At 36.8% G+C, this 262,972-nt stretch overlaps 3 protein-coding genes across 7 annotated transcripts; 1 reads left to right on the forward strand and 2 right to left on the reverse strand.

Annotated features, from left to right (window-relative positions):
- Window positions 1–36,140: 36,140 nt before the first annotated feature.
- Window positions 36,141–70,815, reverse strand: SEC23IP (SEC23 interacting protein). 3 transcript variants are annotated; one of them, XM_007478904.3, is made up of 19 exons: window positions 70,201–70,815; window positions 63,808–64,340; window positions 62,222–62,447; window positions 60,490–60,683; window positions 57,944–58,033; window positions 56,919–57,036; window positions 55,177–55,266; window positions 54,603–54,744; window positions 53,676–53,884; window positions 52,625–52,737; window positions 52,258–52,407; window positions 51,924–52,019; window positions 50,098–50,295; window positions 45,379–45,534; window positions 44,942–45,044; window positions 44,421–44,603; window positions 43,595–43,754; window positions 42,946–43,045; window positions 36,141–37,276 (listed from the first exon to the last, which is right to left on the reverse strand). In XM_007478904.3, exons 1-18 carry the CDS (start codon window positions 70,442–70,444, stop codon window positions 42,958–42,960), a joined length of 3,093 nt encoding a protein of 1,030 aa, XP_007478966.1. In that variant the 5' UTR covers window positions 70,445–70,815; the 3' UTR covers window positions 36,141–37,276; window positions 42,946–42,957. The 3 variants fall into 3 exon arrangements, with proteins under 3 accessions (XP_007478966.1, XP_001376738.2, XP_007478967.1); XM_001376701.4 differs by having other exon boundaries at window positions 43,595–43,757; XM_007478905.3 differs by having other exon boundaries at window positions 43,595–43,757; window positions 70,702–70,805.
- A 13,634-nt stretch (window positions 70,816–84,449) lies between these two features.
- Window positions 84,450–115,570, forward strand: MCMBP (minichromosome maintenance complex binding protein). Its single transcript, XM_007478906.3, has 16 exons — window positions 84,450–85,027; window positions 92,909–92,994; window positions 93,734–93,874; window positions 95,299–95,340; window positions 99,399–99,500; window positions 101,467–101,611; window positions 104,004–104,155; window positions 105,755–105,855; window positions 106,783–106,952; window positions 107,611–107,734; window positions 108,260–108,377; window positions 110,256–110,421; window positions 111,942–112,075; window positions 114,240–114,404; window positions 114,705–114,793; window positions 115,139–115,570. The coding sequence occupies exons 1-16, from the start codon at window positions 84,970–84,972 to the stop codon at window positions 115,263–115,265; spliced, it is 1,920 nt and encodes a 639-aa protein (XP_007478968.1). The 5' UTR covers window positions 84,450–84,969; the 3' UTR covers window positions 115,266–115,570.
- Window positions 115,571–117,850: 2,280 nt separating this feature from the next.
- INPP5F (inositol polyphosphate-5-phosphatase F) lies at window positions 117,851–217,920 on the reverse strand. Of its 3 annotated transcripts, XM_001376725.4 has the most exons (20): window positions 217,538–217,920; window positions 186,229–186,309; window positions 170,489–170,625; window positions 157,074–157,202; window positions 156,465–156,632; window positions 156,017–156,073; window positions 148,623–148,821; window positions 147,040–147,219; window positions 135,605–135,672; window positions 135,068–135,192; window positions 134,083–134,160; window positions 133,102–133,222; window positions 132,322–132,450; window positions 129,308–129,425; window positions 127,090–127,288; window positions 125,599–125,670; window positions 125,354–125,427; window positions 121,854–121,982; window positions 121,164–121,251; window positions 117,851–120,295 (listed from the first exon to the last, which is right to left on the reverse strand). In XM_001376725.4, the coding sequence occupies exons 1-20, from the start codon at window positions 217,632–217,634 to the stop codon at window positions 119,146–119,148; spliced, it is 3,399 nt and encodes a 1,132-aa protein (XP_001376762.2). In that variant the 5' UTR covers window positions 217,635–217,920; the 3' UTR covers window positions 117,851–119,145. The 3 variants fall into 3 exon arrangements, with proteins under 3 accessions (XP_001376762.2, XP_007478969.1, XP_056659371.1); XM_007478907.2 differs by lacking the exon at window positions 125,599–125,670; XM_056803393.1 differs by lacking the exons at window positions 147,040–147,219; window positions 148,623–148,821; window positions 156,017–156,073; ... (3 more) ...; window positions 186,229–186,309; window positions 217,538–217,920 and adding an exon at window positions 138,457–146,952.
- Between the last annotated feature and the right edge of the window lie 45,052 nt (window positions 217,921–262,972).

The following is a 262,972-nucleotide window of genomic DNA, read 5'->3' on the forward strand; positions in this document are numbered from 1 at the left end:
TCTAACATATACTAACTAGCTTTATGACTACAGGCAAATCAGTGTTCCAGGCAACACTAAGACTTTTGTGGTTCAGCCCTATCAGTCCTCTCCCTTTGTGACCCCACTTGGGGTTTTCTTGGCAAAGATACTGAAGTGGTTTGCCATTTCTTTCTCCAGCTCATTTTATAGACTAGGACACTGAAGCAAATAGGTTCAAGTGAATTACCCAGGGTCATACAGCTAGTAAGTATATGAGGTCAAATTTGAACTCGGGAAGATGAATCTTCCCACTTCAAGCCTGGTACTCTATACCAGGTGTACACTGTACCACCTAGCTACCCTCACTCTATTAAATAATAATAATAGTTAGCATTTATAGAGTTTTTATTATGTGTCTATTTACAGATAATATCCTATTTGATCTTCACAACCACCCTGGGGAATATGCACTCTTATTTTTTTGCCTCTAGCAATTGAGATTAAGTGATTTAACCAAGATCAGACAGTGAATAAGAGTCAAAAGTCAGATCTGAACTCTGGTCTTTCTGATTCCAGGTCTAGTATTCTATCCACTGTACCACCTCTCTCTCTCTCTCTCTCTCTCTCTCTCTCTCTCTCTCTCTCTATCTATCTATCTATCTATCTATCTATCTATCTCTCTCTCTTTCTCTTTCTCTCTCTCTCTGTCTCTCTCTCTGTCTCTCTTTGTCTCTCTCTCTGTCTCTCTCCCTGTCTCTCTCTCTCTCTGTCTCTCTCCCTGTCTCTCTCTCTCTCTCTGTGTCTCTCTCTGTCTCTGTGTCTCTGTCTCTGTCTCTCTCTCACCACCTGGCTGTCTCTTGCAAATAAATTGTCAATCTTCTTTAGTGAATAGAGTTTCATATGCTGGTGTGGTCACAAATAAAGAAAAATAAAAGGATAGAAATTATCAGATCACTTTACAGTTCCACTGTCTTTGTTGGAAGTCTGAAGGGAAACTGCTGGAAAATAACAGAAAATACTTTTATAACCTCTTGCTGCTGGGGTGATTCATAGTATCAAAGAATAGAATCACAAATTTAAAGCTGGAAAAGACCTTGGAGACCTCTGAGTCCAAAACCCTCATTTTATAGATTAGGAGATTGAAGAATCAAGCCAATAAATGACTTGCTTAAGGTCACATATTTAATATGTATCTGAGACAGGATTTGAACTCCAGTCTTCCTGACTCCAGGTCCAATGCTCTATGCTCTACTGCAGGCACTAGTACTCTCTGTGCTATCTTTGTATACTAAGGCACCAACTTCTCTACAGAACTTTCTTTTTCATTGTTTCTGATTCAGGCAATATGATGTGGGAAGAGTCCCAAACTTGGTGTCAAGACCTGATTTTAAGGACAGATTCTGCCACTAACCTACATGGTCAAATTACATAATCTAAAGACAGGCAAAGGGCAAAGAGATCTTGAATGTAAATTTTTAATTGCATATACTGTGTATATTTTCAACTTTTGAAACTGTCGTGTGTTCTCAGTATTGTTTTCCTTAGCTAAAGACTTAGGAAGTCAGTATTCCCCAGCGTACTAAGCAATAATTAAGCTTTTATCATTAAAAACTGTAAGATCAGGGACAATTAGGAGGCTCAATGGATTGAGAGGCAGGCCTATAAATGGGAGGTTCTGGGTTCAAATTTGGCCTCAGTCACTTCCTGAATGTGTGACCCTAGGCAAGTCACTTGACCCCCATTGCCTAGCCCTTACTCTTCTGTCTTAGAACCAATACACAGTATTGATTCTAAGATGGAAGATAAGGTTTTCATTTTTTTTAAACAGCTTTAAATTATTTAAGAGCTCTAAAAAATCAAATGACCAACAAATATTCCAGAGGACCAATAATGAAGAATACTGCCCACCTCTTGACAGAGACATGATAGTCAAACATGCATATTGAGATACATATTTTTGAACATAGATAATGTGGCAATTGTTTTTTGTTTGACTTTATATTTTGTTATAAAATTGTTTTGGTTTAATTTGGTTTTTTCATTTTTTTCAATGTGGGGGGATAAGGAGAAGAGAAAGAGGAGAAAATAAATGCTCATTACTTAAAAAGAAAACTAAAATTTAATTTAAAAAAAAAAAAAAAGAATAGATTTCCAGTCAAGATGGCGGCTTAGAGGCAGCATAAGTTCAGACCTCTGAAAACCCTTCCTTACCGATCATAAACTGAATGCTCCTAGGGGACCAAAATTCAAACTGAACAACAGGACAGAGCCAGGGAACCCTCCTCCTGGACTCAGATCAAAAAGTATGCCCTCCAAAATCCTGAATCCTAGATCACTCGGGTCTAAAGGGAAGGCAGAAGGAAGGTCCCAGGACCCCTCCCCCCAACCCAGAGCACTGAGCCCGCGGCAGCAGCGGGAACCTCAGGGCCAGCAAAAGGGCCTCAGGGCCGGCTGTTCTGAAGGGCTTACCTTGAAAGCAACCTGAGCCAGTCTCTGGGGTGTCCAACACAGACAGCAGGGAAACAGAAAAAGACGGGGGGTGGGGGGGAGTCCATCTGAATCTCACCTGAGGTTTATGCTTTGGGACACATCCAGTCAAACCCAACTGAACCTAATCCTATCAGGAGCCCTCAGAGCTCAGGGAGGCCAGGAACCCTCCCCCTTTTGAGTGCAGGGTCTTCTGAAAGGATAGAAACCTCGGAGCCTACAAAGGGGTTGCTCCAAAGGGTGTACCTTAAAAGTAACCTGGGCCAGTCTCCTGGCATCCAACACAGACGGCAGTGGAGGTTTTTGCTTCCTGGTATATCCAGACCAACTCAGCTGAACCTAATATCATCAGGAGCCCTCAGAGCTCAGGGAGGCCAGTACCCCTACCCCTACCTTGCAGACAGTGCTGTGCCAGGCTCAGAGTGTGGAAGTAAGGCAGCAGAGAAGCAAGTGGAGGGACCTGAGAGCAGTAACACCTAAAATGCCAACAAGCAGGGGAGGGAAGACCCTGGGCTTCCCTGGGAATACAGAGCAGCTGCAGAGAATGGACAATTTGCCTGGAGCAAAAGCCTTGGACCATCAGACACATACACTAAGAGCCAGTCCTCCTCACTCAGATAGTGATAGCAAACAGTACAGAAGTGCAAAAGCCTCAAAACACCTAGAAAAGCAAGAAGAAGGGGGTGACTTTGGACACATTTTATGGAGCAAAAATACAAAATACAGAGGAGATAGAAGAGGAAATACAAACAAATGCTCCAAAACCTTCCAAAGGAAATGGAAATTCTCCACAAACTCTTGAAGAATTTAAATCAGAAATTATCAAAAAGATGGAAGCCTTCTGGCAGGAAAAATGGGAAACAATGCAAAAGGAACTCAGCAATCTGAGAGACCAAAATATGCAAATGCAGAAACAGCTCAAAGCCTCAAAAAACAGGTCAGACAAAACTGAAAAGGAAAACCAATCTTTAAAGGTCATAATCAGGCAACTGGAAGACAATATTGCAAACAAGCAAGAATTAATAAAGCAAAGTCAAAAGACTAAAGAATTAGAAGACAACATAAAATATCTCACTGACAAGGTGACAGACCTGGAAAACAGAGGAAGGAGAGACAACTTGAGAATCATTGGTCTTCCCAAAAAAACAGAGATAAACAGTAATCTTGATATAATACATGATATCATCAAAGAAAACTGCCCATAGATTCTAGAAGAAGGGGACAAAATATGCATTGAAAGAGATCACAGAACACCCTCTACACTAAATCCCCAAAAGACAACTCCCAGGAATGTAATTGCCAAATTTCAAAGCTTCCAAGCAAAAGAAAAAATCTTACAAGAAGACAGAAAAAGACAATTTAAATATAAAGGAATGCCAATCAGGGTCACACAAGACTTTGTAATTTCCACTCTGAATGACCATAAGGCATGGAACATGATTTTCAAAAAGGCAAGAGAGCTGGGTCTTCAACCAAGAATCAGCTACCCATCAAAACTGACTATATATTTCCAGGGGAAAGTATGGGCATTCAACAAAATAGAAGATTTCCAAGTTTTTGCAAAGAAAAGACCAGAGCTCTGTGGAAAGTTCAATATCGAAAAACAAAGAGCATAGAAGACCTGAAAAGGTAAATATGAAGGAAAGGGAAAAGGAGAAAAATGTTATATTTTTCTTTTATTCAAACTCTCTTCTATAAGGACTACATTTACATCAATTTATATATATATATATATATATATATATGTGTGTGTGTGTGTGTGTGTGTGTGTGTATGTATATATAGATATATTAATATGTGGGGAATATGTAATGTGTAACCCTCAAAAATTGTATGCATCATTAGAGTAGTAAGAAGAATCACGCATAGGGAAAGTTTGGGGCATCAAGAAGATATGGAGAAAGGGGGGGACAGAAAGAAAAAGGGAGGGGGGAATCATTGATGGTACTAAGATATACTCCAAGAAATAGGGGGGAAAAAACTAAATAGAATAATCTTTCTCACACAAAGATACACATGGGAAGGGGAGGGGAAGAATTCTCCTATAAGGAGAGGAAGAGAGTTTTTACTTAAACCTTAATCTCAGTGAAATCAACTCTGAGAGGGAAGAGCATCCAGATCCATTGGGATCTTGAATTTTATCATATCCAACGGGGTAAGGGAGAAGGGAAAACCAAGGTGGAGGGACACAAAAAGGGAGTAAAGGAGAGGGGGGAGGGGGAGGGAAAAAAGGGAGGGTCTAGAAAGGGAAACATATCAAGGGAGGGGACTAGGGGGACTGATTTAAAGTAAATCACGGGCTTAAAAGGTTATAGCTAAAGAAGAAAGGTCAGAATTAGGGGAGGATATCAAAATGCCAGGAAGTCCACAAGTAACAATCATAACTTTGAACGTGAATGGGATGAACTCACCCATAAAACGTAGACGAATAGTAGAATGGATTAGAATCCAAAACCCTACCATATGTTGTCTTCAAGAAACACACATGAGCTGGGTAGACACTCACAAGGTCAGAATTAAAGGATGGAGTAAGACCTTCTGGGCCTCAACTTATAGAAAGAAGGGAGGAGTTGCAATCATGATATCTGACAAAGCCAAAGCAAAAATAGACCTGATTAAAAGGGATAGAGAAGGTAAATATATTTTGTTAAAAGGGACTTTAGATAATGAGGAAATATCACTAATCAACATGTATGCACCAAATGCACCCAAATTTCTAATGGAGAAACTAGGAGAATTGAAGGAGGAAATAGACAGTAAAACCATATTAGTGGGAGATTTGAACCAACCACTATCAAATTTAGATAAATCAAATCAAAAAATAAATAAGAAAGAGGTAAAAGAAGTGAATTAAATCTTGGAAAAATTAGAGTTAATAGACATATGGAGAAAAAAATAGGGACAAAAAGGAATGCACCTTCTTCTCGGCACCACATGGCACATTCAAAAAGATTGACCATACACTAGGTCACAGAAACATGGCATACAAATGCAGAAAAGCAGAAATAATAAATGCAGCCTTTTCATATCATAAGGCAATAAAAAATAATGATAAGTGTGGGTACATGGAGAACCAAATCAAAAATTAATTGGAAATTAAATAATATGATACTCCAAAATCGGTTAGTTAGAGAACAAATCATAGAAACAATTAATAATTTCATTGAGGAAAATGACAATGGCAAGACATCCTTTCAAACCTTATGGGATGCAGCCAAAGCAGTAATCAGAGGAAAATCCCTAAGTGCATATTTTAACAAACTAGGGAGGGCAGAGATCAATGAATTGGAAATGCAAATCAAAAAACTTGAAAGCGAACAAATTAAAGACCCCCAGAAGAAAACCAAACTAGAGATCCTAAAAATTAAGGAAGAAATTAATAAAATCAAAAGTGATAGAACTATTAAACTAATAAATAAAACTAGAAGCTGGTACTTTGAGAAAACAAACAAAATAGACAAAGTACTGGTCAATCTAATTTTAAAAAGGAAAGAAGAACAGCAAATTAACAGCATCAAAGATGAAAAGGGGGACATCACCTGCAATGAAGAGGAAATTAAGGTAATCATTAAAAATTACTTTTCCCAATTATATGGCAACAAATATACCAATCTAGGCAATATGGATGAATATATACAAAAATATAAACTGCCTAGACTAACAGAAGAAGAAATAGAATTCTTAAATAATCCCATATCAGAAAATGAAATCCAACAGGCCATCAAAGAACTCCCTAAGAAAAAAACCCCAGGACCTGATGGATTCACAAGTGAATTCTATCATACATTCAAAGAACAGCTAATCCCAATAATATACAAACTATTTGACATAATAAGCAAAGAGGGAGTTCTACCAAATTCCTTTTATGATACAAACATGGTACTGATTCCAAAACCAAGCAGGTCAAAAACAGAGAAAGAAAACTATAGACCAATCTTCCTAATGAATATAGATGCAAAAATCTTAAATACTTAAATACTAGCAAAAAGACTCCAGCAAGTGATCAGAAGGGTCATTCACCATGATCAATTAGGATTTATACCAGGGATGCAGGGCTGGTTCAATATTTGGAAAACCATCCACATAATTGACTATATCAACAAGCAAACTAACAAAAATCACGTGATTATTTCAATAGATGCAGAAAAAGCCTTTGATAAAATACAACACCCATTTCTATTAAAAACACTCGAAAGCATAGGAATAGAAGGGTCGTTCCTAAAAATAATAAACAGTATATATCTAAAACCATCAGCTAATATCATCTGCAATGGGGATAGACTAGATGCATTCCCAATAAGATCAGGAGTGAAATAAGGATGCCCATTATCACCTCTATTATTTGACATTGTACTAGAAACACTAGCAATAGCAATTAGAGAAGAAAAAGAAAAATTGAAGGCATTAAAATAGGCAAGGAGGAGACCAAGTTATCACTCTTTGCAGATGACATGATGGTCTACTTAAAGAATCCTAGAGATTCAACCAAAAAGCTAATCGAAATAATCAACAACTTTAGCAAAGTTGCAGGATACAAAATAAACCCACATAAGTCATCAGCATTTCTATATATTTCCAACACAGCTCAGCAGCAAGAACTAGAAAGAGAAATCCCATTCAAAATCACCTTAGGTAAAATAAAATACCTAGGAATCTATCTCCCGAGACAAATACAGGAACTATATGAATACAACTACAAAACACTCTCCACACAACTAAAACTAGACTTGAGCAATTGGAAAAACATTAACTGCTCATGGGTAGGATGAGCCAATATAATAAAAATGACCATCCTACCCAAACTTATTTATCTATTTAGTGCCATACCCATTGAACTTCCAAAAACTTTTTTACTGATTTAGAAAAAAACATAACAAAGTTCATTTGGAAGAACAAAAGATCAAGGATATCCAGGGAAATAATGAAAAAAAAAATACAAAGGAAGGGGGCCTTGCAGTCCCAGATCTCAAACTATATTACAAAGCAGCAGTCATCAAAACAATTTGGAACTGGCTAAGAGACAGAAAGGAGGATCAGTGGAACAGACTTGGGGCAAGCGACCTCAGCAAGACAGTATATGAAAAACCCAAAGATCCCAGCTTTTGGGACAAAAATCCACTATTCGATAAAAACTGCTAGGAAAATTGGAAGACAGTGTGGGAGAGATTAGGTTTGGATCAATACCTCACACCCTCCACCAAGATAAATTCAAAATGGGTGAATGACTTGAACATAAAGAAGGAAACCATAAGTAAATTAGGTAAACACAGAATAGTATACATGTCAGACCTTTGGGAAGGGAAAGACTTTAAAACCAAGCAAGACTTAGAAAGAGTCACAAAATGTAAAATAAATAATTTTGACTACATCAAATTAAAAAGCTTTTGTACAAACAAAACCAATGTAACTAAAATCAGAAGGGAAGCAACAAATTGGGAAACAATCTTCATAAAAACTTCTGCAGGGAGAAGCAGAAAGAATGGAAGTCAGTCGCCCAATGTTTGCCAAACTGGAAAACATCAATTACTTAGGAAAAAACTGCTTATTTGTTTTTATTTTTTGCTAGGTTATACATGTATCATCACATAAAACCCATTTCCATGTTATTCATTTGTATGAGTAAATAATCTTATAAAACCCAAACTCCAAAATATATATCCATATAAACAAGTGATAAATCATATGTTTTTATCTGCATTCCTGCTCCCACAGTTCTTTCTCTGGAGGTGGAGACCATTCTTTGTCCTAAGTCCCTCCGAATTGTCCTGGATCATGGTATTGCTATTAGTAGCAAAGTCTGTCACATTTGATTGTCTCACAATATTTCAGTTACTGTGTATAATGTTCCACTGGTTCTGCTTATTTCACTCACATCAGTTCATGTAGATCTTTCTAGCTTTTTCTGAAAAGCACAATAGCATTCCATCACCATCACATACCACAATTTGAAGAACTGCTTATTTGGTAAGAACTTAAAAAGCAATCTGGCAGAAATTAGACTTAGAATGTATTGTGAAAAATGAGTAAAGTGTTAGTCTAAGTGGATTCAAGAACTTCATTTAAAAAAGCATTGCATAAAAAAATTAGAGAAGCAGATCGCATCCCTTTCACAGCTTTGGGCATGCATCATTTATTTATTGATTTTTAACATTCCTCTTAAAACAAATAAGTTCCAAATTCTCTACCTCCCTTGTGGCCTTCTCCTCTCCTTGAAAAAGACAAGCAATACTGTATCAATTATATATGTAAAGTTATGCAAGATATCTTTTCATATTAGTCATGTTGCAAAAAAAAGCAAAAACAATAAAAAATAAGAAACAGAGAGGGTGAAAAAAAATAAAAATAATAAAAACTTCTGACAAAGGTTTAATTACTCAAATTTACAAAGACCTAAATCAATTGTACAAAAAATCAAGCCATTCTCCAATTGATAAATGGGCAAGGGACATGAACAGGCAGTTCTCAGCCAAAAAAATCAAAACTATTAATAAGCACATGAAAAAGTGCTCTACATCTCTTATAATCAGAGAGATGCAAATCAAAACAACTCTGAGGTATCACCTCACACCTAGCAGATTGGCTAACATGACAGCTATGGAAAGTAATGAATGCTGGAGGGGATGTGGCAAAGTGGGGACATTATTTCATTGCTGGTGGAGTTGTGAATTGATCCAACCATTCTGGAGGACAATTTGGAACTATGCCCAAAGGGCGATAAAAGACTGTCTGCCCTTTGATCCAGCCATAGCACTGCTGGGTCTGTACCCCAAAGAGATAATAAGGAAAAAGACTTGTACAAGAATATTCAAAGCTGCACTCTTTGTGGTGGCCAAAAATTGGAAAATGAGGGGATGCCCTTCAATTGGGGAATGGCTGAACAAAGTGTGGTATATGTTGGTGATGGAATACTATTGTGCTAAAAGGAATAATAAAGTGGAGGAATTCCATGGAGACTGGAACAACCTCCAGGAAGTGATGCAGAGCGAGAGGAGCAGAACCAGGAAAACATTGTACACAGAGACTGATACACTGTGGTACCATCAAAGGTAATGGACTTCTCCATTAGTGGCAATGCAATGTCCCTGAACAATCTGCAGGGATCTAGGAGGAAAAAAACACTATCCACAAGCAGAGGATAAACTGTGGGAGTAGAAACACTGAGGAAAAGCAACTGCTTGACTACAGGGGTTGAGGGGACATGACTGAGGAGAGACTCTAAATGAACACTCTAATGCAAATACCAACAACATGGAAATGGGTTCGCATCAAGAACATATGTGAAACCCAGTGGAATCGCGCATGGGCTATGGGAAGGGGGTGGGGAGAGGAAAAGAAAATGATCTTTGTTTCCAATGAATAATGTTTGGAAATGGCCAAATAAAATAATGTTTAAAAAAAAAGAATAAATGGGAATCAATCAAGATGATCTTTGCAGATTTGTTATATAACACTCTCCCTCACACATCCAACATTCCACCCAATCTGGCTTACTATTTCCTCCACACACAGTCTATTTCCTATCCGCATACTTTTGTATATATTGTTCCCATGCTCCCTTCACTTCACCTCTGCCTTTAGAATCCTTGGTTTTCCTCAAGATACAGCTTGAGTTCTACCTCCTTCAAGACTTTCGAGTTAGAGGACTAAGTGGATTGATAGTCAGACCTGGAGACAGAAGGTCCTGAGTTCAACTGTCACCTCAGACACTACAAGCCATGTTACCCTGGGCAAGTCACTTAGCTCCATTACCTAAGCCTTTATTATTTTTCTGCCTTGGAACCAATAAACAGTATTGATTCTAAGACAAAAGGTAAGGGGTTGTTTTTTTTTAAGACTTTCCTAATTCTCTTATTTGTTCATTCCTCTTTCCTCTACCAAAATTACTCTTTTCATTTTACATAGATGGATAGAAATCCTACATCAGACACACACTAATCGTGTGCCCCTGGATAAGTTATTTAACCTGTTTGCCTTAGTTTCCTCATCTGCAAAATGGAGACAAGCAGCCTGGAGTCAGGAAGACATGAGTTCAAATGTGGCTTCAGACACTTCCTAGCTATGTGGCCCTGGGCAAGTCACTTAACCCTGCTTGCCTTAATTTCCTCATCTGTAAAATGAGCTGGAGAAGGAAATGGTAAACCAGGCCAGTATCTTTGCCAAGAAATCCTCAAATGGGACCTCAAACATTCAAACATGACGAAAATGACTGAACAACAAAAACTTCCCAGGGTTAATGTAAGATTAAAATGACAATTTTGTAAAGCACTCTGCAAACCTTAAAGTGTTATTATTAATATGAGTAGCAGTGGTATTTGTCTATTAACAGGTCATGTCTCCCTAAGAGAGCATTAGCTCCCTAAGGGTAGGGAGTCTTTTGCTTTTGTCAGGCACAGTGCCTGGAACATAGTAAATGCTTAAGAAAAGTTTGTGGACTGATTGAATTGTTGAATTTACTATGCCTAATGGGAAAAGATTTCAAGGAGGAAGAAGAAAATTCCTAAAAATAAAATTCCACATCACTCTGCCTAGCTCTCAATCTTCCAAAAGTGACATAACATTTGTTCAAGTTTTCTTCTCACTTCAAAAGGGGCTCTTGGAGCAACTAAGTCAGGCCTGGAGATGGGAGGTCCTGAGTTCAAATTTGGACTCAAATACTTGTGTATTCATATGTAAAACCCAGTGGAATTGCACATGAGCTATGGGAGGGAGTAGGGGAAGGAGAAGGAAAGAATATGATTCTTGTAAACATGAAAAAAATATTCTAAATTAATTAATTAAATAAAAATTTCCAAAAATAATTTTTTTTAAATAAAAAGACTTGCGTATACAGAAAACTGTGTGACCCTGGGCAAGTCACTTAACCCCTTTTGTCTAACCTTTACTGTTCTACTGACTTGGAACTGATATTTATTATCAATTCTAAGATAGAAGGTAAGAGTTTAGGGAGGAAAAAAAAGTTCTTCATGCAAAAATCAAAATAAAGAATGTTAGGAATACTACTAAAATGCCATATATATATATGTATATATATACATATATATATGTCCATTTGACAGATGGAAATCAAGGCTCTGGGAAGCAAAGTAGCTTGGCCAAAGTCCTACAGGTAATAAGTAAAGGAGTCAGAACCCAAACGCAGCTATTCTGGCTCCTAATCCACTCCTCCCCACTGCCTTCAATAACTCAATTCTAAGTAGCTGTTTTCCCTGAAATGCATTAATGGATTAATCTTCAGAGTGTCTCAGCATCACAGCCAGGGCCTTTTTTAAGAATCTACTAGAGACAGATATTTTAAAATAAATTCTTTATAGGCCATTAGAGAGTTTGAACAAATTAATAAGGGGAGGGAAAGCACAAAATAGCTAGGGCATTTAATTAAGTCATTCTCACAAGGATCTCCCCCCCCCAACTAAAAGGTTCCTTCCTGCTGCATTTTGATTTTGTTGGAAGAGGAATATTAATCACTTGACTGCAGCAAGCCATATTCCAGGTCACTCCAGCACCCAAAATTACAAGCTAAAATAGGAAAAATGACCTTGTATGCATTTGAAAAGATTTAAAGAAATCATTCCATTTAACTCCTTCTAGAATTCTGGGTGTTGAGGAAATAGATTTTGAATTTACCAGCTTAATACCTGAACTGAATAAATTAGTTGATGGCACAAATAGCAGTCCCCTCCTTTCCCTAACAAATAATAAATCATATATCTAATAGCAGTCCAAGGCACCATAGGAAACCCTGGAATTCACTAGCCAAGTCTTTTCCCCAGACTTCATTGATTTTATTGAATGTAGTCAATTAAGAGATGTTTTTCCTCAACTCTGTAATCGTTTGAGAATCACAACAGATAAACAGCTCTTAATTTAAAGCTCTGTCTCTTAGCAGGCAGCTACTCCAAAATCAACCATTTTCGGTTCTATTTCTTTCATCATTTTAATGATGAGTAGAGCAATCGATAAAATCCCTTAGTCCAAGACCACTATTGCAACCACCATGCACCATTCCATTTCTCTCTCTGATATTCCTTTAAAAGACTGGCATACTCTTGTCTCGTTACATTAAACTAAAACTGGTAGAGTGTTGGTATTAAAAAAAGATGGGCCTTTGCTCTCATGGAAAACTTTAGATCACTCAAGGAACACTAAAGCTTTACAAAGGCAATCTGGCTCACTCTCCTCCTCTTGCCATGTTCTGGACCCAACCCACCATCCTTCTAGACTGTCTGTACTGTACTATATTATAAGGTTAACCTTAGCCTATATATAGCCTCTGACCAAATACTTAACCCAGATGTTATAATAAAGTACTGTAAACACCCTATGGGAAAAAAAAGTTCAGATTTCTTCTCTGGGATGTAGGGAAGGTCAAAAAATTTTACACAGATTTTCCAGTTCGTGGGAGTGCTGCACCCCTAATCCCCAAGATGCAGAAGGGATACGTACACTTCTGTCATACAACTGACACATATATAGCATTTCACAACTTCAAAACATTTGTACATTCATTACCTCATGACAAACTTATAAGACAGAGACCTACCATAGCTCTTATGATCATTATTATTATCTCATTTATTCTTTATGACATCTTTAAGACAGATATTAGGAGCATTATCATCATCATCCCCATTTTACAGATGAAGAAACTGAAGCTCAAAGAGGAAAAAATCATTTTTCCCACTTACAAAAATATCAAAATTGCCATCTTCTATGACTTGTACATAGTGTCTGAGGCCATATTTGAACTCTGCCAACTCAAGACTTGGCTCTCTATCCACTGGGCTACCTACCTATCCCTGATGGCCTTTCTGGTACAAGAATGGACTGCCCCAGCTGTTGTGTTTAAAACTTATGTTCATGATGAAGAGTGAAATGAGCAGAACCAAGAGAACATTGTACACAGAAGTGAAACATTGTGGAACAATCCAATGTAATGGACTTTACTACTAATAACAATGCAATGATCCAGGACAATCCTGAGGGACTTATGGGAAAGAATGCTATCCACATTCAGAGGAAGAGCTGTTGGAGGATAAACACAGATAAAAATAATATGATTTACCACCTGTTTATTTGGGTACATGATTTGGGGTTTTGATTTCAAAAGATTACTCTCTTGCAAAAAGAAATAATATAGAAATAGGTATCAAGTTATAACATTTGTATATAGCCGAACAGATGGAAGAAATCAATATGAAGGTTCAACGGCTGAGAGGGCAACACAGCAAAGCACTGTAGAGTGCTTAGGGCGTGTTGGAGCTCAAAAGACAACACGGCCATCCAGTGCAGCTGAGGAAGTCTCCAGGTATAACGACTTTTCGTGCCACTGGACCCAGGCTTCCAACGCCGAGAGAGTGGGACTGTCTCTGCGCATCGACTTTTCCACTTAAATATCCTTCATGCAGAAGTGTTTTTGTGCACACTCATCTACATCACAGATGAAAGTGCACAAAGACAATCATCATCCTCGTTACCAAGAGACTACTACTACTAGTACTATAACCCAGTGGAATTGCTTGTTGGCTCCAGAAGAAGGGAGGGAAGAGGGGAGGGAAAGGAAATGAGTCATGTAAACATGGAAAAAATAATTTTTAATAAAATTTTAAAATGAAAAAAACCCTTATGTTTAGTAGAGTCTGGTGAAACCTATTGACTCCTTCTTGGAATCAGTATTTTAAAGGCATTAAAATCAAATACATAACTTTATAAGGGAAATCAATTGTATTGAAATATGATTATCAATTTTTTTTAAGTGCCACAGGTAGGGTCCTCACTTTTCTGCCTTGGAACCAATAAGATTTTAAGGTAGAAGATAAAGACTGAAAGAAGGGGGAAAAAAAAGTCACCCAAAGCTGCCCTAGGTAGCATCAAAATACCCTTTGGGTTCAAATTCACTCAAAACCATAGTTGGCAACCCCTCCAAAATGTATCAGCCAAAGGGAAGGATTCAAAGCAAAAGCATTTAATGAAATAGCATCGTAGATATATATGTATATATACACATACATACATACATTAATTTTATATGTGTGCACACTAATAGAACATTTCCCCTCATTAAACTGAAGAACATTCTCTCAGAAATGCACACCCCATCAGAAGACACTCAGAGGTGTCCCTTTTATAGGTATACAAGGAATACATGTATACATGTAATCAGAACAAAACAGCTAAACAGAAACTATCATCCCTGATGCTGTAAGACCACCACTGTCTATTGCCTATAGGTGGTAATTACACTGTTCTCTCTGGGCCTGCTTCCTGCTGGGTTCCATTCTGCTGAAACCTGCACTTGGGTGAGCAACTTTAGAAGGCTTTGCTGCTCCCCACTTAAATTTCTGCTGTTCTCCGCAGTGTCACGCCAGTCAACTAGCATTTATTAAACATGTACCTATGTGCTTATTTGTACATGTGCTATCAGCATTGTCCTAAGTACTGGGAATACAAATAAATAGAAAGACCATTCCTGCCTGGAAGAAGCTTACATTCTAGGGGAGAAGACAATAGAGGCAGAGGTTGGGAAGGGGGTTAGAGGCATAGCCTCTGCTATCTGGAAAATCGGAATAAAAATTTTGCCCTCCCTTCCTACAAGAGAAGGTTTGAAGTGTTCCTTTTTCTTTTATGGGGGATTTACAAGGCCTTTTTGTAAAATTTAGGTTGAGTATTTGATCATAGCCTAATTTATGCATTAAAGTTTCTAAACTTTTTTTCAGTGTTTTCTGTTGACTTTCGCCTATCAACTGTAGCTTCTGCAAAACTCCTCCAAAAATCCTCATTTAATTTCTAATGCCAACCTGAGATTTATCAAAACCATGATAGGGAAAATTGAATGTGGAAAGGATACCTGTAGAGAAAACAGAGCTGGTAATCCAGTAGATAAAGCACCAAGCTCAGCTGGAATCAAGAGGACCTGGTTTCAAATATTACCTAAGATTCTTGCATGACCCTGGACAAGACACTTAACTCCAATTGCCTAGCCCTTGACAATTTTCTAAGGAAGGAAGGAAGGAAGGAAGGAAGGAAGGAAGGAAGGAAGGAAGGAAGGAAGGAAGGAAGGAAGGAAGGAAGGAAGGAAGGAAGGAAGGAAGGAAGGAAGGAAGGAAGGAAGGAAGGAAGGAAGGAAGGAAGGAAGGAAGGAAGGAAGGAAGGAAGGAAGGAAGGAAGGAAGGAAGGACTCAGTAGCATAATAAAGGGAGTTCTCACGTGTAACCTGGAGAGAAGGAATATCATGGGCCAGAATGAGTAGTTCTGGGAGGAGACATCCAATCAGAAGGAGTGGCCACAGGGGCAGAGGGTACTTCCAATATGAATTCTAGAGCTGCAATGAAGCTTCCTTGTGAAGAACTGGGGCATGGTATGGGAAATTTAGAGTGCAGTCATGATTTCCTATTCAGCCTTTGGTCTGGTATATTTTCTATATCACTTTGGAAGAATTTGCAAGGAAAGAAGAATTTTACTGTACTTCTTCCTACTGTCATCTTGGTTCCATCTTTCTTAGGCTTCATCTAGAGTCATCGACTGATAAGCTATCTGTTCTCCATTAATGTAATGGGTTCTAACCTGGTTCTTTTAGCTAAGCCCCAAGAGCCTAAGTTTCAGCTCTTTTAGAAGGCAGGACCCTCAGACACCCAGTTATTGACTAAGGAAGAAAATTTCAACTACTTTCTCTCCACAAGAGGAGGGATCTGCCAGTTCTCTGAGTCTTTGCCTCCAGGGGGCAAGCTTTTTTTTTGAATCAGGGAACAGCCAAGCTAATTAGAGCCTGCAGGCATTAGTCTGCCTTTGAACTCCTTCCTACTTTTATCAGGAGCAACCAAATCTCTATCTAACTGGGGTTAGAAATTCCCCTTTAACTGCTGTCAGTTCTTGGTTTCTAACCTGCATATTCCTGAACATTTTGAAAATCTACCTTCCAAAAAGCCACAAAGGGTTATCTGGTTCTGAGGCACCACGTTTTCCTTCAGACCCTGTACAGCACAGTAGAAAAGACTCTGGTAAGTTTGTGAAGAGATGGAGACAGAGAAAAAGATGAAGCAGCAGCAGCTGAAAAGACAATCTTGACCATTTCTTTACAGCTGTAGAAATGGAGAGGCCCAGATAGCTAATGGCAGCTAACTTTTTTTTTCCTGACTCAGATCTTCCCCATATTCGATTGGTTCCTTGACACATAATTCCTTACCTTCCCCTCTGCGCTCTAAAATTCTAAGGCATCCTGCTGCTTAACTAAAACCTCCATAGTAGGACCCCCTTATCCCTTCTCTAAACATCTCTCCTCCACACACTCTGGTGATCTGCCCTCAGCTACTGTCACTTCTACTTTCATTTTCACTTTTTTGGTGGTTGTTGGGGTGATGGGATAGGAGAGGAGCTAAAGTACATATATATGGGGTCAGCAGGTGTTCCCTTCTATCTGCAGTTTCAGCCATCCTTGTAGGTCTTGGAATGTATCCCCCTTGGATGCTAAAAACAACTGCTTCCGGAATAAATGTTTTATTGTGAGCCATGCAGTGCAGGCAGATAAACCATATATGCTGCAAAACAATAAGCCAGTACAGAATTAAGAGAAAATCTTTGTGGCACATCTTATACACGGTCTAAGAATTCAGAAGCAAGATGATTGAGGGCTGAGGAATTCAGTGTTGGCTTCAAGGAAAAGGTGAGAATCCTGCTGAATTTTGCAAGATAGGGAGAATTTGGACAGGAAGAGAGGACAGAGTGTTAGAGGTCATGAACTCCAGCCCAGGAGCTCAGGGCACCCAGCAACTTCCGGTGCCACAGGTCACTCAGAGTTTAAACAATTTGTTGCCCCAGAAGGGTATAACTTCTAAGGCAGGAACAGCAAGTTTTAGGGAAATTGTAAGTAACTGAACTTTGGAACACTGATCCCATCATTGGTTATTTCCCCTTTGATTAGCAGTTTTTCTGGAATCTCTGCCACTTGCCACTGCAGACTCAAACAGCAAAAATCCTCAGAAAAAAAAGAAACAAAACCACATAAATCCAGCCTCCTGGACATCTTCTCCTATTAAAGAGCTCCCACAGAGTCCTAGGGAATTGATGCAAAAGGCAAGGAACTTAATACCTAAAGATGACCTTGATTATAGCAACTTTGCTCCAGGGGAGTCCCTTTCAATTTTCTGTCTCATATTCACCTTGTCCTTGGTAGGTATTCAGCAGAATGATATAGAGCAATTTAAATAACATCTGCAGCTTCTTACTGCTGTGAGCCACCTTAAATATCCAGCAGTTAATTACATACTACAGACACTAGAGAAGCAGATGATTTGCTCACTCCCCTACCCTGACAGTCCAAGCTCTGATAATGCTACTGAAATCAGGAAAGTCATCCAGGCAAGAGGATGAATATGAACAAAAATGGCATTTAGGGATACAAAAGATATATTGTAGTCATTAGACATTGAGGAGATAGATTGGCATGTCAAATGAGGGGCTATATGTTGGGGGGGGTAATCTAAAATAAAGTGGGTGAGGGGATCTAAGTCTCAAATTATTGAGAACAATGAAAAATTGAGGAGTTTAGAAGTGATATTAAAAGAAAAAGCAATTGAATATTTTTTTTTACTTTTGATATTTTATTTTTTTCCTAAATTACATGAAAAATAATTTTATACTTCATTTTTTTCATTCTCTCCCTCCCTGAGAAAGCAAGTAATCTGATATATATATTTTACATGTGCAATAACATAAAACTTTTTTCCTCATTAGTCATTTTATAGAAGAGAACAACAGAAGAAAAGAGAGAGAGAGAGAAAGAGAGAGAGAAAGGAAGGAGGAAAGGAAGGAAGGAAGGAAGGAAGGAAGGAAGGAAGGAAGGAAGGAAGGAAGGAAGGAAGGAAGGAAGGAAGGAAGGAAGGAAGGAAGGAAGGAAGGAAGGAAGGAAGGAAGGAAGGAAGGAAGGAAGGAAGGAAGGAAGGAAGGAAGGAAGGAAGGAAGATACAGTATCTGTCTGCATTCAGACTCCCTCAGTTCTTTCTCTGGGGGGTGGATAGAATTTTTTATTATAAATCCTTGGGGATCATCTTAGATCACTGTATTGCTAAAAAATAGCTAAGTCATTCACAATTGTTCATCATATAATATTGCTGTTACTGTGCAAAATGCTCTCCTGGTTCTGCTCATATCACTCTGCATCAGTTGTTATCAGGTTTTTCCAAAATCATTCTTCTCATCATTTCTAATAGCACAATAGTATTCCATTCCAATCATGTACCTGTTGTTCAGCCATTCCCCAAGTAATGAATAGGCTTTCAATTTTTCAATTCTTTGCCACCACAAAAAGGGCTGCTTTAAATATTTTTGTAGAAACAGGTACTTTTCTCTTTTTTTATAAATTTTTGGGGATACAGACCTAGAAGTGTTTGTAAACAATTGAATCTTTTTGCGTGAGATTAAAAGCTATTATCCACTACTAATTAAAGATAGCTATTTCCAGAGTATAATGCTCCTGACTTTTTTATGGTGGTCAAAAATTGGAAATAAAAATTCTGTTCTCCTATTAAGGAATAAAATATATATGGCATAGCATATACATATGGCATATAAATGTAATGGAACATTATTATGCCATAAGAAATGTCAAAATGGACAGTTTCAAAGGAAACTGGGAAGACCCCTACAAACTGTTAAAAAGCAAAGTGAGCAGAATTAGGACAATTTTTACAACAACTTTGTCAAGAAACCCATATTTGAAATGCTTAGAACTCTGATCAATGCAATGATAAACCACAAACCCAAAAGACTGAAAATAAAGTACACCATTCATCTCCTATCAGAGAAGAAGTGAACTTAAAATGCCAACATACATTCTTGAGCCTGCCTAATTTGAAAATTTGTTTTCATGTTAATGTTGTGGTTTTTGTTTTTAGGGAGTTTTTGTTATTGTTGTTGCTCAATGAGAAGGTATCTTGGAATTGATATATAAATACATGTAAATATAAATATTTTCTAAATTTGAGTAATGTTGCTGGCAGCATAATTTTGGAGGATACACAAAGGTCAAATCAATATCACAAGTAGCATGAAGGTACACATGTGCCTTTGAAGAATCTGAATGCTGCCAATTTTATGAACTTTCTGTGGCACTCAAGACTCTTATCTTATTTCAGATTTGTATTAGGCCACACTTCTCCATTCCTCTCATAGACTCTGTTTAATCCAGTCCTAGACCCTAATCTGAACACTGTCTTCAACTTGTGATCCCACAATTTAACACCTCAAAATTATGAGGAACTGATTATAGTTATCCATGACCAATGTGATCATTTTAGCCCATCTTAGACCAGGAATGTATTCTTTTTAATATTTTTCCATGGTTACATGATTCATTTTCTTTCTCTCCCTCTCTCTCTCTCCTCTTCCCTCCTCTCTCCCAGAGCTGACAAGCAATTCCACTAGATTATACATGTGCTTTTACTTGATACCTATTTCCATAGTTTTCCTTTTTTAAATAAAGTAATCTTCTTAAAACCAAAACCCCAAATCCTATACCCACATAAACAAATGATACATCACATTTTCTTTTGGATTTCTACTCCCACAGTTCTTTCTCTCAATATGGATAGCATTCTTTCTCATAAGTCCCTCAGGATTGTCATATATCGTTGCTTACTAGTAGCAAATAGACCAGGAACTTCTTGGCCAAAGTCTTTCCTCCAGACCTGACCCAGACAGTAGCCATCTCCCTAACTCCTATCCTTACTGTGTCTAATTCATTCACCCAACTGCCAAAATAACCTTCCTTAAATACAGTGCTGTACATGTTACTCCCCTGTTCAAAAACCTTTAAAGCTCCCCATTGCCTCTACAAGAAAATATAGACTCCTTAGCCTATCATTTAAGTTCCTTTATGATCTCTTTCCCATCTAACTTTCCAGCTTTATTTCATTCTATTCACTTTGATAAACTCTATATTCTAGCTATAATCAGATTTTCACCCAACTGAACTTGCCTTCTCCTGTATCTGGGTATTTTTCTCTCCTTCCATATGTAGAATTATCTGATGTAGGAATATTTGATAGAGAACGAAGGCCTTATATAAGTACATATTAAATGTTTGTTGAATGTCTCCCCAACATCAGTTTCCAGAATGATTAAATTATTTCTCCACCTCTGTCAATGATCTGTCAATATTATGCAGTAGAAATTATAGATTGTATGGGAAAGAATTTAAGAGTCGGAAAGTCAGATAAGAGGTTGTAATAATCCAGGTAGGAGGTGATAAAGGTCCATATTATGGTGGCATCAATGAGAATAAAGAAAGAACAAATTTAAAAGATAATTCAAAGAAAAATTGTCAGGATTCCAGTACTCTGATTAGATATGAGGAATAATGAGTTATTAATGACTCCTTGTCAATTAGAATTACTCCTTTAGTGACTCCAAGGCAATTGAGGGACTATAAGATGGTTAATATCATTAATAAAGATGAAGAAATAGAAGAAGTTGGTTTGATAGGAGAGCAATGAGGTCATTTTTTAGCATGTTGAATATCCAAGAGGATGAATGAATGTAAGGAAAAAAACTCATAACCAGAGTAAAAGATCTGGGTTTGAATCATGGCTGCAAGTCTGCTAGCTATATGACCATAGGCAAGTTTCTTAATCTTTCTAAGGCTCCTCATGGGTAAAATACTTGTACTACCTACATCATAAATTTTAGATGAGTAAAGCGCTAGATGCACATGTTAGTTATTCTTATTAAACAGGAGATAAATTGGGTAGTCTATCTCACGGTACTCTGAAGGAAGCATTTTATGACCTTGAAGCTCTGGTCTGGACTCTGGGGTTTAAGTTCTGTAAAGTACTTTCTCTCAGCACAAATGCCACTTCTTCATCCCTCTTCCTCATTTGTCAGAGTCCCTCCATGCTGCATTATATATTGTATATACTTTATGTATATTTTGCATTTATTTATCTGTGTATTCATTTAACATCATTAAAATGTAAGCTCTTTGAGGGCAGGGATTTGTTCCTATTTTTTATTTTCTATCCCCAGCAACTAGTACAAGACCTGGAGCACAACATATGCTTAATAAATGCTCATTGAATAAATAAATGAACAACCCTGTAAGAGAAGTCGAATACAACTAGCTCCGTTTTATAGATGAGGAAACCAAGGCTGTGAGAGGTTAGGTGATTTGTTCATGATCCTATAGCTCATTATTTAACCAATATTCAAAAGCAAGAGTCTTGCTTCTCAATAAAAATGTGGCATTTCATGAAAATCAGTGGAAATGTCCAGTGGGTGGGTCAAGATATGAAAATATAAATTCTGATGAGAAAACAATCCAATTTTCTGTTCCACAGGCTTGAGGTTGCAAGTGATGCTGTTATAACTCCTCTGAAGGAAGTCCTCTCTCTTCAGGTTTATTAGCAAAATAAGAATTTGCCTCCCCATCCACTGAATAAACTTGATATGATTCTACACATATTAATTCTACTCTTTCTTTCCCAGTCATGCTCTAGGTACTCACTTTCCCTAGTGAGAAAAATCAAACAGATTGGAATTATCTAAGAGCATTGTGCAGATAGAAATAAAATTTGGCAATAGATGGAGTTTCTCCAGAGGAGAGCAAATAGAGATGTGATAAGCAACATAATTGGAGTACAATACACAATAAGGGGTATGAGATAAAATTATTAAAAACTGCAATTAAAGAATATTCCCTGGAGAAAATAGTTAATTTGGAGTATCAATTTCACAAAGGCAGTAGGGATGGGTGCCAAATTTAAATGAAGCCAAAATAGCAATAGTTAAAATAAAAGGAGAAATCTTCCACTGGTCCATGTGGCTTAATTGGTCTTTTGTGTGCCTGATTTCTCTTGCTGTAGATAGACTATGGGAACACAGGCTGCCCTTGTTCTGAGCAGAGAAGCCCACCAAGACAGATACTAAATAAAGAGCTAATTGTTTAAGAACCTTCTAACTGTTCGAAATGTGGGCTACCTGCTTTCCTTTCAGAGACAGCTTCCTCCAGAACAAAACCAAGTTATTTATCCCAGTCAAGCTTTCTCAAGTCAGATCAGATCAATGCTTCATAATCATTTGGTCCTTTGCATGTTTTTTTACCTGTTTAAAAAGGGAACAATTTCCCAGGTGAGATAATATCCCAATGAATGTGCTTGTATTCCTCAACTTCCTATCAAATATCCCATTGAGGCTAAAGATTGACCAAGTACCCAATATGAGATGGCCATTAAAAGAACTCTATGTAACCGAGGCAGATACACGATTTTTTAAGATCCTGGCTACTTATCTAATGAATATTATGTACTCTAACTATAAGGTAAATACTCATAGGGTTTTCATTTGTCAAAGTTTTTTGAAAAGCCTATATTTCAATGATTGAATAAATTATGGCAGATGAATATTGAAGAATATTATTATGCCATAAAAATAATATGAAAAATATAAGAGATATGAAAAGATACGTGGGATGATGCAAAGCAAGTTCAGCAGGGGAATAACATATACAATGTTCCTAATGAAGTATTTTTAAAACAACAAAAGCAGTGAGACATTATAAGTATATACATTTGAAAGGGAACACAGTATGTGTAGTTTTTTGTTTATTTGTATCATGTTCTAGACCACTAATATCATTAGTACAGGGAGTTCCCTATGTGAAAGCTCCCTCCCCTAACACTGATCAACAGCACATCTGTAACTTATTATCCTAGGGAACCTGCCTGGGCCACTGAGATATTAAATGACTTGCCCAAGATCATTGCCATCTTGTGTCAGTGCTTGGCCTTAAACCCAGGTCTTACTGACTCCAAGCCCTGTTCTCAAGTAATTACCATATTGCTTCTCAAAAATGTATTTCATGGGGGGCAGCTGGGGAGCTCAGTGGATTGAGAGCCAGGTCTAGAGACTGGAGGTCCTAGGTTCAAATCTGGCCTCAGACACTTCCCAGCTGTGTGACCCTGGGCAAGTCACTTGACCCCCATTGCCTAGCCCTTGCCACTCTTCTGCCTTGGAGCCAATACACAGTATTGACTCCAAAATGGAAGGTAAGGGTTTTTTTTTTTTTAATGTATTTCATGGTAGTAAATGACCATAGTAATCTAGTGTTTGATAAACCCAAACATCTGCATTTTGATAGTAAGAGCTCATCAATTGACCAAAATTTCTAGGAAAACTGAAAACCAGTTTGGCAGAAACTAGGCATAGACCAACATCTCATATTGTATGCCAAAATAAGGTCAAAATATGTAAGGATAAACTATTTAGACATAAAAGGTAATATAAATAAATTAGGAGCACATAGAAAAATTTATAGATCTATGAATAAGGAAAGAGTTATGATCAAACAAAAGATAGAGAGAATCAGGAGGGGGAAATGGATAATTTTTATTACATTAAATTAAAAAGGATTTACATAAGCAAAACTATTGCAGTCAAAATTAGGAAGAAAGTAGGAAACTGAGAGGGGGGGGAGGGGGGATTTCCAGCAAGTTTTTCTGATAAAAGCCTCATTTCTCAAATATATAGAAACCTAAGTCAAATTTATTTTTTAATGAGTCATTTTCCAATTTATAAATGGCCAAATGATATGAACAGATAATTTTCAGAAGAAATCAAAGCTATCGTCAGTCACATGAGAAAATGCTCTAAATCACTATTGATTAGAGAAGTGAAAATTAAAACAATTCCAGGTACCGCCTCACATGTTTCAGATTGGTTGACGTTACAGAAAAGGAAAAGAACAAATGCTGGAGAGGGTGTGGAAAAACTGGGATATTAATGCAATATTGGTAGTTATGAACTGGTCCAACCATTCCGGAGAACAATTTGGAAATATACCCAAAGGGCTATAAAACTGTGTATACCCTTTGACCCACAACTACCACTACTAGTTCAATATCCCAAAGATCAAAGAAAAGGGGAAGGATTTATTTCTACACAAATATTTATAATAACTTTTTCAGAGTGGCAAAGAGTTGAAAATTGAAGAGATGTCTGTCTATCAATTAGGGAATGGTTGAGTAAGTTATGGTCACATATGACTGTGATGCAATATTATATTGTCCCATTAAGAAATGATGAGCAGGATGCTTTCAGAAAAATCTAAGGAGTCTTATATGGACCAAAGCAAAGTGAAGTGAGAAAAAACAAAAGATACACAAGAACAGCAATATTGTAGCAGTCAATACTGTGTATTGGCTCCAAGGCAGAAGAGTGGTAAGGGCTAGGCAATGAGGGTCAAGTGACTTGCCCAGGGTCACACAGCTGGGAATATCTAAGATAATTCTAAAGGACTCATGATGAAAAATGCTATTTAGCTCCAGAAAGAGAACTGATGAACTCAGAGTGCAGATTGAAACATACTTTTTTAAACTTTCTTCTTCTTGGGTTTGTGTGCATGTGTTCATTTTTATACCATGCTAATGTGGAAATGTTTTACATGATTTCATATGTATAATCTATCAGGAAAGAGGGAGAGGAGAAAATTTAGAACTCAAAAAAATTTTTTTAATTCATGTTAAAAATGCTTAAGTGTAATTGAGAAACATTTAATGAAACAAAAACATTTAAATGTATTTTATAATGTAAGTATAAAAATTATATAAAATGTAACTAGTTTGAATTTCAGGGACATTTACTTGGAAATTTCCTCCAGATTGGTTTGGGTTTTTGCTCATTCTATGTAAGGATCAAGTTTCTTAATAATCAAACTTTTTAAAAGAATTTTATGTTCTCATTTAAGCCATGTCTGAATTTAGAAGCCTGTGTATATCTAAGCTATGCTGCCTGGACTCTGCTGTTACCATGACTCAGGGAAGAAAGATAGAGGTATATCTGCTAGGGTGAACCCAAACCTACTGATCTCTTGCAACAAAGAGCTCCTTTTGTGCTGGAAGCCACCTGTCAGTGCAGCTGCTTGTAGTGTGAAGAAAGAGCATATCTGTCACTGAAGCCCAGAGAAAAGGTCAGAAAGCCAGAATATGATGCTAAAGTTTTCCACCAGGGCTAACAATGCATTGTCTCCTAGCAAGGGTTACGACTCTGCTGATGGCAATCCTGCTTTATCATTCCATCCTGGATTCAAATAATGTCATTACTCCCTATAAATCGTTTGAGCACCATGTTTGCAGTGACTCTGAACATGACTTAATTCATCTAAGATACCTGCTATTCTTCTACAATAAACAATAATTTGCATTTATACAGAGCTTTAGATGATCACATTTGATCCTCGTGATTTCACTGTGGTAGATGGCAAAGTTATCATTCCCATTTTGCACACAGGGAAACAGACTCAAGGATGTAAGACGACATGGCCAACATCTCACATATGGTAAAGAGCAGGGCCAGGATTGGAACCCAAAGTCTCTGCTCCATGTCCAGTGAACCTGACATTATACCACACTGACATTTTGTTTCACTTCAGGCCATTTCTTTTGACTTGGAGAAAACTGATTCAATAAAATCGTTACAATTAGACGAGCTTTTGCCCAGAGGATGCTTCATCTAAATCTCAACTGATACCAAAATTCTGTGCTCTACTCAATAAACTTCTAAAGTTTCTCAAGTACCAAGTGTAAGCTCCACAATGGCGATAGGGATTGGGCTTTAAGTTATCTTCATTGTCTCTCAGAATGACTAGCATGGTGCTTGTCAGATGAGGTTGTTTTTAAGTGTGTATAGGAACCTAATTCTATTAAATAAATAAAATTATTTATTTAGTATGTGTTATTATTATTAAATTTACTAATTAATATTATTAAATATTAAATAAAATTAAATAATTCTATTAAACTGACATTTGTTTTGAAAATGTATCTTCATTTGGAAATCTGTTCAACTGTGTTTGGGAGGACAGAGACCTCTTTCATGTCTTTGTACCTTCTCCAGCCCATGGCAGTGACGTAGATTTAGGTGCTTAATTAATGTTTGTTGACTTTGCTGTTGAATCTAGTGTTGCAAATAAAAACTTAGACTTTGAAGACAATGACAGGTTGCCTAGTTTGTTCTGTTCTTCACTTGGTTTTCCACTTAAACCTTCAAGAAATCAACCTAATTCACAAAGGCAGAGCCAATTCTCGTTATATTTTCACTAGTGACCAATGGCAGGGGAATGGAGTAGAGCACAATGTTGGGGTCAAGGCTAATCTGACCACTCACAGGACCGTCACATGACAACTTGGATAAAATGAAATTTTGGCTGCCAACTAAAAAACAACTCTTTTGCAGAGTTAAGCAGTTTACTAAACAGCCAAGATTGCTATGGCTCACACTGACAATCTATTTTCATTTGTGGAGGCAGTCTGGTATAGTGCACAGTATTTAGAACAGGTTCAAATTTCATCCCTGCCAGTTGCCCCCAGACAAGTCACTTAATGATTATAAATGTTGCCTAACATTTATAAAGTTCTTAATATATGCAAAGCATTATACTAAGCATTTTACAATTATTCCCATATTTGATTCTCACAACAACCCTAAGCGGTAGGTGCTATTATTATCCCTGTTTTACAGATGAGGAAACTGAGACAAATGGAGATTAAATGATTTGCCCAGGATCATACATATTTGAATTTAGGTCTTCCTGATCCCAGGAATTCTATTCACTGTTCCTTTGATCTCTCTGAACAATCTTCCTCATCTATTCAAAAAAACTCTTGGTCCTGGTCCTATCACCATGTTTCCCCTGTCCAACTGTATCCCTCGTGTTGGTACAGACAAGGTATGTCTGGGAGTATAATCCACATTCAACTGGATTCTGTATTGCCACTATGACCCAACTGAATTTTTCCTACATCCAAGTCCTAGTGATGGTTCTGGTGAGTTATCTACTATTATTATAGTTGTTAAAGATATCATCTAAAAGGGGCATAAACAAAGGCACCAATGTAATCTTCATGTTAATATTCCATTCTACACCTGGGTTTCAACAGAACATTAAAAATAATGATGATAAACATCTCACCTGAAATCCTAAAGATGTTACTCCAATGACGTCTCTATGCCCCACATTTTGAGCATTCCAAAGCTGTATATTCTCTCAAATGGATCTCCAACTACTGAAATTCTTCTGGTAGCTAGTTATTTAGCCTGTGGTCTATTCACTCAGCCCAAACCACAAATACAGCCGTGAATAACCTTGAGAAGATTGCCACTAGAGCCAAATGGTAGGAAATTAGCACCATCCAATGGAGAATAAAAGGAAGCACACCTGATATGACCTGCCTTACTTTCACATGTAAAGAATTGCTAAGGTGGAGCCTTGCTCACAGGATATTATTAACAGCAGCTTAAGAAAACCAAAGTGAGGATTCTGCAAAAGAAACACCGCACAGGCAGACCCACAAGATGGAAAATCAAAATGTTAATGTCCATTTTTTCCAAGGGTACAATGCCGTCTCTGCTAGATAAATCAAAAGCAGACTTCCCAAGACTGACTTGCTAAAAGATCTTATCCAAATAAAGCTTTTTCAGAAAAAAAAAAGCAGAGTATGTAATAATAAACTTAAATAAGACTTTGCCATTTTTCTCAATTTCAAAAAAAAAAAATCTTTTCTAGCTCTTAGAGCACTTCCTTAGCATATTTATCTTTATCTTAATGGTACAACAGAAGGAATACTAGTTTGGGGTTCTAATCTTGATTTCACAATTAAGTAGTTACATGTCCTTCAGAAAATCATTTTACATCTGGTCTTCAGGCTTCTCATTCCTAAAAGAAGTTTTGGCTAGATGATATCACCGGTTCCTTCTAGCTCTAGCATTATTTGATTCATTCTTTTTCATTCTTGAATTTTTTTAAGTAAATATTGATTTTCCCATTTATTTCATGTCATTTTTGACATTTATTGCACTTTCTTTAAACCTAACCTATTGTCCTTACACTAAAAAATGGGGCTTCTCCATCATAAAGAGGGCATGCAACTTGGATGTATTTTTCTAGTACTCGATATGAATTTGTACTCAATCATCCAAGGTCTCTCGTTTGTCCCCTTTGTGACCACTGTACAAATCTGTGAAATGGATGGACAGGAATAATGCTACCACCAGTGTTCTTGGAACAGTTTTTCCTCTGTTTAAGTCTTATTTTACTCCCCATTTCTTTCAAATCATGTCCTGAGCACCAGGCACAGAGCTAGAACTGAACTGTGAACTAGTCCCAAAGTAGAAATCTGTATGACTGGCAAAATTACTTAACCTCTGTGGGTCTCGGATTATTCACAGTCAAAATGAGTTAGTTGGATTGGATTCGCTTCTAATATTTACTAAGTATCTACTGTGGTCATGTCTCTGAGCCAGGGGCTAAGGATACAAAAACAAAAATAAGCCACTGCCAAACAGTTTTGCTACAATACTTTTGTGAAAACATGAACTTGTTCCAATGTGATTGATCTATAGTAGAGAATAACTTGAGTATAACAAATGTTTACACCTGGGACAAGTAGGTGGCTCAGTGGATAGAGAGCCCATCCTGGAGATGAAAGGTCAAATCTGACCTCAGATATTTCCTAGCTGTGTGACTGTGGGCAAGTCACTTGACTCCAATTGCCTAGCCCTTACCATTCTTCTGCCTTGAGACTAATAATTTAGTATTGATTCTAAGAGAATATTATAAGGGTTTAAAGAAAGTTTACTTGTGTGAGATTTCAAATGACTTCACACTTCAGAATAACTCACAAACTACTACAGTTTTGATCTTCACTTTCAAAATTTGGGGGAGTTTTTGTGGTAAAGTGCCATATTTAATGTTATCTTCTTGCATCGGAGGAACTTTGGGCCAAAGAGTATTGGTCCACACCCAGGTGCCTTCCATCGTGCCTCCACCAGATCCCACAGCTGCTATCTGCCCTATCACCAAGACATTAGAATTTAGAGGTAGGGAAGTGCTTTTGGTCAAGTCTTAAATGAAAGGAGAGAAGGCAGGAATGAAGAAGAAAAGCATTTCAGGAAGAGGGGGCAACCACAGAAAATGCCAAGAACTAGGAGACAGAGCATCTTGTTTCTAACAAGAAGGAGGAAGAGTCTAGGCAGATAAGGAATTTGCCCAAGGTTATAGTAGCAGTCAAGATTCAAACCCAGCTCCTCAGACTCCAAATCCATCACTTTTCTTACTGCAAACAACCACCCTAATTTGTTTTTTACTCTCTAATGTAGGCACTGTGTTACACAGTTCAAAATATTATCTGACTCCTCAAAAACACTCATTATCCTGGTACGTCATCAGGATTCTCTTTGTTTGTCAATATCCTCACCGAAAATGTCAAGCCTGCGCCTAAACATGATATTCTAGCTGTGTTCTTATTCAAGCAGAATTCAGCAGACATATGTATAAAATCACTCATTCTGGACTTTACCCTTATTTTAATGCACTCTAAGATCACCCTGAACAAAACACTCCCAGACAAAATGAGGACAAAATATGGCGGGACTGTTACCTCCTAATTCCAAGAAGCCATGCCTCTCAATGCAGTCCAAGATAACATTAGCTCATTTGGCTGACACATTACTATTGCTCACTCATATTGAGTTTAAAGTCCACTAAAATCACTAAAACCCCCAGATCTTTTCAGAAAAAAAATGCTAACCATACATCCCTTGTCATATGCTTTTTAGATGACCTTTATTTTCATCCAAATGTAAGAATTTCATCTTATTTTCAGCCAAAGATCTAGAACACTAGGAAATTTCTTTAAGGCAGATTTAATTAATTATATTGTGCTTTAAAGCTTTCAAAATGGGGGAGGGGGGTTAACATTTGGACCTCACTATGAATTTGGTATTAGAGGTATTACCCCAATTTTATGGATTAGGAAATTGAGACTCAGATTGTTAAATTTGCCAGTAGTCCCACCTTGTGTCAGAAGTCATATTTGAACTTATGTCTCTAATGATTCCAAGTTTATACCCAAGGATGTCACAAGGTGAGAAGGGCATAGATGGGTTGGTTCAGATCTGTAACCATAAAGAAATCCATGAGACCATAAATTCATTAATGTAAAGGCAGAGTGCAAGATTATGGGGATAAGGTAGACCATGAAAGCTATCCTTACAAAATAACACTGAATCTCCCAACTCTTCATTGGCTGACCCATCTCCAATGTGCTTCCTACCTCTACCTCTGGGATTCCTTCAAGACTCAGCTCAAATCATACATCTGCAGGAGGCTCTCTATTCTCTGCCTTCTCACCTCCTCAATCCCTTCACCAAAGTTGCTCCCCTTTTACACTGTGTATTGTGTATTGACATTGCTTGTCCTTCCCATATACAAACCTCCGCCATTAGAAAGTGAGTTCCTTGAGGAAAGAGATTATGCCTTTGCCTTTCTTTGAATCTCTAGCATTCAGTTCAGTACCTGGCACATAGTAAGTCTAATAACTACTTGTTGATTGAACATCTTTAATAACATTTATTGACATTTGAGAAATTAACTTTCTTGGGTTTGTTTTTTCTCAAAGATCCACCTAAAATTAATCTGTAGCGACCTTAAAATATTCTTTCCCCTCAATTTTTAAAATCCCATTAATAATAATGACTGCAAGTGTATTTCTTTTTAAAAGGATAATTAGTGATTAAAAAGGACTTCCTTACATTTAGAATGTCCTTGCCTTTCAGGTTTAAGTTTAAGCTGCTCTGTTGGCAAGGAAAAGAACAGGAGCTACTACAAAAGCAAGGCACAGCTAACTACCTCTGAACAAGGAGCTACTTTGGAAAACGAATAATATTGCACTAGAAATAAAGGAGATGATGAGAAAAGGTAGGTGATAACCAGTTAGGGTGGAATTACAGAGGAAAAAAGAAAAAATAAGTGCTGGTTACTTGTCTCCAGTTCCTGAATCCCACCTAGTGGACAAAAGCACAAAGTAAGAACCTCATAAATGCTTGAATGATCAATTGAACACAGCGGATTCAAGAAAGGATTCCTGGGATAGATACTTGACCAAGAATTTCCCTTTAAGTTGACTATCTGTAATTAGTCACTCAGTCCTGTTATTCAGTCAACTCTGCAATCTCTCTTCATCCAAGGAAAAACACATTGTCTGATACTTTACTATCTATCATTGTTCTAACTGTGGCTTTTCTCTATAGGATAGGATAGGATAGGATAGGATAGGATAGGATAGGATAGGATAGGACAGGACAGGACAGGACAGGACAGGACAGGACAGGACAGGACAGGACAGGACAGGACAGGACAGGACAGGACAGGACAGGACAGGATAGGATAGGATAGGATAGGATAGGATAGGATAGGACAGGACAGGACAGGACAGGACAGGACAGGACAGGACAGGATAGGATAGGACAGGATGGTAATCCTGTCCAAAAAAAATGGAAATGAGGTTAAATAAATATCCCTTTTTGTTTTTTAACCCTTACCTTCCATCTTGGAGTCAATACTATGTGTTGGTTCCAAGGCAGATGAGTGGTAAGGGTTAGGTCAAAACGACTTGCCCAGGATCACAGGAAGTGTCTCAGGCCAGATATGAACTCAGGACATCCTATCTCTGGGCCTGACTCTCTCTTAGATTCACTAAACCATCTTGCTGCCCCCAACATTACTTTAAAATGAAATTATCTGAATATATCTTTCCTCCATCTCTTATTCAGTAAACTTTTAGAAGCAGGAAAAGGTAATTCATCTAAATCATCACATCCACAGCATCTAACTGTAGATGCAATATTCCAGACCTTATAGTCTCCCAGATAGTGAGATGGTGCAGTGGACAGAATGCCCAGCCTGACCACAGGGAAAACTCAACTTCCCGAGTTCAAATCTGGCCTCAGATCCTTATTAGTTGTGTGACCCTGGATAAGTCACTTAACCCTGTTTGCCTCCTTTCTTCATCTATAAAATGAGCTGTAGAAGAAAATGGCAATCCATTCCAGTATCTCTGCCAAGAAATCCCCAAAGGGGGTTACAAAGAGTTGAGTTACAACTGAACGACATCATTCCCCCACCTTTTCAAAAAAAGTGGTACACTTCATCAACTCTTCACAGCTAAACTTCATTATAATCATACAGAGCTTTCAGTTAGTTATTTCTTTCCATTTAAATTTTTATAGGCATGTGTACTGTTTTCCTAATTCTATTTATTTCAAGTCTATACCAGTTCACTTAAGTCTTCCCATATTCTCTAAATTGAGCTTGTCATTTGTTGTAGTAATATTCTATGACATTCACAGACATTATTTTTAGCTATTTCCTCATTTTTAGGCATCTATTTTGTTTCTAGTACAAACATTTTAAGTCCATTTTTCTACCTTTTTTTTTAAACCCTTACCTACCATCTCGGAATCATTACCGTGTATTGGCTCCAAGGCAGAAGAGCGTTAAGGGCCAGGGAATGGGGGTTAAGTGCCTTGCCCAGAATCACACAGCTAGGAAGTATCTGAGGCCAAATTTGAACCCAGGACCTCCCATCTCTAGGCCTGGCTCTCAATATACTGAGCCACCCAACTGCCCTTGAAACCAATTATACTTAAGTACAGTTATCAAATTAAAAAAAAAAAAAGCTTACTGATCCTAGGTTAAGGAGGTAGGTGCCATTATCCTCATTTTAAAGCCTGAAGCAGATGGAGGTTGAATGACTTGTCTAAGTTCATACAGCGAGCCATGGGTCTATCTTCCCAATTCAGGACCCAGTGGTCTCTCCATTCCTCCACCTGCCACCTTGGAAGAAGCTGGAGTTGTAGATTTAGTGCACGACAGAACTGTACTCGATTCCTACTGTATGAGATGAAAGTGTGTGTGATCCCCGTGCAATTTCCTATAGAAAATGAGTGAAAGTTATGTGCCCTTCAGAAGGGAGCTACCCATCTCTCCTTATAGAGAAATCCCCCTCCCCAAGCAGCTGATATATCTATATCTCTGTATCTAGATAGATATTATACATAAACACACACCATTAATTCACTCTTTTCTCCTGTGGCCAACCCGCCCACCCCCGCTTTTCTCTCCTTTTAATTCCCACGGAATGGCGTCAGTGTCCCACTTCCAGGGGAAATGTCTTAAACCTTACAGTTATCATCTTAACTCCCTGTTCTCAATGTTTCAGCCCGAGAGGCCTTGGACATGTCTAAATTCTGACTCAACTTGGAAATTGCAAGCTTAAGGAATGCTCCCATGGGTCTGAGAGCCCTGGGAGACTTAAGGAGGGTAGAACAAGATAAGAAAATATAACAAACACAGACATTGTATTACACACGGGTGGTGGGCACCAAGAAAAGAAGTTTTGTGTTCAATTCCTGTAAATTGTGAATTCATGTGAACGTCTTTGGACACTTGCTTTGGGTAGACCAGTCAGGCAGTGCTCCCTGTCCTCTCCCCCTTCCTAATAAAGGCCACATTTTCTCTGTAAACATCTATCTAAACTTCCTGTCTGCTCATTAGAGTGATTTCTGGGGATGCAAGCTCCCCCCAAACTCCACTCCACACCCTACAGAGCATCAGGAACAATGGGTGCTCCCTAAAGCATTTTGCTCTATCCTCAGAAAACACTACACAGGGGGCAGTTTGGTGGCTCAGTGGATTGAGAGCCAGCCCTAAAGACGGGAGGTCCTAGGTTCAAATCTGCCCTCAGACACTTCCCAGCTGTGTGACCCTGGGCAAGTCACTTGACCCCCATTGCCTAGCCCTTACCACTCTTCTGCCTTGGAATCAATACAGTTTTGACTCCAAGACAGAAGGTATGGGTTTAAAAAAAAAAAGAAAACACTACACAACTTAAGATAGCTTTAGATTCTTGAGTCAAGAGAAAAAGCTCTAATTGGTACAAAAAACACAATTATCAAGATGGCGGTAGGCATCTATAAAAAGTGAAATGTCTCCATTGTGTTCCACTTGTGTCACATACAGCACTTGCAAATCTTTGGAGTTTGTGGGAGGACCAACAGAAACATCAGTTCTGACGTTTTAGTCTTAATGCTTTTCCTACGGGACGCTGTCTGTTAAATGCACTCTCTTCCTTTTTAAGAGCCCTTAAATGAATGCCATGTGGTTGAGCTCTATAGAACTTCCTTTAAAAGATCATTTGTCATATCCTTGGAGCCTTCCCCTGTTGTTACCTTTGAGTCTTAAAACCTCAGTTATACCTATCTTTTGTCATAATTCTTTGAAATCTACTCTCCCAAGGTCCAGGGCATTCAACAGACTATGCCTGGCCCGCCTTTCATTTAGTTTCAGTTCCTTCAGCACAGTCAGTGAAGAAAGTTAGCCACCATTAGCCACTTAATGACCCTGCGGCAGTTTCTTCCTCACCAAGTCTGGATTCCAACCCTGTAGAATTCACAAGCGTTCGGACTTCCATAGCACACCAGGCATCTTAGCATCTCGGAAGTATGACTGGTGTATTGATATTGTATCCTGTATATTCATTTACCGGACACATGCTCAGACCACTTGATGTTCAGGAAAGGGACAGTCCAAAGGACTAGCAGATTCCTGGGCTGGGCCTTGACAGCCAGTGTCCTGGCTGGGACTGCATTCATTTACAAAGCGCAGGTTGGATTAATCTCCTCCTCTGTGATTCCGTCATTGTCAATGCTACCAACGCAAGAACCTATATCATGTCACGTATTCTTCCCTTCTCTTCTCTTCCACCTCTTGCTCTCACAGGGTTTGCTCTCCCTCCTGCCTCTTACAATCTTGATCTTGCTGTGGCCTATTATGTTCCTCGTGTCTGACTGACTTACACAGCGCAGCCGCCCTGCACATCTCCCATTAATCTCTTGGCCGTGTGGCCCTGGGGGGATGTCCCAGGGCTCTCAGCTCCACACAGGTTCTCTTGGTCCTCATACTTATCATTTCTCCACTTGCTTTCTCTTTCTAGAGGTAATTATGGAGCTCGCATGTCCCCAGGTGTTTTAACTTATGGTCTCTGAGTTTTTATTCCTGCGTCTCTTGCCCTGACTTCCTTATCTATCTCACATCCATGTTCCTCTAGCCTCCATTCTCCTTCTCAGGTCACCCACCCACAGATAAATAATATAGGAACCGCAGGTTGGTTCGCTATAACTTCAGATTTCCTTCCCCTTTCTCATACTTTTTCATGTTGGAACTCTCTGCATCTCTGTGTTTCTTCTCACCTTATGTACGCCTCTCCTTAGACTTTTAACTCTTCACCCATATTCATTCAGTCTCTAGTTCCCCTTTCTAGTGTCCTATCCACGAGAAACTTGACTGAAGTCAGGGGATGGCTTCATAATTTCCCAAGATCTTTCACTTCTGTTGGCCTCAGTTTCCTAGTCTAAAAAAGATTTCACCTAGGTAATTTCTTTTTTTTTTTTTTAATTTAAACCCTTACCTTCCGTCTTGGAGTCAATACAGTGTATTGGCTCCAAGGCAGAAGAGTGGTAAGGGCTAGGCAATGGGGGTTAAGTGACTTGCCCAGGGTCACACAGCTGGGAAGTGTCTGAGGGCAGATTTGAACCTAGGACCTCCCATCTCTAGGCCTGGCTCTCAATCCACTGAGCTACCCAGCTGCCCCCTCACCTAGGTAATTTCTAACATCCCTTCCAACTTTAAAATTCTATTATCCATGTCTATGATACATGATTAAAAACAAAATTATACAATGAACATGTTATATTCGTGTGTATGCTAACATATACTTACTCTCATAATTATCAGGTACACATCATTGAAACTAAGCATATAATGAAAATTCAAGGCACAAAAATACATAAGAAATAACAAAAATACAAAGAAATACATGTTTGCTGTAAAAATGCAGCTATTACTATTTTATTCACGCTAATCAGAATATATACACACAAAATGTGTATCATACATCGATTTCCCCCCCAAAAAAATCACCATGTTCCATGAGTTATGTAAATAGTGCAAAATGCTTCTACTGCATAACAAAAGAAAGAGTTAGCATTAGGAAAATATTTAGATAATTTGAATTTAAAATGTAAAGCTGAAAGAAATATTAAAGAGCGATTCTTCATAGATTATTAGTTTTATATCTTAGAAGTGATACATTTCATACTTTGCAACACACTTTGGTAAAAAATGAAACTATTATCTGGCCCAAACCCACTTTGGTTTTTCACATTATTTGGAATATCAGCAGCCAGATTACAGCATCATCTCTCTATGATGACAAAGTGGGGAAATGATCTCATTTTCTGTCCATGGCCTCTATTCATCTTCATAGATGGAAATACACCTGCTGTGGTAGCTCTCATAACCTCTTTACATGAGCACAAGAGTATTTACCTCCATCAGCATCTCTGTTGTAGAAAGGGCATCATAAGGCCTGCAAGCCTTCTTAGAATGTAAATGAATTTTGTTGCCTACTTTTAGCAATTGCTTAAAATGACCCTGCATTCAAGCAGCTCAAGGCTAAAATTCACATTTTAAGTGGAATATGAATTATTCAGAAAAAATATTACTACAGTTTCTCAAGAAGTCCTTACTTTTATAAAAAGGACATTCTGCCTTGATAAAAAAAAAATATATATATATATGCACATATATATATATATAAGTTTACCAACCCACTCACAGTAGTTTGTTAGGGATTAGAAATAACAGTCTGCATGCTATAAACCTATTTCCATTGATCCTGTCAATTTGACAACTGTACAACTAAAATGATTTGAGAAAATTAAAACTGCATCATTTGTTATAATATACATATATATTTTCCCAACTGTATTTTGCAAAATGTCATACTGACAGTTGGGTTCTGTTTCATTGTGTCTGTTTATGTTTTTAAACAAAATCTTGTATCTCAGAACTGTAAAATGATCAACTGATGAACTATGTCCTGTCATTCTTCACCAGGGTTAATTGTAAGGATTCCTTTTAGAATTTTCTCAGCACCATAGGAACATTCTGTAAAAAAAAAAAAAGATTTTTTTAAAAAATTAGTGAACTTTCCAGACTTAAGAGTAACAATATAGTTAAATATCAAACTTGCTTCCTGAAAGAAAGAGAAGGGAAGAAGCTTCTACTAAGTGCCTACTATGTCCCAAGCACTTTAGAAATATAATCATCAAAGCAAAGGAAACTCAAGAGTTCACAGTATAAATTCTATAAATTGACTGAGGAAAACAATAAATAAATCTAAGCTCAAGTCTTTATGTGGCCTGCTCAATTTGTGGAGTTAGCCTAACTCTGTGAATTCTGTGAATTCAACTGAACTTTACTATGATATGCTAGCTTCATAACAAAATGGAGAAAAATGAACATTTAAAAATCTACATATGCTTGTCAATGTGGAATCTAGAAACCCCAAACTTGTAGCCCAGTAAGATCAGATGAACCCAAGTTCCCCAGAGTTTGCCGCAGGGAAGTTTCAGACTTAGCTACTCTCAGACTGAACAATAGACCTTAAAGTGAATGGCAATAAGCATATGCTAAAATATCCATTTATATTGAAGTTTTCCCCACTCTATAGGTCCAGTTTCCAAGAAGACCAACACCAGGGCAAGGACTACCCTTTTAATGTCTTTTGTAATTTGGTCACTCCCTGACGCCCCAGCCTCAGGCTATGATTCCTTTCTCAAGCAAGATGGCACTTAATGACTGGTGCAGCCAGAGTCTGGGGACTCTGCATGGGTTAATAGCGAACAGCTATGTGCTAACTTTCCTTAATTAAAGAGTGGCTTTTCTTACTATTTAATAATTCTGTTTTTTCCCCAGTTAATATGTTGTACAAGTTAATTCAAAATAATTTATGAATGATTCTAAAGACATTTATCTTTAGACAACAACTACAGATGCCTATTCATATATATATATATATATATATATATATATATATATATAATATAAATTCAATATAAATTCAAGGAACTGCACACTTTAAAATATACTGATTTTCATAATAAGCTAGTTAACACAAACTAATATTTTTAATCATTTTGATGGTTTAAATGACTTTTACTACCACTAAATTTAATCAGTATGGCATAATATCTAGCAAGAGAGCCTGTCTCTGAGTTAGGTGGACCTAGGTTTTGAGTCCTAATTCTGATTTATAGTGGCTCTGACCAAGAGCAATTCATTTATACTTCCAGTACTCCAGGCAATTAAGCCTTCAAATACAAAGTTGTTGTTCTATAATGCTAAAGAATTCCTCTCTGGGAACTCCCCATACTAATAAAATCACACACTTAGATCAAAATTCTCTCCCACTCCTAGCAAAATAAGATTTTTTAAAAATGTTGTACAAACCCTGATAAAAGGCTCAAAATTATTTTTTTCTTTCAGATTAGATAAAATGCCATCAAAATCCAGGGTATTTCCTCAATGACAAACTTTAGATAATTCAATAAAACAGCCCCCACATTTTAATTTCAAATCTAAGACTGTAAAATCATCTGACATCACATTTTGATAATTGAAATACTTTTTTATCTTTCTGAAAAAGACAAAGGAAACAATTGTAGAGAAACATTATAAAAATAGCAATTTTGTCCAAAAGTTTCAGGCACTTGACACTGTGTGGGGTAGTGTGTTATTCTCAAGTTATTAATAGTTATTAATATCTAAAAGTTGGTGTTCTTCCCCCATATCCTTATAACAACTTTACAGCTTTAAAAGAGTCCATCTGGGAATTGCCCTGGGCAGGAGTCCCAGGCTAATGGTCTTAGATCCAGAAGTACCCATGATCAATCTTGAGTACCCTTTTGTCTTAGAAGACTCTCCTATTGTATCTTTGTATTTGGATTATTGATGCTTCTTCTAGGAGGTCAAGTCCAATGGCTTGAATGATCCTCTCATCAGACCCTCCTAGATAATCCAGGCCAAAAGTACACCCCTCCTTATATTGGTCTCCAACTTCTAGATCATTTCTTTAAAATACTGATTTGTTTGGATGTATTCATTGTGAAGCTATTGTCCAGTTTCTGGAAGATATGAAGCTTTAATTAGCTATTCAACATTCTGTCTCCCAACTATTGTAAAAATGTTATAAACCCTTCTTGGAGACTTGGTGACCATCAGGATTCTCTTATAAATAAAGGATTTTTCTGTGAAATTTTGGCCATTTGTCTTAGATCAATAGCTTGAGGCAGTGCCCCCATTTTCTGTAATACCTCGGGGGCATCTGCCTTGGGACAGTGCCCTCCCCCAGGCTCTCTCTAAAAAAAGCATTATATTTTAAATTATTAATTTCCTAGGTCATATTTTTAATAAGTGGTAAAAGAGGGTCAACTTTGAAATTTCCAAGGTCCTCTCAATTTCCACTCCACATACCATTTATATACAGAATACAGAAGGACTGTCACAAAAATCAATGGAAACATGGTAGATTTGGAGTCAGGAGATAGATTTTAATTCTGTTTCTGCTATTCCTTAATTATATAACCTTGGGAAAATCACAACCTCAGAGGATCTGAGAGTTGAGAGGGACTCTAGAGGTCATCTAATATGCCCAAATCCAATAACATAATGGACAACAGGTCATCCAGTTTTTACCAGTAGATCTCCACAGAGGAATCCACCACTCCTAAAAGCTTATGCTAATAATATACCTCTCATAAGAAATGTAATTAAGAACATAATAAAATGCCATATTCATTGTCTACAGTATCTGTGACAATTTAGGCTCCCTATAAAAGGTTACTATTAAAGCAAACTTGACCAAGTAGCACAAAATTACTGAAGTTCAAACTGTATTTCCTAAATATTAGCATTTTGAATTGTCACAACAGAATGTTTATTTTTTATTGTAGTATTACCAGAATGCCTAATATTACATAAAAACTGCATGTAGCACTGCATAGGCAGATACATTTAAGAAGTTCTGCTAGGCAATGAAGATGAGATACTCAAAGTTAATATTAGATATTCTGCATAATTATATGACTTGCCCAAAATTACATAGCTAGGAAGTGTTGAGACCAAATTTGAACTCAGGACCTCCCATTTCTAGACCTGACTCTGAGAAACATAACCACCCTCTAGAACGTCTATTTCTAATGTAGTTTGAAATGAATTCTAGGAATATTTATACAACTGTTAGAATATGGTAAAGAGTTTTTGATAATCAGCTTGTTGGCAGAAAATGAACCGTTAGAATTCTGTATTGACAGTCTAAAGTCAGCATTTTGCATTTATCTCTACAAGATATGTTAAGCTAATTTTAGGATAGTTTCAGCACTTACATTTCTTAAAAGGAGCATTTACACTGTCAGCTTGAAATCTGGAGACCCAAATTTGCCAGTCTCAAGAGAATTCACCTTGAGAAAAGTTTCAGACTCACCATTACTCAGACTGAATAACAGACCAACCTTAAAATGCTTAGGTGGAGCTAGCGGACCTAAGCAAATGCTAAGTACCCTTTCTGTCTTACAAGTTCCCCCCATTGGCAGCTGGGTAGTTCAGTGGATTGAGAGCCAGGACTAGAGATGGGAGGTACTGGGTTCAAATCTATCCTCAGACACTTCCCAGCTGTGTGACCCTGGGCAAGTCACTTGACCCCCATTGCCTATCCCTTACCACTCTTCTGCCTTTTTGTATTGACTTCAAGATGGAAGGTAAGGGTTTTTTTTTTTTTAATTAAAAATTATTATTTAAAAAAAAGTCCTACCCACCTATTATATCAGAGATCTTTCCCAAGAAGACCAACACCTGTGTAGGGACCATCCTTTTAGTATCTATTGTAAGTAGACCACTCCCTGATACCCCAACCTCTGGCTAGGTTTCTTTCCCAAGTCTGTATCTGTCAGTGTAGTCTGGGCCTCTCATCTCCTTGTAACCATGGTAATGTCAATCAATCATATTTCCCTGTCCCTTGGTTCCCCAAAAGGTATATAAATTCCCCAAGTTCTAATGTTCTTCGGAGGATCATCTAGCATGGTGATCCTCTCGGAGATACTATTGTCAGAGTGCCAGAGCCTTTGGATCTGGGTGGTTTTGGGCGCTTGATTCTAGTTGCTGAATGTTGAACTGACATGGGCACTGTACCCCAGAAACCCAGGCCAACTATTATCAGGGAAAACTCCATTGCCCTTGCATCCCTGTGACTCTTAACCTAGAAACACCCAATGACCCCACCCAGGGTCCTGAGATGTTTACCCACTTTGGTCCTCTAGATTTAAGGTGGACAAAGAAATGAATCTTTATGCCTCCAGGCAGACCCCAGTCAGATGACCACCCCATCCCACCAAATGCCTGAGGGACTAACATTCTGGTCAGGTCCACACCAGGACATAGCATCTAAAGAGTATATAAATCCCCAGAACTGATGTTGTCTGGGGGACAGCCTCTCCATCCATGCTGTCCCCATGGGGGAACAGCCTTTCCTTTCATGCTGTCCTCCCAAGGAACTGCTCCCCATCTTGCTGTTCCACTTTGCTATCCTCCTGGCCACTCTCAACATTATTTTCTACATCAATAAATCTCTTTTTGTTTTTAAGCTAAGTTTTGGAGTCATTGCATGCTTGCAAAAGGTATCCTTCCCGAACCCCAAGGGTATCCTTCCTGCCCATAACAGAACACCATCCCTTTCTTGATTAAAGTCTTGGTTTTTCTGACAACTTTAGTAGTTCTGTGTTTTTCTCAAGTTAACAATACATACATATAATGATACAGGTGAAAATTATCTGAATTAATGATATATTTTGGAGTCTTTATATACCTAAACCTGGGAATTTAAAAAAACTAATGCACTGAGTTCTATATACAGAAAGAAACATTGTGAAGTGCTATTTATGCACTGCATGATTCAGGAATTAACCAAATGTTTCCTTCCCTAGTAACTAGTGTGTTAACTTAAAAAAAAAAACAGAACTATTAAATAGTCAGAAAAAACACTCTTTAAGGAAAAGGGCTCAATACTTTCCTCAAGGCCTCCACTCAGAGCTGTGCACTACAAACCCAAGCAGAGTGCCAAGATTCCGGTTGCTCTGGTCACTGACCCCGGGGAGAGCCAACAGCAACAACTCCAAGAAACAAAAGAATTTGGGCAACTTATACACCTTTTGGGAAACCAAGGGACAGGGAACTATCATTGATTTGCATTACCATGGCTACAAGGAAATGGGAGTGACCAAAATCACGGACAGGCTTGAAACCATAGCCAGAGGCTAGGGTGCCTACCTTACAATGGGTACTAAAAGGATGGTCCCTGCCCAGGTGTTGGTCTCCTTCTGAACAGGCCTGATACAACAAGGAAAACTTCTAAGATAAAAGGAAATTTAGCATTTGCTTAGCCCCACCAAATGGAGATAGTAATTTACCTTAGGTCAATTATTCAGTCTGAAACTGCTAGTCTGAGATTCCCCCTTCAAGGTAGATTCTCCAAGGACCAAGGACAAGCTTTGGGGTCTCCAATTTACAAGCTAATCCTAAAACTTGGGTTCATTAGATCTTACTAGGCTACAAGTTTAGGGGTTTCTAGATTCCAGTTTACACTAGTAAGTAGAAAAATAGTATTACAGTGTAGCAGGGGAGAGAAAAGAGTAAGAAAAAAATGCTTGGTATTATCTGCATGAAAGCACTGAGAAATGGAAATATTCAGTTCATGGTTTATATAATTTATAAAAATCACATACTAGGAACTGTAGTTACATCAGTGTTGGTTGCTGTTCAGGGCTGATATTCATTGTTCGATAAATTTCTTTAAGTAGTAATAGAGCAGTATCTTCAGATTCCCTATTTTTAAAAAAGGCAAACTTATTTCAGAAAAAAAAGTATTAATAGAAATAAATATCTACAAACAATGGAAGATTAAAAAACAGATTACCAATACTGTTTAATACTGGAATCATCCAAAGAGAAAAGGAAGAAATGGTTATCTGTTCTGGTTATATTTTTTAATGAACATAAGAAATGGTTTTTCAAAGTTGCTTTCATCCCTATTCTGTAAAAAAGTATGGAAGTATGTAAAAGAACATTTAAAAAAAAACTAAAAAAATAATAAATGCCTTTACTCAAAGGAAAATTGTATGCTGCCACCTGGAGGATAGCAAAAAAGGGGAAAGAAATAAAAAAACTACAAGACATTTAAGTTTTTCTTTTTAAGTAAGGGAAAAAGGAAACTAATAAATTTAGGAATATTCACAAACATTTCAAGTTTGTTTTAAACAACATACAGTCATGTAATTTTTTTCTTCCATAAAGAATAAGACCTAATGAAAATTACCTTAAAACACAAATGTTTAAGACAACTAGTAACTAAAGAATTATAAAGAGAACTCTTACCAGTAACACAAGTGACTCTGAAGAGCGAAAAGATATTCATTAAAACTTTCTATTGGCTTTTCTTGTAGAACGTAGTCAATTCGGCGGCCTCCATTTAACATTCCAACCTTTCCTAAGAAGTCCTCATCCTTGGAAAAATCTGGACTTTCAACAATCTTTTCTGCTAGAATTTAAACCATTTCAACATAAAAGTCAATCACTCAATCATAATCCTTTGATTTTAGCTGACTTTCTGGACTCAAAGAGAAATGATGCTTGACACGACACCCGCAGCAACCTGGGGAGCTATCGGGCTGACTCCTCATTCTTCCAAAGGGCCAGGGGAAGTTAGGGCAGGTTACACAAAGAGAAGAGGAGAAACAGCCAACCAGCTGACAGAAGTTGTGAAGAAAAGGGGTGAGGGAGCATTGCAGAAAAGAAAGGAGATAGAATTAGAATCAGAGAAATCCAAAATTATCATGGCACAATGACCTGACATTGCACTATTATCTACATTATAAATGAACTGAAAACTGAACTGAACTGAGGGAAGTTGAAAGACATCTCAAAGGACACCTTTAATACCTTTAAAAATTCTAGTACTCATCCCAGACTTTCTACTCTAGATTCATACCTCTTTGTAGAATTAAAGATTGCACAGTGGTAAGAAACAGCAGAGATATGTATGCTGAAATTTCCTATTTTGAGAATTCAGCTAAGCTGTATCACAGGGTTTTCTCTACACAAAAATGTCTTCATTTTATAACAAAAAAGACAAAAATTGAACAATTTCCAGAGATTAAATTATGTTAGAGAAAATGTCTTCACAGGGAAATGTCAAATTTACCTTCCACTACTTGCTTTTCTTCTTCTTCGATTTGACTAGCTACCTTCTCCAATTCTTCTTGTAACTGAGTAGAAGATGTGTGAGCACGTGCAAACTCATTTAATATCTGCCAGGCACTTTTCAAAGAACTTATGACACCTTGTTTCAGATCAGATCCCATACGAGAGAGACTTTCTTTCAGCTCTAAACAAAATCAAAATGACACCAATCTCAGAGATTTCTAACAAAAATTGCAAGTTATTGAAAATAATATATTTGAATGTGTTGATTGGTTTTGATTAATTTTTTCCCTTCACCTTTTAAAAATAAAAGCTTGGTCAGAGATGATTCTCTGGGAAGGTTAAGGGAAGGGATATAGGGGAAAATACAGGTAATGTAAAAACCAAAGATATCAATTAAAAAATTATTTTTAAGGACAAAAGTAAACATCTACCAATCAACATCTGGACACAAGTTATTTCTCAAAGTTCAATTAAATACACTTTAATGTAGTTTTATCTTCTTATAGTGATAGCCTTTACCTAGGTGAAGTCTTTTTCTGCCTTTGTGATGGGGAATGAGAACTGGTTTTACATCCAAATCTGGAATTATCATAGGTTCTAATCTATATGCCACAGGATCAAGCTGTAAATAAAGAAGTGAAGAATTACTGAAAAATGTTTTTACCTTTAGTAGTCACACAACTTAACCTGAGTGAGAAAAAAGTACCTGAGCAACTTTATGAATGGACTCTTTTAATCTTTAATCGTGTTGTCAATATTCATAAAAATGTTCAAATTAATAAGATAAATTAATTTGGGGACATATTTTTTTTCAGAGAGACTAAAGACAAAGTCCAAAAACTACAAGGAAGCAATCTAGATTACTAGGAACCCTTATAAGAACCATGAGAATCTACATATAAAAACAACAAATTCTTCATCTTTTCTCCAAATGGAAGTAAATTAAATATACTCACTGGATGGTAAATATTGAAGAATCCTTTGCAAGTAGGAAGTCTATAATTCTCATCTATCCTATCCACTCCCCGTACAGTGAGAAAGACACCAATTGGAGATCCCAAGGCAAAGAAAATCTCCGGTTCAAAGTCTAATGAGTTGTAAACCACAGAAACCTAGCCAGAATCAAATGGGGAAGAAGGGGAGAGAATCAACTTTTCAATTTGTCATAGTACAATTTCAAAATATATAATCCATTGAATTAAATATAATTAAACCACAGTCAAGCATTGAGCATTGTCACAGTTCAATACATCAGGTCTGTATGTGCAATATAGCTATAGTAGCATTGAACATAGCAACTATAATAGTTGTCATAAACTTTTAATTGCTGTCTTGTTAAGAGGTCTGTTGAAAGTCAACTCAAAAGAAAACACATCAAGGGTTTATTGGATGCAAAAAAAAAAATTGTGTTTGATCTTGAGGGAGATACAAAGATTATAAAAGAAATAGTAGACAACCCCATGGTGCTTACAATCTGGTAGTAGTAGACAACACCCAAAACTATACTCAAATCTGTGATTTCCCCAATGTGGATATTCTCCCCAAAGATGCAGACTCCAACCTTTCCATGCCTCTTCTTCCTAAAGGTCTCTTGTTCATGTTCAAATCCTGACTCTGCCACTTAACTCCTATGTGATCATGGGCAAGTCCCTTTCCCTCTCTGGGTCTCAGTTTCCTCATCTGTAAAATGAAGAGATTGGACTAAAGGACCTCTCAGGTCCCTTCTACCAGCTCTAAATGCATTATTTTATGATCCTATATTCTCCCATAGGTCTGTCACCAAGGATCCAATCAATAAGCTGAGGGTCTCCTTTGCTTTTTCTGGACATAAAAATGTTATTAATGGAGCTCTAACTATAATAATCTATCACCTATCAGGAAAGCTCTTGATGAGGAATATTGTATAATTTGAGCTGTTTTAAAGGCTAGGTGGAAAGTCAACAGAAAGAAATAAGGAAGTCACTCCAGCCACAGGAAGCGACAAAAGCACAGACCCGGGAAAATAGTTGTTTTGGAAAGCAGTTATTGTTCCAGTTTCTCAAGAACACAGAATATAGAATAGGAGGGTGGTACTAAAAAAGATGGAAAAGTAGACTGGTACCAGCTTATGGAAGCCCTTAAATGCCAGCTAAAGGACTTTGGATTTTAGTAGGTGACCATTATAGTCTTTCCAGCTTCCACCAATCCATCCTATTTATCAGATGGAAAAAGGAAGAATGGCAGATGTAAGGATTTTTACCTAGATAACCTCAAAGGTCCCTTCAGGCTTTTCTGTCTATGGTCCTATGGTTTTTATAACATAGAGCAGACTTGGTGAGACTTATAGCTAATTGTATATGAGAGGAGAGAGAAGACTAAAAACTAAGCCCAAGATTTTAACTAAGGGAGTGGGAATAAAAGGTAGAACCATTGAGAAAGGCAAAGAGGATCAATTTCAGGATAAATGATATTGACTAGCTCAGTTTGGGCATATTAACTTTGAAGAACATTCTCGAGAGAAATTTCTGTAGACAAATGAAAACAAAAATCTTAGAGCACAAGAGAGAAACCTGGGGATCATAATTAGACTAGAAATAGTTGAAGTCACAGAAAAGAATAAGAGGGTACCATTGGTAAATGTCTAACAAATACTAAGAGAATATCCACATAAAAGATCAGATCAAAGATTAAGGAGATACTATTGAACATATAAGAAATGGTTTCTAGAAGTAACCAAGTTGTATTGTAGTAAAAAGTTCACCTTTGAAGATTGTTATAATATTAAAACTATGGCCGCCAAGGAATTTACTTATGAAATTCCTAAAATGAAACACTCAAGTCAGAATGGAATTTATGGTGGTTTAATCACAATGGGAGTAAGAAAAGGGAGAGGGAGAGAAGGAGAGAGGAGAAAAGGGAAAGGGGGTTACTCAACCTCTGGCAGGGAGCCAGAAGGAGTTTATGCCCAAAAGGCCAAGATAGAAAAGGAATCAGTCCTTGACTCACGTGACCAATCTGAAGGGAAGCTGTCTGAGGGCCTCCACCTTGCTCAAGCTTCTAGCATGAACTCGCATCTAGCCCTGTCCACAGGAAGTGAGCGAATTCCAGAGGCTGCTTTCTCTGTCACTTCCTGTGCCTCACAAGCGCCAATGGTGGCTCAAGCTTGGCTTAGGACAGCCCAGGTGGGCAGTTAGTTATTTCTGATTTGTCATTGACTAGCACATGCCCGTGTAGTGTGGGTGTGCACAATTTTTGGTGCTAGACCAAGCAAGATGGAGATTTTAAAATTCACAGTTGAAACCTAAGAAGAAAGAGAATCCAATAGAAAGGAGCAATCAAAAGAATTGATTAGGAATAGCTAGGGAGCAGAATAAGCTCCCAGACTGAAGTTGAGAGGGCTTGGGTTCAAATCTGGCCTCAGACACTTCCAAGCTATGTGACCCTGGGCAAGTCACTTAAACCCCAATTGCCTAGCCCTTGCCACTGTTCTGTCTTAGAACTGATATTAAAATAGAAGATATGGGTTTAAAAAAACAAAAAGTCAATTACCCCAGAAGATGAAAGATTGAAAAAATATGACAATTTTAGAACTAGCAGGTAGCACAATAGAAGCCTAGGCCTGACTAAAAGACGTGGAAGCATGAAAACTTTTATGTTTCATAATTAAAGGGAAAAGAAAGATGGAATTTAAGAATCCACACTTGAAGGCAGAAGGGAAGAAGTAATGGAAAGAGAATAAGTGACTACATGACAGAGAAAATTACTAGACCAAGTCACTGAAAAGAGATTAGTAATAGTTCTTTTATCACAAAGAAAGATAATGCCAAGTTTAAAAAAAAAGTGAAGACTGCAACCAAGAAAGAGACTACATTTTAAAGAACTGACAAAGTGTCTAACCTCCCATTGACTCCACTGGTTAATTACTCTTCTTAGGGAAGTAAGAGGTTAAGTTACCTGCTCTTGGTATGCAGGGTAGATAAGGGGCCTTGAGGAAAGAAGAAAAGGCATGGAATCAATAAAGTAGAACAAAAAATTGTCAAGCACCAAGATTATAAATGAAGTTTCAAACCTAAATCTGTAATGGCTACAAACAACTTGAATTTATGACTTGCTCCAGTGATACTTTAACCCGGAAGCAGGCCTGGAGGAATCAGGTGGTGTTACCAAAGAATCATAATTAACAGATGAGGAATGATGAAAGGTCTGAAGGAAAGGAGGGATTCTTTAGTAAGTCACTAACAGAGCATTAAACTAGCCAAATATGAGATCAAAAGAAGGTACAAAGACAAATGAAGGTAGCTGGGGAAATAAGAATATAATAAGAGGACCAAGTAGGAAGACAGTTCCTTCGCTGTGTCACAATGAACATAAACCAGGCTTCAAAATCTGAAGACCCATGTTGTTAAGAGTCTTGCTTCCCCCATCCACCAGTCATTTAAGACCCCAGGAAACTCTCTAAGGCTCTAAGTTGCAGAGCAGCTATCTGTGTGCACTGCTAGAGGGAGTTTTCTCACCAGAAGTTCCTTATACCAAAAATATTGAGGAATAAGACAAAAAAATGTTTTAAAGAATAAGAATGAATCAATGGATCAGATGTGCTGAAAAGGATAAAAAGTAAGTTGAATAAGAAATTGAGAAGAGGTAGAAGGAAAGGAAGTTGTTTTAGAAAGTTGGATTTCAAATTTCTTTACTTTGAAACTGGTACAATTCTGTTCTAAATGCTACAGAAGCCAAAGGATAGACATTATGTAGTAGAAGTAGGGAAAAACCAATCTGAGGAATTGGGGGGACAAGAAGTCAGAAATTAACCTAAAGATGATGGCAGGTGATGAAATGGCAAAGAAGACAACAAACCAGGTGCTCAAATTAGGAGAGTGACCTAGGTCAGTGAATGCTTAGAGCTGGAAATGACCAACAAATGGTCAGCCAGACATAGCAGTAATAAACATGGACAGCAAAACAGATTCTATAACATATAGAAATTGCTTAAAAATTTGTAAGTGAAAGATTATATAAATATTTAATGCACTCAAAACAATGATTCACTTTTTGAGAATTTTTATCCATTCACAAAAGTGACCATAAATACCAATACTTCACAATTCTCACATGTTCACATTTCATCATTCAATTTGTTGAACACCAAAATAATGACTAAAAACTTCATTTCTTGTCACTTTTATATTCTTAATTTGACAATTTCCACTGGTATCCAAACAGGAAATTGTAATAATATAAAGAGTGTCAGAATTACATTTTATGGTAGTCTGCTTCTAAGATGTGGAAGAAAGGAATGCATTCCAGTGTCAGTGAGGACTGACAGATTTGAAACATTCAATCATATTTTTCTGCCTGAAAGCCTCTACATGAAAGGAGAACTATAGGGAGAGTAAGTTGTTCTTCATATATAACAACTAATCATTATTCAAGTTTAAAGTGATAGATAATATATAGAAGAGAAATTTAAGTCCTGAGATCATTTAAGTTCAATCTCCTTACTTCAGAAATAAGAAAAAAGGAAACTAGGAAGGGGCAGTGTTATGTCTCAGATCCTGCAACTAGTTACTGACAGATCTGGGGCTAGAACACAGATCTCTGACTTCCAGTCTACTGTGCTTCCCACCATACATCATGTAACTATTGCAGTTATTTATAGTTGTTTTTATATAGTATATTAAGTCAAACAACAAACTTGCCTGTCCTGTTCCAACTTCAAAAGAGTCATAATCTACATGCACAGATGACACAAAGGGACCAACTGGGAGTTTTCTCTTTGAAGGATCAGCCTCTGAAGCCAGAGGAGTTGTTTCTTTTGTTTTTTGAGCAACTTCTTCTTGACCTCTTGTTGAGTTAGCTATTAAGGTTTTCTTGTCTGAAGCCTCTTTTTTCTGCTCCTGTAAAAGAGTCAATATCAGAATTTATGCCTAATGAAAACTTGAATTGTGATTATCTATAAAGTTGAACATCTTTACTTCACTTCCTACAATTCAAACCTAACGTTCCAGAATATGTCAAGAACTTCCCTATGAAATCAGGCAACAATAAAAATATTCATTAATGCAACAGACATTCTGATACACAAATGTCAAAAAATTGTTTGCCCAACCAATACTACTTTGAAATTCTTCAATGAATATTATGAATAGAAGGAATTCATCACCCAGAAAACAGTTCTAGTCAATATGACATTCTACTGTGAAAAGGAATTCTTTATTCCTTTTTTATTTTAAGGAAATAATCAAGAATTTGGACTTTTCCTCCCTTTGTTCTAATTTAATCAGGGACCTAGAGGTCCTTTTACCATTGAGATGTGTAAAGATATACCAGCCCTGTGTGAAAGGAAGGAGAAACCAGAGAGAGACAGAAAAGGAGGTAGAAAAAGGGATACAAAAGGCCAGCACAAGGACTGAAAGGGGGGGAAGGGGAGTGTTTTTTTTTTTCCTTCCTGGTGAGCTGAGTTGAAGACACCCTACTACTTAGGTGTGTGAAGAGATTTTATTTTCATTTTTTTCTTGGATCCTGAGTTGGTTTGTTGGGTGAGTTACTAAAGCTGTGAAGAAGGATGCTTGCATTGCTGGACTTCTGGCTGAAGACCACCAGGACTCCCAAGAGGAAGCCGGGTGGTCAGTTGGACTTCTTCTGACGGCAGTTATATGGTGGCTGGTTAGGCAACTTATTTCTCTACTTCCTTCCTATATTTCCCTCCTTTTACTATATTCCAATTAAATTTTCTCTGGCTTAGGGGATATTTTAAACATTAATTTTCAACTCTCTTTATTAGTCAAAAACCCAATATAACCCTTACATTACATAAGGTAGTAAACTTTGTATCATTTCTCAGTTACTAAATTAGTTTCATTATCACCAACATACTTTATTAAGCAATTACTTTATATAAAGAATTCTATGCTAGGCATTAGGGATACAAAGAAATGCAAAAGAATGCATTCTCTATGGTTAAGGAACTTTAAATCCAAGATTCAAAAGGCATGACTATAAAGAGACATGTTAAAGGTGCCTGCTAACTATATACAGAATGGCATTGTTCTTTATACAGGGAGTCCTTAATATGAATAATGCCTTATCAAGATACTCTAAAAGTTTGGAAGCTAATGGAAATTAATTTCATAATATGAAAGTTGCACCATGTATATATAAAAAATAAAAATACAAGATAAAATATGTTAAGGGCAGAAGAGTGGGAGAGGTAGTAAGAACTATAGTAGTTCAAATGACTAGGACAATTAGAAATTGTTTTTCTGTTAATTCCAAACTAGTAAAAAAATATAAGTTCTTTTCCTTAAGAAAACCAAAATATTTCGGTGGATTTATATAGATGTGAAGAGCTTAAGAGAATGGTACATACATTCTATTTCTCCCATGATTATTTAAAACCTAATCTACTTTAAACCTAATTTTTTTCCCATGTGTTTAAGTTTATAAATTCTGGTATCTGAAATATTTTACTAGTAACAGAAAAATTTCCCACAAGAAAGCAAATAATTAAAAAATAAGAACTTACCAGTTTAGTTGCCTTGTCTTTTACAAAGTTGGCTATTTTCTTCCTAGGACCAAGAGGTATTCCCATTTCCTTTAGGTCATCAATTGTACACATAAGCTTAAAAAAGATGCAAATACATAAAACTGAAAAATTTCATAATTCTACATAAGCTAGCTAGGTTGCTATAACATCTGAGAGATTAATATCCATTCAGCTAAAAACTCTTAATTTTTTTAGTAAAATCACACACAGAGACCAGCAGCTTAGATTCCATAATCTGAATTTTTATCTCATTCTTAAATGCCTTAACCTGATAAGAAATTATAAAACAAAAATTAAAAACTATTATTAGTACCAGAGACTCCATGTCTATCTTTTCCTTTTCAAAAGTGCTGATATATTCAGAAAGGCTAAGTTCTTCTAGGGTTTCCTGCAAAGTTAGGACTTCATTTTCAACATCAAGGTCACAAGATTCATCAAGTGGTATCTTTGGATCTTCTAATACCTTAAAATAAAAATACAAATGGAAAAACATTTGCAAAATTTTCACAGACTCTTCTTGGTTATGGAAAAATCATGACATGGGTGAACTCTAAAACTTATTACGTTTCTCAAAGGAGGTAATTCACTAAATCAAAACATTTCTAAAATCAGACAGCTCAAGTTCTGAAGTACACTGAGCTGCAGCTACAAATCCAGAGGCTAACATTCTTGAGCCATACCTGCTTTTCCAAAGGAGCTGTATGCTTCATGATACCATTAGCAGTAGTTAGAGTCACAGTTTTTGAAGTCAAGTCTTTTTGATTAGAAAGTATATCAAATAATATCAAAGATCCTGAAGAAATGCAAAACATTTATAAAGTTAATAGGATTTTACATTTAATAATAAAGCACATGTAAATGTTTCTTAAGGCTCATAGCTTTAGCATAATTCTGGGAGATAAAAAGTATTCCCATTGCTACTGTATTAAATTCTCCACTCCTTTTTTACAAATGAGAAAACTGAGGCCCTGAGGTAGAACTTAATTCAGCATTCTGGCCACTATACCAGTAGTTCTAAACTTGACCACAGTGATAGAACCACAGTTTAAACAAAACTTTAGCAGAATGCTTATAGCAAGATCATCCAAAATATTTTTTGTGCTTATTACAGAACATGTATTAAACAGAATGTTTACAGAACAGAACAGAAAACAACAACAGAAACATGTATTAAAAAAAGAAAAAACTTGGGGTGTTTCATGGTACCTCATAGTACAGTTTAAGAAACATGCACTAGACTACGCTGTTTCCCAGTAATATGCTCAGTGCTGAACTAAGTCTAACTGATCCAAGCTAAGTGCCAGACCTGGACTCAGAGATCCGAGTTCAAATCCTGACTCGGACACTTAACCTGAGCAAACCATTTAACTTTTTGTCTGCCCCAGTATCCTCATATATAAAATGGGAATAATAATAGTATCTACCTCCCTGGGTCATTGTTAATCAAATGAAATCATTTGTAAAACTCTGCAAATTTTTAAATGCCATTTAAATGTTATACAAATGTCAGATATAAGTGTCTTCAGTAACACTGAATTATATAGAAGCTGGACAAAAATGAAAAAAAGATGTCTATAATAAAGACAAATGAATTTCAAGATGAAAGAGTAAACATTTAAAAGGGAAATCCAACATTTTAAAGTATAAGGGTTAAGCTTTATGCTTATTAAGCTTTGTAAACTATGGGGAATCAATCTAGAATTAGATTAAATTTACATAATGAAATTTTACCCAAACTATGTCCAACAACAGAGACTCCTCCTTTAAAACCTGGATTCCGACTGATAAAAAGTGCATGTAGACGGTTTATTTCCATTCCCACTTTTTCCACAATAGTCTGACAGTAGGTAGGGCTATTATAAAACAGTATGTCAAGCAAGGTTTCATTGGTAAAGTGTCGTAGACGGCCAATACTCGGTAAAGTTATTTTTTTAATGTTCCTTTGAAAAACAAAAATATAAATATTTAGTCATCAATATCAAGTTCTTCATTAAACATTATTATAGGCTTATCCATAAAAGCAAATTTTGACCCACAACATACCTTGAGAGAAGACATGGGGGGGGGGGGGGGGGGCGGAAAGATTCCAAGTAACAAACAGTAAGAAAGAAGGGAATTATTGATCTCACACACCTGAAGATTCTTCTCAGGTAAGCACTTGGTAATGCAAAATTGGCCAGATTTAAACAACTGATGTTAAACCTTAGGGATCAATCTAGTTCTATGCCTTCATTTTACAGATGAAAAAACAATCAACCAAAGTGTACTGACTTGCCAAAGATTACAAAGCTGACTGGTAACAAAACTTCTTAGTTGCAGAACCAAGACTAGAATGAGTCACTTAATTTCTTTTCACTAATCCATATTTTCAAGGGCCTCCTACAACATAAATTTAACATATTGTACATTACCCTTATTTTAAAAGTATAACAAACTAAAATAGAGGTCCAAGGATCTTGGACGTCTTATTCAAAGTTCCTGTTTTTATAGATGAGCAAAATGAGGCTCAGGTAGATATAATGACTTTCCCAAGTTGAAACTGAAAGCAATAGAAAAAAATGTGACCTAAAATCTTAGTGCAGTACTTTAATAATGTCTATCTTTCTAATTTTGAACTTAAAACGTCACTATAAATTTAGAAAATGAACTAATACAAACCTGTCAACACCAGTAGCATCACCATGTAAGGAACTATGCCAATGAACTGGAAGGAATTCCACCCTGCTTACTTTATGGTCATCTAAAGATTTCTTAAAATGTGTCTGCAGCAACTTGAGAGATACCATCCGGAAATCATCAACTTAAAAAAAGAAAAATTAAATTTCAGTGAAAAAAGTTCAACAAAACTATTAAGTACTTCATTTTATAAACAAAGAATTTTACAAAAGAAAACTTAAGTGACTATGAAAACATGAATTTAGCCAGTAATAAAGATTTTTAAAAATCTAAATTTCATGAAAAATTAACAAATGTATTAAAAAACTTCTTTTAATTAAAACTATTTGCAAATAAGTATAGTGCTCATGAATCAGGACAGTCAAATAAGCCTATATAAAACAATGAAAAGTTACTTTACTCTTTAACCAATCAAATTTGTTTTTCTTCTTTATTTTGGAAATAACCACCTACTGATTCCTATAGAGCTAAAAACTAAGAGTTTTAAGAGCCCATTAATGGCTTACATATTTATTTTTAAACTACTATTTGAATGAAAAAATAGTGATAAACATACCACATTCAATAATGCTTCTAAAACGTAAATCACAAACAGGACCAATGCCATGTACCATAAATACTAAATGATCAACCTGAGGCATCTCACCTATAGAAAGAGAAAAATGTTAGATATGTGTGATCTAACTGATAAATAGGAAATATCTTGTCCAAAGTTCTTAAACTTTCATCTAGAAAAGCCCTTAAATGTTCTATTGCACCGTACTCCACTAGACCTCAACAACCCTAGAGTGAAAAAAAAGTTACCTCTTCCCAGTACACAGCAAAAGGCCTAGGAGATGAAGGAAGCCTTAGCTGGAAACTAACAAAATCATCTAACTGTTGAGAACTTTCCAATTCAAAATTCAGTAATCACTTGGCCTTTTCACCTCACCAGGGTCTTAAACCCAATTTTGAAAAATAAAGTTATTAGCAACAAATCATTTATGTACACACAGTGAATAATATGCTAGTTATATATGAAAAGTTATATATAAAAGATACAAAAATGTATATGAAGTTATATATTAAAATATATATTGAAAGAAACCTAAAATGAAGCCAAACTCTAAGTAATTATAATGACTAATCTAGGACTTACAGAGTGAACAGATAACTTCCATCCTTTCAGTAAAGTTGTAAAGACTGTTATATAAGCTGTCAGATAGTTTTAGTTGGTTTTAACTGTTTTGTTATAAAGGATGGCTCGCTTTTTAAAAAAGAGGGAAAGAAGGGACCCTGAAATGACTCAATTTTTTAAAGACATTAATATAGGAGAAAATGTTGGGGGCAGCTGGGTGGCTCAGTGGATTGAGAGCCAGGCCTAGAGACAGGAGGTCCTAGGTTCAAATCTGGCCTCAGATACTTCCCAGCTGTGTGACCCTAGGCAAGTCACTTGACCCCCACTGCCTAGCCCTTACCACTCTTCAGCCTTGGAGCCAACACATAGTATTGACTCCAAGACAGAAGGTAAGCGTTTAAAAAAAAATAGAAAGAAACAAAATGTTATGTACAAGAGAAATCTCCTTTAGAGTAAAAGAATGAGAAAAATCAAAACAAATGGCAAGGGAGCAGCTGGGTAGTTCTGTGGACTGAGAGCCAGGCCTAGAGATAGGAGGTCCTAGGTTCAAATCTGGCCTCAGACACTTCCCAGCTGTGTGACCCTGGGCAAGTCATTTAACCTCCATTGCCTAGCCCATAATGCTCTTCTGCCTTGGAATACACAGTATTGATTCCAAGATGGAAAGTAAGGGTTTTGTTTTTTTTTAATGGCAATTTGGTATAAGGAATAGAAGATAACAGAAGACTCCAAGAATAAATGCTAGAAGAGATGGTATTTTAAAAAAAAGTAAGAAAGAATTCAAGGAAGACTTTCTCAAAAGAAACCATCACATTCCTATTCCAATTTAATCTAAAAGGAGATGGCTTTCTAAGGACTATCTATGGTAAATATGTGAATCAATGTGAATGAGTGAACAAACAAAATTTTTATCAAGAAACAAGTCAGGTCAAAATAGCTCGCATTTACATCATAATTTTAGGTTCACAATACCCAAGAGTTAGTATAATTATCTTCATTTTATAGATGAGGAAACAAGATCAAAAAGGTTAAGTGACTTGCCAACAGTCACATAAGTGGCAGAGCCAGGAGTCAAAAATTTAGTTCTTCTAATTCCAGGTTCTAATTCCACTGATGATGAAAGACTTGAATTGCTTAATAAAATCAATGTTCTTTCATCTCTCTTCTAGAGATTTGCATACCATCAGGAATTTCATCATGATCATCAATTCCACGTTTTACAACTCTAGGTCTTGTCTGTCCATCTTGTGTGGTCCCCCATTCATCTGGCATTGAGGAAGGCTGAAACTGAACTATAACCTAAAACATAGAACAAAAATATTCTAAAAAATACTTGTTTACATAAAAATTAAAGAAATTCACTTATACTGAGTGAAAAATAAAATATGAAACATCTGAGTGAAATAAAACTTTTGCTGTGTTTAAATACTTATATAATGTAAATGCTAGATCCTTTGATCCTAAGTGTAGTATCATAAAACTTATCTACCATATTCAACAAGACAGCTGAGAGTATGAAAAAATATTGTCATTGCCTACAGTATACTCCAATTTAAGCAAACTTTATTTGAAAATTCAGATTAAAAATAAATCAGAGAATATTAATTTTCACCAAAAAGAATGGTTTTACAAGGGAATTCACAATAAAAATCCTTTAAGCCTCTCCAGTGAATGTATAAAAAGGGTTACAATTATAAAATTAACCAGCACATCATTTTAGGAAGTCATTTTACAGCAAATATGCCTATGTTTATTGAGTTCTGTCTTGTGACTTCCTAAGAAATAATATCTTATAGTTGGTAAAAGTTATGCAAAAGACCACAAACCAATGCTTTAAACAGCATTAAATTCAGAGAAAAAATAAAAAGAATGGCAAAAGGGTATATACATTTGTATATATTAAAACTTCCTAACATTTAGGAGAAAGAAATCGGTATGTCTAACAACAACAAAATATATATAGTGATTAGCTCATAGTTATTCTACTGTATGTTACCATAAACAGAGACTTCAAATGAGAATAACTTAAGTTCTGCTTTTTTCTGCAATTAATTTTAACTATGATAAACAAGTGAACACAATACAAACATACATGTTATTTACATTAGTATAAACCCACTATTGAAATTAACACTATATGAATATGCTCAGGAAAATCATTTGAAACATACAAAAACTATTTAATGATTTTAAATATCTTTATTACCTTTGGGTTATGCATAACAATTGTTTCTCCACTGGGAAACTCAAGTCTACGATGCCACTGATTGGTGGTTATAGCTTTTTTGTATTCTGCCTAGGATAATAGGTAAAATAGTTTTAACACCAAAATGACTAATACCATCAAATTACATACCAGATTAAAAGTGCATTTGAATGAAAAGAATATATGAATACTGAATATTGGTAAATATAGCACTTACATATAAGGCAAGCCTGATGGTGATTCATTATAAGAGTATAAAAATATTAGAAAACTGACTTCCAATGGCTAAGATTCATTTGGCAAATCCATGTAAGTTGGATTTAAAGAGAAGATTCTTGCTCAAGCAATTTCTAAATCACAGAGAACTGATCTTTAAAAGGTTGTTTGAAAAGAAACATACTTCAGAAACTGCCTAGAATATGAAGTAAATTTTATTACTATCAATCAATAATGAAGTCAAGCTACCTCACCAACAAGACACTAGTCTACAGTAACTAAAACACCTTCATCAATTGCTTGCAAAAATTTTTTTTTGATACAAGATCCAAGGACTGGTGGCTCATTCAATTTTGAACTGATTTAATTGCCAACTTAGAAATGTAGATGCTAAGTGTATTTTTCAGCTTCTAGGGTTCAATATTTCAGCAATAAACAAGTGAAAAATTCCATAATTAGCTGAAAACATAAAATCAGATTTACATATGAAATCAGCAAAGAAAAAAAATTGCAGAAGAAAACATTCCGGTCTTCTGAGTACTGAAATTTCTTTTATCTAAGAAAACAACACAAGAGTAGAACTCCCTATTTCTCCAGGAGATGGGGGAAGAGGTAATAATAATAACAATAATTTACATTTATATGGTTCCTTAGAATTACATCTTACATCTGACTACCATCTTACAACAACCAAATTCCTAATAGTGAACCTGCTGATGGCCTCTCCATACTGAGATCAGCACAGAATAAGAAAAAGGAGTTGACCTGTAGGTGACGAATTCTTCTGCCATGGGGAAAAAAAAAGATTGTATCTCAGCATTCCTTTACTCCATTTCTCACTGTTCCAAAGTATATTAAATTTTTTAAGAGATAATTAATTCTTGATGATTCTGAGATATAATGAGCAGAAGACAGTAGGTCTGATTCTTCTTCTCCAGTCTTCACTGTTATAAATCAAGAGTTTTCTCTCATCATAAAAATCTTTTTTTCCCCTAAGTCAAACTAGGCATTCTTTATCTTTCTTATTCTTATGCCAATTCTCAACACCCAACTTTGGATATTTATCTGATTCCAGCACAGCTCTGGCATCTACATTTTCATATGCTACAGATTAAAAGTATTTTCAGAGAAGGCACAATAAATTATGCTTAAGTTTAAGTTTGAATATTCCATGTCCTAAACAGGAAGCAATACTTACATACTGCTTTTTAAGATATTAAAAGAAGCAGAGTGAAGCAAGCTGAATGAAGAAAAATTTTGCATGCAGTAACAACAATATTGTTCAAAGAGTAACTGAATAACTAAACTACTCTGATTAATATAATCATTTAAATAAACTATAATAATAAACTATATAATAAAGGATGTAGGAAGAAAAATGCTATTTTCCACCCTACCCCCACCCCACCAGAGAAAGAATTGATATATAGAAGTATATATTATTTAGCATTATCTATATCAAATGTTGGCCTTCTACAATATGGATTTGGGAGGTGGGAAGGGAGACAACTTGAAACTCAAAATGTAACCAAATAAATAACAAAGATATTAAAATTAGACCAAGGTGATAATAAAAAGAACACTTTTTTAAATAAGTCATAAGTCTGCAAATTGGAAAAACTAGTTGGAAAAAATTTACATTTTGTTTGTATTTAGGAATGTCATGAATGAGTGCAAGATTAAAATAGAATAAGTTTAGTTCAGCACATGGCTAAGAGTGAATAAGAAACATCAAGTGAAAGCTTTCTTAAATCTGTTTTATATATTAATTGTCACATTAGTTAATGCTAAATACTACTCATCCTAAGTATTAACATAAGCTACAGAATTTGATGCCACATAAACAGTCAAAATGAGGATGGAGCAAAAGAAAATATTCCATTATCCTAAGTTCTTCCATTTGAACTGTAACCCTAAAAATATGCAAAAATCTCACTATAACAAGCCTCACAAAACTGAAGTGGTATAGTGGAAATGGAATCAAAAGGACCTGGATTCAAATCCCACCTCTACCCTTTATTGCCAGTGTGACCTTCAACAAGTCAATTAATTTCTCTAGCCATCATTTTCTTCATCTATAAAAGAAAGGGACTAGATTCCATGACCCATAAGGTTCCTTCCAGATCTAAATCTATGAACCTATGAACATGGTGGCCTCCTTTATAGGTAAAACCACTAAGAGATCCATTAAGCAATTTAGTAACAATTCTAAAAGAGTCCAAGAAAGAATAACCTTATATTAAACAGTTTTACATAAAATAGCATAAGTTTCCACTAGGCACATGCCTATATTTTTTTTAAACAAATGGTAAATATCAAAAAATTCATACCTCTAGTTTTTCACTGAATTCCTCTGTATAAGGAATATACCGACTATCTGTATCCCCCTTGTAAAACCATGTACAGCGTCTAACTTCAGTTTGTTCTTCTTCCCAATACACAGCTTTTCTCAGTCTGTCATAGAGGTAAACATCATAACGTCCTCCATCTGTGCTTAATACAACACTTTCAGGATCTGGCTGGACTAAATGTAAAATTTAAACTTTATTTAGACATTTAAATATGCGCTCTTCTTCCTAATCTAAAAATATATAGCATGGTGACTATGTTATGTTTCTCTTTTTCCAGATAAAAGTGCCAAACTCATCTATTCAGTTGAAAAAAGTCTTAAAATTAATTTGTGAAACTTTTTTTTTCCTCAGCAAGAAGAAAAAATAAGACTTCAGAGGCCATAGCCAGGAAGCAACAAACACCTATTATCATAAAATAATTCAAAAATATTTATGGGATTTTTAAAAATAGAAGTGTCACAAAAAGGAAGTCAGGGAGTTATAATGGAAACAGAGAACAGGTCTCAAGTCACACCAATGATTAAGAAGGAACAAAGACACTAAGTTGTGAAGCAAGTAGTGATCTGTTTCGATACAATAATTTTCCCACTGGCAATTCCCTATACCAACTAACTTATAAGTCCAGTTTTTTTTTTAAACATATTGAGAAATATGTGAAGTAACAAATCAAACTTAGTAATTACCTATATCAATTTTTCAAAAGTATAAAAAGGAGGAGCTAAGAAACATAGCAGATAGAACATCAGGCCTGGAAGAGCTGGGTTCAAATCTGGCCTAGGTCACTTCCTAGCTGTATGATCACAGACAAGTCATTTAACCCCAACTGCCTAACCTTTACTATCTTGGAATTAATCTTCTGTCTTGGAATTGATGATATTTAGTACATGCTAAATATCATCAATTATTCTAAGGCAGAAGGTAAGGGTTAAAAAAAATTACAGATTCCTCCCACATATTAAACACTAAGCTAATAATTCATAAGGATGATATAGAAAACTGTCAAAAATTTTCTAGGTCAAAGGTAATTGCTATATTTTGTTTTAACTGTTTTTGTCATTAAACTAAATTAATATTCAAAAAGAAATGTTGCTTTGCAAAAATCAAATTCTGAAGCCAAATGCTTCCTTGCTACCCTAAGAACAGGATAATAACAAAAAATGGATAGACATAAGGACTTTAAGTGAGATCATTCAACTCAAACATATATCATTTCCCATACTGGATAAAATAGTACTAATACTTACTACCTTTAAAAAATAGAGGAATGGGAAACAAGTCTGAGAGAACTAAATAATTTGACACTCAAAAGTCAATTGAAAAAGAGGGAATAAGGACTTTCAACTCCCAGGTCCTGTACTTTATATTTTCTCTAAAATGAGCTGCCTGTACACAGTAACAGCAATATTGTACAAAGAAGTCAAAACTTGGCTACTCTCAGCAGTGCAATGATCTGGGACGATCCTGAAAGACTTTTGACAGGGAATGCTATCCACCTCCAGAGAAAGACTGTTGGGAGTCAGACAGATGCAGATCAAAGCATACACTTAATAGTTTTAGTTTGGGGTTTTGGTTATGTCCAAGTGTGCTCTTACAACAATGACTAATATCTAAGTGTGTTTCACATAGTAATAAATATAAAAAAATTTTTAAGAGAGAAAAAATAAAATACAATCAGGTGCCTCTCCCCACCCCCCCCAAAAAGTATACTTACCTGAATTATAGACTTCTTCAAGATGTATAGAATCAAACATACTAAAAGGCATCCATATTTGTTTGTATTCTACTTCCTTGCAATAAAACCAATGGGGTTGTACTGATTCATATGGATTCTGAAGGAAGAGAGGAGGAGGTGGTGCTTGTATCATCGGGGCTGCAGGTCTAGTCATTAGCTGCTGTTGGGCTGGTGATGACAAGACTGTCTGTGCTGCGGGAGGAATCTGAAAAGAAAAAGGTTCATGTCTCCTCCATGTCTGAGAGACAGCATGGCTCAGTGGGCAGCAGCCTGAAAGTGGAGGTAGAAAGGCCCATCTTTGATACTTACTAGCTGTGTAATCTCTCTGAGCTCAGATTCCTCCTCTGTAAAATGGTGGTAATATCTCTAGTATTTCCTCAGAGGATTCTTTTGAGACTTAAATGTAAAAAGGGCTTTGCAATCTTAAAATTTCTAAACAAATTTCAGTTATTATGCAAATAATAATTATACATGCTCTTCAGGCCTGACAACAGTCCTGTTGATTTCTAGTCTTATAAACTAGCTCTACAATCAAAGAAGAAAAATGTTTCTTTCTAAAATGTTTTCGAGTTAGAAGCATTATCTAAGACAAAACTATGACAAGGATAAATCCAGTTACTTTGTAACAGCATGAAAGGCAGTCTCCTCAGGATTTTTGTTTGCTGACATAATATATAAGAAATATGAATTTAGAAGAAGCCTTTCTCCTACTTTAAAATGAAAACAAGGCATGATTACAAACTAAATTTGATGCTAATCATCACGCCATTGATTTGTGCCTCAGTGGGTCAGATATTTTATTCTTTTCCTTTTTAGCTACAGGTAAATTCTTTTCTAGAATCAGTTAACAATTTATAAAGTTAAAAAAAAGATTTTTATAAAAGGTACACACATTTTTTTCCAACAATATGACAGAGTATTTCTGTATTTAGATCAAATTTCTATTAAAACTAAATATAAATTTTGATAACCAGTCATAAAAATTAAAACTGGACTTGATTATATCCCAAAATATTTGCTCCTAGACACATTTCTCATTTTATAAAGATATTCATACTTTGTATGTATTACATTAAAACTTCTTGACATGCAAGTTACTCAGCTTAATCAGTTACTTCTTTGGGGAGTAAGCAATTTATTTATTTACTTTTTATGTAAACTCTTACCTTCCATCTTAGAATCAATACTGGGTATTAGTTCTAAGGCAGAAGAGTGGTAAGGGCTAGGCAATGGGGGTTAAGTGACTTGCCCAGGGTCACACAACTAGTTAGTGTCTGAGGCCAAATTTGAACCCAAGACTTTCCGTCTCTGGGCCTGACTCTCAATCCACTGAGTCACCCAGCTGCCCCCTGGGAGTAAGCAATTTAAATTAGTAAAAAAAAATCTAATTGTCTTACTTTAAAAGTGCTTTTGCTACAAAGCATGTAGGCGTCACAATTTCTTTAAAAATAATTAGCTTTCATATTCCTGCTTTTAAAAAGCACAAGATGTCTGAACTGAAGGAAAACACCAAAAAGAACAGTGAAAATTAGAAGGAATAGCTGAATTTAAGAGCATTTCTATACCGGTGGCATTGATCCAGGAGGATTTTGATACATCTGAAGAGGTATTCCAGAGGATGGATGGGCAGGATGGTTTGGATTCTGGCATTGCTGTAGCTGTGGTGGGGCAATATAAGGGTTGGCTCTGCTGCTGGTAGGGTTCTGGCGATAAGGATTATATCCTTGTTGCAATGTTCCATGAGGACCTGCAAAGTTTGGTGGCGGGAGACTATTATGTGAAGAAGACGGGTAACCATGGATTGCCATCTGTGATGGAGGTGCAACACTATAAACAGACTGAGTCTTTGAAACCTGTGATGAAAATGTATTTGGACCATCTGGAGATCCAGCTGTAAGGGGAAGGGATGTTGGTGGCTTAGACAATGTTGGTACTCCAACAGGTGCTGCTGCAGTTGTTAATGGCATCTGTCCAATATTCCCAAAAGGATCACTGTTGCTGGATACCTGAGAGAAATAACTAAATGTCTGTGGTAAAGTAGTATGACCAGAAGTCTGACCAAGGAAGCTATCTTCTTCACCAACATCTGTAGAATCCTCTGAAATAAAACAGAGTAAAAATATGATTGAGATTACATTTATCACAACTTCTGAAAAAAGCACATGTCATGCTTTAAGAGTAACACCACAAAATAATTCTAATAATGTATCCACTCAATCAATGAATTCCAAAATATTATAATAAAAGATAAATGAAATGTTACTCCACTACTGAACTAAATGTGACTATTGTGGTAATAGCACAAAATTCAAATAAATATATTATTCTTTCTTGACCAGATCAGAGATAATATTATATTCATTGCCTTATATTTAGAAAGCAATTATTATACAAATGAAAATTCTGCTTGACATTCACACCAAATGAACTAACCCCTAAAATCATCTAGTACCACAAACTGAAATAATTAAAGAACAAACCAACCAATAATGTTATTAATAACTAATGCACACAGAAACTCCAAGCTTTGAGCTACCCTTCCCTTCCTTGCCAAATTGAAGTCTTATGGGAAACATTATCACCAATCCTATGAGAAATATGTCCAAAATATAAATCCTTCTATACTTTTCAATCTTAATTTATGAGTTTCAAGATCAATGATTTTAGGGGCAGCTACAGTACAGTGGATAAAGATCTTAAGTCGGAAGGATGTAGGTTCAAATCTGAACTCAGACACTACCTACAACATTAGCAAGTCATTTAGTCTCAATTGCCTCATCATTACCAATCTTTTGCCTTAGTATCAATTCTAAAACAAAAGGTAAAGTTTGGTTGTTTTCTTTTAAATCATTGATCTTAATGTTTTATAACATTATTATTATCTGGGTTCATCCTATTGATGATCCCTTCTCTCAATGCCACCAAAAATCCTCTGCCAGGACCCACAAAATGTTCATGGGGCTCTAAGTATTTAACAGATTTTCTGACTAGTTTTCATTGTTTTGCATTTTTATTGATGTCACTAAATCCCTCAAAACATTCCAATGATTCACAATTGTTTCCTCTATAGCAAATACATAATTTCCTGGTTAGGGCCCTTTGTATGATAGTCTTACACCATTTTTAAAATTTTGGTTTTTTATTATTAAGTTGAAAAACATCAACAAGTATAAAATTTCCATATACAAAGACTGAACAGAAAGAGAGTTGTATCTGAAACCATGAATCTAAATTATATTATAATCAAATTATTAATAAGTTTATTTTTTAAGGTATACATTAAATTTACCATAGTAGTACCAAATTGTCCTGCTTTTGTTTGTCCTCTTTGTCCTTGTGCTGTGTGTAAATTTAAAAAAAAAATTTTTATTGACCTGTCTCTCTAATTATACACTCCCTAATTGGGCAAATAAAAAAAATTTGTTTAATAAAATAAAATCAACTCTTATATAGATGCATAGCCTAGCAACATAAATGCTCATAATGGCTATGTATGTCTTCTGTTTTTCAATCTTTGGATTTTTTAAAAATACTTTTTGCTGACTTATTGTGGGTTTTTTTTACTTAACCCTTGCATTCAGTTTTTCAGTGAGGTTTTCCACTGTTTGGTCTAAGGTGTTAATATTCCTTCCGTTCTTACCTCCTTAGCTTTCCATTCTGTCTCAACTGTTTCATTTCTTTCAGGTACTCCTCCAGTCCCAGTAGCCAAGACTTTTTTTCCCCTGAGGTTTAACCCAAACTTGTAAGTTGGTTAGTTTTAGCACTAGGCTCAATAAAAAACATTTCCTCATGATATTTGGAGTTTTTAATTGATTTACTCATTTTAAAAGCTTCAAGATCAAGGATGAAAAGCCTGAGTTTGGGTCATTCCCCACAAATGAATGGAATGGGAGAATCCTGCCAGGTTCTGAGAAGGGTGGCCCAGACTACGCTCCTCCTTCAAGTTACTCTGGACCTGCTCCAGTACTGGGTCTGCCTATGCTCACTCTCTTACCACAGGGCTCCAGGATTTCCATCTACTCTAGAATCTGTCTAAGGTCCTTATCCCCCAACTACTGGACCCAGGGACTTCGCCTAAGCTGGGTTCTAGCCACAGCTTTTATTACTGGTTTAGCTAGATTTTGCCTAAGGGCTTTCACCACTGTGCTTGGGCCAAGGCCACAAAATCTTGCTGGACAAAGCCCTGAATTCTCTGGGCTAAGAGTCAGGCTGGATTTACCAGGAACTCCCCAAGTCTACTCTCTTAGGCTGGGTTCCCTAAGGACATTAGGGAAAGTTCAGGCACTCAGACCACAGAGAACCTGAGATTACCTGCACTATATGTTCCACCTAGCTTGACCCAGGGTCTTAGTAGGACTCTGAAGTTCCCTTTGTAGATTCCCGGACTGAGTGAGAGTCTATAGGTGAGTCTTATTTCTTTTGAGAGTGGTACATTTCTAAACCCACAGGTTTGGTATGGAATTTGGAGTACCACTCTATTCTACTCTCACCTCGACTATCTTTCCAGTAAATCAGTCAACAAGCATCTGTTCAGTGCTTAGTATGTGCCAGGCACTATGTTAAACACCAGAGATAACAGTCAAAAAAGAGGGAGGGGGCACAAAAACAGTCCCTGTGCCCTGAAGGAACTCACTCTCCAATGGGAGAAACAACATATAAGTAGGTACATATAAAATATGTAGAATAGATAATCTCAGAATGGAAACCACTGGAAGTTAGGAAATATTCTCCAAGTCAATTTACTCTCTAATCTAATCATGTTTCCATTTGTATATTAATGTTTAATTCCCTCCTATACTGTTCCTTGGTTGAAACTTTTCTTTCAATAAAATTTATCAATTAATAGCAACTACAGATTAACTGTTATTACACAAATAACTTGAGAAATATTTTGTGATTATGTATAAAATATTTATAAATTTACTCTCTTTTAACTCAACCCTTTAACCTATTTAGATAATATATTCTCTACAAGTCTTTATGGTCCCAAATAACCATGACCTAAAAAAATCTATAAATTCACCAAAAACAGTCAACTCAACAATACATTCACATAACTACTATGTGCAAGGTGCTATGGATACAAAGATTAATATCAACATGCTGCCTCCCCACCTTAAGAGTCTAAGGAAAATTCAAAGTATAAAGTAATAAAGACAAAGGAGAAGTTTAAAATGTCATAAGAAATCAGAGGAAAGAAAATACTTTCATATGGAAGGAACAGGAACAGCTTCATGGATAAAGTGGATCTGAAGTTGCACCTTAAAAGAACAGAATGATTTCAACAGGCAGAGATGTAAAAATAGCACATCCCTATTATAAGAGAAAAGCTGAGGTTTCAAACACAAGGCCCACAACACTTCTGAGAGAGGCTCCAAACCCAGTTAAAATATTAACTGGTAAATAATATCACATTATAAATTGCCAATAAGTGGCCCAAAAGGTTCTTTTGCAGATTAGTGCTCCTCCTGTTGTTGAGTACATGAAGAGTAACAAGAGTTAAATAAGGCTGGAAATGTAGGTTAGAGCTAGGCTGTAAGTGATGTAAGTGATCTTAAATAACTGGATAAGGAATTTGTATTTTATCCAGTGGACCAAATAGAAGATTTTTCAAAAAGGAAGTGACATGGTCAAATTGTATACTGAAAAAAAGAAAATCAAGATTATCCTGGCTGCTATGTAAAAGGTAAAAGATGACATTAAAAATGTTTATTACTGAACAGTCCAGCCAACAGGTAATGAGAGTCTAAGGTGGCAAAAGTGAGTAGTGAGCCTATCATGGAGGAAAAGAACTTCCCTACTTATTGAATGTAGAGGTTAAGGGAAAGAGAGAAATGTCAAAGTTTACTAGTTTTAAATCTTGGTCAATAAGTCAACTAGCATTTATTAAATGCCTACTATGTAGCTGGCACTATAGCTAAGCACTATAGATACAAATAGGTAAAAACCAGTCCTTGCTCTCAAGGAGCTTACCACCTCATAAGAGAAAACATGAAAACAACTATATAGTAACAAGATATATAAAGACTAGTGATTTCATCAACAGAAATAAGGAAATGTGAGGAAAGTCAACTTATTTTAGGAGAAGGGATAAGTTTCATTTAAGACATATTGAACTTGGGAGGGCAGATAGGCTCAGTGGAATAAGAGCCAGGCCTACAGAGGGGAGGTACTGGATTCAATTCTGGCCTCAGACACTTCCTAGCTGTGTGACCCTGGGCAAGTCACTTGCCTAGCCCTTACAGTATTGATTCTAAGGCAGAAAATAAAGAGTTTGTTTTTTAAGATATATTGAACTTGAAGTGGAAGTGGAAGAAATGTCTAGAAAGAACATAGAAATGCAGAACTAGAGAAAGGGGGAGGGAGGTGGTAAGGAGAAACAGATAATTTGGAATTAGTCATGTAAGTCTAAAGTTAAAGTTTTCAAGGTATCCTCAAAGAAAAACGAGCTGAACAGTGACTGGTAGGCTATCCACATTTAAGAAGAGTGAAGAGTGAGACAAAAGTAACATTAAAGCAGGTAGCCCAAGAGAGAGCCATGTCCAGGCAAAAAGAAGCAAGAGCAAAGATAGATTATTCAGAAGGCAGTCAACAATGTCAAACAGTTAGAGAAAAGTCAAGAAATCTCAGGACCAAGAAAAGACTACAGGTTTTGGCAAATATAAAGTCATAATCTTAGAGAATGTAGTTTAAATACAGTGAAAGAAGTCAGATTGCAAGAGACTACCAATGAGTGGGTGGTGAGGCAGTGAAGGCAATCTTAACTATAAATATTGTTACTTTTATTCCCAATGGATAAAGTATTTCAACTGTAAACACAAGAATTTAAATGCTAAAGTTAGTTTTCCAGATATAAGCAGTTTAAAATATTTAGACACATTAGATACAAAAGTATCTCCCACTCTTTAACAGAAAAGCAACATAGATTTGGTCAATGCAACTCCAAAAAGAATCTGGGCTTTCCTTGTCCATCAGTGTCCAAGATCCAGTACCTTAGACACTAGCTCTCCAAAAAGCTTCATCACTCAGCCTCCACCTCCTTAACACTGAAATGTCCTAGGCAAGCTTTGTCACTGGACCCGTGACAATTTCTCCACCTAAATGTTTCATAGTTGATGATTCCTCATAGCTCCTCCTTGCCTTCAGAACATTCTCCCCTTTCCCCATAATTACTCTCTAATCCCCTCTTTGACTCCACTTTACCCTCTTACTGGGGAGAGAAGAAGGTCAAGAGGCAAGGGGGAAAAAAGGAAAGCCAGTGACTGTCCCTCCTTCGATCTCACCCGGAAACCTTTAGCAGGAATGGGAGAATGCACCCTCTTGCAATCACACTAGAGAGGTTTTCCTATCTTTTAAACGACCTACCCCCACCAGGAGTTCCCCCTCAGGATCCATACTTTGGGGGAGTCATTCCCACCACGGGGATATCCAACGGCTTCATCCTTTTTTTCTGGTGCTCAAACCTCTCCCAGTCTCCTTGGACAGGGCAAGGGGCAGGCAAGGTAGGAGTACCCTATTCCTCTCACAACGCGCCCCCCACCTTCTCCATGGATGCTAGTATCTCTGCCAAAAGCCTTCTGTGGATGGGATACAGGTTGGGATAGGAGTGCTCCATCCTTCTTACAGGACCCACCTCCCGCCTCCCCCCCCCCCCCCGCCCCGTCTTCTCGGGTGCTAATATCTCCGTCAGCCTCCTCTGGATGGGGGAAGGGGCGAGGATAGGAAGTGTGAGAAATGATCTATTCCTCTTACAGCGTTTCCCTCCCCACCTCCTCTGCTTCTCTTCGAGTGCTCTTGCCTGTCAGCCTCCAGTGGACGGGGCAAGGGGCGTGCCCCATGCCTCTTACATCGCCTCCTCCCCGCCACTTCAATGGTGTCTAGATGCCAATCGACTTAATCTGGCTGCCCACCACCCTTGGGTGCCCATCACCCATCATCCCGCCCCCCCTCCCTCTTACCTCCCGAAAGAAGCAGAGAAGCCGGGGAGGCGGGGGCCTGGCTGACGGGGATGAAGGGCACATTGAAGTTGAACTCGGAAGCCGAAGAGAAGAGCAAGTTGGTGCCAGCGGAAGGCCCGCTGCCACCGTTGGATTTCTTCTCAGCCATGGCTCCGGCCCGCCTCCCAGTTACACGTCTCAGGCCAGCCGGTGCTGCACCACCGGCCGGAAACGGATAAGACGAGAGGCCGGGCCGCTTCCGCATTTGCGTATTGAAATTTACAGAGAACAGCTGACCAACCCTAGTCTCCGCCCCCGGTTCCTTTACATCAGCCTACCCCGCTCCTCGCCAGGAGTCAAAATGGTTGCCACAGCCTCATTCGATCGCGAGACTGGAAGAGAGCTGGAGCTTCGGGAGTCGAGGGGAGATGGATGAAAGGCTTAGAACTAACTCTAAGCACAGAGAACATTATAGGCTGCGCAAAATTACGTGAAGAAAAAGGAAAGAGAAGCATTTCCTACGTTTCAAACGGCTAGGGCAGTGCCGGAAACTACTTCGTAGGCGTATCCCCGAGTGCGAGGGCCGGAGGGGTGGAGGAGGAGGTGACCCTCTAAAGGTCGTATCTCCTGACGTAATACCCTAAGCCCCGCCCTTTTTAACAGAGCCTGAAACCCCCGGCGGACTGAGCTGCCAGAAGGTGACGCTGTGCTGCCGGAGACTTTTGGTGTTCCTCCCTTGGCAAAGAGGCTGACACAGTCAAAGTAGCACTTTTTATGGTACTAAAAGAGCTGGAACCGAGGCCGATGGCTATTCCTTGGGGGTGTATGATCAAACAAATTGTGGTACGTGAAAGGCCCCTTCAGAAGCTACAACGGGAAAACCGGGAGCTTTGGAAGACTTGTATGAACTGAAGCAGAACCAGGAAATCGATGTGTCTATCCTGGGACCGCGAGGCCAAAAATATGAGCCAAGAACTCTTTGTAATTCGAATACCAAGGGCCCCCGAGGCTCCAGGGGAAAACTAAGAAAATGCACCCCCCCCCTTTTTTTTTTCATTTGAGAGCTGCCTGCCCTTCAATTCTGGAACGCCCTCCTCTAAGACTCAGCTCAGACCCCATGTTCTGCAAGAGAACTTTCTCCGTCACCCCCACTGCTATTGCCTTCTCTCTGACATTTCCTTCCAATTTACATATATATCTTGTATGTAGGTGTTTGTTTTTTTTTAACGGCTTACCTTCTATCTTAGAATTAATATTATGTATTGGTTGCAGAGAAGAGCAGTAAGGACTAGGCAATGGGGGTTAAGTGATTTGCCCAGGGTCACACAGCTGGAAGGGTCTTTGGTCAAATTTGAACATAGGATCTTAAGGCCTGGCTCTCAATCCACTGAACCACCTGATGGCCCACATGTAAGCTTTTTTTTTTTGCATATTGTTTCCTTTAATGTGAACTTCTTGGGGACAGGGACCCTGTTTTCCCTTTCCTTGCATTCCCCAGATTTTAGTAAATGTTATTTGACTAAGGTGGAGGATTTTGAATGTAGAATGTTGGGTATGCTGTTGGAGAGTATATTTTATTTAGTTTTGCGGAACTGTTTTTTTTTTCTTTTTAAATTTTTGTTTTACAAGAAGAGGATGGGTAGAAGAACATATTCAGAAATGAATGTAATAAGTTCAGTTATGTGGCTTTCAGAGGACAGAGAGCCAAGCAGGCCTGGAATCAGAGGTCCTGGATTCAAATATGAACTCAGATACTTCCTAACGGTGTGACCCTCTCTTCTGCCTTGGATATTTATATTGATACTTAGCATTGATTGATTCTAAGACAGAAGGTAAGCATTTTATAGTTTTTAAATGAATCTAATATAAAAACTAAAGGGAAATAAATAAAAGAAAGAAGAGGGAAGGAAGGAAGGAAGGGAGGGAGGGAGGGAGGGAGGGAGGGAGGAAGGAAGGAAGGAAGGAAGGAAGGAAGGAAGGAAGGAAGGAAGGAAGGAAGGAAGGAAGGAAGGAAGGAAGGAAGGAACCAGTTCAAACTAAATAAAATCAAACTTGGAAATTTGTAACTGTGGCAAACCAAAGGCTTTAAGAGCTTAGCACAATAGAGTCACCTCTAGCTTCTTACAATCTGACAAAGAAAAAGAGGTTGTACAGATAACTCAAAAGAGAAGAAAATCCAGAAATTACTATTTAATTTTTAAATTATTAGTAGAGGGGATTTCCTTATCCTGCAGTCCTCTATAATAATGAAATCACCTGTCCAATCTTTGTCTCTATCCTTGCCTTTTAAATATAGCCACATATTCATTCAGTAAGTAATAAGAAAATAAGAGCCTAATGGATGACCATTCAGTACAGTGGATTTTTAGGATCAGAGGAACCAACTTTAAATCTCACTTCTTTTGCTTACTATCTAGAGGGGTAGCATAAATAACATTATCTCTGCATTTAATTACCTCATCTGTAAAATGAGAAGGTTAGACTAACTGATCTCTTAAACTCTTTGCAGCTCTAGGTCTATGATTCTATAATAACAGGCAATCCAGATAACTTTCCAACTTGTTACACTGGGAATGGCTTAAGAATGGAAATACAAAATTTGTGGAGCTTCCTCAACGTGCTGAAAATTAAATAAGGAAAACAAATATATAGCCTAATCATTATATAATTAAATCTAATCCTCAGATTACAGATCTAATTTTAAAATTTAAATGATTTGAAGTATCACATGCAACTACTTTTTCAATAAAATTATCATATTTTTAATATTTATGGACATGATGAACCTAGAAAAACTACCCCAAAAAGCCTTGAATTCCTGGAGGAAACCAAGCAGGAAAAGTTGACTTTTAGAAATTTTTTTCAGAGATTTTTTTTCTCCAGACATTTCCATCTTTCTGAAGGAGAGGGATGGCAAAAAAGACTCCATCATTACAGTTAAATAACCTGTAGCATGCAATACAAATTAACTCTCTGACCAAGACTAAGCCACAAATAGCAGCAAGACCCAATCACCACCATCTTAATTACCTACAAAAGGGGAGAAAATAATAATGAATAGTTAACTTCATGGACAATCAATAACTTAAAAAATGTAACTTGAGAAATACATTTTCTTGCAAATTTCATAATTTTTGAGACAAAATGCAATTAGAAGTATTTTACTTTCCAGAGTAAAGAAATATCTAGGAATTTCTGATCATATGGAGCCTTTTGATCTAGTGAATTCTATGGGCTCCTCAGATTAATATTTTCATAAAATAAATATATAAGATTACAAAAGAAGGTACTTGTATTGAGACAAGAAATTTTTCCCAAGAAAATTCACAGTCCTTTCTTCCTGAAATTTAGGGGCCATCAGGTAAATAACATCTGAACCAGATATTTGTCAACATTTATTGAGCAGCAGTTTGTATCAAGAATTATCTGAGGGGCAGTTAGGTGGCTCAGTGGATGGCCAAGCCTAGAGATGGGAGGTCCCTAGTTCAAATTTGACCTCAGTCATTTCCTAGCTGTATTACCCTGGGCCAGTCACTTAACCCCAATTGCCTAGTCCTTATTGCTCTTTTGCCTTGGAACCAGTAATAGTATCAATTCTAAGATGGAAGATAATGATTTTTTAAAATTATTCTATGTAAAGCCAGAAGATCTGACTTCTATACAGGATGTAAAACATTAAGTATTCAGAGCTTACTAAACAGCATTTAAGTTGTATAATTTAACTTTAACATATCTATTAACCAATACACCAAAAATGGAGAGGAAAAGCAATTGGTACTTTTAGTACTAGTATTTCATTTCTCCTTCTAAAACTCAAGAAATAAAAAGTTAACAGATAAATTCACCAAGACAAATGTGCCTTACAAAACTTCTGTTATTTATCTCAGGAGATGCACACTAGAAAGGATAGAAGACCCTGGGGTGTATGAAAGTGATTCCAGGACTTTCTTAAGAAAAAGAATTAGATTGTAATTTGCTAAGCTTGTGATCTAGATTGTTCTAAAGATCTGAGAACTTCATCTGGTTCAAAACCATAAACTCTGGGCTAAACTAAAATTATATGAGCATACAAGTCTCCTACTAGAAAACCATTACTGATAAAGACAAAAATAGCAGTCAAAAGCCCTAACTAAATTATATTTGTCAAGTCATCTAGTGGGACAGAATTTTCTGTCTTAGTGCACCATCCTAACTTAGGAAACTGCCTTTCCCCTGCTTTCTATAAATAATAACATTCCCTTCAATCCATTCAGAGTAGTGACTGTAAAGAGGCATGAATAGTCATTAATAGAGCAGATAATTTTTTTTATTTCTTTCCCAGCATATCCCTCCCTTCTAGAAAAAGTTAACTGGGCCATGCAATTTAAAAAAAAGTAGAACAAATCTATACTGATATAAGAATTTAATGCATTCTAAGAAGAGTGTAATACATCTCTCCAGAAAATGCAATACTTCAGGATTATCCTGCCATGGCTATGATAAAGCAAATTAGAGATAATCTCCATTTGTTTGGTGTTGAGACACTAGGGGGGGAAAAAGTATTGCCACTATTGGTATAAAGGAGTTGTTTTAAGAGTCATGTGCTGAGGCAGCAGGGTTGCTCAGTAGATAGAGAGCCAGGCAGAGAGAGGAGTTTCTGGGATCAGATTTGACCTCAAGACACTTCCTAGCTGTGTGATCCTGGGCAAATCACTTAACCCATTTGCCTATAGCCCTTTCCCTTCTGTCCTAGGGTTGTTACTAGGACAGAAAGTAAAAGCTTAAAAACAAAGTCATGGGCTTAGGAATACATAAGATTTTAGAATCATAGATTTAGAATTGAAAGGAAACTTTGAGGCCATCAAGTTCAACCCCATTTCTACAGATGAGGAAAAAGAGACACAGTGGTTAAGTGACTTGCCCACAGTTATAGACAGTTAGCATATGTCTGGATTGGGATGTAAGCCCAGGTCTTCCTGACTCCCCAGTCTGGGCCTCTGTCCTCTATATATTAATTTCATGCAAATAGAAAAGAAAAATAATGTAAAATCCCTGCCTTCTATATCCAACTTATTTTCATGGCCCACTGATTCCACCTTTACAATATTTCTTATGTGCCCCCTTCTCTCCTCCCATACTACCATCACCCTAGTGCAAACTCTCATCATCTCACAGCTGGACTTTTTCAACAGTAGCCTGTCTGCCTCAGTTTCCCTCCCCTCCAATCCATCCTCCAGTTTTCAAAGTGATTATCCTAATGTACAGGGTCAGTGCTACCACTCTGCTACTCAATAAAATCAAATGGTTTCCTAAGATCAAGTCCAAAATTCTCTCTGGCATTCAAAACCTTCATAACCTAGCCCTCCCTGATCTTTCTAAACTTCATCCAGTTGTCAGAAACTTCCTCTACAAATTCAGGCCATTGCTTTCTTTGCAACTTACAGTCTTAGAACATTGCCTAGAACAGGGAAAGTTTAAGTGATTTTCTCAGGGTTGCTGTTCAGTCAGTCATGTCTTTGGAATTTTCTTGGCAAAGATACTGGAGTGGTTTGCTCTTTCCTTCTCCAGTTCGTTTTACAGATGAGAAACTAAGGCAAACAGAGTGAAGGGACTTAACCAGGGTTATCCTGTTGGTAAGTGTCTGGGGCCACATTTGAACTCAGAAAAAATGAGTCTTTCTGACTCCAGGCCACCTACCTGCCCCTACTCAAGCTTAAGAACAAGTGGACTAGGAACAGCAAGGAGACTCAGTGGATAAAGAATCAGGCCTAGAGTTGGCAAGTTCAAATTTGGCCTCAGATACTTCCTAACTGTGTGACCCTGGGCAAGTCACTTAAACTCAAATATTCTTCTATCTTAGAATCAATACTTAGTATGGATTCTAGGACAGAGTAAGGGTTTAATAAAAAAAAATAAAGAATCATTAGACTATATGACCTTTAAAAGGGCCCTCCTGGCAATTTGGAACTATGCCCAAAGGGCACTAAAAGACTGTCTGCCCTTTGATCCAGCCATAGCACTTCTGGGCTTGTACCCCAAAGAGATAATAAAGAAAAAGACATGTACAAGAATATTCATAGCTGCGCTCTTTGTGGTGGCCAAAAATGGGAAAATAAGGGGATGCCCTTCGATTGAAGAATGGCTGAACAAATTGTGGTATATGTTGGTGATGGAATACTATTGTGCTCAAAGGAATAATAAACTGGAGGAATTCCATGGAGACTGGAACAACCTCCAGGAAGTGATGCAGAATGAAAGGAGCCGAGCCAGGAGAACATTGTACACAGAGACTGATACACTGTGGTACAATCTAATGTAATGGACTTCTCTACTAGAGGCAATGCAATGATCCAGAACTATTCGGAGGGACATTTGAGAAAGATGCTATCCACATCCAGAGGAAGAAGTGTGGGAAAAACACAGAAGAAAAACAACTACTTGATCAATTGGGTCGAGGGGGATATGACTGGGAAAGGAGACTCTAAACGTTCACCCTAGTGCTAATATTAATAATATAGAAATAGGTCTTGATCAATGACACATGTTAAACCCAGTGGAATTATGCATCAGATATGAGAAGGGGTGGGGGGAGGGGAGGGAAAGAACATAAGTCTTGTAACCATGGAAAAATATCCTAAATCATCTAATTAAATAAAAATTTAAAAATAATAATTAAAAAAGTAAAAATAAAAAATAAAAGGGCCCTCCCTTGCTTGACAGTGATCTAGAACATGCAACCACTGGACAAATATGTACAATATTTACACAGCTACCCCCATAATAATGGAGTGAAGAGAATGGCTAAACCTATGGCAATAAGGAAAACATGGAAAAAAGAAATCCTCAGGTGCCTGAATCTTATTCTAGAGATTAGTTCTGGCCTCCCACCCAGAAAAGCTTTTTTCCCAGAGCTTCTTATAAATGACAGGACACTTTTAATTTCATTTACTTTCTTTACCCAACTGAAAGCCATGGAGCAAGGACACAGTTAAATATTCACCCAGTGGTCCTGGGGCCATTGCTGTCCTGGGTTTTTTTCTCCAGTAATAATTCTCTGATGATCTGAGGGATGAGCTATGATGAAATCTGCCACATTCTTTAAATGTGCAGGGATTCTTTCTGCTATGAATTTGCTGATGTCTCTCCAGTAAGGTTTGCAGACTTAGTGAGGAGTATAGAGGGTGTTCAGAGAAGACTAGCACCTCCCATGTGACCCCTTTTCAGGGCTGCTCTCTTTCTTTGGTGTCCACCTGCCACCCAATTCTCTTACCTATGGCTCCAAGAAGTAAAATCAGGTTGAAGGTAATTGAGAGGCCTCCAACTCATTGATGTGTTGTGGGGTGTCTACCCTAGGCATGTGGCATCTTTCCCCAGTGGAAGGGGCAGACGAGAGCAAAATGTTCCAACTCCAAAAAGGCAGCTGAAACAAGAGTTGTAAAGAGTTTAGAGCTTGACCAAATATTGAAGACATCAAGGCCATCCACTGCATCCTGAGCTGTCACCAGTCATTTTGACTTTTGTCTTGCCACTAGACTTTGGTGACAGTGGAAGAGAAAGCAAAGCTGATGACATGCAACACTTCCTCACTTAAATCCATTTTATGTTAGAGAAAAAAATACCACCAACAATGCTGTTTCAGTCCTCTTTGAGTACGAAGGGCAACAATTCAGCAAATAATCAGCCAACTAATACTTATCAGACAACGTGACTTGCATCCAAACATCAAAATTGGTCAAAATTTCTTTTAAGATATAACAAGTGCAAAAAGCCCAAGTTGATGAAAGATTTGGGGATGGTGACGTCCCTCAAATGCTCCAGTTTTTGAAGGACATTGTACTAGTTGCATCTAGCCCCACAATATTGCAGAAATTCCGACAATGGTAAGGCTGAGAGGTAACAGATGAACAGCCAAAATGCTCCACTAATATCATCTAAGTTGGCAGTTCTCAAACTTTTTTCTCAGGACTCTATTATACTTGATTTTTTTTAAAACCTTATTTTCCATCTCAGAATCAACACTAAGTATCAATTCCAAGTCAGAAGAACAGTAAGGGCTAGGCAATAGGAATTAAGTGACTTGCCCAGGATCCCACAGTTAAGAAATGTCTACGGTTGGAATTGAACCTAGGACCTCCCATCTCCAGACCTGATTCTCTATCAGATGAACCACCTACCTGCTCCTTTTATACTCTTAAAAATTACTGGTATCCCCAAAGAGTTTTTGTATATTTGTTGCTGTTCAATCCTTTCAGTTGTGTCTGACTCTTCATGACCCCATTTTGGGATTTTCTTGGCAAAGATGCTATAGTGGTTTGCCATTTCCTTCTCCTCTCATTTAACAGATGAGGAAACTGAGTCAAACAGGGTTATGTGACTTGTCCAGGGTCACACAGTTAGAAACTGTCTGAGTCCAAGTTTGAATTCAGGAAGATAAGTTTCCCTGACTCCAAGCCCAGGAATCTATCCATTACACCACCTAGCTGCCCATTTTGTTTATGCAGAATAAATCTCTTAACATTCATCATGTTAGTAATTAAAAGTGATATAATTTTTAAAAATTAATCATCAAAAGTGATAATCTATTTTAAACATGTTTTTATGAAAAATAATATTTTCCAATACAAAAAGTAGTGAGAAAAGTGGCCTTGTTTTACAAATTTGTGCAACTCTCTTTAAAGACTGGCTTAATAGAATGATATCTGGATTCTCATATATGCTTCTGCATTCATGTTTTGGTTGAAATTTATGAAGAAAATCCAGCCTCATGCAGAAGGTGGTTGGAAATAGAAGGAATATTTACAAAGCAAATAACATATTAGTATTATTATGAAAATAGTTTTGACCACCAGAAACCCCTGAAACAGTCTCAAAGATCCATTGAAAGATCTTCAGGATCTTGAGAATGACTGATATAGATTATCAAGAAAAAGTGAGGGGGAAAGATAGGAGGCTAAGTGAATTGAGAGCTAGGCTTAGAGATGAGAGATCCTGGGTTCAAATTTGACCTCAGACACTTCTTAGCTGTGTGATCCTGGGCAAGTCACAACCCCCATTGCCCAGCCCTCACCTCTCTTTGGCCTTGGAACCAACACACAGTATTGAGTCTAAGACAGAAGGTAAGAGTTTTGTTTTGTCATGCAAAACATCCTTCCAAGTTGGTCATTGTTGTAAGAGCAAATTCATACATAAATAAAACCCCAAAATTAACCACAAATACACCATGTGAAAGATGACACCCATAGTTCTTTCTCTGGAAAGGTAAGGGTTTTTAAAGAAAGAAAGATTTTAAAAATGTGAGGAATAACAGAGCTGCCTCTTTGGAGACCTGATTTACACCTATACTTTTATCTATTACTGATTAATCTACAAAACACCTGACAAACCAGATATAGCTGAGGTTCAGAAATTCAATAAACATAAATTGAAAAAGAAGAAATGAGAAAACCTCACTGTTTTTTTTTAAACCCTCACCTTCTATTTTTTTTTAAACCCTTATCTTCCTCCTTAGAATCAACACTATGTATTGGTTCCAAGGCAGAAAAGCAATAAGGGCTAGGCAATTGGGGTGAAGTGACTTGCCCAGGGTTACACAGGAAGTATCTGAGGACAATTTTGAACCCAGGACCTACCATCTCTGGGCCTGGTTCTCAATCCACTGAGCCACCCAGCTGTCCTCCCTCACCTTCTATCTTAAAAATGATATTAAATCTCCATTCCAAGGCAGAAGAGTGGTAAGGACTGGGCAACTGGAATCAAGCTACTTGTCCAGGGTTACACAGCTAGGAAGTATCTGAGGTCACATTTGAATCCAGGACCTCTCCTCTCTAGGCCTGACTCTTTATCCACTGAACCACTAAACTGTCCCTATGCCTTCTTTTTTTTCCCCCTTTACTTTCCATCTTGGAATCAATACTATGTATTGGTTCCAAGGCAGAAGAGTGGAAAGGGCTAGGCAATGGGGGTCAAGTGACTTGCCCAGGGTCACACAGCTGGGAAGTGTCTGAGGCCAGATTTGAACCTAGGACCTCCATCAATCCATTCAGCTCCCCAGCTCCCCCCCTACCCCCCTTCTTAATCCAATTCTTTTCATTGTTTCATTTTGTAAACTGCAAAGAAGTTGGGTTGAATTTAAATGCCTGGGTTGCCCCTTTCAATCTCAGAAGAAAAAAAAACTACTGACACTAAGGGAAGGCACAGACTAGCACACAGCTTTTTCATCTGTCTGTCTGGTAGTAAAAGAAGAGTCTTAGCGGAAGCACAGTAAATCTAATTAAGAGAAGAAAATGCAAAGCTGTACCAAGATATGGGCATGCTCTAAACAGTGGTTAATCAGAGTGCTTATTTTTTTTACATGCTTTTAATTCTTTAAAATTCAGTCTCTTAAAACTTTAATTAATTAGTTAAATAATTTAATTAAGAATCAAAAGTTTAAGAACCTGATAAAAAGAAGGGAACAAAAAGAAGGAAGATTCCAGCATATTGAATATACTCCCTACAGCAAGTTGATGGGAGGACAACCATCTAAGAACATAGGTTGTGTGAACCTTAAAAATTCTCAGACCCTACTTCATAAGATTTGGTTAAGACCATTCCCCATTTTAAACAATGAAGGAACTTAGATCAGGAATGTGAGACCTCTACTCCACCCCTACTTAAGCATACTTTAGGGGAAGAAACTCCTTGCTGAACAATGAAAAATACTTAAACCCATACTTATAGTAAGGCAAAAGTTCTTAAGCTGTGCCTATTTTTAGATCTAATACAAAAGGGTGCTAAGTACCTATAAAGGTCAGGCAACTTGTGAATTTACAAGGAGCAAATAAAGAGGTGAGAACTTACTCAGAGGTTTTTTTCAGGTGTGAACTTAATCAAAAGTTTAAGTCTACTTAGGTGTGAATTAAGAATGGTCTGTCCTTTGGAAAAACGTCTACTGTGATTGGTAGATGTGAGAACTTAGGGGAGGTGACATAGGAAAAAATCCCCTTTAAAACGAGGTCAAAAAGGAGGTGAGAGATTCAGCTGGGAAAAGCTGAATTGGAGGAGGCAGCTGGTGTCTCTCTGAACACTAGAATCTTACTTGGACAAATCTTGTGGTGAGTGGATAAAAGACTGATTGATCTCTTCCTTAGGGTTTTCAGCCTAGGCTGGCTCATGCTGGCCTAGGCTGGTCTAGCCCTTTTTCTCATTATTTCCTTTTTCTCTCTCTCTCTTTCATTAATTCCTCATTTGTATTAATTAAAATCTCTATAAAACCCAGCTGACTTGGGTATATTTAATATTTAGGAATTTTTTCCCTGGCAACCACCTTATATTTGATTTAAAACAAGACACTGTCTTGAAACCATATTTTCTGTGGTCACAATTTAAGCCAACCACTCTTTTATCTGTAACAGTTTATGACTCCCACTATTTTAATCATCACAGTTGGCATGAATGTCTTGAGATCTTTATTTCTCAGGAGCAGCTAGATGGTTCAGTGGATAGAGTACCAGGTCTGGAGGTCCTGGGCTCAAATGTGGCCTCAGACACTTCCTAGCTGGGTGACCCTGGGATCCCAGTTGTCTAGCCCTTACGGGTTCTTCTACCTTAGAACAGATACTTAGTATTTGATTCCAACACAGAAATTAAAGATTAAAAAAAAGTCTTTGTTATTCGAGTCTCATTGTGGAATCTCTTGCCAGGCATCCTAGTTACCAAGGCAGAAAGAAACTTGTTCCGCCACCCTCAAGAAACTTGCCTTAAATGAGGGGAAACAACATGGAGAAATCTAGAGATAGCTTTGTCATCGAAGGAAAAAAATATCGGCTTAGGGTCCGAGGACCCGAGTCTGAATCCTGCTTCTCATTATTTTAAAGTCTCTGGCCTCAGTTTTCTCATCTGTACTGAGGTCCCTTTCTGCTCTGAATCTATGATCCTACAAAGAAAACACAGAATAAATTCAAAGTCATTGCCAGAGAGGGCACGGTGAGGGTCTAGCACAGAGGGGAATTGGAATAGGCCTTGTGTAGGAGGTGGCACTTGGGCTGAAGTCCCAGTCCCATCATACGACTAAAACCTTAGATTCTTCTTCTCCTTTTTCCTCCTCCTCCTCCTCCTTCTTCTTCACCTTTACCTTCTGTCTTTGTACCAGTCCTAACTCAGAAGAGTGATAAGAAGGGCCAGGCAATCAGGGTTAGGTCAAGAAGTGTCTGAGACTCCATTTGAACCCAGCTCCTCCCTCCTCCAGGCCTAGCACTCTATCCCCTGGGCTACCTCACTGCCCTGAAACCCTGTCATGTTGAAGGCTAGCCCAGAAGAGGGATAAGTCTGACAGCCCGTTATAATAATCATAATAGCTAACCTTTATTTACATAGTACTTATCCTTCGTGGTCCATCCTGGAGAGAACCAGAAGGGCCTCAACTGGGGATGTCTTTTGACTCTCACATAAAAGGGATGTAAGTGAGGCAGAGGGGCACAGAGGTGTTGGTAGGCCTTACATTGACTGTAGCTTCTCCTCAGCCTGGCGAAGCCTGCCTGCTGATCCATCTTCCTGGGGTGTTTCAGCTTCTTGGAGCCACAGGCAAGAGCTGGCAGGGCACATGAGACCCCAAAGGAGGAAATCAACCCTGAAAAGGGCTCCATGAGCTCTCACACCCTGAACACTGTACACATACGTAGAGTTCTTACACAGCCCTTTTTAGAAGTCAGAGTTGATATTTTCTGAGCCCACCTAGCTAAATCCAGAGAGAAGCCTCCTTAGGTTAATGATGAGGTGGCAAATATTTATCAGAATAACTCTCAAAAGACTAGGTATAAATTTGTGGAAACCCAGCCCAGGTCTAGGCCTTAATGAGACTTTTAAAGCCACTTCCCACCCTCTCTTATTTGGGTGATCAAAAGCTCCAAGGGAGCTCATCTAAATGGCATCAGATCAAAGATTTATTCATTCATTCAATAAGTATTTCTTAAGCACCAGCTAAGTACCAGGTACTTTGGATACCAAAACTAAAAGAGAGAAAGTGGTTACCAGCCTACCTTTAAAGTCATTTTTCTTGGGGGCAGCTGGGTGGCTCAGTGGATTGAGAATTAGGCCTAGAGAATGGAGGTCCTAGATTCAAATCTAACCTCAGACCCTCCCAGCTGTATGACCTCTAACCCCTTAACCCCCATTGCCAAGTCCTTACCTCTCTTTTGCCTTAGAACCACAACGAAGATAAGGGTTTAAAAATAAAATCATTCTTTACTTAATCCTTTTAAGTTGTCCAGACTTTTCCAAGTCACATTTTCTCTCTCTATGATTTTGCTTTATATACTTACCACAAATGTTTTGTATATTTAACATATGACATGAATATATATGTATAGCATATAGGACACACATATAGTGGCTGTATATATAGTGTACATATATGTGATGTGTGTATATGCATGTTCAGTTGTGAACATAAATGACACAATTATGCATATTATCACATTATATTATATACATATTATATATAAGATATACAAATTATATATATACAATAAAAGTATACAAATATATAAGTAAATAGTATACCAAAATATCTAAATCTAGTACATGTATAGATAGATGGGATGGAGATTTTTTTCAGACTTTTTAATGATGTCTGAATCTTTGTGACCCCATTTGGGATTTTCTTGGCAAAGATGCTGGAGTGTTTATCATTTCTCCTTCACCGACTCATTTTACCCATGAAGAAACTGAGGCAAACAGGGTTAATTGACTTGCCGAAGGTAGAGAGTGTGTGTATGAATTTGGTGTATGTATATATGGAAACATATGTATGTGTGTACGTGTATGTGTATACAGATGTGAAATGTAGGATTTCATAGAAATGAAAATGATCTTTCATTAGAACCAACCCAACCCAGTTAATCCTCAGATTTGTCCTAGCTACTATAGCGATCTATGCATTTAAAACCCCGATAAAACTGGTGCTCGCTGGGTGGCACTATTGTGCTACTATGGAAAGCGCTGCCTCTCTGCTTGCAATCTCCACGTGCCTCAGTTTGCTTATCTTTAAAGGACGAGATCTGGACTGCTAAACCTTCCCTGCGTCACAGAAAAAGCAAGGTTCCCTTCTCTCAATCAATAGTTTCGTTAGAGCCTAATCCTAAAACTAAGTAAGGCGTGGAGGGGCTAGAACAAAGAGGACTGGCTCTCGCCCCCTCTATGGGCCTTTCGCCGGGTTCAGTCTCTGCTTTAAGCTCAGTAGAGGAGGGAAAAGGCGAGAGAGAAGCCTGCTTCCGTTGCGGCTCTACTCCGCATAGCCCCGCCCCCTTTGCCCTCCCTTCCTGCCCTTTTCCAAAATGGCAGAGGCGGCGATGATTATGGCTGGACCCGGAAGCCCCGCCCCTTCCCCCCCACCTACCGCGACCGAATTAACCACCGCCCCCTCCTCAGCTCGCGCTGGAGGGTCAGAGGCGACGCCGTCGGCGCGTCCGTTTCCCGCCATAGTGTAGAGGAAGGCGCGAGGCTGGGTGGGCTTCCTGCACTTCCCCTCCATCGCCTCTGCTGCTGCCGAAGTTGTTCGTGCCCGGAGTGGGGCGAACCCGAGGCTGGGCTGTGACGCTAGGTGACCGCTGTGGCTTGCTTAGCGTAGGTGTGAGCGAAAGAGGGAGCGGCCGGGGGCTCGGGCCGGACCCCGAAAGAAGAGGATCTCCGTGGAGAAAGAGGAAGCCGCCGCCGCGGTCGCCGCCCCGAGGCAGGGAGCGAGGGAGGACGGCCCTGCGATTGTTTCCTCCACCTGGCCGCCGCCTTTTCGGGAGCCCGGCTCGGGGCAGCGTGGTCCGTGCCCCTCTCGGCAAGATGCCCTGCGGGGACGACTGGCTAAACCACCCGCTCGGCATAGTGCAGGGCTTCTTTGGTGAGTGGGGGGGGGGGCGCCTCCGAAGAGAGACCTTGGCCGCCTCTTCGGGGATGCGTTCTGGGGACTCCCCACCCCGCGGGAACCGTAGCGATTTCAGGGAAATACTCCATGCCCGTGGAGGGGGAACGAGGGAGCGCCCCAGTTAGCTCCCCACCCCCCGTCGCCAGTTCAGCGGACGATCCCGCGACCCGAGGCCGTGGAGTCCCAGCTGCTCCGGCTGGGGCCGTGGAGCAGCGTGTGTGGGCGCCCAAAGTGGGGGCTTGCATCCCCCAAAGGCTCATTTCCTTTGGTCCAGGTTGGTGCTAGGGGGAAAGGTGGCACCATGGTCCGGGCACTGCCTCCCTGCCGTGGGATTGTGGGGAGAAAACTTTGTTGCGTTCACCCACGGGTTTTTAAAATACCAGAACGCGACTAAAAATCGGCAGGGTCCTTAAAAGTATTTGTCTGGGATGGGCTTGTAAAAGATATAACAGTGGGAAAGCATTTTTTTAAGTTCCAGGCTGATCGTTTCTTGCGAAGCACAATTGGTCCCGAGGCTCTAATGCGTCCTTACTGAAAGTACAACTGAAATGAAGATTGTTTGTTTTTTTTTTCCCACCCCTACAAGCTGTCATTTTTACTGTTAGAAATTTAAGGGGGACGTACTTTATTTTCTATTTTTGTGTCTAACATGGTTTTTGATTTCCAGTTTCTTGAGTTTGACTGAAACCTTGAACTTTAAAGAACTTTTACCACTTAAGGGCAGTCTTACCTAGGAATCCAAGTTTAAAAGGGAAAAAAAAAACATGTCTACACTTAATGGTACAGTATACAGAGGCAATGAGATGGGAAGACTTGGGGGCTTAAACCTAACCTTAAGATAGTTACTAGCAGTGTGACTCTGAGCAAGTCACTTCATCTTCCCCAGCCTGATTCTTTCTACTGGAAAATGTTTGGGTTTTGGTTTTTTTTTTTCGACTTTTGGATCCCATTTGGGGTTTCCCTGACAGATCCTGGAATGGTTTGCCATTTCCTTTTCCACTCATTTTACATATGAAGAAAGGGAGGCAAATAGGGTTAAGTGACTTGGCCAGGGCCACATAGCTAGTAATTGAGGCTGGATTTGAAATCTGGTCTTCCTGACTACAGGCCCTGTGCTTAATGGGGGATGAGAATAGAATCTTTCTCCCACAGATGTGAGAAAGATAATATTTGTAAAGCAGTAAATAAATGCCAACTATTACAGAGCCCACCTGTCTTGAGATCACTTATTAGTATCCAGAACACTAGAAGTAGGAAACAAAATTTTAAAATAATTGGCATAAAGCCCATACATTTTGTGAGATAGAATCTTGAGGGATGGGAATATTGTCAACTTATTTGCTATTAGTTTGCCCACAACTTTTAATTATCTTGTAGTTCATCTTCCCATCCTATATAGGAGCAATAAACCATCACTATCTCTTTATCTCAAAGATAACAGCCTTGAGAACTGGAAGGATTAAACTGAAGTCCCCATAGAATGGGAAGAAGCAGAAAATCTGTTTTAAAACAGACATAAATTCAAAATGGAGTATTTAAAGCCCTTTAATATAAGAACTGGTACTCATGGTCTTTTGGTCTCCAGAGGCATTGCTCTAATGCAGAAGTGTAACAGTAGTCTTAATGATGACCCTGAATAATTAAAGCAAAAGTTAGATAGCTTTATCTTTACAATGCTGTTTAATTGGAGAAGAAAAAGTGCTACATTTTGGAATTTCCACCAAAAACAGTTCTTTTAAAAAAATTGTGACTTTTAAATGCCTATTCAAAACACCTCATTCCCCAAGATACTGGATAAATGAGTTATGTTACTGCATACCAAAGACTTATTTAGTTAGACTGGTCAAATCAAGTTTCCTTTGCCATACGAAGATGTGCATTTCTTATAAAAACAGCATAAAGTGATACTATTTGATGCCAACAGTTTTAAAAATTCTATGGATTATACAATTTTTAGCAATTACGAATAATGTATTAAGGAACAAAGATAAGGATAGTACCCTTGTTAATTGGTCTTAATATATTACATATATTATATATAATATAAATATAATTAATAAATATATTAAAATATAAGCCCCAAACCATTAGTTTTTTCATACAGTTGTATAGTTAACACTATTGCAAGATAGCGGTTTTGTAACTTCCTGTCAGACCATGATAAAACTTTCTTTCAATAATAGATTAGGTTTTATCATGGATAATTTGGTATGAGGATAGTTGAGTATATAAGTGTCTAATTATAGTGGCTTTTTTTCTTCTTGAAATAATGACTTTTAGTTATGGTCATAAGCAGGAATGTTAAACAGAAAATAGTCTAAACAAATATATAAGTTTTTTCATCCTTAATCTGTGATAGCATTACTGTAGGGAACTACACCTACAATTTAGAAAGGTAGTTGTTGGAGGCAGCTACTTAGGCTACTAAGTGGATTGAGGCCCAAGGCTAAGTGTGGAAAGTCCTGGGTTCAAATTCTGTTTCAGATATATCCTCATTCTTTACCCTGGGTAAATTACTTAATCCCTATTGTCTTGCCCTTACTGCAACTCATGGAACCAATACACAGTATTGATTCTATGGTGGAAAGTTAAGGATTTTTTAAAAAGAAAAATGAAAGTTGCCTGAGACTTTCCCATGGGTCACTGGGCTAGAGGATTGACCTGAATCCAGTTCTTTCCGATTCCAAGACCAGTTTCCTAGCCTTTATCCCATATTGTACCTGCATGTTGATATAAATCCAAAAGAACCCAGTTTCAAGAGTGTAAGATCTAGGTTCAAGAACTATTTTTTTTTAACCCTTACTTGTCTTAGTAGCAACTAAGACAGAAGAGAGACTAGGGCAAGGGTTATAAGTAACTTGCCTAGGGTCACACAGCTAGTAGGTATCTGAATCCAAATTTGAACCCAGGACCTCCTTACTCTGGGCCTGGCTTTCAATCCACTGAGCCACCTAGCTGCCCCCTTCTAGAACTGTTTTTTGACACATTGACTTTTACCCTGGATGAGTCACAACCTCTGGGTTTTCCCAGCAACTCTCTTAAGATTATTAAATTCCAAAATATTAGTGTATCTGTTGATCTGCAGTGGTAGAGTTTTCTTCTCTAAAAGCCCACAACTCCTATGATATCACAGGTCTGAACTCTATTTTTAATTAGTGAATTATATATTTATTACCTATGCTTTAAGTACATATTTGGGTTTATATTTGCCAGACTAAAGTGCTTAATCTCATATTTAAAATATTCTATTAGACTATAAAAAGGTATTTGTTGTCAATATTCAACTATCTAGGTTGAGATCCTTGAAAATTAGGAGGGTATCTGATTTTGGGAAACCCTTTCTGCTCAAAATAGGTTCTAGTCTCTCCATGCCCCAGCAGAGTCCAGTGAGTCATTGCCCAAGTGCCCACATTTCTTTGAACCTCTGAGTTTAGCTAGACCTATCAGGTGATAGTCAAAAAGTGCCAGATCCAAACTTGAAGCCTTTCCAGTGTGCTGAGGACCCAGAGTCAGTGCAGGACCTAATTGATAGTTCCATTTTTTAATTGCTATTATTATATAATTTTTTATAAAAAGATAAATGTTAGAAGCGACCTGTTCATGTATTTTTTAAAGGACTCTAAAAGTGACTTAACATTTTATGTGCAATTTTGATAGTACAGTGCAATCACTAATCAGTTTTTGTCAAGCGTTTTAAAGTTGTATAGTGTAAAATGAAATAATTAAGAGCTAGAAGCATTTTTAATTTAGCAAGTATTTGAGTCACTGAGATAATTTACCTTTCAGCGAAATATCTTAAGGAAATGCCATTTCTCCCTGTTTTTGGGGGGTTTTTTGTGGGTGTTTTTTTTTTTTAAACTATAGATGAAGTCTTTACTCTTTCATGTAGTCCAGATTTTAGTAGAGACAAAAAAACCCTTAATTGGTTAGGATGGTTTCTAAACCCTTTTCTCAGGTTAATGAGCTTATGTTATTACATTTACACAGGTAAAATCCAATTGTAAAAAAAATAGGGACATTTATTTTGCTTTATTGCCATGGAATTTTGATACAAATGGAAGGTTTAAAAAAAACACCTTGTGGGGTGCCATTTAATTTATTTTCTTTTAAACTCTTACTTCTTGCCCTAGAATCAACACTGAATTGGTTCCAAGGCAGAAGCAGTTTAAGGGGTAGGCAATGGAATTGAAATGACGTGCCCAGGGTCAGACAACTAGGAAGTGACTGAGGTCAAATTTGAACTCAGGACCTCCCATCTCTGGGCCATCTCTCAATGCACTGAGCCACCTAGCTAATTTTACTTTAATCCTCTCTGTACACTGTTATAGATCAAATTTAAGAAGTAAACCCTGACCATCTCATTCTTTCTGAGAAATAGCCACTGGCTACCCATAGACTGAAGATCAAGTCCAGACCTCTCAGTCTTGTAGGCTTCTATAATCTGATCTCTGCCTTCTTTCCCAGTAGTCTCACTTTTTGTACCCTCCCTGTCCTTTCTGTCTTCTGAGACATTTTGTCTCTTTCCATCTTGAAGCTTCCCTGTTATTCTTTTCTATCTAATAAGCATTTAAGAAGTGGTAGTAGTATGAGCAAACTCCTTTTGGGCACTGGACTACAAAGACAAAAAGAAAGCAAGACCCAACCATAAAGGTCTCTGTAGGTTGCTGATCTGCTTCAGCCTGCCTTTCCCTTCCTCCTGCACCTAGTTTAGTAGGGCACTTGTAGTAGTCATTTAAAAGCTCAGAATGTGCTCTCTGGCTATCTTTTCCTTGCTTAACTTACTTGTTTGCTGTTTATGGCACACTGCTTAAAGAGAGAAGCTGCTTCCCCAGAATAGCAGAAGAGGGGTCTGTATCTAACTGAAGAGCATGTACTTTTTTTTTTAATGGATATTAGCATCCTGTTTAATAGTTTCATGTATGTATGAGGCAAGACTGATTTCCTTGAGCTAATTGTAATGAGCTAAGTGAATTTGTGAAAGAAAAAAAGTATTTATTAAGCACTTACTCTGCGCCAGGTTCTCTGTTAAGGACTGGGCTACAAGTAAGAAAAAATGATTATCTGTCCTCAAGGAAAGGCAAGAAAAACAAAGGCGAGTGGTGGACAGAGATGGATGAAGTAGCAGGGATGGGAAATGAATCCATAAGGTCGTCCATTGATGCCTTTCATGAACTTTTCAGAAGCCATGGTTGTAGGTTTTTTTCTTCAATTTAATTTAATTTTTTAATTCACAAACATTTACTTTCTTCCCTTTTGACCTTCATCCCATCCCTGTGGGGAACAAAAGAAAAGAAAAACCAAACCCTTAACGTATTCAGACAGAAAAAATTACCATATTGGCCAAATCCAAAAATATCTTCTTTCCAGTGCATCACCTTTCTTTCAGGAGATGACTAGCATTTATTATTAGTTCTCTGGAATCACAGTTGCAAGCAGTGGTAGAGCTGATCTGATCAATACTCTGTGATGAGTGTGAGGGAGCGTGTTCCATGGGCTTGGAAGAGGAGGGGCAGGGTCAGATGCCTGGGTTGGTTAGATGCCATGAGCTCTCATTGGTCAGCACTGGCCTAGAGAGCTTGAGGTGCACTGAATAATTGTATTAAAAATGTTCCTTCCAATGTCCATAACTATAGCATTCTTTGTATACCAAAAATGCTCAGATGACCAACGTTTCTTTTGCCTTCTCATCAGCTATTCATAGTAACTTAATATATTGAGTCCTATAGGATGCTATAGCTGGAAGGTTATTAAACTCCACTGGCCCCAATCCCTTCATTTTACAGATTAGAAAACAAAGGCTAGCCAGTAAAGAAGACCTCATACAGCTAGTAAAAAGCCTTGCTAGAACTGGCACTTTGACCTTTAGATCTCCAGACTTCCAAATTTTGGTGTTCTTTGTACTATACCACTTATCTATAACATTTTATTATATATGTAGTGCTCACTTCAGTGTCAGGTAGCATAGATATTATTACCCCAATTTTATAGACAAGGGAACTGAGGCTGAAAGGTTAATTCTCATTAGCCTGTGGTTCAGGTAGTAAGGAAGAGCCAAGGAGTATAGGATCATTTATTTAGAGGTAGAAATGAACCTCTATTATTCTAAGCCAAACATTCTTTCTGTAAATGAGGAAACTGAGATTAATGGACTTGCCCAAGACCACACAGTGCCAGGAAGTGAACCTAAATTCTGATTACAAATCTAAGATTCTTTCTACTATGCCAGGCCATTTTCCAGCCTTCATCCCAAGTTCAGTGCTTTTACCTACTTTTTTTTGTGCTCATTCCATTTTATTTCAAAATATCCCAACCCCTAAAAACAAAGCCCATTTCATCTTATTGAATTAGGAATTGGGGTCTAATTCTCTTATTAACTGCTGGTAAGGTCCTGAGTCATTGCTTTAGTTTTGTTCATTTTGCAGATTAAAGTTTCTCATATCCAACTCTGAAAATGAGTGGCGAATTAAAATATCCAAGAGTTAAAAGACAAAATGGAGTTGAATTGCTATTGTTTAGTTACCTTTTATTTTTTATTTGAGAACACTTTTTACCCAAGTGAAAACTTAGATTAAATTTTTGTGTTATTTCTAGATCCTAGAGAGTAGAAATGTAATAGTCACTTTCATGTTGACATAGAAATATCATGATCTTTATTTTTAAGTCATAGAAATATAGAATTATATCATCATAGAAATAGAAAATATTATGTATGCATTATAAATATATTCCTTATGTACAAATATTCTTTGTAATAAGATCAATAAACCATTGTTCTGCATCAGTTTAGGCAGAATAATAATTTGTTGAATCCTTTTATAGTATTTGTATATTTGTACTAACACTTCACATTTATATAGCTGTTTAAAGATTTACAAAACATTTTGCTTATAACTAATATACAAAAATATATTATACAATATTTATATGTGTGTAAATATGTATATTTACACAAATAATAATACAAAAATAATTCCATTAAATGGAAGTCCGATATAATTTTTGTTTCATGGATAATCAAGTAAATGATTGTAGAAACAATATCCATATTTAGAAGTTATATACTGTTCTACCTTGTGTTTCCATTTCACTTACATAATTAGTAACTTCTTCCAATGAATATTCTTTCCAAGGTTTTAGATCACTGCCTATCCTGAATGCTCAGGTCCTATAAATTCCTACATTCCAGCCTACATTCTGGGGGCTCTCTTTGACATGAGAAGCATACCAGTAGTTTCATCTATGTCCTTGCTTGATGGCCAACCTATCTTGTTTTTAAATTTTATACCTCTCTGAAGACAGCCGTTACACAGTTTCTCCTCAAGAATTCTTTAATTGTACTGTTGTAGCCTGTTCTTCATACTCACACTTTTATGTGTGCTTGCTGGGAGCTAGTATTTTCATGTACCAGGGTCAATCTTGGTAGACCCAGTTTCTTCGCTTTATTAGATTGGTCAGTTCTCTTATCCTCACTTTGTTCATATGTTGTAAAAGTGTGTGATAGTTACACTGTCTCACAGAGTTATCAAGAAAGTAAAGTAATAATATATATGAACTATTCCAAATTTTATTTTAAGCTTCTTATTGATGATAACTTACATTTATCAAATACTTTTGTGCTTACTAAGCTGATAACCCAGTCCTATTTGGTAGTATAAATGTTTGGAATTAAGTTTTTTGTTTTTCTTTTTAAAATTTTCTTTATATTTTGCATCTAAATGAGATCTTGTTGTCTCTTACCCTTCACCTTCAAAATTACTATTTTGATAAGTCTATGACAATTTGACAGCATAAGTCAACTACATAAAATCTTGCTATTTTATTAGTGGTTTTAAAACTTGCATTTTTTTTCTTTTTCAGCCCAAAATGGATTAAATTCTGACTGGGAGAAGAAAGTAATTGAATATTTTAAAGAAAAGCTAAAAGAAAATAATGCTACTAACTGGGTAAGATTGTTGATTTCCCCCCCTGATTTTTACTAATTAAGTTTTGCATTATTTTATAGGCAAGTTAGTGTTACACCACTGTTTTTCCAGTGGCTAGTAGGTAAAGAAACTTTGGTAATGGCTTCAAAATGAATACTTTTTTCTGCCCTTTTTTTTTTTAAAGAAATTAACAGAAGTTTAGAGTTGTATGCTACGTGCTATATGTATAGTTCAGGGTTTCTAGGTGGAGGTAGCTGACATGCTGCTACTTGTAATTTCTTGTTTAGTACAGAAGGAGGTCCCTGCATTGTGCAGGTAATATTTTACATTGACTTGTTATTTTCAAGTATAGCACTACAGAACAGATGCTACTTCTCTTGATGAGGTATAGAGCATATGTGTATATATAGGAAGGTCAAATCCAATTATAGTGAACTTCTAGGAACTATGAAAATCTTTTGAAGTATTATTTCATGGTATTGGATATTGGGATAATTAAGCCACCAACTGGGGCTTGGAAGGAAATTTTTTTGCCATGTGGAGATCTTGGCTCATAAGGTTTTCACATGTAACTGTTTTGCTTTTCCTAATAGGTTGTGAACTCTTGAGAGAGAGGACAGTTTAATTTTTGTATTTGAATCCCCAGTAGATAACATAGTGTGCAGAATGAAATATTATAGGCATGTGATAAATAATTGTTGGATCTGTGGTGTGTCTAGTTTTAGTTTTGTTTTAAACTTAACTTTTTTTTCCTTTTAAGGTACCATCATTAAATGATGTCCCTCTTCATTATCTGAAACCGAACAGTTTTGTGAAATTCCGCTGCATGGTTCAGGATATGTTTGACCCTGAATTTTACATGGGAGTCTATGAAACAGTTGACCCAAATACAAAAGGACGTGTATGTAAATTATGCCTGATTCATCTTTGGCATCATAACTTTTCTAGTTAACTGAAACTAGAATTACTAATATTTAAGGAAAACTGTAGTGGCAGGCCAATAGATAGAGTACTGGGCTTGAATTCAGGAAGACTTGGGTTCAAATCCTGCCTCAGACACTTATTAGCTATGTGACCTTGGGCAAATCACTTAATCCTGTTTGCCTAAACTGGAAAAGGAAATGGCAAGCCAGAATAGTCCATGGACAACATTGTCTATGAGGTCATGAAGAGTTGATGTGACTGAACAACAAGGAAAACTATAGTCAGGAATATGCTATCTTGGTATCCTTCCCTGTTGGTACACTACCAATTTTCTATGCCAAGTTAGAGGAATTGGTACAATGGGAGTTTTGTATATTTTTATAGGTATCTTTGAAAACTTTATGGAACTTGGAGAATTACTAGATCCATACTTAAAGACAATGCACCTGAGATCAGCCTTAGATATATCACCTTAGAAAGGTCCCGATTCTTATATAGCAGGAAACTTAAGAAGTCAAGAACCTGGAGAATTTGTTAGATGAGTTCTTTTAATTTAATATAAGTATATTTATTGATATTTTGGGGTTATCAGTTATTTCCCAGTGTCTTTCTATTCTCTTCCCTCGAATTAAATCCTCCCTTTTGCCAAAAATATTATATAGACACTATCTCTGATAAACCTTTACTGTGGCCCCACTTCTGTCATGACAAGAATTTTTTAGAATAGAGAATAGTGAACCTATGATTTCATCAGAATGGGAAACTAGTGAACAAACTGTCTCCTAATGTAGGTTGGTACCATCACGATTTATGGTCTTAGAGTATTGCTTAGACCATGGAGAGATTAAGTAACTTATCCAAGGTCACACAGCCTTCTATGTATTAGAGGAGATCTTCAACCTAGGTCTTCCTGCTTTGAAGTTGGTTCCCTATCCACTACACCATGCTGCTTCTGAAAGACATTCTTGTATAATTTTGGGCTTGATGGACTCTTTAATTGGTAAAGTTAAAACATTGTAGCAGTAATATTAAGGAGAAACTGATTTATTTTAAAACCATTTGTTAAATATCTGGATACCATAATCTTAAGCTTTAATTTAATCATAAAGAATACTAAGTTCCTACAAGTATAGATGCTTTAAGTAATAGGTTACATAATTTTCCAAATAGATTTTAGTAATTGCTGTTTAGTTAATTGCTGTAGTTGACTGTTTTGGGTGAAGAAGCACCAGAGGAAGATGCCACAGAATAACTAAATACATATGCTTAAAGCATTTCAGGGCTGCTTACAGTTTGGTGTCTTCTTGTCATTCTGCTATTAACAGCAGTTCTGATTCTTGAACTATAAATGGCTATAACTTATTTTGTTTGGATCTTAAATCAGTTTGTTATTGTTCACAGGTTCTACATTTTGGAAAATACAGAGATATTGCAGAATGTGGGGTATGTATTGCAACTTATGTAAAAGATAAGATTTTTTGGTAAAAATAAAACTTTTTAGATTAGAACTCATTACTTTTGTTTTTTATTGGTAACTTTTTGTTATTGCATCACATAATTTCCAAATGTCATTCTTCTATCTCTTCTCAGTGATTTATCCCTTGTGACAAAAAATGCAGAAAGATTGGGGAAAGGCAGTTCTGCCAAATTAATACTCATAGTCATCACCTTTGCACTGAAGGGAAGAAATATACTTTCTCATTTCTTCTCAATATATAACAATATAACAAGTTTGGTTGTTATAATCACACAGTTTTTTGGTTTTGTTTTATTGTTCTGCCCACTTACATTATTGCAATCATATATATTTCCTGGTTCTGCTTACTTTGTATCAATATCTGTTTTCCTATTTCTTTGAATCTTCATTACTATAATTTTTTGTGATTCAGTAATATTTCATCATGTTCTTGTATTACAGTTTGTTTAGTCATTCTCCAATTAATGGGTTCCTACTTTGTTCCCAGTTCTTTGCTACCAAATTTGTTTTAATTTTGACATATTTAATCATTGGCTATTTTAAAAATAGAAATGTATCCCTTGCTTTGTTTATGTACTTATGTGAGCTCAGTTCGTATTTTATAAAATGTGTATGTATGCCTATCTGATTTTCTTTTCTTTTTTTAAAATTTAGAATGTTTTTCCATGGTTGCATGATTCATGATCCCTCTCCCTCCCAAAGCTGACAAGCAGTTCCTCTGGGTCATACATGTATCATTGTTCAAAACCTACTTCCATGTTATTCATATTTGCAGTAGAGTGATTCTCTAACATCAAAACCCTAATCATCCCTATCATACTATGTGATCGATCATATATTTTTCTAATGCATTTTTGGTTCCACAGTTCTTTCTCTGGATGTGGATAGCGTTTCTTTCTCCTAAGTTCCTCTGGATTATCCTGGGTCATTGCATTGCTGCTAGTAGAAAAGTTTTATTACATTCAATTGTGCCATAATGATCAGTCTCTGTATAATGTTCTCCTGGTTCTTCTCCTTTTGCTCTACATCAATTTGTGGAGGTCATCTAGTTCACATGGAATTCCTCCAGTTCATTATTCATTTCAGCACAATAATGTTCCTTCACCAACAGATACCACAATTTGTTCAGCCATTCCCCAGTCGATGGACACCCCCTCATTTTCCAGTTTTTTGCCAACACAGAGCACAGCTATAAATATTTTTGTACAAGTCTTTTTCTTTATTATCTCTTTGGACCCAGCAGTGGTATGACTGGATTAAAGGACATGCATTCATTTAAAGCCCTTTGTGCATAGTTCCAAATTGCCCTCTAGAATGGTTGGATTAATTCACAACTCCACCAAGCAGTGCATTAGTGTCCCAATTTTGCTACATCCCCTCCAACATTCATTGCTTTCCTTTGCTGTCATATTGACTAATCAGCTACCACCTGATTTTCTAAGAGTAAATTGGCCTCTTTGATAATAGAGAAACAAAAGGAAAAAAACTTACTTTCTACTTAATGGGAAAGGTGAAAACAGAGAATATTGAATGTAGTAATTATTAAAGAGAAAGCCATGTGGGACAAACCAAAACTCAATGGATGCCATGGTGACCAATATATACCTACATTCTGATTTCATAAAATTGCTTTTCAGATGATAAACAGACAGAAAACACATAAGATTCAATGAAAATGCTAATTTTTCCTTATCTTACGGTTACTGAAGAGAAGTTTATGGTTTAGGAGAAAAAATTTATGCTTATCTTGACATTAAATCATTGTCATATTTGATTCACAGGCATGATGTTTGCGTCAGTGGGTGGGGAGAAAGTTAGATAAACTGAGACTGGATGGATTTCATTCTCTTCTACTTCTGTGTTGGGGGCTGACTGAGGACTTCTGACACTACTGTGGTAGAGTGTAGGCTGAAAGCCAGTTAAATGGAGGCTATATGTTAATCCTTTCTTTAAGAATGACCAATTTCCTTGATCTTTTCAACCTCTCCTTTCTGATAAATAAAATATCAAGTCTATGGCCAATCTCCCCAATTTTAATCATAACACAAGGCAGAAGAGTGGTAAAAGCTAGGTAACGGAATTGCCTTATCCAGGGTTATACTGCTAGGAAGTGTCTGAGGCCAAATTTGAACCTAGGACTTCCCATCTTTAAGCCTGACTCAATCCACTGAGCCACCCAGCTGCCCTGTTGTGTCCCCCCTTTCCCCCTTTTCAAAGAAAGCTGAAGAGGGTTAGGGTTTATTATCTTTTTTTTTTTGGCCAAACCTGGTCATAATTTCACAGGATTGTTTTCATTCTTTTTGATGCTTTTTTCCATTTGTGTTGAGGTCATTGGATATATCGTTTTTCTTGTTCTGATTAATCAAGGAAGAACTTCCAACAGTTGGAGCTATCTAAAATAGAATAGTCTGCCTTGTGATTTAATGAACTTTCCTAGATACTCAAAATATTCAGGTTGATATGGAGAAGACTTCCATATTGGATAGTTTTGTTACCCTAAAGATTCATTTTTTGGGAATGTCCTTTGAGATTTTTGATCAGGTAGTCCAAGTATATCCAATGTAACCATGCTTCCAATGGTTATAGATTTACAATAACATCAGAAAAGGCTTTATAAATAAACCCTACTGTTTCCTTTACACCTCACTGTAATATCTCTAGACTACAGATCAGCCCGGATTAACTAGTCCATTCTTCTCTAGCCTCTGGGCATTCTATCCATATTATACTAGTTGAACCGTGCTCTTGTAGAACTGAACATAATATTGTTATAACTTAAATCTTAATTTCGTAGAAATACTTAAAGCTGTTGATGTAAGATATGCATATAGTTTATACACATTTGGCCAGAGCAATTTATTTAAGAAGGAAGAAACTTGTGTACTTGAATTAAAATGTTTTGAAGCTAACGGTATTTCATTGAGTAAAAAAGTCTATGTAGATTCTATTTTTCTTAATAGAAACAAATAAAAATAAGCTGTTTTTAACCTATTTCCAAAGAATAGGTTAGATGCTTCAAGGTGTTGATTTTTGGGGAGGTTGTTAAGATTATAGTATAATTTGCAGTGTTTCCTTACTTCTTATACAATTATAAATCATAGACTATTAACTTATGTTTCATTTTCATGAAAACTACATATTATAATTATAATTCTGTAGATTGTTACCATGTAGTTGTTGGTTTTTTTAAAGATCAATTTTTATTGATATCTCTTCATTTCCTAATGTATCCCTTTTCCCTCTCCCTTCTAGGCTGTAGTTTCTTTTTTTTTTTTTTAGTTTTCATTTATTTATTTAATTTGGAATATTTTTCCATGATTATAGAATTTATATTCTTTTCCTCCTCCCCCTCCCAGAACCAACAAGCAATTCCACTAGGTTATCCGTGTATCATTGTTCAAAATCTATTTCCATGTTACTCATATTTGCAGTAGAGTGATCTTTTAACATCAAAACCCCAATCATATACCCATTGAACTGCATCATTGATCATATGTTTTTCTTCTGCATTTCTGCTCCTACAGTTCTTTCTCTGGAGGTGGATAGTGTTCTTTCTCATAAGTCCCTCAGAATTTCTTGGGTCATTGCATTACCGCTAGTAGAGAAGTCTATTATGTTTGATTGTGCCACCATGTATCAGTCTCTGTGTACAATTTTCTCCTGGTTCTGCTCCTTTCACTCTGTTTCAATTCCTGGAGGTCTTTCCAGTTCACATGAAATTTCTCCAGTTCACCATTCCTTTCAGCACAATATTCCATCCCCATCAGATACCACAATTTATTCAGCCATTCTCTAATCGATGGACACCCTCTCATTTTCCAATTTTTTTGCCACCACAGAGAGTGCAGCTATAAATATTTTGGTGCAAGTCTTTTTCATTATTGTCTCTTTGGGGTACAAACCTAGCAGTAGTATGGCTGGATCAAAGGACAGGCAGTCTTTTTAAAGCCCTGTGGGCATAGTGTGGTTTTTCAAAAAATCATAATCTTAACATGTTCATTATTTCAATTTTTTTATATTCCAGCCGCAACAAGAAGTTGATCTGAACTCTGCACAGACCACTACTTTAGAACGACAGACTTTCTATTGTGTTCCAGTGCCTGGGGAATCGACCTGGGTAAAAGAAATATCCTTTTCTGTATTTGTGAGTTGTGTAGACAGAAGATTTAATGAGTCCAGTCTCTAACTTTGACGTTGGGCAATTTACTAAACTTAAATGATGCTCAGTTTCCTCTTCTATAAATTTGAAATGATCATATTTATACTACTGACCTCACAAGGATATAAAGAAATAGCCTTTTGAACATTATATTCTGTTCCTGATATTCCTAAAAACTTGGGGAAGAGGAAGAGGTATTTTTAAACAGTTTGCCCAAGTAATTTTAAAAGTAGATATATAATTTCATTCCACTGAGCTTAAAATCCAATAGAAGAATTTGACTTTATTGTTAAAGTTTCTTTGCTATATATATATTTCATCTGTGTCTTAACTTTTTAACATTAACTAAACATGAAGCTGACTGAAAATCTTCTCTGTGACATAAACAGGTTTTATTTTTCCTTCTGGTGACTGTAATGTGGATATTTAGATTAATTAGCTTTAAAGTTTGGACCTTTTAAAATATTGAGAACAAAGGAAGAATAGTCTTCAAATACTGTAAATATTTAGTGTGATTCCACATTCAGATCAGGGTTCCAGAATGATTTATAATAATGCTGTGTAAAGAACTCTGGACCAATCAAGAGGACCAGATCTTGGCTCTGATACTAGCTCTGACCACTTAGCTTCTCTGAGCCTTTTTGTCTCTAAAGTAGAAATGGTAATTGGCAGTGTTGAGAGAAAAAAAACCTGAAAGTAACAAATGACTAAAATACTAGCTATCATTTACTAATAAGTCACATAGCCTCTCTGGGTTAACTGTAAAATGATGAGATTACACTCAATGATCTTTAAAGGTCTCTTTCAATGATAAAATTTAATTCTATACTATTTATCAGTGTCATTTTAAAGGCTAACCTTAGCTTAGTAGAAGGAAAGGAGTGTCTTTTATTTGGCCCCAGAGGACATTACTAGGAACAAATTGCATGGAAATTCTAACTGGATTCTTGTATTAACATAAGAAAATATTTCCTAACAATTAGTGCTGTCCAAATGAAATGGGCTGCCAGAGGTTGTAGTAGATCCCTCCCCACTGGAGTTCTTCTAATAGAGTTGGATAATCACTTGTTTAAGGATAATGTGAAGGGTTCCTGTTCAGCTATGGTTTGGACTACATGATTTCTGAGGTTTCTTTTAAATACCCATGATATTTCCCCTAAACTTTGTCATTTACTTTGCTATTGTACCCTTGGGATTCTCGGAGCTTGCCATCATCTTAGAGTTGAACTAAACCCTCTTATATATATGTATCTCTGTATTCGTATGTGAGCTTGTTCAGAACAAGAATTGCTTGCTTTTAACCCAAGAATTTAGACACATAGTAAGCACTTCTTATTTCTTCACTAGTAAAGAAATGCCCCCCCTGTCTTTTGTTTTACAATTATGCTTAATTTCAAGAAGGAAGCAAATTTTATTTTAGTAATTATGAAATTGGTGGGAGAAGAACCTAGTAATGAATGAATGATTATTGAAGTACTGGAATAATGGTGACAGCTTCCTGATGATCTGCAAATTTTTTAGGAATGAATTCTGAGACATGGTATACCTTCTAAAAATTCTAGTACATTAAACTTGATTACTCTTAAAAGTGTCATCATTTCATCTTTATTAATAGTAACTAATTTACAACCTGGTATCTTTTTTTTTAAACCCTTACCTTCCGTCTTGGAGTCAATACTTTGTATTGACTCCAAGGCAGAAGAGTGGTAAGGACTAGGCAATGGGTGTCAAATGATGTGCCCAGGGTCACACAGCTGGGAAGTGTCTGAGGCCAGATTTGAACCTAGGACCTCCCATCTCTAGGCCTGGCTCAATCCACTGAGCCACCAAGCTGTCCCCACAACCTGGTATCTTAAAGTAGCCACAAAGTACCTTAGAAAATATTATAGATTCTAAAATCTGTGTTGATGGATTCCTTAATCTCCCATTTTACGCATATGTCAGTGCAAGTCAAGCTCGTGTTAGCCCCTCAACATCCTACACTCCAAGTCGTCACAAGAGAAGTTATGAAGATGATGAAGATATGGACCTTCATCCATCCAAACAGAAAGATCATCATGCGGGTTTAAGACATCCAGGTATTGTAATAGAATAGTATTCACTGATAAGTTTCTGGGCCTGGTAATGCTTCTGTAATCCTTTGCTGCCAGGAGGCTGAGGCTGCAGGATTGCAGGGCTAGAGCTGACCAGTATCTGTCTTGCGCCTGACACCAAGAAGCAGGGAGAGTTGCTGCCCAGGTCCAATGTGAGGCAAAGCAGCCTTAGTGAGAAATGGAGTCGGTCAAGGCTTCTGTATAAATTGTCCCTGGGAGCTAGCTTGAAGTGACTGAAATTGGGAGACTTGGCTATCTGCTTTGTCTGCTCCTACCTGCCCACCCCCCCCAAAAAAAGTCCATCAACCTTATTTAGAATGTTGTTATCAGGACTAAAATACAACATTTTATGGTAATATTGCTATAACTAACTAGTGGTTATGTGTTGGATTATTTAAGGAAAAAAATAAAACTAACTTTTGTAGAATTGATAACTAAGATTCTAAGACAGAACTGTAAGGATTAAGCAGTTGAGGTTAAGTGACTTGCCTGGGGTCACACAGCTCAGCTAAGAAGCATCTGAGGCCATTTTAATCCAGGACCTCTAGAATCTAGGCTTGGCTCTTATTGCCACTATGAAGCTGCCCCTAAGAGGATTACTTACAATAATTCCTAAACTGACAAACCCATTTTAGCTGCCTTGTAGTTTAGTTTCTACCATATTATAATTAAATTTGAAAGTTTCTGGGTGAATAAAGTGAAAATAATGTCTTTCCATATGGCCTTTACTTTTCCTTTGACTTCCTTTAATGCTTGTGGAGCACTTAAATATTATTTCTTTGTCCTTAATTAAACATACTTGCTTGTACATACACATTCTTTGTGGGACAAAGCCATTTATTTTTCAGTTGGGAATATTATCAATAGTGAATTAGTTTCATTTTTTTCCCAACATTTGAAGGAATAATTATAACATATTCATGGTCTGATTTATTATGCAGTAAAGGTGTAATTCAAGGCAAAAAAATTATATTTTTAAGTCCAAAAATATTTTTTTTATGTTGCAACAAATTAATAAATATGTCTATTATTAAGAACTTGATGTTAAGCAGTTTTTTACTTTTTAAAAAAATGTTCTAATTATTATTATTTTTTTAAACCCTACCTTCCGTCTTAGAATCAATACTGTGTATTGGTTCCAAGACAGAAGAGTGATAAAGGCTAGGCAATGGGGGTTAAGTGACTTGCCCAGGGTCACAGAGCTGGGAAGTGTCTGAGGCCAGATTTGAACCTAGGACATCCCATCTCTAGGCCTGGCTTTCAATCCACTGAGCTACCCAACTGGCCCCTGGTTATTCATTTTTGCAGGTAAAATGGGCACTTTTAATCTCTTTATTTCACATTTAGAATATCTTTGTCCCTGTTTTTTCTATATACTGTATTATAGCAGGCAGCAGAAAAAGGAGGTGAAATGGAATGGAGTTATTTCATTAGCTTATTTATACCTTTAGCAGTAGGGGAAAAGATTTAAAAGTTAATAACTAAAGAAGGAGCTTGGAAATATCAGTGAAGTTCATTTATATTGCCTATGTTCCTGTTTTCCTTTTGTTTTTTAATAAAGTCAGATTCATTTTGTCTTGACTTAATGCATAGCACTCATTTGGAGGTATAATTTTTAAAATGTTTGTGGTATACATGGTTATATTTGTCATTCAGCTGAGATAGTGAACTTTTTTGTAATTTAAAATATATACTTATTTTATAGTAAAGCATTATACAAATGTAAGAATTTCTGAGTAGTTATATGAATAGCACTAACATGAGTTACCTGATAAATTGTGGGACAAGTATTCTGCAAAATGGCTTCATGAAAGGCAGACTTAACAATTTTACTTTTGGTAGATATGGAAGGAACCTTACCTAATTATAAGATAATTAGTCCTTAGCACAGTGGCTGGCACATAGCACATAGTATGGTTTGTTGATGGATAATTTTTTGCCAGTCCTTGAAAAGTTAAATACATACTTTGTTATTAGAGAACAAAATAAATTCAGGGACAGACTTTTTAAATAGATTAATGGTTTTGCTTTATATTCATTTTATTTTTTTCCCATAAAATATTCTTTGTTCATCAGTTTGCTCGATTCTTAGCATTTTGCTTGTTTCATGAAATGTTTATGTCTCAATTTCTTTAAGTTTATGTAGTTTATGGAAGGGTAAAGTATTTAACATTTTCCTATTTTGCAATTAGTATTTGTTTTCTTATAAGTTTTGCAAAAGCTTTAATTAGCTTGTATTATTCCCTGAAAAATTAATCACCTAAGTTTTGTCCAGTGAGAAGCATCATTGGTTTGATAAGGAATCAAACTAATAAGGCTGTCGATTTGTTCTTCTCCCAGGGGAGTTAGAAAGTACAGTTATTTCTTTTGATTTTAGGGAAGGTTGGTGATCTTCATGGGTATGGAGAGCCAAAACGGTTAGAAACTGAGGCTTCTGCTGGGCAACACTTGAACTCCCTAAACTGCACCCCTCCTCTTGATCTCAATTTTCCACTGCCAGGAGAGAAAGGCCCTGCATGCCTTGTAAAGGTAATTAGACTGTTCATGAACATTTAACTTCGTGAAGTAGACAGTATAAACACTAATGGATTAGAATGAAGAACAGATAATATGTATTGATGCCAAGACACAGTAGAGGACACTGGACTGAGAAAATTACCTTTCTTTCTTCATTTCAAATTGATATAAAATTTTACTTGTTTTAGGATGCTTACTTGAGCAAAAAAAATTTTTTCCCCAAAAATGTGACCAAGAGATCCCATTGTGTTTAATAATCGTTAGAGGGACTCATTCTAATCACTGAGATAAAGCATTGCCTTACTTATATAGGCTTTCTTCAAAACATTGCAGAACTTTGTTTTTTAATATGGAAATTAGTGATCAGATTAATTTTGTAGCTAATTGTCTTAACATTAGATAACAGGAATACTTAAAAGATCTATGATTCTATCAGTGCAGGTACTGTAGATTACTATTGCAAGTTTTAATTTTTTTGTTAGTAGTTTGTAAGAGTTGACTGTACCTGGGGGGGAAATGGTTGTTTTGTGACCATGACTAAACTAGTTGTTAACGTCTTCAACTTAGCTATGCTAGATTTCAGACAGAAGATGTGGGATCATTGCCGTTCCCACCCTGAACCTCTCCAGTTTTGACTTTCCACTGGAACAGCCATCAAGCTTTCAGGGTTATCTTCAGGCCAGGATAAAACTTCACAATAATATGTTAGTATAAGAGGCTATGAAGAAGACATCTAAAATTGTCATTCTGTTTTCCTGTCTACATATGGCTGGTTGGCATTGAGGGGGTATAAATTCTGAATGTTCTATCTTTACTAAAATGGCATTCTGTGGGGATAATCTGTGAGTTAAATAGTTGGCTGGAGGAGAAAGTCTTCAGTCAGCAAATTGGAATTTTAATCTTAGCTCTCCTACTGACCTGGGTGACCTCAGGGGACAAATCACTAAAGTTAATCTCTTGTTTCTTGCCAGCCCTTTATGTTATATGATTTGGAAATAATTCTTTATAATTACTTGCTATTTTATTTTTCTAGGATAGAGATAGTATGGAGTATAGGAAACCATGAGATGGATTCTTAGAGCCTAGGTGACCTCTGTTTGAATTCCCCACCCCACCCCAAACCCCTTACCTTACTTTCTGCCTTAGAATTGATCCTAAGTATCGATTCAAGAAGTAAGAACTAGGGGAATTAAATGACTTGCCCAGGTTCACATAGTCATAGCTAGAAGTGTCTTGAAGCCAGATTTAAACCCATGTCTTCTTGACTCGAGGCCTGGTGCTCTAGCCATTGTGCTACCTAGCTGCCTTCTGGGTTTAAATTCTAACTCTCAGGTCTTATTTGCTGTAAGGGGACAATGAGGTGGCAAGCCTAAACTGTTCAGAACCTCAGTTTCCTCTTTTTGAAAAATTTGGCCAATAGTCTTTGCACTTACCTACCTGACAGGGTTGTTATGAGGAAAGTGCTTTAACCTTAAAGCACTATAGAAATGAATTATTTTGTTTCAAGGCTACCAATTATTGCAGAGAGGGCAAATTTAGAGATACATCTTTTTTTATTGATATACCATTAAACCTTAAAACTGATTATTTCACTTTGACTTTTTTCATCAGGTTTATGAAAATTGGGATTGTTTCAAAGTGAATGATATTCTTGAGGTGTATGGCATTTTGTCTGTGGATCCAGTGCTGAGCATAATGACTAATGAAGAAAGGTGAGCATGTTTGCTCTTGTTAAGTATCCTGGTTTTAAATGACTATTTTACAACTTGATTTTTCAGCAGAAAGGAGTTGGATTGTTTTCAGATATGTTGAGTAAGACTTTTAAGTACAAAACTATAGGAATCTTTTTTATTTGACACTGAATGCAAATCTTTTTAATAGGGGAAGCCAGGTTCCTTGGTGGATAGAGAGCCAGGCCAGGAGATGCAAGGTCCTGGGTTCAGACACTTCGTAGCCATGTGACCCTGGCAAGTCACTTAACCCCAATTGCCTAGCCCTTACCACTCTATACTTAATATCGATTCTAAGACAGCAGGTAAGGGTTAAAAGAATCTTTAATAAAGAATAGCAATAACCTGTTAACATTTCAGACCAACTCTTTTATTAGAACTATTAAAACAAAATAGCATAATTTCAGTTTACCTTTGCTTGACCACTTAATCCTGAATGAGGCTAATGTGGAAGTACAGTATTACCAGAATGGTTAATATACTAAAGGAGGCTGAATGGATGATCAATAAGCTTAACCATTGAGAGCCAAATCCTCCTTGAGCAACTCTGAAGTATATTTCATTATTTAACAAGTTATTCAGGAAAAGCATTCACACTGTGTGCAACACTCTTGAGAAATTATCTATTGAAATAACTGCATGAAGTTTTATGGTACTATATATTTCCTTATGTGAATACACACAACATTACCATTATCTGATTATGAGGTCCCATTTATCTAAATTAATTTAGGTATTTTTTAAAGGATTTACCTGTTTTACTACTTATAGCTGCATAAAATTCATTCTGAGAAATACATGAAGAGCACCTGGAAGATGAACAGAGGAGAATATTAAGTATTGGCTTGGGTCTTTTATTCTTTTGAAAATGCTTAATATGTAACCTTTTTTTTATTTTTACCATCCTAGGGACTCATCGTTACTGGATCCCCTGGAATGTATGGATACTCTAGAAGAACAAAGAGTACATAGCCCCCCAGCTTCATTAGTTCCAAGAATTCATGTGATTTTAGCACAAAAATTACAGCACATCAATCCACTGTTACCTGCTTCTCTTAAGGAAGAGGATAGCAAAAGCTGTAAGTAAAAGATTACACTAAGTATTTCATTAAAAAAAAAGTTTCTATAGTTTTCAAATATTCATTGTAGTGATAAGGAAATTTTTAAAGATATTTATTTTTAATGATTAATGTCTTTGTTGTTTTTATATCATCTTCATTTCCTAGTATATTCTCCCACATTCCAGTGAGACATCACTTGTAACAGAGAATATTTATTTAAAAAAGGGGGGGGGGGGATCCATTTCAGTAATAGTAAATAGTACATCAAATGAATGATAATTTAAGGGAAAATTTTAAGATGTAAAATTGCATATATAAATAATAATTTAAAGGAGAATGTTACATATTTTTTAAAAATATAACTTTTTAGGAGAAAAATATAGTCTTGTAGTAGGTCAGTGTAAACTGCCTCACTTATAGTTTCTTTGTTGGCTTTTCTAACTTTTATTGAACCCCTTAAACGGACAAATTGGAGAAGCTATATGTCACTTTTTATTAAGTAGAAATACATCATTAAGAACTCAACACAATTTGAAAGGCCAAAAACAAAGAATGTGTCCTGCCATTAAAATATGAGATTGTATTCTTGACTTTGTGGCCACTCTTTTCTTTTTAATGCATTAGAAGAAAATAATTGAGGGTTTTGAGATTTTTGTTTCTGTTTTTTTTTTCTCAGTTATTTCAGGTTTCATGTCAGAATTATCTCCTATTAGAGCAGAACTTCTTGGGTTCCTAACCCATGCCCTTTTGGGAGATAGCTTGGCTGCTGAATATCTTATATTGCATCTCATCTCCACTGTGTAAGTTCTTGAAATTCTAATAGAGGGGAATATTTAAGGGACTTGAGAGAAGGAAAATGTCTTCTGAGATAATGTATATTTTAAATTAGATTTGGGGGAGCAAGATGAATATAGTTTAAGCCAAATCTGGCATTTTTTAAATATGAAAATTCTTATACTAATGAAGAACATCACTGTGTCTTAAAGTCTTAGAAACACTGCTTTGGCCACTCATTGGTTAAGTAACTTGCCTAGGGTCACACTGCCAGTATATTTCAAGACAGATTTAAACACAGGTCTTCCTGATTCCTCTATCAGTCTGTCTCACAATTTGGGGCTGTGCTATTTAAAATTTTCAAGCTCAAGATCGAATACAGAAACTGGCTGGAATTGAGTAAAATTGGAGAATTAGCTATTTCTTCATATATATTTCTACATTTGTCCTATTATTTCAGCAATAGTGCTAAGTCATTAAAATGCAGTTTTTTAAACATCAACAAAATTGTTAGTTAATGTTTTTGATAATTTTTGGTTTTGTTTTTTCAGGTACACCAGGAGAGATGTTCTTCCTCTAGGAAAATTCACAGTTAACTTGAGTGGTTGCCCTCGAAATAGTACCTTCACAGAACACATATATCAAATTATTCAACAACTTGTTCCAGCAGTAAGATCAATATAAATATACTTCACAAATATGTACATAAATTTAGAAAGTTCGTGCTTTGCATTATGTTCTACTCCATACCAGTATTTTAAGATCCACTAATGATCACAACCGTAGTTCGTCCAAAGTGTATTATCTCATATCTCTTGCATGAACTAAAAACTGAATTTAGTAGTTGACCACTTAAATATGAGATTGAGAATATAAGCTTGGGAGGTGGACAAGAAGTAATAAAAATATTTCATTTCGGGTGCTAGAAATTTTTTGTTACATTAGGACAATTTAAAATGTTTGGATGTGCAGACATTTAGCGGGGTGTCATCATTTGCTAGTTAAGACAGTAGAGGGATTAAAATGCTAAATTTACAGGAGACCTGGATTTTAGGTCTATCATTAATTAACTAACTGTGTTACTTTGGGCAAGCCAAACTCCTTTTCTAGACCTCATCCATAAAATGAGTGTAGACTAGATAATCTGAGGTCCATTCCAACTCCTAGGATGCTTCATTTTATCTGTATGGTTATAATATGCTATTTTCTTATTTATAGTAAACAGGTGACTAATTATAATAGTAAATTTTGCTACACCAAAAGATCCATAGTCTCATTGGTAGCTTTTTCACCAGTGTAGATAGCAGCTTATTCATGACCTCACTGTATGCCATTTTTGTCCATGTTTTTCTTCTGGATCTTGAATTTGATTTTTTTGACTGTCTAGAATTTCTTCATTTGTATATCAGGTGTAAAATGTCTAAATCAGGTGTCCCATTCATTATTTTCTATCATGAGAACAAATTGCCTTAAAAAGTTTATTCTGTTTCACTTTGATAGTTGCATTCATCCAGAGTAGTCAGGATGGCTCGGTGGAAGGAGCATTGGCTTTGGAGTCAGAACCAGGGTTAGATACCTCAGAGACTTAACACTTTGGTAAATTTGGGCTAATTTTTACTCATTAATTAAGCCTCTCTGGAGGTATTGAACCCCCTTTCCAACAGAAGATCACAATGTCAAAGACAGTATTTTGGCCATTAACTGGTGAAGTGCAGCTCATAAGATTATTGTGGTACCAGGAGGCAGAGGAAGAAATAGAGTGCCATGGAAGTTGGGGGAAAGAATTAAAAAAAAAATCAAAATGTGGTTAGCAAGGATTTCATTCCTGTAGCGGAGGACACAGTAGTATTCAGCTAGGTGGAGAGTGTTTCTATGCACTGCCTGAATGCAATTTGTAGACATGCTTGGAGTCTTTGTAGGTTTTGCCATTTCATTTTATTTATTTACTTGTTTGTTTATTTGCACAGGTTGTGCATATAGCGGCTTTGAAATTAAGGTCTTAAATTGAAGTCTCCATTTTAGCATTTATTTGTGAAAGAAACGTTTTTACTTTGACATGTAAAACAAGAGAGACTAACTCATGGTTACCTATAGGAGTAATTAAAACTTAACAGATAACCTTTGTTGTGTGTGTAGCTCATTATACAAACAACTTTTTTTTATTCATTGGCAAAAACTGTCCTCCAAGTTAATCCTTAACTCAATTTCAAATAAAGTAGTGTATATATTATTTAGGTCTTGACTATATGTGCTTTATTTTTTTTTTTAACCTTACCTTCTGTCTTAGTATCAGTTCTAAGACAGAAGAGTGGCAAGGGCTAGTCAGTTAAGGTTAAGTGACTTGCTCAAGGTCACCCAAGAAATTATACATGTGCTTCCAACATCCAAAAAAACTTCTCCAGTGTGACCGAACCATAGTATCAAGCTCTTTTTAGTTAGAATCATTATACCAAACTATCCATTAGAAACAGTATATTGAATCTTGATTACAAATTGTCTAGAAACTGGCAGATTCTTTTCTTAGTAAACTTTTTCTTTTTTTCCAAGTCTTTTCGTCTGCAGATGACAATAGAGAATATGAACCTCTTGAAATTAATTCCTCACAAGGATTACACAGCCAATCGCTTAGTCAGTGGAATTTTGCAGCTGTCTAATAATACTTCCCTTGTGATAGATGAGACTCTTCTTGAGCAAGGACAGCTTGACACCCCAGGTAAGCACTTGTACATGGCCCCTACATTGCTGGGATGTGGTTACAGCTAGTTTTAATAATTCTCTTGAATCTCCTATGGAGGGGAAAATCCACCATAGAAGCCTTTCAAGATAAAAACTTGACCATATACATTTTAAAACATCTTTTGTAGATATTGTACTTTGTGTACTGGGGAGAAAAGGGGAGAAGAGATAGTTTGCAGTTGAGTTGTTGGTAGTAGCCTAAAGCAGTTCATGATGGAACATTTACACTGAGTTAAATGTGATTCCAATAGTTTTTAATGAAAAAGTCTAGGAAACTTTGCTTTTCATTGGTGTGGTTACTCCCTCTAGCAATTCAGATCACATAGATCTTTCTGAGGAAGGAGTGGGTTTCCACACAGCATTTTCGGGTCTTTAGGCCTCTTATCATTGAATAATTTACTGGATCTTCTCTATTCCCATGTATTTTTCCAGTTACATGCTTCTCTTCTAATTTTAGCTACATTAGTTTTGTTTGTGCAAAAACTTTATTATTTTGCTTTACAAATTGACTTTATCTTCTGTGATCTCCTCTTCTGTTTTGGTCCTGAACTCTTTTCTCATAGTTGCAAAGAAAACATGTTCTTTGTTTTTTCCTAATTTTTTTTATGATGTCACCCTTTACATCTTAAGTCAATATATGTGCTTGATACATGACTTAGTATATATATTGTGTGAGTTGTTGGTCTGACCCTACTTTCTGCCAGGCTGCTTTCCAGTTTTCCCAGCAGTTTTTTTAGAAAACTAGGTTCCGACCAAATTTTAACTTTAAACACTGTAGGCTACTATTGGGTTTTTTTTTTCTCTGTTATGTCCTTAATCTGTTCCACTGATTAGCCTTTACTTTTTAGTCAGTCATTTTGATGATTAGTGCTTTGAAGTATACTTTGAAATATGGAACTATTAATCTCTCCTTCCTTCTCACTTTTTTTGGTTCATTTCCTTTGAGAATCTCAACATTTTGTTCTCCAGATGAATTGTTATTTTTTTTCCCCTAGCTCTTAAAGTAATTTTTTGTTAATTTGGCATGGAATTGAATAAACTAATTTAGGTAGTTTTGTTATTTCTTATATTAATGCCATCTATCCATGAATTCATATTTATCCAATTATTTAGATTTCTTTTTTCCATACAGTGCTATATATACATATAGTCGGTATTAGACTCCTAAATATTTTATGCATTCTGTAATTATTTCAAGTGGAATTGTTTTATTGCTATAGCTAACATTTTTGGCATTGTAAAAGTCGGGATAATGGATATCGTTGATATATCTTCGATCTTAATAGAAAGGCCTCTAATTTTGTTTTTGTTTTTTTTAAATGACATTTCCAGATTCTCTTGTTGGATGTCTGGATCTTTGATGTCAGTCAACATTAATTTTTCTTCCTTCATTAAACAGTGCAGTAAAATTTTTCTATCTTCTAATCGATATTAATGAAATTAGTTTGCACAGGTAATTAAATTAAATAACTAAAAAAAATTCTTCTCTTTTATTAGGAGTCCATAATGTAACAGCATTAGGCAACCTAATTACTTGGCAGAAGGTGGATTATGACTTTAGTTACCACCAGATGGAATTCCCCTGCAATATTAATGTACTTATTACTTCAGAGGGCAGATCACTCCTACCGGTATGTTGAGGAATTTTTGAATGGAGGGAAATTGTACTAATAAGTGTGTGAATGAAAAATACTTTTTTCTTAATTTCTTTTTTCTATTTCTTGACATTCATTTTCTTTCCAAAATATAATTAAAATAGTCATTGTTGATTATATAGGCAGTAGAATAATTTTAAGTAGACAAATACTGGTTTATGTCACTTTACAATGATTATTACATACACTTTCATTTAACATATATATAGAAATTCTTTTAAGAACTTTAAAACTATCTCTTACACTTGCCAAACATAAGAAAAAGAAAGCTGCTTTCAACATAAGGCAGAATTTTAGGTATTTTAAAGAGTTGTTGGCAGCCTCTTTCATATGACTTTCACTCAAATTTGCCTCAGTGTGTTAATTGCTTGTTTTGTCTCTTATAATATGGTTTGACTAATGAAGTTGCTTTTTAGATAAACCATTATTTTTATGATCTCCCTGAGAAATGTTCAATATTATTAGATAAGTCATGAAAGTCTCAGCTTTCACATAGCATTTCATGTAGTCCTTTTTTAAAAATTAAAGCCAAATCAAAGCTTTGGATAAACTAAGGAAATTGGAGTTAGGAAATATTAGGTCAGTTCCTTGAGAGATTTTGTGGACCAAAAAAACAACCAATTTAATAAGAGTTCTAAAGTTGTTGGACTAATTTTGAATCCTTTTGTTCAGGGAAAAGAACTGGACTCAAGATTCTAATTTCTAAAAAAGCACATAAAATGGTTGTGAAACGTCATATTGTTGCTTCTGCTCTTGAATTGACTTTCTTGTGAATTTCTAGTGCTTCTGCTGTGTTTTTCCCAGGGAGCAGCACTCTGGTTTCTAGGCTAGGAAGCACCTCCTTAATATGGATGTTCACTTGTAAAAGAGATGTGGAAGGAAGATAATAAATGGAACATTTACATAGAACGTGTGAAAATTAAGCTAGATCATATTGAGAAAATGAGAAGGCAACAGATAGAAAACTGAATGGATGTGCCACTGCCTGATTTTTACTGATGACAAGGAGACTGTCATGTCTGGACTCATCTTAGAAATTAAGACCGAGGGCAGCTGGGTAGCTCAGTGGATTGAGAGCCAGGCCTAGAGATGGGAAGTCCTAGGTTTAAATCTGGCCTCAGACACTTCCCAGCTTTGTGACCTTGGGCAAGTCACTTGACCCCCATTGCCTAGCCCTTACCACTCTTCTGCCTTGGAGCCAATCCACAGTATTGACTCCAAGACGGAAGGTAAGGGTGAAAAAGAAAATGCTGAATCCAAGCTCCCTCATTGATCAGAAGACAGAAGCCCAACTAAGAGTGAAACCAGGTTCTCTGTCTCCCTGTCTGATACCTTTTCCATGAGATACACTGAACAGTGTTCAGGGAGGGAAAACCTGTGTTTGCAGCAATACGCCTTTGGGGAAGTGCTAACATAAACGTCTACTGGGATCTTGGCGTAAAATTTCTGTCAGTGTGTGCACCAGTGTACATAAACTGCATGGGGCCAGGAAGGAAGGGTCCCTTCCCCCTCTGCCACACAGATGACCCCCAGGGGGCGCTGTGGAGAGGATGCAGAGCCCAGAAGTCCAGGCCAGGCCCCAGGGCCTTCTGCTACCAGGGGGCAGGCTGGCTCCTCGGGCACACACAGATGGAGTTAAACAAGGTGAGGCTGCCTCCTATGGCCAAGGAACCTTTTTATTCTCCTGGTGACTTGATGTGGCCCAGAATCGTGGAAGCCCATCTGTGCAAAACCTGTTTTGAAAATTCCTTCTTCAAAACATACCCTGGGACAGCTCTGAGGGATTCAGTGGATTGAGAGCCAAGCCTAGAAGCAGGAGGTCCTGGGTTCAAATTTGGCCTCAGACACTTCTAGCTGTGTGACCCTGGGCAAGTCACATTGACTCTGAGGCAGAAGAGAAGGGCTTAAAAACACCCCCAGCTACCTTGTTTCCCCTCAGTTTATCTTATTCTGCCTTTAGTCACTTTTCCTGTGATTATGATTCAACTGCTTCATTCTTGTAAATTGACTGATTTTTCTAGGAGTGTGTTTCCCTTCAACAAGTTAGCCGCCGCCCCGTCACCAGAAACATTCCGACGCTCTGGACCGTCTGTGCTTGTTTAGAAACTTGGAAATGATCGTCTTTTGCTTCTCTTCGTAGTCAGACTGCCAGGTCCACTTGCAGCCACAGATCATTCCGCCAAATATGGAGGAATACATGAGCAGCCTCCTCGGCGCCGTCCTCCCTTCGGTCCTGAACAAATTCCGCGTCTACCTGACTCTGCTGCGATTGTTGGACTACAGCATCTCCGACGAGGTCACCAAGGTACGTGCCGCAAGGGGAGGTGGCCATGTTGGGGGTGCGGAGGGGGGGGAGGGGGCAGAGCGAGGAGGGTGGCCATGCTGGGAGTAGGGGGGGGGGAGACTGAGCGAGGAGGGGGCGGCCAGCCTGGAGACGCTTCCGCGGCAGAACCAGAGCTTCGTATCCATTCTAAGGCCGGAGGGAAGGGTTAAAAAGAGACGGTGGTCAGGCATAGGCGATGAGGAGATGCTCAAATCTGCAACGATTCCTTTCCCCGGCGGTGCCTTCGCTCCTCACATTGGGGCTGTCATCGTCTTCACGCAGGCGGTTGAGGATGACTTTGTGGAGATGCGCAAGAGTGACCCGCAGAGCATCACGGCCGACGACCTCCATCGACTGCTCGTCGTAGCCAGGTAACTCGGGACGATCGGGGCGTCTCCTAGTTCTTCAAAATAGCTTCGTGCTCACGAAGCCAGTAACGGGCACTTGAGATCCTGGCTCACGTTTGAGGGTGACACCCCAAGTGAAATGGAGTTTGAATGTGATGTTTAGGAAGAGCTTGTCCAGGCGTGTGGCGACGAGAGGGCCGTGTTTCCCGGGTGGGCCACGAAGGTTTTCAGGCCAGCTTTTCTTGACTCCATAGCAGGCCTTGGGCAAGTCTCATCCCTCCATTAGAGTTCCTTCTCGGTGCGGGCGTCCTATAGCGCGCCGAGGCCCGTTTATCAGTGCACTCAAGTTCCTCTTTGTGTCTGACGCAGGTTCTTGTCTCTCAGTGCTGGGCAGACGACGCTGTCGAGAGAGAGGTGGCTACGCGCCAAGCAGCTGGAGGCCTTACGAAAAACCAGGCTTCAACAACAGAAATGTGTTAACGGAAATGAACTTTAACATTTTTTCCCTTTCTTTTCCTTTAGTTTAACAGATTATGAAAAGTAATGTGCAAACTGCAACAAGATTATTGTAATTTTGAAATATCATTTATATCATATTGTTTTGTAGATTATTTGTATCAAAACAAATGACACTTTTCCTTGAAATCCAAATCATGCCTGAAAACTGAAGTTTATATGGTGTTCAGTAAGGCCGCCTTTTAAACTTACTGATTTTATGAAGCTTTTCAAGTTTTTTTTTTTTTGTAATTAAACTGGTAACTGTGCAAATTATTTGATAATAAAGATTTAATATTGATAGTAGTGCTGTGCTGATTATACTCTCAGGGCTTTCCATGGAGGGTGCATCAAGAAAATGGAATAGATTTTTCACTGTTTGAAGTCTTATGAACTATTATTGTACTCTTTTTACTTGCAGCTACTTGGTCAAGATAAGTCATTCCAAATCTAGCTTTTTCTTACTGTCTTAAACAGAATGATCAAGTTTGCTTAGGCTGAGAAAACTGACATTCAAAAGAATTGCATTATATTACAAGTGTGCACACACTATATTTAAAGATAGCAAAACTAAATTGGAGAATATTCCTCATTTACCCTGGTAGTTAATTTTGATATAACTTAATTTGCACATGAGACAAAATTTATATTAGGGGACTTAATTTGACAAGGCAAAGCTTATTTTAAAAGTCTTACTATTGTTTTGTTTTACTCTCTGAAGAAGAAAGAGTAAATATATTTGACAACATAATAAAAGCTCTTCCAACTTTCCCAGCTCCTTGACACCCTAATGCAGTTATAGACACAGGCCATTTCTTGGCTCAGAAAACTTCTAAAGCTTCCAGGGAAAAATAAAAAAATTCCTGTTGTCTTTCATCACCTGGTACCCTTAATTAGCTTTGTAGTTTGCTATTTTTCAGAAGCAGCCTCTTGCATGACCCTTCTTGCCTCCACCTTCATCTAAACCTTCGCTCATGACATTTCCTACATGACCCGTTCTCTCTGGGCTAGCTGGCAAGGAGTCCACGTCATCCCGGAAAGCTGTCACCTTATTCTAATCCACTGCATCTTTTCATTGGGCTGGAATTGATGACCTTATTTTACAAAATTGTAATCCCAAATGGTGTTGAACTTCCTCATGGGATTCATTCTTTGCAATAATCAGACATGACTATACTTATAACATTTTGTGTTTAAAGTTCTTTGTCTGACATTACTGAACCCCAGGAGAATGTGCTTGTAGCGGTATGGATGACATGAAGTATCATAAGAAGGCTAGGAAGGCAGAGAGAAGCTAGGGAGAGCTTGAATGGTAGTTTACTAACAGCCAGACTGGAAAAGGGAGACCGGAGAGTCATCCTGGCTGGTGTGATAGAGACATGAAGAGAGTGAGGTTTTGCAGGTTTTTCACTGGTCAGTATTTGTGATGTGGGGAATTTCAACACAGCACAGGTAGAATTGCTACCACTTGGCAGTGGATTGAAAGGGGAGAAAGAAGAAAGATGAAAATGATATTTTTTGAGTCTAGATGATTGGGATACCATTGACAAATGATTAGTGGAGAGCAGCATAAAGTTTGAGGCTCTGGAAAAAAAGCTGGGGTCAGAAGATGGGAGTCAGCTGCCTTTGTCAAGGACACTTGGAAATGCCAAGAGAAAAGTTTAGGATGCACGGATAGGAGGGTTTCTGTGTCTAAAAGTAACAGAAGTCAGAAAATGAGCACAGAAAAAGTACTGGGGTGACATCATTGGAGACAACAATGAAGAGATTTCAGTAAACATAGCTTGAATGTCAAATAATAGAGAACACACACACACACAGTGTTGAATGTAAGCTTTTATCTTCTTCCTTGTTCCAAGGAGTCAGTCTTCCTCATTTCAGAAATTCATTTACAAATGCAAAATAGGTATTTTACATTTTGGTCAAGTTTATCTGATTGTTAAAAAAGTTGGCAAATAATAATCAAAGCAAGTAGGCCTTAAAACATTTTTATGGTAGGGAGCAGCTGGGTAGCTCAGTGGATTGAGAGCCAGGCCTAGAGACAGGAGGTCCTAGGTTCAAATCTGGCCTCAGACACTTCCCAGCTGTGTGACCCTGGGCAACTTACTTAACCCCCATTGCCTAGCCCTTACCACTCTTCTGCCTTGGAACACAGTATTAAATCCAAGACGGAAGGTAAGGGTTTAAAAAACAAAAACATTCTATGGTCAGTTATCTTGCAGGACTGAGAAAATATTCTTCATCTAAGAAATTATTTCCATCAGCCCTTCAGTGATCCAGAATAATATATTATTGGATATTCACAGGACATTTGACTTGGAGGAGTCTCATGCATTTTTAAGCTACTAAGGCCTACTGGGAGAAATTTGGCCACCCTATAAGAAAAAAATGAAGCACTGGGGTTCAAATATCTGGGTTTCAAAAGTGAGAGATGACCACTTGTTTTTAGAGATCTTGAATTTTTAAATAGTTTTTGTAAATGTTATAAAAATACTGAATACCATGATGAAAGGAATATGATAAGGGAAGGAAAGGGACAAAGTCTAAACCCATATGCCTCTTAAATCTGAAACATCAGGAAGTTAATTTGGAATTAAAATTTTTTTTATTAAAATATTTCTCATATATATCCCTTTGCATTAAAATACAACGGTGTTTTATTTTAAATATACAATGACAAGATTTTATTGACACGAAAAAACACCCACATCACTAGGAAAACATGAATAAATAACAAAAGAGAAAGTTTCAACAGACAATCTGATCAGCTGATAATCACTTCAACACCAAAGGAAGCCTCTTGAGCCACTACACTACAATCATGACACGTGTATCATGTGCAATCGGCTCACAGGACATACGAAAACACGGAGGCACTGGTTTTACATGGTGAGGATAATAGCTCAAAGTTCTAGTTGGAGTGGTCTTGAAGCTGGCTACCTTTTTTCTACAGCAGCTTACATAAAAATGTGGGCAAGTCCTCATTAGAAACAAGTTTCATTTCTATTCATACTTAAAGATCCTAATATCCATAACCAGTGCACACAAAGTTTTCATTACATTCCTCAAAGCACTTTTGAAGGAACTTGGGGGTATCCAGGCAATGAATGGTCACACAATCTGAATATATTCAGATTTATTCTAACAACTAAGCTTTAAGTGCTCCTAAACTGCATATGCAAATGCGGGGGCAGCAATATATTCTGATTTTTCTTTTCAGGTGGATAATCAGGTCAAATGGTACCTGGTTCCTAACTACAGTATCCTCAAATGAGCTCTTTATAGGAAGATGGCTGTTTAGATAGACAAAATCACAAACAATCATTGGGTTTTTTTGCATCACAAACATTTTCCCACATTCAACTCAGTCTTAAAACTCCTGGAACTATCCAATTATCTTGCAAAAATACTACCTAATACAGAAATGAGAGTACAGCCTCTTAGAATCAATGGAACACACACAACTAAAACAAGGATTAAAATACTCTACTCTCCCAGGTAAACATAATATACAGATAAAACACTATTTTTAGCTGGGGATAAACAATTAGTAAATTTGTCCAGATTCATTCTTTTAGTGGAAGCACTTTCCAGATTGTTTCTCCAAATTATGGATTCTGGAATTAAAATTAATAGCTTGTTTGTTAGTACCAGTGTATAAAAACTACCTGCTGAGGTCAAGATATTCTAGGGTAAATATCATCTCATTGCTCTTAGAAATTCTGAATCCTGCTCAGAAAGTCTCAAAACCATTCTCCCAAAATACGGAATTGGTAGTTTTGATGCCCAAACTCAGGCAGTACAAGTTACAACGAGATTTTGGTATCAACTAATTTTCTTTAAGAGTATATACAAGCCATTGAAGAACTACTTGTGGCTAGCTAGATCTGAATTATTCTAGTCTGACACTGGGTAAACATGTCTTTCAGTTCATTTTGTGCTACCTCATTAACTGCCTCAGCTTCTGCTGGACTCTTTTGGACTTTTGCGACGGCAAAGTTTATCCCGTGGGTCAGCCCAGCTTGGGTAATATTAGCCACCTGCACCATGGAGCTTCGGATCTTTGCAAAAGGGGACACTGCTCTGCTGCCGTTGCTTTCTGCAGGGGAAGGTGTTGGGTTAGTTCCTGCCTCAAATTCAAGTATGCTCGATGCAGACCCCGGAGTCTTCTGAGTTGTAGCAAAATGAGGAGGGTCGACTGACAACAAATGTGGTGCCGTGGTGTCCGATGGGACATCGAGCTTAGAGGGCCGAGGAGGAATCTCCTGCGTTACTTCTGATTTGGCTTCTTTGTTCTTATGCTCCTCGCTGAGAGACTCGGAGCCTTCCTCAGCAGCCTGCGGAGAAGCCGGCTCCATCTCTAACGGCCGCGTTGTTTTACTTTGAGCGTCTTGTACAAACCTGTGGCAATAAGCATCTATTGGCTTCTCAAAGTCAACCAACACATTGTCAGCAGAAGGACTCTTCTTCATTGGCGAGGGCAGCCCTCTCCCCAGACCGCTGCCGTGGGCTACGACGATCTCAGAAGGAACGCGAATGGTGATGTCGGTGCTGCTTATAGACTGAGACCGACTGCCTAATCTGGGAGCCGAAGCGATAATGCCACAACTGGGAAGAACGTAGTCCACCGGCCCCACGTCTTCTAAAGAACTAACTCGTTGCCTGTCCTCTTCAGACTTGGAATTGGTAAGGTACTCATCGGAATGGAACGAGTCATCTGAAGAGATCTCCTCATCAGACTGTATCTGACCTTTACTATCCATCACACCGGGGTTTTCCATAGTTTCAAGACTACTGTCTGATTTCCAAAGATTCACCGTTAAGTTTGGTTTTAAAAAGTTGACTTTCACTTCAGGTTTTGTGAAGCTCCCTAGCTTGCGTAGGTTGCCAATATTGACATTGGATTTAGTTTGTTTTACTTTTTGATTTAGAGAAGAGAATTTGCTGATCAAAAAATTCTTTCCTTGAGCTAAAGATCCTTGGTTTTGAGTTCTAATCCCAATGATGTCTTCATGAGGTTTACTACTCTTCCTAGAAATTGGAGGGAAAAAAAGTTAAGAATTTCTACATGAAATCCCATTAGGACAATGAATCTGTTTCATTTCAAAGACTGCTAAAAAGCTACCTAAAATGCCCAGTACAGACAGTTGAACTCTGGTCAAGTTATTTTATTATTATTCGATCTTAAAACTTTCAAAAGGTTTCAAGGATGAAACAAACAAAGTAATGAACACTGAAAAAGTAAGCTACTCTTGTTGGCATCATCATGTTACTGAATATAACCATAGCAACTGTGATGAGAGGGGGAAAGAAGAGAAAAAAATGTTATAAAAGTGGAAAGGCAAAGATTATTAGATTATTTTTATTGAAATACTACTTAGAGCACCAACCAGGATTAAGATGTCTACAAAAACTTTTCAGTACTTATATCTGATGCCAACAAATTAGAAACATCAACTAGATCTAATCCTTGAAGTAGATTATTGTCTTTAGAATAATTTTGATGAAAAATATTCCACCTTTAATTTTCCAAATCTCATCCTATAAAAACTTGAATATTTTGCAAAATCTTAATTGGGGTTCTAAGACAAAATTTAACTGAAATAGATATTTCCTTAAGGGTATTACATATGGAAAATAAGATATATCTATAAAACTACAAATAGCAATATTGAGAGGAGAGAAAAAATAAGTCTTCATTCCATTTATTTTGCTTTGAATTTTTTTTGTCCAGAAAGTATTCCATACCTACCAGGTCCCAGACTAGCTAGCCTAGCCCTGCTCAAAGCCAAGAATCAATATTTCTTTTCTTCTTTAAAGGCCTGAGAAATGCCTATTTTAAAAATATGTCACTTTTTTTTTTAATAATCCCAAAAGGTGGGGAAGAAAATAAACTCACCTCTCAAGTTTTTTCTCTATGATGGGTACATCTAAACCCATAGCTTGCTTGGTGATCTGTAGCATCTCTGCAATGCACTGAAGTGTATCTGAAACCCAATTTGAAGTCTGTCATCCTCCAAAATGTAGCCAATCTGACCCCAAATGCAATCTGATGCTACCTAATCAGCCTATTATTACTTGGGGGGTGGGGGTGGTGGACAACTTTAATCCCACTAAAAAAAAATGCCTTCAATCCCAAAAAAACAGTAACAACTATATAAAGTGTCCCAAATGTCTTGGTGCAGCTTTAATCACTTAAATCTCTACCCCATCTTTACCCTCCCTTCATCCTTAGTGCTATAAGGTTAATGGACATGTAGAGAATCACTTGATATACCCCAAAAGGAATAATTTTGTTCCAACACTGTATTGAATGAGAGATTTTCTGCAGTTACATATTCTACTGCAAGGTCAAATTGAGAATTTCCATCACAGACTACATCAATATAATCCATGTCCTACTAAAAATTGTATCCTGCCTCGGGATGAACCATCAGCTCAGGCAGTCCCCACGCTGGGAATGAAGATACAATTTTAAAGTCTCAAAATGTTTACTTCTCTTCCAGACTGTATGACTAGGGTACATCTGGGAGGCTGTGAGCCACAGTATAACAGACTTCATCATAAAACTACCTTTTATCATTATTACCTTTGCCATCCTCTTCTGGGTTTCGCATCACAGCTCGGAGGGTATGAAAATAACCACCTGTTTCTTTATATTTATAGTGTAACCTCATGCAGGAAAACTTTGGTTTCCCAAAAAGAGTGGGTTCAGGACCTAGAAACACCAAATGAATAGCATAAATATTGTATAAGTTACTTTTAAGATAGTACAAACCCTGAAATTATTTTCACCAATTATGCATTTAGAATACTTTTCAGTCAGTCTTAGTCAAACACCTGCGCTTATGCACTAGTGCTAAAAAGAGAAACAAAAGCCATTTCCTGCTCAAGAAACTCACAGTCTAATGGGAGAGGCAAAAAGCAAACAAAATGTATAAATGATTTACCTATAGAACTGCTTTTGATTCAAATAGAAGAGCTGGCATAGATTCTAATAAAAATTATTAGGATTACTTGGATAGGTAGGGGAGAGAGAGAAAAGGGGCCCTGAGCTAGCTTTTCCACGTGGCCCCTCCACAGAGTGCCAGAGACAGAGAACTTCCCACATAACCCTTTGTATGACCTCTTGGCTCCCCGGCTCCTCCTAGCTATCTGGGTCAAGTTCTGGTTGACGCCAGGCAAGCAGGCAGTCGACAGGACATGATGTCACTTGTGTGACCCCTGAAAGGGGGAGAAGGGAAGGGAAGGGAAATTTTCTTCACACAGGATGAACAGGAAATAACATGTGGGAAAACTACAATTAAGAGGGCTTAGGAATGGCTTCTGGTAGGCAAAGGGGAAGAAATCCAGAAGGCCAGTAAGCAGAGATGAAGGAGAGCATTCCGAGTACAGAAGCCACCAGAGAGCACAGACAGAGGCAAGAAATAAGCGTCCTTTTCAGGGCCATCAGACTGGACCGAGGCTGTGTTCCAGAGGATGCTGGGAAGCTGGGGGGCCTGGTGAGATTCAGAAGGTCTCTGAGTGCCGTCGAGGATTCGGTAGTCAGTCGTGGGTGCCATGATGAGGAACAGAGAGGATGAACTAGAGAACCTCAAGGCAGGTGATTACAACGGTCCAGGCATAGGAAGATGCCGGCCTACCCCAGGCTGAGGACGTGCCAGAAGAGATGCTGCAAAGGCAAAGTCAAGCCTTAGGAATGAAGTGCACTTGGGAACGAGAGGGAGCAAGGAGGCCAGAATGTCTCTTGGCTGGAGTGCCTGCCCTCTACAATAATGGAGAAAGCATGTGGACAGAGAGACTTCAGGGGAAGGACAATCTTGAGTTCTGCTTTGGACAGGGTGAATTTAAAACGCCCACTGGACATCTAGTCAAAGACTGAAAGGGATCTGAAGATTTTGGAGAGCGGCAGAATGTAGGGCAGGGAATGTAGATTTTAGAATCAATCATAAAGACGGTAATCTAATCCATGGTAGAGCTGATGAGATCACCAAAGAAAGCAGCATAAGGGGAGAAGGGGCCCCAGGACAGACACCTAGGGGACATGTAGGGTTCGAGAGTGTGAAATGGACTGAGAGACAGCACGAAGACTGGTAGGAATTGAACCAGGAGAGAGGAACATTCTAAAATCTTAGAGAGAAGTGTCAAAGACAAGAAGGCTGCAGAGGGATCAAGATGAATGAAGACAGAAAAGGCCACTGGATTTGACAGTCACGCATCCCTGGTTTCTTTTTAGGAGTCAGAAAGTGGATTTGTAAAGGGAAGAGAAGAGAGTAAGGAAAGTGGAGTCATCAAGTGCAGATGGCCTTTATGAGGAATGTAAAAGGGCAGGAGACAGGTTAGGGAGACCCTGAAAATAAATGCCAGAATAAGGATGGCCCACAGGGTAATCTGCTGGAGATGGAATGGAATGGGATCCCTTGTAAATAGGTACCTCAAAAAGGACTTTGTTTATGAGAAAAAATTTGCTTTCGGTTATGACCGACCTTCATCCATTAGTTTACTATTTTGTAGAGCTTATGAAGCTGATGTGAAAACATCTCAGAAGAATTGGACAGGTTACTTGATCTCTTGCTTGCTTTTATGAACACCGTGAATTATCACACGTTTCTAAATTATTTGAAAGTATGCAAATAGATTTGGTAAGATATTGGAGGAATTAATATAGTACCTTACTGATGTAATTGAGCTAAATGACTAAAAGTTCTAGGAGTGCATAGAAACCAACATTAAGTGAATTACATATTTTTGAATATGAATTTGAACACTGATAGTGTTACATTTTCCACATTGGCGCAAAGCACAACTTACTGTTCAATTCAATGTTTTCAGATTCCCATTAAGTTATGCAATCTGCAACTTCTCAGTCAAAATTACTGGTTGCCAAACTTATCTCTGTGTCTTCAACTGTACCTTTTTGATGTTCAGAATTTAAAAATTTTTGGAAAGTAGATTTTGTAGATTCTAATGTTTTCGTTGCCTTTGTGAAACTATATAATCATATAATTTCTGTGTGTAAACTGAATGGCTGGGCTTTCAATACAGTATTCATATAAAGCAATAAATATTCATTTTTTAAAAAAAGGTAAGGCACCTCATCGTATGAAATGAGTTGAGAAGATAATGGCAGAAAGCATTTGAGTGACAGATGAAAAAGGGGAGGGGGAGGAACAAGGGGAAGTTCGTGACAAATGGCCTTGATTTTTTCTGTAAATGTGAGGCAAAGTTCTCAATCAAAAGTGGGATCCACAAGAGGTTTGAGAAGTGTTGAAAAGGTTTCAAAGAGCTGCTGTGGAAAGTGGGATCACAAGTTGGTGAGGCAGGTACAGAGAAGGACTGCTCAGAAGAGGACCCAGGTGAGATTGTAAAACAACTTTGTGAAACCAATCAAAATAGTTTTGTGATATTTTCTACCTTCATTCACCAATACATGTGGAGCTGTGAAGACAGTGGATGGTGGGAATGATCCAAGATTGAGGCTTGACAGGGCATAATTGAGTGAAATGATAAGGGGGCTAGGAACTCAAAGAATAGTGTTTAGTTGAGCTGGTTCACAAACAAGTCTAGATGGGGAAAAGAAATATGTGCAGGCTAGATAGCCCAAGAGAGAAATACACTATCAAGAGACTGGAGGTCATCATGTAGGTAAATAGGGTTTATTAAGGGAAAAGTAAAGGGAGAAGTGGAAAGTCAATATGTTATGGTTGGATAGGAAGATTTTGGAATTCTTGAACATAGAGATGATCATTTGTATCTGAAGTAGGAGAGAAAAAAAACTTAAGAGAAACAGACCTTGATCATAATTGAAAAAAAAAAAAAAGAAATCTGTCTATTTGACTCAGACCCAAAATATTATGAGGGACACTATTTAACAACAATAAAAAATTTTTTCCATGGCCACAAACATAGTTGGTCACTGTCACCAACATTGTAGGTCAATCTTCAAACTGAATGCAAAGGAAAAAAAAAATAAAATTTAATTATCACTGAAATATAGTTTTCTGGTTCTAATAAGTCATATTACTTGTTTAAACCTGACTACCCGTTCGAAGAAATAGGATATTATTTAGGAAAATACTTAAATTTTACCTATTTCTATTTTCTCCAAGTTTTCCAGGCTCAGTCTTTGATACTGATTTACTTTGTCAACTTCATCATCATAGCTGGGCAGAGAAAGAAGAAAGATTAAAATAGAAAATATTCTGCTTCAGTACTAAAATGATTCAGAATCACTAAGAATTTAAAAATAATAAAACTTCTAAAAGTGACATTTGATTTAAGAAATCAACCTAAAAAATTTTCAATTAAAGCTTTTTATTCAATGTGCAACTTACTAGGCCACGTAGTATGCAGAGTTAGAAAGCAGTAGCAGCACATCCACATCTTTATGAGTAGCATCAATAAGGCTAGAAAACATGGTAGGGATTAGGGGGAAAGTATTTTCATAACAATCTCCATTAAGTAAGAGTTTTGCAATGTACCAAAACAAAAAGAAAAATAGTATAAATAACTGAGGACTTCACACTATTCTGATTATTATTCAATTGAGTATAACTCTTTTTCCTTCATACAGAATTGGCATTTTGGAGATAAAATGCCATTAAACTATGGCTATATCATATAATTAATACCTGGAAAACTGTGAAAATTATTTGTCAAGTAGTAGAGAAAAGCAAAAAGTAGACCAAAAGTAAGAAAAGGTTGAAAAAATTAATCTGCTACACTCGACCTAATTTTAGTCAATCATTAAGGTAACAGAAAACTCAATCTCTATTAAGATAATGTTGAAATTTTAGCAAAGGAAATTATCATTGACACTTGATTGTCAATTGTCAAAGTAAAAAAGTGCAAATTTATAGTATTCCTATCGAGGTATGAAAGCATAATGCACATATAACATCTTTATTTTTGGCTAAACTACGTTCATGCTTACAAGGTGGGTGCATCAGCCCATTTGACCTATAGGCATCAACCGTTTTACATAAAGAGGGTTTTAGAGAGATTCTGGACATTTCGGAAGGATTTTTAGAGGCGGACAGTGCTGGTCCTGTACCACATAATTCCATCTCAAAGCTTATCCTTCTCTTTCTGGTCATTTTTGCTAGCAATACTAAATTTCTCAACCATGAGGAGGATATTCATAGAAGAATATGCTCGGAGTTCCTGAGGTTACTAGAGAGAGCTGAAGAAAAGGAGCCAAAAGCAAGATTTTTACATATACACTATTCAAGGCCACAAGATTTCAATACTGACTCCATCCACTGATGGCCTACAAAACCGTTACTGATCTGGTGCTGTGGCTTCTCCAAACTTGGCGGTTCTTAGCTTACAGAAATGAGTCCATCACCATGTCTGGACACAACATCATTCCTGCTTGCTAGGCCTTTCAAGAGCTTGCGCTCTGCCAGCACAACCTTCATAAGCATAGCCGCATCCCAAACCACACGGCGTGATGGGGACTGGGGCAGAGAAAGTGCTTCTCAGCAGGAACTGATCTGTCAGTGGAGAACAAGAGAGGGTGACCGAGCACTACCACACAGAAACACTTCCCCTGAGCAGGGCAGTTCCCTCAGCTAGAATCAGCACAGTATAAAAGGGGGGGCACGGCTGGAATCCACGGGCATCCCCAAGTCCACGTGGCACTCGGAAACAACCCCACATGATGCATTTCCCAAGTGCTGGTAAACTGCCATGCACCATGCGGACAAGCCCACACCTGGCATTATCTAAGTAAACACTGCCAGCGCTATCTATCAACTGTTAATTAAGACATTAGCATCAGAAGGTTAAGGAAGGGAATGTGCTGGGCATGAATTCAAACTGACCTTGGATCACAATCAATAAGGGCCCATCCCCCATGGAATTTTTCATCATCAGGCAACAGTAATTTCATGTAGCTCTGTAAGAGTTGGCTAATCAGTTCCTGGTGGCTTCTCTGATGCTCCTTATCCAAAGCCTCATGTTCTTTCTCTTTGGTAAATATGGAATAGAGATCTTCAGTCACAGGAATGCCTTGCATCAAATCTAAGAGAGGAAGGTTGGTGAAGGAAGTGGGGAAGGGTAGAAATGTTGGCATTAAGTCATTATTATTTATAACTTAGAAAGAGAAAAGAGGATTAGTTTAAATATTCCTTTAAAAAGCAATAGGGACTGGTCGTTTGGGGGCAGCTGGGTGGCTCAGTGAATTGAGAGCCAGACCTAGAGACGGGAGGTCCTAGGTTCAAATCTGACCTCAGACACTTCCCAGCTGTGTGACCCTGGGCAAGTCACTTGACCCCCATTGCCTAGCCCTTACCACTCTTCAGCCTTGGAGCCAATACATAGTATTGACTCCAAGATGGAAGGTAAGGGTTTATAAAAAAAATAATAAAAGCAATAGGAAGGTCTATAATCATTGAAAATTGGTAACAATACAAAAACAAAGGAAAAAGTTATACAGATTGGCAAAAAAAGCCCCAAACAAACAAATTAGTGGATTCTGACTTTCATAGATTAAAAATTAGTATATAAATTTTAAAATTAGCTAAGTGGCATGGTACTCTATAGCTTGTAGGTCCTAGAATCAAGAAGACCTAATTTAAAATCCTACAATATTTATAATAATTTTTTTTGCATGACAAAATTTAAGCATGGTAACACATCTTTCTTGATTGTAATATTCTTAAAAACATAAAGGACAGTATGGTATCCTAGAAAGGAAATTGGGCTAGGTAGTAAATCTTAAATCAAGTTCCAGTTTCAGCATTTAACAGCTAGGAGACCTTGGGCAAGTCACTTTTGAGCCTAGGATAATTCATCTTTAATTAGAGATACTTTCATTACCTACTTTCCAAGGTTGTGAGAAAAGTATTTTGTAAACCATAAAAAACTATATAGATATGAAATATGCCAACATTCACTTAAAATAGTCAGAGGCAATAGTATTTTTGTGAAGAAAAAGATTAAATGTGGCTTTCAGAAAAGGGTTGGCTATTTGTCCATGTCAAAGAACCCAAAGTAACCAAAAAAAATTCTTTCCAGAGAAGGAATCAACAAGGAATCATTTTTTAAACGTCTTAACATGTAAAATAAATATAGGACCCATACAGAAAAAATATAAAGTGAGCTAGAAGAAAAATTTAGGAAATCTAGAAAAGCTTCTTGAAGGTGCTAGCTACTACCAAAGAGAGTAGCTCTGAATGGACCAGTGGGGGTTTGCAGGGGGGTGGGGGGGGGGGGGGCCTTGGATGTGTCCCCAGAGGCAAGGATAAGAAAGGAAAACGTTCTTACAAGATAGTTTGTCTGTAGCATGGAATATGCAGTGGCAAGGAATGTGTAATTAACTTAGAGAGTAATTTGAATTTTGTCTTAAGAAGAAACTGTGACCCAATGAAGCTTCTTGAGCAGGGGAGACATGGTCACAGTATTTGGCATGTAGGTAGAGAATGAACTTGAAAGCAAAGAGACTGAAGGCGGGAGACCAATTAAAGGAGCTAGTGCAGTAAGCCAGGGGAGAGGTGATGAATATCTGAACTGGGTGTATAAATGGAAGAGATGAGAGGAATGTTGAAGAGATAAAACTGACAAAACATGGCAAGTCATAGATATGGGAATGGATGACAGTAAAGAGTCAAGAGATGACTCCTAGGTGGTGACCTTAGGTGACTGGACTAATGGTGTTGCCCTTCATAAAAAGAGGGAAGTTAGAGGGAAAAATAATGAGATCTCAGAATTTAATTTTTGCTGACAAGATCCTAATGCATATAATTTCCCCTCTGTAAGACAACAGCTCCCTCATTCTGCAGGCCTTAAACTCTGCTGCAGAGTAAATAAAAACACAAATATTTGTACAGGTGGATGGCCTGTTTTATCGGCCCTGGTCTAAGCAATTAACTGCAACTAACAGTCGTCTCACTTTAGTAAAGATGGACAATATAAAACAAAAGCTATATTATAAAAACACAAACGTTATTCTACATTAATATCCTTTGTTTCCCAAAAAAGCTCATTCAAGAAAGAAATTACTGAAACTAGACATCACACCTTAAGACAAAAGTTTCTTACCTATAACTGCTTGTCTATAAGCATCCTTAAAGCGATTCAAGTAATACCTATTTGCAGAATTAACTCCATCTTTCATGACTCCTGCCAACTTCCTTTCACCAGTTCTAGTGAAATCACCCTGTTAAGAGAAAATGTTATTTTATTTTGATCATTTACTTGAGCTGATTTTGACAAGTACCAAGATATTAGATTAAAACCAATAAAAGTCTACAACCTAGGATGCTGAAGACTATACAAGCTATAAAATCTAAAACTCTGAATCCTATAAAACATATTTAGGACTTGAAAAAGAATTCCCTGTTAGGGCTGGCAAGGACAGTTGGGATCCTCTGGACAAATCCTCACATTTCATGTAACACACTAATGACTACAGGAGGCCTATACCTCATCGTGGCCCTGTCAGTCCAGCTGGGGCTGATTTCTTGGCATGTTCTGGGATTATATGACTCTTATGTGGACTAGCCCTGGGATTGCATCAATTAGAGAATACTACCAGTCAAGCTCCTAATTCTGTAAAGATGGGATTAACTCTCCCCTGCTCATTTTTAGATTTAATCACCAGAAGTGTATACACCCCACTTATCCTTAAGTGGGAGAAGTTTTTGACCCACGTGTTTGAAAGTGGGTGATGAATCAGAACCCGCTGACTGCCCCCGGGCAGTCCTAAGCAAAGCTTTAGCTGTAATTGATTCACGTAAAGTGGAAAGAAGGCACAGGAAGTGACAAAAGGAATGGTCTTTAAAAGTGGAAAGAACTTCCTGTGATCAGGTCTTTCGCCTTCAACTTGACCCCGGAGTTCCAACTGAGAACCTCAGACTGCTTTCCTATTTTTCCTTAGAATTACCATGTGGGTGAGTAAAAAAGACTGATTCCTTCCTTGGCTTGTTCCAGAGGTACTAGCCTCTGGAATGGACTCTCGTCTTAGAGGAGGCCTCGTGGCTAAAACCCTCATTTAATTTACCTCTCGGCCTCCTTAAGCTCTGCCTGGTTCGGACCAAGCCAGAGTAAATATCTACTCTCTCTGATTTTCTTCCTTTCACTCTTTCTCCTTTTGTAAATAAACTACCATAAAAAATCATTTGGAATTGAGTAATAATTCCTGGTTACCACACTCTTATAAATTTATTCCAACCCCTTTATTTTTACCCCTTACATTCTGACCCTTATACTTCTGTGTAACCAGAAGGTGCCTAGAGAGCTCAGCCAGGATGTGTCTGAGATGGAGGCCGAACCTGAGTCTCCATGGTTTTAAGGCTAACTGAATCTACTATGACATGCTCCTAAGACAGTTACATTACAAACATTAATGAAAATTTTTTTTATAAAGAATTAGTTTCAAAGGTTGGTTAGTTGTGTTCTATAAATGGCCTAGGTATTCCAATATGAAAACATGCTGAGTTGGTGGTATATGGTTTTCTTGTCACATGTATTATTCTATGGATTCCTAGACATTGTTATGAAAAACACCAATGTCTGATAAAAAAAGACCAAGTCCACACCAAGATCCATTTATTCATACAATAGTCAACATGAAAAGATTCGGTTACAGAAGAATTGGAGTTGAATTAGACTGAATTCTTTTAATCCTTAAGAAGTGAGGCAGTAGGAATATTGGTTATGAAGTCTGCCTGACTCAGTCATCCTTTGCAGTTCTGATTTACTGCTGTTCCAAGATACTTTCTAAGTATTTGGAATAAAAAGAAGGGAAGAATAACCTACCTTCTTTCCTTCAGTTCTTGCCCAGTTTAATGCACCCCCTTTCAGAAAAGAGTGGTCCCAAAGTGTCAGGGACTGCTTGCTATTATGAATAAGGTAGGAATCCCTTCATTCAAAACTGTAATTGCTAGTAAATCAGATGGACTGAAACGAGGAAGCAGATTTCTGTTAATAGGGGAGTAGGATGTAGAACATAAGAATTAATAAAAGGCATTTGTAGTTGATGATAGGGGAATCTGGTACTATAGGTGAACAGAGGGCCAGTGATTTCATTAACTGAAGAACTATTATAACGTAGTAGCTAAATCCTAGGGAGTAACCTGAGACATACAAGAATTCAGGAAAATATGAACCAGGATTTTAATTCAGTTCTCAACTCAACTCAATTCTATGAATTATGATGCATTATCTCTGTATCTATTACCCAATGGAATTAAAGAACTCTGGATTGAGAGTCAGGAAATATAGGTCCTAGTTTTGTTGAAATTTTTGAAATTTTCATTGAACAAATCACTTAACCTCTTTGAAGTGTACCTATTTATCTATCAAACGAAAGAGTTGAATTAGATTATCTCTAAAGGTCTCTTCCAGTTTTTCCCCCCCATAAACCCTTTCCTTCTGTCTTACTGTCAATTCTAAGACAGAAGAGCAGTAAGGACTAGGCAATCAATGTTAAGTGATTTACCCAGGCACAAAGCTACACTCTCTCCCCCTTCCAATTTTAAATTTGGATGATCCAATGAACCTATTCTAGGTGTATCAATTTAGGAGTGGCATGTTGCTATTTAGTTAGCTCACCAACAAGGGATAGAAGTAAAAGTCTTAACTTAGGGGCAGCAAAGTGGCTCAGTGAACCAAGCCTGAAAAGAGAAGGTGTCCTGGATTCAAATCTGGTCACAGATACTTCTTAGCTATGTGACCCTGGGCAAGACACAACACCAAATGCCTAGCCCTTATCACTATTTCACTCTTCTTCCTTAGAACACAGTATTGATTCTAAGACAGAGAGTAAGAGTTTTTGAAAAAAAGGGAAAAAAAGACAAAACTTAGATCCTTCTGTATGTATATAAATAACATGGGTGTTAAATGATGCAAGCAATAATACTTCAGTTTTGGCATTTTATGTAAAATCAATGAGATTTAGCCACTGAAGGCTATCACTGAGTGTTTCTGAAGAATTTCTAAAGATCCTATCATATAACACCCCACCCTCCCCCCCCAAAAAAAACCTTCATGCAACTTAACAAAGTTATTAACAATTTCTGGTAGTTAAATGTATAGTACTTAAAAAAAAATACCTTCAAAGCTGCTGTTCCAGCATACTGTCTGCTTATAGAATCTCCATTATTTGCCCACATTATCTGGTAGATTCTATTGCATTTCACTGGCAAAGGTTGTTCAGGGGGCATCACACCTAATTTCTTTAGCTAAAGTTCAAAAAAGTAATTGATTAATTGTAGAGTACCCTCAAGCCAGAATACAGAAAACTGAAAATGCATGCAAAATTAAATACTTTTAAAGAAAAAAAACTGTTGTCTTTTAATATTTTAAGAAAATTGGCATGTCAAAAGATGTATAAACAAAATACTTGGAATGTCTTTGTGTAATTTTTGGCATGAATGTCCATATATTAATATTTCACTTCAAATTTAAATATTAAAAGGAACAGAATATCAATGTGAAATGAAAAACAAATTGACTGACACTTTTAAAAATAGTTTCAAAATGTTAAGATCTGTATCTGTGAAAATAAAGTCACTTTTGTTCAATATAAGGAATATGCTAAATATGTCCTTCTACTGTAGAGATTTAATAATTTTAAATACATAAGAATTAAATTATAATTCAATTCATAGACTTTGGAAGGGATATTTGGACTGACTCATCCAGTTCAAAGTCTCTGTCCTTACAAGTCAAGAAAACTGAAGGTCAAAGTCTTTAAATCATCAACCCATTATCTAATAACCAATCAGTAACCAAGTAAGCATTTGAACTAAGGTCTTCTGACTTTAAGACTTGTGTTTTTTCTAATGCAATTTAATTGAGGAAAAAAATTTTAAAATTAAATTTAAATATACCTGCTGTTCCATGACCACTCTTGCAATGGCAGCTTGTACTACATTTGTACGATCCAAGCAGTCCATGCAATTAACTCGAAAAATCCCCTCCTGTTTACATATTACCCCAGCTTGATCAACCCTAAAAAAAATTAGATGAAGTTACTTTAGTAATACCAGTGTAATTCTCTGCAAATGTGCCACTTTGTAGCATTTTAAATAAATATATATGGTTCTTATTGATCAAGATGACTAAATTTTAGGCTAACAAGTTTTGTTTGATGACTATCCAAAATACAAGTTTTAAGATGCATATTTACACAGACTTAGTATAAGGAGCAATTAACAATATATGATATGTAAATTAAGCATACAATGAATTACAGAAAGCTTATATAACTTAAAGAAATCTGATTGCTCACTAGATTTTACTATTTCAAGTTTGATAGAAAGAAAATATGGACTAAAAAGCAATACTAAAAAGTATTATTTAGTATTTAGCAATACTAAAAAGTCAATCAAGTTTCATTAAATAATGTTCCCTAAATAAATAGATATAAAAAGAGCAGTGAGATTTAGATGGTCTAAGCCTGTGATGGTCTAAAACCTATGGCACATGTGGCAAAAAAGCCACACAGAGTCTTCCCTGTGGGGATGCCTTCAGTTGCCTACCATGCCCAATAGCCAATGGGAGCACTTCTTCCCTTTTCCTGTCTGGGGAAAAGGGTGGGTGGGGGGTGGGAGTGGGGAAGGTCCTTGGGGTCATGGCAATATGTGGCAGAGGGGGGTGGGAGCTGGCACTCCATCTCTAAAAGGTTCACCATCACTGGCAAGCCATTTTAAAAATTCAACTAACTTCTCCCCCCAAAGCAAATTTCAAAGAAGTTTAGAATGGGAAGACCAAATAACTTCCTCCTCAACAAGTGACACTTCCCCCCAGTGCAAAATGGCACAAATATTAAGATCTTTCAAAACAAATATTACCTTTTAAATAATACCTACCAACACCACTTCATATCCAGAATAATGTCATGAATGGCATCTGTTAAGGTCTGGACATTCTCAAATTTCATGCCTCGGCTAAAACACATTAAAAAAATGTCATTTTAAAAACTCTATCCAGCATTTGTATTTGGTAAATTTTTAAATATAAAATTATGATTATGAAATATTTGAACTATAATACATAGATAATGGAAATAAATTGCATAAATATTTGAACCAGCATGTGTGGTTCCTTGAAGTACAGACTCTAAAAAGCCCATGAAATACAACATTAAAACAGGTTGGGCAGTTTATTCTGTTTTGACTGCTTCAGAAAAGGACTGTGATATATACGTACAAATCTGAAATTGAATTTAGAACTAATAAGTATCCTGGTCTTGCATAGTTTTTTCAAACAAATGGAAGTTAGTTTTATTTTAGGTTGCAAGATTTAAGAATAGGAAGTCAAAGGGCAATTGGGCTGCAAATACAGACTCCAGGCCTGGAGTCCGAAGAACCTAGGTTCAAATTTGGTTGCAAATCTTGACACCTTCTGTGTGACTCTGGGAAAGTCACTTAACCCTGATTGCTGAGGGAAAAAAAAGGAAGCCCAGGATGATTTTGTACAGAAAGGAATTAAATGGAACTTTTGCCAAAAGTACAAGAGATAGGACAGAAAGAGAAAACTCTAGCAAAGATATAACATACACACACTTCTCCAAACTATTTTAAGGGGAAAGAAATGTAAATACAGAATAAAAAGAATGAATTTTTAAAATTTACCAAAATTATGTTTATGTGGATATCTCAAATCTAATTTGTACTTCCTTTTTAAGGCTAATAAGAACCATGACACAGAAGTACTTCATATTGAAACAATGTTAGAAGTTAGTTAATCCAACTATTTATTTTACAAACAAGATCACTTCAAGTCAAAACTAGATTATATCACAGCCATTTACACTTCAGTGGATCAAAGACCATTTAACAGAAGCCATCTTACCAATGCTCATGAAAGTCAAATGAAACATAGGTGAGATTTGCATTGTTGAAAAGTAACACCTGCTTGAGGTACGCATCTCCAATAATCTTTTCTCTTCCTGCTTGATCTACCAAATTAATTATAACCTGTTAAAGAAAGGAAAGGGGAGGGAAGGCAAAGCAAAAGTCAAATTTTACTAAATCTTTGCAACAAGAGGTGATCTCTCCTGTATAATAATTCACTTTTTTCATGAACATATTACAAGGATAATTTTGCCCAATCATAAATTATTAAATTAATTATTGCTACTAACAAGTTTTCCCTATGTGGTTTAAAAAATCCAGATTTAAAAGAGTGTGTGTGTGTGTGTGTGTGTGTGTGTGTGTGTGTGTGTATACACACATATGAACATCCCCTGGTTTAAAAGCTGTTTAGATGGATATTTTCCAAAAAATATTACAAATATACACTGAGAGAATCCTTAAAATAGAACATTTCTAAACACGAAGAAGCAAAAAACAAAAACAAAAAACGTGATAACTAGATTTCAAAGCCAACCTGTTTTTTGTAAATTTTCAATTGCTCTTCAAAATGTGCTGAGAAATATGCAACTGTTTCCTTTTCATCTACGAAAAAAAGAGAAATACAAAAAATTTTTTTCTCACTGTGTATGTCTAAAACAAATGTAATGAGAGCATGTATGTATATGTCTATTACTTGGTGTATATACATATGGTTATATATTTTTCCATCTTTATCAACCTTCAGCTATCAGTCAACAAACATTTAAGTATTTATGTCACTGTGCAAAGAGCTGAACATACAAATTCAAGCAAAAAGATAGTCCTGACTTCAAGGAGTTTACATTCTACTAGAGTAAGAAGATGACCCAAAGAAAAGAAATGAAAGGTAAGTGTTGTGTGGCACTGGAAAGGGGCTAATGCACAGTGGCAAAGTTCAGAGTTAGAAGCAGAGCTGACAGGAATAAAGGATGGCCAGCGTGAGCCCTTTCCCAAAATGAAGACCCTTGGAGGAACTCATCTGTGGGAGAAGGGGCTTCAGCAATAGGTAGACATTCCTGAGTATGAAGGCCACAGGCACTAAGGGAATTTAGAGCTAGAACTTAGAATTTAGAAGGAACCCCAATAATAATGACAAAGAGTAAGTGAGCCAATAGACATAAAGTATCTACTGTATGGTAGATACTGTGCTAAGCACTGTACATACACAGCGAAGTCAAGAAGCTCTGCTCTAAATGAGCTCACAGTTTAATAGTGAAGACAAAAAGCAAACAGATATATACTAACAGATATAAACTATGTATAAGATCAACAGGAAATATTACCAGAGGGAAGATATTAGAATTGAAGTGATAGAGAAAAGCTTCCTAAAGAAGGGGGGATTTTGGGTGGGAATTGAAGGAAACCCAGAGAACCAGGAGATAAGAGATGAGGAGGCAAGCATTCTAGGCACCGAGGACAGTCAGAGAAAATGCAGGGAGATGAAGTGTCTTGTTAGCAGAACAGCAGGATTGGTATTACTAGAGAGAAAACTATGAGAGAAGTCAAAGGAATAAGAAGATTAGAAAGACAGATAGGAATGCATTAGGTTATGTCTTTAAACATCAGAAATATTTTTGTATTTGAACCTGGAGATGACACAGTACTATTATTTATTTAGTGGAAGAGAGGCATAGTAGAGTTGTGCTTTGGGAAAGTTATTTGAACATCTGGCAGAGGGATGGACTGAAGTGGGGATTAGAGACAGGCAGATCCAGCAAAAGGCTACTGAAATCATCCAGGCATGAGGTGATGAGGCTATATGGCAAAGTGGTGGCAGTGTCAGAAGAGAGAAGGGGGTATATGTGAGAGGTGTAGATGAAATACCATGAGATGAGGATAATACCCAGATTGTGAGCCTGGGGGACTAGAAGGATAGTGGTGCCATTGGCAGTAATAAAGGAAATTTGAAAAGAGTCAAGTTAAGGGGGAAAGGTACATTTAAGTTGAAAGCATCTCTTGGAACACTTGCCATAGGTCAGGAAGGTATTTGGAGATGTGAAACTGAAGGTCAACAGAGAGGTTTTTCTGGAAAAGTAAAAATTTAAAAAACCCATACCTTTTGTCTTAGAATTGATACCAAGTATTAGTTATAAAGCAGAAGATCAGTAAGGTCTGTAATAATTAAAATTGGGTGGTCAAATGTAATAGTTAAAAAGGAGTTTGTGGTGGCTGTATTTAAAATTAACTTCTTAAGTCAAAATGTTGTTAGTAGCTCTTAATAATTTAATTTAATATAAATATAGTAAAAGGAGGGAAATGTATGAGGGAAGTAGAAAATATTTCCTAGCCTACCACCCTGGATCTCCTATCCAAAGAAGTTCAGCTTACTCCCCAACAAAGTTCTGATCTCCACATGGAAGTCCAGTAGCCTTTTCAACAAGGGTCTCACCAGCATAATAAGCCTCTTACTTCAGCTCAAGTCACAACATCGAGTCTATGAAGCACAGAATGCTTCTTCAGCCCGACTCACCAATGTCAAATGTATCTTTGTAAAGTGGCTTGCAGAATGAATCTCAGAAAAAGTCTTCTTTTCAGCCGAATTCCACCTAAAATGCCTCCCCAAAGAATTCTTGGGCTGGCTTTTTGCAAACAGTTTCTCCATGTCACTTCCTGTCTCTCCAACTTCATGGGAAACAATCACAGCCTCCCAATTTGCCTGGCACTGCCCAGGGGGCAGCGCTTGTGGTCTATGGGGATGTGAACTTTTTCTAGTAAAAGGTTCTTACTAATGTGGAAGAGAGAAATGCTAAAATGAATGCAATAACTAGATTTTGCAAGGTTATCTCATGAAGAAATGAGATGGAACACTGAGCTGCCAATGGGGGATGGCAATGGAACATTCCAGCTAAGAAAGAGTGGAGCAGTTGGAAACTGCTGGTCATTTCTCTTTGACTTGAAGGGGAAAGAAGCAAAATCATTATTGAGCTTACTTAGCTACCAATATACAAATCCCTTGTTGAGCAGGAAAAGATCCAGACCATTCATCTGTTACATTAGTGGGATAGAGACTTTTTCCCCCTTGGGGGAAGGAAAAAAGCCTATCCTTCAAAAGACTCATTCAAAACTATATCTTTTTGACAAGAAAGACCATCATCTTTAATCTACAAAGACATTAAGATAGTCTGGGACTTGGTCCCCAGACTTGTGCCTCAAACCCCTGAAGACATCTATATGAGGGAGTTAGTCCAGGGACTTCCTGTTTCCTTTTTCCCAATTTATGGCCTAACCCCTTATCCAATAAATAGCTAATTTTACTTTACTGAGGACTCAGACATCTTAAATGCACTGGAAGGGGGATTACAAATAACATCAACTAAAGAAGAAAGATGGAAGGGGATTTTCTCTTACCCTTCAGCTCTAGTCAGATTTGACTCCATTGTTCAAACAGCTCTGCCTAGGGGGAGGGAGAATTTGTGTTACTCTTTATCTGTTCCCTCTCTCTCAAGTACCTGTCAGAATTCCTTTTGATTCACCACTAGTACACTGAGTAACTGTGAAAGGAGGGATACTTCAAATTCTTAATTAATTTAGAGAGTTTTAGATTCTCTTGGGAGACAAGCATGTTGAAATCTCCCAAATTTATGTGCCTAGTCTCTCCAATGAATCATTTCACATAAGTAGCTTATATCTCTAAGTATTCTCTTACTAAAGGTATATATAATATTGCATTTTCTAAGAGGAAGTTACAATAGTTGGAGATAAGAGGGAAATAAGAGGAAGAGAGCAAAACCAATGGTTGGTAGGCATATTGACAAAAGCCAAACAGGGGAAAGTCCCCTTTGGTATAAGAGTTTACATTCAAAATAAATGTGCTCAATCTCCTTCAATTCGATTTACTACATCCCAAAGTTCATTCTGGATCTTTTGATGTAGTATATGGTTTCCACAGACTTCTTTATGGCACCTTCTTCAAAGAGATCTACTTTCTTGATTTGGGGTTTTGATGAGTTTCTTTTCCTAAAATTTTTCCAAAAAAATTTTTTAACCTTGGATTTTGGGGTAATTATACAACTCCCCCCCCCCCCAGGAGGGTGTTGACCACCACCAGGATCACCCCAGGATACATGGCTGAAATATGGGGTATGTGAATCAATTGTCAAAAGAAAACCAAAAAAAAAGAGAGAAAAAAAATTAAATTGGGGGGGGGGGGATCACAATCTATGTATATATAAAAAACTCTGAGTAAGCAAGAATAAGCCCTTAACTGGTCCTTGAATCAGGGCCCAATTAAAGTGATTTATGTCCTACAAGTCTATCGGACAACTGCAGTAATATTGCACTTACCCATCAGCAGCCTCCAGACTACATAAAATTGCCATTCAATAGAAGAGAAAAGGGACTAGATTTTGAAGTAAAAGGGAAAATATGTGATTCTCTGGTCTGATTTTTCCTTTACTCTCAGGGATAAGGGAGCTGAAATGGTAGGCAAACTAAAATATTTGTTGGAATGTGGCATGGGGAGTCCAACATCTGACACTGTCAAATAGCCACTTCCTTGAACCTCAAACAAATCCTCTGTCTTGGCGCAAATTCTCATCAATTCCATAGGGATTAGTGGTCTCTTTGACCTTGTGCTTCTTGGCACAGTGCAGTGGCTCTTTTTGTAATCCCTTCTTCTGGAATCAGACACAATTATTAATAAAAGCCCCATAATACTTAACAATCAATGGCAGGTTTCTATAGTTTAATGCTTTTGAGTATGCATAGGTATTGGGGCTAATAAAATCAAATATTCTATTTCAAATATAAAGAAAAACAAAATTAAAAATTAAAAAATTAAAAATCCATATTTTTTACTATGTCAGCCAAAACAGTGTCCAATTTGTCTATGGACTTTTGTAATAGTATTATCTTTGGTCCAGTCATAAGAGGAGGGTATAAATTAAAAAACAAAAACCAAAAAACAATTATTACAGAAGCTTTTTTACTATTGTGAGGGCAACAGTTTGAAAAGGCTTAAAATTCACCTCCAAACTCTTTGAGGTTTCTTCTCCCTCCCTGAGTACCATCATTTATCTAGATTCTTTTGGTCACCCCTCTGGGACTATGGCCACTCCTTGATTTGCTTTTTCTTTTTCAATTTTTTCTGTTAGTACTCTTAATTCCTTCCTTAATGTCTCCACTAAGTCACTGTTATCTTCATCTTTCTTTTCATGGCCATTAAAGATATAAACTGCTACCTTTCTTAATTCCTCGAGATCCATAGTAGCCCAATTTGGGCAGTTTAAGTCTTAAAATAGTCTTTGGCCACCTTATAACAGTTCTTTACATTCCTTTCTCTGGAAAGATCCAGGTCTATATAGCTATCTCCCAGTTCAATAAGCCTATCCATAAAATAGGAGGGGTTTTCATCATTTTTTTTAAGATTTTCAAATTTTGTGCATGTATAAGAGCTCATTCATTGCTTGGCGAATTCTTGGAAGTCTTGGCCTCACGTGAGCTGAAGGTTCGCGCTGGGTTTTCAATGTCTTTGGCTCTTCAGATTTTGGCTTCCTGATACAGACTTTGGAGTCTGGTGATATTTGAATTCAGATTCACATTCTTGGTCTGGAAACACTAGGATTAGGATTTAGAGCATTTTTAGCTAGGTGATATTTTCTATCTCCTTCCTATATTTCCCACTTTAATATCTCTACCTTACTATAAATAAGCTACTAACAGTCTACTGACTCATAATTTAACTTTAAACTTTTATAAACGACAACCACAATTCTTTATTATTTCTGTCAAACCAATTTTAATTATTACAGGTCTAGGCAATTAGTTAAGTGACTTGGCCAGGATCACATGAGACTCATCAGTGAAATGTGTAGGAGTATAAGATAACAGGGCCTAGGACCAAGACATGAGGAATAGTCTAGAAGGTGGGATGATTTTGATGACGATGTAGCAAAGGAGATGGAAAAGTATAGTCAGATTGGTAGGAGAACCAAGAAGAGTGATGATTCAAAAACCTAGCCTGATGAGAGTATCAAGAAGAGGGTGGTCTGGTCAACAGTGACCCAGGCTTTAGAGAGTTCCAAAAATATGAAGATTGAGAAGACAAAAAAACAAACAAAAACAAAAACAAAAAAAAACAACATTGGATCTCATATTAGGTATGAGAGCAATTTCAGCAGAATGATGAGGTCAGAAATTATGTGGTAGAGGTTTATGAATTAAGTGAGACAAAAGAAGTGGAGGCATCTCTTGTAGACAGCTTTTACTTAAGAGTTTAGCTACACAGAATTAGTGGAGATAGAAGGATTAAGTGATGATTTTTTGAGGATTGGGGGTAGGGGAGTGAGGGTGAGACTATGGGTATGTTTGTTGGCAGGAGGGAAGGAGGCAGCAGACTAAGAGATTGAATAAATACGAGACTTCCTAGCTATGTGACCCTGGGCAAATCACTTAACCTCCATTGCCTTACCCTTACTCTTATTCTGCCTTGGAACCAATACACAGTATTGAATCTAAGATGGAAAGTAAGGGGTTAAAAAGAAAAATTAAAAAGAAAAAACTTAAAGCGCAGATGAGGGGAGAGGAAGGAGGAGAAGGAATGGAATTGTCCATGCAGAATGGTTTGCCTTGATAAGAAGGGAGTAAAGGAGGGAGCAATAGAAGTCATCTAAGTCATATGAGATGATAAAGAGGGAAGAAGAGGGTGGAGAAGGACTACCAAGCAGCAAGCAGTAAGACCTCAATAGATGTTGGATAACAAATTGAGCATACCATACTCAGGCATAATGATTTTCTCTACCTTCATTCGCAGGATGCATATGGGAACAAAGGCATTAGACCCTAGGAATAATCTAGGGCTAAAGCTTGGCAGAATACAATCAGCATTATGATAATGAAGCCAGGGATTCAAGAGAGATAGATAGTATAGATTTCCTTCACCCAGGGGATCAAGATGGGAAAGAGAGGAAAGCATGTCTAATGCAGTGATGATGATGTGGGAGAAAGCTGAGGAGTTAAGAGATGGCATGTCACAATATAGATGAAGAGTAGGTTTTACTACGGGAAGAATATGATAAGAGAAAGGGATTTTAGAGTTCTTAAATATACAGATAATGCATTTGAGGGTAAGAGCAAAATTAAAAGCATAGGTATCTTTGTGTATGGCTGGAGTAGGATGGAGAAGTAGGATCTTGGGAAGCTGGACAATTAAAAGCCTAGAGGGCTTCAAGGAGTGTTGCTGTGTATGTTGAAGTCCTCTAATATAAGAGCAGGAGATGAGGAGGAAAGAAAGGTTGCATGGCAGGTTCTAAGCTTACTGAGAAAAGGCAGCAAAAATTCTGTAAGTTTATAAACAATAACTACCAGGATTTTGACTGGGTCGAAGATGTAGAATGTATGGACCCTCAGAGAAGGAGTGGATACTAAGAGATGGCAGTACAGGGAGAATCTGAAGAGACAATGGAAGTAAAGAGCATTCCAATCCCCCAGTGTAATCAGCAAATGAAGGAGAATGAAAGCACAGCTAGTAGGGGGGGGGGGGCGGGGGGGGGGCGGCAAAAGAAAACTGTCACCAGGTCAAAGCTATATACTGATGACTGCTACAAGATGGGAAGAGTGGGAGGAGGCAAGTTTGTAGCTAATGGAAAGGACACTTTGAAAGGGGTGTTTAGCATCTGGAATTTGGGGGTGACTGGCTTCAGGGGAATGGAAATAAGGAACTGAGAGGTGGGTGTTGTGGAATGGGAATGACTAGAAAAGGGGATGGGCCAGTCAAGAAGAAAAAAAGAACAACAAAATGGTATGAGTATTTTGTTGGTATCCTCAGAATTTTAAAATCCCAATGATATAGAGAGGTTCAGAGTTACTGGTATGTAGGATATAACCAAGTGTATTTTTATTTTAATCACCAAGAGGAAAGGCCATGAGATAGGTCCATCATAAAATGCAAGATCACAGTCAAAAGACCCTTGTTTCTCCTATCCTCTTCTCTTTGAAGGCTATAAGATTAGGCAAGAGATGCAAAGGAGGAGATGGAAGTTGAACCTGTACAACAGGAGATGGAGGTCCTACTCCTAGAAGACTTTTCTCTTCTCTCAGAGGATAGGCACAGGATTTAGAAAGGCTGTGGTCATATGGAAGGTTGTTCCAAGATCCAATAGATTCAACAGGAGGTGGAAGTCTTTAAGAAAAGGGAAAGAATAGAAGTCTTCTTCAAACATGGGAATCCCAGACCTATGCAACCTTCTCTCAGGGGACATATACAGTAGAAGGTAGAAGGCTGTATCTTACAATTAGATGGAAGGTTAGATGGCTAGATAGAAGGTTGTACCTAATAACCCTACCTCCCTTCATAAAAGGCTGGAGATCAGGTGGGTAAAGGGGAAAGGAGAGATGGAAGGCACAGTCAGATGTGGGTCTTATTACCTCTCCTCTTCATAAGAAGTGGGAACTAACATTTATATAACACTTTAAGGTTTCCAAACTGTATTAAACATATTGTCTCATATCTTCACAATAAACTTGAGAGGTAGGTGCTCTTATTATAATCCCTCATTTACAGATATCTGAGAAAACTAAGGCAGATAAAAGTTAAGGGATTTGCCACAGAGACACAGTCAGAGTCTGAGGCTGGATTTAAATACAGATAGATCCAGGTCCTGATTCAAGGTTCATGCTCTTTCCACTGTGCCACTTAGCTCCTCTGTCCAATTTCTTTATTTTCAGATTCTAAGTTGAAAAGTCAAGATTTTAATCCTATTCTCGTGACTTCGAGTTCAGTATTCTTTCCACGACACAGAACTAACATTTAAGAAAGGTCTTATCAAGTACAACTTTAAAAAGCAACATAGTATAGTGAATAGAGAGTAGCATTTAATGGACTTGAAGTCAGGAAGAGCTAGGTTCAAATCCTGCCTGTTATCTACTAGTTTTATAACCCTGAGTAAATCACTTAACCTATATTGTATTTCAATCTATTTATGAGAAAATTGGACTCAGCTGCTTTAATGGGCTCTTTCAATTTTAAAAATCTCTGATCCTATGGTCAAAACTCTTTAATGACACAGTGAATTAAATAATTCTATTTTTTAAAAGTAAAGTTTGATTCATTGAACTGAAAAAAAACTACATGACAGTGAAAAGTGTGAAAGGATACTAAAAAAATATACAAAGGAAAAAAAATGTCACCAGAAGAGAGATTATAATAAAATGATAAATAAGTGAACTTCTTGCTCAATTATCTGCCTACATACTGAATAATTAATGAAAAACTAGGATCTCTAACAAAGCCCCATTTCAGGGCCTCCTCACAGTGCTGAGCTCTGGGAGCTTAAGCCAGAACTACTAAGAATCAACATGAATCATCTTTAGGATTCTAGCTATTAAACCACGAGGTCTTGCCTACTATATTCCATCAAAAAAAAAATACCTATAACCCTATGAAGTGCCCCCCATCCCTTAGTCAAGCAAAACAAATTCTCTCAGTGATTTCCAAAAAATATATATCTCATTCTTCACTGAATCCACCACCTTTATGTCAGGAAGTAAATGGCAAGCTTTATCTGTGGTCATTTGGAACTATGGAAAGTCACTGCACTGATTTTGTTTTAACTTCTGCAGTGGCCTTTGCAGGATGTAGAGAAAAGGGGTCAAAGGATGCTAACAATCACAATTTTTAGGCTGTCTATAAATAATAGCAATTGCTGCACTAAACTAGATCCTTATACAATGACCAATAAACCAATGCTATTGATAAGAAAGAATTTATAGCAATATGAACATTTTCACTATAAATAAAACCAGAAAAGACAAGGATGTTACAATTAAATGGGAGGATGAAAATTTGTTACTCCAATTAAAAACATTACATAACTCAAAGATTTGTAACAATGAAATTCATAGTAGCCTAGATTCTGTGAAATATCCATTGGAGGAGAGGGGGGCAGTTCCTCAAACTTAAGAAAGCATTTAAGAACCAACATGCTAGAAATCCTGTTAATTGTTCTCATACAGGATAGCTTGACTTTTTGGCATGTGACAACTTTGGAAGGAGTTGAAACCTAATCCCAACTAGAATCCCTAAATTCTAATCTTACAATTTCACTGTGTGACTGACAACAGTGTGGCAGAGTAGAAAGAATAATGTATCCATCTGAAGTTAAAGGTCCTGGATTTGAATCCTGCTCAGCATTTACCATCAAGTTTGCCTTAGATGAAGCTCTTAACATCGCTGGGCCTCAGTTTGAGGGGGCTGAACTACAACCTATAAGATTCCTTTCAGCTCTAAATTAATGTCTATAGGATCTCTAACAGAGAAGTTTTCTTGATGATCCTATTAATATCATAGGTGAGACATAAAATAGAAAGCTGTGTCCTTGGTGAATATTTCTACCACAGTTATGGAGGATTTTCAACAGAGGTCAAATAGAAGAGGGAATTCCTATAGATGCTGAGGTTTTCTAAACGTCCTTATTTGCAGATACCATTAGGCTAACTGTATAAAAAACCTCAATACAGTGTAGGGCTTCCTAAATGAAATCCATAAACACTCAAAAGTGAGCAACTATTCACAAAGAGGGGCGGGAAGGGAAGCAAGTAAATGAATTAAAATTGTTCAGGCCAGAATGTACAATTGGAGAAAATTAATAAAGAAACAGACCATATATATCATGAACAGAAAATAAAGACACTAAACTTAGTCCAGAAAGAAAATGGACAGAATTGGCTGGATTACATTTGGAAACAACTCTAAACTTCCTGAAACAAAACTCTTTATATATATTTACATTAAATCATGGTGCTCCATGGCTGTGAATAATGAAATACCATGATTATGAAGAAAAATTACAGATAACCCAAAGCCAATGGAGAGATGTATGGTAGGTACAGAGAGGGAATAGAGTATTGACAATGGCAATTGGCACATAAGAAACTGTATTGAGTGTGTGCTAGGAGAGACATGACTAGAAAAGGGAATGGACCAGTCAAGAAGAACAAAAAAACAACAAAATGGTATGAGTATTTTGTTGGTATCCTCAGAATTTTAAAATCCCACGGAATGCTTCTGGCATGTAGTATAGACTCCATGGAGAACTTATGGGAGGAAATGAACAAATGTTACAATTTAAAGAGCCACAGATGGCTGGTAATCTGTACCATTGGAAGGAGTACCATATCTCAGATCCACTAATAAGTTAATAGGGAAAAAAAATTTCTGTAAGCACTAGCAATTCTACTATGAAGTTAAAATATAACAAATGAAATACTAACATTTAGTGAATATTACTATATTCTGATGTTTGAATTGAAATATTTTGTCTTTGTTCAGCCTTAAATATAGCCTACATTGGTAGGTGTTAACATTTTAAAATATTTCTTTATGATATACTGTTTATATTTGCCTTTTATACACTCCAGTATCCAATTAATTCACCCTTCAAATTAAACAGTAATCTAAGGTCATCACAATCTCTTCATCTTGTATATGCTTTAATAAATTATTACTTAATTTAAATTAAAAGGTAACATTCAAAATCTGTCATTATCCTTTTGACAAAGAACACCCCATAATGCCTACCTACATAATGCAATAATTATCTTGTATAATTTATTAAGTTAGAAAATCAAATACAAAAGTCTCAACTTTTTTTTTTTAAACACATTTTCTAATAATGTCATTGGCCACATAGATGGTGGACTTGGAGTCAGGAAGACTCATATTCCAGAGTTCCAATCACACTTACTATGTAATGCTGTATGACTCTGGGCAAGTCATTTAATGCTGTTTGCCTCACTTTTCTCATCAGTAAAAGAAAATGGCAAACCACTATAATACCTCTGCCAAGAAAACCCCAAATGTGGTCACAGAGACAAACATGACCAAAGTGACTAAACAAAAACCCTCAAAATATAAACTCTATAAGATAGCCTGAAATGATCAAACAACAATAACAAATATCATTGACAGACCATTAAGATAACTGGCTCACATACTTTTGTCTAGCCGTGGTCGTGGATTGTATCGGTACCCAACCTGGCTCCAAAAAACAGGAACAGAGCCTCGTGTCTGAATAAATGACAGTGTGTGATTATGAACATGAATTAACTGCTCAGTCTCTACATAATTTGCAACATTTCCATTTTTATCAACTCCTCTTCGTTTGTATCGCATCCCTATGAAATGACAAAAGAAAAAGAAAAAAATTAGTATTCTAAATCATTTATTAGGTTACTCACAAGCATTCCTCTACTCCACAGGGATGTTAGTCTGGGGAAGTCATTGGACCTGTTCTCAGAATCATGTTTTTAAATAACTAAAGGAAATATTAACTTATATTAAAGGTTGGTCAAAATAAACTCTATTCAACTTTATGGAAACCCTGAAAATAAATCACAAGCCCTTGGATCTCCATACTCTGACCAACCTGTCCCTCTCCCTGTAGTTTAAATGATAATTTAGAAATCACCATTGAGTCTTTTTCTTTCTTTCTTCCTCCCTCCCTCCTTTCTGTTTTTCTTTCTTTTTAACCCTTACCTTCTGTCTTAGAATCAATACTGTGTATTGGCTCCAAGGCAAAAGGGTGGTGAGGGTTAGGCAATGGGGGTTAAGTGACTTGCCCAGGGTCACATAGCTAGAAGTGTCTGAGGCCAAATTTGAACCCAGGACCTCCTATCTAGGCTTGGCTCTCAAACCACTGAGCTACCCAGTTGTCCACCAGAGCTTTGTTTAGAAACAGTATCAAATAGAAAAAGTATATCTGAAAGACAAACACATTTTCTCATTTATTTTTTAATATTAAAGGTAAAGATTCCTCCTTAAATTTCTTTTTCTTTGCCCCATTCCATTCTATTTGTGTACCTGTGTGAATATGCATGAGGACTGTCACGCCTCTTTGGCTAGCTTTATGTCCCAAGCACCTAACAGAGTGCTTTACACATAGTAAGCACTTAGACAAACATCTGTTGAGGTTCTACTATGATCAAAGCATAATTGATTGCAGAGAAGCACTAGCATTTGTTCTGCAAATATATAACAAAAGTTTTCCCCCCTAGTTTATTTGCCTAGTTCTGTAAATGATAGAGCCATCACATTTTAAAATTTACTACTGTAAAACATTCCATTAAAAATATAATCTTCCAGGAGTAGCAGGGTAGCTCATTAGGTTGAGAGCTAGGCCTAGAGACAGAAGGTTCTGGGTTCAAATGTGACCCAAGACATTTCCTAGTTGTGTGACCCTGGGCAAGTCACTTGATCCTAAGATGGAAAATAAGGGTTTTAATTCAATCTTCCCTCTTTTCTTTTTTCTCTTTCTAATATTTCCCTCTCACAAAGTGATACTCATTTCTTAGTATCAGTCAAATATTTGGAATTTCCAAGCATCTCTTCAAAATAGAGCATTTCTCTAATACAAAAGAGTTCAACAGTACTTTTTAGCAAAGGGATATTCCAGCCTTGATGAATCAGGAGATCGGTGGATTGAAAATCTTCCAGTCACTCTTCTAATCTTGCCCTTTATGTTTTTAACATTTTCTGAATATCCTGATATGTTTAGTAATTCAGGAGACTTTCTGCTTACCAGCTCTATGCCTGCTTCGGCGTGAAATGAGGGCCACAAGAAATTGGGGATGAATATCATCTACACAAGAGGACTCTTGAGGAGGAGTATCTGGACTGCTTTTCTCATCATCAGATAATTCATTATAGTTGACCACAAGTTCTTCAATCTGCACAAAACCTTGGATGACTGGGATAATCCAAAAGTCCACTTCAGAAGTCTGCAAAGAATATGAACACTCCTCTATTTCTATCCTATACATAAAGCTGTACTGAAATCAAAGCTGTATCCAGTTGTGTTGTTTTATTTTGTTTGGCTACAGCTGTTTAGTAGAAGCCTTTCATTTCAATTCAAAACACATCTATTCAGTACTTTCTACATATACTATGCACTGACCATACCAAAACAAAAATGGAAAATAATCAAGAAGCCTATATTCTGCTGGGATATACAATATGCAAAGAAGAAACAAGAAGATTTGAAGGAAAGATTACTAACAACTAGAAGACCCAAGGAAAACTTTCAATAGACCCACAGGAGCTTTGACAAAGCTAACAAATCTAGAGAACTGACAGTAAGGAAGGAATGCATTCCAGGAAAAAACAAAATAGCAAGAAAAGGAGACCATAGGAGAACACCAAAGAGGCCAATCTGATCACTGCCCAGAAAGTTTGGAAAGAACATGGACTATGCATGCAAAGAGAAGACTAGGAAACCAGAACAGTACTGTGAACACAGTTCAAGGTGATATCTTACAGGTATAATAGAGTAACTTCTAATTTCTGAGTAAAAAATGACATGATCAAAACTGTGTTTGAAGAAGATTGTTCTGATCATAGATTCAAGGTTGGAATGTAAATAGAAAAGGTCAAAGTAAGGAGACTCAGTCAGAGATTATTATAATAGTATTGAACATAAAAGGGGTAGGGGCCAAAGGTGCAATGAGATGTGACAAAGATGGATAGTAAATCAGATGCCTAAAAATATGGGAGGTGAGAAAGAAGGAAGAGTCAAGGGTAATAACTAACTCCCACACAGAAATAAGTTCGTTATCTTCACAGTAGGTACATGTTGAGTTTGAGGTGCCCACTAGAAATGTTGGGCTCGAGCTATAAAGAAAGATAAAGTTTGGATATATAGATTTGGGAGTCATCTGAAATAGAAAGGTAAGTGTTAAGGAACACCCAAGACATTTATGAGTCAGGAGATGAGAGCTATATGATGACTCCACAAAGAGAAAAAATGAAAAGCAGCATTCATGTGGTGATGAAGAGAACCAGGAGCTACCAGCATCATAAAGGCTAAAAGGAAGAGAGTATCCAAAACAACAGACATAGTCAAAAGTATCAAAAGGCTACATAGGGATTAAATAAAAACCCATTCTTCAATCATGGAAGTTTTTGTTTGTTTGTTCATTTGGGGGATAAGAGAGATTGGTTATAACATTTAATTTTAATTTCTTTCCCCTGGTACAGAAATTCAGAACAATTCGGATTAGGGCCTGTTCTACAACTGACAGTCTTAAAGAATTGTCTAGGTTACTGAGAGGTAAATGATTCAATCATGGGAGACTTATGGAATTTTGTTCATTTGTTTTTTTGGGTAGATGATGATACTCCAGTGAAAGACAACATTTTCTTTTCTAATTAATGGCTGATTTCTGTATGTTGTGAATAAGGAATTTAAAGCAAGATTTTAAAATTCTAACATTTCCTAAAGCTTCAGTAAAATTAAGCCAATTCTACAAAAATATGCTAGGTTTACAATTTTTAAAATGAAACATACAAGTAGGGGCAGCTAGGCGATATAGTGAGAGCCAGGCCTAAAGTCAGGAGGACCTAGATTACTAGGAGAGAAAATAAGGGGTTAAAAAAAAATCATACATGTTTGGTATATTCACTATTAGTTTACAAAAGGCTTGCACTTACCACACTTTGAAAGAACAAAGAAAGCTCTTACTTAAACCAGTCCAAGAAATGAACAATCAAAAATCTGACCTCTTCTAAATAGTTAAAATGGCTAAAGAATTTTTTAAAACTAAGAGATCTAATTGGCTTTAAAGGAAATTTCTCCTTCATGAATGTTACATAAAAATATTCAAATTTAATAACTGATTGGAAAAGATGGATAACAGAGAAAATCTGCGAGGCACAATGAAGAGTATCAGACTTGGAACTGGAAAGTCCAAGAATTCAAATTCTACTCCAGATAATTATGAACTGTCTTAGGCAGTAAGTCACTGTCTGACTCAATTTCCTCATCTGTAAAACGGAAAAAAAAAGATGATTCTCCTAGTTTTGAGAATTAAATTAGATATTTGTAAAGTGCCTTGCAAATCTTAAAGCACAATATAGTTGTCCTTTAAAACAACATAGTTCTTTGAAAGTCCTCTAGTGACTTTTTCTTAAGTCTATTTTCCTTGACTCCAACCTGAAATAGCAGGAAGAGGGCAGCTAAGTGCCTCAGTGTACAGAGAGCCAAGCCTGGAGACAGGAGATCCTAGATTCAAATCTGGCTTCAGAACCTTCCTAGCTATGTGGCCCTGGATAAGCACTTAATATCCATTGTCTAGCCTTTACCACTCTTCTGCCTTATTGGTAGCGGAAGAACACTAGTAAACTAGCTAGGATAGAGAACTGTGGACAAGTCTTTAAAAAAGTTATTCGCAATCACTCTTCTTATCAATGACATAATTATTTGCCTCTTCTTGGTCCAGACCCCAACACAATCACTTTACAGAGACAAAATAAACAATATTATCAGCTTTAATTCTTGATTCAAAAGCAAACTTCAAATGGAAACAAACAAACAAAAAAACACCTCCCTATTTATAACAGGCAATGTGACGCAGAAAATGAAATGCCTTGAAACCAGAAATTTTGGTTGAGGGACAAGGTAATTCAGTGCGCAGAGAGCCAGGAGGTGCTGGGTTCAAACCCAGCCTCAGACACTGGTATGTCACTTAACTCCAAAGGCCTAGCAGCTCTTTTCTACTCCTCCTCTGCCTTGGAGCCAATACTTAGTTAAAAAAAAAAAAGTCTTGATTCAAATCCTACCTCTGGTTGGCTATACTGGTTGTATAATCTCTCAGTGGTCTAACCATAATACTACATAAAGAAGAAAGGGTGCCAACTTGTTTTGATGAAAGGGAAATTTTCTTATCTGGGAATTTGTTAATAAAATAAACCTAGCAAGTCTAATCTCTATGCCATTTAACAAAATATACTAGAACCTTTTTATAATTCTGAGTATTAATCCCTATGTTGTTTGGGAAGTTAATTTTTCTAGAGAGAAGGTAATAAGTTATAGGATTTGATATAGACCATATCCAAATCCAGTACATATAACAAAGGATGGACTAGTATAATTCATATAATTAAGTATATATCCTGATAGAACCTAGTAAAATTAAAATAAATGAATAGAGCCATTCTGAAATTGGGTCTACATTCTGACCCAATTGTACCACAAGTCAGTAGACCCAAAAGAAACTAAAGAGGAAAATATCATATACACACACACACACACACACACACACACACACACACACACACACACACACACACATATATGTACAAAAATATGTATAGCTATATTTTTGTGGTAGTCAAGGACTAAAAACTAAGGGAGTGCTCATCAACTGGGAAATAATTGAACAAATCATGGTATATAAATGTACTGGAATACAACTGTGCTATAAGAAATGATAAAGGGGGGGGGGCAGAGTCAAAACAGAAGAGAAGGTACTACCAAATTACTCTCTAAAAATGATAATGTCTCAAAATGAATTCTGAATCAACATAACCCATAAAAAGATGGGTTGAAATAATTCTCAGGCCAAAACAACTTAAAAGGCCAGCACAAAAGATCTAGTACATTGGGGTAGAAGTGTAACACCAAGCTGCATGCCAGAGCAGGCTCCACCATGTGAACAGGCCTTGGGCACACCTAAAGCAAAAGCAAAGGCTTCTGAAGCTCTCAGTCACACACAATTAAGTAGGGTGGAATAGCTGCTCAGAAGGAGATAACAAAGGTCTCTTTGCTGGTTCTTGGCACAAGATTCTTGGTGTATTTCCCATACACAAAACTAGGTTGCAGTCTGGGCATGCAATCTCAAGATGAGAAGGAATACTACTGCACCCCAGCAACTTGTGGCTACAGGGGAGCAGAAGACCCTGGTCACAGTCCCAGAGGCTTGGAGAACAACAACCATACCTTTCCTTAGATCATATCACCTTGGAAAAACTGAAAGAAGATAGATCCCCAGAGCCAGCTCTGAAGGCAGCTGCACATAGAACCTGAAACGTGGATCAGTGCTTCCTTCACCTCAGTTACAGTCTAACTTTAATAGTTTTTTTTTAATTAAAAGAAAAAGCAAACAACAACAAAAAAAGAAATACCATAGACCAAAATGCAAACTCAGAAGAAGACAACAAAGTAAATACTGCTAAATCCAAAGACTCCAAGAAAAATAGGAATTTTAAGCTGAAAAAGTGAGGTAGAAAACAACTGGGAAAAGAAATTAGAGTGATACAAGAAAATCATGAAAGGAGTCAATAGTTTAGAAAAGGAGGCACAAAAATGCTGCAGAAAATAATATCTTAAAAACAAACAAAAAAACAGAATAGGCCAATAGGTAAAAGAGACACAATAATCCAATGAAGAGAAGAACTTCTTAAAAGGCAGAATTGGACACATGGAAAAAGAAGTATAAAAATTCATCAAGGAAAGGAACTCTTTAAAAAGTAGAATTAGCCAAAGGAAAAAGGAGGTACAAAAGTTCACTTAAGAAAATCATGTCTTAAAAATTAGAATTGGGCAAGTGGAAGCTAATGACTCTATGAGATATCAAGAAACAATCAAAGTCAAAAGAATGAAAAAGTAGAAGCAAATGTGAAATATATGACTGAAAAAAACAACTGACCTGGAAAATAAATCCAGGAGATAATATAAGAATTATTGAACAACCTTAAAGCCATGATCAAAAAAAAAAAAAAGCTTAGACAGCATCTTTCAAGAAATTGTCAAGGAAAATTCCCTGATATTCTAGAACCAGAAGGTAAAATAGAAATTGAAAAAATCCACTGATCACTTCTTGAAAGAGATCCAAAAGGAATACTATAGCCAAATTCTAGAACTCCCAAGTCAAAAAGAAATCATTCAAATATCATGGAGCAACAATCAGAATAACATAAAATCTAGCAGTTTCTACATTAAAAGATCACAGGGCATGGAATATGATATTCCAGAAGGCAAATAGGACTTCAACCAAGAATCACCTAACCAGAAAATCTTAGTGTAATCCTTCAGGGGGAAAAATGGTTATTCAATGAAACAGAAGACTTTCAAACATTTGACTCTCAAAAACAAGATTTAAGAGAAACACAAAAAGAAAATGTAGCTCGAAAAAATTTGAAAAATGTTATCCACCTCCTAAAAAAGAACTGATAGAATCTGAATGCAGATTGAAGCAGACATTTTTTCTTTTCTTTTTTTTTCTTTTTGGGGTCTGTTCTCTTTTTCAACATGGCTAATGAGGAAATATGTTTTGCATGACTGCTTATATATATATATATATATGTATATATATATATATATATGTAATCTATATCAAAATGCTTGCCTTCTCAAGAGGGAGAATGAAAGGACAGAAAGAAAAAGAGGGAATTTGAAATGCAAAAATCATTTTTAAAATGTTTAAAATTATTTTTACATGTAAATGGGAAAAATAAAATGAAAACATTGTGATAGAAATTTTAAAAAATGATGAAGGTGAAGATTTCTGAGAAACCTAGGAAGTCTAGAATAAAATTAATTGTTACAGAATGAAGGGAGAGCTAGGATAATAATTATTACTATAACAATATTGTAAAAGAACAATTTTGAAATACTCAGGAACTCTGATCAACAAATATAATGATGATAAAGAATGTTACCCACTTCCTGACAAAGAAATAAGAGAATAAAATGTAAAATGAGACAATCATATAGTAATGTGGGCATCTGTTTTGTGGAAAGATGGTTAGTCAGGAAGCATTAATGTGCCAACACTAAATACCAAGAAAGGCAAAAACAATCCCTACTCTCAAGAAGCTCATATTCTAATGAAGACAACCAGAAAATAGCTATGTATACGCAATATAAACTAGACAGTATTAAGATGAAGGAACATGGAGAGAGAATTCGCAGAAAGAGGAACTTTAGCTGAGATTTAAAAGAAACCAGGGAATTAAGGAAGGAGAGAGGAAAGAGAGAATTCCACACATGGAGGACAGTCAATGAAAATGCTCAATCAGGAGACAGAGGATTGTTTGCAGGTAATACTAAGGAGTGTCACTGAATCAGAAAGTGCCTGGGAGGAGTAAGGTCTAAAAAGAATGGAAAGGTAGAAAAGAAGAAAAAAATAAATGCTTGAAAATGGGTTAGGGGGATTTTAATTTTAAAAAACATTCTTTTAAAACATTCTTTAAAATTTTAAAATACATTGCAAGCTAGTAGGGAATAGCAAAAAAGTGAAATGAGAACCTTTAACAAAAAGACTAGAAAGCTTAAGACACATATAACAAAAGGTTAATTACTGACATGATCATAATATTCAATAATTAAAGAGATAAGGAAATTATGGACAGACAAATAAATCATATATATCTGAAGGAAACACTGAAATCTACTGGATCGTATTGAAGTAGTGCCTTCAGTTTTTGAATTAGCTTAATTAGGTATGAGAAAAATATATAGGAAATATGAGAAACATCAAGAAAAGAAGGGCTAAAATTTATGATTATTCTGGGAAAACAACTATATCTTTCATTCTATATTATGTATTATAGCACATAATGTACTTTCTTCATCTGGAATTCAATTTCCTAAGGATGAATTTAAACAAACAAATAAAAACAAAACAAAAAAAAACACCATTAAATCTGCACAATAAAGAGAAGCTGTTTCCCTTTCTTGGAAATTCACCACTGTCTACAATTCCAAGGCCTTCTTTTGCAGGCATTAGATAAACTATGAGGAAAAGAATGGAAGGCCCAAGTCAGCCAGAATGACTTTTTTTTTTTTAAGACCATGCTATCAAGATACATGTTTTCCATTACAAAAGATAAAACAGGTTCAGTATTCTCACTTTACACAAACAATACATATCTTTACCAGCAACTGTGTGATCTCTCATTCTACATAGCTATCAAATATTCCTATTACAAAGGCTCTTCTGCATCCATGACATGGAAACTCTTACATGAAGATCCTTTTACTATTTCACAATCCATCATTTTTATAACATTCCAGAGTACTTAAAGAAGTATAATGGCAACACAATAAAGAGGAATACTCCCTTTCAAAAAAATGGGATTTCCCCCTTCAAGTCTGGAAATAATGGAATCTTTTTTAGGAAATAATTAATTACTCACCCCAATGTCAATTAGATCTTTTATCATGTATCTATTCCAAAAAAATCTCTCATCAACCTGGAAAAAACACAAAGAATAAAGTTCAGGGATTTCTTATCATCAATTTCAAGGCAAAAATAAGAGTTTCACAAAACTTCAAAATAGCTCATATAACTTTAAAATATATATCTGGGCATAATTATAAAGAGCTCTAGATGTGGAATAAGGAAAGGTCCAGTTTCAAATCTTATCTCTTTTCATTACTAGCTGTGTACATGTGTATAAGGTACAAGATCTCATCTATACATGAGAATACTATTACTTGGGAGTATGCAGCTCATGGTGTAACAGTTGGGATCCACTGAGGTATTGAATAGAAAGAATTTTGTAAACCTTTAAGCACAATCAATTGTTACTGTTACTGTTGTTTTTGTAGTTATTGTTATTGTAATCAGGAGTGAATACTTACCTTCTGCCAGAGTGGTAAATTTTTGTTCTCACAAACACTTTGCCTTTGCACAGAGTTCGTCAAGTCATAAGTAAGACTATAATAAAAGGATTCTGAATCCATGAACATTTTTAACAACTCTTCCAGTAATTTTCTTTCCAACTTCTCCTTCTCTTTACTTTCCTTCACCTAAAGGGTAAAAGGAAGAAGAATGTAAATTCAACTTTTATAATTAAGGGGAACAAAAAAGAGGTAGCTTGGCAAAGCAGATTAGATGACTTGGAGACAGAAAGATCTGAGGTCAAGTCATGCCTCTGACACATACTTGCAGGTCATTTGAGGCAAATCCTATAGCTCTCAATCTCTAGAAAACTCTCTAAGTCTTGAGAGGTGGCAGGAAAATGTCAATATGCATTAGAAAAGGGAAATTATACTGGAAGTTCCTTATACCAATAAAATCATAAATCTAGTCCCTATCCTATTTATAATAAAGAATTGTAAAAAAAATTTTTTTAATAAAGCAAATCTTTTTTTTTTAAACATAATTTCACTACTGGATTAAATTACCTGAAAATGCAAATTAAATCAAAACTACTTATAAAACACAAACAAATTAAGACAACTCCATACCTTCTTTTTATTGGGAACAGATACATTTGATTTAATATGAGTAAAGGTCTTAAGTAGAAACTTTGAGTCATCAGGAGATTGTGTAATCTTCTCTGGTTTGTTAATTCCAAAGTGATGCTTCTTACAAAGCTAAATGATTAAAAAAATAAAATTTATTACTTATGAATGTTTAAACCAAGAGATAAAGTAAAAGAACAGAGATGAATGCTCATGCTTTTACATTTGCTTAAAGGTTAATTCAAAGTATTCGATGTTAAGAGGCAGCATACCAATTTAAGGAAATTCAGTTGAACCCCAATGGTATGATATCTATATTTTCATGTATATGTAGTACAAAAAAGATTCCTAGGTAAATGTTTTCAAATTTTTAAAGAATAATACTTATATTACATAGGTTTTTGCAAACAATGATGAACCACTATCTAAGTAAACACAAAAATGAACCACTCATACCATCTATTACCTCTATTATCTTTTATGAGCCAAATACAACACAGATTTTGAAATTTGGCAACCACTAAACTAAATTAAATGAGTTGATTTAGTTAATGAATATTTTTTAGTTATATTGGATCCATTATGCCATTAATTTGGTATACTCCCTACATCAGTGCAGATATGCAGCCACTGAATAATCATTCTTAATTATACATATCTTTTATTTAATTCCAGAACAGGACTATATGATAACATACATTTGACACAAAGGAATTCAGTGTTATCAACTTGAACAGGTTGTGTTCAGGTCATAATTGCACAATCTTTAGCAAAGACAGCACTGGACTTGGAGTCTATAGGTACTGAGTTCCAATTCTGAATGAGAAATGTAATATGTGATCTTTGACAAGTCATAACCTCTGTGATTCAGTTTTCTCATCTGAAAATTAAGAAGGTTGGCCTTGACAGACTCTAATGTTCCTTCTAACTCTAAATCTGAAGATAATACATACATTAAATATTTCACACACTTATTTTGAAGATCAAATGAGAATGAATGTGAAGTATTCTGTAGCTAATAAGTACTAAATAAATGTCATTATTCTTAAATATGCAAATCTACCAGTTTTAATAGTTATGGTAAGCAGATTTTTGTTCTAATAGGAAACAAAATCCTAGTCAGTTTCTCACAAACACACACAAACTGCCAGTTAAACAAAGAGATAACAATAAAACAGTACAGAAGGCACTGTATAGTAAATGGCAGTGTGGTACAGGAGGTAGGAAGATAGCTAGTGTCAAAGACAAGAAGACATCCTATATGAATTTAGGAGAATCACAACATTGTTTCCTCTCCATGATTAACTGAGTATAATCTTGACAACCGAAGGAGATTGTGTTTCTAAAAACAGGGCAGCTAACAAGTTTTTTTTTTTTTTTACTTCTCTTAATAATATTTCTAGTCTTTAAAAAATAGAAGAAGCAAAGGGGCCTGGCTTTATAAATCTGATTATAAACAAAGACTTGATTTGTTTACATAGAAATATTTGGAACATTTAAGAATGATTACTCCATTAGCTAACAAGATAACACCAAAGTATAACACAGTCCTTTAAGAAGTGTCATTTTTTTAAAATTTTATAATATTTTATTTGATCATTTCCAAGCATTATTCATTAAAGACAAAGATAATTTTCTTTTCCTCTCCCCAATCCCCCATAGCTGACACGTGATTCCACTGGGTATATGTGTTCTTGATTCGAACCCATTGTCATGTTGTTAGTATTTGCATTAGAGTGTTCGTTTAGTCTCTCCTGTCATGTCCCCTCAACCGCTGTAGTCAGGCAGTTGCTTTTCCTCGGTGTTTCTACTCCCACAGTTTATCCTCTGCTTATGAATAGTGTTTTTTCTCCTAGATCCCTGCAGATTGTTCAGGGACATTACACCGCCATTAATGGAGAAGTCCATTACGTTCGATTATACCACAGTGTATTAGTCTCTGTGTACAATGTTCTCCTGGTTCTGCTCCTCTCGCTCTGCATCACTTCCTGGAGGTTGTTCCAGTCTCCATGGAATTCCTCCACTTTATTATTCCTTTTTGCCCAATAGTATTCCATCACCAACATATACCACAATTTGTTCAGCCATTCCCCAATTGATGGGCATCCCCTCATTTTCCAATTTTTTGCCACCACAAAGAGCACAGCTATGAATATTCTTGTACAAGTCTTTTTCTCCATTATCTCTTTGGGGTACAGACCCAGCAGTGCTATGGCTGGATCAAAGGGTAGATATTCTTTTGTCGCCCTTTGGGCATAGTTCCAAATTGCCCTCCAGAATGGCTGGATCAGTTCACAACTCCACCAGCAATGAATTAATGTCCCTACTTTGCCACATCCCCTCCAGCATTCACCACTTTCCTTTACTGTCACGTTAGCCAATCTGCTGGGTGTGAGGTGATACCTCTGAGTTGTTTTTATTTGCATCTCTCTGATTATAAGAGATTTAGAACACTTCTTCATGTGCTTATTAATAGCTTTGATTTCTTTATCTGAGAACTGCCTATCCATGTCCCTTGCCCATTTATCAATTGGAGAATGGCTTGATTTTTTGTACAATCGATTTAGCTCTTTATAAATTTGAGTAATTAAACCTTTGTCAGAGGTTTCTACGAAGATTTTTTCCCAATTTGTTGTTTCCCTTCTGATTTTAGTTACATTGGTTTTGTTTGTACAAAAGCTTTTTAATTTGATGTAGTCAAAATTATTTATTTTAAATTTTGTGACTCTTTCTAAGTCTTGCTTGGTTTTAAAGTCTTTCCCTTCCCAAAGGTCTGACATGTATACTATTCTGTGTTTGCCTAACTTACTTATAGTTTCCTTCATGATGTTCAAGTCATTCACCCATTTTGAATTTATCTTGGTGTAGGGTGTGAGGTGTTGATCTATTCCTAGTCTCTCCCACACTGTCTTCCAATTTTCCCAGCAGTTTTTATTGAATAGAGGATTTTTGTCCCAAAAGCTGGGATCTTTGGGTTTATCGTATACTGTCTTGCTGAGGTCGCTTTCCCCCATTCTATTCCAATGATCTTCCTTTCTGTTTCTTAGCCAGTACCAAATTGTTTTGATGACTGCTGCTTTGTAATATAGTTTAAGGTCAGGGACTGCAAGACCCCCATCATATGTATTTTTTTAATTATTTCCCTGGATATCCTTGATCTTTTGTTATTCCAAATGAACTTCGTTATGGTTTTTTCTAAATCAGTAAAGAAATTTTTTGGGAGTTCAATGGGTATGGCTCTAAATAGATAAATAAGTTTGGGTAGGATGGTCATTTTTATTATATTGGCTCGTCCAGGAATTGCTGGTGTTTCCGGGTTACTGCCCTCCTCAGTTCCCTCCGGATGCTTCTCCACTGCCTTACTTCCACGCTCTGGGCCTGGCTTGGCCCTTTCCAAGGGGTGTTTGTTTCTGTGACTTAGCCTGGAGGAGAGCCAGCACTCTGAGGAGGGAGGGGCCATGGCTTCCCGGAGTTCCAAGGGCTCCTGATAAGATTAACTTAAGAAGTGTCATGTTAAACCCTGGAAGATTTAGGAATACCGATCAACACTAGAACCAATCACAATTCACCAGCCTACCCACTTCTAGATAGAGACTTAATGGACTCACTAATCCAGAATCAGTCATGTTTTGTTTTAAGGCTTGTTTTGTTTCTCATAACTATACTGAAATGGTTTGCCATTTCCTTTTCAAATGGATTAAAACAAATCTTGTCATAAAGAGTAGTAAGTAGCTGAGGTCAAATTTGAACTCAGGTCTTCCTAATTCCAGTCCTTTTCTGTCCACTAAGCATTTTAGCTACCTTCTATACATGTTTATAATGAATATTATTTTTATTGATTCCTCAATGCGAAGAAGGGAAGGTGGAAGGAGAAAAGCTGGTACTGAAAATAAAATCCAATGAGAAACTACAATGACTTTTTTCACCTCGGAACTTCAAAGTCAGCTGGGCCTCCCACCAAAGCTGAAAAGCATTCCCAAAAGAATAAATCTCAGCACTGTCAAATCCAAAATTCCAAGCTCCCACATCAAAGAAAAATAATACAAGCATTCAGGATTTCAAATATCAAGGAATTACATTTCATTATATCATGCAAAACCCAATAGCCTTTGTTTAAAAGCAAAGGAGATATTGGAATACAGTATAATTTTTTAATTTAATTTTTAGTTAGTAAAATTAATAACAAATCCATCTTCTTTCCCTCTTATCTCCTCCATTGGAAAAAAAATGAAAATAAAAATCAAACTGTGTATGTGTTATGGTGTTACCTAAAAAAAAAGACCAAGGAGACATTCCCTGAGACTTCTTACTCAGTTCTCATCTTTATTCTCCTCTACCCTCTTGTTCTATTATGTAATATGAAGCAATCATTTTAACTAACATTAGTCAACTCCCCTGCAATTTTTATCTCTTCTCAAACTCTTTTAATCTTCTCTCACTGACAAAAACTTGCATTTTCCCATAAGACATCTATCACTTGCCATCCTTTTTGTTTAGTCCATTGTGTCTGACTATACATCCATTAGGTTTTGTTGGCAAGGATATTGGAGTGGTTTGCCTTTCCTTTTCTAGTGGATTTTGGCAAAGAGAGGTCAAGTGACTTGCCCAGAGTCACCCAGCTAATAAGAAGTGTCTGAGGCCATATTTGAACTCAGGTCTTCCCGACTGCAGGTCCAGCGCTATTGTACCACCTTGCAGCCTGCAGGCCCCGTGCTCTACCCACTATGCGACCTAGCGGGCTATACCACCTGGTTAATGCTCTCTCGCCTCCCTGAGATAATGGATTAAAAGATAGCAGCATTCTCTCTGCTTTCAAAGGTCACTTCAAGCTCTTCTCTCTGCTATCATCAAATATTCCACAGTGTATCACTCTGTTTACATTATAATAGCATATTCTTTTGGCTATCATCTTCTAATCTCTGGCTCATCCCTTTTCCTGCTGTGAGAGAATCAGTCCTCAAAAAGAGAAAAGGTAGAATGATTTTACACAATTTTTCCAGGGAACAGAGCTGGGGGTGGGGAGGCAAAGAAATAGATTACTTCTTAGGATTCCCCTTTTATCATTCTTTGATTAAATAAGGCCCACAGAGATTAAAGTATGTTGTTGTTTTTAATCACTAAGCTGAGATATAACCTATGACATTTGGGTAGGATCAAATTCTCTTTTCCAGAAGCTGAGCCAATTCTGTATAGAATATGCTTATCTCCTTGTCATAGATTTCATACATGTACCTCTCAACAAAGAAACCAAAGAAAATTATATAGCATTATCTTTAACATATAGTTCTATAACTAAGAAATAGGAACTGATCATTTTCCTTGTTAAAAGAATTTTACTTTAAAGATAGAACATATCTTTATATAAAACTAGAATTTTAAAATGGATGTCATGAGAAACCAAATAAGGAAAATGATGCTATCTATCAAGGCAATGGGATACAGCAAACAAGATATGCAGAAGTGGAATATAAGCCTATGAAACTTTAAAGAACTGTTCTAAACAGTGAGAACATCTGTACTCCCATTTCTACTACAGATTCTTTATTTCAATTCAGAGAATAAATTGCAGGGGGAAAGAAAAGATGAAAATATTATAACAGCCTAACAGAGTGAGCAAAGGGTGGCAAATGAATGCTAAACCTAAACATTTTCACAAAAGTCAAAATATGAAAATGGAATTGCTACTGCTCTAACTCTGAGAATAAGAATTGACTTGAAGACAAGACCTGAAGATGGCAAGCAATCCAAAGAGGAATTGGTAAGACCTCCTGGAGAAAGAAGAAAAGAAGCCATGGATCGTATTTTTCACATTTGGTCTATGGCATTAGTCTGTTAGTAGGTCTCTCTGCCTCAAGTCTTTCCCTTGTCAGTTATCTTCCTTAAATACAGGTCTGTCACCCCCAAAATCTAAAATCTTCTGTTGGACTTCTAAACTCTTCATAATCTGGCCCCATCCCATCTTTCCAATCTTCATACACTTTACTCTAGTCCATGTAGTCTATGATCCAATGGCAAGGCATCCTTGCTGTTCTTTACACATAAACACTCCTGCTCCAAGAATTCTCACTGGCTGTTCCTCCTGTCTTGAATACTCTCCCCCTCCTCCTTTAGGCCTACTGAGCTTTCTCTGGTTTTCTTCACATCTCAGCTTCTGCAAAAAGCTCTTTCTGGTCCTCCTTAATCTTGGAGCCTTATGTCTGAGACTACCCCCATCTTGAATACACTCATTTCTGTTTTGCATGCTGTCTCCTCTATTAAACTGTGAGCTCCTTCCAACATATAGTAGGCACTTAATAGATGCTAGCTGGTTGACTGACAGAAAAAAAGAGAACATTAATGGAGTAGTAGAATAACTTTCATAGATCAAAAAAAATTTTTTTTTTTATTAAAACCCTTACTTTCCACCTTAGAATCAATTCTATGTATTGGTTCCAAGGCAGAAGAGTGGTAAGGGCTAGGCAATGGGGGTTAAGTGACTTGCCCAGGGTCACATAGTTAGGAAGTGTTGGAGGTCAAATTTGAACCCAGGACCTCCCATCTCTGGGCCTGGCTCTCAAACCACCGAGCTACCCAGGTGTCTCCTAAAAAATTTTTAAAGATAAAGGCAAGGAAAATGTATGTTTGAGCACCAAAAAGAAATAGAATAAAAACAAGATTAAAAAGTAACATTTGGCCTTGAAGTGAGGGAAGATGGAGTAAAGGTAAAAAGAGAAGATTATAATCATTAATATTACAGCTTATTAGTTGCAATATGGCATAGTTAATAGAAGACTCACCTAGGAGTCAAGACCACATGAGTTCCTGTCTATGAGTCACCTTGGCTGTATGGTCCTAGGCAAACTGTTCAACCTTTGTGCTCCTGGAAGCTCTTTAAGACTAAGTTGCACAAAAGTTGCCACTCTACATCAGCAAAAAAGAATTCCATCATCAAGGTATCCCTAAATTGATGAAATCACACAGCTAGAGAAAACAAAAATTTCTTTGCCATAACACCTTTCCTCAAAAGCATTCACCCTATCATAATTCCTGGATTTATTATAAAGAACACAGGTTCAAGAATATTAAAATGATTATTTATATATATGGAACTATCCGTTCAAAAATGTACTTTGAAAGTACGCATGCCTTCAATAATGACTCCATGGAAATTTGGAAGAGGCTATTAAATCCTAATATTGGAAAATAACTGATCCTTAATTATTTGGGGGCTCATTATCCAACTCACTAGCTTCTATTCTTCTTGATAGTTCTTTGTTCTTAAGGATCGTTATAAAAAGTCACTGTTGGGGGGAAAAGCCAAGAAGCTGAAATTCAAATCTATTTTTGAATCATTAAAATGCCTATTAAAGTGCTCCACTTGTAGAAGGTATGAAGTTACTTATTAAAATGGGAATTGGAGATATTTACTTATCTGTGTTCCTCTTTTAGGTATGGATAATTAAGAGTTATCTACAGTAGCTTCTTAAACTCCATTAACAAATACTATAATCTTTAAAAGCCTGATAACACTGTGTACTGTAAAGGATACTGAACAGTGTTGCTTGGAAAAAAATACTTTCTAATCTCTACTTGAAAATAATATCTTTTCCACTTAGCTGGCTAGGAGGTGGCAATGATGTAATTTCCTTCTTAAGTAAAAAACAAAGAGAATCCTCAAACCTTTTATATTATTTGTTTTTGAAATTTTAAAAAAAATTTCCCTATAACAAATTGTTCTCTTGCCTTGTACTTTGAATAAGTCAGATGGAATGCTCAAAAAAGTATCAAATTTGTGGCTAACAAGCTGTCAAGGTACCTGACTAAGAAGGTAAAAAAGCAGAAGCCTACAAGCTTTTACTGTTAAGGAGCTATTTCTGATTCCTCCAAATGGTGGGATGCTGAAATAACCCATCACTCCCGGGAGATTGGAGAGGGAGTAGCTCAAAATACTCTCCCACCCCCTCCACAATTCCATTTTATCCCACCTATGTATTTTCAGAGGAAACTCTGTTTTTAACAATAAAATACACTCCCTTCCACCAGGGAAAAAACAGTGTCTCTATGAGCAGACCTAAAAAATAATGTATTAAAATTTCAAGATTTACCCAGAAGTTATTATTTGCCAATAGGGAATTCTGGTGGAAGACAATGGATAGGACTAGGTCCCAAACCCAAAATATTCAAAAGCTCAAACCATACTTTCAGGTCAGAATCCCAAACTCTGGTGTTTCCTTCCAGAGATTGTCCAATTAAAGATAAAAAAATTCAAAATGTGTCTTGAGAACATTTGATTGTATAGCCCTGTCTGAGGACTACTTAAGTTATTTGCTTTATAGTCAATAGAAAATCCTAATAATATAGAAAAAATAATTGCTTTGTTTCAGTTCTTGTCATCAACAGTTGAAATAGAACAGGTTACTACCAATTAAAATTTAAGATTGGTTTATTAATAAGATGCTGGAGGCCTTTAAACAGAGCCTGAAATATGTTTCACAAATGTTAAATGTTAAATGTTAAATGTCCTTTATAAAGTTAGTCCCATTCTCAACTCACACCTGTAAAGATTAAAATTTAGGGGAGACTGAGGCAGGTAGAAATTAGTTTCTCTCTGCAAGGAGTATTTTTTTTTTAGTGGTTTATTAAGGATTAAGGATTAAAGAAAATACAGGATAAGGAAAACATGCCTAGACAAGACCTCACCTACTTTATGGAAAGAGCCATGTCTGCTCCAAAACGAAAGTCCAAAAAGAGACAGAGCCTACGGGGAAGACCCTTTAAGTAAAATTTTGTTCTCGTCCCAGGTGAGAATTCAGTGAGATTAGAGGGCATTCTGGGAACTAGCAAGGACTCCTGGGGAATGGAGTCCAGAGTTCAAATCTCAATTTTACATTCCCCCCATTTGATCCTCTGGGAAGAAGTCCTTCCCCAAAGGATCATGAAAACATAATCAATTTAAAGATTACAATAATTTGAGGATAAGAAAAAAAAAGAACAAAACCAATAATTACTGGATGCATTGACAGAAAGCCAGTTAGGGGGCAGTCCCCTTTGGCATAAAAGTATACATACAAATAAATGTTCAATCAACCACACCCAAAGTTCAATTTTGTGCAACTTGTGGTCTGGAGGTTTATTCATGGTGGCTTCTCCAACAGTTCAGTTCTGGATTCAGAGAGGCAGCATCTTCTTTACCTAAAATTCTTCTCAAAAGGAATTTAAACTTTGCAATTTAAATAATGATATTTTTTACATTCCTCCCGTTAAGAGGGTGATTGACAAATACAGGATCACTTAGGGATGCATGGCTGAGGTATGAGGTATATAAATCAATTGGCAAGAGATATTAAATAATAAGACATCAGAAAAATCGAAATTAAAAAAAAAATTTCTGGATGAAAATATAGACTATCAAAGTCTTATGTGTAAAAATTCCAAGTAAAAGAAAAATAAATCTATAACAGGTCCTTCTATCAGGGCCCAATCAAAATGATCTAAGCAATGATGCATTTACCTAGTCAGTAGCCAGGACTACAAAAAGGTATCACACTATGAGAGGCAGAAAAGAAAGGGACCAGATTATAGAAGCCAAGTAGGAGCCAAGTTTGGGGATACTCAATTGTGAGTATCTTCAGAGTGAGTGTGGACACAAGGAAGGCCTACATCTTAACATAAGTCAAGTGTCGCAACCCCAAGTCTCACACTAGGTTCAAAACTTTTGTATTGGCCTAGAAGTGCATCAATCCATTCTGGATTGGCTTTGCTTTGGCTCTGTGCAATGGCTCTGTGCGTATCTTCTTGTCCTGGAATCAGACAGAATCATTAAGCAAAGTCCCATAATTTATTTAAATAATTAGTGGCATCGTTTTTATAGTCACAAGCCTTTTTGGGCATGCATTAGCAAATGTATCTTAAACTTATATTACTGAAAAATCAAAAAGTTTAAAGAAAATCTTAATGCTGGTGACATGTGCTTGAAATATAAAATAGGAGAGAAAAAAAACAAATAGTATATTGCACATGCAAGAAAAATATAATAATAAAAGAGCTTTAAAAAATTCAAAAATATAGCTTATAATCATTGACACTCTGTGTCAGCTAAGAAAATAAAGAATACAAGGCTTTCTCACCAAAAATGAGATCCATTTCCTCTTAATATCTGGCCATGATCACTGTGAGTAGAAGGCAAATGAATTGAACAAGGTAACAATTTTTCATTTTTAAAAATACAGTAGTACAACTATGTAGATATCAATATCCCCAAAATTCTCAATAGCCCAATTAATTACAATAGCAAACAAACACACTATCATATTTCACATAAGTTGCTGTATGACATTTTTCAAACCTATGAATTGATGGATATTTGTCACAATTTTTACAAACATAGCAATCTTTCAACCTTGGTATTTAAACATATTTTTTAAACAAAGTAAAACTCATCTTGGGTTAAGAACATAATCAAGAAATCTATATATCATTCTGGTAGAAGTAAAATAGTGAGCTGAAGAGTATAAATAAAGGGATGCTCCTTTTTCGGAGGCTTTTAGGGGTACAAATGCCCTGAGATTAACTGCCCAACTTCCATTCACATATTTAGAAATGCGGGAAGGTTGGGGGTTATGAAATGTATTTAACTTCAGCTACAATTGGCCTTACCTCGTGGTAGGGGCAGGCAAAAATAACCAGAGATTGTTAAAAAAAAATTACAAAAATCATATTTAAAAAACCCTTAAATCATTTGAGATATTTAGCACATTAAATTTTCCAAAGGTTTTAAACAATTGTAACCAGTTCTGAAGTTCATCTATGTGATAATTTACAAAGTCAAAATAGAAAGACTGTTTTTTTTTAATATGGGCTTAATTACAATAATATTTGTTCAATAGTTATAGGGGAAAAGCAACAGAATTTTAAAACTCAGTACATTCAAAATAAATTCAATCAACCTTCAGTGCAACAGGATAATATTCAATCCAGTAATATATGAATTTAACATCACAAAGTTAAACCTTAAACAAAAAATGCAATAGAATACAGAGATTTTTATAAACCATTGGAGTTTGAAATGCCTTAAAATTTCTCCTTTAGTCTCTTTGAAGTTCTTTAGGTGTGTTTTTTTTTCCTTTTAATTAATTATCCATTTAGATGCCTATTGTCCGAAGGCAGAGTGGTAAGGACTAGGCAATGGGGTCTGAGCGATCTGCTCCGGGCCACACAGCTGGGAAGTATCTGAGGCCAGATTTTAACCCAGGACCACATGTCTGTAGGCCTGACTATCAGTTCGCTGAGCCACCCATTTGCCTCCCCAAAGTTGAATCTTTGGGCTGAATCTTTTTTCTGGCACACAGGTGAAATCAATGAAATTACCAGAAGAACAGTCAAAAGGTATCCTTTTTTTTTTTAATTTTTTTTTAAAACCCTTACCTTCTGTCTTGGAGTCAATACTGTGTATTGGTTCCAAGGCAGAAGAATGGTAAGGGCTAGGCAATGGGGGTTAAGTGAACTTGCCCAGGGTCACACAGCTGGGAAGTGTCTGAGGCCAGATTTGAACCTAGAACCTCCCATCTCTAGGCCTGGTTCTCAATCCACTGAGCTACCCAGCTGCCCCTTAAAAGGTATCCTTTTAAACAGCCCATTGCTATTGTTTCTGTTTAAAAAAATCTGTTTCTTCTACTCTCCCTTTTCTCTCTCTCCTGATATGATCCCTCCTCCTGCCCCAGTCCACGTGGAGCCAATACATCCCTCCCTCCAGTTTTGTTACCCGCCAAGGATCTGGGTTTGTTGGGCATGCAGGTCATCAGGTGATTACAATCTTGGTTGAATCAGGTGGACCAGGTGAGCGAGAGAAAGTCCGCTGGGCCGGGGCCAGAGCCAGAGCGCAGACAAGCAGGGCCGAGCGGATCGGGCATCCGGGGTGGGGCCTGGAGATGGCAGGCAGGCAGGAGCTGATCAACAGCTTTGCGAGGGTAAAAAAAAAAGACAAGCAGGGCTGGGAGCTCAGGCACCAGGTGAGAGGCTGCAGAAGCAGGAGCAGGAGAGGGCCGCAGGCAGGAGCTGATCAAGATAGTTTTCTAAAAAACATCTTGGACAGATGTGGCTTAAAAAAATTCTAGGCACTAGCTATAAAGATTAAATCAGAAGATTGAGAGGTTTTTTTCCCCATTAGGTCGCCAACTGTAAAGATTAAAATTTAGGGGAGACTGAGGCAGGTAGAAATTAGTTTCTCTTTGCAAGGAGTATTTTTTTTAGAGGTTTATTAAGGATTAAGGATTAAAGAAAATACAGGATAAGGAAAACGTGCCTAGGCCAGAGGCCTAGACAAGACCTCACCTACATTATGGAAAGAGCCATGTCTGCTCCAAAACGGAAGTCCAAAAAGAGACAGAGCCTACGGGGAAGACCCTTTAAGTAAAATTTTGTTCTCGTCCCAGGTGAGAATTCAGTGAGATTAGAGGGCATTCTGGGAGCTAGCAAGGACTCCTGGGGAATGGAGTCCAGAGTTCAAATTTCAATTTTACACACCTTGGAAACCACCTGGAAACAACCTCTTCCCTCTATCAGTATGAATCACAATTCATTGGTGCCTTCATATTCTATGTTTCTCCCACAAATCCTCCAGAGTTAACCCAAAATGTTAGAGATAAATTTTTCCGTTGTTATCATACATAGTTCTTAAATAAGACTGTTTATATAATTTTTTGAAAAAAGTTCATTATTAGAAACATATAGTCTATTTACAACTACCATGCATCTCTCCACTGTCTTTAAGGGCAAACTCAACTAAGATTTTTCAGAAATTGTTGATTATTCACAGCTATACAGTATTGCAATTGATATATTATCATTTTTTAAAAGTTTTTCTGGGGGCAGCTAAGTGGCTCAGTGGTTTGAGAGCTACGGACCAGGTCCTGGGTTCAAACTGGTCTCAAACATTTCCTAGCTGTGTAAAACCCTAGACTTACCACTGGTCTGCTTTGGAACCAATGCACAGTATTGATTCTAAGGCAGAAGGTAAGGGTTTCTTTAAAAGAAAAAAAGTCTTTTCTGCATCTCAGGGAACAGTTTGAAAAAGTGCTACACAATTTCCCAAGTAAATTCCAGACAGCTCCCTTGCTCATATTCAAGTCTAGGCCCAGCTTGCTGCACAGAAGCAGTTTCTTAGTATCAGTACTAAGAAAACAAATAAATAGAATGACAATTTGGTTGTATGTTATAAATTACCTGGAAAATTATCATTTTTAAAATGATTTTTTCCCCTTCTATGGATTGCAATGCTGCTCTCCTGAGGAAGAAGTCTGTAAGAGAGGTAAGAAAAACTAGACTTTCCCCCTCAAAGAGTGTGATTTTTGTGAGTTGCATCCCAAATCCAATTTAATGTCATTGCATTTAGTTGAATTATAATAAAGCTAAATTTCCCTCCCCTCAAGATTTTATCCTACCTCAAGCTCAAGATCTTGAGGTTCCATTTCAGAAAGTGATAACACAGCAATTTTGGTAATTTTGCAGACCTCATGGTCTCCGGGAAGTTTGCCTATCAAGGCTTTCTGACGAATTAAGATAAGCCACCATGGGAGATCTGGAAAAAGAAAAAGAAAAAGCATCTGGAATTTATACAGAACTATTGAAAACTGAGGAGCTTTATCACATTTATCTCATTTATAATGATAATATTCCTCAAAAAAAAAGTAAAAAAGATAAAGAGTTAAAGATACACTTTAAGTTCAAACAAAAGTCATAAGTATGTATATTCTGTTCTTTGCCAACAATTTTTACCTTTCATTTTAAAATTAAAATTACGTTTGAAATGTTATAGTATAGAGCATGAAAAAAGAACATGTTATCTTATAGTGGTAGCACATTTTGTAAAAGCAGCTTTCTTTAATAATCAGAAAAAATAAGAAGGAAGGGGGGTAGAGTAAAAAGAGCTGGATGAGGAGTAAGAGGTCCTGGGTTTGAAAAAAATCTTTGCTATTTACTACCTGTATTACCTTGAATGAATTTTTTTGGGCCTTAATTATCCCATCTATAAAAATTTTCAACTAGATGATTACTAAGGTCCTTTCTAACTCTAAAGTAATCCTATAAATAATCAAAACAAATGATACTTTACAAATTCTTTATCAACAGGAATATACTCTACCTGACTTATTTTCTAAATGAAAAAGTTACTTTAGGAAAAAACCATGAATAAAAATCTTTTTTTATTTCTTCATATCTTTTCCCAAGTATTATAATCCTTAGGGGAATTAAGGTTCTGATTTTTTAAAAGAAGCTTTAGAAATGTAAGAAATGTAAAGTTTGAAAATGCTTTGACATAGTTCCCTTCATACTACTACCCTAAAGGTCAGTGGGGGAGTGGGGAGAGTGTTCAACTGAGTTTCTATTATATTTGCTAGTACTACTTGGTGACTGTAATTACTAAATAAGTTATTTATTCATCATTATTAATATTAGATCATCTACTTTATACAGAGTACTGTGGATACAAAAAAAAATTTCTAAGAGTTTATCACCTTTAAGAGCCACAAATAGGGATATCCTCACTTTTGTTCTCCCACTCCTCAATGCCCCAATGACCAGACCATATAGAGGAAGAGGAAACAGCACAACATGTTTGTTTCCATTGCTTGGATGAACTTGGAGTCACCGACTAGAAGTCTTCCAGTAAAGTAAAGATGGCAGACCACATGGCTGGACCGTCTGTTCTGCCATTGTCCTGCCCATTCTGGGTCTTACCATCTGCCCCACTGTTATGCCTGCCAAATTCTGAGGTACTTCCATCTGATCTACCCTACTGATGTATCCTAAACATCCTGGGGGCTTGCCATCTACCCCTTTAAGATGGTAGCATATTAAATGTTTTTTCAATCATTCATTAATATTTATCGAGAGTCTACCATATATAAGAGATTAAAAGTACAAATGCAGAACAAAATATATATAAGTAATATTAATGGAACTTGGGAGTTAAAGGATCTGAAACTGAATTCCAGTCTTGCTTCCTTTTACCTGTCTCACTTTAAGCAAGTAGCTAACCCTTAGTTTATTCATCTGTAAAAGGAGTGGGCATGCCTGGATTGGCCTCTAAGATTCCTTCCATCTCTAACCATAAACTATCTCAGCAATTAGTAAGACAGTCCGTGACTTCAAAGGGTATTACTTGCACAATGATGGAGTCCTTCATGCACAATGATGGAGTAGTTCATAGTTTTGTATCAGCTAAACCTCTAGTAACAGTCTCCCCTATAACATGTCAATTAAAATAGATGCCAAATTTCCAAATTTAAAAGTGAAAAAAAGTCATTACATATATATTGTATGTTATGCAAATAAATCAAACCGCTGTCATACAAATGCTGAAATGAATTTTTTCAATCAAATTCACAAATTCAACATTTTATTTTGGAATATCCCATTTTTCCACATAATAGTTATGTTCAATGTTAGACTATCCTCAATCTCAAATCTCATTAATTTTTTAGATCTTAATCTTCTATTTTTTAACTTAATTTAGCTATTCCAATTTTTGCAAGCCAAAAAATATATCTGTTCATTTGCTTTTAAACTGTCTAGATTCCAACTCTTATTAAAACATTTTTATTCTCATATTTCAAACAAAATGAGTAATTATACAAACAAAATTACATGAAAAAATAAGTTATTAGCTATAGCATATGCACAAAAATGACAGTCCTCACCTAGAAACAAAATATTCCTGGGTAGTAGGTATAAAAACATTTTAAAAAACAATATAAAAATTTTCCTTTAATAACTTCAATTTCAATTATAGCAGAGAATGGAAAACTAAAATGTACTCTTTGCCAAAGGCAAGGGTTATGTTAGGATAGTCTATAAATACTTCAAATAGATCATCACTAGGGAGTAGTCTTGGGAAGAATGGCCAAAAATTGCCCAACAGAACAAAATTGGAAAATTTGGACTGAATACTGAGATATTTCCAAGAAATTCCATTAGGCTATAAAATAACTCAAAGGGAAAGATGTTGCTATGACTATTCTGGCTTTGAGAGGAGAGTAGAAAGATGAAGGAAAGAGAACATGCAAAGCCTGGTTTAAAAAAAAAATGCAGTTCAGACCCCCCCCAAAAAAATTTCCCAATGTGTAATTTCATAATCTATGATTTTTCAAGTAGAAATAACTAAAGTACCAGCCGGGCAAAAAGACTAACAAATTAACACCACAGAAAGGAGAAATATTTCTTTGCAAACTAAAATTGCCTAATTAAAATTTGGGTAATAATTTCAGCCATTAAAAATCTTACTATAGGGATTCTGATTTTTTTTAAATAGAAAAAGTCATTATATTTTAAAATAATTACTATATAACCACAGACCCAAGAGGAAAAAACAAAATCCCTAACATAACAAGATAAGAAAACATATCAGGAAGTAATTTCCTTGAAAAGCATGCCCTGCAGGGCAAGCTAGAACAATAGCAAAGGATTTTAATTATATACCATACAAAAAATGAATCCCTAATGAAAGGATATGAGAGATAAAGATATTCCTAATTTCCCACCCTGCTCACCTCCTGGATTTCATGATCTCTAGATCCTCATTATTCTGCAAGATAAAATCAGTTATCAAACACACCTGCACAGTATCTCCTGCCCATGGACCCCCTCCCTCCCTCTGATTGGAGAGAATAGAGGTTGGACATTGCGGAGCTCCTCCCTAATCCTCTACCATTTAAGGAAAGCATTCCCACACCAGGTGCAGGACTCAAGATATCTCTAAGCTGGATATTAATACCTTACTTTATAGTTTTGCAACAATTTTTTTTAATGTGTTGTCCTCCATTGGAAAGTGAATTCTTAAGGACACAAAATGTTTTTTAACTTTTTGTAACTCTAGTGCTAAGTAAAACTCCTGGCATATAGTAGGTGCTTAATAAATGTTTGTTGACTGTTGACTATTTTCAGCTTCTAAAGAAAATGCTTCTAATTCTCATGATAACACTGTAAGGTAGATATTATCTTCCTCATTTCAAGAAGGTTCATAGAGACTATGTGACATTTTATATCCAGGAGACAGGATCTGAACACAAGTCTCCCAAAATCTAAGTCCAGCACTTGATCCATAACATCGCTCTGCTTGCCTCTCAAAGAGATCTGTGGATTTTAGTAGGCTACAAGCTCAAATGACTTAACCATATGATATGGCAGCCAAAAGACAATGCAGTTTTAAACTACACTAATAAGCCTTATATCTAAAGGTACAGTTCTATTGTAGTCTGGCCTGGTCAGATCAGATCTTCATGATCATATTTAATTCCGGGAGTTCAGTCTTAGTAAGCGAATTTGACAAGCAGAAGAGCATCCAGAGGAGGGTGATCATAATGGCAAAGGGGTATCAAAAGGTGTATGAAGTTCTAGGAAGATGACTTGAATGGGGAAATCTAACCCAAGACAAGAAAAAAACTTAAGGTCATGATAGTTCTCTTCAAGTATACGAAAGTTTGTCAGGTGATAGGGGTAGCTAGGTGGCACAGTGGATCCTGAAATCAGGAAAACCGAACTTCCTGAGTTCAAATCCGGACTCAGACACTTATTAAATGGATGACCCTGGGCAAGTTGCATTTGCCAAGAAAATTCCAAATGGGTTCAGGAAAGGTCGGACATAACTGGAAGGACTAAACAAGAAGAGAAAGATACTGATAGGAGTGGAAAAAATGGGGTGAAGGGTATAAGTAAAAGGATATATTTTTAGCAAACAGTAGAGATACTGTTTTCTTTGTGATCTAAAATCAGATCTAAAAACAGCTGGGGATTACATCAAGAAAGGGAAAAGGCAGTACCTGCTTTCAAGTCTCTCACAAGCAAATGGGAAAGAATCTTAATAGCTCACATTTATATAGTATTTTAAAGTCTGCAAAGGACTTCACAAACATCTTATTTTGTCCTCACAACAACCTTGGGTGTTAGGGGCTACTATAATTTCCATGTTACAGTTAACTGAGACAAACAGAAGTTAAGTGAATTGCCCAAGGTCACAGAGTCAAGAAGTGTCTGGTATAAGATTTGAATTCAGATCTTCACTCTATTTCTTGTGCCATCTAGCCAATTAGTTTCTAAGAAAGTTTATGTCCTATAAGAAGGGAACTGAAGTTCCTTTCTGATAGTCTCAACCTTCTCAGCTATATATGAAGGCAGTATGAGGATTAAGCTTTAAGGAAAAAAAGGCAATGGGTTGGAAGAGTCACTGTGGAAAATAAGCCAAGGAATTCATAAGAGTCGAATACAGCAGTAATTGTATTGAATTGAATAATCAGCAGTAAGGTCCTGGTTGAAATCATGACTCAAATTTTTTTTTTTCAATTCTACAACTATTTATTAAATGCTTTCTCCAGCTAGCCATTGTTCTTTTTTTTTAATTTTTAAACATTATTTTATTTGGTCATTTCCATACATTATTCACTGGAAACAAAGATCATTTTCTTCTCCTCCCCTCCCCACCCTTTCCCTCTCCCATAGCCAACGCACGATTCCACTGGTTATCACATGTGTTCTTGACTCGAACCCATTTCCCTGTTGTTGGAATTTGCATTATAGTGTTCATTTAGAGTCTCTCCTCAGTCTTATCCCCTCCAACCCTGTAGTCAAGCAGTTGCTTTCCATCAGTGTTTTTACTCCCACAGTTTATCCTCTGCTTGTGGGTAGTATTTTTTAGATCCCTGCAGATTGTTCAGGGACATTGCATTGATACTAATGGAGAAGTCCATCACCTTTGATTGTACCACAATGTATCAGTCTCTGTGTACAATGTTTTTTTGGTTCTGCTCCTTTCGCTCTGCATCACTTCCTGGAGGTTGTTCCATTCTCCCTCAAATTTTTTTAATCAGTAGCATTAGCATGATATTTTTAAAGTGACAATCAGCAGCCCAAGAACAGAAGCAGACAAATTAGAGGGGGAGATAGTATAAAGGGTTGAGGTCATCAATGGAGGCAAGCAAAACCAAGACAGGGAAGAATACTAGATATACCTAGCTCCTGTTTATCATATAAACAAGCCTGATACAGAGTAGGCACACTTTAAATATATGTTTGTTTACTGATAGTAAAATTGAAAACAAACAAAAAAAGTCCTACTTTTTTGGGAAAAAGCAATCCTAATTCATTTAGCCTTCCCTTGTAGTTCCTATTCTTCAGTCCTGTAATCCTTTCCATTTCTCTCTTATGGATGCTCATGTTTTTTACATATTTCAAGCAATGACTCATAAACAGGATACAAAAATAAAAAGAATCTGACAAGAGCCAAATATAGGGAAAATATTCGTGAGTCACATTTTACTTTCATTAACATACATTTCTAATTCCAAAACTATTTTTATCACAAACCTTCATTGAATTTTATTGGAGACTTACTAGAGTAAGAATCAGAAAGCAACATAGTTACCTTAACACTGATAGTCATACAAGTACTTAGAATTGTGTGATTCTGGAGTCTTGCTTATTATTACATGCCACAAGTCATATGTAATGATTATTTAAAGCACTGCAGAGTCTGGTTTAAGGTAATATTCTAATAGAATTACAAAGAAATGTGAAGCCTTGATTGACCAATTTCTACAGAAAGATACACTTTCAAAATATCAATCACTATGGAAGTATAATGTAAAGGATGGGTTGGAGGGGTGAGAGAAGGAAAGGGAAAGACAAAAACAAGGAAGAATATTGGGGAACTTCTGGAATGTTCTTTGACTTCTAAAATTGAGAGAGAATTACTTGACACTCATACCATCTAACCTCAATCTGCTCCTTTGTGTAAGGATAATTTTAGGGTTGTGACCTAATCTAAATTAATTTGGTCACCAGAGAAAATCCCAAATAAAAATACCCAAGTCAGTTTGGAAATTTATGGTGATTTTAATTAATATAGAGGGAAGAAATTAAGGAGAAGAGAGAGAAAGAGGGTATAGGATTTCTCCCACCTGGCCTGTGCCAGGGGGAGTTCAAAGACCTGCTCCACGAGGTTTATGAAGATTAGAGGCTTTTCTAAGAGGATAGTGTTTGGAAGGTAAAGGAGAAAGATTCAGCCTAAACTCTGAGAGAGCTCAGTGAAGATGCCTCACCTGAACTAGGCTACTAAGATTCTTCTGTATAGTATCAAGGAAAACTCACCACCTAACCGGGACAATAGCTGCCACCACACCAAGATGCCAAGATGCTCAGCCTGCTGCCGCCAGAGCCACCTCTCCATGAAAAGAGCCCGAGAGAAGAAGTGACATGGAATATATAGACCGTTTCTACATCACTTTCCTGTGTCTCACATGTATCAATGGTAGCTTAAGCTTGACTTAGGACAGCCCAGGGGTCTGTCAGTTGTTTCTGACTTGTCATTTGCTAGCACATGTCTGTCATAGGCCATCCTTCTCAATACTTAATCCTTAAGTAGAGGTGTAGACGTTCCTCTTTTGTTAGACTTAGTAGGGTAGAGTAAATCTAAAATTCACATTTGAAGATACTATTCCAATCTTAAAACTACCAACTATCTTACCTTCTAAAAACAGAGAATACCTTTGTAATTGTTTCCTCAAAAGTTATGAATTGCTTTAAATGTGTTTCATTGTACAAATACCACACCATATGTTCTCAGCCCATGTTCAAGGACTAGAATGATATATTTTATTGACCAAACTTGCTTCTAAAGAGGTATTCCATTTAAATTTTCTGCTAAGACCTAAAGCCATACTTATTCTAAAATCACTGAAAGCTTAGAATGCAATAAATATGAATTTCCTTTTAATTAAAGGATTCTCCTGGAATTTCTGACATTGTAAAAATACATAAATAATACCTAAAGCAGTTCCCTTTTTAATCATGTGGTCTTGGTTGCTAAAAGCCTGCCATGGGGCAGCAAGGTGCTCTGTTGGATAGAGTACTGGGCCTGGCAACAGGAAGTGTTCGGTTCAAATATGGCCTCAGATACTTCCTAGCTGTGTGACCCTGGGCAAGTCACTAACTCCAATTGGCTTACCCACACTATTATTCTGCCTTGGAACAAATATTTACTACTCATTCTAAGACAGAAGGTAAAGGTTTAAAAAAAAGGGGGGGGGTCATTTTAGCTCATCAGAAAACTGAGTTTCACAACCTGCACATAGTAGGCCCTCTATTTTAAAAAATGGCTAATTGGTTCTTTTATTGCCCTCTTGGAATCCCCAAAGAATGAGGTATATAGAAAACTGAAATGACTCATGGAGAGCGAAAACATCTAATTCTTAAGGCTCACTTTTATAAGATCTAAAAGGATTAAGCTAAGGTACAAAATAGAAGGTTTAAAGGAGATCACATTGGTGAGTTTAAGAGACCTTAAATGAGGTAAGGATAGAAAACTGGTACAACTGACCAAACTGCAAAGAAAAAAATAGTTTTAAAAGAAATAATAAAAATTTATAAATAACAATGAAGATTAGGCTAACTGGAAAACTTAAGAGTAGCTTCTTTCTTATACAATATCACTGAAGAACAAAGTTTTCCAAATATGAATTCTTCAGATAGTTTTTTTTACACGAAATGCTAAAACTTTACTTAGCCTCTCCTTGACTGAGTCATAGTTGTCATACAGCCATAGATTATAATAGTTTGTGAAAGAGTAAAATCCTCATGTCCATTTAGGGATGTACAACTGTTTGTGAGTCCCTATACTAAAAGATCAAAATATTATCTCTATTATCCATTCCTTCCTTCTTACATCTTAGTGACAGCTCCTAGTAGTCTCTCCTTTCTGTTCTAAACTTTGAGATGTATACTTAATATGATGGCAAAACAAGCTTAGCTTTTTATAACAATTCTATGTCAATAGACTATGAACCATAGCAACAGTTAATTTGCTAAGGCTTCCTCTGAGTGTCAATGAAAACCCAACCTTTCTCTGACCCCCTTTAATTTCAGTGCCTTCCCTATCTTAATTATTTCCTGATTTTCTTGCATATAGCTTGCTTAGTATTTGTTTAGATGTTGTCTCTTCCATTAGACTGTAAGCTCCTTGAGGTCAAGAACTATCTTTTGTGTCTTTTTGTATCCCCAGTGTAACACAATACCCATTTCCTGCCTTTATATGAGATTAACATGTATCTATGCATGGATTTAACTTTGTTTTACAATTCCTGTGATTAAAGTAGAAATCAGACCAGGGAATAATATTTCCCCTTTTCCTCAGACTTTCATCCTTTTTTCTACTGTAGTATGGCAATTTTCTGTAGTCCTAGTTGATGTTGGGTAACTGCAATATTGCTGCACCTGTCCTGCATGTCTGTAGGATATAAGCCATCTCAATTGGATCTTGTTGGTGATTCAAGGACCTGTCATGATTTTAACTTCTATTTTTATACATACTTTTTTTTAGTTTAATTTTTCTCTCTCCTCATTTTCAGTAAAATTGATTCAGATACCTTATATAGCTTAAGCCACACATCCTGTGTCAATTCTATTGTTGCTATATACCTGGCACATAGTAGGTACTTAACAAGAGTTTACTGATTCAGAATTAAAAAAAAAAAAACACAACAAATTCTTCAACATCTGTGCTTTAGATAGATGAGGGTAGGGGATGTGGCAAAGTTGGGACATTAATTCATCGATGGTGGAGTTGTGAATTGATCCAACCATTCTGGAGGGCAATTTGGAACTATGCCCAAAGGGTGATAAAAGACTGTCTGCCCTTTGATCCAGCCATAGCACTGCTGGGTCTGTACCCCAAAGAGATAATGGACAAAAAGACTTGTACAAGAATATTCATAGCTGCACTCTTTGTGGTAGCAAAAAACTGGAAAATGAGGGGATGCCCTTCAATTGGGGAATGGCTAAACAAATTGTGGTATATGTTGGTGATGGAATACTATTGTGCTAAAAGGAATAATAAAGTGGAGGAATTCCATGAAGACTGGAACAACCTCCAGGAAGTGATGCAGACTGAAAGGAGCAGAGCCAGGAGAATATTGTACACAGAGACTGACACACTGTGGTACAATCGAACATAATGGACTTTTCCATTAGTGTCAATACAATGTCCCTGAACAACCTGCAGGGATCAAGGAGAAAAAAACACTACCCTCAAGCAGAGGACAAATGGTGGGAGTAAAAACACCGAGGAAAGGCAACAGTTTGACTACAGGGGTGGAGGGGATATGATGGAGGAAAGACTCTAAACGAACGATCTAATGCAAAAACCAATAACATGGAAATGAGTTCAGATCGAGGATACATGTGATACCCAGAGGAATCACGCATTGCCAATGGGAAGAGGGTGGGGGGAGGAAAAGAAAATTATCTTTATTTCTAATGAATAATGTTTGAAAATGACCAAATAAAATAATGTTTTAAAAAAATAAAAAAATAGATAGATGAGGTTGCTGATTCTGACATAGTATATTTATCATATCTCTAAATAAAATAAAGATGCTTTAATTAAAAAAAAACCCTACTAAACAATTGTTTTTAACTATATGTACAATAAGTAGAATGGAGGGATGAGAAAAGGAGAAAAGAAGAAAGTGAGTAAAGGTTATCCCAAAGGCCCTGTTCAGCTACCCTTTCCTAGAACTGGCTCTGGACCCAAAAAAGAACTCTTCTTCTCTTCCTCCTAGAAGGTCAGTCTCTTCCTCTCCATACCCAGAACTCAGACTAGCACTGTAAACACAATGGTTACATGAGATTTTCTGGGCTAGTCTGGGAACCTTATCACTCTTTGTGTCTATGGAAACACACTGAGTTACAAAAGACAGAATCTGTGGCACACCCTCAGATTTGTATTATTTTCATTTCTTCTCCAGGACCATTTAATAAATGCCGAACAAATAATACGCATAAATTATTGCCTGCCTGAAGAGAATTATACTTTGAAGGGATGGGCAACCCAAATGCTTTATGATGTGGTATGCAAACATACATGTATTATCACTGTGATACAGCTAGGAGTCAGGTAATACTAAAATCTCTAAAGAATTAAAAATGAGCACAATTCAGAAGGCAATGAAGAAGGACACGTTTGATGTAAGCAACTGCAACAGTCAACCTATAAATATCTATTAAGTTATTTCTACGTGCTAGGCATTATGTTAAGTACTTTCCAATTATCTCATCTGATCAATATGAAAAAGAACCAGAAAGTGTTATGAAATGTCTGAACAAAAAAGGTGGGATGACCATGTAGTTAAAGCCAGGGCTTAGCAAAGGGTGACCAACATGCTCATCTAGCCTCATGATGTTGAGAAAAAGAGAGGTAAGACTCAGATGTATTGGTTGGACTTTCTTACAGCAAACTTTAAGGCAGGCCTGCTAGAGTTTCACCAGTTGGGCAGGCATAGATGGTTTGTGATATTTCACTTTTGGATAAGAATATGCACAATAATGGGCTGATAATACATTTGACTAAGAAAAAAATTAGATTCATCTTACAGAGTAGCATTTTAGGACTTGCTACAAAATCACAAAGCAAGATACTAGCAAAGCCTGAAGTCCAACATATGATTAATGCTTCAAACTTGTTACTTCATATTCCTGAATGATGTGTTGGGATTTTAAGTATTTTAGAGAGTATTTTACAAGAGAACAATGTTAATTGCATAGGATACTGAAAACATCTCTTACTGAGGTACAACCAAGTAGAAAAATGTCTCCTATGACACAGTGGCACAACAAAAACAACATATTAATTCAAATATAGGGCTTTTGTCATCTAAATCTCCATGCAAGGCATTTTGCCAATTTAATAATGAAGACATAATTTACACCATAAGCTAAAAAACAATAAGAAATAAGTTATTTTAAATGTATAAGATCTGTTTGAATGGCTTTTGTACATGATTATTCAACACTATTATCAATTTAGAATTTTCAGAAAACAAGGAGCTACAACTGCCCAATTCTTTCAATTCAACAACCACTTATTGAATAGTGTAAGCAACCCTTTGGTGAGATTTTTAAATGTACGTAAAAGAAAGTTCTTGCTATGTTGGATCATTCCAGCCAGCTCAGATTTCTTAAAAAGGGTCAATATTTGGCTCCTGTTATTATTTCAGGTTGTTATCTGGCTTACAACACAAGTAGACAATCTTGTTTCCTTACATGTCCCTTCAATGTTCAGTTTCTTCTCAGAAAAGCAGCATGGTAGCACAGTGGAGTCAAGAAGACCTACATTCAAATCCAATTTCAGATACCTACTAGCAGTGTGACCCTAGGCAAATTACTTAACTTCTTTTTGCCTCAGTTTCCTCAAAAGCATCTTTTTTCAAAGGGTTGTTGTGAGAACCAAATTAACATTTATTTAAAAAAGTAATTATTCGGGGCATTGCAATGGTTAGGTATTGCAATGGATAGAGCACCAGGCCTGGAATTGGGAAAACTGACTAAAATATAATAATTTTAATAATTTCTACCAGCTAAAAAGAACCAAAGAAAAAGCTAGTAAATAATGGCTTTTGTGTGGGTGGTTATATATGTGTATCTGAATGAATCTTTCACAAAACCTGGGTTCTAGTCCCATAATTGACATAACACTTGAGCCAACCGACTGATTTATCTGAGTTTAGATTCAATGATTTCTAAAAGCTACTTCCAGATCTAATATATACATCTAGAATAATTCTCCTTTTATTCTGTAGTTTCAACCTCGATGAAATAGCCAGTTAGAAGGAAAGGTAAAAATTTTGGTTTTGTCACAGCTTTATTCTTCCTTCACTATTTCCTGGCACATTTATCTATTTTTCTTCCTTCTCCCCTTCCTTCTTACTGATAAAATCAAAGACTTATTATATACAAAAAAATTATAGCTAGCCAAAAACATCTGGATGATTTGCTTCTAACAAGGGATAATTTCAAAAAGAAAACATACCCTAACATTAAAATTAAATTAAATTGCTCCTGCTTCTTAGTCTCTGTTACCATGTATATAATTTTATGTGGTTTTAATTACTGATTACACACTAGTATCTAGTCTACTTCTTTAAAAAATTATATTTTCCAGGTACTGAAAGACTTTACATAACTGTTACTTTTATTATCTGTGGCATTCCATCATATTAATATAATTTTTGCTTTATTCTCTACTATAGAACCTTTGGTTTGCTTCTAGTTGTTCATTTTATAAAGAGTGTTGCTATGAACTTAATACAAATTGCTTCTTTTCTTTTTGATTATTTCTTTGAAGTATATTCCAGAAAATTACTTACTAAGTCAAAGGGCAGTTTAACTTTTTCTTAAATTTGCAATACTGCTTCTCTAAAAAGACTGATTCAGTTTAAAGAGTCTATAACGACATAAATGTTTCCCCATGGTTCTCTCACAGTTTTATTATTTTTGTTATTTTTAGTAGCCTAATTAAAAAACGATAAAACAAGTTATTTTAATTTGCATTATTTTTATACAACCCATTTGCCTATATTTCTTTATATGTAGAATCTAGATATTAATATTATAAAATTGTCTATTTTGGAGGATAGTTTTTTTCTCTTTGTTGCTTTTCTTTAAATAATCATCAGACTTCAGCGTGCCAAAGTTTCATTTGTACTTTTTACATATATTCATCTTGTCATTGATGAGATTCTCTACTTCTTCTGGAAACACAGATTTCTCATTTAAATAGCAGGTATAAATACAATATTCCATTTTCTTCTATTGTTGGGGATTAATGTTTAACCCTCATTCATTAAGAATTTCCTTCAGTGTTCAGACTAGTTTAGTTCATCTCCATACTGACATCAATCTTTCCTTAGTCATCAGCTTTTCTGTAGTTGATCTAATAAGATACCCAGATCTCTTTCATTCTTAAAAAACACATTATGCTATTATAATGACCATATTATCCTCAAGTTTTTTATAACATTCATTCTTTACTGCCAAACTCCCCAAAACAGATATTCATATTTTTGCTATTCCTTATAATCCTATTTGAAATTATCCTCTGCAACATCAACATTGGTGCCTGTACTGCTCCAACCAAATGCATTTTTTCCATTCTCATACTTCTTCACCTTTACCCCTTCCTTCTATATCTTTTCTCCTCCACAGGCTTTTTGTGACACTGTTCTCTTCTGGTTCTCCTACTCTTGTCTTTCAGTCTCCTTTGCAGAATTGTCACTTATTTCCTGACTCCATGAGTGGATATACTCAATCCTGAGACTGCCTTCTCTCTTTTCTCTACAGTCTTTGTGATCATTATTATTAGCTCTATACAGACAATTCCCAAATAAGCATGTCAGGTCTCATTCTTCTCTTGAGCTCTAGTCCCACATCTCCAATTGCCTGCTCCTAGACATGTCTACCCAACTTAACATACCCAAACCTGAACTCACTATTACCTCCCAAAAATCCTGCCCCCTCTCCCTAATTTCCCTATTTTTATCAAGCATACCACCATTCTTTTTCTCACTAAAGGTAACAACCTCAGTTATCCTTGACTGTTCGCTCTCCTTTCCCATTATATTCAAGTTGCCAAATTCTGCTGAATCTATTTCCACTATAATCTGTCTGTTCCCTGAGCTTTATTCATCCCACAACAATCATAATTCAGGTCACCTCCCACCTGGAAGACTACTGAAATAGCCTAATTAAGTTTCTGGATATCCAGCCCATTCCTTCTCCAAGTCACAGAGCAACCAAAGTGACATGAGCAAAACACAAGTCTGATCATTCTCCAGCTCAAAAAGCTTCAGTGACTTTTTTTTTGTCTCTGGGATAAAATACAAACTCCTATATTTAGCATCTAATATCCTTCATAATCTGGTTCTAACCTATGATTCCCAGGAATTTATTATTCCCCTTCTAAAGTTCCAGTCATCATCCCGTCTCTCTTCTCCCCTCTTCCTCTTAGAACCCTTAGTTCCCTTCAAGGTTCAGCTCCAGCTGAGAGCCCCTTTCCTATTCCCTGAGTTGTCTGTACTTTTCAGGTGGTAATTACTTTGTATATTTTATATTTACTTATCTGCCTTCCCAGAGTCTCTTCATTTCTAAAGGCAGGTCTCTAACCCTGTCATTCAGTCTTAGTCAATAAATTCTAAAGGTTCCTTATTATTGCCTCTGGGATCAAACAGAAACTCCTCTATTTGGCTTTTAAACCCTAAACAGGTATGTTCCAACTGTAAAATTGAGATTTGAACTCTGGACTCCATTCCCCAGGAGTCCTTGCTAGCTCCCAGAATGCCCTCTAATCTCACTGAATTCTCACGTGGGCCGAGATCGAGAAGGTATTTAACCTGATTGCAAAGGCTTTTGGGTCTCTTTTGGACTTCCGTTTTGGAGCAAACGCGTCTCTTCCATGATGTGAGATTATCTTGTCTAGGGCCTCTCTGGCCTAGGCACGTGTTTTCTTATCCTGTATTTTCTTTAATCCTTAATCTTTAATAAACCTCATAAAAATATAATACTCCTTGCAGAGAGAAACTAATTTCTACCTGCCTCAGTCTCCCTAAATTTTTAACTTTTACACAGCCTAACTTGCCTTGTCTCTACTTCTCACCTAGCACTCTTATCTTCCACCTTTGTGCCTTTGCACTGGCTGTCCTTCATTCCTGGAATACACTAGCACTTCCTTTTGCTTTTTGTGGGGTTTTTTATTCCATTCAAGAAAAGCAAAGTCAGGAATGAGATGCCTGGGTTCTTGGAAACTTCTATATCAAGAGCGGTTACAAGATTTAACATGTTCAATTAAAGAAGAGAAGGGATAGAGGACTTGAAAAAATAGCTATTGCAGAGTCTAAAGCAGAAGTAATCCTGACATGAGAGGATTGGCACCCCCAAAACATTAAGGGTTTGAAACCACTAACAAAGAGTAATATGGAATATTGTTTGAGGAAAGTCCTCCCCATAGTATGCCTATTGAAACAGTCAGGAGACGCAGAATATAATTATGAGGTTACAACTTTTTTCTTTTAAGTAGACATACATGTAATCAAAACTCAAAATCAGCCAGGTTCAAGACTAAATTTTATTAAACAAATAACTTGGCGGGTCTAGACCATAATATCACAGGTCCTTTTCACTGCTTTTTGTTTTGCCAAGTATATATATATATATATATATATATCATTAATCCAAGGGGGAAAAAAGGGATCAAGGTTATTAACTAAATGATTTTAATAAATTTCTAAAATTTTAATAAGTAGTAATTAAACATTTAACAATTAGCAAATTTAGGTACTGATTTTACTTTTTAGAAACATACCTGAATGGAGTTGAACTTTCCCAATGACACCTTCTACCAACCCCAAACAAATGGGATTCCAGGCCAGAAGCAGGTCAGTGGCTAAAATAAAAGAAAAACCATTCATTATAAAATCCACAAACATGCAAAAATGTATTAATATCTAAAAACAGCATATTTTTAAAAATAGAAAACAAACAAAAATTTTGAAGTGTCCAAATTACAGGCCCAGCCAAGTTAGTTGCTACAACAGTGAGATGGAACAGGCTTAACCTTTTCTCCCCACATTTCTAGATGAATAGAACTCATTATGGCCTTGAATATTTGAAGGATTTGCAGTTTTGCTGCATGTGGGTACATCCTCCTTCCTCTGGAATGGAAGCCTTAATAGATTGTCTTCTAGAACTGTAGAATTGCTGTCCTGTAAAAAGCTGAGTCATTGGGGGAAGCTGGGTGGTTCAGTGGAATGAGAGCCAGGCCCAGAGATGGGAGGTCCTGGGTTCAAATGTGGACTCAGATACTTTCTAGCTATACCATCTAGCTAGGTGACCATGGGCAAGAAACTTGACTTCCATTGCCTAGCTCTTACCACAGTATTGGTTCTAAGGCAGAAAGTAAGGGTTTAAAAAAAAAAGCTGAGTCGTTGTCATCTTATAGGCAAATAAAAAGGTAGTGGATGAGAGATGAATAGATTAAATAACTAAAAAAGATCATGCTTCATAAAGTCATCATACAGCAGAAAGTGTCTTGGATCTGGAGTCATAAGACAAAAGTTCAAATTCTAGCTGTTTCATGTGATGATGGTTAAGTTACAACTGCTCTGCACTAATGTTCCCTTACCTATAAAGTGAAGGTAGTAGCAGGGCAGGAAGACCTGAGTACAAATCTAGTTCCAGACACTTACTAGCTAGGTGACTCTGGGCAAGTCATTTAACACTATTTGCCTTAGTTGTTGAGTTAAGAGAAGGAAATGACAAACCATCCCAGTATTTTTACCAAAAAAAAAAAAAACCCAAACAAACAAATAAAAGGGGTCACAAAGAGTTGGACACAACTAAAATGAATGAACAACAACAAAAGAGTAGGATTAAACAAAATGTCCTCTGACACGCAAGATAAACGCAAGATAAATTAAAAAATAATCTCAGAGGGAAAGTCCTCCAATCAGGGAAAATGTGAAAGGATTCTTTCAGAAGGAAGATTTTTAGCTGGCATTTGAAAGAAAACAAGGAAGCCAGGAGGTAGAGATGAGATAGGAAAGAATTCCAGACATGCTTAGGGGAAAGCCAAGGAGGCCTATGTTAGTAGAAATCCTTTAGTTCTATATAGGGTATTTACCTTTTAAAAAAAGGAATGCTGGTTAATTAGGAATAAAAAAAAACAATAAAAAGATCTTGTATAGAGTTACTATTCTAGAAAGAATTATCAAATGGCATACAATAAATATTTGCTTATCCTAATTAATCCTGCTTACAAGGATAGTATTACTGCAAAGCTTAATTACTTTAAAAAATTCATCTAAAATATTGAGACACAATAACTTTATTTTGAATACAAATTAAAATTCCCTTCTAACAAAATCTTTAGGCTCTTAGTTTTAAAAAACAGATGAGTTTACATTTTAATATGCAGTTAATAGGAAGCAACTGAAATTTTACAGAGTAAATTTACATAATTAGAGCTGCATTTTAGAAAAATTACTTTGACAACTGAGTGGATAAGGGATTGTAGTGGGAAGGATTTCAAGTAAGAAGGTCATCCAGAAGACCACCACAAGGGTCTAGGCATGAGGTAATGAGGGTTTAGACCTGTGTAATTAGGATTTTGTAGCCAAGGACTATGTTTCCCATAATCCTACTTTCAAAGTCACATTATGCCCTGGAGATAAATTTCTGTTAACCCTGTCCTCTCATACTCTTCTCCTGCTTTCTTGGTCTGGTAAACTTGTCTTTACTCTTGTCTTTCTATTTCCTCTCCTTCAAGTTATTATTAACAAATCTTAAAAAATATGATACTTGGAGTTATTGGATATTAATTTTAATCATACAAACCAGAATGGTGAATGGAGAGAAAGAGGTATCTGTGAGAGATGTTATAGAAGTAGAAATGATTAGATTTTGCAACTAATTGGATATGTGAGGCAAAAGCAAGAGACAAAGTAGGGGATGACACCAAGGTTGTGAGCACAATATTAGGGAAGTTGAGAAGAGTTGCAGAGTTTGAAGGGCAAATTGTTAGTTACACAATGATATACATGTAAGACCCAGGGGAATTCCTCATTGGCTACGGGAGGGTGGAGGGAGGACGGGAGGGAAAGAACATGAATCATATAACCATGGAAAAACACCCTAAATTAATTAATTAAATAAATGAAATTAAAGAGAAAAAAAGATAATGAGTGACATTTTGTACTTCTTATTTGAAATAGCTATATAGAACATATAGTTCAAGATGTTCAAATGGCAATTTGGTGACAGGACTTTGAGGGTTATATATTCTTTCAATACTATTGTAAAGAACTTGTACTAATACTAAAATGGCCATTATCTGTAAAACATATTAATAGACTAAGGTATTTTTTATAATTTTATTATAAGAAATCTGTTTATTTTAACAAAAACCTATCATTAAAATATTCAGTTAAGTTAGGAGTCAGCAATAAGGTAAAATTCATATATACTTCTAAAATTCATAATTTCTCATCAAGGAATAGTGCTGATAGCATAAACTAGATATCTAAATTTAAACAACAAAAGTGATGTAAATGTGACCTGTTAATAAATGGCAACAGATATTCCCAATTCAATACAAAATTGTTAATTACTAGAATAAGATGTCTAATTTTATAGATGCTTATAAAAATATCCATCTCTGTATAGCTTTAAGATTGTTCTTTTAATTCCTTCTAAATTAGCTAAATTTAAAATTGCAATTAAAAATCATATTTAAAAGTAAATAATTGTGTGGAGTTATTTTTCCATTAAAAAACGGGTTTTTTTGGGCTGTTACTAAGTACAAGCATTGCAGAATCTTGCCAAATAACACCTACACTATGAAACCATTTTATTTTTAAGTTCCTGGCACTTCAGTAATTACCTATTCTGGGGTAGAAATCCAGGACTAACCAATTCAAAATTAAATTTATTTCTAAAGAACAATGTTATAGTTAGTGAAGTCTCTATAACATTTTTCAATGTCTAATATCCTTGCTGCACTTACTACTTCTTTGCAAAATATCTAAACTATATCTTGCCAGGAAGTATTCTGCCCAGAATGTATACTTCATACTTGTGATATTTAAATTTATTCTTTATTCTCAAAGATGATAATCTGTCAAAACACTTTGTAATAAAGTAGTTTCCATATAAGCATATGAGAATTGTACAAACTCTATAGGTCCATCTACCAGCATCAGTCTGGATAATGAGAATTCTTCATTCTGTTGTTTTTTTCCTATGTGGATAATTAGGCCAAATTATTTTGACTGATTAATGATTTCCTTTGAAAGTTTTTCCAAGGCATGATACAAAAAGTACAATATTATCTGCAAACTAAAATCCATAGAAGATTTCTCCACCTATAGGAAGTGCCTAATATAATTCAATAAGCATCTATTTAAGTACCCATTATGAACAAGGCACTCAATAAGTAAAATAAATAAATATAATTGGGGTGGTGAAAGTGAGCACTAGCCACCAGGCCAGGAAAGACCTCTTGAGCAGAACTTTGAAGAGAAGTAGAAGTTCAAAGGTGAGCAAACTTTGAAAAGGTTTAAAGATGGAGGATAAAATGCTGTGTAGATGTACTTAGCAAATTGGCAAAGATGATGAAATATGGGAAAAGTAAATATAGGAATAATTGTGAAAAGATAAACATACTCTTAAGGTATTGCAAACAGGAACACTTATACATTATTGGAAGAGCTACGAATTGGTACAATTATTTTGGGAAGGAATTTGGAATTACACAATTACACAAATAAACTAAAATTTAGCACAAAGTCTACACTACAAGGCATAAAGAAATCATTGAATTAAAAAAATCCCATATACATAAAAATATTTATAGCACTACCTTTTCTGGTTGAAAAAAATTGAAAATAAAGTAGTTAGCTACTGATTAGAAACAACTAATGTTGGAAATCACTTAAAAATAGCAAGTGAGTATGATGGAATAGGATTATTGTTATGGTAAGAAATAATGAACTTGATCAACAGAAACACAGACTTACATGAACTGATACAAAACAAGCAGGTAAGAAAAATATACAGTGACTACAATTAAAAAAAAAAAACAGAAAGAAACACAAAACAACTGAAAATGAAAACTGCATAATACCAAAGAAAAAGCCTGGTTCCAAAGAAGAGATATGATGACACAACGTCTCACTCTTTTGCATAAAGGGTTACAGGTTCCACAAGTGCGGAACATTGCACATATACTGTAAGATTTTTTTCAGTATAGTGATTGGTCTTTTACTGATTTTTGTTCTCTTCATATTTTTCTCTTAAAAAATCATTAGATGAGATGGCTCTCTGAAAGGGCTGGAGAGGGAAAAATACCAGAAGGAATTTTTGTTAGATAAGTGCAAAATGTCAATAAAAATTTACTTTTAATAATATTATATATAGGGAACAGCAAGCTGGAGAGGGTGGCTAGAATAATAATATGAAATGAGTATGGAAAGATAGATGTAGCTCTAACAGAGTCACTAGAGCAGAAGCAAAGGAATCCCATGACACTATACACAGAATTCTTTAGTTCTTATAAAATTGGCAGCTGCATGAAACATGTCTTAGGAAGGAGAGGATAGGGCAGATAGATGGCTCAGTGGATTGAGACCCAGGCTTAGAGATAAAAGGTCCTGGGTTCAAATCCAACCTCAGGTACTTCCTAGCTATGTGACCCCAGGCAGGTCATTTAACCCCCATTGCCTAGCCCCTTTCTACTCTTCTGCCTTGGAATTAAAATTTAGTATTAGTATTATAAGACGGAAGGTATAAAAACCACATAAAAAGTTACATCACATCAAACAAAAGGAACAATAAAATTACCTTCTACATCTATGGACAGAGAAAGAATGATGAAATATGGGATAGAAAGGATTATAGAAGAAAAAATGCACAATTTTAATGACACAAAATTTAAAAGAATTTGTATAAAGCCAAGTAATATAAAGGAACTGATTCAAATATATAAGAACAAGAGCCATTTTCCCTGGAGACAAATGATTAAATCATACAGATAGGAAGTTCTCAAAAGAAGAAATACAAACTATCATATTTTTTAAATGTTCCAAATCACTAATTATTAGGAAACTGCAAATTAAAATAACAAATTCTGCTTCATACTCAGATTGGCAAAGATGACCTAAAAAATGACACTTGTTAAAAGCTGAGAGAAAAAAGACAGACTGAAACACTGCTGGTGGAACTATGACCTGGTCCAACTATTCTGAAAAGCAACATAAAACTATGTTTCAAAAGTTTCTGAAATAGGGCTCAGTAGATAGAGAACCTGGACTAGAGACAAAAGGAAGTGGGTTCAAATCTGATATTTCCTAGCTGTGTGTAACTCTGGGCAAGTCACCTAACCCCAATTGCCTTGCTCTTATCCACTCTTCAGCCTAGGAACCAATACTTCGTATTAGTTATAAGACAGATTTAGGGGTTTAAAAAAGTTACTGAACTGTATATATCTTTAACTCAGTGATGCCACTACTAGGTCTATATCCCAAAGAAAATTAAGGAGAAAAGAAAATACCCTTATAAACAAATACATTTAGAGTAGTTCATTTGTTATAGAAAAGAAATAGAAATTAAAGGAAATGCCTATTAAATGGGGAATGGTTGAACAAATTATAACATAAATGTAACAGAACACAATTGTGCTATACAAAGTGATTGAAAGGGTTGAATATGAGCAAAACCAAAACAATTTACTCAATGACAATAACAATATAAAAACTACTTTTGAAGATTTAAGAATTCTAAAGAATGCAATAACCAAAGACACACCCAGTAAAAATATGAACACACTTACAAAACTAACTACAGGGTAATCCAAAACAGAAAGAAAGAGGAAAGAGAGGGGGTCACTGAAGAATTTTTTAAAAGTACAGACATGCAGGTCAATTTTGAAAGTAATATGAATTTATTATACTTAAAGAAAAAGCAAGCTATAAATAAGAGATTTGCAATCTCATGGACAACACACTCTTTTTATACTCATTTTATGTGTGGAAATATCCATTTTATTTGGTATTTGTTAAGTCTAGAATAAAATCATGACATATTCTTGCTATGCTATTACACTTCCCTTTGTTACATGTTAGATGTTAAATCAATGTCTTATCTCATTCTAATCCCAAATGAAAACAACTATATCATTTCAAATCAGACCTGGCCCAGAACACTTATGTGGTAAGAGTAAAAGATAACTGATAGCCCATATAGTATATTGATATCTTCATAAAGTCAGAACTCAAGGAAGTTCCTGGTGCAGTGGGTGACCCCCTTTGTTAAACTTAAAAGAATGTGTGAATTAAATATCTGGGAAAAATCCAACCCAGTCCAATCTGAGAAGACTCACCATAATAAGTAGGAATTATAAGAGTCCTGTGTCTTAATTTGCCAGCATAGCAGATTCAAAGAATGTCAAGAGATGTGATATGTAGGGATGAGGTGAAACCCTGGCCCATTTGAAAATCTTAGCAGAGGGTTTAGACTGGGCTTAAAAAGCCAGTGCATGAAGCAGGCACTCTCTCTACCCTTTGGAGGGAGTTGTGAAAGGAGATCTCTTGTAGGAATCCAGGCACTTTTCTATGTAAGCCATCTCTGGCAAGCAGTGGCTATTTGGTGGCTGTCTGGTGGGGCAAGCCAGGCTAAGAATCTGGGAACTTGATTTCTTGGGCTCTGGTCCCTTCCTCAACTCCAGCCCATTCCTTGGCTAGCATTAATTTGTCTAACCCAAGAATGGGGTTAGCTGGGCCCCTAGGAATCCAGGACCTAATGAAACAGAAGTAACAACTGGGGGCTTTGAGTTAGCTAGGCTGGAAACCTTATTTCTCTCTCTTTCTCTTTACTAATAAATACTTATAAATTTAGCATAAAGTCTTTAAGATTTTTATTCATAACAAGTCCATAAACAAGAGTAGCTCAAGATGGAAGACAGAGAAATGAATTGTGATCTACATTGTCAGAAGTAATCCTAAATTAAATCACAAATATTTCAATGTATTTGAAAAACAATGAGCTAAGAATTTTTTTTAATCATTATACTTTTTGCCAAAAGGGAGAAATATTGATGAGTTCTCTTGTTTGTTGTCAACCAACTCTACAAAGATGATATTTAATACAAATAATAAATTGTACTTGAATTCTAATACTTTGGTTCCATTTAACTCAGACATTTATTAAGCAACTATACCACAGGAGCAATCTGTAGCACAGTGGATAGTGTCAACGGCCTGCAATTGTCTTGAGTACAAATCTGGCCTTAAGACACTTACTATCTGGGTAACCCTGGGCAAATTACTGTTTGCCTCAGTTTCCTCATCTATAGAGTAAGTTGGAGAAGAAAATGGCAAACCACTCCAATATCTTTACCAAGAAAACCCTAAATAGGGCCACAACGAGTTTGATATGACTGAAACAATTCAAAAACAAATGCTACACCAGATATGTAAGTGAAATAGTGCCCTTCTCAAGGGAATAACAGTTGCAAGAAAACAAATAAATTAAGTAAATACATAATATACATAGTATTACATAATATATATAGTATGCTTAAAACATAGTAACAGTTGTTAGTCTAAGAATCCTAACAGAGTTCACAAACCAAATCTGTACAAGTAAATCCATCAATTCATGGTACAAACAATTCAAACAGTTTAATATGCCCTGTATATAGTATATTCTTAATAAATATTCAGTAGGATTCAAATACAAACCAAAATTCAATGTCTTTCTTGCATTTTAAAATTTTGCCTTATTATTCTACCTACAAAATAGTATTGTACAAATAGAAGACCACAGAGAAAACTGTTATGAAAAGCACTTTGCAAAAATAAAAACAAACTCACTAAATAAAATGGCATCATGAGGAATGAAAAGGTCTTGAGTTACTATCAAAATAAAAATCTCCTAGTTTCCCTTCAAATACCAAACAAAATCCCACCTGTTAGAGAAGACTTTCCCTACATCTGTTAATCCTTTATTCCCTTTCTTTGATTATTTTTAGTCTAATTTGTATGTATGTATGGTGTGTGTGCGTGTGTGTGTATATTCAGTTTTTTTCATACTGTCTCCTCTATTCGCTGCAAATTCCTCCAGGGCAAGGACTTTGTTTTTTATTTGTATCTTCAGTGTATAACTGGCACATGTTTGCTGACTAACATGCACATAAGTAAATGTGAAACACATACAAAACAAATACAAATTAATGGGGCTAGGGAGGAAATTAGGAAAAAGCTTCAAGTATTCAAGTACTAAATATTTACTTCCCTAAAGGAAGTAAATATTTAGTATATGATCCCCAAAAGGAAGTTAGTAATTCAGAGATAAAAAAGTGAACAAGGAACACATTCCAATGATGGTCAGAAGCCCATACAAAGGCACAGAGATGGCACATCATGTACAAAGGTCTACAAATAATCCAGTTTGGTTAGAACATGGACGGGAGTAATGTGTAATAAACTGGGAAAGATAAACCAGAATCAGGTGTCTGTTTTTGACTCCAGATACAAATAGGAATTACTGGAGCACCTTGAGTAAAATGTTTAGACCTATGCCTTAAGAATATTACTTTGGCAGTTGTGGGTACTTTTTTTATTTTTTAAACCCTTACCTTCCATCTTGGAATCAATACTGTGTATTGGTTCCAAGGCAGAAGAGTGGTAAGGGCTAGGAAATAGGGTCAAGTGACTTGGCTCAGGGTCACACAGCTGGGAAGTGTCTGAGGCCAAATTTGAACCTAGGATCTCCCATCTCTAGGCCTGGCTCTCAATTCCCTGAGCTACCCAGCTGCCCTCGTGAGTACTTTTTAAAGAGGGGATGTATTAATCCCAGGTGGCAACCAATTGAAGAATACTATAGATATTCTATATTTCTCGACTTAAAATTATAGGGGTTACAAAGATCAAAGAATATTTTTATGATTGGAATAAACATTTTTCAACATAATGCAAACAATGACTTATCCACTGGAGTAGTATAAAAGATATGTAATAAAACTGATAACATTTACATGGTATTATAAAGTTTGCAAAGCACTTTAAATATATTTATCTCATTAGAGTCTCAACAACACTGTGAGGCAGGTGTTTGAATAAAATATGAAAAATAGACAGATCAGTACTTCATTTATACATATAAAATGATTTGTTTGTTTTTGTGGGTAGTTTGCATTTAGGCACATGCTTGCCAGAAATAACTGTTTATTAATTTATAATTATTCTAAATTCAAGCATTTCTGCTTGAAAGAGAAATTTCCATACTGACCTCATGCCCTTGGTCATCTCTCTGACACAAGATCAAGTAGTAATTTCTAGGATTCTTGAAAACAAGGAAAGTTTGCTTCACTAAACAGAAGAATCATTATTTAACAAAAGTTAAATAGCAATACTTGGGAGAATTTTTCTGAAACCATTCCAATCCCTACTGAACCACTTCTTTCTTCCGAGGTTTCTCCTTTCCAGCTAGGTAGCTATATGCTAAAAGACCCAAATGAAGAATTCAAACACATTTCCCAGACTACCTGTTCCTCCCAACCTCACTTCCCTATAGAAGACATGGTAGAGGACATGAAGAGAAATCTCACAATATGAAGTGTTGGATAGGTTGCACTCTGCATTTTGGAAAATACTCCCATCAAAGTCCATTAAAGAAATCAAGAAGGAAGATGATACACAATGTAAAGGGATGATCAAAGTAACTGATACCAAGAAATAGATTATTCTAAATGAGTTAAGAAAGAAATTAAATGCCTCTTAGATTACCAATAGATGAGTACTAAATAATTTATAGGCTATTGAATTAAACTTCCAAATCCTAAAAGACAGGCAATTTTCCCAAACCTTGAAAATAATATAGTTACTATGCAAAATTTAGTTACTTTAATCAATATTTATTCAATTCCCACTGTAGATTAAGCCTCTATAGAGAAAGATAGATGAGTGAAATGAAGACTGAAACAAGATCACATACAAGTACAGATTTAATATTTGAATAATAAACTGAATAAATGAAAACATGAAAGACATAATGTATATAGATATGTATATTTGCCCTATGATGCCTTCTATGGTGTGGGGGAGGGTAAGTAGGGATTGAGATATCCGGAAATAAATTCTATTAATAAAAAAAACTTTAAAAAAAAGTACATGACATCTATCTTCGAAGGAGCTACCAAATACTTATCAAAAGAAGATTAACAATTAAATGCATGCTATTAATATTTCCAAAACTTTTTAAAAAGACAAAAATGAAATCAAATAATAGAAAATTTTAATTCCCAAAGCAGTAATGCTATATTTGAATCTTATATTCAATGCAATCATACTATGGACAAAAATCATTCATAAATATGCCTGTTGATTTTTCCCCCCCATCAAAATTTTAATCAAGACAGCCACCTCAAATATTCTAAAAATAGATATTTACTACCCCAAAGAGATAATAAGGAAAAAGACTTGTACAAAAATATTTATAACTGTGATTTGTGGTGGCAAAAAGTTGGAAAATGAGTGGATGCCCATCAATTGGGGAATGGATGAACAAATTGTGGTATATGTTGGTGATGGAATACTATTGTGCTGAAAGGAATAATAAACTGGCGGAATTCCATGGGGACTGGAAAGACCTCCAGGAAAGTGAAAGGAACAAATCCAGGAGACCCTTATACACAGAGATGGATACATTGTGGCACAATCGAATGTAATGGACTTCTCTACTAGCAGCAATGCAACAATCCAGGACAATTCTGAGGGACTTATGAGAAAAAATATCCACATCCAGAGAAAGAACTGTGGGAGTAGAAACACAGAAGAAAAATAACTGCCTGATCACATGGGTCAATGGAGATATGATTGAGGATGTACACTCTTAAGTGATCACCCTGATGCAAATATTAATAATATGAAAATAGAACTTGAACAATGACATATTTAAAACCCAATGGAGTTGCTCATTGGCTGTGGGAGGGAGGTAGGAGGAGGGCAGAGAAAGAACATGAATCATGTAACCATGAAAAAATATTCTAAATTAATTAAATAAAAAATTTCAAAATAAAATAGCTATTTACATCACATCATCCCCTCTATACGACAAGGTCTCTGTTATACATGGCTCTGGTCACACTACATCTGGATTATGATATAGTCTAATTTTTCTGTAGAGGACTCTTAAGAGCTAAACTGTTAAGTCTGACAAATATGGGTTTATATTATGGGGAAGAATCATGCATGGGCTCAAAATACCTGTTAACAGGTATTAAAGAGTTATCCTGAGGGCAGCTGGGTGGCTCAGTGAATTGAGAGTCAAACAAGGTGATGGGAGGTTCTAGGTTCAGATCTGACCTCAGACACTTTTCTAGATGTGTCGCCCTGGGCAAGTTACTTAACCCCCCCCCCCCATTGCCTAGCCATTACCCCTCTTTTGCCTTGGAACCAATACTCAATATTGATTCTAAGGTGGAAGGTAAGGGTTTATTTAAAAAAAAAAAGAGTATATTATCCCAGCAGTCTATGGAATCAACACCTTAATTTATGTGCACATACAGATACATATTTGAGTAGCTCTGTTGTAGGTCTCACTTAACCACAGCATGAAAGTTGAAGCATGCCTCCAACATATATTTAGGGAGAATATAGAAACGGGCAAGAAAGGGCAGAAAGTATTTTTAAAATAATTTTTTTGTTCTTTTGCTTTTTTCCATAACTTATATTTCCCAATGTACATCATCCCCTACCATCATCCCAGATAGCCATCTTTTATAACAAATAAAAGAAAAAGGTCCAGCAATATTCACCAAGGAACTATACATTTCAAGCATTATCTGTTGTTCCAACTCTGCAAAGAGGGGAGAGACAAACAGAAGAGGACTTCTTATCAAGGCTTATAGAGAATGAATTTAAACGACCCTTATTGAAAAAGAAAGCTAGTCTTTAAAGGGAAACAAATAGCAGGTGATATACTGAATTCTATTTGTATCTTCTGGGAGGACTTTCACCTATGATCTATATTATATGTTTCATTAACAAACAAAGCAAAACAAGAAAAAAAAAATAGGGGCAGTTAAGGCAGCATAGGTGGTAGAGAGCTGGGCCTGGAATCAGGAAGCCATGAGTTCAAATATAACCTCAGACATTTTCTAGCTATATGACCCTGGGAATGTCGCTTAACCTGGTTTGCTTTAGTTTCTTCTCTATAAAATGAGCTAGAGAAGGAAATGACAAACCAGTCAAAATCTTTGCCAAGAAAACCTTGAATGGTGTCATGATGATTCAAACACAACTGAAAACAGCTAAAGAACAAAAATAGATCTTAATTTTTAAAACTATAAAAATGTTTTATATATGCATTATGTATAAACATATATACAAATGTTAAATATAGTTTGTGTTAAAATATAGCATTTTATACATACTTTGATAACCTTTAGACCTGTTGCTTGAAACATAACAGGCAGGGTAGCATTGTGAATAAGGAGTTGACCTTGAAGTCAGAAGACCTGAATTCAAGTCCCACCTCTGCCAAGTATTGGCTGAGTAACTATGGGTGCCTCTCAAATCTACCTCATTTTTCCTGGTTTACTGGAAAATCCCTATACCAACAAAACCAGGGGTCCCATTCAAAAGAAAAAAAATAAATATACTATTGCTTTGAAGTAATACAGACAACAGGGGTTCTGTAAGTTCACTGGGTCATAAATGGTTTTGAGAACACTTAAGTTCCTTCCCTCCTTTTCTTCATTTGTTTCTTCCTTCTCCCTCATTGTCTCTCTCTTCCCTTTCTCTCATCTTCGTGTCTCTCTTGGCCCTATCTTTATCATTCCTACTTAAGAAAATGTTGATTTGAGAGGCAGCAAAAATCACAAACAGCATAATTTGGTGGAAAGAACAGTGTGTTTGAAGCTAGAGGGCCTAGGATTATATCTCTAGCTCTACCACTTATTTGTGTGATTCTGAGCTTATATTTCACCTCTCTGTATGTGTTCTGATCTTGCAGGTGCGCTCTCTCTCTCTCTCTCTCTCTCTCTCTCTCTCTCTCTCTCTCTCTCTCTCTCTCTCTCTCTCTCTCTCTCTCTCTCTCTCCCCCTCCTTCCCTCCCTCCCTCTGTCCCCACCCCCACTTTCACCTTAAAAAAAAAAAACCACCTGAGCTAAAAAAAAAACCTAGTCCAACCCCAAAAGTCATTTTTACTTTTTGGCTTGTTTCCTCCCCCTAGTTTTAATCCAAAAAAAGGGAAAATGTCCAAATGTTGCTTACTTATAAGTTGTGCTTAAATTTCCCCAATGTAGGTAAAAACAGATCTCCAGCTCCAATGCAAGTACTCAAGGTAATGAATGCATAGTGAATAAGACTGCTTTTATTTCACTATTTTAAAAAATGCAGAAGACACAACAGAATCCATAAAATAAAAAAAGAAAACCTTTATGACACTTGTAGGAGGAGTTCATAAGCAGATACAGAAAGAACTTAAATAGCCCAAACACCCCCAAGAACACAATCTCATTTTGATGGTGATGAATGTGCATGTATTTTTCCTTGCCAATCCATTCTCAAGAGAACTCCATAATAGCAGGGCTTGATTTCTCAAGTCACAGGTTCTCTTCATTGCTCTTCCAGCTTGATAGTCATGTAAGTCTCTTCTTTCTCCAGGCAGCACAGGGTTCATGAATACCCAACTTTTCATGTCAGTAGTCTTAACCAGTTCTCAGAAAGCTTTAGGTAAATACATAAAATTCCCATTTGTTCCTGACCCAAAGTATCCATTACTAGGTTCTGTTGGGAGGAAGACATTTGTGCACATATATCCCACAAGATCTTGGTGGTCTATCCTTTACACAGGGAAGAATGAAAAAGCAAAACTGTCAGCTCACTTTTTTTTTTTTTGCTATTTTTAAATTCTTTCTGCCTTAGGAGCAAGGGCTACGCAATTGGGGTTAAGTTACTGGCCCAGTGTCACACAGGTGGAGAGTGTCTAATGTCACATTAGACCCAGGTCCTCCCAACTTTGGACTTGGAGATCTATCCATTGAACCACCTAGCTATTCCCCTCTCTGCTCACTTTCATAGACAATGTTAAAGAACAGCATCTTCAACAAGAACACATTCTCCTATGTCCTACATAGCCAATCATCTCAGAGGCAGTTGAGTCACAGAAAACCTCTATGGTCTTTTCTATCATCTTTTTCCCACAATTAAGCTTAACCAAAAAATATTAAGGTAAACACTACAATCCTATTTCAGACAAATTAGGTAGTATTTTATTTCTGCATTAAACAGTGCTCTTTCCTTAGTGGTATACAGAAAAGTTACCATCAAGTACAACAGTGCCTGCATAAAGTATGAGTCATTCATTCCAATATCCTTACTCTGAAAGAGACACACCCATAATCCCAAGAATAAGTACATGTTCTAAACTGATCTTGTACTAAGTTATGCATTGGCATAGTTCCTGTTAAAAGAGAAAAAGGCTGGGGTGTAACTAGCTAGACCCAAGTCTCATTTCCTGCTTAGAACAAAAAGTTGATAAGAATAAGAATTAATACTGACAAATCAAAAAGAAAAAAAACAAAAGGAGGAAAAGAAATATAGTAATTATTAGCTCATCAAGGTTCTTAATTGTGCTTTGACAATTTAATTAAATACATTAATGAAAATAAGCCAAGAAATTAAGAAGCCATCTTGTAAATAAAAGACAATTCAGAAACGAAAACTTATCTATCTTAGTATCAATTCTAAGACACAAGAGAGGCATGGGCTAGGCAATAAATTACTTACTCAGGGTCACACAGCAAGGAAGTGTCTGAGGACAGGTTTAAATCCTGGTCCTCTAGACTCCAGGCCTTACTAGCTGCATCATTTTAAACTTTTAATACGTCAGTTGTATACTAATAATTTACTGACTAGTTCTCCAAAATGCATCTACTTTTGACTCAGAAGCTCAACATATAGTCTTTTTCCAACTAGTCACAGGTTAGAACCTATTTGGTAGTACAATTGTCAAACAGCAAAAATTCAAAGTTCTTTTGACAAGAGCATACTATATGGGTAATATAAACTTATCTAAGTAATAAAAAAGTTCCATCAGTTTCATAAGACATCATGAGTGGGCAGAAAAGTGGTAGATAGGTTTCAGGTTGAGAAAATAAATGAGAATACATTTCTGAAAAATGAAGATGACATTTTCAAACCTGTAGTTCTGACTTGGAAACAGATCTAGGAATCACTATAGATATGGTCACAATATACTACCGTAGTCAGAAGCCAACACTAATCAGCAAATACCCTACCTGTAGATGAAAACATGTTGCTTTGGGGCTCTCTTTACTACAGTTCAAGATAATTTGCCAAATGCTTAGCACAGCACTTGCCACATAGTAGGTACTTCCTAAATGCTTATTTCCTCTTCTCCCCCACAAGTCTAAGAAATGAAAAGAGGGAAACTCCATGAATCCCAATCACTAACCCTAAGAGGTAGATGTATGATGACCTAATCACTTGAAGACAAAAAAGGAAAACCTGTATAAGGCCAAACACTAGCAGATAAAATGCAGAGCTCAGAAAATGACAAAAAGGCAAGTAGAGATAGAACAGAGTAGAATAATACCAACTAGCCAAGAAAAAAGTAGATAGAATAAACAGAACAGAATAGATGGAATTAAAAAACAGATAGAGATCTGATGGTGAAGGGCTTTAACAGCGAAGCTGAGGGGAGCCACTGAAGTTTTCTGAGCAGGTAAGTTACATGGTCTGACTTATAATCAGGATTATCTTCATTATTATTAAATAAGTATATATATAAGACAGATTAGTCTGGCAAAAAATGTGAAAGATAGGGAAAAAACTCTTAGGAAAAACAGTCCAGATAGACAATAGTAATAAGGAAGAGGTACAAGGTAATGTTGCTAAGTAGAACTTATAGGTAACTAATTAGCTATGGGATATGGGAGGGAAAAGGAGAGAGGTCAAAGGTTTCAAATGCATGTAACTGGGGATACCATTAGTAGAAAAAATGAAATCAATGGAAAAGAGAATGGAGAGGGGAATATAATATATAATATAATGATCTTGGACATATTAAGCTATTGGAAGAACATCCACACATATAGATAAAAATATACATTTGGAATACAAATCTGGAAGAGAGGGGTCAGATCAGGAGACAGATTTGGGCATAACCTCTAAGGAAAAAAAGTTGGGGCTAACAAGGTAAATGAGAGAGTAGAAAGAGAAGAGGGACAAAAAGCTTAATTCTGATGCACTAAGTTATTACTTTTTACTAAGACAAAAATAATTTTAAGTGGTCAAGAAATCTTAGATGCCAGCCTCAATAACACAAAGCTACTACCTTTGTCTCCATTCCAAAACAAAGAATGAAAAATGAGATTAAAACTGAATCGAAAGTTGGGGGAAAAAGTCTGATATGATGTGTTTTCTTTTTCCCTTTTTGGTATCTCAATTTAGTTTAATTGTTTAAAAGCTCATTTAGAAAAACAAAACTAAAAAAGGTGACTCAAGGATATATGTATACATTTACCATGTAGAAAAGTGGTAAAGGGAGTGAACAGTTATCAATTTATTTAATTTTTTTTTTTGAAAATTGTATTTAATTAGTCAATTTAGAACATTATTCCTTGGTTACAAAAATCATATTCTTTCCCACCCCCACACCTTCCCATAGCCGATGCACAATTCCACTGGGTTTTTACATGTGTCCTTGATCAAAACCTACTTTCATGTTGTTGATGTTTTCATTAAAATGATCATTTAGAATCTATATCCCCAATCATATCTATCAATTTATTTTAAAGAATCAATTTAGTTTAGTTTGCTTTTTTAGGATTATTTTTGGAATATAGGGAGAAAGAAAATATAGCTACCTAAAATGGGTACAAGATAGCTTTTTTCTTCTTTTCCTTTTAATTTTTGGTTCAACTACTACAGTGGCTACCTGAGTAGGGAATGCATCTTCTTGATCTGACATATGCATGCTATAGAAAAATACATATACACCCAACAACTATGTTCTAAACATTCTTAAAAATATAAAGGTTCACATTTTAACATTTATTAAAGTCAAATATAACAGAGCAAAGTTCTTAATTCAAATTCTAGTGTGCTGTTAACAAAAGCAGCACAAAGAAAAAACTAAAAGAAAATCCCCAAAAAAGAGATTCATAAAGCTAAAGGAAAAGAAACCAGTTTTTTAATAAAAGAGACTAAATCAAACTCCTTAAAAAAGTAACAATCTACATTGATTTCAATTAATTTTATCAATGAAAGAACCTGAATAGATGCTTTTTGGCTTATCTGTGAATGGAAAGAGTTCCCTTAAGGGTAAAAAATGAGTCATTGCAACTGAAAATGGTTAAGATACTATTAGTACTTAAGAGTTTAGTCTGTAGAAATTGTGTTTTATGAATAGGAACAAATAATTAGATTAACCTACACATCGAACTTATTTAAACATCTAAATAGAACAGACACAAATACTGTTCTTAGAAGATTAATTGATATATCTCATTAAAAATTCCATAAAATCATGTAAGATTATAACTGTCTTTGCTCTGAACCAAACCAAAACAAAACAAACAAAAAAATGCATTTGGTTTGCCACTGTCAATCCAAAATCTATCTAAACTTGCCACAGTCAAGTCAACAAATGAGGGAGCCCCATAGAACATGAGTTGATTCAGTTTTGTCCTGAATATGGCTATAAATTCCCTTCTCACCGCTTCCTTGTAGACATGGAGCTACACTTTCAAGAATGAGTCTAAATGCTACCTTCTATTTAAGGTCTCAGGGTTGCCCCACACCCACCAGTTCCTTAATTCCTTCCTCAAAAAATATTTTGCTTGTATTTTATATTTACATATGTGTGTTCATGTTGTTCTCCCCAACCAAGAACTTAAACTGCTAGAAAGTGGGCGCTTTTTATCTTTTGTTTTTGTATCTCCGAAGCCTAACACAATGCCAGCAGTTTTCAAGTCAGTGAATATGTTTTTAAATACCTACTATGTATGTATCAGGCTCTCAAGAACATAGTCTACTGGGAAAGACAAGATGCAAATACTAGGTATAAATAAGTTGTATACAGGATAAAATTGAGAAGGCTCTAGGGACAAAAAACCTCCGCTGAATATTGGTATCACTATTTCTCCATTCAGACATAGCTCATATGCTCCCTTCCTCCATATACCTGTATATATTCAGAGTCTAAGACAATTCTGATCATTTCATATGATTGGTCATTCCTTTCAACCAAATTTACCAAAAGGGCTTTTAAATGTTTATTATAAACCTCATAAATTACCAAATGCAAATAAAATGTGGAACCAACATCTACATAAATCTTAAGATTCAAAGAACTCATATGTTAAATAGAAAATTTTAATATATTTAACTAGGAAAGACTTGAGTACTCAGAACAAAAGAAAATGACCAATCATAATTCCAGCAAACCCATGATGACATATGCTACTCACTATCAAACTCAAGGCACAGAGTAAAAACACATTTTTGAAATAATTAAAAACAGGAATTTTGTTTTGTTTGACTATTTTGTATCCATTACGAGTTTTTTTTTTCCTTTTCAATGAGGGATAAAGTAAACAGAAAAACATACTTTTTTTTTGCCAATTGAAAGAAAATTAAGTTTAAAAAGAAAAAAATTTATTTAAATAATTTGCTTTATTTCCTATTCAACTGTTCTAAATTCTCTAAGGAATTTTTTTTCTAGCTCTGTAAAATATTATTTTGGATGTTTGGTACAATATGGAATATCAATTAATATAGGCAGTATTGTCATTTTTATTATACAGGCTTAACCTATCCATTAACAATTAATGTTTCTTCAGTTATTTATTTCTTTAAAGAATATTTTATAGTTAGATTAATATAGTTCCTGAGTACATCTTGGTAGATTCCCAAATGTATTATAATTAACAACATAGTTTTATGTAATTTCTCTTTTTAAAATTTAATTTATTTTCCTGAATTACATGAAAAAACAATTTTTTTGAACTTTCAGAGTTGGTTTTTTTTTAAGTTTAAACCAAATTTTCACCTTCCCTCTTTTCTTCCCCTCCTTCCCTCCCTGAAAGGGTAAGAGATCTGGTATAGATTTTACATTTGTAATAATGTAAACCATCTTACCATATTAGTTATTTTATTTTATTTTTTAAAATTTAAACCCTTCCCTTCCATCTTGGAGTCAATACTGTGTATTGGCTCCAAGGCATAAGAGTGGTAAGAGCTAGACAATGGGGATTAAGTGACTTGCCCAAGGTCACTTAGCTGGGAAGTGTCTGAGGTCATAGCTGAACCCTGAACCCAGGACCTCCTGTCTCTAGGTCTGACTCTCAATCCACTGAGCCACCCAGCTACCCCCACCATATTTGTTATTTTATGAAAAAGAGCTCAAGCAAACAAAAGTGAAGAAATAAAATGAAATATAATATGTCTCAGTCTGCATTCAGATTCCATCAGTTCTTTCTTTGGAGGTGGATAGTATTTTTCATCATGAGTGCTTGAGGATTTTCTTAGATCACTGTACTGCTAAGAACAGCTAAGTTATTCATAAATGTTCCTCATACTGCTCTTACTGTGTACAATGTTCTCTTGGTTCTACTCACTCCACTTTGCATCAGTTCATGTAGGTATTTCCAGGTTTCTCTTAAATCATCCTCATCATTTCTTATTACACACTAATATTCCATTAATCCTATACCTCAACTTGTTCAGTCATTTCCCAACTAATGGAATCCCCTCAGTTTCCAATTTTTTTGTCACCATAAAGAGCTGCTATAAGTATTTTTGTACAAATAGATCCCTTTCCCTTTTTAACAATCTCTTTGGGATATAGACCTAGTAGTAGTATTGCTAGATCAAAGTGTATGCATGGTTTTAAAACCCTTTGGGTATAATTCCAAATCACTCTCACAGTGGATCAGTTCATTAGCATCCTAATTTTCTCACATCCCCTCCAGCATTTACTAATTTTCCTTTTCTGTCATATTAGCCTATCTGATAGATATGTGAAGTGGTGCCTCTTAAGAGTTGTTTTAATTTGCATTTCTCTAACCAAGAGCAATTTAGAGCATGCTTTTCATGTGATTAGATAGATATAGGCTTGATTTCTTCATCTGAAAAATGTCTATTCATATCCTTTGACCACTTACCAATTTGAGAATGATCTATATTCTCATAAATTTGATTCAGTTCTCTAATATATTTGAGAAATAAGGCCTTTATCAGAGATATTTACTGTAAAATATTTTTCTCAGCTTCCTCCTAAGAAAAGATTTTAACAAAGTAACAAAACCCAACTTATTTCTATTTTTTTGTCCCCTTAAGAATCTGAGTTGTTAAAGCTTTTGATAGATTTTTAATGTGACTGTAATTGATATGTATGTCTTGTTATTCAGCTTACTTCATTTTATACTACTCTTTCATATTTATATTTTTCCGTATGTCATATGGAACATGAGATTTATAATTCATTAACTAAATATAAGATATACAGATACTTACCAACTGTTAGATTTATAGATTGTCATTCACTATTAAAAATAATGTGGGGGGGGGGGAAGCTGGGTGGCTCAGTGGATTGAGAGTCAGGCCTAGAGATAGGAGGTCTTGGGTTCAAATGTGGCCTCAGAAACTTCCCAGCTGTGTGACCCTGGTCAAGTCACTTAACCCCCATTGTCTAGCCCTTACCACTCCTTTGCCTTGGAACCAATATACAATATTGATTCCAAGATGGAAGATAAGGGTTTAAAAAAAATAATGCAGTTATGAATGGTCTTTGCTTTTCTTTTTTTGGTTTAGGGATGGGGAAATTGTCCAGAAAATACAATTTTCCTCCTTCTAATAACATTCTTAAGCTATATTCCTAGCAATGAGACAACAGATCATTTCTGTGACTTACTAGATACTGATTTCTAAAAAGCTTGGACCAAATCATAAAAGGCAGTGTGGCACAATGGGAAGACTTGGAGTCAGATTCTGAGTTCAAAGACTGCTTCTAGTACCTCTATGTCCTTGGATAAGTCAACTCACCTCTCAAGACCTGAGTTTTCAGCAGGGTGGAGTCAAGATGGCAGAGAAGGTACACAGCCCCATCTGATTTTTACCCTCCGAAAAACCATAATGCCTCAAGACGAATTCTGGATTAATAATACCCACAAAAAGACAAAGTGAAATAATTTTTCAGCCTCAACTTAGAAAGCTGGCCCAAAGATCTAGTGCACAGGGCAGAGGTGGAGCACAACATACTAGGGCAGACCCCACCAAGGCAACAGGTGATGGGCACAGCTTAAGCACCAGCAAAGGCTTCTGAAGCTCTCAGCCACAGATTTGGGGGGTGGGGGGTTTGAGTGGGAGTCACAACAGCTCAAAAGGAGATTACAAATTGGGAGGTGGTGGGGAAGGAAGGAAGGAGAGAATTCAAAATTCAAACTTTTTGGGAAAATGTTGGAAAATGTTTTTTTACATATAATTGGGAAAAAATAAATAAAATTTAATTTAAAAAAATTTGAGTTTCCTCATCCACAGGAAAGAAGAGTTAAACTAAATGACTTCTGAGGTCCCTCCTAGCTTTCTAAGTCTATGATCTTATGAACTGCAATCCTATCAAAGGTAGTACTGTCAATAATAATAATAATAATAATAGCATTTATATAGTGCCTACCATATGCCAGGCATTGTGCTCAAGACTTTAGAAATATTATCTCAATTGATCCTTGCTATAACTCTGGGAGATGGTGCTATTATTATCCCTATCTTACAGTTGATTAAACAGAGGCAAGTAGGAGTTAAGGCATTTGCCCAATGCCATACAGCTAGTTAAGTTTCAGAGGCAGGATTTGAACTTGGGTCTTCCTGACTCCACAGGCTCTATTTACTGAGTCACCTGGATTGCCTTCCCTGGCAATAGTAATAAAATCTTATGTTGTTAAATCTTAGCCTCGTAGTACCTGGGATCTCAGGCCCCTAGCCTCAGTTTCCTAAAATAAAAAATAAAGACATTAGGGGCTTAGCTTCTAAGGTCCAACATCAGAATATATATTGCTCTGATGTATATCTTTAGGCCAGACATAATAAAGTTTCCTGACAAGCCTTTGGTTCCTGAGGAACAGAAAAACATGACAATAATACCAGGATATTTTTCTACTTTTTCACTGGTCTACATCTATGGAAGACAGAAATCTAAGTATGTGAGCCCCTTTAAACTACTTGTATCTTGCCATGATCCTTCTCATTTCCCTACCTTTTTATTCAGCAATATTTAGTCTCTTGTGGTAAGAGGGTTTTGAAGGTTATCCTGATTAAGGTTGCAGTTTTACATGTATTCCCAAAAACATATCAGGGTAAAACAACAGACACACAAAAGAGAAGTGGCTCAACCAAAGTCACACACTGGTGACAGAACTCGTTTCATAGCCCAAGTATGATCATTGTCCAGTGTTCTTTCTACAATGCCAGCTTGTTGTTTCCTCTGATGACCATGTGACTTCCTTGAAAATAAACTGCAGACATTTAAAAAATGTAAAGTCTAGATACGAGGTTTTCAAGAAAAAAATGATAAAAGAAAATTAGAATAAACAATATGATGGGGTGGTAGAATACTAACCGATGTAATACTTTTACCTCTTTTTATATATTAAATATGCAACTAGGTGACATAGTGGAATGAACACTGGGCCTGGAATCAAAAAATTCTTCCCAAGTTCAAATCTGGTCTCAGACACTAGCTGTGTGACTCTGGACAAGTTCCTTAACCCTGCTTGCCTCAGTTTCTTCATATACAAAAATGAACTAGAAAAGGAAATAGCAAACCATTCCAGCATCTTTGCCAAAAATATCCCAATGGGGCCACAATAAATCACTACTGAAACAAGTGAACAACATATTAAGAAACAGATTAAAAAAAATAAGACAGATACATGAATTCTTTTGAATCAGTAGCAAGCATCAAGAGGCATCCTCATGTTAAGGGAGAATGTCACCTGTAGGAAAACTGAACTTAAATTTAAATGACACTGAAGTACAGTTCCTTTACGTTATTATTCAAAAAGAAAAAAAAAAACTTTTCTTAATAGGACAAGGGAAGGGGGCTGGGTCTGAGATTTCATTGGCAAAGGGAAGTACAAGAGGAAGAACCTCCCTCTCCCAATGAAGGTTGGTTTCAAGTTGAACACAAGAAAATATGAAGGTAATAGGAGATCTTAAATTATACCAAATATGGAACACTGTGAAGAAAGAATTCATCTTACATCAGTCAGCAATGTCTAACTATGGTCCTAAATTTTCAATTTGTCTCAAAATATCTGGCCAGAGAAAATGATTTAAGTCCTTCTACAAGAACTGAGGAAGATATTTTGGCTTTCTGGGCTTCTGTCTCCTTAATATAACAAAAGGGTTGTAATAAGAAGACCCTAAAGTCGCCTCTAGTTCAAGTACTGTAAATTACCATGTTCCTTCAGAAGAAAGAAATTAGAAGATCTTTCCACACAACCTTGTCCTTTTTTAGTTGTAAGAAGTTGTGAAAACCAAATTAACTGGTATTGTTATTGATTAATAAGTGTAGTATAGAGGATAATGTATTGACTTAGAATCTTGAACCTTAGATACTACATTTTCCACAATCCCCTTTTCCTTTTTCTGTTTGTATGTCTCCTTACATGGAGGGAGTTTTGAGTTTGTTTCCACTTACACTCTCTCTCTGGTTCCATGGTGGAGGGAGAAGCGGTTTTTGTTTTTTGCTAGCCTTACTTCTTTATACTTCAAGAGAAATATTATTAAATATAATTCTTGGAGAACTGGATATTAATTTTCATCTTTATAATAGAGAATTAGCTAGCTTTGGAATCAAAGATCTGAGTTCAAGTGAGGTCTCTTACACATGCTGACTATGCTGTTGTTCAGTCATTTCAGTTGTGTCTGATTCTTTGTCTCCTTTCAGACTTTTCTTGGCAAAGATACTGGAGTGGTTTGCCCTAGACTAAACTTCTAAGGGACCCAGGAGATTCTCTAAAACTAAGTTGCAAAGATAGTGCGGATACCAATCTTTAGTAGTAAATGAAATCACAAATCTAGGTTAAAAAAAATTAAACTATCCCCCCAAAATCAAAATTACAGATACTCCAAAAACAATAGATAGCTGAATACACAATGTACACAAGCCAGCTGCAAAATACTTAGTGATTGCTAAAAAAGTAGCATAAGAAAATCATCCTGGAAATATATGATCAGAATCATAGGTGGTCATGTAGCAAGAAGCAATGGATAACAGACAGACAGCTCAATTACTGCACCAATAACCAGAGAACTAGGGAATGCTTCCAGCAGATATTCTATGAAAGGTTAATGGGAGTACATTGACATGAATCACAGAATGATAAAGTATGGATGGGTTGTACTCTACAAGGAAACCTTGGGACAGCGGAATCATTAATCTAATGGAATACAACACCCAGAAGAGGCCAACATTCTCAATCACTATCTAAACTACAAGAGGTTCTTCTATCCAGTCTTGTTTACTTCAGTATGCAGGATTTCTAATAATTCCAAATAGAAGGTACAAAAGAAGCAATCACATGTAAAATCGCATGTAGCAAAAGTAGCCAACCCAGAGTCAGAAAACTCCAGTTTTCCTTTTGAATTGAATACCAAGCTGATCTAAAATCAAAGTCTGACCCAAAATTAGGGCAACTCACAAGAGTATTCTTTGGAGACCTGATAGTTAAAAAAAAAAAAATACACACACACACAAATAATCACAAGTCAAGCATTAAAAAAAGATAGTATTTATTAACAAGAAATCATTGGGGTAGGTAGGTGGCTTGGTAGATAGAGCCAGTCCTGGAGACAAGAGTTCCTGGGTTCAAATCTGGCCTCTGACACATCCTAGCTGTGTGATCCCTGGGCAAGTCACTTAACAACCATTGCCTAGCATTACCATTATGGTTCTGCCTTGGAACCAATGTTTAATATTGATTTTAAGACAGAAGGTAAGGGCTTAAAATAAATAAGTAATTGACTAGCTAGTGTCCTATAAGATTTAATTTGTTTTACCAGGTGAAATTGTTCCTGTCCATTGTTATCATTTATTAAGCCCTGCTTTACAAATAACTAATAAGTCAATTATTAGTGGTAGTACTACACTGATCAATGATTCTCCAACATCTTTGACCTGAGAACAAGAATTTATTAAGCATCTACTATGAACCAAATCCTTTGCTAGCTACTAGGGAATTACAAAGACCAAAAAAACTACAATCTTTGTTCTATAGGCACTTCCGTTGTATTATGGGAGATGTGTATACATTTAAATACATATAAAATAAATGCAAAGTAACTTTTTTGGGGGGAAGCACTAGCAGTAGAATGGAGGGAAATGGAGAGAAAAATCAGGAATGAGTTCGAAGTTTTGAGCTGAGCTCTAAAAGGAAAAAAGATTCTAAGAGGTGAAGTGAGGAGAGAGAGATTACATTTCAGGGATGAGGAGGGAAGCAGCCTGGACAAAAGCAGAAAAAACTGGAGATGGAATGTCTGGGTAAGGAACTTGTAAGAAGATTAGTTTGACTAGACCGGAGAATGAATACAAAAAAAGACTATCAAGGTAAATTGGAGCCTATTTTTATAAAAGCCTTTAAATGTCAAAGGGGTAGCTAGCTAGCAGAGTGGATAGAATGGGCCTGGAGTCAGGAATACTTCAAAAGAGGTTAATCATCTTTATTTTTTGGTTCAGACCTGTGATTTCAATGGCATAGAGAACTCCCTCTTCCAAAGCATATCACCAATTGTTCAAAAAATTGCCATCTTAGAGATATGCTTTCCACTGCCAAATAATTTTGGAAAATCTATGTTACAATTTCAGAATGGTCCTTCTTGAAAATTTTTATTCCTAACTTGAAAAACTGATTTCTAGAGAGCCGTAATCTCATCATTGTGGATATCTCAAGACCACAATCCCACAATTCCTTCTCAAGGGAGAGCCTGAATCTGAGAATTCCTTCTCAAGTTGTCCATATCACCAATGAATGTGCTATGGAGTTTCTTGTAAATCTTGTGACCCATCACAGATGTCAATGGTTTTCCATTTGATATTCTTCATTCTCACTATATCATAAGTCCAATTGCTTTTCTGGTTGAACATCACTGAGGAAATGCTTTTCTACTGCTTCTCCTGTCAGTAATATGTTACAGCCTACTAATATGTACCATTGTGATTCTCTATTGCCTGTCAGGAGATACACAAATGGATTATCATATTCTATGTTTATAGATATGCAGCATCAATGGGGAAAAACCAAAGTCCAACTTTTGTTGGATCTTTGTTTTGCTTCAAGAAGCCTGGGTTCAATAAAAACACTGAACAATTGTCCACAAAGGTATGTAATTCAACATATACTACACCTATTCATTTTAGAACCAGTTCTATCTATAGGATCTTTCAAAGCTATATTTCCTGTGATGGGTCAGTTCTATGGGTTGTCCATTAAATTGTAAATCTGAACAGAAAAAAAACTGTGGATATTAGGTTGAATACCTCTGAGTGATTATGGATTATATTTAATAGTCCTAGAGTGTCCCTATGCTTGATGATTCTCTTTTGAGGTGACATATTGCACTGGATCTAACTGGAGCAACTTACAAAAATCTATTAGCAATCCCACCTTAATTTGAACACTGTCTTTACTGTCCTCTGTGACAAAAATAAACACTAGCACTGAAAGTAACTACCATCCGACCTACTGAAATAGGCCATTAAGATGGAATCATATAAGAAAACAGATATCTACAAAGACTATCACCATTTCCTAAAGAATTTTAACAGTCATCAATTATTTGACAGCAAATTTAATCTCCCTGCCAAATAAAGAAATATGACAGGCAAAAACACTCACTTGAACTAAAAAAATCATTTGTAAAAATCTTATGGAGAAATGAAAGTGATATAAAGATAAGATTTTTAAAACTTGTAGTGCCATGGAAGAAAAAGGGGAAAGACTACAAGCAGTATTGTTTCAAAAATAGTAAATAGAAATAAATATAGAACATTTACGTAAAAATAGAAGTAAATCGAGAATCCCATATAAGCTAGATCAACCCAATGACATCTTGAGAAACTAAAAACAAAGGTTGAAAAATGGAAAAGATTTATAAAGATTTCTGATACACTCTTCTCTTCATCAAGGTGAAAAATCAGCATATTGTTGCCCTAAAAATTAAGTTTCTGATGTTTTAAATGAGAAAGTAGAAATAACATTTAAAAATAAAACTTTTTAAACCAAATATATACAAAGGAAACCCATCCTGGAGTAAAAGTTTGGAGTTCTCAAGCTATCTAAAAGAAAGGAGACTACAAAACCAATGAATGAAGCCAGGTCTAATTATTAGCAAAAATAAAATAAATAATCCATTCATAGCACTAAAAATATCCTCAGTTAACATAAGAAAACGGCCTTTCACAAATGAAATGCTATAGTATATCACATCTTTATAGTCATTCAATTGACTGAAAAGCATAGAAAACAAAAGATTGCACTATTAATAAGTGTTTGTTGATTATGAATGCCATAAAACAAAATGTTATAGATATTGGACTTCAGAAAAACCTTTTTAGAAAACCCCTTTACCTAACTATCAAACTCTCAAATTAATTTTTTTTCTCCTCTCTTTCACTGCCTCAAGTCTCCTACCTCCAATCTATTCTCCACTTAGTTAAAAAAGTGGTTTTCATTTTCTTTTGCTTTTAAGTAAAATCCTGTCTCTATATTCAGTCTCCAACAATTGCCTATTGCTCCTAGGATAAAATATAATGTCTTCTGTTTGGCACAAAGCCTGTCACATAAGAAGTACTTAATATTTGTGGATGCTTTTGTTTGTTAAAACCCCTGGCAATCAGAAATCAACCTACCTTCTCCCTTTTGCACTCAACAATCCAGCTAAAGCAGCCTCCTGGTTGTTCTTTGAACAGGCATTTGCATCTCTTGTCCCTAGGCATTTGTGAAGGCTAGACTCAAAAACCTGGAATGTACTCTCTCCTCATCGCTATCTCTTAAGAATTCTTTACTTTTCTCTAGATTAAGTTCAGTCACCTACTTTTTACACAAAGCCTTTCCTAAAGTCCTTAACTGTCACTGCCCTCCCTCCATAAACCACCTCATATTTATTTTGAATTTATTCTACAGACACTTGCACATTTACCAACTATCTTCCCCAATAGACTGGAGGCTCTTTAAGGGTAGAGAACATTTCATTTTTGTAATGGTAATGCCTAGCACAATGCCTGGCATATAATATTAAATGATTAATAAATGCTTGGTGAAAGATTGCTGGGCTTTTATAACTATCTTCATTGACTACATTCACTTCCTCACTATTTCCTCACTTCTCCATTTATTGCACTCACTCCACTCAAAGTCCCTGGTTTGAATCTTTGAATAATCTCTCAACTGCTAAATTTAAGAGCTCTTTCTCAGTTCTTCATCCTCCTCGACCTCTCAGGTTTTTAACACTGCTGACCATCTCTTGCACCTAGACACTCCTTCTCCCTTCACTTCATTAACATCATCCCCTTCTGGTTCTCTTCCTAACTAATCACTCCTTTTCAGTTTCCTTTGTAGGAACATCACCTATCTCCTGCTCTCTAAGCACAGCTGTTCCTCAAGTCTCTGTCTTGGGCCATCTTCCAATTCTAAAAAGCTCCCATGGCCTAAATTATCTCTATGCAGATGACTCTCAAGTCTGTATAGCCACCCCAGTTTCTTTCCTGAAATCCTATAGATGCACCACCAAGTAACTGAAGACTCCCCACCTCATTTTGCCCTTTCAATTCTTCTCTTTCTTCAAAATATAAACTCCTCTTGGAAGCCTTGCCTCCATTTCTCCACTTAATAAATTTCCCCCCTCACATAATCCTATACTTTACTTTGTCTTAGTATATATCTTCCAAGTACAATATAAAATCTGAGGGTAGAACCTTTTTTCAGTGTTCTATCTTTGTTTCTCTAATATCTAAAATGGTACCTTGAACATAGTGTATGTTTGATAAATATTTGTTCAATTGCAGTAAATAAAAAAGTGATGAAAGTTAAACTTAGGAAAGGATCCTAGAGATAGAAGTGGGGTTGGGGGGCAGCGCTTCTGGATACTGTTCAGCATAGTCAATGTTTGATCTAGGTAGTGCAAACCCCTGAACTAATTAATACCTAGAGGAAATCATAAAACTGGAAAAGACTTTATAGGTAAATGTCTTCATTTAGCTAATAAATGAAATTAGACCTAGAAAAATCAAATGACTTGTCCCAGATTACACTGCTAGTGAAAGGACTGATAAAATGAAGGTTTTGTGACTCCTACTAGTTCAGCATACTTTCAACTATATTAGGCTATTCTAGTGTTGTCAGATCAAAAAAGGCAAGAAATATTTGGCACTAAAATCACATTATTTTCAAGACATAGATATATGTACTTTGCTAGTAACTTAAGACAAATCCTACTTAATGTACCAATCTTAGAAAATTGAAACATACTATGGAAAAAGTTATTTTGAAGAATTTAGGAGATCAAAGTATAGAAGGGAAAATTACTAATGGATGACCATTAAAAAAAATTAAATTACTTTGGTTTACTGTTAGGTCAAGGATTAAATTCAAGCAATATTAAGGTAAAGGTAAATATATTGACCAAATAATCTAGGAACAAAAGGACTATTGGGCTATTTTTAAATCTTAACCTCTCAAAATTAAAACTAAAATAATGATTTCGGAATCTTTTATACAAAACAAAATTGCTATATTTTAATAAGCCTGATTCCTAAACAAGGTCAATTTTATAACATTTTGTGGAACCCCAGAAACAGCAATGGATGCGGTCATATAAAAATGCTCTCTCTCTCTCTATATATATATATATATGATGCTCACTATAATCACTAGACAAGAAGAAAAGGGGCATTTAAACTGAAATACTAAAATGTCAAAGTATGAGGAAACAGCAGTCATCACAATATAGTCACACCTTTAAAGTTGGAGAAGAGAAACTAAAATTGATGTCAGCAGGGGTGACTTCCTGCCAGTACTGCCAGGAATAGACAGATGGACAGAGATGATCATTTCTCGCCTGATATTATAAGTGGAAGACAAAACTTCTAAATTTAGACCTTTCATTCTGGCCACTTGCCTAAGATTCCAGGAAAGAGGGCACCTTTAAAAGCAAGCACACCAAGTTAACATAAAACCCTTTTTATTTTATCCCCTCAAACACCGATTCCCAAACAGAAGGGTCACACATATTGGATTAGGCCCATCCTTAAAAGATACCATCTTTCATCTTCAGTTCACCATATGATTCCTGTGGGTGTATATTAAGAATTTTAATTGCTGTGACAGAGACTGGTAACCTGTTTTGCTATAGAGCTTTTGTTTGTTATTGCTGTTCCCTATTAATTAGATCTCTGATTTTAATATTAGCTTTGGAAGGGGGAAGGCTAATAAACCCTTCCTCAGTTATAAATGAAAGCTAGGTACCTGACCAATTGATTCATTAGAGGCAGAACACGAACTTCCCTCTTCTCAAGGACACAATATGTCAAGTCTAAGTTTAAGGAGTGAATTGGGTTTGGAGGAAGCAAACAGGTCAGGGTTTAAAAAAAAATACCTTTCTATCCATCTTCACCATCCTTTCCCAAACAGAACCTTTATTTTTGTAAAATATAACTTCAAGAACCTTCCTTTCAAAAACCAGTATCCTTCCTCCAAACCCGACCCTGGATCATCCATTGCGACCCAGTCATCGAATAGACAATGACCTTTCACCTCGGGCCAAGGGATGCGGTCGCCCGGCCCACGATCCCGCCAGAACCCCGGAGGCTGCGGACTCCTGGCCCCACACACATCTATGCACACCCCTCAACCAACCCCTGCCCAGCCCAGTGCTGGGTGGGGGAAAGGGACTACCCCTCTCTGTTCCCCGCAGAGGGCTGGAGCGGGAAGGGGGCGCAAGCCTCGCCCCCCTGATGCCCTCCTCTCCCCAAGGCTGCAATGGAAGGTCAGCCCGGCGGCCCTCCCCTCCCAGACAGAGGTCCCCGCTCACCAGGTCGCAGCTGCAGGCGCCCGTCCCGGCGGCTGCACCACAGCGCGCGCTCGCCCTGCTGCAGGATGTAGTGATCCTTGGCTTGGAAGAGCTCCATGCCTGCCCCGGGCCCGAGGGGCGGAGAGCACGGTGGCGAGCCCGCCCCACGGCGGACCCCCGGCTCGGCCGGGGCGCCCTCTTCAGCCAGAGCCGCCAGAACGGCTGCCGCGGAGCCAGAGCCGAGGCCCGAGGGCGGAGAGCGCAAAAAAAGCGCCGCCTCGAACAGCGACACAGTCGCTTCGGCCTGAATCTGTCTATCTGCGACCAGCTCCGGCTTTCGGTCGGCTTCTCCGGCACCGAGGCTCCGCCCTCAGCACCTCCCCGCCCCGCCCCACCCTCACGTGATCCTGACCATGGCGGCCCACACTGTCCCCGTGCGGGGAACAGGGGCCAGTGCAGTCTCCGCCTGCCCTTCCTTTGCGGACTGCCCCCTTGTGGGGAACTAGAGCCAGAAGCTCATTTTCCGTGGTCCCTCCGCCTGCCCTCCCTAATCCTCAAGAACTGTGTCCCCAGAGAGGGGAACTAGAGCCAGATCTGCTAAAAAACAAAAACAAAAAACAACCCTCAAACTCCAAACAGGATGGGGTGGGGGGTTGGGGAAAAGGGGAAGAGTTTCTTGGCCGGAGTGGAACAGATGCATCATCATACGGAAAAGACACCCCAAATGGGGTCTCGCCCCGAGCCTGCCCCTTTGCGGCCCTTTCACCTTGCTCTTTCAAAGCAAGAGGGCAAATGGCACATGTCATTCTCCACTTGTCGGCTACAATTCAAAGCATTTTGCTTTTCTCCGTTAACCTACAAGCGATTTTATAAAGGCAGGCTATGTGCCAGGAGCTGGGAATACAAAGAAAACAATGACGGTTCCTGCCTTCAAGGAGCTCACAACCTAACGGGGAAGACAGCATGCAAACAACTTCATACAAACAAGTTGAAGACAGGCTACATTGGAGAGAAATCCTTAGCGCTTAGCACAGTGTCTGATACAGTACGAGGTTAATCAATGCTTGTTGACTGGCCAACTATCTGCTAGAACTTCAAGCATGGACTGACTTCACTATGGGCGAGTGCTGTGGGACAAACACAAGAGACACGGGTCCTTGACCTCAGGTAGCTCTCGCACCTGGGAAGCAGAGGGGCCGCTGACGTCATCTGTTGATGTCATTGCCCAGCTCTCACTGGACCTATTCCCTGAGAGCTCTCCCAGACAGGTACTCTCCAATACACATACAGCCTCCCCAGAAAGCTGCTCTGCTGGTCACAGCTTGTCACTGGGTTCACTTTAGCTTCTGGCTTCAGCTAACGTTCTTGGTGCTTAATGAAAAGAGTGGGCTCCACCATGCTCTTTTAGTTCAAAAGCCAAAGGCTTTTCTTTTTCTAGCTCTTTGAGAAAAGCAGTTGCCCTTGCTTCAGCGGCAAGCCCAGCAACAATCTTAGAAAAGACACCTTTTCAGCTTTTTCACCTTTTTAGAGAGTGGCGAGTTCCTTTTCTGGATTCTATGCGGAAAAGTCTTTGGTCTCTTGCTGATTTTTTTTTTTGACCCAGACACCAAGGTCTTTAAGATTTGGAGTTACTAATTCCTAGCTAACGAATGCCCTTGGGCCTGGGTCCCAGTGGACAAACTTCATCTTAGTTCTCTCTAAGTATTTCCTGTGCCTTCCCTGAAGGCTTGACTAGATCTCATCTTCTGCATGTAAAGCTTATTACCCCATGACAACCAAACATCTCTACGATAAACTTTGGAGTTCTCCAGCACTTTCACTTCCAAATCCCTTCTGCTGTCTGGGTTACTTGAAAGGACTGAGGAAAGGAACAAAGGCAAAGTTAAATCCTGTAGACAACATCTTTGTGTCTCTTATTTAGCCACATTCCTGCCTTTCATATGGATATTCAGCTGACTGGAGCTTTCTAGGTCCTTTTTATGTTTACTTACCAGTTCAAACACGGGATGTATTTGGGGTGTATGGGGTGTTCAGGGAGGAGTAGTATCTCTGGTATGGAGGGCTTGTCGTGCCCTTCTAGGGCAGCTCTCCAGCCTCTGACCCCCACCTGACACCCAGCTCTCACTTGTGGCTCCCAGTAGCTGCTAGCATGCGGCAGCAGCCACACCCCAGGCAACAACAGGCCTGCTAAACCTTGTGAGGGTAGCCATCGGGTCATCGACCCCTGGTGAACCAGGGCTTTGCTCACCCAGCATGTGAAGACTGCTTCGTCTGAACAGACGGAAGAAACCAATAAGAAGGTTCAACGGCTGAGAGGGCGACACAGCAAAGCACTGTGGAATGCTTAGGGCTTGTTGGAGTACAAAGGACAACACAGCCATCCAATGCAGCTGAGAAAGTCTCCAGACTTAACAATTTTTCGTGCCACTGGACCCAGGCTTCCAACGCCGAGAGAGTGGGACTGTCTCTGTGCATCGGCTTTTCCACTTAAATCTCCTTCATGCACAAGTGTCTTTGTGCACACTCATCTATACACCAGAGATAAAAACTCACAAAGACAATCATCATCCTCCATTACTGAGAGACAGTAGTCTCTACTACTACTACCAGTTCAAAAATTGTTCTCTAGTACTTCCTTTGCCAGATTTTTTCTCTCCTACAGCTTAACTGTAAAGTCCTAAACAGCCTACACTCTCGAATTCTTTTGTGTTCCCTAGTAGCAGGAGCAGCTAGGTGGCTCAGTGGATCGAGAGCCAGGAGTGGGGTTGGGAGGTCCTGGGTTCAAATGTGTCCTTAGACACTTCTTCCCTGTGTTGACTCTGGGCGTATTATTTCACCCCATTCATTTCCTAGCTCTTACCCTTCTTTTGCCTTGGAACCAACATAAGATATTGATTCTGAGAGGTAAAGGTTTTAAAAAAAAAGAAACCTATGACCTAGGCAAGTCACTTAGCCTAGCCTAGCCCTTACTGCTCTTTCACCTTGGGACCAATACACAGTTTGTTTGTTTTTTTAAAGGAACCTAGTATTGTTTCACTTGTAATAGATTCTGCATGCAAATATATAATAGAAAATATGTGAAATGGGAATGAGACTTAGGTTCCAGTCTTGATTTGGTGATTCTACTATTCCCTAACATTGATTCTGGTCAAGTCATTTCTTCTCAATATCTTCACCTATAAAATAAATTCTAAGGTCCTTCCCAACTCTAACAAGCTATGATTGCGCTCTTAACCCTTGCTGATTCAATCTCAGCCCTTGCCTAAGCAGTCTCATTATACAACCTTTTGCACACAATCTCTCTATTCCTCACGGTGAGAAGGAAAAGTAATAAGTACTGAACAGAGCACAGACAACATGTTTAACCTACCCACATACAGTTGAGAAAGACTAAGAGCCATACTCTCCACTGTCTAAGAGCTAAAGTATTTTCAAATTGTTTCTGGCAATTTTTCTCTCTCCCAGAAGGCAACACACACTTTAACAGCAGAACCAGCATCTCAGACCTGGAAAGTAGCTACTTCTCTCAATTTTGTCACATGATTTAAGGGAGGGATTTTATCCCTTCCCATATAGATATGAGGGGCATTTAGAGGGGAAAGTGGATAGAGCACCAAACCTGAAAGCAGGAAGACCTGAGTTCAAAACTAGCCTCAGATATTTACTGGCTGTGTGACCTTGGGCAATTTAACCCTGTTGATCTCAGTTTCCTTATCTGTAAAATGAGGTGGAGAAGGAACTGGCAAATCACTCTAGAGTCAGCTACGAAAACCCTAAATGGGGTCATGAAGAGTAGAACATGACTGAGTAACAATGGTTTAAAGTAAGAAAATGATGGTGCTGAAAAAGACAAGGCATGAAGCAAGGTGGATTAGAGTAGATAAGGGAACCAGGCCTGGAGATGGGAAGTTCTGGGTTCAAATCTGGCCTCAAACACTTCCTAGCTATGTGACCCTGGATAAGTCACTTAAGCCCCATTACCTAGCCCTTAACACTCTTCTTTAGAACCAATACAAAATATTGATTCTAAGATGAAGGTAAGGGTGAGAGAGAAAAAGAAAGAAAGGAAGGAGGGAAGGAAGGAAGGAAAGAAGGAGGGAGGAGGAAAGGAGGGACAATGCAACCCTGCATTTTACATTAAGGAAATAGACCCAGACAAGTTATGTCACTTGGTTACAGTTTTCAAATCTTAGATCTCTTGATTTTCTTTTTCCAGTCAGTTTCCTCCTCCCCCTGCCTTAAAATGACATCTGTGAACTTTTTAAAAATTTCAAATATTTCTATAATTTTTTTCAATATAATTGGTTCCTTTGTATTTATTTTTTTTAAACAATATATTATTTGGTCATTTCAAAACATTATTCATTGGAGACAAAGATCATTTTCTTTTCCTCCCCCAACCACCTCTCCAATAGCCGACCCGCGATTCCACTGGGTTTCACATGTGTTCTTGATTCGAACCCATTTCCATGTTGTTGGTATTTGCATTAAAGTGTTCATTTAGAGTCTCTCCTCAGTCAGATCCCCTTCACCCCTGTAGTCAAGCAGTTGCTTTTCCTCTGTGTTTTTACTCCCACAGTTTGTCCTCTGCTTGTGGATAGTGTTTTTTCTCCTAGATCCCTGCAGGTTGTTCAGGAACATTGCATTGACACTAATGGAGAAGTCCATTACGTTCGATTGTACCACAGTGTGTCAGTCTCTATGTACAATGTCTCCTGGTTCTGCTCTTCTCACTCTGCATCACTTCCTGGAGGTTGTTCCAGTCTCCATGGAATTCCTCCACTTTATTATTCCTTTGAGCACAATAGTATTCCATCACCAATATATACCACAATACTCTAATTTTCCAATTATTTGCCACTACAAAGAGTGCAGCTATGAATATTTTTGTACATGTATTTTTCCTTATTATCTCTTTGGGGTACAAACTCAGCAATGCTATGGCTGGATCAAAGTGCAGACAGTCTTTTATTGCTGTTTGGGCATAGTTCCAAATTGCCCTCCAGAATGGTTGGATCAATTCACAACCCCACGGGCAATGAATTATTGTCCCTACTTTGCCACATCCCCTCCAGCATTCATTACTTTCCTTTGCTGTTAGCCAATCTGCTAGGTGTGAGGTGATACCTCTGAGTTGTTTTTATTTGCATCTCTCTGATTATAAGAGATTTAGAACACTTCTTCATGTGCTTATTAATAGTTTTAATTTCTTTATCTGAAAACTGCCTATTCATGTCCCTTGCCCATTTATCAATTGGAGAATGGCTTGATTTTTTGTACAATCGATTTAGCTCTTCATGAATTTGAGTGATTAAAACTTTGTCAGAGGTTTTTATGAAGATTATTTCCCAATTTGTTGCTTCCCTTCTGATATTAGTTACATTGGTTTTGTTTGTACAAAAGCTTTTTAATTTGATGTAGTCAAAATTATTTATTTTAAATTTTGTGACTCTTTCTAAGTCTTGCTTGGTTTTAAAGTCTTTCCCTTCCCAAAGGTCTGACATGTATACTATTCTGTGTTTGCCTAACTTACTTATAGTTTCCTTCATGATTTTCAAGTCATTCACCCATTTTGAATTTATTTTGGTGTAGGGTGTGAGGTGTTGATCTAAACCTAATCTTTCCCACACTGTCTTCCAATTTTCCCAGCAGTTTTTATCGAATAGTGGATTTTTGTCCCAAAAGCTAGGATCTTTGGGTTTATCATATACTGTCTTGCTGAGGTCACTTGCCCCAAGTCTATTCCACTGATCCTCCTTTCAGTTTCTTAGCCAGTACCAAATTGTTTTGATGACTGCTGCTTTGTAATATAGTTTGAGATCTGGGACTGCAAGGCCCCCATCATTTGTATTTTTTTTTTCATTATTTCCCTGGATGTCCTTGATCCTTTGTTCTTCCAAATGAACTTTGTTATGGTTTTTTCTAATTCAGTATAGAATATTTTTGGAAGTTCAATGGGTATGGCACTAAATAGATAAATAAGTTTGGGTAGGATGTTCATTTTTATTATATTGCCTCGTCCTACCCATGAGCAGTTAATGTTTTTCCAATAGCTCAAGTCTAGTTTTAGTTGGGTGGAGAGTGTTTTGTAGTTGTGTTCATATAGTTCCTGTGTTTGTCTCGGGAGATAGATTCCTAGGTATTTTATTTTGTCTAAGGTGATTTTGAATGGGATTTCTCTTTCTAGTTTTTGCTGCTGAGCTGTGTTGGAAATATATAGAAATGCTGATAACTTATGAGGATTTACTTTGTATACTGCAACTTTGCTAAAGTTGTTGATTATTTCAATTAGCTTTTTGGTTGAATCTCTAGGATTCTTTAAGTAGACCATCATGTCATCCGCAAAGAGCGATAACTTGGTCTCCTCCTTGCCTATTTTGATGCCTTCAATTTCTTTTTCTTCTCTAATTGCTACTGCTAGTGTTTCTAGTACAATGCAAAATAATAGAGGTGATAATGGGCATCCTTGTTTCACTCCTGATCTTATGGGGAATGCATCTAGTTTATCCCCATTGCAGATGATATTAGCTGATAGTTTAAGATATACACTGTTTATTATTTTTAGGAACAACCCTTCTATTCCTATGATTTCTAGTGTTTTAATAAGAATGGGTGTTGTATTTTATCAAAGGGCTTTTCTGCATCTATTGAAATAATCATGTGATTTTTGTTGGTTTGCTTGTTGATGTGGTCAATTATGTGGATGGTTTTCCTAATATTGAACCAGCCCTGCATTCCTGGTATAAATCCTACTTGATCATGGTGGATGACCTTTCTGATCACTTGCTGGAGTCTTTTTACTAGTATCCTATTTAAGATTTTTTGCATCTATATTCATTAGGGAGATTGGTCTATAGTTTTCTTTCTCTGTTTTTGACCTCCCTGGTTTTGGAATTAGTACCATGTTTGTGTCATAAAAGGAGTTTGGTAGAACTCCCTCTTTACTTATTATGTCAAATAGTTTGTATAGTTTGGGGATTAACTGTTCTTTGAATGCTTGATAGAATTCACTTGTGAATCCATCGGGCCCTGGGGATTTTTTCTTAGGAAGTTCTTTGATGGCCTGTTGGATTTCATTTTCTGATATGGGATTATTTAAGAATTCTATTTCTTCTGTTAGTCTAGGCAGTTTATATTTTTGTATATATTCATTCATATTGCCTAGATTAACATATTTATTGCCATATAATTGGGCAAAGTAATTTTTAATGATTGCCTTGATTTCCTCTTCATTGGAGGTGATGTCCCCCTTTTCATCTTTGATGTTGTTAATTTGCTTTTCTTCTTTCCTTTTTTAAATTAGATTGACCAGTACTTTGTCTATTTTGTTTGTTTTTTTCAAAGTACCAGCTTCTAGTCTTATTTATTAGTTTAATAGTTCTATCACTTACAATTTTATTAATTTCTCCCTTAATTTTTAGGATCTCTAGTTTGGTTTACTTCTGGGGGGTTTTAATTTGTTCGATTTCAAGTTTTTTTATTTGCATTTCCAATCATTGATCTCTGCCCTCCCTAGTTTGTAATATATGCACTCAGGGATATGAATTTTCCTCTGATTACTGCTTTGGCTGCATCCCATAAGGTTTGAAAGGATGTCTCACCATTGTCATTTTCCTCGATGAAATTGTCAATTGTTTCTATGATTTCTTCTCTAACTAACCAATTTTGGAATATCATATTATTTAATTTCCAATTAATTTTTGATTTGGTTCTCCATGTACCCTTACTGATCATTATTTTTATTGCCTTATGATCTGAAAAGGCTGGATTTATTATTTCTGCTTTTCTGCATTTGTATGCCATGTTTCTCTGACCTAGTGTATGGTCAATCTTTTTGAATGTGCCATGTGGTGCCGAGAAGAAGGTGTATTCCTTTTTGTCCCTATTTTTTTTCTCCATATGTCTATTAACTCTAATTTTTCCAAGATTTCATTCACTTCTTTTACCTCTTTCTTATTTATTTTTTGATTTGATTTATCTAAATTTGATAGTGGTTGGTTCAAATCTCCCACTAATATAGTTTTACTGTCTATTTCCTCCTTCAATTCTCCTAGTTTCTCCATTAGAAATTTGGGTGCTATACTATTTGGTGCATACATGTTGATTAGTGATATTTCCTCCTTATCTAAAGTCCCTTTTAACAAAATATAGTTACCTTCCCTATCCCTTTTTATCAGGTCTATTTTTGCTTTGGCTTTGTCAGATATCATTATTGCAACTCCTGCCTTCTTTCTATCAGTTGAGGCCCAGAAGGTCTTACTTCATCCTTTAATTCTGATCTTGTGAGTGTCTACCCGCCTCATGTGTGTTTCTTGAAGACAACATATGATAGGGTTTTGGATTCTAATCCATTCCGCTATTCATCTACATGTTATGGGTGAGTTCATCCCATTCATGTTTAAAGTTATGATTGTCAATTGTGGACTCCCTGGCATTTTGATATCATCCCCTAATTCTGACCTTTCTTCTTTAGCTATAATCTTTTAAGCCCGTGATTTACTTTAAATCAGTCCCCCTAGTCCCCTCCCTTGATATATTTCCCTTTCTAGCTCCTCCTTTTTTGTTCCCTCCCCCTTCCCCCTCTCTTTCCCTCCCTTTTTTTCTTCCCTCCATCCCCTCCCCTTGGTTTTCCCTTCTCCCTTACCCTGTTGGATAAGATAGAATTCACGATCCCAATGGATCTGGATGCTCTTCCCTCTCAGAGTTGATTTCACTGAGAGTAAGGTTTAAATAAAACTCTCTTCCTCTCCTTCTTATAGTAGAATTCTTCCCCTCCCCTTCCCATGCGTATCTTTGTGTGAGAAAGATTATTCTATTTAGTTTTCCCCCCTATTTCTTGGAGTATATCTTAGTACCATCAATGATTCCCCCTCCCTTTTTCTTTCTATCTCCCCCTTTCTCCATCTCATCTTGATGCTCCAAACATTCCCTATGTGTGATTCTTCTTATTACTCTAATGATGCATACAATTTTTGAGAGTTACTCATTACATTTTCCCTACATATTAACATATATAAAGTGATATAAATGTAGTCCTTATAGGAGAGAGTTTGAATAAAAGAAAAAGATAACATTTTTCTCCTTTTCCCTTTCCTTCATATTTAACTTTTCAGGTATTCTTTGGTCTTTGTGTTTGGATGTCAAATTTTCCACAGAGCTCTGGTCTTTTCTTTGCAAAAACTTGGAAATCTTCAATTTTGTTGAATGTTCATACTTTCCCCTGGAAGTATATAGTCAGTTTTGATGGATAGCTGATTCTTGGTTGAAGACCCAACTCTCTTGCCTTTCTGAAAATCATGTTCCATGCCTTTCAGTCATTCAGAGTGGAAATTGCAAGGTCTTGTGTGACCCTGATTGGCATTCCTTTATATTTAAAATGTCTTTTTCTGGCTTCTTGTAAGATTTTTTCTTTTGCTTGGAAGCTTTGAAATTTGGCAATTATATTCCTGGGAGTGGTCTTTTGGGGAATTAGTGTAGAGGGTATTCTGTGAAATCTTTTAATGCCTGTATTGCCCCCTTGTTCTAGAATCTCTGGGCAGTTTTCTTTGATGATATTTTGTATAATGATGTCGAGATTATTATTTATTTCTGGTTTTTCTGGTAGGCCAATTATTCTCAGATTGTCTCTCCTTCCTCTATTTTCCAGGTCTATCACCTTGTCAGTGTTGTTCTTTTCTAAGTTATGTTCTTTTCTAAATTCTTGATCTTTTGGCTTTGCTTTATTAATTCTTGCTCTTTTGCAAGATCATTGTCTTCCAGTTGCCTGATTCTGACCTGTAAAGCCTGGTTTTCCTTTTCAGTTTGGTCAAGCTGTTTCTGTAGTTGCGTTTTTTCATGCTTCAGATTGTTCAGTTCCTTTTGCATTATTTCCCACTTTACTTGCCAGAAGGCTTCCATCTTTTTGATAATTTCCAATTTAAATTCTTCAAGAGTTTGTGGAGAATTTCCATTTCCTTTGGAAAGTTTTGGAGCATTTGCCTGTGTTTCCTCTTCTATCTCCTCTGTATTTTGTATTTTTGCTCCATAAAATGTGTCCAAAGTCACCCCCTTCTTCTTGCTTTTCTTGGTGTTTGGAGGTTTTTGCACTTCTGTACTGTTTGCCATCTCTATATCTGAGTGAGGAGGACCGGCTCTTAGTGTATCTGTCTGATGGTCCGAGGCTTTAGCCCCAGGCAAATTGTCCATTCTCCGCAGCTGCTCTGTCTTCCCAGGGAAGCCCAGGGTCTTCCCTCCCCTGCCTGCCGGCGTTTCGGGTGTTACTGCTCTCAGTTCCCTCCAGTTGCTTCTCCACTGCCTTACTTCCATGCTCTGAGCCTGGCACAGCACTGTCCACAAGGTACCTCAGTGCCTTTGCCGGCCCTGAGGTTTCTGTTCTTTCAGAAGATCCTGCACTCTAAGGGGGGAGGGCTCCTGCTGGGATTAAGTTCAGCTGGGTTGAGCTGGGTGTGCCCTGAAGCAAAAAACCTCTGCTGAAGTCTGTGTTGGATGCCCAGAGATTGGCCCAGGTTACTTTCAAGGTGCGCCCTTTGGAGCAACCCCTTTGCTGGCCCTGAGGTTTCTGTCCTTTCAGAAGCTCTGTGGGCTCTTGATGGGATTATGTTCAGCTGGGTTGGACTGGATGTGCCCTGAAGCAGGAACCACCGGTGAGACTCAGATGGAAGGACCCAGCCAGGGGGCTACAGGCTCCCCCCATCTCTCTCTGTTTCCCTGATGTCTGTGTTGGGCACCCCTGAGACTGGCTCCTGTTGCTTTCAAGATGCGCCCTTCAGAATAGCCAGCCCTGAGGCCCTTTTGCCGGCCCTGAGGTTCCCGCTGCTGCTGAGGGCTCAGTGCTCTGGGTTGGGGGAGATGGGTCCTGGGACCTTCCTTCTGCCTTCCCCTTAGATCCGAGTGATCTAGGTTTCTGGATTTTGGGGGGAATACCTTTTGATCCAAGTCCAGAAGGAGGGTTCCCCAGGTCTGTCCTGTTGTTGTTTGAATTTCAGTGCCCTAGGAGCATTCAGTTTGTGATTGGTAAAGAAGGGTTTTCAGAGGTCTGAACTTTTGCTGCTTCTAAGCTGCCATCTTGACCGGAAGTCCTCCCTTTGTATTTATGTATAGATTTCATCAGATGGTCAAAGGGGCCGAGGATAGCCCAAAAGTGTGCTAAATAATAATGTTTCTCTACCTTGTCCAGCTTGATACTTCCTGACCTATGCCAATTTTCTTGGAGGTGTCTGACTCTCAGATAATTTTATTGCCTCAACATCAACAAAGAGGATAGTAGACACATATTTGCAGATGGAAGTTTACAGGGGCATTTTGTCATTTCATTCCCCTTACCAGCCACAATAGAGAGCATATAATCATGATAGAGCTCTTGCTAGATTCATACTCTTCCCAAAAATGTTATTGCATTACTTTTACAATGTTTCCTATTTCACTAATGGTGGTAGTGGTGGTGGTGGTGGGGAAAGCATTACTGTAATGCTTTTTAAACTGTTTATAGTTGTAATTCTAAAATTATTCAGGTTAAAAAAAAAGATTTTGGGAAAAGTACTGACAACTTCAGCAGAAATCAAGAGCTGTTTCTCCCATACAACTGGAAACTCTTGCCCAAACAACTGTCAACTGGGTTTTTGGAAACCTGTCCCCTGACAACTTAACCAAAGAGAAGTCCCAGACTTCTTCCCAGACTCATTTCAAACTGAACAAAAGACCTTAAACTACTTACTGATCCCAGTTTAGATGGGACTAGTAGGTTGTCAAATGTTAAGTACCCTTTTGGTCTTAGAAGTTTCTCCCACATTAACGCATTGCTGGTGGAGTTGTGAATTGATCCAACCACTTTGGAAGGCAATTTGGAACTATGCCCAAAGGGCACTAAAAGACTATTTGCCCTTTGATCCAGCTATAGCACTGCTGGGTTTGTACCCCAAAGAGAAAATAAGGAAAAAGACATGTACAAGAATATTCAAAGCTGCGCTCTTTGTGGTAACAAAAAACTGGAAAATGAGGGGATGCCCTTCAATTGGGGAATGGCTGAACAAAATGTGATATCTGTTGGTGATGGAATACTATTGTGCTCAAAGAAACAATAAACTGGACAAATTCCATGTGAACTTGAACAACCTCCAGGAATGGATGCAGAGTAAAAGGAACAGACCCAGGAGAACAATATACACAGAGATGTATACATTGTCTTACAATCAAATGTAATGGTCTTCTCTACTAGTAGAAATGCAATGATCCAGGACAATTCTGAAGGACTTATGAGAAAGAATGCTATCCACATTCAGAGAAAGAACTGTGGTAATAGAAACACAAAAGAAAAACAACTACTTGATCACATGGGTCAATGGGGATATGATTGGGGTTATAGACCCTAAATGATCACCCTAGTGTGAATATCAATAATATGGAAATAGGTACATGTAATGATACATGTAAAACCCAGTGGAATTGTGTGTCAGCTATGGGAGAGAGGTTTGGGGAGGGAAGAGAAAGAACATGATTTTTGTAACCTTGGAAAAATACTCTAAATTAATTAATTAATTAATTAAAATAAAAAAAATAAAGAAGTTTCTCCCATTATGTCGAGTCCTCTCTCTGGTAACCCAATAATTGGCTGGACCCTTTCCTTTTGTATCCATTGTAAAGCATCATCCTCTCCCTGACAATTCTGTCTTGGACTTCTCATTTCCCTGTAGCCCATAGTAAAGCCAGTCAATCATACTTCCCTGTCCTTAGTTCCCCCCAAAGTGTTTAAGTCCCCAAGTTCTATTAATTCTTTGGAGAATCATCTTGCATGGTGATCCTCTCAGAGATACTGTTCCCAGAGTCCCAAAGCCCTTGACTCTTTGTGGTTTTTAGGCACTTGACTCTGTGTGGTGGCTGAATATTGACCACTATCTCTTTCCTGATTAAAGATTGGGTTTTTCTGACTAGTTAGGTAGTTGTGTTTTTCCAGGTTGACACAACCATACATAGGCAAAAACATAAAAGAGGCCAGGAAAGAAATATGGTCTTTCTTCAGTGTCTCTTTCTCAGGAGGGTGTTTTAGCTGGCCTTCCCTTTCTTCATTCAGTGCTGGCTAGAATCAAAGGCTTCAAATTGTGTAATTGGAAATCCTGTGCCTTTGAACTACATCTCCCAGGAGCCCACTGACTTCCTGTCATTATGTGCTGATGTAGACAGGGGATGAATAGGGTCGTCTTCTATGGCTAGCTCTCTTTCCTTCCTAGATCAAGACATTGGTAGAGTGGGCTGTTTGAGCAGGTAAATTAGCCATGGGCATGTGGTTTTATTTTGATACTAATAGCAATTATTAATAAATGTTATAAAATATAATATTTGAAATTTTTATAAATTAATTTAATTTTTACAAAATAATTTCAGTTCTCAGCAAGTTTGGTATTTTATAGATGGTCCCTATAATCCCCTACTCCAACCCTTAACCTCCTGAGGATGACCAGGTTTCCTTCACCCATCTGGAAATTCTTCCTGTGTGCAATGTCATAGTACATCCATTCAATGGCTCACCTTAAAAAAGAACTTTGAGGTCCTGTGATCAACAAGAAAGAGGATTTCTCTGAGCCTCGTGACCTCTCAAACCTCTCCAAAATAGGCAATGAAGCTCTTTTAGCTGTCTCTGTTTAGGACACCAAGAAATCTATGGAGATAAAACCCCAATGATTTAATAATAGAAAAGAATAATCACTAACTTCTAACTTGCTCACTTAGCACACATTGGCCCACTTCACACTACTTCTGAAAAGACTGCATAAGCTGGCCAAAACCCAAAAGGCCAAAGCTTGTTTTATCTGACTGGAGCTCTCTATGCTGCAAAAGGACTCAGCTAGAGAACTGAGGAACATAGGGAACTAGGGCATACACCAGAGTGTACGTGGATCTACTAGGTCTGCCCTGGAGCAAAGAGTGCAGTATCCAGCTTGGTGATCAGCAGAAGTCACCTGGGGCAGACATCAAGACCAGTGAAACAGGAATTGCCTAATGTGGGAAGAATGAGGCAGCTTTTCAGTCCAGCTCTCCAGAGAAATAGCAATCAAAGAATAAGTCAAAAGTGAGCAATGTGGAATTATAAGGGAAAAACCTGAAATTACAAGATTTCAGAAGGAAAAGACCTTGAACATAAGCAGATAAGTCAAAAGGGAAGATATCAATAGAAGGGAACCTCCAGATCAGCTAACAGAGTACTGATATGTATATGAATAAATATGACAAGACTAAGGAAGAGGAATCTTATGAGGCAGAAGAACCCGTGAATTCCCAAGAGAGCATGAAACCATAATGGGATGTTCCCAAATGATTTAAAAGAGAAAGCAGAGTTGTAAAAACAGAATTTATGACCTCCACAGCAGAAATATTTGGCAGAATAGAAAACTTAAATCCACACTAGCAAGAAACAAAAGAAAAGAATAACTTATTGGGAATTAAAATATATAGAAGTGAAGGACATTCTGGAAGCAGGAAAACCCTTAAAACACCAGATAAATGTTAGTCACTCTAATAATGGGGTCAAAACTCAGCCTAGGTGTCTTCTGCTTGCTTGCGCAGTTTACACTAACTCTGAATCATTTGTACCTATTATCTATCAGATACATCTAACCATGTGTTGATTTCTGGGTGTGACTTATTGATCAACCAATACAGTATTCGTCTGATTCTTTCATCTGCTCCTGATCCTGTCAAATTCTACTAAAGAAGCAAAAGTACTAGGAAACACTTGAAGTATGGTCCATGGGAGCATCAGAAACTCCTTTAGGGTTTAGTAGGGGACTCTAGTGGAAAAAATGCTAACTGTGAAATCTGAGGATCTGGATTCAAATTCCACTTCTCAGATTCACTACCTAGGTGACCTTGAGCAAGTCACACAACCTGGTTGAGCTTAATTTCTTCATCTGTCAAATGAAAGGGTTTTTCCAGGTGGCCTCTAGAGTGCTTTAACTCTATATCGATGATCTTATAAATTTTTTTCCCAATTCTCTGTTTCCAGCCATATGCTACTACTTGCTTATACTTCAACTTCAAGTCCTTTTGTACCATGAGACTAGTTTTGCCCCTGGCTGGAAGCCCTCCTCAGAAAATCTTTACCTTGGCATCAAGTTCCAATTATGTCTTTTGTGCCCCATTCTTTTGACTCAACCCCCCTGGTCAGATTCTAATCCCTTATCTGCCTAGACCCTTTCTGTGATCTTCTAATTGGGGATCCTGTTATCTGTTATCAAACAGACTGATACAATACTAACTACTCTGACTCCCACTGCCAGAAGGCCAGGTATGTTCTGTTTCCCCAACTCTCAAAGAGTTCTCCAGTACCATCAAGAAGGATTGTGGTGTCTAGGCTCTCAGCCAATGATTTAAGTCCCCACCAATGTGTGGCCCAGTATCCTATACCCCAGTTTCATTTAATCACTAACAGATTAGCTTCGACTAAGAAAGATTTCCTGCAAAGTGATATTAACAAATTTATAGAAAGCTTATTCCTCCAACCTCCTTCTCCCTTATCACCTCTGATTCTGAGGTGGAGAAAGGAATTAGGTTTATAGTTTAACTGAATTCCTAATAGAGCATGATCCCAAATTCCAAGTACAAAATCCCCTTAGCTCAAGTCCTAGACTCCTTGGTTTCTCTAGGCTTTTCTGTTGGTCTGGCTAGTTGCAACATCCCACCTCGAATCCTGAATGCTGTGAATTTTAGATTTACTCCACCCTGCTTAGTCTTTAGAATTCTAGCAACCAGGAATGTATACACCCCCACTTAAGGATTAACTGTGGGGGAGGATGGTCTATGACCTACGTGTGCTAGCAAGTGACAAATTAGAAACAACTGACTGACCCCCTGGGCTGTCCTAAGCCAAGTTTAAGCCACCATTGGTACATGTGAGACACAGGAAGTGATGTAAAGAACTGCCTATATAGTTCATGTCACTTCCTATGAGAATGACTTTTGTGGACTTTGGTGGTGGTATTTGGCTTGGAGGGCTCCAGTGTGGGACCTCAGACTGCTTCCCTGAAACAACCACGTGGTGAGTGATAAGACTGACTCCCCTTTCCCTTGACCTTTCTGAAGGCACTAGCCTCCTAGGAGGCCCATCATCTTGAAGGAGGCCTCCTGGCTGGAAGCTGAGCTAGAGTTAATCTTCTGGGAAGGCCCCTTGGCTGAGGCCTCTGAACTCCCCCTGACTCAGACCAAGCCAGAGCAGATCTTCCCCTTTCTCTCTCTCTCTCTCTCTCTCTCTCTCTCTCTCTCTCTCTCTCTCTCTCTCTCTCTCTCTCTCTCTCTCTCTCTCTCTCTCTCTCTCTCTCTCTCTCTCTCTCTCTCTCTCTCTCTCTCTCTCTCTCTCTCTCCCTCTTAATTTCTTCCTTCTATTGTAAATAAACCTCCATAAAATTCCACTATGACTTGAATATTTCATTGGGATTTAGAATTTAAATCCCTGGCAACTACTAAAATTATATTCAGTCTCCCTAAAACTTGACCTTGTAATAATTAAAATTAGTTTCTCTGCTAAAAGTATTATATTTTTAGAGGTTTATTAAAGATTAAGAAATAAAGAAAATACAAAATAAGAAAGCACGTGCCTCGGAGGGCCGAAAGGCCCATTCAATTTTACTTACTACATCTTGAGAGACGTGTGTGTTTAGAAGCGGAAGCAGAGCGAGAGATCCTAGGAGGAGCCGTATAGTCAGTTTAAATACTCCTTTTGCTCTCGCCCAGGTAAGGACCTCCAGTGGGATTATAGGGAACTCTGGGAGATAACAAGGACTTCTGGGAATTGAAGTCTGGGGTTCAAATCTCCATTTTTACACCCTTAACAATGCAAGATGCCCACAGCTCAAATTCTTGGTTCCAGTGGGGATTACCACTAGCAACTGAAACTGCAGACACAGAACAGAAGCAAACACTCTCAGGCCTATTTTTCAGAACCGAGATAAAAGGGGTAGGGATAGGGGAGTGGGGAAGATATCTTGTTTCACAGGTCAGCTCATGGAACCCACATTATGTATGATCTTTACCCTCTGGTTGTTGCAGAAAAGAGATTGGCCATACCAATCTGACCAGTTTTAAAGACAAAACTTGTTCTGACCACAATCAAAGGCAACTACTCCCATCCATATAGTAAGGGAACCTAAGAAGGCAGGGTGTCTCCATGTTAGTAGTCTGAGCATGCATGTGTCAATCCCCCTTACATTACTGAATCAAATAAGAGGTAAAGTGAGATATGTCACTGAATTTAGGATTATATTAATTCTCTGTAAGGGGATCCTAGCAGTATACTAGAATAAAGTCCCTATTCAGGACTATGACCAATGGGTAGAAATTAGAAAGATGCAAATTAAATAAAAGATGATAAAAGTTAAACATTACAAAATGTAATGTTAGTGCTACTACAGTATAATCAGCATGCTACTATACTGTTAGTTAAGACATAAATTGAACTATCATTTTCAAAAAGCAATATGGAATTATATAATGTCACTTCCCGTCTTGGATCAATACTGTGCATTGTTTCCAAGGCAGAAGAGCCCTGGTCAGGGCTAGGCAATGGGGGTTAAGTGACTTGTCCAGGGTCACACAGCTGGGAAGTGTCTGAGACCAAATTTGAAACCAGGACCTCCACTGAGCCACCCAGCTGCCCCCACAAATGTCAAACTTTTGATACAATGGTCCCTCTATTGGGCCTATATTCACAAGGAGGTTATTGATAGAGGGATAAAACCTGCCTTTATGTTACTGGACATAAATATAAAATCATCCTCAAATTATTAGTAAGCATCTGGAAAAGGGAACACTGATAACAAAGAACTACTAACTCCTTTTCCCTCATGCAGGAAATCAAGGGGAACACTATAAATGTGGCTAGCATTTAACAAACATAATTGGTGAAATCCTTCATGCTTTATGTGTGAGTGTGTGTGTGTATGTGTGTGTGTGTGCGCGCGTGTGTGTAGAAAACTTAGAGATGTATGCCTGATGATAGGACAATTAAACTGATTTGAGATTGGTTGAATGACTGGGACCAAAGAGTAAACAAGATGTAATGGTCCAAGGTCAACTTGGAAGGAGGTCTCTGGGCTTGGCCTGTATTATTTAATGTATTTATCAATGACTTAGATAAAAGCATGTTTATGAAATTTGCAGAAGACAAGGCTTGGTGAAATAACACTCTGGATGACAGTGAGAGAGACAGGCAGGCTAAAACTTTCAGTTAAATCTAATAAGATGAAATGTAATGGGGATAAAGCTGGTACTTGAGTTCAATAAATCATCTTCAAAAGTACACAGCAAGGCTATAATTCATATGATAAAATCTTGACATTTTCCTGTTTTAGTTAACGGCAAGCTGGAAGCAACTAGGTGGCTCAGAGGATAGAATGCTGGGCTTAAAGTCAGAAAGACTTCCTGAGTTAAAACCTAGTCTCAAACACTAACTAGTTGTGTGACCCTGCCAAGTCACTTAATCTTGTTTGCCTCAATTCCTTTATCTGTAAAATGAACCAGAGAAGGAAAGGCAAACTGTTCCAATATCTTTGCCAAGAAAACCTCAAATGGGCTCACAAAGAGTCAGACACAACTGAAACAACTAACCAATAACAAAACCGAAAGTGAACTAACAGTGTGATATAGCAGTGGCTAAATCTGGCACCATCTTCGCCAATAGTAAGATGGCCATAGTGCTCTGAACTTGTTTGCTTTCAGGCCACTGGCTTGGTGGACCACACCAGGACTATTGTAGTCAGTCCTGTGAATCAAGCTCAGGAGAATGAAGGATCAAGACTATGCCATTTGAGGATCAGTTGAAGGAGCTGGGGATATGGAGCTTGGAGAAGATAAGATTTAGGGAGGCCATGACAACTGTCTTCAAGTATTTTATGGACTGTCATTTGGGAAGGGGAACAATCATTATCCTTGGGTTCAAAAGGCAGAAGCAAAAGCAAAAGATGGAAGATGCAGAAAGGCCAATTTAGACTTCATATAAAGAGATACTTCCTAACTATTAGAGCTATCCAAAAGTAGAACAGTCAGCTTCCAAAGGTCAAGGATTCCTCCTCATTATAGTTTTTCAGGCCAAGGCTAGATGATTAATGATTGTTTGGGGGCATGTAATTATAGAAGGAATTCTTTTTCATGTATATGTAGGAAAGGAGAGATTCATTCCCACTTGGATATTGTTGTCAGCCTAGAAACAAGTGTTTATGAAGTGTTTATATATATACACAGTGCAAATAGAATGCATTCTCCAAGGGAAAACGCAAGCAGTGTGACTGTGTTATCATAATTGTCTTCTACTGCTCTATCTCAGGAACTACAGCCTCCAATACTATCTCAACTCAAGTCTCCCCTATAGATAGACAGATAGATTGATTGATAGAGTCAAATAATGGACATATAGATGACAAATTAATGATATATAGATAGGTATGGATGATAGATGGCAAATTGATGCTCTGATGACAGACAGATGTTAGATAGAAAAGTAGATAGACAGAAAGATGAATAGACAGAAAAATAGAGATAATAGACATCTAGATGACAGAATGATGATATATAGATATGGATGATAGATGATAAACTGATGTTCTCTGATGACAGACAGATGATAGACAGACAGATAGATAGATGGATGGATGGATAGATGGATGGATAGATATATGGATGAATGGATAGATAGATAGATAGATAGATAGATAGATAGATAGATAGATAGATAGATAGATAGATGGATGGATAGATGGATGGATGGATAGATAGATAGATAGATAGATAGATAGATAGATAGATAGATGAATAGATAGATAGATAGATAGATAATATCCCTTAGACTTGGAGGCTTTATTACCTTGTACTTATTTCTAGGTAGATAGAAACAAATGGGGAGATCACACGTATGGATAAGTAGAAATGCCTTGCCTTTGCACACTTAAAATATCTTTCATTTCAACATTTTAATGCCCAAAAGGCACAGCAGGCACCTGGTGCATTGGCCCTCCCCACCTCCCTTCTCCACTTCTGAATTAGTGAAAATGAAGTAGTTAACAAGAGAAATCAAATGAGCTTTCCCTCTGGATTTGTTTACATGCTGCAACCTGGATGCTTCTGACATGTGGATGTGACCTACAGTCTCAGAACCAGAGAAGGACATCTGCTTTAGGGTGTAAGCAGATGGAGATAAAATCAGACACAAGATCTGAAGCCCTCAGCAGACAAACCCTGCTGTTTCTTCAGTGCCAGATCCTTATTCCTTATCTTAACTCCTCTGAAAAATTCCTGAACCTGTCCATTGACCTAGAAACAACATATTTACTTCCTGGGCCTTTGTTAATGACCCTTAGACTGACATTAGCTTTGTTCCAGTAAACTCCCTGGAGATATTGTTGACACTCTAGTTTATCATGTTGGCAATGTCCCCCAAATGACCCAGATGCTTTGACGGTGATTCTGGTCTAGTTTCTGTGAACACTAGTTTTTGCACCAAACCACAATGAGTTCTCTATATGGTTTGGAAGAAAAGAAGGAAATATTTGAAGCTTTAAAGAAGTTTTCCCATATTTGAGATTTACATAGAAAATAGAAACAGCACTTATATAGAGTCAGAGAATGTTAGCAACCTTCTAGTCCAACTTCCTTAATTTACACATAAGGCAAAAGAGACCCAGAGAGGTAAAGTAATTTATCCAAGGTGTCAAATTGATTTAACAAGAATTTATTAACCACCTATGATGTTCCAGGCACATAACAACAAAAGCCAAAAATGATTCTTGACTTTGAGGAGCTTCCAACCTACTTGAGGAGATGAGACACACAGATAAAAGTAAAAACAAAAAATATATACCAAGTCCTACCATGGTATCGTGTAGAGCCAGGGGAAGTGGATGTGGCCAAATGAGAATTCCCAGTCTGGTATTCTGGGCACTATATAGAAATCATTACCCACTCTGCGTTTCAGAGCTAGCAAAGAAGAGAGGAGGGTCCTTCCCCCCCAGGAAAAAGAGGCATACAAACCCTGGGACCAAGTGAAATGGAATCTCAATCTAAAAGCCAGCAGAGAAGCTGAAAAAAGTACAGGCAGACAAAATTCTGTGGTTGACCTCAGAGAAAAGTAGACCAGAAACTGGTAAATGAGGTAATAACTGAGGCAGATGGAGTACAAGCAAGCAGAATTCCTGTCCCAGGGGGAACCAAACAGACGTCAGGCAAAATTACTCAGGGGCAAATTTACAAACAGAAACCAAGAGGCAAGCAGAACCACATTTCAGGAATGCTAGTTAAACTGGGAAGAATATTGGATGGAGGACATCCAAAGAATCGCTGCTGCCAAATATCACAACTGAGCAAACACTTGTCTGCTCAGCAGCAGTATCTATTTGTACCAGGCTTATGGGACCCACACCACCCCGTTCCTTCCTGTCTCATGCTCTGCAGCTGGACTATTCACTTGGCATTGACAACATGCACATAAACCATGACTTTATGGAATTTTATATTGCACCAACCACAAATTAGTTATAAATTACTTGATTAAATGTTATAACTATTTTTTTTTTTGCTTTTGTTTAGTTTTTTCCAACTCTCCACGACCCCATTTGGGGTTTTCTTGGCAAAGATACTGAAATAATTTGCCATTTCCTTCTACAGCTCATTTTATAGATGAGGAAACTGAAGCAAAAAGGGATAAGTGACTTGTCCAGGGTCCCACAGCCACTAAGTGTCCGAGGTTCAGGAAGAGGAATCTTCTTGACTACAGACCTGGCATTCTATACACTATTCTGGGTAGCTCCTCAATAACTCTGTATGCTAAAGTCTTTTATATCCAAAATAAAGTAATTATTACATACATTATACTTTTCTATTTCTTTTGTTATATTGTCATAGTTAGTGTTTATTTTTAAAATATTTAAAAGATCCATGATTTCATCAGTGTCAAGATTTCTTAGTCAAAAATCAAGAACTGGAGATCTCAGAGGCCATAAAGCCCAACTCCCTCCTTTTACAGATGAGGAAGCTGAAGCTTAGAGAGACTTGGGATTTGCCCAGTCACACAGGTAGAATTGAAAAAGGCATGAGGAAGAACTCTTTCCCAGCAGATATATCTTTGTAATACAGTAATTTTGTTATAATAATTTTTCATACCTATAAGTGTTTTCTTCCTTTCAAGAAGATCTCAGTCTTAGAAATTGGGTTATATATGGGGGGTAGCATGTATTTGGACCAATTAGATAATTTCCATCTCAACCAGATGTCAAATATGTTCATATCAGAACATGTTAAATAGTTGTGTTACTGTCTAAAGTTCAGATAAAATAATGATTTGCCAAAGAAAAAATTCTCTATAAGATTGTGACAATTTCTACTTAAAACATCCAATTGGGGAGCAGCTGGGTGGATTGAGAGCTAGGCCTAGAGACGGGAGGTCCTGGGTTCAAATCTGGCCTCAGATACTTCCCAGCTGGGTGACCCTGGGCAAGTCACTTGACCCCCATTGCCTAGCCCTTACCACTCTCCTGTCTTGGAACCAATACACAGTATTGATTCCAAGACGGAAGGTAAGGGTTTAAAAAAAAACAAAACCCATCCAATTGCAGTTGTATACCTATGACTTTCATATTCCACCCCTCTACTTCCCCTCACCCCATAGGCCTAGAACTATCTTCTTGGAACCCCTGCCTCCCTTTAAGACTGATCTCAAGTTCTATCACCTTCATGAGACTTTTCCTGATTCCTTACAATCTAGACACACATTCTCCCACCAAATCACAGTGTATTTAATTTGTATGCATCCTGAATTTAGCTACCTTTAGCCCTGTTGTATTTCTACCACCCCATCACCCATATACATTCCTTAAAAGAAAAGATTGTATCCCATTTGTGCTTATTTCCTTAGAACCTAGCATGGGGTCCAGTACATGGTAAGTTCTATATGAATAAATATAATACTTGCTGATTGACTGTTTAATTCCTTGTTTCCAAAAGGACCTCAAACATCTTCCACCACAAGAACTCAGCTGTTTACCATGTTTCTACCAAGCAACGTTGAAATGAATGCTTTGAGGCTCTGAATACCTTCAGAGGCTGATGGGCAGTCTTTGCACTGAGGCAAACAGGGAAAAATATTTGTGTCACACACACCCCTCCCACCCTTCAGCCTCCCCTTTTTCAGTTCCCTGAAGGATGGCTCTATGATGTGTACATGCAGGGAGTTGTGACTTCTGAAAGGCTGAGAGGCAGGAATATTCTGATAAATGCCCAAGAACTGGGGCTGGGGGTGAGGGGGAATACCTATCACTATCACATACTTTAAGTTTAATCTACATTATTAACATTTTCTCCATCACTTTCTTTTTTTTTTAAATTAAATAACTTGTTTGTGTGTCAAATTAAAATTCCCAGGTAACTCCTTCGCTTCCCTTTCTTCCTTTCTTTCTTAGAAATGATACTAAGCATTGGTTCTAAGGTAGAAGAGCAGTAAGGGCTAGACAATTGGGGTTAAGTGACTTGCCTAGGGTTACACAGCTGGAAATGACCAAGGTTACATTTGAACTCAGGACCTCTTATCTCCAGACCTGGCTCTCTATCCACTGGGCCACCTGACTGCCCCACTCTCCTCCCTTTCTGAAGGCTAAACCTAAACTAAATAATCAATCATGTCCTAATTTGTAGTGTTTCCTGATTTCTTAGGTGTGTGAGCCAGTTTGAGCTGGCTCCAGCACACCCCTTAGTGAAGAGGGTAAAGACCTGTGAAAGAGTCTAGGAAGTGATGTGGGGTGTCTCTGGGGGAGAAACTTTGGAGAGACTGCTTGAGAGTGATGAGGTGAAAGAGGCAAGGTTGGCCAAGGATTGGAAGGAAGCCTCTCAAGGAGTGGAGTTCATGGTCCCAGGTTATCCCTTCTCTCCAGGCCAAGTCAGAGGCACTATTGGGGCCAGGCAGAATTGCTAGCATAGGTTAATTCCAAGTTATGACAGCATTTCTATTCCTGACAGGGCAGTAGCTGCTCAGTGGCTACAGCTGTGAAGTATAAAAGACTGTTTATCACTGTTCCTAGTTGACCCAAAGCCCAGGAGACCTCTTTGCCTTGGGGCACCAGTCACCAAACAGCTGTGAAAACTCTGAACCCTAGCAATATTTTTATTCACTGATAAAAGATGGAGAGCCCATTTCCTGAAAGAAAAATGGTTTCTGACAACTGATTGTTTCTAATTCCCAAATCGTTTGTTTAGTTTTGTTTTTTCAGATGTTTTCCTCAGGCCACTCAGTGGATTCTTAACATTGTCAACATGCTCCTGAGACTTTCCTTGGCATATTCTATATTGAATATTTTCCATTTGCCGAAGGCTGTTGCCAGTTGTTTTCATTTCCTTTCAGAAATACTTTGGCCCATTTTGGAAATTGAGGGGATGCCCATTAATTGGAAAATGGCTGAACAAATTGTGGTATATGATTGTGATGGAATACTATTGTACTATGAGAAATGACAAGTAAGATGCCTTCAGAAAAACCTGGGAAGACTTGTATAAACCCAGGCAATCATTATACACAGTAAGAGCAATTTTGTAAAGATGATGAACCAAAAGACTTAGCTCCTCTGATCAAGACAATGATCTAAGTCAATTCCAAAAAGACTCATGATGGAAAATGCTATCCACCTCCAGAGAAAAATGAAGAAATCTAAATATAGATCAAAGCATATTTCTTTTTATGATGCCATTTTGTTTGTGTTTTCTTTTGTAACATGGCTAATATGGTAATATATTTTGCATGACTTCACATATATAATCAAAATCAGAGCATTTGTCTCCTCAAAATGGGGGGAGAGGATAGAGAATGGGAGGGAATTTGGAACTCACAAGTTTAAAAAATGACTGTTAAAAATTTTTTACATGTAATTGGACAATATTTAAGAAAATAAATAAAAATGCTTTGACCACTAATCTTTTCTCTCTATGCCTACTCCCTTCATCCCCAAAGACAGAGGCAATTTTTTTAATAAATTGCCTGCAGCTATATGAAGTTTTGTATTTCTAGATATGAAGCATACCACCTAAAATATGAATTCCTACAAAAGACTTGCTTCCTTAGGAAAATAACAGATAAGCTTCTCCTCAGATATAAAACTGGCCTTTGTTTCACCTCTTTGCCTATAATTCAGTCTTCAACTTGACCAAGCACTTCTAAGAACTTAGCTCTTGATGTCCATCAGTTGGGAAATGACTGAACAAATTGTGGTATATGTTGGTAATGCAATATTGTTGTGCTATAAGAAATGATAAGCAAGATGAATTCAGAAAAAAAGCTGGAAAGATCCATATGAAGTGATGCAGAGTGAAATAAGCAGAGCCAGGAGACCAGTGTACACAATAACAGCAGTATTGCATGATGATTATCTGTGAAAACTTGGCTACTCTCAACAATACAATGATCTAGGACAAGCTTGAAAGACTTTTGATGGAGAATGCTTCAAGAAAGAACTGTTGGGGAGGAAGCTGGGTAGCTCAGTGGATTGAGAGCCAGGCCTAGAGATGGGAGGTGCTAGGTTCAAATCTGGCCTCAGACCCTTCCCAGCTGTGTGACCCTGGGCAAGTCACTTGACCCCCATTGCCTAGCCCTTAACACTCTTCTGCCTTGGAACCAATACACAGTATTGACTCCAAGACGGAAGGTAAGGGTTTTAAAACAAACAAAAAAAAAATTAAAAAAAAAAAGAAAGAAAGAACTGTTGGAGTCAACTTCCACATCAGTGTATTTATGGTTTTATTTTGGGATTTTGGTTATGCATGAGTTTGCTCTTACAACAGTGACCAATATATGGAAGTGTGTTTTGCACAACAATAAACATAACATTTTAAATTAATGAAAAAAAAAGAATTCAGTCCTTGATATATTTTCATAGTTTAGAAATGAGAGAAATATCAAGCAGGAAATTAGGGAAGTTTTGTTTTTTCCTGGATATGGTCCAGAAGGAAAATCATTCATGTGTTTTAATTTTATTGACTTAATAGAAATCATGATGGTTTCAAAGATAACATTTTCTGTCAGAAATACTTTCAATTTCATGCTGGAAAAAGTTATAAAATCTGAAGACTCACCATTATTATTATTATTATTATTATTATTATTATTATTTCAGTATGCCTGAAATACATTAGAAAAGGAATGAACTAATATCACCCAGAAATATTTCTTTTGCTAAACCTCTTGAATCCCTTTTACCAAAGTAATATCAGTTCCAATATTCACAAGACTTCTGTTGTATATTTTGTGGGTGGGTGGGTAGGTGTGTGTGTGTGTGTGTGTGTGTGTGTGTGATAAGTTTTGCTGCACTTCATTTAAAATATTCCAATATTTGTAGTGCAGTTTGAGTTTGTCAATATGGGAAGGCAGGAGAAAGGTAGAGAGGAAAGAAAGGAAGGAAGGAAGGAAGGAAGGAAGGAAGGAAGGAAGGAAGGAAGGAAGGAAGGAAGGAAGGAAGGAAGGAAGGAAGGAAGGAAGGAAGGAAGGAAGGAAGGAAGGAAGGAAGGAAAGAAAGGAGAAAGGAAGGAAGGAAAGAAAGGAGGAAGGAAGGAAGAAAGGAAGAAGGAAGGAAGGAAGGAAGCAAAGAAGGAAAAAAGAGACTTTAGGAAAGGTGGAGGAGGACTAAACTTCTGACTTCTTCAGAACTCCTACTAACTTAGGTCATCAACTTTATTGTTTTACACACTAGAACCTAGGCCTAGGGCCCTGAGAAATTGTGATTTGCACAGGGTCACACAGCCAGTGTGTAGCAGAGGTAAGCTTTAAATTCAGTTCTTGGTTCAGAGGCTAATTTTCTATTTTCTATGCTATAGTATGTGCCTCTCCAGACTCTATCTTAATAGATGGGAAATGACCAATTACCCAACACATTAAACATTTTAGAATATGTGTCTATGTGTAAATAGGGCATTAATTTGTTAGAAGAAGAATCAAAATGAACATGAAATTATAATAAAGTTTCATTCACTTAAATTCAACAAACATTTAGTAAGTGGACACTATGTCAAAGGTAAGATGCTGCATGGCTAAAAAGTTGGCCTTATATTCAAGAATATGTAGCTTCAAATCCCAATTCAAGCACATGATGGTTGTATAATCATGGGAAAATTCATTAGCCTTTCAGAACCACCAGACAATGCGGTAAAATTATGAATTAGAACCATTTATAATTAATGCTGCATATCTTTTGACCATTTATCACTTGGGGAATGACTCATATTCTTACCATTTTTGGATGAAAAAAATCAAAGTTATATATATAACTATCTGGAAATATATTCTAATGCATTATTGATTAGAGAAATACAAATCAGAACAACTGAGATATCTCATACCTGTCAGATTGGCAAAAATGATAAAATAGCTAAATGACAAATGTTGGAAGGGAAAAATGGGAACACCAAAATACTGTTGGTTGAACTATAAATTGATCCAACCATTTTGGGGAGCAATCTGGACTTATACCTGAAGAGTTATAAATCTGAGTGTACCTTTTGATCTAGGAATACCACTCTTAGGTTTATTTCCAAAGATGATGAAAAATATAGGAAAGAACCTATATGTTCTAAAATATAACAACTCTCTTTGTGGTGGCAAAGAACTGGAAATTGAAGGGATGCCCATCAACTGGGAGATGACTAAAGAAGTTGTGATATATGTTTTTCATAGCTACTGCACCATAAGAAATAAACAAGTTAATTTTGGAAAAACATGGAAAACCTACATGAAACTAAGAAAAATGAAGTGAAATGAGCAGAACAGAGAGAACATTATAAACAGCAACAGAAGTATTGCTTGAAGAATGAGTTGTCTGTGCCCATCTTCAGAGAGAACTGATAAATAGAAATAAATAAGTCATCGTTTTATATATATATATCCATATATATATATATCTTTTTTCCTTCTGTATAGGGGGAAGAAGAGGAAGGGAGAGAGTTAATTGGGCATTTAAATGTAGCAAAATAATTAATTAATTTCAAAACTTTTTTTTAAATTCAAAAATAAATAAATAATGTGGGACAGTAGATAGGAAACCAGGCCTAGAGGCAAGATGACATTTCCCTGAAATCAAATCTGTATCCAGCCATTTATTAGTTGTATGACCCTGAGCAAGTCACTTAATCCTGTTTCCTTCAATTTCCTCACCTGTTAAATTAGCTGGAGAAAGAAGTGACAAATCACTCTAGTATCTGTGCCAAGAAAACCCCAAATGGGATCATAAAGAATTGGATAGAATGAACAACAACAAAATTATGACTCAGCATCAGTGAAAGTGGTTTCTGCACTAGGGAGTTTCCTGTACTAATAAAATCACAGATCCAGACACTCTCTAACCCTGTCCTTACCACACAAAAATGAACAAGGAGGGGGCAGCTGGGTAGCTCAGTAGAGTGAGAGCCAGGCCTAGAGATGGGAGGTCCTTGGTTCAAATCTGGCCTCAGACACTTCCAACCTGTGTGACCCTGGGCAAGTCACTTAACCCCCATTGCCTAGCCCTTACCATTCTTCTGCCTTGGAACCGATACACAGTATTGATTCCAAGATGGAAGGTAAGAGTTTAAAGAAAAATGAACAAGGCACATGGTTAAGAACAACAGGAACAATTCTTAAGGATCTTATATTCTATTGTGAAAATGATTAAAATGTTAGACAGCACAAATCCAACTGCATTTCTCTGGAGCACTTTCAAGATGATATTAAATCATGAATGAATTCTCTTTGAGTCTAATCATTCAACTCATTCAGGATCCAGTTGACTAGACTATTGTGTAGCTTACATCTCTCCATCTTTTCCTTAGTATAGTATCAAAAAGGGGCAGCTGGGTGATTCGGTGGATTGAGAGATAGGCTTGAAGATGGGAAGTCCTGGTTGGAACCAACCCTTAGTAATGAGTCTAAGACAGCAGGTAAGGCTTAAAAAAACATAATAACATAAGGCTTTATCAAATACTTAACTAAAAGTTAAGTAAACTTGATCTAAGTAACTGTTCCAGCACAGGAGAGCAGTAAGGGATAGGCAATGAGGATTAAGTGACTTGACCAGGGTCATATAGCTACTCAGTGTCTGAGGCCAGATTTTAAATCAAGAAGGTAAGTCTTCCTCATTCCAGTCCTAATATTCTATTCACTAGGTCACCTTAAGTACCCCAAAAACATTTAGGAAGCACCTACTAGGTGCCAGACACTGTGCTAAAAACTGGGGATACTAAAACAAAAGAAAGTCCTTTCTCTCAAAGAGCTTACAGTCTTATGTGGAAGATAACATGAAAAAAACCATGTACAAATATATATATTCATATATATATATTTAGGAAAAATGGAGATAATTAACAGAAGGGAAGGATTATCATTAAGGAAGATTGGGAAAGGCTTCTGTTGGAACAGAGATTTTAGCTGGAATTTGAAGAAACTTGGGGATGCCAGGAGAAGAGATGAGGAAGGAGAGAATCATAGACATGGTGGATAACCAGTGAAAATTCTAGGAGCCTGAAGAAAAGAGTCTTTTTGAGGAATAGCAAGGAGACCAATGACACTGGATTGCAAATTACGTGGCATAAAATATGGTGTAAGAAGCCTATATATAATATGGGCAATGTATCAGTTGGTTTTGTCAGGTTTTTTTTCTCCTTTAATCTTTGTTATAGGAGAGGATTATCCTGCATAGGATAAGAGGGAGAGATGTATTTGGAAAGGAAGGTTATATTATAATTATTATAATATAATATAAAATGAGATTTTTAAAAGTAGAAGTGAGTGCCTTATTGAACTGGCTAAGTACATGGTCAAGAATGTGGAGGCAGGAAAGGGAGAACATAACAAGGATAACTGACCTGGGAGAATAGGCAGGGTTGGAGGAAACGCACATCATGGTAATGATGAAAAATAAGTTTATGGTTAGGAAGTTTAGGAGAAGTGAGGCAGTGCCAAGAAGTTGCAAGAAGGGGAATTTCAGAGTTCAAGATCATGGAGATAAAAAGAGTTTGGTGAAATTGAAGGCATGATCTCTCCTCACTTTTTTTTTTTAAGCTCTCACCTTTCATCTTGGAGTCAATACTGTGTATTGGTTCCAAGGCAGAAGAGTGCTAAGGGCTAGACAATGGGGGTTAAGTGACTTGTCTAGGGTCACACAGCTGGGAAGTGTCTGAGGCAGATTTGAACCCAGGACCTCATGTCTTTAGGTCTGACTGTCAATTCACTGTGCCACCCAGCTGCCCCCTCTCCCATCACTTATAACTGAGAATGGAAATATAAGTTACAGTAGTCGAGGTTGATAAATTGAAAGTACTGACTGTTTAACACCTACACACATCTTAAAGTTCCCAGGCATGAGGGTGGATCTGGGGTGTAAAGGAAAGGTATGAATAAGTATTAATCTTTTTGAAAAAAAGAGGGAAAGTGACATGGAGGCAGTAAATGTCAACCTAAATGCAAAAGGTCTGCTCTGAAAAAAAACTAGAAGACATTGAGAGGGGGTAACTTTCAAATTGTGACTGGAAGGAGGAATTGTAATGAAGCAAGGCATTGTGGAGTTCATAGAAGATTGAAAAAAAATTTTTTAATTATATCAACTTAGAAAACTTTAGAACAAATAAAATCAATGACAGTGTCAAGTAGGAAAAATATTTGCAACAGATACTGTTAAAAGTCTAACATCCAAAATATACACCTAACTGACATACATATATAATAGCAAGGACTACTCTCAAGTAGATAAGTGGTCAAGGTATATGAAAAGTTTTCAAAAGAATCTTAACCTATAAAATGAACATTTGAAAATAGTCCAGAACACCAATATTTAGAGAAAAGAAAATTAAAACAACTCTGTGACTTTAACTCACACCTTATATACAAATTGACAAAGAAAACTTGAATTGAAATGAGAATTGGAGGGAGGTAGGGTTACTGGATAGAAAGTCAAGCCTGGAGTTGGGAGGACTTCAATTCAAATCTGCCCTCAAATACCTCCTAGCTGTGTGACACTGGCCAAGTCACTTGACCCCAATTAGTTAGCCCTTATGGCTCTTCTGCCTTGGAATTGATACTTAGTATCAATTCTAAGAGATACGGTAAGAGTTTAAAATGGGAAAAAATAAAAATTAGAATTATCTTTGTTGGAGAAGCAATGAGAAGATAGGCATACTAATACACTATTGGTAGAATTTTTAATTGGTCTAACCATTGGATATCAATTTTCAATTATGCAAGTTGCAGGGAGGGAAGTACTATTGCCCAGGTAGATTATGAGGGCCCACATAGACTTATCTAGATACAGCTCACAGAGAGGCATGGATAGACATCTTTAGAATATTTTCCACCTACCATTTTGGGGGGAAGACTGATTCCTGCCTGGAGTTTAGGGCCAGAAGCTAATCACTTTGTTTTCTCCAGTGAAAAAGAACACCAGGTTAAAATTATATTTTTTTGCCCCCTCTAAATATTTTAGCATAGGGGAAATAATTTCTAGGTTCAATCTGAGCTCATGATCACTTAACCTTAACAGGGAAGATATATGCCCAAAGCTATATATTTAAGATCTGATTTCCTTCCCGCCAGATGCCAGTTCTACAAGGAACATCATGAATAGCAAATAAATCCATTTAGCTAAGTCTATATTAAAGAGAAATCAAAAAGGGTATATAGATGAGAATATATTAGAGAATATCCGGAATGAATGAGCTGTCCCACTAAGAGAGAGAGAAAGAAGGACTCATAAGTCACCAAAAAGGAAATTCCCTGAAAACTCTAGTGTAGTAAGCTAGGGATAGGGACATGATTGAGGGATCAGCTCTTCAACATGTCCACTTTTCCTGGGAGATTTTCTCTCCCTTTGGATACATGAAGGGGATCTGAAACCATGTCTTCTCTTTCTAAGCTAGAAGCAAGAACATAATAATCTCTGTTCTCCCAAATTCTAGCCAATTCTACCCTTCGCACAGGTGTGGAGCACTAAGTAATCAGTTTCCCAATGAGGAGAGTCTTAGCAAATGGACTTTGAATTACACAAGAAAAAAAAAATGTAACCACCCATACTGGCTTAGTAAGATCACAAAGACAGAAACATATACCAAAACAATCGTAGCAGCCCTTTTTGTAACAGCAAAGAAATGTTAAGAAAGTGAGTGTCCATTGACTATCAGGAAATTGATTTTTTTCAATCTCTGGTTTATTAATAAACTGGGATATTATTGTACAATCAAATGAGAAAAATGAGGAGTTTGGAGAAACATGACATTTCTATGAAAGTAAGCAGAGTGAAATAAGAATAATCCTGACCTCCTGGGCTCCCCACATTAATAGCATTACTATGGAGACAGGAAACTCCAGCAGATACTAGTCCAGAATTCACTAGTCTGGTTACCGACTTTAGAAACTTCTGGTAAAAATAAGCAGGAAGAGAAGAATTGAAATCCATTTTGTGCCATATAGGAGTAAGTGTCATTTGTGGGGGTGATTTCTCAACACTCTCTTGCCTTTTCCCCCTAGAAACTCTAGTGGGTTGTAGGAAGACTGCAGTGCTTGAGACAGAAAGGGCACTTCCTCTTGGCCCTGTCTTGTTTTGTTTTTAGTTAGAAGAGAAAGAGAACAAAAAACAGACAGAAGCGTGACCTCTGACAGATGCCAAGGCAATCACTGTTCTTTTTAAGCCATTTATTTTCCAATTAAGAGTTTTCTCAATTTCAAATTATCAAGAAAATCCTGTGTCCAATTATGAACAAAGAAAATTCAGCAGCTTCCCTTTCCTTATCTGACCTGATGCACGCTGACATGAATAGAAATTTGGGATCCCTTAGGAAGAGAGAAGATATATCCCTGCTTCAGCTCCAACGGAAGCACAGTGGGGAGCAATGGACATTGATCCAATATAGAAGTCCCACAATTAAGGCAAGTATGCTACTATCATATTCCTTGGTTTTTGTTCAGTCTTTCATTCATGTCCAACTCTTTGTGATGGCCTGGACCATACTGTCCATGGAGTTTTGTTGGCAAAGACTCTGGAGTAGTTTGCTATTTCCTGCCCCTGTGGATTTAGGTTAAGTGATTTGTCACAAAGCTAGTAAGTATCTAAGGCCAAATTTGAACTCAGGGCTTCCTAACTCTAAGCCTATGAAGGCACAAATGTTCAAAAACATTACAGAATCTATAGAAGAGAGATGCATGTACATTTCTGTACATACCCCAAGACCAGTAGAGTTAAGCCTTTGCAAACAATGTGATATATATGCAGGACCAGGCTCTGATGGGATAATCACGCTCCATGGACCTGGAACTGCCTCCTCATATCTCTTGTGGCGTGTACCTTGTGCTTTGCTGCTCACTATACATACACTCACTACACATACATACATTCAATCACCCTTTAAAAATACCAAATAAGCAAAAACAAAGTAACATACAAAATGACTACAATGTAAACAAAAAGGTGCCTAAAAGAAAGTTGAGCTCTGACTAGTCATTGAAAAACCAAAGAAGGTCCTAGAGATTAGATAATAAAATATCTTGACTTTAGAGCAAAGAAGTGGGGCTCTGAGATGGCAAGATGTTATACGTACAATACTTGTTTGGGGTGTGATTTTTCTTTGCTGTAAGGGAAGACTCAATCTTAGAGGTGGGCAGGTTTTGCTTCCTCCCAGAAATGACTGTGATATAAAAACAAAAATGAACCCCAAAGTATTTTTAAAAGCATTTTAAAGGAGGAAAGGGCAGTGGCAGCTTCAAATTACTTAATGTCTTCCACCAAGCTTTCTGATGATTTCTTTTCACACCCACCAAATTTTCCTCTTTTATGAGGTAATACTGCTGGTAATCTTCCAATGCCTTTTTCATAGTCTTTTCAAAAGGAATTTGTATTCTAAATCTGTATTGCCCATGACCTTCATCTCACTTCACTTGGCAAGGAGGTCAAGTGTTTTGTTGGAGTTTTTTTGTTTTTCTGCTAAAGCAGTTTCTGGGACAGGAATTACAAATGGATAGTGAGTTTAGTCCAGAATTAAATAGGAGGAAGAGAATGAGATGGATTACATATAAGAAACTGTAAAGTGTTTTGGGATCTCAAGTTTCTCCCTAACACAAAACTATAATTTTAACTCAAATATTCCATCAATGGATTGGTCCCAGAATTGAATAGACATTGAACGTACTGACTTGCTTTGGGGAAATTACTCAGTCTTTAAATGACTCCCAAGATCCTTTTGCTGAAACAAAAGTCCTCTTGTAAAAATCAATTTCCTTTTTGTGATGCTGTATGATTATGAGTCATAGAATTCAAGTATCACCAAAAAACTATGCTGCAGGTCACCTAAAGGGCAGTGAAGTGACACATGGTGGGCATCAGTATTCTATAACATTAATATCAATGAAGGCTTTCTCAGGAGAAATGGTATTAAGAATCTTATCAGAGAGAGGTGGGTAGCCATATAGGTTAATAACTGATCACTAGCTCTCATGTCCCCTTAGTATCCATAAAGTCAAAAGATGTCTCCCATCTCATTATTATATAAACTCCCAATGGAGAATTTATGGGAGAAAATAGATAAGGGAGTCATGCAGGAAAAGAATGTAGAGAATGCAACCTGCATCATTAGAAAGGATATATATATTGATGAAATCACACATCTATCTGTGAATCTTAAAAACTACTCAGACTATACTTTAGAAGATTTGATTTAGCTATTTTCTTATTGTAACAATGGAGATACTTGGTCTAACAGAATCAGGAATGTATTGTGAACTTGGAAATTACTCCATCCTAATTAGACATACTTCAGGGGAAAATAAAGTTGTAAACTCCTGATTGAACAATGAAGGTACTTAACTCATACCTTATAGTGAAGCTAAAACTTAAGCTAAGTCTATTTTTAGATCTAATACAAAAGGGTATTAAGTACCTAAAAAGATTAAATTAATCACAAAAGGTCAAGTAACTCCCAAAAGGTAAGCTTAACAAAGAAGTGTGAAGTACTCAAAAGATATAATCTAACCAGAGAAAGTGAGAACTAAAGAGCCCACCTTAAAGATAAAAGTAAAAGTGAAAAAAAAAAGGATGGGAAAATGGGCAAACAGGGAAAAAACACATAACTATAGAAAATTTTTAGGAAAACAAAGAAGAGCAAGGCACAGACTCAGTAGAGGAAAGTGAGATCAAAGCAGCCACATGCAAAACTTTAAAGAAAAATGGGAATTGGCCCCAGGCTCTCAAAGAGCTCAAAAAGGAAATTTTTTTTAAAAGACAGAAAAAAATGGGGAAGAGAAATGAAAGTAATGTAAAAAGAAAATAACAGTTTCAAAAAATCAGAATTGGCCAAATAGGGGGAAAGGCACAAAAATCCAATAAAGAAAAAAATTCTTTAAAAAGTAGAATTAGCCAAACAGAAAAGGAGATTCAAAATTTCATGAAATAAAATCAGTCTTTAAATATTAGAATTGGACTAATAGAAGCTAATGACTTTGTGAGACCTCAATAAATAATAAAATGAAATCAGAAGAATGAAAAAAATAGAACAAAAAATGAAATATATCATTGAAAAAAATAACTGACCTTGAAAATAACTCCAGGAGAGACCATCTAAAAATTATTGGTCTACTTGAAAGTCACAATTTTTAAAAAAGCCTACATATCATATTAATTAAAAATTATCAAGGAAAATTGCCCTGATAGTCTTGAATGAGAAGGTAAAATATAAATGGTAAAAATCCACCTATTACATCCTGCCAGAATTACCCAAATGGAAACTCCCAGGAATATTATTGCCAAATTCAAGAGCTCCCAGACTAAGGAGAAATTGCTGCAAGTAGTCAGAAAAAGACAATTTTAAATACCATAGAGCCATAAGAGTAGGATTGCTAAATCTTCTACATTAAGGGATTGGAAGACTTGGAATATGAATTCCAGAAAGCAAAGAAACTAGATTTACAACCAAGAATAATCTACCCTTCAAAACTGAGTATATTCAGAGGAAAAAATGGCCTTTTAATAAAATAGAGGATTTCCAAGTATTCCTGATGAAAAGACCTAAGCAGAAATTTTGATGTCTGAATGTATGATTCAAGAGAAGCATAAAAAGTTAAATAAGAAAGAGAAAATTTAAGAGATTCAATAAGGTCAAACTGTTTATATTCCTACAGGGAAAGATCATATTTGTAACTAAATTTTTTTTTTATCATTAGCAGAGCAGTTAGAAATACATAGACAGAGGGTCTCAGAATAATATTTTTAGGATGACATGATATGCAAAAAAAAATCAAGGTATGAAAAAGACTATTGTACTGAGAGAAAAGGAAGAGAGAGGTAAAATGGGTAAATGATATCATCTAAAGGGGCAATTTTTTTTTTTTACAGTGGAAGGAAGGGTGATAGACAATGCTTAAACCTTACTCTCATTGGAAATTGGCTCAAAGAGGGAATAACAACCTGACTCATTGGGGTATAGAATCCTATCTTCTCCTATAGAGAAGTAAGAGGGGAATAAAAAGGGGACAGGGTGAGGAGGGGAATAGCATAGGGGAGGGGGAATGGGGAGATGATTAAAAGCAAAACACATGAGGAGGGACAGAGTGAAAGAAGAGAAAAAGAGCAAGATCAAAAAGGGAAAATAAGATGAAGGATAATACTCAGATGGTAAACATAATGTGAATGTAAATGGGATGAACTCATCCATAAAATGGAGGTAGATTAGCAGAGTGTTTTCAAAACCAGAATCCTATAATATGTTGTTTATACGAAACATATCTCAGGTAGTTGGACACATACAGAGTAAAGGTAAGGAGATGGAGCATAATCTATTGGACTTTAATTGAGGTAACAAAAGAGGAAGTAGCAATCATGATCTCAAACAAAGCTGAAGCAAAAATAAATCTAATTAAAGGGGACAAGGAAAGTAATTACATCTTGATAAAAGGTACAATGAAGTATTATCAATACTTAATATATGTGCTCTAAGTGGTATAGCCTCCAAATTTTTAAAGGAGAAATTAAATGAGTTTCAGGATGGAATAGACAGTAAAACTATACTAGCGGGGGACCTCAAACTTCCTCTCTCAGAGCTAGATAAATCTAACCAAAAAGTAAACAAGAAAGAAGTAAAAGAAATGAATGAAATCTTAGAAAACTTAGATTTAATAGATCTCTGGAAAAAATTGAATAGGGAAAAAGGAATATACCTTCTTTTCAGCAGCACATGGTATGTATACAAAAATTGACCATGTACATGGGCATAAAAGTTCACAATCAACTATAGAAAATCAGAAATAAAAAATGCAACCCTTTTAGATCATAATGCAATAAAAATTATAATTAATAAGAGGAATTTGTCAAAAGACAAATTAAATTATTTGGAAACTAATTAATCTATTTCTAAAAAGGAATGGATCAAAGAACAAATGATAGAAACAATAATTTCACTAAAGAGAATGACAATGTGGAAAAAACAAAAATTTATGGGATATAGTCAAAACAATACTTAGAGGAAATTTTATATCTTTGAATGCTTATGTCAATAAAATAGAGAAAAAGTAGATCAATGAACTGGGTATACAACTAAAAACACTACATAAAGAACAAATTTTAAATCCCCAATTAAAGACTAAGTTAGAAATCTAAAAATCAAAGGATAAATCAATAAAATTGAAAGTAAAACAACTATTGAACTAATAAATAAAGCTAGGAGTTAATTTTTTTGAAAAAACAAATAGAATGAGTTAATTTGATTTTAAAAAGGAAAGAAGAAAATTAAACTACCACTATCAAAAGTGAAAAGGGTGAATTCACCACAAATGAAGAGGAAGTTAAAGCAATCATTCTTTTTTTTTTTTTTAAACCATTACCTTCCGTCTTGGAATTGACTCAAAGGCAGAAGAGTGGTAAAGGCTAGGTAATGGGGGTCAAGTGACTTGCCCAGGGTCACACAGCTAGGAAGTGACTGAGGACAGATTTGAACTTAGGACCTCCCATCTCTAGGTCTGGCTCTCAATCCACTGAGCTACCCAGCTGCCCCCACAATCATTCTTTAGAAGCTATTTTGCCCAATTTTATGACAAAAAATCTGACAATCTAGGGGATATGGATGAATATTTACAAAAATATAAGTTGCCCATATTAACAAAAGATGAACTTAATTTGCATTTATTTTCTTCTTATATCATTTAGTATAAAACTAATTTACCTTATATAATTTTTTAAATAGTATATGTAACTGGAATGTTAGAAAGGCTAGCCCTAGTTGTTTCTTCACTGTGGTAGATCAAGAGAAAGTTAGCTTAAGAGCTCCTCTTATAAACCTTCTTAAGTTAAGTACACATCTTTACTATCTCCTGATACTGAATAAAGATATCAGAAGCAGTCATAAAGTCAGTTGTAAAACTGGGAATTGTGTTTGCTTTTCTACAAATTTATGTCAATAACAGGGTTCTCAGATTTAATGCCTCAGAGAGATGACTCTATTTATCCTTATGTCTCTTCTTAAGAGTTATTGTCTGAAGGTATTAGTTATAATATCAATAAATTGCTTGGATCTTGTAACTTTATCAGCTTTTTGCTAACATACTTCAAGTATGTGGGTTTTATTAATTATTTGTATCAACTGTCAAAAACCTATAAAAACAATCCACAAGATGTCTGTCATCACAGTCTGTGTGTGATGGGACCACTGATTCCATTTATGCATGACTAAAGTTAGCTTTTCAGCTCAGAGTTATGGCCCAGAGATTTCTTTATTTCTTATGGGAAATTTCTTACAGGAAATCAGAATAGGAAGTCGAACAAGCCATCAATGAACTTCTAAGAAAAAATTCCCAGGGCCAGATGAATTCACAAAGGAATTCTATCAAATAGTTAAAAACCAATTAATCCCAATACTATATAAACTATTTGGAAAAAAAGGCAAAGAAGTATCCTTCCAAATTCTTTTTTATATCATAAATATGGTGCTGATACCTCATCCAGGAAGACCAAAAATAGAGAAAGAAAATTATAGACCAATTTCCTTAATAAATATAGATGCAAAAATCTTAAGTAAAATACTAGCAAAGAAACTCCAACAATATATTAACAAGGATCATTCACTAAGACCAGGTGGGATTTTTACGAGGAATTCAAGGCTGGTTTAATACTAGGGAAACTATCAGCATAATTGGCCATATCAATAACAAAACAAACAGAATTCACAGGATTATCTCAATAAATGCAGAAAAAGCCTTCAACAAAATACATTGCCTATTCCTATTATAAACACAAGAAAGCAAAGGAATAAATGAGCCTTTCCTTAAAATAATAAGTATCATCTATCTAAAACCATCAGCAAGCATCATCTGCAATGGGGATAAGTTAGAAGTCTTTCTAAAAATCAAAGGTGAAGCAAGAATGCCCATTATCAGCACTATTAAAAAAAAACAACCCTTACTTTCTGTCTTGGAATCAATACTGTGTATGGGTTCTAAGGCAGAAGAGCAGTAAGGGCTAGGCAATGGGGATTAAATGACTTGCCCAGGGTCACGCAGCCAGGAAGTATCTAAGGCCAAATTTGAACCTAGGACCTCCTAGCTATAAGCCTGGCTCTCAATCTATTCAGCCACCCAGCTGCTCAACAATTATCAGCACTATTTTCTAATATTGTACTCAAAATATTCACTTTATCAATAAGAGAAGAAAAAGAAATTGAAGCAAAGTAGGCAATGAGGAAATTAAACTATCACTCTTTGCAGATGCTATGATGTTATTACTTAGAGAGTCCTAGGGAAACAACTAAAAAACTAGTTGAAATAATTAATTACTCTAGCAGTTGCAAGATAAAAAATAAACCCACATAAATAATCAGCATTTACATGTATTACCAACAAAAATTACATGTATTACCAACCAAAGTCCAGCAGCAAGAGTTAGAAAGAGAAATTCCATTTTAAATAACTTTAGACAATAAAAATACTTGGGAATCTATTTACCAAAGCAAACACTGGAATTATATGAACACAATTACAAAACACTTTTCACACAAATAAAGTTAGAACTAAACAATTGGAAAAACATTAATTGCTCATGGTTAGACTGAGCTAATATAATAAAAGTGACAGTTCTACCTAATTTAATTTTCTACCTAAATTAATTTATTTATTCAGTGCCAAACCAAACTACCAAAAAACCATTTTATAGAACTAGAAAAAAAAATAAAATCCAGCTGGAAGAACAAAAGATCAAGAATATCAAGAGAATTAATGAAAAAAAAATGAAGGATGGTGGTCTAGCAGTACCAAATCTTGAACTGTAGTATATAAAGCATTAATCAAAACAATCTGGTACTGGCTGTGATATAGACTGGTCAATTAAAGGAATAGATAGGTAAATCACCTTAGCAATATAGTGTTTGATAAACCCTAAGATCCCAGCTGTGGGAATAAGAACTCACTCTTTGACAAACATTACTGGGAAAACTGGAAAACAGTATGGTAGAAAGTGAGTATAGACCAATACCTTATACCCTACACCAGGACATGTTCAAAATAAATATATGATTTAGACATAAAAGGTGATAGTTTGGTAAATTAGGGGAACATAGAATAGTTTATTTGTCAAATCTATGGAGAAAGGAAGAATTTTGATCAAACAAGAGAGTGAGAACGTTATCAGATATGAAGTGAATAATTTTGACTATATTAAATTTAAAAGATTTTGTACAAACAAAACCAATAAAACCAAGACTAGAAGGGAAACAATAAACTGGGGATATATATGTATATATATATATATATATATATATATAAAGAACTAAGTCAAATATATAAGAATACAAACCAACTGACAAATGGTCAAAGGATATGAATCATTTTCAGATGAAGAAATCAGAGCTATCAATAATCATATGAAAAAATGTTTTAAATCACTCTTGATTAGAGAAATGCTCATTAAAACCATACAATGTATCAGATTGGCCAATATGATAGTAAAGGAAAATGATAAATATTTGAGGGGATGTGGTAAAATTGGGACACTAATACACTGTTGGTGAAATTGTGAATCAATTCAACAATTTTAGAGGGCAATTTGAAACTATGTCCAAAGGGCTATAAAAAATGCATATCCTTTAATCCAGCAATGCCACTATTAGGTCTGTATCCCAAAGAGATTTTTAAAAAAGAGGGAGGAAGGACCTACTTGTTTACAAATATTTATAGTAGCTCTTCTTGTGGGGTGGCAAAGAATTAGAAATTGAAGGGATGTCCATCCACTGGGAAATGGCTGAACAAAGTATAGTATATGTTGGTGAGGGAATGTTGGTGTTGTGCTATGAGAAATGATGAGCAGTATGATTTCAGAAAGAGCTGGAAAGACCTATATGAACTGATGGAGAGTGAAATAAGCAGATCCAGGAAAACATATACAGGAATGCCAATATTGTGGAATGATCAACTATCAAAGACTGTTGCTCTCAGCAATATAATGATTCAGGACAATTGTGAGGAATTTATGACAAAGAATGCTATCCACCTCCAGAGAAAGAACTGTTGGAGTTGGAATGCATATCAAACAAAGCATATGATTTTTCACTTTAGTTTATTTGGGTTTTTACTTGGGGATTTTGGTTTTAAATGACTATTTTTTTTACAAAAATGAACAATATAGAAATATGTTTTGCATCATATTATATGTATAACCCAGATCAAATTGCTTGCCAGCTCCCAGAGAGGGGAGAGATGGGAAGGAGGGAGACAATTGGATCATATAACCTTAGAAAACTTATGTGGAAATATGTTAGTACATGTAACAGAATAAGTAAAATATATTTACAAAAGAAAAAAAAGAGATAGGCTAGTCATTGAAGATAAGAGCAAGGAATGGACAGTTCATATGCTAAACTGGAACTTATGGAATATAAAAAGGACTAGAAGATGACCTCTAGAGCATTGGAAAAATCTGAGGACCTATGGGAAATGAAGAACATAAGGACAAAGATTATCCAGGATAAGAAGGTATGAATAAATTATAATCTAGACTGTTGGGAAGAATTTCCACAGATCCATGGATGTATTAAAGTATGATGAGAAAGGCAAAAGAAGATTACATGTGACATGACAAGACTCAAAAATCAAGGACAAGGCATTGAGGAAAAAATCAGCCTATGGTCATTTGGTGGATTTTTCCTAGCTGGAACCATGGGCATGCCTCTTTACCTCAGTTGCCTAGCCCTTGTCACTCTTTTGCCTTGGAACTTATATTTAGTATCCATTCTAAGAAAGAAAGGAAGGGTTTTTTAAAAAAAAATGATTATGCAGAGAATTAGGCATGAGATCAAGCTAAACCAGACAAAAGCATTGTACATGACACCTGATGGAGGACAAGAACATGCAAAATGGAATGGATATGCCAGTGCTCTTAAAGTCATTTATAGTTCACGTCTGGATACCACCACCTCAATACCTGATGTACTATGTGAGGAAGTATGAAAAAGCAGCTGAGATAGACCACCTAGTTATCTTTCTATTTATTTCTCATATTTCATTTCTCCATCTATATATTTATGCATATGTGTGCATATAGATACATATGTATGTGTGTATTTATACTTAAGCTCTTACCTTCTGTCTTCAAATTGATATCCAGTATCAAACAGAAGAGCATTAAGAGCTGGACAATTGGGGTAAAGTGACTTGCCAAGGGTCACACAGTTAGGAAGTGTCTGAGGCTAGTAGGAACTCAGGTCCTCCAGTTCCAAGTCTCATGTTTTATCCACTGAACCACCTAGAAGCCCCATATCTATATTTAAATATATATCTAAATGTATGTATAGAGGAGAGACAGAGAATCACATAAAGCTCTGGATATTCTTATCCTAATTCATATTTGTACTGATAAATCAAGTTATCCAGTCCAAGGCTAACTGTATCTCCTCCTCAGGGTCCTAAGTGTTATCCTTGAGAATTTGGGAGGTGTTTTCTCTATTACAATCCTCTCAAGTCTCCATTTTGATATATTCTCCCCATTATCAATAGATAATAGTACCCCTAAATAATTTAACTAATTAACATAAATTAGCTTTTTAAAAACCCTTACAAGGTATTGATTCTAAGATGGAAGTTAAGGTTTAAAAAAGAAGAAAAGAAAAGAAAAGAGAAAGGAGATGAAGGAAGTAAGCTCTCTCTTTTTGGGGGCTTTGGGTTCTTGGTGAGCTTGGATTGGAGACTTGCTGGTGCAGGTGCTTTTGGCTGGTCAATGGAGACAACATGGCAAACTCAGATTAATTAGGTACAGCCAGGTAATCATGTGATTTTCTCTTTCTCTCTCTCTAACTTTTACTAATAAATAATTATAAATTAATATACAGTCTCCAGTGAATTTTAATCATAAGTACATCCTTGGTTTCAGTTAGAAAGTGCCTGAGGGGCCTCTCTCATCCAGAGGAGGTTCATGTTACCTTGTCCTCTTTGCTTGCCACCGGAGAAGGGGGAAAAAAAGACCAAGTTGTCCCCCAAAGGAATCTTCTACAAGGAGTCCCAGTTCTAGCTTATCAGCAAATGCAAATCCAATTATTACACCATGTGGTTAATGACCTAGAAACAGAATTTGTATATATACTCATGCTCCAAAGTCCACATGAAGATTAGATTGGACAAACTACATGCTCACAAGGACTGGGCTTGGCCAGTTCCCAGTTACATGTATACAGTGTGTACCAAAAAAGTTTTAGTGCTTTAAATAGCATCTAACTGCACTGAGAGCCCCAGGAAACTGTGATTACATGCAAACACATACATACATGTCTATATGTTTTTATACACACTTCTGAGAAATTTGTAGTCTAATTTTAAGGGTTTTCAAGAGCCAATTTTCAAGAGATCTCAAAAGAAGGAAGACTGTGAAAGAATGGAAAAGATTACTATGGATGACATATTCATTTTGTTTCTTAAAGATGCAAACAAAAAGACATTGGCATGTACTAATCAATTTGCTCCCTTTCCTACCTCTACAAAATCATTAGGATAATGAACTGAATGCATATAGAAGAGAAGAATCAAAAGTATCATCTGAAAGGACAACAGAAAAATGAAAGCTGGGAATCAACATGTACCAATTTATTGCCAATGATGACTCAGACTTTAGAAGTGTCAAAAAAGACATCTTGGAAGACAGATGTGTGTGTGGGAATGTGGCTCAGTCATGGGTTAAGTGAACTAGTTTGCCTATCCTCTATAGACAATTTATATAAAGACATTGGTAACAACTGAATAAGATGAGGTGGCCAAAAGAATGAAATGGGATAGTAGATCTTAGAAGTTATTGGTTATGATTCTCTCACTCTGTAGATAAGGGAAGTGAAGATAAGAGAAGTGAATTGCCCAAGGTCACACAAATGGCAAGGGATAGAGCTAGGATTAGAACTCAGGTCCTCTAACTCCAAATCTATTGTCCTTTCCAGCACACCACACATCTATCTGCCTTGAGTGTTTTTCTGTTAAAAGGAGAAACTCATGATTTGCGATCATAGTGATTCTATTCTTTAAAAGTAGTAGTAATGAGTAATTGTTCTGGAACTGATTCTAATAAGGTTAGCACTTACTGAACTAGAAATGATGAAACTCTAGAGAATGTGACCATGTACATTAGGAGATTCATTCACTGTTTCAACTTCTAAATTTCATGAGAATTTGTGACAGAGAGGGAAGTGAAAGCTTGACATGGAAACACCAGAGATTTTTGAAGAACAAATTTTGAGATTCATCAAAAGTAGATTTCTCTGTGGCTTAAAATTCAATAAGGAAGTTAGCCCAATAAGTATGGAAAGCTCTGAAGAATAAAACTCAGATGAAATGAACATGAATGAATGATAATGAGTAAGGAAAGGGAGAAAGCCAAAATAGATCACTATGGATGGAATGCATCAAGCAACAAAGTTTTTTTTTTTTTAATTCTTTCCTTTTGTCTTAGAATCATTACTGTGTTTTTCTTCGAAGGCAGAACAGTAAGGGCTAGGCAATGGGGGTTAAGTGCCTTGCCCAGGGTCACACAGCTGGGAAGTGTCTGAGGCCAGATTTGAACCAAGACCTCCTAATTCTAGGTCTGGCTCTATTTACTGAGCCACCTAACTGCCCCACTCGCTACTTTTACTTTTCTTTTAAAGAAGAAACAGAATGAGAGTATTCAGAAAGTACTAGTAGGCATCTGTTAATCTAAGATAATTAGCTTTAGTCCTGAAAAACATTTGCAGAGAAAACCAGGGTTTTTTTTGACAGTCAAAATTTTTAATAACTAAAGTAATATGTGAGTGTGTAAGCAAGTGTCAGGAGACTTTTAAAAATGTCCTTATAATTCATCTCTTTTTTCCTCATATGACAGTTTTCTTTGACATATTTTCCTCAAAGTATAAAAAAAGAACTATTAACAAACTTTTGTATTGTATAGTTGGAAGTATACTTGGAAGCTTTGTAGAGTTATTTATATACCATTAAATTCCCTCATATCTTAG

The sequence above is a fragment of the Monodelphis domestica genome, chromosome 1 (genome assembly GCF_027887165.1).
Source record: "Monodelphis domestica isolate mMonDom1 chromosome 1, mMonDom1.pri, whole genome shotgun sequence".
NCBI classification, from domain to species: domain Eukaryota; kingdom Metazoa; phylum Chordata; class Mammalia; order Didelphimorphia; family Didelphidae; genus Monodelphis; species Monodelphis domestica.

Coding starts and splice junctions, on each gene's coding strand:
- MCMBP (XM_007478906.3), top strand. CDS start 84,970: ATGCCCTGCGGGGACGACTGGCTAAACCACCCGCTCGGCATAGTGCAG. Junction 104,156..105,754: donor GCCCTGCATGCCTTGTAAAG/GTAATTAGACTG, acceptor TTTTTTCATCAG/GTTTATGAAAATTGGGATTG. Junction 107,735..108,259: donor TTGCATCTCATCTCCACTGT/GTAAGTTCTTGA, acceptor TTGTTTTTTCAG/GTACACCAGGAGAGATGTTC.
- SEC23IP (XM_001376701.4), bottom strand. CDS start 70,444: ATGCGGAAGCGGCCCGGCCTCTCGTCTTATCCGTTTCCGGCCGGTGGT. Junction 45,535..50,097: donor TTGAAGTTGGAACAGGACAG/GCAAGTTTGTTG, acceptor GATTCTGGCTAG/GTTTCTGTGGTTTACAACTC. Junction 43,758..44,420: donor AGAAAAGCAAGTAGTGGAAG/GTAAATTTGACA, acceptor TTTAAATTCTAG/CAGAAAAGATTGTTGAAAGT.
- INPP5F (XM_001376725.4), bottom strand. CDS start 217,634: ATGGAGCTCTTCCAAGCCAAGGATCACTACATCCTGCAGCAGGGCGAG. Junction 156,633..157,073: donor CTGTTCCCAATAAAAAGAAG/GTATGGAGTTGT, acceptor TTTACCCTTTAG/GTGAAGGAAAGTAAAGAGAA. Junction 121,983..125,353: donor CTTGGAGAAAATAGAAATAG/GTAAAATTTAAG, acceptor TGGTGTTTCTAG/GTCCTGAACCCACTCTTTTT.